This window comes from Meriones unguiculatus, chromosome X (genome assembly GCF_030254825.1).
Source record: "Meriones unguiculatus strain TT.TT164.6M chromosome X, Bangor_MerUng_6.1, whole genome shotgun sequence".
In the NCBI taxonomy this organism is placed as follows: Eukaryota; Metazoa; Chordata; class Mammalia; order Rodentia; family Muridae; genus Meriones; species Meriones unguiculatus.
In genome coordinates, this window is record NC_083369.1 from 35,319,049 (window position 1) to 35,603,691 (window position 284,643).

The 284,643-nt window shown below is 38.2% G+C and overlaps 1 protein-coding gene across 2 annotated transcripts; it reads right to left on the minus strand.

Moving 5' to 3' along the window:
• Positions 1 to 53,314: 53,314 nt before the first annotated feature.
• Positions 53,315 to 219,160, minus strand: Klf8 (KLF transcription factor 8). Of its 2 annotated transcripts, none has more exons than XM_060374473.1 (6): positions 218,497 to 219,160; positions 86,958 to 87,031; positions 68,719 to 69,280; positions 66,769 to 66,880; positions 65,968 to 66,107; positions 53,315 to 59,790 (listed from the first exon to the last, which is right to left on the minus strand). In XM_060374473.1, exons 2-6 carry the CDS (start codon positions 87,027 to 87,029, stop codon positions 59,609 to 59,611), a joined length of 1,068 nt encoding a protein of 355 aa, XP_060230456.1. In that variant the 5' UTR covers positions 87,030 to 87,031; positions 218,497 to 219,160; the 3' UTR covers positions 53,315 to 59,608. The 2 variants fall into 2 exon arrangements, with proteins under 2 accessions (XP_060230456.1, XP_060230455.1); XM_060374472.1 differs by lacking the exon at positions 218,497 to 219,160 and adding an exon at positions 98,402 to 98,731.
• Positions 219,161 to 284,643: the final 65,483 nt, after the last annotated feature.

Sequence of the window (284,643 nt, forward strand, 5' to 3'; positions counted from 1 at the left end):
TTGTTGGTTTGAGACAATGACTTGCTATGAAGCCCATGCTAACCTCAAACTTAGAATCTTCCTGCTTCAGCCCACCCAAAGGATGAAATTATAGGCAATTGCTACCACACCCAACTTGACTTTATTTCAACTCTGATAATGTCCCCTATTGCCTATCAGTATTAGTCTCTGAGCCAATAACTGAGTAACCATCTGCTGCTTTGATCTTGATTTTCCTTTGTCACCAGGATGAGATCTGTTCCAATTGGTCTGATCAGGTACATTTGGGAAAGCAGGTAAATGATAGGTGTCAGAGAGTACCAGTAAAATACTTTATGTCTTGGGATGGAGAGATGGCTCAGAATTTAATAGTGCTTGCTATTCATTCAGAAGATCTAAGCTTAGTCCCCAGCACCAACATCTATGGGCACACATGTGGCACACACACATCACACACATATATACATGCACACACAGACACACAAACACCAAGTAAAATGAAACATAAACATAAATCTTAAATAATAACAACAAGAACAGCTGGGTGCAGTGGTACATGCCTGTAATTCCAGGACTAGGGGAAGCAGAAGCAGGACAATCTTTGAGTTCGAGGTCAACCTGGTCTGCAGAGCAAGCCTAGGACAGTTAAGGCTACACAAAGAAGCTCTGTCTTGAAAAAATGAAACCAAAACCCAACAAACCAAACTAAAAACTTCATGACAAATTTTAAGGAGTGCTTCTTGTGTCATGCCTACCTAGCAGGCAACCCTTGATCTTTAATTCTATCTATGGATGATGTCCTAACATCTCAAAAATGCTCTGTTTCTTTTGTCAGAAGTCAAACTAAATGGAGAGAAATTTACATCAATCCCAGGGAAATCAGGGACAACGCAAGGCTGCCCACTCTCTCTATATCTCAACATAGTTCTTGGAGTCCTTGCTAGAGCAATAAGATAACTAAAGGAGATCAAGGAAATACAAATCAGAAAGAAAGAAGTCAAAGTATCACTATTTGCAGATGATATGATACTACACATGAGTGAACCGAAAATTCAACCAGAGAACTCCCTCATCTGATAAACACCCTCAGCAAAGTGGCTAGATACAAAATTAACTCAAAAAAAAAAAAAAAAAAAAAAAACAGTAACCCTCCTGTATATAAAAGACAACGGGCTGAGAAAGAAATTAGGGAAACAATAGCCACTAATAACATAAAGTACCTTGGTCTGACTCTAACCAAGTAAGTGAAAGACTTGTTTGAAAAAAACTTCAAGTCTCTGAAGAAAGAAACTGAAGAACATATCAGAAGATGGAATGATCTCCCATGCTCATGGATTGGCAGGATTAATATAGTGAAAATGGCCATCCTGCCAAAAGCAATCAATGCAATTCCATTAAAATACCAACTCAATTCTTTACAGACCTTGAAAGAACAATTCCCAATTTCATATGGAAAACCAAAAAACCCAGAATTACTAAAACATTCTTGTATAACAACAGATCTTCTGGAGGTATCTCCATCCCAGATCTCAAGCTGTACTACAGAGCAATAGTAATAAAAACCACATGGTACTGCCATATAAACTGAATTGTGGATCAATGGAATCAAATAGAAGACCCAGAAATAAATCTGCACACCTACAGATACTGTTTTTCACAAAGAAGCTAAAACCATACAGTGGAAAAAAGACAGCATCTTCAATGAATGTTGCTGGTCTAACTGGATGTCTACATGTAGAAAAATGCAAATAGATCCATATTTATCACTCTACACCAAATAAAGTCTAAGTGGATCAAAGACCTCAACATAAAACCAGACACACTAAACCTATTAGAAGAAAAAGTGGGGAAGAATCTTGAACTCATTGGCACAGGAGACAACTTCCTGAACAGAACACCAACAGCACAGGCTCTAAGAGCAACAATCAATAAATGGGACCTCATGAAACTGAAAAGCTTCTGTAAAGCAAAGGACACTGTCCTCAGAACAAAACGACAGCCTACAGACTGGGAAAGGATCTTCACTAAACCTATATCTGACAAAGGGCTAACATCCAAAACACATAAAGAACCTAGGAAGTTAAACAGCAACAAACCATGTAATCCATTTAATGCGGTACAGAGCTAAACAGAGAATTCTCTGCAGAGGGAGATAGAATGGCAGAGAAACACGTAAAAAAATGCTCAACTTCCTTCGCCATCATGGAGATTCAAATCAAAACAACCCTGAGGTTCCACCTTACACCCAACCGAATGGCTAAGATCAAAATTTCAAATGACAGCACATGCTGGAAAGGATGTGGGGAAAGGGGAACCCTCCTCCATTGCTGGTGGGAATGTAAACTTGTACAACCACATTGGAAACCAACATGGCGCATTCTCAGACAATTACGAATAGTGCTTCCTGAAGATCCAGCTATACCACTCCTAGGTATATATCCAAAATATGATCAAGTACACAGCAAGGACATTCGTTCAACTATATTTGTAGCAGTTTTATTTGTAATATACAGAACCTGGAAACAACCAAAATGTCCCTCAATGGAGGAATGGATACAGAAACTGTGGTACATTTACACAATGGAACACTACTCAGCAATTAAAAACAAGGAAATCATGAAATTTGCAGGCATATGTGGGAATGAGAAAAGGTAATCTTGAGTGAAGTATCCCAGAAGCAGAAAGACACATATGGTATATACTCACTTTTAACTGGGTACTAGACCTATGAGATAGGATAAACATAGTAAAATCTGTACACCTAAAGAAGCTAAACAAGAAGGAGATTCCAGGGTAAGATGATCAATCCTCACTCAGAAAGAAAAATGGGATGGACATTGTAAGTAGGAGAAAACAAGAAACAGGACAGGAGCCTACCATAGAGGGCCTTTGAAAGACTCTACCTAGCAGTGTATCAAAGCAGTTAACTGAGACTCATAACCAAACTTTGGGTGGAGTGCAGGGAATCATATGAAAGAAGGGGGAGTTAGTAAGACCTGGAGAGAATAAGAGAGCCACAAGGACCAAATATATCTGGGCACAGGGGTCTTTTCCTAGATTGATTCTCTAATCAAGGACCATGCATGGATATAACCTAGAATCCCTCCTCAGACGTAGCCCATGGCAGCTCATCATCCAAGTGGGTTTCCCTAGCAAGGGGAACAGGGACTGTCTCTGACATGAACTCAGTGGCTAGTTCTTTGACCTCCCCACCCCCTGTGGGAGGAGCAGCCTAGCTAGGATACAGAGGAGGACACTGCAGCCAGTCCTTATGAGACCTGATAAACTAGGGTCAGATGGAAGGGGAGGAGGACCTCCCTTATCAGTGGACTTATAGAGGGGCATGGAGGAGATGAGGGAAGGAGGATGGGATTGGAAGGAATGAGGGAGGGGGCCACAGTTGGGATAAAAAGTAATAACCTGTAATTAATATAAAAAATAAAAATACAAAAAAAAAAAAACAAGTGACAACACATGATGGAGAGGATGTGGAGAAAGGGGAACCCTCCTCCACTGCTGATGGGAATGTAAAATTGTACCACCACTTTGGAAATCCATCTGGCTCTTTCTCAGACAATTAGGAATAGTGTTACCTCAAGATCCATCTTTAACACTCCTAGGCATATATCCAAAATATGCTCAAGTATACAACAAGGGCATTTGTTCAACCATGTTCATAGCAGCTTTATTCATAAGAGCCAGAATCTAGAAACAGCCCAGTTGTCCCTCAACTGAGGAATGGATACAGAAATTGTGGTACATTTACACATTGGAATACTACTCAGCAATTAAAAACAAGGAAATCATGAAATTTGCAGGCATATGTGGGAATGAGAAAAGGTAATCTTGAGTGAGGTATCCCAGAAACAGAATGACACACATGGTATATGCTCACTTATAAGTGAATATTAGACATATAATATAGGATAAACATACTAAAATCTGTATACCTGAAGAAGCTAAAGAAAAAGGAGGACCCGGGGTAAGATGATCAACCTTCACTTAGAAAGACAAATGGGATGAACATCAGAAGAGGGAGAAAACAGGGGACAGGACAGGAGCCTACCACAGTGGACCTCTGAAAGACTCTACCCAGCAAGGTGTCAAAGCAGATGCTGATACTCATAGCCAAACTTTGGGCAGAGTGCAGGGAATCTTTTGGAAGAAGGGGGATACAGAAAGAAATGGAGGTGACAGGAGCTCCACAAGGAGAGCAACAGAACACAAAAATCTAAGGGATATTTTCTGATACTGATACTCCAACCAAGGACTCTTCATGGAGATAAAGTAGAACCCCTGCACAGAGGTAGCCCATGGCAGCTCAGTATCCAAGTGGGTTCCATAGTAAGGAGAACAGGGACCATGACCCCTTGAAGACAGATCAGCCTTACCAGGCCACAAAGGAAGACAATGCAGCCAGTCCTGATGACACCTGATAGGCTAGGGTCAAAATGAAGGGGAAAGGGACCGCCCCGATCAGAGGACTTGGGCAGAGTATGGGAGAAGGTGAGGGAGGGATGGTAGGATTGGACGAGGGGGCTACAGCTGGGATACAAAGTGAATAAACTGTAATTAATAAAAAAATAAATATATTTTTAAAAAATCAAATATTCTTTATATGCTTTAGGTGAGAATGTCTAATAACTTTTCATTATTGGGAGGCTCCTCTAGGAATGCACACTACTGTGGCATGTCTAATCGAAGCAGGATATGGCTGGGTCTTTGAGTGGGACAGAGGCTCTCAGGTCTTATATGGGCTTAACTCAAGACTTAGAATGCCTGAAGCTCACACAAAAATCCCATCAAGTCAGTAGCCATAGGCTTTTGTCTCATGGGTCTAAAGAATGAATTTTCCTGGCTACAGAGAGGATGAGTTTTCAGAAAGGAATTTATTATAGGTTCATAGGTGACAGCTTACGACACAGGAAGCAGACAGAGCTGTTAAGCAAGAGTGAGTCATAAGAACTGTGTTGCCATGGAGATGCTCATCTAGGGGCTTTTCATAGGAGTGATGCAGAAACTGAGGTGAAGGAGAGAGGTTGGCTGGTCAGTCTACTTGTCGCCCTCACACACCTCTACAAGATGTCTGTTTCTTCCCATCCAAGTGACTGGGTTGGGGGTTCTGACACACACCAGTACCTCTACATAGAACATTTATGACATGCCTGCCCCCTGGCCAGGACAGAACCAAAACCAGGACATGAATCAGTGTCTCTGTCTGGAGGATTTCTGGCATTCTTGGCCAAAGATAAGAATCAGAACTGCTCATTCTCAAGGTCTCTGTTCCTGTCCCTGTCCATCTGAATAATTTATAATTGCCTTTGCTTAAAGAGAACAGTCATGAAACAATCAAGCACAAATGAACACAAACCTGGAAATGGTTAACATAACAAAAGTTTCTAGTTTAAAAGACAATAGCTTGGTTGAGTGTTATACTTTTCTATATTAGAAAGCATACACAATGCAAGAAAAATCATATAAAAGAGCCAGCACCAATTAGCATCAGCACAGAGAACTATACACAAGTCATTTATATATATCATCTTCTACTTTTGAAGCAAAATTCAGGTTCTTTCCCTTAAGATAATAGGTCCAAAGCCCTAACTAAAATTAAAATGTTAGACATCTTGAAAACTTAGGGAAAATGGTAGTTTTTCTACAAAGATGTAGTTTCTGATTTACAGGTGTATCTCATGTGTAATAGTCAAATAGCTCATCAAGGCAATAGGTGTAGGCCAAGGGCTTAGCTAGCATGCCATCCCAATGGCAGATTTCTCATCAGAATGATGCTGATTAAAAATACCAAAAATATCACAAATATCTCATTGACTATTTTATAGGCTACAGCCCAGATATAAACGTTTATTATAGGAAACAGAATACCTACTGGTTATTTTGCATGTATCAAAATTGCATGTCTTGTTAATTCTGCAAATTTTTGCATCATATAGAAAGCACAGACACACAGTTCCATATATTTCTAGTCACAGGTGCAGAGGGAATTGGATACACCATCATCACTTGAAAATAATTGCTTCTAAAGTGGCCACATAAAAGACTTAACATGAACAGCCACTGAAATGAGCCTTGGCTTTTTAAAAGACGGTTTTTTAAGTAGTCAAAAGTCTGACAGGATTAGCAAAAAACAAACATTTCTCAAAACAAAATATAAATTCTGGTTCTTTAAGCCAATTCTTTTTCGTAAGCGTTCCTGAGAACAAACTAATCTGCTTAAGACAGACTTACTGCTTCAGACACAAGAATTAATGTTAGTTTTATACCAGAACATTGAATTTTGACCTCAGAAAATTCCTTGGGTCAGTTTAAATTTTGAATAATCTTTTTTAAAAGTTTTGAAAATAGCGGCAAGGACTCTAAACAGACTTATCACCGGGTACACATGTGTAACTCACACACGTGGTGGCCAAATTTAACCAGAGGTACAAAGTCAGTAACAGCTTCAACCTAAACAGAAAGTATAAAAGCCTAAGAAAAATAAAACACTAGATTTCTGTCTTTTAAAGTTATCATTTTTAGATTTTACTAAACCAACTATCTAAGGATGCCTAAGTGATTTGACTATAAAACAACAAAAAAGTCTTATAAATAGCACTTTACTTATGGTCAACACATAAAACTTTTTAAAATTTATTTATTTTTTATATTAATCACAGGTTATTTACTTTGTATCCCAGCCGTAGCCCCCCTCTCATTCCCTCCCAATCCCACCGTCCTTCCCTCTTCTTCTCCCTGCTCCTTTCCAAGTCCACTAACAGGGGAGGACCTCCTCCCCCTCCATCTTTTTTTTAAAAAGTTTTTGTAATAACTCATATAAATCTATAATTCAAATTATGGACAATATTTACAGTTTTAACCATGAATATTTATTAAAAATAAATTTGAGGGACTAGAGAGATGGCTCAGAGATTGGGAGCACTGACTACTCTTCCAGAGGATCAGGTTTCAATTTCCAACACCCACATGGCAACTCACAAATATCTGTAACTCCAAGAACTGACACTCTCACACAGACATACAAGCAAGAGAAACACCAATGCACATAAAATAAAAATAAATTATTTAAAAAATTGAAAACTAAAAAAAGAACAATTTTTTAAACATTTGTATCATGTGACTCCATCAAAATTACATAGCATTATATGATGAATACTATAAGAACACTTTCCATATATAATTACTGAGTTTAATGCCCAGCAAACAGAGACCCTAAATTTAGCATTACCTTTTTGTGAATGATACTGGCTTTACCTGATAATTTTATGATGCACACAAACACCAAATTAGATATTAAGCATTCAATTTTGTAACATTATTATTTACTACAAATACATTACCTATTAGCAATTATCCAAATAGCAAAATTCATCCTCTCAAAATTGAAAAAAAAAAATATGTGTATCTCATGTGGATCAAAGGCCAGAAACCACATGAAAGTATCTGTACATACAGGACAGAATAAAATTAATTTTTAGATAATAGTTTAAGTTTTCTTGGCAAAAAGCAGTTTATAAATTTTGAGGTATATTGAATACAGAATTTCACAGTTTAATTACCTTTTAAGTCATCTCTCTTGTAAATCCTCTAGCAAGTGTTCCTCTCAGCCTTTGTTTCCAGAATCAAAATTTGAAAGCAATAGATTTAAATCATGTCATCAGGAAAAAAAATAAAAAATAAAAAATAAATAAATCATCCTATCAGGAAGTACTTCAATTAGCTAAAACCTTAAAAAGCTTTGCCTAAGGTAAAGTATTAAGTACATACTAATCAAGCAGTGATTAACAAAATTCTACAGTTAACTGTCAAATTCCTGAATTTTAGCCAACCTTTATTTTCTTTGTAAAAATTATTTAATTGTTAATACAATGTATTTTATAATTTTCCTCCCCAGTACCTCCTTACCTCCCATATATCCAAATTCCATTCTCTTTCTCTCTTTTCTTCCTCCCCCAAGAAAAAAGTAAAGACAAAAATTTTAAAATCAAAACAAACAAATACACTAAAAGAAGGTTAAAAAAATCCAAGTGTCAAGAAAACATGCAGTCTGCTATATGTTGGTTAACTACCCCTAGGCATAATGCAAGTCCGGTGCGTGGTTGATATATCTAGTGACATTCCAATGGAGAAAACGGCTTCGCCCTTTCTCAGCAAGTATCAATTGCAAACAGCTTCTTGGTTAAGGAGTGAGACTTTCTCTCCACTTCACTGTCTCAGTGCTCAGATTTTGTCTGGTTTGAACCTGTGCATACCTTTTGCATGTTGGCACAGTCTCTGTGAGTTCGTCTGTGCATCAGTCCTGTTTTGTCTGGAAGGCACTGATTATTTGGAGTTATCCATCATCTCTGGCTCTTGCAATCTTTATGCCTCCTCTTCTGAATACGTCCCTTTGCTTGAGAGGCAGTGTTTGACAAAGACAAACCATACAAAGGTTCTCATTCTCTGTATGTGATCTAGTTGTGAATCTTTGTGTTAATTATCATATATTGCAAGAAGAAACTTCTCCAACTAGGGTGGAGCAATGCTCTGATTTATGAGTGCAGCAATAGGTCATTGAAAGTCATTTATTGTTTCGTTAGGAAAAAAATAGTTTCTTCTAATATTCATTAACTATCTAGTCTCAGGTTCTTGACCACTTTATCAGTATCAGGTATGGATTCCATCTCATGGACTGACTTTAAATTCAATTTAAAAATGGTTACTCCCATAATATGTGTTCCACCTTTGCATCAGTATACTTTGTAGTCAGGCCCTTGTAGGTCTTACAGTTTGTACCAATGTAATACTGATGATTATTTTTCTCCTCTAGTAAGTATGCGAAGTGCCCTCCAGCAGCATGAAACCTAGTCGGTAGGGGTGTAGCTTTTATATGGGCACCAGCTAGACTTCTCCATGTTAGATAGCATAAGTTGTGTCTTCAGTAATAGGGTCTTACCATTAGGTTATAGAGAGTAACCAATAGCCTTGACAATGGTCTATGATATTTGGGGAAGGGTCATCTATATGTCACTCAACAAGATGTAGCCCATTTCTGGTACTTGAGGTTTTAGTTGGTGGTATAAGATGTCTAGTTAGGGTATTGTCTTCCTCATTATATGTAGTGACTTCATTTAAATTTCTTTTATATATGTATACAGTTTAGGATGCTCCTACAAGAATAGTTTCCACATGGCTTTTTAGGAAGACAGTGTCTTATCCATTAGGCAACTGGGGCCCACATGGCTTTTTAAAATATTTATTTATTTATTTATTTTCAGTTTATTCACTTTGTATCCCACTGTAGCCCCCTCAATCTCCTCCCAGTCCTACCCACCCTCCCTCTTCTCCCCCTATGCCCTTCCCTAGTCCACTGATAGGGGAGGACCTCCTCCCCTTCTATTTGACCTTAGCCTATCAAGTCTCATCAGGCTGGCTTCATCTTCCTCTGAGGCCTGACAAGGCTGCACATCCCCAAGGGAAGTTGATCAAAGAGCCAGCCACTGAGTTTGTATCAGAGACAGTCCCTGTTCCCCTTACTAGGAACCCACTTGGAAACTTAAGCAATGGGTCTAGGTCAACTCCATGAATGGTCCTTGGTTGGAGTATCGGTCTCTGCAGGCCCGCTTTGGCCCAGGTTTTTTGGCTCTGTTGGTCTCCTTGTGCAGTATAAACATGCTAAACTCTATAGTCCTAAAGAAGCTAAACAACAGAGAAGATCCTAGGAAAGAGACTGAAACCTCACTCAGAAGGGCAAACAGGATAGACACCAGAAGTAAGAGAAGACAAGGTACAGGACAGGAGCCTTCCACAGGAGACCTTTGAAAGACTCTACCCATCAGGGTAGGGAAGAGGATACTGAGACTCACACCAAACATTGGGCAGTGCGCCGGCCTCCTTATGGAAGAAGAGGGAGATAGAAGGACCTTTGAGGGAATAGAAACCACATGGCTTTTTAAAAGTCTTTTAGCGCTAGTTGTCTCTTCCAATATTCTCTTCTTTGCCCTGTGCTCCTATTCGCTTCCCCCATTTAATACTCTTACTCTTGCTTTCCCCCTTTATGTCTTTGGGACATGGTCACTTCACGCCTGTTCCTTAGTAGTCACTTAACCTCAGGGGTTATTCAGATTAAATCATATGTAATAAAAACTTAAAAGTTAACATTTATGTATAAGACAAAACATCCAATATCTGTCTTTCTAGGTCTTGGTTATAACACTCAAAATAGTTTTATTTTTCTTAGCTCCATTCATTTACTTGCAAATTTCATTTTCTTAACATATGAATAATTCTGTAAATGTAACACATTTTCATAGTCCGTTCATTAGTTGCTTTCAATTTCTGGGTATTATGAATAAGGCAACAATGAACATGGATGAGCAAGTACCTCTGTAGCAAGATTCAGAGTCTTTAGATATGCCCAGGAGAGGTATAGTTGGATCTTTTGATAGACTGATTTTCAGTTTGGGAGAGGAATCTCCACACTGGTTTTCATAGTGGCTGTACCAGTTTGTTGGTCACCAACAACAGACAACTGGTCTCGTTCCCTGCATTCTCACCAGCATTGTTGTCATTTGTTTTAATGTTGCTGACATTCTGACTGATGTGAAATGAAGCCTCACAGTAGTTTTAACTTCCATTTCACCAATGGCTATGGATGTTGAACATTTTTTTACTGTTTTTCAGCCATTTGTGTCTTTATCATTTAAGAATTTTCCATTTTCAGCATATGTTTTGATACCTTGCTGGGTAGAGTCTTTCAGAGGCCCTCTGTATTAGGCTCCTGTATTGTTCCCTGTTTTCTCCCTCAGGTGTCTATCCCGTTTGCCTTTCTGAATGAGGATTGATTATCTTACCTTCTTGCTTAGCTTCTTTAGGTGTACAGGTTTTAGTATGTTTATCCTATATTATATGTCTAATATCCACTTATAAGTGAGTATATGCCATGTGTGTCTTTCTGCTTCTGGGATACCTCACTCAGGATGATCTTTTCTAGATCCCACCATTTGCCTGCAAATTTCATGATTTCCTTGATTTTAATTGCTGAGTAATATTCTAATGTGTAAATGTACCACAATTTCTGTTTCCATTCCTCAACTGAGGGACATCTGGATTGTTTCCAGCAGAGTGCAGGGAATCTTATGAAAGAAGGGGGAGATACAAAGACCTGGAGGGAACAGGAGCTCTACAAGGAGAGTAACAGAACCAAAAATTCTGGACACAGGGGTCTTTGGTGAGACTCATACTCCAAACAAGGACCATGCATAGAGATAACTTAGAACCCCTGCACAGAAGTAGCCCATGGCAGCCCAGTGTCCAAGAGGATTCCGCAATAATAGGAACAGGACCATCTCTGACATGAACTCATGGGCTGGCTCTTTGATCACCTCCTCCTGAGGGGGGAGCAGCCTTACCAGTCCACAGAGGAAGACAAAGAAGCCAGTCCTGATGAGACATGATAGGCTAGGGTCAGATGGAAGGGGAGGAGGACCTCCCCTATCATTAGATGGGGGAGGGGCACAGGAGAAGAGGGAGGGAGGGTGAGATTGGGAGGGGGAGGGAAGGGGGCTACAGCTGAGATACAAAGTGAATAAACTGTAATTAATAAAAATAAAAAAATTGCTATGGAAAAAAAGAATTTTCTGTTTGGATTTATACCCCAGTTTTTAACTGCCGTGTTTGTTTTACTGATGTCCAGTGTTTTAGTTCTTTATATATTCGAAATACCAACCTTCTATTAGATTATAACTGATAAATATTTTCCCTTTATGTATGTTGCCACCTTATTCAAATCATTGTATTCTGCTAAGCAGTGGTTCACACATGCCTTTAACACTAGCACTTGGGAGGCAGAAGCAGGCAGGTCTCTGAGTTTGAAGCCAGCCTGATATATAGAGCAAGGTCCAGGATACCCAGGGCTACATAGAGAAACCCTGCCTTAGAAAAGCATGATTGTGTTCTTTGCTATTCAGAAGCTTTTTAGTTGCAAATTGGCCCATTTATAAATTGTCTAATATTGGAATCCTATTCAGAAAGTTCTTTCCTGTTCCAATTAGTCCATGGTTATGGACCCATTTATTAATTGGCTCTGCTATTGGGGTAATGTTAAGAAGTCCTTTCCCATGCCAATGAATTGAAGACTATTCTGTACTTTCTCTTCAGTTGGATTCAGGGTATCTGATCATATGTTTAGATACTTGATCCATTTGGAGTTGAAGTTTGTACAGCATGATAGATATAGATCTATTTGCATTCTTCTACATGCAGCCATCTAGTTTGATCAGCACCATTTGTAGAAGATGCTGACTTTTCTCCAGTATTTCTGGCTTTTTGGTCAAAAACCAGTTGTCTTTAAGTTTAATTAAGTCTGGGTCTTCAATTTAATTCCACAGATTAATGTGTCTATTTTATGCCAATTAAATTATCCAGGCTAGTAGCTATCCTGTTTGCTTTTGTTTTCATACAAAGTTGATGGTTGTTTTTTCCAATTTCTGTAAATTATTATCTTGAAATTTTGATGGGAAAGCATTAAAACTGTATGGGTATTTTCACAAAATTACTCTTACTGTTCTATGAGTATGGAAAATCTTTCCACCTTCTGGTATTTTTCAATCCCTTTCCTCAACATCTTAAAGTTTTTCTTAGTCTTTTACTTGCTTGGTTAGAGTTATTTCAAGATATTTTTTCAGAGTGTTATGAAAAGTACTGTTTCTCGGATTTTCTCAGTATGTTTGTCATTTATATATTGGACAGCTACTGATTTTGTGTGATAATTTTGTATCTTGCTATTTTGCTTAAGGTGTTTATCAGCTGTAGAAGATCTGGTGGAATTTTTAAGGTCAGTTATGTACAGTATGATATCATCTGCAAATACGGATACCTTGACTTCTTTTTTTCCTGTGTCTCTACTTGATTTCTTTCAGTTGTCTTCTTCTAGCTAAACCTTCAAGTACTATATTGAACCAATAAGGAAAAAATGAAAATGTTTGTATTATTTCTGGTTTTACTGGTAATGAATGCTCTGAGTTGTTCCACACTTAGGATGATATTGGCTATAGGCTTGTTACATACTGCTTTTATTATATTAGTCTATGTCCCTTGTATCCATAGTCTCTCCAGGACTTTTATTTTGAAGGAATGTTGAATTTTGTCAAAGCCTTCTGCATCTCTGCATCTAATGCAAGGATCATGTGACTTTTGTCTTTCAGTATGTTTACGTGATAGATGTTTATTGATTTTCACATGCATCTGGAATGAGACAAGTTGATCTTGGTAGGTAATTTTTTTCTTGATGAGTTCTTCTATTTGGTTTACAGGTATCTTACTGAGAATTTTTGCATCTATGTTCACATGGAATATTGGTGTCTAATTTTCTTGCTATATCAGGTCTTTGTGGGTTTTGGTATCAGAGTAACTGTGGCATCATAAAACAAATTAGGAAATGTTCCTTCAGGTTTTGTTTTGTGGAATGAAAAAAAATTGAGGAGATGTTAGCTACTCTTTGAAGGTCTGATGGAATACTATACTGAATCAATCTGGTCCTAGAATTTTTTTTTTTGATTGGAAGATTTTTAATTATGGTCTATATTTCACTGGCAGTTATGAGTTTGTTCAAATTGTTAATTTCATCTTGATTTAACTTTAGTAGATTATTTATATGAAGAAACTTATCCACTTCTTTTTGTTTTTCCAGTTTTGTGGAATCCAGGTTTTTAAAATGTATCTATTTCATTCTCTGAATTTCCATAGTATCTGTTATAATATGTCCCCTTTCATCTATAATTTTATTAATCTGGTTCTTCTCTTCCTGTCTTTTGATTAACTTGGTTAAAAGCTTACCAATTTGTTGATATTTTTCACAGAATCAACAATTTATTTATTCATTTAGTCATAGTATTTTATTATTTGTTTTCTATTCCATTAATTTGAGCCCTGAGTTTGACTATTTTTTCTTATCTACTCTTCTGGGGTATTATTTCTTTTTGTCTTTCTAGAGCTTTCAAGTATGTCATCAAATAATTAATAGAAAATCCCCCTAGTTTTTTTGTTTGTTTGTTTGTTTTGTTTTGTTTTTTTGCAGGCACTTAGTACTATGAACTTGCAACTTAGAACTATCTTCATTGTGCCCCGTAAGTTTGTATATGTTGTGTTTTCATTTTAATTTAATTCTCAACCCTTTTGTTTCTTTCTTGATTTCTACCTATTTTTTCATTCAGAAGTGTTATTCAACTGCTATGATTTTCTATGCTTTCTGCTATTTCAATTATTGTTATACTCAGCTTTAATCCATTGTGGTCATATAGGCAGGGTGCTATTATTTCAATATTTTATATCTGTTAGGACCTGCTTTGTGCTCCAATATGTGGTCAGTTTTGAAGAAAGCTCCATGGGTTGCTGAGAAGAAAGTGAAGTCTTTAGTGTTTGGGTGGAATGTTCAGTAGATGTCTGGTAGGTCTGTTTGGTTTATGATGTCATTTGATTCAGTGTTTCTCGGTTTAGTTTTTGTCTCAGTTTAGTTTCCGAGAAACAGTTTCTAATAGAACTAAAATTACTTTCTAATTTTAGTATTTTGTTTTCAAACTGGGATCTAGGCATCTGGAGTTATGATGTTTCAAGTGTTCTTGGTGTAGATATCTGGTCTCATTTTTGTTGAGTGGATTGATATTCTGTTCTTTTGTTGCTTTTGTCCATTCTGAATCTTAGCCAACTGTTGCAGCTCTGTGGTTCTGAGTCTAAGACAACTGTGATGGCTTGTTTTGGCCATAGTAGATAGCTGTTCTGTAGGTCAGTGAAGAATCTCAAAGGAATGGATATAGGTTATAAAGAAAGGCTTAGAGAGCAATGAGAAACAACTAAAAGAACCTGGTCCCAAGTTGATGGAGGCAGGCTAGAAGCAAAGGCTAAAGTAGGTATTGGGAAAGAACTAAGGGTCTACACCAAAAGGTCAAATGGAAGAGGAGAGGGAGCAGGAGCTCAGGCAGGGAGGCTGCAGCAGGACTAAGAGGGATTCCGGAAAGACTTGAATGGAAGACAAGAAAGAGGATGTCTTACTGTTCTATTGCTTTAAAGAGACACCATGACCAAGTCTACTTGTAAAAGAAAGCATTTAATTTGGGGGTTATGATTCCAGAGGATCAGAGTCCATGACCATCATAGCAAGGATCATGGCAGCCATCAGGTACTCATGGTGCTGCTGTAATAGCTGATGGCTTACATCTCACTCACAAACACAGAGAAAGGGCAGAGAAAGAGAAAAGACAGAAAGGCATGGGCTTTTTTAAACCTTGAAGCCCACCCACAGTAACACTCCTCCTCCGACAAGGCCACATCTCATAATCCTTCACAAAAAGTTTCACTAGAAACAGACCAAGGATTCAATATACAAGCCTGTGGGAGACTAATCAGCTAGAATTCTCCTTAGGGGTCAACAAAATACTAAAAAATATTTTTGTGATTATATAAAATAATGTATATCTTAATACTCGTACTTCCATTGCATATTGTTCAATAGCACTCCAACTAGTTCAGCAGAGCCCCAGAATCCTGTCACAGCAAGACACTCAAAGCCTGTCATATACATTGTGCAATAAGCCAAGTAATTAAGCAGAATGGAAAGACCTCTGAAGAACTCCTACACAGGTATGTCTTCAGTGTCTCCTTATCCCTTCTAAGAAAGTTACAGAAATTTGATGATGAGTCTCATTCCTCTGAATGCTGACTTAAAATTTTAGTGAAAAAGAAAAGAAAAACAGCTTATACACTAGAAGACAAATGCTTCATTTCAGTGCTTTGAGGCTATTTAGTGTCTAATGATTTTTGCATAAATTATTATCTTTTATCCCCCCCCCCATTTTTAGGGATGAAAACATGGAGAGTCATTTTAACTATCATCACATCCTCCATGTAATTCCATTCTGGATCCCCCTAACACTTGTTCAGAGTAATGGTGTTTTTCTACAGTGTGGGTATCATGAAAATTAGAGGCAGAAAATGGACTCTACTGAGGATATGGTGCAGGCAATGGGGAAAAACATCTGCAAAAAGTGTCAAAGAAATTTTAAAAAGTGGTTTTGGCTTTTAGAACAAATGTTTTACTGTAGGTTGTGCACAGTGCTGTTATTAGACCACAAAACAAATGTTACTCTGTGGTGTTGTAATAATTTAACTAAATTAGCAAACAAAAAGACAAATCTAACATCCAACATGTAGGCTTTTGATAAAAAAAAGTAGTGCCATATAAATGACTCTGTAAACACTTTATTATAATTTATAAAATTAGGTTTGTTTCTTCGAGTCTTAAGGCACTTCTTAAATTATACATTTTGTCCAAATCAGGAGGATGACTCCAGAGTTAATTTGTACTTACCAGCTAGCCTGGAACCATGTCTGCAGCTGGTACCTAGGAGCTAGGACTTTGTCCCTGTTAAGCAAACCTTTGACATACCTCTCTAAGCTTATCTTGAAGGTATGGACATCTGTCTATTAAGGCACTGTATTTTATCAGAGCAATTTCAGTAATTGTCTCACTTTTGTGAGTATTCATTTCCTTGTCAGTCTGGGTGAAAGGCTCTAGCGGCCATGCAGAATGGAGTATGCTTCTGAAAGTTACTTTCATGGGCAATGGAAAAAGCTCTGGAGAAGATTGGATAACATCTGTTTTAACAAACAAAACAGACTTCTTGATTGCTTGAAATGGTTCAACCTCTCTAATTTTAACAGAGGAGAAAAAAAGGTAGGTTGAACTGAAGATTCATCTGATATTTTAAAGAGGTTGAAAAACAACTTGGGTTATAGAGGTACATTGGTATCTGAGAGGTAATCACTTCTACTCGGTATATAAATGTTATTTCTCTATAGGTGCTTCTAAAGGCTTGAAAACCCTGTTCTTTCCATAATTGCTAAGCACCTATACTTGTAGCAATATAATGTATGTCCTTAATAAATTTTTACCACACACAGTATAGGAGTTAAATTCATTCCAGGCCTGTTCAGATCATTCAGTTTTTCCTCTTTTTTCATGCTTCTCATGTGTGGTATACATGGATGTGTGTATGCATGCTTTTGTACATGTGTATGCATTTGTACGTGCATGTGGAGGCCTGAAGTTGATGTTGGGAATATTCAGTCACTCTTGCGCATAATTCATTGAGGCAGAGTGTTTCAGTCAAATCTAGAGAGCATTGATACTTCTAGTCTAGCTAGCTAGCTTTCTCTGCAGATTCCCTGCCTTTGTTCATCTGAGGCTAGCACTACAGAGGGGCAGCCATGACCACTCAGCATTTACATAAATTCTTGGGTTTTAAATTCATATCCTCTTGCTCTCTCAGCAAGCACTTTAACCAGCAAGCCATCCCCTCAGGCCAGATTATGCAAAATCTTCATAAGAGGGCCCAAATTAATAAGATTTAATAGTGGCACTCTTTCTTCAGATAGTCACCATAGGATGCTCATTGACTTTAACCTGAATAGTATCCGAGACAGTGAGAACAAATAAGTGGGAAGACACAGGAAGAGCTATGAGAGGCAGCCAGGCAGTGGTGCCACGAGCCTTTGATCCCAGCCAAGGCTACACAGACAACCCTGTCTCTAACAACAACAACAAAACAAAACAAAACAAAACAAAACAAAAATTTTGAGAGTCAGTTCCCCAAATCAGCCTGTTAGGTGGGTGTTAGACAAATTAATGGTAGCCAGGATGTAATGGTGTTACCAACAGCTGCAACCACAGAAAAGAAGAGTCAGTTTTATGTTGCAATTAAGATTTGTCAATTCCTGTCATGTTCCCAGTTTTTCCCCTCTTCTGATGTCCTTCCTCTTTGCCTTTCTGAATGATGATTGAGCATCTTACCCAGAGTCATCCTTCTTATTAGCTTCTTTAGGTGTACAGATTTTGTATGTTTATTCTACATTATAAGTTTAATAAATGCTTATGAGTAAGTATATACCTTGTGTGTCTTTCTGCTTCTGGGATACCTCACTCAGGATGATCTTTTCTAGGTCTTACCACATAAGGCCTCTGAAAGACTCTACCCTGCAGAGTATCAAAGCAGATGCTGAGACTCATAGCTAAACTTTGGGCAGAGTGCAGGGAATCTTATGAAAGAAGGGGAAGATAGTAAGATCTGGAAAGGACAGGAGCGCCACAAGAAGAGCAGCAGAACCAAAAAATCTAGACACAGGGATAGATTCTGAGACTGACACTCCAACCATGGACCATTCATGGAGATAACCTAGAACCCCTGCACAGATATAAACCTTGGCAGCTCAGTGTCCATGTGGGTTCCCTAGTAATGGGAACAGGGACTGTCTCTCACATAAACTGATTGGCCTGCTCTTTGATCACCTTCCCCTCAGGGGGTACTGCCTTACCAGGCCACAGAGAAAGACAATGCAACCACTTCTGATGAGACCTGATAGACTAGGATCAGATGGAAGGGGAGGAGGACCTCCCCTATCAGTGGACTGAGGGAGGGGCATGGTGGAGAAGAGTGAGGGGGAAAGGGTGGGGTTAAGAGGGGAAGAGGGAGGGAGCTAGAGATGGAATACAAGGTGAATAAACTGTAATTAATAAAAATAAAATATTATAATAAAAAAGAAAAAAAATTGTCAACTCTAGGCTAAAGTATATCTTACTAGGAGAGACAACAACAGGAAACATTTTTAAGGGTGAAGAATATCTTCTTCCTGAGCTCTTTAAATTACCTCCTTATTCAGTACAATGCTTATTTAAAACTGTAATATAATAAACAAACAAATAGGTAGGTAGCTAGATAGATGATAGATCAATTACCACAATGTCCTACCTTATAATATCTTAAGGAGGACTGAAGATTTGGAAAGGCTTGTTTCCCCATTTTGGAAAATAATGGGTTTTTTGTTGTTGTTGTTGTTGTTGTTTTGTTTTGGTTTGGTTTGGTTCTGTTTGGTTTGGTTTGGTTTGGTTTGGCTTTTACCAGATACTTGTATCTAAGGATGCTTTCACCCACTTTTTTTCCACATCCTACTACTTACTCACTGTGTTCTAAAATGAATATATGTAGCAGTTAGATCTATGTAACATACTGAAAGAATTCAAGTAGCAAAGGAACATTTTCTGCCTAGAAGCAGCAGAGACAAATTTCACTCGTTTATAATTTATTAGAGGATTATAAAAGCCTCCCCCCCCCATATCCTCACTCTTTGCAAAATCACAACTTCAGGCAAAAAAGAAAAGAAAAAGAATTACAAGTTATCCATACTATCAAAAAATGAGTATTTATAGAGAGAAGTCTGCTAGCTATAAATAAACCTTATACCATCTGCAATTTACTCATGGCGATAATTACTTTGGTAGCAAATAGGATTATTACACTATCTCTGGCCCTGCACTGAAAGCCTGCACATTACCTCATGGACCATGGTCCAAGTACATGAGATACAAGGTATATTAAAAGCATCTAGTACTTACATCATCATGAACAAAGAAGAACACATTTAATAAAGGGCTATGTGAAGTAAGTGGCCATAGCAGAACAATGGGTACCAGTAAGCAAGAGGCTAGAATCATATAAAATTTAGAGAAATGAAACATCAGCATCTTATCTCCATAGATGGTAGAAAAAGAGTCTCCATTTTGTAGGAGTAAGAGAAACTTTCAGCCTTCACCAACTTGCATATATATATATATATATATATATATATATATATATATATAAACAGAAACAACCTTGATTTGAAAATAGTTCTCAGATTATTTCCCCCTTAATATCCAGGGTGCTGTATAGGGAAACCATTTCAAGATATCTGATATTGTCTTAATTGGGAGTAGTTTAAGGGTCCCATTTTTAGGCTATTAGGGGATTCCAATACAATGATTTTAAGAGTAAACTGTCTCACAAACAAAGCTTGATCCAACAGAGTGACTGTGACCTAAGCATGCAGAGTGGAATGCAATGTAGAGAGTGAAAGTTGTGGTATGGAAGACAATGGAGTGAGCTGTTTTCAAAAACCATATCAAACGGATGTCACCAAAGGTAAGGTCAGTTACATGTGGAATTGATTTAAAATGTGATAACAATACTGTGTTCATCCTTGAAGCAGATAAGTCACTATACACATACAATAATACTCAATTTAATTTGAACATCACTGTAAGTATAAGGTAATTAATTGTGTAATTCAAATGCTGATTTTTGTACCCCCATATCTGGTTGCAATCCTTGTTCTGAGAATCTCCTGTCTCAGTGTTGTGTAAACACTGCTCCCCAATTGGCCGTTGATATGCTAAAACCAATTGTTGAGCAAGGGAGAGAAGAGGGTTGGACTTCCTGCCAGCCAGGAGAGGGGGAGTGAGAAGAGGTAGTAAGAGACTGGCTATAGGCAGATGTCCAGGAGACATCATGAGAGAGGGAGAGAGCTGAGCAGAGAAAGTTACAAAGTGCAATTATCTCTGGGATGTACGATGGGAGGAAGCCAAATTATCTTAGAGTTAAGAATACATCCCCAAGACTCATAACCAAACCTTCGGTGGAGAGCAGGGAATCATATGAAAGAAGGGGGAGTTAGTATGACGTAGAAAGGATAGGAGCTCCACAAGGACCAAATAAATTTGGGCACAGGGGCATTTCTGAGACTGACACTCCACCAACAACCATGTATGGATATAACCTAGAACCTCTGCTCAGATGAAGCCTGTGGTAGCTCAGTAACCAATTGGTTTCCCATAGGAAGGGGAAGAGGGACAATTTCTGACAGGAACTCAATGGCAGGCTCTTTGATCTCCCCACCCCCCAAGGGAGGAACAGTCCTGTTAGGCCACAGAGGAGGACTTTGCAGCCAGTCCTGAAGATACCTGATAAAACAGGGTCAGATGAAAGGGAAGGAGGTCCTCCCCTGTCAGTGGACTTGGAAAGGGGCCAGGAGGAAATGAAGGAGGGAGGGTAGGATTGGGAGGGAATAAGGGAGCAGGATACAGCTGGGATACAGAGTTAATAAAATGTAACTAATAATAAAAAAATTAAAAAAAGAAATAATGTACAAATAAAAGTTAAAAAAAAGAATACCTCCCCCATAAGTGGCCTTGGAGAGGGGGATGGGAGGAGATGAAGGAGGGAGGGTGGAATTGGCAAGGAGGGAGGGAGGGGGCTACAACTGGGATACAAAGTGAATAAACCGTAATTAGTATAAAAAATGAAAATTAAATGAAAAAAAGTATACAGTAATACAAGTTTACATTTCCACCAACAATGGAGGAAGGTTCCCCTTTCGCCACATCCTCTCCAGCAGGTATTGTCACTTGAGTTTTTGATCTTAGGCATTCTGATGAGTGTAAAGTGAAATCTCAGGGTCATTTTGATTTGCATTTCCCTGATGACTAAGGAAGTTGAACATTTCTTTAAGTGTTTCTCTGTCATTGGATATTCCTCTATAGAGAATTTTCTGTTTAGCTTTGTACCCCATTTTTAATTGGATTACTTGATTTATTGCTTTTTTAAATTGAAATTTTATTTTTTATATTAATTACAGTTTATTCACTTTGTATCACAGCTGTAGCCCCCTCCCTAATTCCCTCCTAATGCCACCCCACTTTGTCATCTGGCTTTATGTTGAGGTCTTTGATCCACTTGGACTTTAGTTTTGTGCAGGGTGATCAATATGGATATATTTGCATTTTTCTACATGTAAACACCCAGTTAGAGCAGTACCATTTGTTAAAGATGCTGTCTTTTTTCCATTGTATGGTTTTGGCTTCTTTGTCAAAAATCAAGTATCTGTAGGTTTGTGGGTCTATTTCTTGTTTTTCTATTCAATTTCATTGATCCATCATTCTGTTTCTATTCCAAGACCATGCAGTTTTTTGGAAATCAATCTGGCACTTTCTCAGACAATTAGGAATAGTGCTTCCTCAAGATCCAGCTATACCACTCCTAGGCGTATATCTAAAATATGCTCAAGTACACAACAAGGGCATTTGCTCAACCATGTTCATAGCAGCTTTAATCATAATAGCCAGAATCTGGAAACAACCCAGAAATCCCTCAATTGAGGAATGGATACAGAAATTGTGGTACATTTACACAATGGAATACTACTCAGCAATTAAAAACAAGGAAATCATGAAATTTTCTGGTGGGAACCAGAAAAGATCATCCTGAGTGAGCTGTCTCAGAAGCAGAAAGAAACACATGGTATATTCTCACTTATAAGTGGATATTAGCCATATAGCATAGGTTAAATGTACTAAAATCTGTACACTGAACGAATCTACTCAAGAAGGAGGACCCATCCAGAAAGGCAAACAGATGGACATCAGAAGAGGGAGAAAACAGGAAACAGGACAGGACCCTACTGCAGAGGGCCTTTGAAAGACTCTACCCAGCAAGGTATCAAAGTAGATGCTGAGACTCATACCAAACTTTAAGCAGAGTGCAGGGAATCTTATGAAAGAAGGGGAAGATAAAAAAAAAAAAAAAAAAAAAAAAACTGGAGGGGACAGGAGCTCCACAAGGAGAACAACAGATCCAAAAAATATCAGGGGTCTTTTCTGAGACTGATACTCAAACCAAGGACCATGCATGGTGATAGTGTTGAACTCCTGTACAGATGTAGCCATGGCAGCTCAGTGTCCAAGTGTGTACCCTAATAAGGGGAGCAGGGGCTGTCTCTGACATGAACTCAGAGGCTGGCTCTTTGATCACTTCCCCCTGATGGGGCATCAGCCTTACCAGGCCACAGAGGAAGACAATGCAGCCAGTCCTGAGACCTGATAGGCTAGGGTTAGATGGAAAGGGAGGAGAACCTCCCCTATCAGTGGACTTGGAGAGGGGCATTGGAGATGGTGGGAGGAGGGAGGTTGGGTTTGGGAGGGAATTGGGGAGGGTGCTATAGCTGGGATACAAAGGGAATAAACTATAATTAATAAAAAAAACCAAAAACTGAAAAAAGAATAGAGTAATAACTGCTCTGTTCTTGTGCTATGAAGCTTATTAAACAAATATAACAAAGTATCAATTATTTGGGTGATGGCTGGGGTAAGAGAGAAACTGAAAAACAAGCACAATTTTATAAAAATAACTTTAACACTCAGGAGAACAACAAATATATTTTAGTATTTCCTACCTATCCTATAGCACATGTTTATACTAAAATAATTTGATTTTTCTTTGAAATTTAGTTTTTGTACTAATCTGAGTTCTCAAAGGGGACAAGAACTGACAGGATGAACAAGTTGTAAAAGAGATTTATTTTATTTTCTTACATGATATGGCCAAAGTAGTCTATCAATGGACACAATAAAGAATCTTAGAATCATGTCATTTCTCAGTCTATGGGTTTGGATGGCTCAGCAGTCTCAGTTTGATGCCAAAGGCTTGGAATATTTCTGGAGAGCCACTTATCTTCAGTTCACATTAGAAATCCTAAAAAGCTAACTCCTATATAAAGGAAGAGAGCAAAAGCAGCAGCAACAGGGTAAATAAGTAAGTGAAAGGGGAGAATCTTCCCTTCTTCCATGTCCTTTTGTCTGGACCACTACCAAAAGGGCTGCCCACATTTAGAGTGGATCTTTTCATATCAATTAAGACAATAAAGACAAGCCCCACAAATAAGGCATGGGGACAAGCCAATGTAGGCAATTCCTCATTGAGAAGTTTCCCAGGCTATTTTGAGTTTTGTCAAGTTGCCAATTAATTAAAACTATCACTGTATTGTTGTAGATGTATCCTTTGGAAATAGCCCCTTTAACTCTGGATTTTGATTGTAGTTTTCTATAATGGTCTTCTGAGATATATTTCTCTGTTGAAAGATATGTTTCCTTGATATGTGGTAAGGACTATAATTATCTGTGGGTCTAACAACAATCATTTAGAATGTAGCTAGAAATTATGCTAACAAAATCCCAGACACTCAGAATGAGAGGCTCTCTTTTGAGTTGTTAGTCAAGGTTGTTAAAAAAGAGCCTTCAAATGGTACATACTATTGCTATTTCTTTTGGTATGCCCTAGAAATGTAAGGTAAGTCCCTATTGCTGAAGACACTGTATACTTCAGAGACAGGTCCCAGAGGCCTCTGAGCTGGAACTGGTCTGAAAGCCTCCTACCTGGGGACTAGCTTTCATAATAGCACATGGTACCATGAAAGTTTCCAAGGGAAGAAAGCAACCTACATAGCTATGATGCCTATGAACCATAAGAAAGCCAACATAGCAGGATAATCCTAAGAGTGAAATGGTGGCACATATACTCTGGTGGTAACCAAAAGCTCTCTACATAGACTTAAAAGTTGCTCAACAAGATGGAAATAATACTTGGTACTGGAAACCTAGCTAACTGCCCAGGGTTAATGAAGTCATGGACCTTGGATGAGAACCTCCTTGTATTTTCACTTTACTAGAGATACTTTTTGTACTGTTTCTGAGATTTTCAACATATGAAATAAACTTATATATTGTAAATGTTTAGATGGACTACTTTTACTATTACAGTGAAAAGTCATCATTCAAAATTAATTTATTGCTAGTAAATATTTTATTATAGTGTTATGAGAATATATAACTTTATATCTAATTTGATGTGTTGAAATATTATAAAATTCTCAAGAGAAAGTCAACACTATTGAAAGAGAGAAAATGTCAGATTTAGAGTACTGTGCAACTTGAATCATGAGTCAATATTTATATTAAAACAGAAAGCAATTTTATGAAATGTATAATATAATGCCACACAAATAAGTCTCTGGCAGATGCAAGATGATGAACATGGCATTAAAAAGTCTGTTCATTCATTTTTTAGTGATTTTCAGATTAAGTGTTTTTCAATGACTATATACTGCTTACATCTATAAATGACATTCATAATTTGTCTAGAGTAAAGATATAGATGTATATTAGGCTTATAAAAAATTAAATCATATAAGAAAGATTTATATGCAATTAGACTGACCAAACTATTCTCTAAAAGGGTTTCTGCTAATGCTTTATATCCAAAGCAATTAACCCTTCTTAGAATATTGATCCACTTTCAATAACATTTACAAAAAGCTATCTTTTAAAAGACAGTAGTTTAGTACTTTATACTTTCTTTTCATTTTTTAATGCTTTTCAAAAATAGAATCAAGACTCAATTCTGTTTAGATTGAAATATTTATTATTTTTAATTATATGAAGGTGATTGCATGTATGTACATGCTCACATGAGTACAAGTTGAAATTTATCAATAATTTTAAATAAGTCTATTACATATGTGAGATATATTTATGCATCAAGTGATTAGTCTATTTATGATAGATAGTTGATGCTACCTTTTTCAGAGAGGAAAATTGCCCTAAATTAAGGGAAAACACATAAGATACCAAATGGGCAAAACCAGAAAAGAAACTTCTCTCAAAATGCTGTAGTTAAAACACTAAGTATACAGAACAAAGAAAGTACATTGAAAGCTGCAAAAGAAAAAAGCACAAGCTACATATAAAGAAGAACCCATCAGAATAACAAATGATTTCTCAGTAGAAACTTTGAAAGCTAGAAGAACCTGGAGCAATGCATTCCAATCTCTAAAAGACCAAGACAGCCTTTATACCCACCAAAACTCTCTGCCATAGATGAAAGAGGAAGAAAAACCTATTCCATGATCCAAACAACCTAAAATTATATATATATATAAATTATAAACATATATATATATATATATATGTCTAGCAGACCAACATTAAAACAGAATATGGGAAGCCGTAGTTTGGACTGAAAAGAATAAGCATAGCCAAGAGAATGTGGGGAAGGGGATCTATAATTACCGGAATACAAAATATAACTAAAAACACAAAGGGGAAATTAAAAAGAAAGAAAAAAACAAAAACAAAATAATTGCAATCAACACACATCATTTAATAATTACTTTAAATATTAATGGACTCCTCCATTGACAAGATACAGGCAAGCTGAATGAATTAAAAAACAAAATACAACTTTCTTTTCTCTACAACAAATTCAGCTTTAAAGCTTTAAAGGTAAAATGATGGAGGAAAGTACTCCAATCAAATGGGACCAGGAAGCAAGCAGGTGTTGCTACTGTGATATTTGAATAAATGGACTGCAAATTAAAACTAATCAGCAGAAAAAAGAAAGGCACTGCATTCTAATGAAGGGAATAATTAATGAAGAATATATTACAATCCTGAACATATAAGCAGCAAAGCCTCATACCCCCAATTTCATAAAAACCTACTACTAGATTAAAGACAAACAAACAATACATCAACCCATTAATATTAGTTGATTCAATACCCCATTTTCTCCAACAGCAAGACCATTTGGGAAAAACAAAACAAAACAAAGAAATATCAGAATCTGTTGACATCGTCTATAAAATGGATTTGCAGTTATCTGTTAAATCTATCCAAACACCAAGGAGTACACATTCTACTCAGCAGCACAAGGAAACTCTTCTAAAATGGACCGTATCCTGGGGCTCAAAATAAATCTTTACAAATTCAAAAAGATTGAAATTACTCCTGTAACCTATTTGACCACAATGTAATAAAATTGAGAACGGACAGCTAAAAATGCCTCTAGTAAATACACAAACTCTTGGAAATTAAACAACTCCTTACTGGATTGTGAATGAATCAAAGAATAGAGCAAGCAAGCAAACAAACAAACAAACAAAAAAAAAAAAACAGCTTCCTGGAACTAGAATAAATGGAAAACTCAACACAACAAAACCTCTTGGACACATTGAAAACAATTCTATGAGGGAAATTTATACCTCTAAGTGTCTACATTTAAAACAAAAAAAGCATAAATGCCTTGATGATGCAATTAAAATTGGGAAAAATGAGAGCAAAACAAATTTAAACCTACTCAATAGCAAAAAATAATAAAAATCAGAGTAGAAATCAATTCAGCAAAATAGAAACAAAGAATACAATAGAAAGAATCAACAAATCTGAAAGCGGTTTTTTGAGAAGATAAAATCAACAGACCATAGGTCCAACTACCCAAAAGAAAGGATCCAAGTTAACAGAATCAGAAATGAACAGAGAAATATTACAATAGACACCAATAAAATTCAGAATAGTACAAGGAAATACTTATATAAATGTGTACTCCATTAAGTTTGAAAACCTCAAAGAAATGGAGGTTTTCTATATTCAGCCAGATCGCCTAAGTTAAACCAAGAGATCAACAACTTCAACAGACCTGTAAAATGAGGAGATTTGAAAAAAACTCTTTCATAGTAAGACCTGGAGAGGACAGGAGCTCCGTAAGGAGAGCAACAGAACCAAAAACTCTGGGCACAGGGGTCTTTTCTGAGACTGATACTCCACCTAAGCACCATGCATGGAGATAACCTAGACCCCCTGCTCAGATGTAGCCCATGGAAGCTCAGTACCCAAGTGGGTACCTTAGTAAGGGGAACAGGGATTGTCTCTGACATGAACTCAGTGGTTGGCTCTTTGATCACCTCCCCCTGAGGGAGAAGCAGCTTTGCCAGGCCACAGAGAAGTACAATGCAGCCAGTTTTGATGAGACCTGATAGGCTAGGTTCAGATGGAATGGGAGGAGAACCTCCCCTAACAGAGGACTAGGGGAGGGGCATGGAACAAGATGAGGGAGGGAGGGGTATTGGGAGGGAATAAGAGAGATAACTACAGCTGTGATATAAAGTGAATAAATTGTAATTAATATTAAAAATAAAATTTAATTAAAAAATAAAGAATATAAAAATAATTTAAAAAATAAAGAAAGAAAGACAAGGTCTTTCTGCTGAAAGAAGTCGAGGCCCAGATGGAGTCATGGCAAAATTCTACCAGACATTTAAAGAAGAACTATAGTCAGTTCTTCAATTATTCGAAAGGAAAGGAGAGAGGAATGGAGGACGACCACTATCATAAAGTAGTCAGTGGAAATCTGTTCACATTTCTTATCTCTATAATCAGTACTATTTAAATCAACTTGTCATTTGGAAATCTGTCTGTCATAATCAGTGTTCTATTGGTGTGAAGAGATACGATGACCAAGTTAACTCTTGTAAAAGAAAATATTTAATTAGGGCTTGCTTACAGTTTCAGAGGTTTAGTCCATTATCATCATGTTGGTATGTAGGAAGACATGATGCTGGAGAGGTAGCTGAGACTTCTATATCCTGATTCATAAGCAGAGAGATTCTTGGGCTTGGCATGAGCTTATGAAACTTCAAAGTCTACCCCCACTTGCTCCAACAAGGCCACACTTACTACAACAAGGCCACATTTTCTAATCTTTCTCAAATAGTTCCAACCCTTGATGACTAAGCATTCAAATATATGAACCTATAGGGGCCATTTTCATTCAAATCATCACACCAACATATTTAAATCCCAGTATAACTTTATATGCTTTGACTAAAGAAGCGTTTTGTTATTGTATATCTGAGGTACATTTACATTTCAGAAAATGAGTCTATTTGTGGGAATTTTTAATGTCCCTCAAATTTGTGAGAGATCTGAAGTTTTTATTTTTTGCCTATGTTGTAGACATATTATTTTACCAAACCTAGAATTTTAAACTTTCTTTCAAAGTAGAAGCTAAACACACACACACATGCATACATACATGCACACACACATGCACACAACATGCATACATGCACCTTCTATGTGGTTATGTGATCATTGTTCTGTGCTTCTTTGTATGCTGAATGTGTGTATACTCCCTGAGTAATTAAGCTTGTAGAATAGAAAGCTTAGGAGAACACTTTGCCAAACCAGCGTCTTCCTAACTAGAATTGTAAATGGTGATAACCTTTTCTAAGCTTGTGTTCACATATTCTTAATTGCATCATTGGTACCCTCTTTAAGAAAAGATAATTAGGCATGCTGTATCACAATGCACTCCAAGCAGTGCCTACTAATTATTTTAAAGATAACAGATAATTGGTAGCCAGAGGAGTGTAACTACAAACAAAAGCATTCTACTTTGTTTTTTTAAAGTACTTTGTTTACTCTTTTAAAACATTTTTATATTTATTTAATGATAAGGCATGCATGTAGAATCAGTAGAAAACTTGGAGATTCTCTCTTTCAACCCCTGAGCTTTCTGAAATTGAACCCAGGTAGATAGGTTTGGCAGCAAGTACCCTTAGCCAATGGACCATCTCACCAGCACCATTTTTTTGTTTATTCTTAGAAAACAACATCAAATGAGGATTTATGTATAAACATAACCTAGAAAAATAGATCATACTTTAAGAAACAATTAACAACTGAATCTATTTTTTTAAATAAGAAGAATTAGGATAGGGTGTTGATCAATACACTACTACTACCCCCAAGTAACTATATACAATGAAAGCATAGATCACGTTGTTTTACCCATTGCTAAATTTTCTGCAAAAGTCTAACCCTGGTGATTCTATGCCTTTTGTCATCCACAGTCCTTATTCTTTTCTATAGCACCCACAATCAAGTTGATGAAAAGTGACTCTAACAAGTAATTATTTTTCAAACTAGTATTTTTTAAAGCTTTTGCTCTTGTTGGTTTTTTTTTTTATTTTCCTTGTAAAACTCTATTGTTTGTTGACATTTTGCAGAAGGCCAACCTCAACAAAATTACCTAACAATTTATCTTTGAGATGCTACTATTTCAAGCCTGAGTTAGAGTTTAGAGGGCCTGCAACTGAAGTCTCCATGTTCTTCTTTCCCAGGACAAAGAATTGTACTATGAGAGTCAGTGAGAAGGCTTAGTGGGCAGACATGTTTCATACAAGCCTGGCCACCTGAGTTCAATCTCTAGAAACATCACATAGGACAGTGATTCTCAACCTACATAACACTGTGACCTTTTACTACCTACAGTTCCTCATGTTGTGGTGAGCCCCCCCACCATAAAATTTTTTGTTGCTACTTCATAACTGTAATTTTGCTACATTTATGGATATCTATATTTTCTGATGGTCTTAAGAAACACCTGTGAAAGGGTCATTCAACCCCTCTAGGAGGTTACATCCTATAGGTTGAGAACCACTGATATAGGAAGGAAAGAACCAACATAAAGTTGTCTTCTGACCTCCAAACATGCACCATGGCACAAGTATATCAACACACACAGACACACACACATTCACACACATCTCACAATACTAATAGATGAAATAAAAATTGAAAGGAAAAAAAAAAGGATTGCACCAGGGTTGCATGATAAGATATGAGATAGTATAGTTAAAAAGAGAAAGACACTCTGGAGAATGGGAGTGAGCTAGTAAGTTGGGAAAAGGAATAGGCTCAAAAATGCTAGTCCCCAAGTTGCATGGCCCTTTCTTTATAGGCCATTTACACAGCACTTGCCTGTATCCCCTTTATATATGGAGGATTTTTCTTACACATGCACTGCTTGTTGTGTGTAGTTCTGGTGAATAAATGTTTCCAGTCTTCTTTGTCAACTGGCCTCTTTCATGTTTTACAATAGGGACTTTATTCAGTCCCTATTCTCTTGTCACACTAAGGAATCACAGATAGGACAGAGAGAAATTAAATCCAAAAGTGGATTCTAAATGAACTTGTCATCTAAGTTACTCCTTCTAGAATCTAGAACTTTTAGTTGCTTGAATTTATCCATCAAGAGTTTTATTGGTGGAAGTCCTTGACATCTGTTGTTACCTCCAATCCTAATATACCTTATCCTAGTCAATAAAAGAGTCTAAAACAAACTTATAGTCAGCAATGCCTTAAAATAAAATAAAAAAAAAAGAAAATCATTCAGAGTTAAGGGGAGACCTTGACAAGCTTCAATGAATTCACACTGAACATGATAGAGTTTTATAGTTCCAATATTGAAAGGCTAAAGCAGGAAAACCCTGAGGTCAGCTTTGGATACATAGAAAGACCCTTTCTGAATGCCAAAAACAAAAATGAAGTCATTTGTGGTAGTTGTTTTAAAAGGAACTAAAACCAAGAGGTTATGAAGATACTGTTTTGGCACATAGTTATTCACAGAAACAAAAGACAAGAACTAAAAAAAGCAAAGTCACCTACTCTCCTCAATCAGTAAATGGAGTCTGACCTGATAAGTTATGATGCCTTACAAAAAAAATCAGATCCTAACTCTTTTTTAAAAAACTTTTTATGGATTCTTCATAAATTACACATCATGTACCCCAATCCCACTAATTTCACCCCTGCCCTCTACCTTTGCAACCTCCCCCAACAGAGAAAAAGACATCTCATTGTGGAAGCTGTAGTGTGTCACAGTGTGTCCCATAGTATACCCTTTTGTCCACACTTCTTTGCTTGCAAATGTTCATTGTGGTGACTCATTGTAGACACAAATTCTTAATGAAATCTGTCACCTCACCTCAAATAGGCAGTCTCAGGAGGAAAGAGATATACATTTTACTCAGCAGACAGTGAACTCTCCTCCTTTTATCTGTTGAAGTGGGCCTGAAGGCAAGGCCAGAAAACTTTTCTTAACTGATCTAAAAGGCGCCCATGCACCTGGGGAGAAGGTGAGTATCTTTCTCTCATACCTTCTGTGCATCTGTTCACAGTTTTTATTCTTTATTAAAATGTCCCAGTCACTAGAATTCATTGCTGGTAGTCCTGGGCTTTTTTTAGAGGGATGGAATAACTTTTGAGTCTTGGTGAGTTTAAAAGGGGAGTAGGTTGCCAGGTCATTATGGTTACCAAAGCTCTCCTGAGCCAGTTGTTGCTGAGCTTATTGTCCATGCTCAACATGAACAAGAAAACATGAACAAGGAACAAGCAGAGAGAATGTACATTTATTAAGGAACTTGAGAAATACTCCTGAGAGTCAGAGTTCCAAAAGAGATACCACTGTGCTACCTAGTTCAGAGGGACAATAAGGTAGTTTTAATTACCATTTCTCATTCTTTAAGTGACTCAAAGTTCAGCCAATGAAGCCTCTGCACAGCCTATGCATGCTTCCTTAGCTCAACCAGAGAGATAATCATGTGTTACTCATCCAATCAAGGAAGTTGTCACACATTGTTGTCTCCTTTATCCATTCTGTATTTCAACCCATTTAACTTACTTTGTAGACAATTAACTGAGCCACTTTTATTTTTTGCCATTATTAGTTCATGATCCATCTTGGACCCTTCCCTTTCTTCCTGCAGAGAAATAAATCCTGTCCCACTTGGTTGAGATATTAATAAATGTGTCTGCCTGTAGAAGTTATTTAATTGGGTGTCTTCCAAATTTGGCTTCTAAAAATTTATTTATTTATTCACTTTATATCCCATTCACAGCCCCCTCCCTCCTCTCTTCCTGGTCTCACCCTCTTTCCCCTTTTTCTCTCCTCTTCTTCTCAGAAAAGGAGCTCCCCCTACCAACCCACTACAGCAAAACAAGTTACATCAGAACTAAGGACATTCTCTTCCTCTGACTCCAGACAAGGCAGCCCAGCTAGGCAAAACAGATCCAAAAGCAGGCAACAAAGTCCATCTCAGAGACAGCCCCTGGCTACACATGAAGACTAAGCTGCCAACCAGCTACTTGTGTGTAGGGGATCTAGGTCCAGTTCAAGCATGTTCTTTGGTTGGTGCTTCAGTCTCTGTAAGGCCCCATAGGCCTAGGTAGGTTTATTCTGTTGGTCTCCTTGTATAGTTCTTGTCCTCCCCAGGCCCCTCTATCCATCCCTCCATTCTTCTACAAGACTCCCTGAGCTCTGCCTAATATTTGGCTATGGGTCTCAACAGCTGTTTCTATCTTCTGCTGGGTATACAACCACTTTGGAAATCAATCTGGTGCTTTCTCAGAAAATTTGGAATAGTTTTACCTCAAGACCCAGTTATACCACTCCTGGGCATATACCCAAAAGATGGTCCACCATACCACAAAGACGTTTGCTCAACTATGTTCATAGCAGTCTTATCTGTAATAACCAGAAACTGGAAACAACCCAGATGTCTCTCAACCAAAAATTAGATAGAAAATTATGGTGCATTTACACAATGGAATACTACTCAGCAATTAAAAACAAGGAAATCATGAAATTTGCATGCAAATGTATGGAACTAGAAAATATCATCCTGAGTGAGATAACACAGACCCAGAAAGACACACATGGTATGTATTCACTTATATGCAGATATCAGCCATATAGTACAAGATACAATAACTACAATTTACAGGCCCAAAGAAGCTAAGTAACAAAGAGGACCCAAGGGAGGATGCTTGACTCTTACCCAGAAGGGGAAATAGAATAGACACTGGAAGTGGATGAAGAGAGGGAACTGTATGAAGGAGGGTGTGGGTAGGGAAGCAAGGGTAGGAATCAAGTGTAAGCAGAGCGGGGTGGGAGGTGAGTGGGCAGGGAAAGAGAATGCTTTTTCTTTGTATTATGCAGCAGTTTCTCTTTTCAGGATGAAAAACCTAGTTATCTCTTCACTTGTATGTTTCATCCACTACAGCCTCTGTGGTTCTCACCCACTAGTTTCCTCCAGGGCAGGAAACTTACAAAACCAGATTAAGTGACACCCTAACTCTCTAACTAACACACAAAGGTGAAGATTATTAATTTGGGGAGAGATGATGAGCTGACTTGTGTTCTTGTAATTTTTCTGCATTTTTCCTTTATTGCTCTTTAGTGGGAGTTTATTTTATTTCACACAATACCCTTTTCAATATTTAGAAGTGATTATTATAAAAACAAAAAGTTTTCTTTTTCGAAAATGAAAAAAAAATGCTCTCTCCCTTCTTGCAACTTTTCCTTGAGATATTTACCTAGTATTTGTAAATCTGTCCCTTTGATGTGTACGAAAAATTATTTTCTTGAATTCCTTCTAGCCCAAGAAAGTTTTAATTAAGTCTTCCAGAGCTATCTCTTTGAAATGTGAATATCAAGTGAAATAAGACCCCTATATCCTCACCCTGAGTGCTCTACCTAGGGCTTTACTTCAAGCATTAACTATGTGCTTCTCAAAGACAAATGAAAAGTGATATTCTTACATCCAAAAACAACCGGGTTTCCTGGAGTTACTAGGTGATTTTGTGATGAATCACAAACACTGGGGAAAAAAGCACAGGCAAACAGTGTTGCTGAGTCCTCGTACATGACAAGTTATTGTTTACTTTGAGAACATGTATATCAAGGATTTAATTTTCCAGGATTATATGTAATTTACATGGTTATTCTGCTTAAGTTTATTCAATATATTAGTGTGAATTATGTATATTTCTGGGTGACTTTGTCTCATCAAACAAAAAGTTCATGTTTAAAGATTGCCATGTAATGTTTATATATATTTATAAAATATCCTTTTAATATTGTACTCAAGGAACTTTATTAAAAACCAAACCCATTTTTTTCCCTTTATAGTTTCAAAAAAATCCCACTTTTTCCTTTGGTTGTAAGAAATGTCCAGATATAGTTTTAAAATACATTTAGTATATTGTAGTAACAACAGTTATTGGCATATCTTTTTGAGATTTCAAAAAATAAATCCACCGTCTAGGTAGCACTTATTAGCATGTTTTTCAGTTCAGAGAATTGAAGCCTGTTTGTGTTGTTGGAACCTCTGGAGGCCTGGACATATTATACAGAACATGAATAGGAGTCTCTGAAGAAAGATGCTTTTCTTCCTAGAAGCCATCATTACTATAAAACCATCTAGAGTCCAGCATTGGGGCAATTCTTGTCCTCCTTGAGCAAACTGCCAGTTCTGTCTATGGTGGACTTTAAATTAGCTAGCTGTTGGTGCTAGCAGATGTGTCTTGTTTTGTATTGGTAAGCATGACATCCCTAATAAACCTTAGGATAGTATCTAACACTGTTTGGGAGCTAGTTAGGTATTATCAGGATTAGTGGACATTGGAACTGTCCCCTCGTTCATAATCAACAGCCTGCTAAGCCTAGCACTGAAACTATCCAGTTCTAAGTATTAGTCAGAAGAATGGGATCTGTGTATTATCTCTGGACCCCAGAAGAATCATGATATCCTGGATTGCCCTATGGTCACGAACTGATAACTCTCTTGACTTTGCTTGCAAAAGTTCAAAACCTTGTTAAATTATTATCTAGCAGGAGCCTTTCTGGTAAAGAATAAGGACAAACCATTGTCCTTTTCTGTAACAGTCTATCTAAATAAGTCCATCAATCATTTGGACAGGAAAATGACCCTCAAAAAAGCTGCCTGTACCTGTGAACTTAGAAATAACATGAAGCCTTTGTAAAATGTAGATGAGCACGGTGGTCTCTTTGTCCACTGTCTATAAACTCTCACCCTCTGAGAATGTGTTGCCTTCCATTCTAAAGTAAACTCTGCCAATCTAACTCAACTTCACTCTGTCTCATGTGGATTCTTCCTTTCAAAAAGTCTTTATTGGATGACAATTTCTTATGTATGCAGTGGTGTATTTACTAAACACAGTCCTGTGTAGAAATTGTGCAATATCTATCTAGACACATGTTGGTTACACCTTGCCTGTTGATAGAATAGTTCCAATTATGTTTTATGCATCAAAAGCCTTGAACTTGACCAGGCTATCCATTAATCATCTCTGAAAAAGTCCCATTAAAAAAAAAAAAAAAGAAAAATCCCATTTGATTTTAGCTCTATTTTTTAACAGCATTAAAAAGCTTTCCTGATTATTATTCTCTGTACAGTGGCACTGAGTAGACATAGCTCTTCATCACACAGATGCTCCACATCCAGGACTTAGGAGACAGTCTTCCTGACCACCTCACAGACTTCTTCCTCTGACAGGCTGCCTTCTGGGCCAGATCCCACTACCACTGAAAATACCAATAGCTGTCCCACATGCAGCTGGCATTAGAGTAACAGGTCTGGGCCATCATGCGTGGGAGAAACAGGCACTGTCATAATATCCAGGCAACTGGAGGATCATTTTTTTTAAATCTGAATTTAGATAAAAATCAAGGATATGAACCCATGGCAACAAAGTGTACTTATGTGACTCAGTTACAGAGACATTGAGACATGATTCAAATCATTTTACTCTGTCTGCAGAGCATTGAGGTCATCCTCCAAAGTGTGTGACAAAAAATAAGAAGTTAGACAGACAAAGTTTGATGTATGTCATCATACAAGTATTTATTTTGACAGAGAAGTATCAAATCTTTGTGTACACATTTAGTCTTACTGGAGCAAAACAACTTGCACATTTTTTCCTTTCTTAATTTTCTCTTTCCCTCACTCTCTCCAAGCTCTCTTATATGCCCCTACCCACTCTCCTGCAAATTCATGACCTGTTTTTTTTTTCACTAATTGTTATTGCATGCATATATGTGTATATTCCTAAATATACATGTTTTCAGGGCCGACTATTTGGTAGCAGGTAAACAATTGATGGGCTCTTCCCTAAGGAAGAACTCTCTCTCTCTCTCTCTCTCTCTCTCTCTCTCTCTCTCTCTCTCTCTCTCTCTTTCTCTCTCTCTCTTTCTCTCTCTCTCTCTCTCTCTGTGTGTGTGTGTCTGTCTGTCTGTCTGTCTGTCTGTCTGTCTCTCAGCATTCTTCAGTTGTCTACAGTTCTTTATGTACTATTGAGGCCTCATGGGCTTTCCACTTATCCACTTTGGCATGTTTGTTGGTGTCATCCTTGTTGTGTTCATGTTTGAACAGTCATGCTGGTAAGACTCTATGGGTACACACTTTTATTCTTTAAAACTGAACATCTTTTCTTTCCTTTCCAGTAAACACTTCCTAACAATTTAATTATAACAGAGAATGTCAATTCCAAATAAAATCCTTTGGGTTTAACTGATTCTCCTAGTGTGTCAGGACTCAGGTCATCATTAGGAGAGAATTTTATCTTAAAATTGCCATCATTAACTGCGAGGATGTCCATTAAGCATCACAATTAAATGTGCCAGAGAGAAGACATATTGTCAGCATTTAACTCACCAAAACATTTCAAACCCACTCTTTTGCTGACCTTCTGTTCCCATTTTCTACTTTTCCCTTCTGATTAAACAAGAAAAAGTAGAAAGTTACATGTTAGTAAATGCCAGCTGTCTGCATTCACATAGAGGCACACTGTACACTCTGAGCCTGATAGAGAAAAGAGGGAGGAAAAGACTAGACTTCTTTGTATTACTATACAGGAGTCCAGCACTCTCTAGCCTCCAGGAGCATGAAGGCAACAGGAGGGTTTTCTTTTTCCCATGGAGCACTATGATGGTGCTGAATCTGCACAGTTTTTGAGACAAGAAGGGATGAAAATACATTTAGAAGACTAGAGATCTTTCCCCCATTGTATTTTGCTCAAGGTATTTCTACCCCAAATAAGCTGAGAACTGTAGTTCTTCACTTCTTCATTGTAGTAACTAAGTATGCTCTGCAGGCTTCTGGGGGCAAGAAAGCAGTGATCTTACTTACTACTGTACCTACATGGCACAGTACTGACCTGCTAGGTGCCCAGTGGTGAAACAGTAGCATTATTATGGGGTAAGCAACTGTTTTCTCATTGGATTTGAGGCCTGCTTCACAGGAGAGAATTTAGGGTGGAACCAGCTATTGTTTTCTGCCAAATTGTCACATAATCAGACTACCTTCTAAGTGTTTCTTTTTATCCCATAGACCCGGGCTGTTCTCAAGCTTCAACAGAAAACCTTCTTTTTTTTTGGAGTGGACAGCATTCAATGCAGATAATCATAACTGATGCCGAGAATGCATGCTTGTATTTATCAATCCTTCTACTACCAAAGATTAGAGAAGGCCTTGAAAGAAGAAAGAACAAAAGAGTCAAAAAATGTGGAGGCGTGCTGCGAAATGCTGTCTTCTGGACCTGGCTTGGCTTGAGCTCATGAACTCAATAGCTGTAGTTACTAAGTCAGCCAAAACTCCTGTATTGGGGAGTAACTCTCTGTCTGAAGAGATATTTGCAGTTGATAGCTTGTGTGACAGGGACAATCACTTCTCTTTGGGGATTTAGACATTATAAGTAAGGTTGCTCATACTCCATTGGATGGCCCCACACCTGTGCATATATGAGAAACACTAAGTTTATGAGTTATAAAAAAGAGAAGAAGGAGGAAAGAAGAGAAGGAGGAATAATATAAAGAAATGAAGTTGGGAAGTAGATGTGCCTGAGATAGATATCTGGGGCGAGCTTGAGAGGTGTAATTGGGAGATAAATGTATATTTCATGATATATCTGCATGAGGTTTCTCAAAAAAATTAAAGCAGTGAACTCTCCTCCTCTTATCTGTTGAAGTGAGCCTGAAGGCAAAGCCAGAAAACTTTTCTTAACTGATCTAAAAGGCGCCCATGCACCTGGGGAGAAGGTGAGTATCTTTCTCTCATACCTTCTGTGCATCTGTTCACAGTTAAAACGTCCCAGTCACTAGAATTCATTGCTAGTAGTCCTGGGCTTTTTTAGAGGGATGGAATAACTTTTGAGTCTTGGTGAGCTTAACAGGGGAGTAGGATGCCAGGTCATTAAGGTGACCAAAGCTCTCCTGGGCCAGTTGTTGCTGGGCTTCTTGTCCATGCTCAACATGAACAAGAAAACATGGACAAGGAATTACAGCAGTGTTTTATTGTCTTTAAACCAAAAGTCATAACTGTAAGCCTTAAACATTAATATATTCATAATACCCAGAGAGAACATAGATTACTATAGAAAGAATTTGCAGAAACTTTTTGAATTTATTCCAAAATAAAGATTTCAATCTTCATGTGACATATACATATGTGCACACATACATAAAACATACGCATAAGTGGGAATCTTCTTAGGCAAAACTATGATGGGAATGTAGCTTGTCTTGTGAACAGTGTAGCTTGTGTCTTCTGATACCAGTTTTTCTCTATTGTGTCTGTGTTAAATGCCCTTCTCTGTTTCAGACCCCTATATTTCTTAAATCATCGTGGTTTGGGAACTGGATTCAGACTTCAAGTGTGTTCTACCTAACTGAAAGAAAATTTAACATTTCTAAATTAACAACTAAAAATCCCCTAAGTTCCCACAAAAATGAGTCCATGCACATGTCCACACATATTCACATTTATTTCATTATATCTTATAGAATATATTGTATTAATATATATGAATACTATTATTTTATTATATCTTCTATGATACAATTTTAGCCAAAATACCAAAAGCCTATGATATTTTATTCTTTTTTTTTTTTTTCTTCTTTTGGTTCTCTGTTTATCCTTGGCTGTCCTGTACTTTCTTTGTCGACCATGCTGGCCTCGAATTCGTAGAGATCTGCCTGCCTGAGTGCTCAGATTATAAGCGTGTGTCATGCACCCAGTTTATGTTTTATTCTTAACAACTGAAAGATTTATCATAGTAGTATTGGAATGGCAAAAATATGCTGAATCTACGTAGTGGCTGTCTCTTTAAAGGAAGTCAACACTAACTGAAGTGTCATGGGCCTTACTATTCATTGTATTGTCAGAGATAGGATCAGAGCCTGGGCTCCAACAGCTCCCTAAATGAGCAGGCTTATAGTTCCATTAAAGAAACATGGGATATTTTAAAGCAGAAAAGGGATATATATTTATGGAGACATTTTGGGAAGACCAAAAAGATACAGTGTTTTTCCCCATGCCAAACTTATCTTTAGGGTACTAACCAGAGGTAGGTTTAAGTTTAAATAGATGGCCAGAGCACACCTGAGCTGTTCCTGTTTGACCCTCCCACCCATCACCACTGTCTCAATTCTAATCCCTTAAGTAAACTGACCTGACAAGTCAGCACTGTGTGAAATCTTTTGTGTGTGTGTGTGTAGATAAGTGTCTCTCCTGGCTAGCACTCCCAGGCCTTTTCTTCTCCCAGCAGACACAGGGGGAAATCCCAGGTTCTTGGAGCTCCATGTGCCAAGAGTCCACAATCAAAGGGAAGGGCACAAATGGCTCTTTAAAATATATTTTATTCCTGCAAGGACAGTTAGATTTGCTTTGAGTCATTCCTTTATTTCTCCTGCCTGTAGTAAGGTCAGATAGACAAGGAAACAAAACTGCTTAAGACTGCAGGCTTTGTGTTTTGCTGTTCCTGGAGAAAGATAGGGAGAGGTGGGGAGGGGTAAGAAAGGGAAGAAGCACGTAAGTTGGGTGCATTGAGAGGATCTGGGTGGAGTTAATAAGGGGAAGGATTACGATCAAAATATATTGTGTGAAAAACTTTTAAATAAAAGTTAATACACTTTTAAAAAAGACTGCAGGCTTTTATTTGGTGCAAAAACCTGCAGAGGGAATTCTCACTGAGAATCAGTGCCTGCCATCCACACACAAGCTGAGAGATAAGAGAAAAAAGGTGAAGGGGCAGGAAGGAGGTTGAAGAGTTACTTTAGGGCCCAAAATGGGCTTTTGTTTGTTAGAACTGATAAAGAATGGTGAGTCGTGACTGAAAGAATGTCAGGTAATTGATAACATCTCCCTGGCCAGCCATTAGGAGGTAGCCTGCAGCTGAAGTAGTGGCAGGAATCTCAGGGGAAAAGTCACTTTAACACAGGAATCTTGATTACTGTGGTTTGAGAGAAAATACCAGAACTTTTCAAAATGGTGGCCAGAGCTAACACTAACTATATTGCCTGCTTTGTTCCTGTAAGAACTTAGATTTCCAATCTCAATTGTGCCCACATACGCTGTAGAACTAATACTTACTTGTATGTGCCACTGTTTTTTACTTGCTTCAGTTTCTTTCAAGATTTTGTTTGTTTGTTTGGTTGGTTGGTTCGTTTGCTTTGTTTTTCTTTTCCTTTTTCTTTTTTTTTTTTCTTTTTCTTTGAGACAGGGTTTCTTTGTGTCAAGGTTTCTTTTGACTATCCTGGACTTTGCTTTGTAGACCAGGCTGCTTCTGCCTCCCTGATTGCTGGGATTAAAGACGTGAGCCACCACGCCCAGCTTATTTCAAGATTTTTTTTGAGGCTGTTCTGAATGGGAAGTGTCCTGATTTTTCTCAGAGTGTACTTGTTTATATGTATATAACATAGTTGATGATAATTTTATATTGTGCCATTTTATTGAACGCTTCAATCAGTTCCAGGAGTCTCCTGTTGATGTTTCTAGGGTCTATTACATAATAGAATCATATCATCTATGAATAAGGAAACTTGGACCTCTTCATTTCCCATTTGTTTCCCCTTTCTGTTTCTTTTTTTCCTGTGTTATTGTTCTAGTTAAGACTCCACACATGGTACTGAACAGGGATGAAAAAGTGGGCATCCTTGTCATCATTTGCATCGTAGTAGATATGCTTTGAATTCCTCCCCCCTGGAGTTAATTATAGGTAACTCACATTCAACCTTTAGTAACATAGTTCTTTCTATTCCTAGTTTCTCCAAGGTTTTTTATCATTTAAAAAAAAAAAAAACCATTGGATTTTTGTCACAAAATATTTTTTCCTCTATTTAGATGACTCTGATATTTTTGAAGTATTTTTGAATATCTCAAATGTATTCAGTAGTCAAGCATTTGAGAAGTTTTGCTTCAGTGTTCATCAGAGAGACTGGCTTAAAATTTTCATTTTCTAAAATGAGTTTCATTTTGGCTGATTCTCCTCATTTCCCTGCCCACTTTCTCTGCTCTATGCTTTCACTTTGTCCTGTTGTCTTCTCCTTATCCCTCCCTTTAGACCTTCTTTATATTTTGAGTCACACAGGCTCTTCTGTCTAGTTTCCTGGCCTTTCCCCATATTTATTTCCACCTTTATTTACATACTGGATAGTTATAGTCTAGGATGTACATGTGAGAAAATATGTATCATAGTTGTCTGTTTGAGCCAATATAATGTATTCCAAATTTCATTTTTCTTTATGGTGGAATAAAATTCCATTGTATTTATGAAGCACATTTGGATTATGTATCCATCTGTTGATAGACATCTATGACCTACTTTGTTAATTTTTTACACTTTTATCTAATTTTGTTATTAGCATAATGGCTTTGTTAAAAGCATCTGGCAGTGTTCCTTCTGTGGTACTTTGAAATTGTTTGAGAAACACTGGCATTTCCAATTCTTTGAAGATCTAATGAAATTTCCAATCGAGTGGACACATTATATATATATATATGTTTCACTTTACTTCCTTGTTGTAGCCCCATCTCTCCTCACCTCCCAGGCTCACCCTCTCTCCCTCCTCTTCCCCTTTTCCTCAGAAAAAAGGAAGGGTCCTTTTCCCATCCGCCCAGCTCATCAAATTGCATCAGGACTGAGTGTGTCCTCATCCCCTGTGGAGCCTGACAAGACAGTCCCACCAGGGGAAAGTGATCAAAAGCTGGCAAGTGAGCCTGTGTCGGATGCAGGGGTGGATATTCCTTAACTGAGTTTTTTGCTTGTTTGTTTGTTTGTTTTTTTAATTCAACCTCATAGGCTATTATGGGCTGACTTCAATTGTTTGCCTTGTCTTGGTTTACTTTTCCAATGAAAAATTCATACGCTATTTTCGGTTTTAAATTTATCTGAATATAGGATTTTAAAGCAACTCCTAATAGTTTTCTTGATTTCACTAATATCTGTTTTAATGTCATTTTCACCTCTAATTTTATTAATTTGGGTCCTCTCTCTTTGATTTTGTTAGTTTGGCTAGGGGTGGTCAAGCTTGCTTATCTTTTAAAAGAATGAATTCTTTGGTTCACTGATTCTTTGTATTATTTTCCTTTCATTAATTTTGCCCCAATCTTAAACTGATTTTAGGCTTCCCTACTGTTTTTTAAAAACTGCAAGTTCCAGTGTTAGGCTATTTATTTGAGACCTCTCTCTTTATTTCTCTCTCTCTCTCTCTCTTGCTCTCTCTTTCTCCCCCCCTTTCCCCTCCCTCTCATTTTTTAAATGCAAGCACTTGTAGCGATAAACTTTTTTTGAGTGCTTGCACCATGTCTCATAGGCTTTTGTATATTTTGTTTTCAACTTCCTTTGATGCTAAGAGAATTTAAATTTCCCTTCTGATTTGTCACTTGTGTTTTCATTTCACCCTCCATAAACCTGTGAATGCTCTGTAGTTTATCTTACAGTGGTTTTCTAGTTTCATTTTACTGTATTCAGATAGAAGACAAGAAATTGTTTCAGTTTTCCTCTATTGACTAAAACTTGCTTTGTGATCCATGATGCGATCTACTTTTAGTGAAAGTTCTAGGGCTGCTAAGAAGACTACTCTGTAGTGTGTGGTTTGTTTCATCTACAGATACTTAACTCAAATGTTTCTCTATATTTTTTTAAAGGATGAACTGTGTGTGCTGAACAGTTTTATTCACCTTGACATCAGCTAGAGAACCACTGGTTCTCACCTGGTGGGTTGCTACCCCTTTGGAGATTCAAATGACTCTTTCATAGAGGTCACATATTAGATATTTACATTATGATTAGAAGCAGCAAAAAAATGACAGTTATGAAGTAGCAACAAGAATGATTTTATTGTTGGGGTCACAACAACATGAGGAAATGCATTAAAGGATTGCAGTATTTGGAAGATTGAAAACCACTAAGTTACAGTTATTTGTGAAAAGATGACCTTAATTCCCAAGTCACTGTGAGTGGTGCCATTCTTGAGCTGGTTATCAAGGGTGCTACGGAAAAACAGGCAGAGGAAGCCATGAAGACCATGCCAGTAAACAGCACCCCTCCATGGTCTCTGCTTCAGTTTTAACCTCTAGGTTTCTGTCTTGAGTTCCTGCTCTGACATCTCTCAGTGATGGACAGTAATGTAGAAGTGTAAACTGAAATAAACTCATCCCTTTCCAAGTTGCTTTGGCCTTGGTATTTTATCATAGCAATAGAAACTCTCAGACAACTTGTTTATTACTGAGAGAGGGTACACCGCTCTTCCTATCTTGAGGTTAAAGTGCATCCATCTTTACATTCAGTATTGTTTGTTTTATGAAGTTGTGAGCACTGATATGCAATGTGTTTACAATTTCTATTTTCCTTTCCTGAGTTATTTCCTCTGTATCTTTTTTGAACTAATTTTAAAAAGAGATGAATACTTTTTATTTATGTGTAAATACATGTATCTGCACATAAGTACGTGCATGTGACTGCACGTGCCATGGATGCCAGAACAAGGAATTGGATCTGCTGAAGCTGAAGTTACAGGCCGTTGGGAGCTGAGTTTAGTTGGGAACAGTCCACTGAAAGAGCAGTAAACATTATTTATTTCTGTGCCATCTCTCTAGACCTATTTTCTGACAAATTTTGTTTTGAAATCTTCTTTGTCATATATGATAATAGAAGAGTGACTCCTATTCATTTCTGCTTCTGTTTGCTTGGAGTGCCCTTTTCCATTCTTTGACTCTTATGTTTTCACCACATTTTGTATGTTCAATTCATTCCAGTTCCTCTACTGTCCTAATTCTTAAGCCTCAAAAAAGATTCTGACTACACAGCTCCAGTGGATCCAAACACTCACTTTGACAATGGTCCAGGAACACAGATTTATAGTATAACTAAATGACATCCACTGTAGAAAAAGTTACATGAACCTCTGTTGTAAAAAAAAAAAAAAAAAAGAAAAGAAAAGAAAAGAAAAAAGAAAGGAAGAAAAGAAAAAAAATGGTGCATTTACCAAGCACACAGGTGGGAACACCAGGTATGTGGGTTACAACAGCAGAAAGAGCTCTGTTACAGGTTGCAGATGCAATCTCCTAACCGTCTTAGCTTTAGGGTTGGTGGAAACTAGTGGTCTGTTAAGTTTAACAATGCATTCCAGAAGTTTTACCTAGCAATCACAAAGTTAGATCAGATATAGAGGCTGGGAATAAATGGTCATTATGTGGATCAAAGATAGGCTGGAATGATTTGGCTCCTGATCTGTAACATTCCATCTCTCCCCAAATCATGAAGTTCTAGTAAGTTAATCAGTTTTCAGAATCTTCTACACATATGTGGCTTCTTGAGAAAATTTTGGTACACAGTGTAGTTACAAAGTTAACTCTGTTGTGCCTTTCTTCTTGTGAAATTTCTTTTTTTTCCCCTTGAGGATCCTACTTTAAGACATATCACCATTTATATCCTGTCAAGTGAATCCCCCCAGATACACTGGTGTTTGGTTACACATGATCAGTTTGCTAGTCATTCTCATATACGTTTGAGACATGCATAGACACCAAATTATTTTCTAAGGGTTTTCTTAACTTACAAACAAAAATATAGAGATAGTAGAATCCACAATCTAGACTAAAGCAAAGATTGAAATACTATGGGGAAAATTAAATAGAAGGACGGAAGTCATATAAGCAATTTTATGCTTTGTTTTCTCTATGACTATTTCTTCCAATGTGACTCTTTAAACATGCTCTCATTTTAATATTATTAATTGTATCTATCTGTGCAGAAGGCAAAATAACCTCTTCTTAGCTTTTGTTTTTCTCATTTTTTTACTTTTATGTAAATACTTTACAGCCTACCTTCACCTTTGAATCCAAGGTTTTTCAGGCAGGCATATAAGTTTTATTAATTCTATTTGTGTTTTTTTTAATATTTACCATTTTGCAAGTTTTACTAGATGGCAAAGAAATGATCTGATTTTGTGTCTTTCGATACCATAGTGTAATAAAACTAGAAACAAAAAAAAAAAAACTATAGAAACTACACAAATAGATAAAGACTGACCAATGCACCCTTGAATGACCAGTGGGTCATTGAAGAAAGCAGGAAGAAATTTTAAAATGCTTGGAATTAAATGAAAATGACAGCAGACCCTACTAGAATCTTTGTGATAATACCAAATTACAGGTCTGAATGCTTATATTGAAAAAAAAATCAGAATAATCTCAGATAAAATAATGATGTACCTCAAAGTCTTTGAAAAATAAAAACAGTCCAAAATCAAAAAACAATAAAGAGTAAGGTAGAAATTTATGAAATGGAGTCTAAGAAAACAATGCATAGAATCAAAAAGTTGGTTGTTTAAAAAAATAAAGAAGACTGACAAACCCTTAGTGAATCAACAAAAAGAAAAAGAAAAAGAAAAAGAAAGTAATAAAATTGGAGGTGAGGTGGCCCAAGAACTCAGAGGCAGAGACAGGTAGACCTTTGAGTTTGAGGCCAACCTGGTCTACAGAGCAAGGTCTAGGACAGCCAGGACTAAACCGAGAAACCTTGTCTTGAAAAATAAACAAATAAAGAAACAAAAAGGAAAAAACAAATTTGAGATGATAAAGGAAAGGTTATAACAAGTTACTATGATATCCAGACATTCATTAGGGAATACTTTGAAAACTTATATTCTAAAAAACTAGATAATCTGTATGAAATGTATAATTTCCTGGATAGTTATTAACTGCCAATTTTAAATAAAGATTACATAATCAGTGTAAACACATCAATGATTTTTTAATCACTACTAAAATATCTCCCTGTATACAAACACACATACACACACACACACACTCACACCACCACCACCACCACCAACAACAATTAAAGGAAAAAATTTAAGAAAAGTCCAGGACGAGATGGATTTACTGACAAATTCTACCAAGTCTTAAAACAGAGGTAACACCAATGCTTGTCAAACTGTTTCATACAGTAGAAGACAAAGGTACACCACAATACCACTAAACAAGGCAAATGCTAAAACCAGATAAGGACATAACAAATGAAACTATACACCACTTTCCCTGTGAACTCAGAAGCAAAAGTTCTCAGTAACATTCTTGTAAACTGGATTCAAGAATTCAACGAAAACTCACGATATATCAACACCCATGAAGTACAATAAAAGCAGTCCCAAGAGGTAAGTTTATAAACCTCAATTACTACTTTTAAAATGCGTAAGATCTCTCAAAGATCATAATAATGAACCTTAGAAAAACAAGAACAAACTGTACCTCCAAACTTGTAGACAGGAGGAAATAATTAAGATCAGAACAGAAATTAATGAAATAGAAATGAAAAAAGTCAATGTAACAAAGACTCAGTTCTTTTAAAAGATAAAAAAGATTAATAAACCCCTAACCGAATTAGCCAAAAGAAATGAAGACAGAGAAACCAAATTAATAAAATTAACCCACATGAATAAAATTGGAGATAAAAAGGGAGAGATGGCAACATACGAAATTTAGGAAATCATAAACCCCTCTATTCCACTAAATTGGAAGATCTAAAAGAAATGGATGAGTTTGTAAATGCATATGACCTACCATAATTCAAACAAGAAAAAATAAATAAGTTAAACAGGTCTATATCCAGCAAGAGATTGGAGCAGTAATAAGTCTTCAATTAAAATTTGTTCAGGGCCAGATGGATTCACTGCAGAATGAAAAACCAATACCAGTACTTCTCAAAATATTTCACAGAATATAAAAGGAAGGAATATTTCTAATTTTTTAATGCAGTATTGCCCTGATATCAAAACTAAATAAAGAAGGACAATACAAAAAAGAAAGTCACAGGCCAATCTCCCTAATGAACACAGATTCAAATATTCTCAATAAAATACTTCACTTAATATGATCTTGAATTTGAGATCATATATGACAAACTTAGAGCTAACAACATACTAAGTGAAGAAAAATTCAAATATTCTACAATTAGGAAAAAAGAAAAGTCTAATATATACATACATATATATGTATGTTTATGTAACAGTTGTGTCTGGAACACACTGTTTCCTTGTAGTCATCTACCACGTGTGACTCTAACAATATTTCTTTCTCCTATCCCTCATAGACCCCTGAGACTGGAGGAGAGGAGTTTGTTTCCTTATTATTTTTGTTTGTTAAGACAAACTTTCTCTGTGTAGTTTGGGTGTCCTGGAATCACTCTTTGAGTTGGCCTCAAACTCACAGAGATCCTCCTGCCTCTGCATCCCTGAGTGCTGGCATTATAGGTATGTGCTACCACACCCAGATCACTCTTCTTTTATTGTTTGTTTTGCTTTGCTTTTTTTTTTTGAGAGAGAGAGGGGAACAGAGGGAGGGAGGGAGAGAATGAGAACATGATGTGGAAACGATCTAGGAAGAATTGGAAGATGGAAAACATGATCAAAATATATTGGAAACAAACAAAAAACCCCATGGAATAAAGGGAGAGATAAAAAGGACATAGTGCACAGAAAAAGTGTTCCTGCTAAAGTTCTCATTGTTTTTCTTTTGTTTGTTTGTTTGTTTTTTGTTTTTGTCTGTCTGTTTGTTTTTGTTTTAAGTAAAACTTACAGAACAGAAGACACAGATATGATTATTCACTTCAGGGTTTGGTATCTAGAATTTAATAAGGAACTCAAAAGGAAAACATGAACAACACAAACAATCCAATTAAACAAGAGACACTTCTCACATGAAGATATGCAAATGGTTAAAAAGTATATTTAAGAAAATTCTCCCTCTCACTGTCAGGTAATTGCAACTAAATATGAAGATATAATGAGATATATTATTTCAGTTAAAATTACTATGGTAAAATTTAAAAAAAATAATAAAAGCTGGCAAGCATGTAGATAAAAAGGACCTTTTATATACTGGTTGAAATTTAGGTTCTATGGGAAACAGAATTGATATTCCTCACAAAGCTACCAAGTAGTCAGCATAGCCAGGCCCTACAGAGACAAACCATGTCATGAACGGGCCTCAACCCATGCCAAAGTGCAAGTAGAAATACCATATGATCCAACAATCCCACAGCTGAGAATATATCCAAAGGATATGAAGTACCAAAGACACATGCATTCCCATTTTTAATGAAGCAAAATTCAATATCTAAAATATAGAATTTTTCTACCTATCTTTCAGTAAATTCAGAGTACAAAGAAAGAAATCTTGTTCTTTTGAGTAACCTGTGTGAAACTTAAGATCTTTATGCTAAGTGGAAAAAAAGCCAGAGACAGAACAAACACTACACATTCTTAATCATTTTTGAGATCTAATAAACCAATCACATAAAAGACTGAACTGGACTAGTGGTTAGTTGAGACTAGGAAGGTGGGGTGAGTGTGTGGAAAGAAGTTCAATATAGGGTTTTAAAGCACAGTTCCAGTGCAGGAACTACTTTTTATACTTCTCTAACACCACAGAATAACAAGAGGTTAAAATATATAACGTATCTCAATGTGACTAGACAAAAAGCTTAGACTCGACAACATAAAAAAAATTATTGAGATAAAAATACTTATTGTCTTGATCTGATTACTTAACTTTTTGCTTGTGAGCATGTGTGTGTGTTGTATAAATATGTGTAGGTGTGTTTAGACCTACCGAAGAATTCTTCCTAACCCTTGACCTGATTTGCACATTGTGTGCATTCATTGGATACCATAATATACTCTATAAAAATATATGAACATGTCTCAATGAAAAGGAACTGAGGAGTGGTAATCCCAGTGCTCAGGGTGACAGAGGCAGAAGGATCTCTGTGAGTTCAAGGCCAGCCTGGTCTACAAAGCAACCAACAGGCCTACCTAGCTGTGATCCCTACAAACCACAATGCCAGCACAGCACCACAGCACTAAGTTTCAGTAGCGGCACTCATACCTTGCCAATAACCAACAGCTCTCAAATTGAACTTAAGCCCTGTTTAACAAGAGAGAAAGCATGCCTGATACTGGAAAACTAGACAATGACCTACCCTGGGGAATCGAACTCATGGATCTTAAAGGAGAACCTACAACTGTTACTTTATTAAAACAGCATAACCCCTGAGTACATTCTAAAAATGTATCTTTATACCCACAAGTAACTGTAGTCCTCGCCTTTCATCAACAAAAACATTGTCTTTGCAAAAGATCATTGTGGAAAACCACAACCAACTAAAATGCAGAGTGGTGAAACCCAGTCTCAAGAAATACATCTATAAACTCTTGTACCTGAGACTCAGACAACATTGAGGAAGGGAAGGAAAGGAAGAGAGACTGTAAGAGTTAGACAAAGGGCTTTTGCTGTGAGATTGTATCCTCTAGAAAAGTCAGAAACTACACCCATAAAGACTGAACAGGATCTGAACAAGGAATGAACATGTTAGAGGGCAGAAGACGTCCATGAAACCTCAAGCCAAGACAAAGAGCTACACGAAACCAAGAAATGCTGAGAGTGGAAGAAACAGTCATCTTCAGGGAACAATATACTAATTGGTCATCCAATACCTAATGGTCAGCCCTGAAATCATACATATACAAATAACGTTAAGTGGATTGAGAAAATTGTATTTGTGTATTTAGGAATATATATGTATATAATAACAGTTAACAAAAATGAAGCCCCAAATTTGAAAGCAAGTAGGGAGGAATACAATGAAGAGTTTAGAGGGAGAATGAGAAAGGAAGAAATGTGATTATATTTCAAATGATGTGATTATAATCTCAAAAAAATAAAAAAAATAATTTTACAAGAGGAGTAACATGATTATCATTGAAACAGGACAATGGAATGACAATCAGTCTCAATGAAGAAATTGGGAAGTTAAAAATCTTCATCTGAGGACTTAGAGATTTCCCTTTTGGAAGTAAACATGTACGGTAACTCTGAAGGTGGAAAAGCGTGTGCTTATATTTGTGGGAGCTGTCGGATGTTAAGAAAATGGGAGTGTAAACTTGTACAACCACTTTGGAAATCAATCTGGTGCTTTCTCAGAAAATTGGGAATAGCTTTACCTCAGGCCCCAGCTATATCTCTCCTGGGTATATACCCAAAAGACACTCCACCATACAATAAGAACACTTGCTCAACTATGTTCATAACAGCTTTATTTGTAATAGCTAGAATCTGGAAACAACCCAGATGTCCCTCAAAGGAAGAATGGATACAGAAATTGTGGCACATTTACATAATGGAATACTACTTAGCCATTAAAAACAAAGAAATCATGAAATTTGCAGGAAAATGGTAGGGACTATAAAAGATCATCCTGAGTGAGGTAACCCAGACCCAGAAAGACACACATGGTACGTGCTCATTTATAAGTGGATTTTAGCCATATAGTACAGTATAAAGATACCTTAATGCGCAGACTCAAAGAAGTTAAGTAACAAAGAAGATCCAAGGGACGATGCATAAATCTCAGTCAGAAGAGGAGATAGAATTCACAGAGGTAGTGGCTGAAGAGAAGGAACAAGGCAGGAGAGGGGGGTGCAAAGAGTTAAGAGGGTGGAGAACTAACCTGAGGAGAACAAAGGCGAAAGGACAAAAGGCCCATAGAGAAGAGAAAATGAGTGTGGGGGTATTTCTGTGACAAGCTGGAGACCTAAGTCAAGGCAGACTCCTGGGAGGATATGAGGGGCATTCAAGCAGAGATTCCTAGTAGCAGAGACCATAGACACTGAACAGGACACCCACTAACTAGACTAGTCTCCTAATAGAGGGAGGAAAACACCAACTCACCCACAAAAACGTCAACCCCAAATTTACCCTGCCTACAAGATATGTAGGGATAAAAACAGAGCAAATAGAGCAGAGATTGAGGGAATGCCCAACCAATGGGTGGCCCAACCAAAGACCCACCCTATTGGAGAGTGCCAACCCCTGACACTGAATGAAGCTCTGCTAAACTGCCCGACAGGAGCCTGACAGAGTTGTCCTCTAAGAGGCTCTACTAAGCAGCGCCTCAGAACAGATGCTGAGACTCAAAGCCAAATGTTGGGTGATACATAGGGCATCTTGCAGAAAATTGGGAAGAAAGCGAAAAGGACCTGAAAAGTTATAGGAGCTCCACAAGAATACCAACAGAGACAACTAGCCCGGGCCCAGAGGGGCTTGTTGAGACTGAAGTATCAACCAAGGACAATGTATGAACTGGACCTAGGTCCTCTACAAAGTTATAGCAGATGGGCAGCTTAGGCCTCATGTGGGCACCCTAGTAAGGGAAGTGCATCTGAGAAGGACTCACTTGCCAGCTTTCTGATCACTTTCCCTTGACGGGGCTGTCTTGCCAGGCCACAGGGGAAGAGGATATGCTCAGTCCTGATGCAACTTGATAAGCTGTGCTGAATGGGAAAAGGAGCTCCCCTTTTCTAAGGAAAAGAGGAGGGGAAGGGAAGGGTGGGACTGGGAGGGGAGGAGGGATGGGGCAACAACAAAGATGTAAAGTGAATTGGAAAATCATATATATAATATACGTATATGTATAGATAATATACATAAATTATATATGTATAATATACATATATATTTACATTTATAAAGAAAGAAATGGGCTGCTCCCTTTGGATCCTGTTCCCCTAACTGAGCTGGCCTCAGTGGGAAAGGATGTGCCTAGTCCCGCAGCCACTTAATGTGTCAGGGTACGCTGGTACCCACAGTCGACCTTTCTCCTCTGAGAAGAAGGAGAGGGGAGAATGGGGGGAGGAGTGTGTGAAGGGGAGGACTAGGAGTAGAGGAGGGTGCTGCAATCAGGACGTAAAGTGAATAAATAAATAAATTACAAAAAAAGAAAAGTGTGAAAACAAAAATAAAGAGAAATGGGCTACATGAGTACTAGATGGCAGGAAAAGATTATATACACAGAATAGAAATGCACATAAGGAAACTGTCCAATAATCATTTGTCATGTGTTACACCACCAGGCACAAAATAATTGCTACTCATTCTGGTCATTACAGGTGCTTGAGATGCAAAGGTGAAGGTGCTCAAAGTTCGTAAGTCCTGCTTCCTTAATGGTCTCCTAACTTCATTTTGTAAAGCTCTTTTTTAATGGAACTTTTATAATATTGTTCTCTTCTTACACACACCAAAAACCAGAATTGTTTGTTATTTTTAAGATCTGTAGTGAAAAACCTCATTCCGACCGCCCTGGGAATAGCCACTTGTCTTCCCAACTTCTGCCTGCATTCTCCCTCACAGAATTTCCCTCTTTTTACTTTTCTCCTAATGTTACTCTGGAGTACAAGTGTTTTGAATAAGACTTCTTCCATAGATCTTCTCAGGACTACTATTGTATTGAGATGTCTTTGAAGTTTAAAATTGTCACAATGCCCTCCTTTACCTACTTACTTCCCACTGAAAAACTAAAATGGCAAAAGGAACAGGCCTATGCAAAACAAACAAACAAACAAACAAACAAAAAACCCCTAGGCAACTGAGTGTATACCCCCACCCAATCTTGTGGGATCTTATATAAGAAATATAAAAATATAGCATACAATCTCCATCAAGTCCTATTCATGGTTATGCCTGAATATATCAGTAAGAATTGGGAGGAGTGCATGTGCTTAAACAGAGAAATCATTGTTTGAGATAGTCTGGCTTCCTTTTTTGCTACACAATACTATATATTACTTCAATTAACTCTTTTTTGTTTTGTTTTTGTTTTTATTTTTCTTGACAGGGCTTCTCCGTGTAGCCCTAGCTGTCCTGGAACTCACTTTATAAACCAGACTGGCCCCAAGCTCCAAGATCATCCGATCTCTGCCTCTGAGTGTTGGGAGGCATGCGCCACCATGAGGCAACAACTTTTTAGTCAGTTTCGAAAAGAAAAGAAGCTACTTGCTCCATGTTGAGGAAATACAATGAGAAGACAAACTGAGCACAAAATCCATAGTTTCTGGTTTAAAATATTTTTATTGTTAAAAAAGTACAGTAATCAGACAGAACAAGATTGCTTAGTACTCCAGCACACACCCTGCCTGGAAGCTGCAATGGGAGTACCCCACTGAGCTACAAGAGAGTAACCTCTGCTTGGCCATGCTTACTGAGGCCATTCTCGAGAATCTTCAGGTACACGACATACTTGGATATGAGAGATTGTTCAACACCATACCTCGAACAGGAACAAGTATAAAATGGAATGAAAATAGGTGCTGCTCTAAAGCACTAAAAAAGGAGGCACAAACAGAAAAGTTAAGAGACTAACACATAATACACTATTTTATAATTTCTTCAAATAATGACAAAAATCCAATAAATCCCTTCAATACAGGCTCCTTTCCCCACCACAAAAAAAGAGTCAGTTTCTGGTACTGCTCTCCTGCTATGACCCCCTGTCAAAAACAGGGATGAACACTACTAGGGACTTTCTTCCCTTTATTCAGGAATACAATGAAATCAGCACTTCATACAACATAGTTATAAAAGTAATATCCAACACAGCTATTTGAACTGACCCTAGGAACCATCTACTGAAAGGGAAGGAGAATTTGTTAACAAAATAGTATCTTTTCCCTTACCCCAACCCACCACCAGAAAAAAGAAATAGAAAGCGATAACCAGTGTTTGTAAAAACACCTACATAAATTCCATTGTCTTCCATTCCACTCCCAACCCAACCATCCCACCCACTCCCCTCCTACCTTTACTGTTCAATGTACAGTACACGCAGAAAGAGACATTTCAAATGATGAAATAGAACTGACCAAAGACTGAAAAGCTTTGAGAAATTGTCTTTGTGCTTCTGACAAAGCTTTATATATATAATGCAGTTCAACCAGAGTAAGAAAGGAAGAAAAAAAAAATAGAATTTCAAAACTACTATGTACTTTGCCTCCTATTATTTTAGGTCCTAATATGTTTCTAGTCTGGAAACAGTTGATAATCCTATAGTTAGAGGATATAAGGAAAAGTGAGGGTAACAGAACAAATAATATTGCCTCCACTGGCTACTCTTCATTGATCCTTCTTACTGACTTGAATGTAGCTGTTTACTAACAATGAGGGCTAATCTCCTTTTCCATAGGATAAATATAGGGTACTCTAATTATCATCATAGTAATGATTATAATACTTTCTCGCTCATTTAGAGATCACGCATAATTTTTAAGCATCTATTAATAAGAAGCCTCACAACACTCCTGTGAGGTAGATATGTGGATCCCCATTTTTAGATGGGTTAATAGAGGCACAGAGAGGTGATGCAACTTGCCTTGAAACTGGGGAAAACACAGAAGAGAGGCAAATCAGGGTACCACCCGTTGTCAGAGATCCATATTTAGTTCAGAAAAGACAGTGTTTCTTTAAATTAGGCCCATGTGGCTGCTTTCTCAATGGTCCCTTATACAGGAATTAACATACTGTGAAAGATCAATAATTTCCCTTGGCTTATTCAAGGTTAGGTCAATCACCAATGGTTTGCTTCATGTATGAGAAAGCATTTGAGGACTATGATAAAACTGAGAATAAATCTCTAATTCAAGAATCTTGTAGATCATTCTGTTTCGAAGAGTTGTTGAAGTTCTAAAAATGTTATTATCATGTACATAAGCACCGGATTCTAGTTGATTGATTTTTCTCATGGGTATACAAGATATACAAGATAACACTTAAGACACTGTTAACATGTATATAAACTGGATTTCAACAATTAATAAATAAATGACAGAAGGTGGAGCTATGGTTCTTGCTGTTAGAATGCAATTCTATGCAGATAACTAAGAGCTAAAGAAAACAATATGAACTCATATACAGATAAATAAAGATGATTATATATGGAAATGTTTATAGACAGGTATATATATATATATATATAAAACTTAATATATGCATATATATATATTTTGTTCTACTGGCTGAGAAGGCCTTGAAGAAATAATATCCCCAAAATAGTGAACATATATAGTGTCCAGATCTTGGTTTCTGATACAATTCTTCAGTAAAAACTCACTGAAGAAATGACTGGTTATAGAACTCCCTCCACAAAACAAAAGCAAGATGAGCCTGGAACATTTTGCAACACCAAAAACTAATCACACACTAAAAAAGATGATGGGGTACGTAAAAAAGACTTAAGGATCAATTCAAAAGAGCTTCTAACAGTCAAAGCTACCGTTTGGGCAATAAAATAAAAGTAGAATTGGATTATAAAATAAACTATGTAATAAATATCGATGAGTCCATGCTGATATAAATAAACAATTATGTAAATAAATAAACAGAGAGGAGGCAAAGCTCCTATGCAGAAGAATTCCAAAGAATTTATGTAGACCATTGCTCTCAAGGACATAGTGCATAACTCACCATTTCCCTATATGTGGTTGAACACAGTAACTTTCTTCCAAAGAGTGCAGTATTATGATAGGAAAGGGTGCTACATGGGAGAAATCTCATATACACTATCTCAGCTATATGACTGAGAATAACATTCTCCAACCAAGGACCATGCGTGGATATAACCTAGAACTCCTGCTCAGATGTAGCCCATGGCATCTCAGTATCCAAGTGGGTTCACTAGTAAGGGGAACAGGGACTGTCTCTGACATGAACTCAGTGGCTGGCTCTTTGACCTCCCCACCTTCCGTGGGAGGAGCAACCTAGCTAGGATTCAGAGGAGGACATTGCAGCTAGTCCTGATGAGACCTGATAAACTAGGGTCACATGGAAGGGGAGGAGGACCTCCCCTATCAGTGGACTTATAGAGGGGCAGGGAGGAGATAATGGAGGGAAGGTGGGATTGGGAGGGAATGAGGGTGGGGGTTACAACTGGGATCCAAAGCGAATAAAATGTAATTAATGTAAAAAAAAAATAAAAATTTAATTAAAAAAGAAATATGTTATGAAAATAGTAACCACTTGTGTGGTTGTTCAGGCCCAAATCCATTAACCTAGTTTTGTTTTGTTTTCTTTCTTTTTTTTTTTCATTAGAAAAATACCAAATAAATTCCAACTGAAAACATACTCCCAATGTCCTTGAGAGCAAGGAAGTCTGAAATAGCTGTTGCAATGAGGAGGAGAATGAGGAGTTATGACTATTAATACAATGTTGTATTTTGAAAGAGATATTAAAGCAGAGAAAAGGACGGCAGATAAAAACAAAGGTTGTCTGAATAAAGCATTCACTATAGTTAATATTAATGTATCAATATTATTCACTAATTATAACAAGTGTACCATATTGATGTAAGATGTGGAGTAAACAGGAACTCTGTTCTACCTTCACATTTTTTTTTCTGAACATCTAAAAAGGAGTTCCAACATGGAAAGTTTATTTAAAAAGAAATTTTTTCTACAAACATTGTGTTCTGCACATAATGAACTCCACTAACCCATCAAACCAGTTTACATTTCCTACATTTTACAATGGCAACCAACAATAGTTATGTTCAGTTGCCAAATGTCTACAAAAGGAGAAACTCCACTACAATAAATCCCTGTATATTATCCATCCCGACAAAGTTTCAATATCCTAGGCAAATATGCTACTAAGAGTCTTTTGCTGTTGCAAGCCAATTAAACTTAGTTAAACCTTGGATGCTGGCCAAGGGAGATGCACTGTTTCCTTTCTACTCCACTCTCTAGCAAACTTCTATGTGCTTTTGGTGCAGGAGCTCTTCACTGTACTGCATTTGGATCCACGTACTCTGCAGATTTCTCTTAATTGTCACACATTTTTAAAGAAGATGTTTGTGATTGGAAAGATTTTCACCATTTTTGGAAAAAAAAGAGCAAGGAGAATAGGGTCAGAATTGCTTCTTGACTAAAGACCATGAGCAAATCATTTGCAAAGTCCACTGTGACTCTGCAGAAATATATTTTGAATAAAGGCTCAGAGATGCTAGGAACATCAATATCTGTGATCCTCATTTGATCACCCTTTTATAAGCACTATAATTTGAAAGTGCTCATTTATAAATATTTCTCCATGTAAATATCATAAATATATGTCTCAATATCCTGAAGTCTAAGGGGCACATGCCAATTCTGAATTCAGTAAAACAAATCTTAGGATCCAAAGTGGAAAAAAAAAGTGGGTAAGTCTTTCGACTCTGTTCTACAATATTGTAGCAACTACTCAATTATAAGCTTAAGCTCATGCATGGTAGCAATATACGTTTATCAATCTGTCTTACACTGTGGTCCCCATTAATAGACTAGCCATGGATATTTATTAGTGCTTTAGTAATTAGTATACAGCTTGGAACTTGTATACCCCAAGTCAGGAAAAATCCCTTATCAAAATAAGAGTAAAACCTACATGTCATCTTGAAAAGTACAAGGAGGCCTTAACTTTTGGAGAATTTATGGTCTGGAGAGACAGTGAAATTTGAAACAAGGTAAATTTTAAAAAACTGGAATTATAAAAAAATTAGAATAGAAACACTATGTGCCTGATGTTAACTGGCAATGACCATGAGCACAACCTACTTACTGTGTCATCGACTCTATATAAATTTTGAGTGATCTAAAGTTTTCTGAACTATAACAGATAAAATTGGACAAATATCGCAACCAATCACATAACTTTGTTTAATTTGGTTTACTAGTGTGATCCCTGGGAGAAGGAGTATACATGTCTATAAGGCCTCAAGGAAATATCTGGAGAAAGAATCTGACCCGTATTTGCCTTGTCTGTAAAAGTGAGAAATGGGTAGAAGTAGACAGGTCCCCTTCTGGATGGTAGAATTCTAGGATTTAGTTAGAAAGTACAGCCACAGGAGGTAGTAACCGAAAGTGTTCAAGCCAGAACTTTTTGAATATCTGCCAAGAAAAAAGGTTTAGTATGAAAACAACCTTTAGGCAAGAGGCTGTGTCCAATCCTACTGATATCAAAGCCCCTCTCCTTTTTCCCCAGGAGAGGAAATATGCCACGAGGAGGTAGATCTAAGGTCCAGGGCCAGGAACAGAGGGTTTTATGCCCCAGAGAATATTATGAACAGTCTGACTGGGCAACCAAATGTATCTTATGTATCCTGCTGTTCTGTCTAAAATAAATGGTCTGGGTACTGATAGCAGTTGTAAAACATTAAAAAATGGTTTTTATATGTCAGTGTCAGAAAGAAAACCCTTTCTATCCCATTAAAAACAGAAGAATGAGGGCCAAAAAATGGCATGAAGTAAACAAAAATTCTTTAGTGCAACCCCTTACCTCTCTATAACATGCTCAGTGTGCAATTTCTCATCAGGTAATACGCTGAATGGTTGCTTTATGTAAACAAAAGAATGAGCGGTACAGTGTAGCCCATCAAAAGTGCTGTTTCAACAGACTGCCTTCTGAATGAGGTTTGGGAGTAACAACAGTTCTAATGCCTTATCCAAGTAATTACTCACAGGGTCCTCCCTGGTCTGTTTTTTCCTGTCACTGTCTGACATATTTTCCTAGAATATTTCTCCCTATCTTTCTGTGCTTTGAATATTTGTCCAAACTTAAACTAAAAATAATGAAATTGTGCCATAAAACCTTCAAATATAAAGGAGCATGAGGAGGAAGAAGAGGTCAAGAAAATTCCTTAATTTCTTTTTGTGGACCTCAGAAGGAGGGCTGGCACTGTTTGTAAACCAAACTTCTAAGAAAAAGTAAAAATGGATCTACAAAACCATCAGGGTTGGTATGAGACTCTGTATTTCAGACTCAATTCTCTATAAATCTGACCAATCAACTCCACTGCTATGCCCCTTGTAGCTATGACTTTGAAAAAAAAAAAAAACAACTCATTTTAGGACACTCTTAAGTGACTTTAAGTACTGGTTACAGTATATATACATATATATATGTATATATACATATATATGTATAAAAGTTTTAGAAAACAAGAAAAGATGTGGGGGGGGTGGAGCAGCGTATGTTTGTTCACAGCCTTGAGTTTGATTCCTGTTTTTGTATGTTTATCATAGGAAAAATGTCTATAACATAGCATGAGGGATCAGGGAGGGCAGCCATGGGCGCCACACTAGAATTCAACCCAGGAAGAGGTTGAAAAAACTGAAATCTGGACAGTGAAGAGGTGAAAGTGGAATAGGAAGAGCCACATGGGAGACCAGCTAACTTTTTCTGCAGTCTCATGAACCTGGCTCAGTAGGCTGTTCTAACCCCAATCACAGGGCAAGTTGTAGTCAGAGGCAAACATAGTCTTGACTTCAGCACATACTCAGGAGACCAGCGCAGCATGTCTGCTGTGGCCTGTGATATTCACATGGTATCATGACGACGGCGGTGCAGGGACAAATGGTCAGACCGAGAAAAACTGCGGTTGCAGTCTGTGCACCGGAAGGGCTTGATGCCTGTGTGCTTACGGAAATGGCGAGTAAGCTCATCCGAGCGAGCAAATTTCCAGGAGCAGCCATCCCAGGTGCATTTGTAAGGCTTCTCTCCTGCAGGGGGTAAATAACAACATGAAGATAATCAGGAAATGACTGGCTACCAGAAAAACAGCAAAATACCTAATTTATATTTATATCAAAACTTTAGATTAAAAGTAAGAAGAGGTGCTCTCATTTACCTCTTTAATTAACACTTTTGCCAAATAAACATCATATTGCTTGTCTTGTACAAGTTTCAAGATATACATGTACTATGGGACTGGATAAATATATGTAATTAGCATATGTATTACTTCATATACTGTTTTTTTTTTTTTTTTTTTTTGTGGTCAGAAACTTAAAAATCTACCCATCTACACAGTGCTGTTTGCAGAAGTTCTAAAGTTAGGCTGAGACAGTAGAGTGGAGATAATACAAGCTCTCAAAGGTCTTTGGATTCTGCCTTTATCATACTAACTATACATTAAATAATCCCTTTCCCCTGGCCAAGTCTATTTTCTCAACTCTAAACAGGCAAAAATATCTCACAAGGTTGCTCAAAGCATTTTAGAAGGTAGAGGCCAGTCATAGGAAAGCATACTTGTAATCCTAGCATTCAAGAGGGAGAGGCAAGAGGAACATTGCAGGTTTGAGGCCAGGCTAGTCTATATAGTGAGTTCCAGCTTATGCAAGGTTGTATAGTAAGGCACACTCAAAAGAAAAAAACAAAAAAGAAAACCTAGATTTCTAGTAAGCAGTACAATTGAAATCCAAACTGTATTAGTAATATTTCCCATTTCTGTGACCAAATGCCAACAAGAAGTTAAGTTAGGGAAGAAAAGACTTATTTTGGCTCACAGTTCGAGGGAATAAAGTCCATTATGGCAAAGTAGACAGTGTCAAGAGGCGCCATTCTGTCAGGAGCTTGGTTCACAGCTCTGGAGATCAGAAAGCAGAAAGAGAATGGAAAGTGGGCCTGCGCTATATGACTGTCACCCAGAGATTCATTTCCTACAGCCAAGCTCCAACTACCAAAATTTCCACAACCTCCCCCAAACAGCACAACCAGCTGGTGTCCAAGTTTTCCAACACATGGACTGGTAGGCAGAATTTCACGTGCAAATTGTAACACAAATCCAGGTTGCTGCCACTATATATTGTTCATCTGATACAACCTAAGGAGCAATCTGAAAAAAAAGTCATCTACAATAAGAATACATGATTCAATGAAAAGAGCATTCAGCAAAAGCTTGCATCTGTGTAAGCTAACTTGTACATGGAAAGGAATGGGGAGACTTGTCAGGCCCAAGTACTTTAAATAGCTCCATGCTCAGGATCTTAAGGTTCTAGCTGGATTGTATATGAGACATGAATGCTCAAGAATGAAAAATGAGGGGGAAAAGTAGTATAAGAAGAAACTACCACAGTGCAACCCCATTAAACTGCATAGGTCAAAAACCATACCTTTGTACACTTAAAGTCAGTATCAACACACTGAAATGGAAATTAAAAAATACCAACAATGAGAAAAGATGGTAAAAGGATGGTACAAGCCCCCCCCCTTTCTTTTACAACCTTTGTGCTGCTTGAACGCTTTAAAATCATTATGTGTGCGCGTATATTCATAATATATGGTATATATCATACATATTATAACAAAAAATAAGCCAGGAGTGGTAGTGAACATGTGTGATCCTAGCACTAAAGAAACTGAGGTGGGAAAGTCAAGAATTTGAGGTTAAACCAGGTTTCTAAGCAAGACTCTGTTGCAAAAGTGAATGAATTAGGGATGGAGAGACAGCCCAGTGATTCAGAGCTGTTCTTGCAGAGAACCAAAGCTCAATTCCGAGAACTGACATAGTGACTCACCACTATTGGTAACTCCAGTTCCAGGGGCTCTGATGCCTTCTTCTGGCCTCTGTGGCACCAGATATATACATAATATACAGCCATATATATAAGCAAAACACCCATACACAAAAAATAAAAATAAATAAATCTATTTTGTTTTTTCCTAGACAAGGGTTCTATATGTATCCTTGGCTGACCTGGAATTCACTCTGTAGACCAGGCTGGCCTTGAACTCAGAGATCTACCTGCCTCTGCCTCCCAAGTGCTGGGACTAAAGGTATATAGCACTACTACCAACCTAAAAAAATTTTAATCAAAGGAAATATGCTATGTGAACAAATAAATATTAACTTGATTAAGTGTAGGTCACAAATTATAGTAATATTTGTTTTCACTTAATTTTCTTCTCTGTTTCTCTATTATAATGATTGTGTATTTTACAATCAGAGACAAGCAATAACACAGACAACAAAGTGTATTAGGATTTTAACAGTCTTTGTTCTTCTATGCCCTCTTGACCCATTATAAAATTTCCAAGGCATTTACATTTTTGCAATTTAAAATTCTAGTGCCAATAGGATTTGCATCTTTTCCTTTAACTTACTCTTGACACATATTAACCCTTTCAAGTGTTCACTAATCAATTATATAGCTGTTAGATAATGGACAACAGAATGGAGTCCAGCCTGACTCACCGGTTTAGAGTAGTACCAAGAAACTATTTGGTTGATTGAAAATGTGAGTTACTGAGCATTTCACTATTCAGAAATGTCTGCATTAGCCTCTAAGTAGAATGACGTACAACTGAATACATTAAGATTAAAGATAACCTGGGTATAGTGGTACACACCTTTAATCCAAGACCCATAAGGCAGAAACAGGGAAATCTCTGAGTTTAAAACCTGCTTGATCTACATAGTGAGTTCTGGGTTAGGCAGGACCACTTTGTCTATCTCTCAAACAAAAGGGAAAAGACTGGAAGGTTACACATGATTATTAACATCTAGAAAGGAGAATGGGATTTCAGAGAATGTAGAGAATGTAAATGAGATTTTGGTTCTTTTAACTTTTATTTGATATAGTAGTAGCTCATCTCCACACTTCACAATGGTTTGCTATGTATAGACTTTATTGTAATTGCTCAGGATTTCTCCTAGTAATTCCTATTTTCACTATGCCCAAATGAAGAATAACTGACTTGTTAAAGTAGTGCCATCATGTGGCAACCTGGGCTCATTGCTAGAACACTCAAAGAAGTCTTTCTATTTCAAGATCTTTGCCTTTTATTATGGTTAAAGAAACCTGTGTTCAACTTAAAATCAGTGTTTTCTACAGCAAAACTTGATGAGGGCACATAACAAAAAAAAAAAAAAAAAAAAAAAAACACAAAGCAACAACAACAATAAAAAACAAAACAAAACAAACATACAAAAAAAAAAAAAACAACAAGCAAGCTACAGGCCAACAACCCTAAGAACACAGGCACAAAATTGCCAATAAATTATTTTCAAACTGAATTAAACAGTATATAAAAAATAATAAAGCCAGGATGGGTCAGTGCACACAAATGAATAATGTAACACAGTACACAAATAGGATCAAAGGTAAATATCCCAGGGCAATCTCAATAAATGTGAGACAAGACTCAGATACAGTTCAATATCTGAGCCCTGAGGAAATTAGGAATAGGAGGAGCATATCGTAACATGATAAAGGTCAGATGCAGCAAACCTATAACTAGCATAATACTGAATGAGAGGAGACAGGTAGCACTTCTTGTACTACAAAAACAAAACAAAGATGTCTATAAGCTGCACTCCTCTTAAATACAGTGCTTGAAATTTTATGCATGTCAATAATGCAAGACAAAAAATAAAGAAGCAAACAAAAACAAAGGAAGAAAAAGAGAGACAGCCTACCGAAATAGTTCAGTGGCTACAGGTACTTGCCACCAAGCCTGACAACCTGAGTTCAATCCCCTGGAGCCATATGGTAAGAAAGAATCAACTCCTGCAAATTGTCCTCTGACTTCCATACATATACGAGTGGCACATGTGCCTATCCCCACACAAAATAAATCAATAAATGTAATTCTTAGAGTAAGAAATAGGAAAACAACCTCAATTACAAATGTCTAAGACTATTCCTGGGATAAATATTTCCAAGGAGATAGAAACCCAAAAGATGAAAGACTAGAAGATAAAAATTATAAAACATTAAAAAAAAAAAACCCCAACTCTACATACTCCAACATGGATAGACCTCCGAGTTTCTTGGACTAGTCATGTAAGTATTAAAAAGTATCACGAATCTAAAAGCAATTGACATATTAAATGTAATACCTATCACAATTCCAATGGCATTATTTTAAAAATAGGAAGAAAATCTTGAAATGTATATGGAAGCACAAAAGACCTAAACAGCCAAAGAAATCCTACGTAAAATGTGTAATGCTGATTTCAAAACATACTACAGAGCAATAGTAACAAAACAAAACAAAACAATGCAGTACTGTTATAAAATCAGACACATTGACCAATGGGATAGAATAAGAACCCAGAAATAAACCATACATCTATCGCCAGCTGATCTTTAACAAAAGCAAAAATAAAACAAAACAAACAAAAAACATTATGTTTTAGTATAAAATAGCACCAATAGTTAATATGTTCCTAGCTGGTAATGCTTGAAGTGACTGGATTATTAGTGTTATGATCAATCTACGCTCTTAAGATTTTTATTATTCCTAAGTGATGGAAAATATGAGACAGAGCATGCAGAGAAGAAGGCGATCAGCAGGAGTAGGACTCAGAAGGTATATTGTGTCCACAGCTTTTGCTTGCTTATTCTCAGTGTCTGTTGTATACCACTATGAGGTGAGCCACTCTGTGCCACCATGATGCTCTGCTTCACAAGAAACAATGGAGGCAGGTGGCCATAGATTAAAACCTCTAAACCAGGGACCAAAATAACACTTTCCACTTTAAAGTTGGTTTGCTGAAACAGTTATTAAAATGATTAGAAGTGCCTAAACCACATGCATTGAGGAAAGGTCATCCTTATCAATAAATTGTGCTGGGTAAGCTGGATACCCATATGCAAAACATTGAAAATATATCCCTCTCTCTCACTAAACTAAAACTTAACTCAAAATGGTACGGAAATTAAGGTCAGAACTATAATTTTCAAACTAGCAGAGGAACATATTTGAAATACTTCAAGATTTTACACATAAATACACATAAGCAACAATTTCCTCAAAATGACTCTAAGAGCTCAGGAAATAAAATCAAGACTCAAGACAGGGGTGATAACAAATTAAAATGCATCTGCATAATAAAGGAAACAATTAACAAGACACCGGCAACCTATAGAATGAGAGGAAAACTTTTGTTAGTTATTCTTATAACAGAGGAATAACATCCACAATATGGAAAGAACTCAAAAAAGTTCACAGCAAATGATTAATTCACTCATGAAATGGGAAAATTATATGACCACACACTATTGAAAAGAAGAAACACAAATGCTCAGGTAAATACATGAAAAATGCTTAGTGTTTAGTTGTTGCAGAGAAACAAAAGAAACTTGTATTGAGATTCAACCTCAGCCTGGCCACAATGGCTATTATAATAAACAAACAAACAAATACCGGGTGTTGAGAAGAATATGTAGAAAAAGGTTCCTCATGCTCTGTTGGTGGAAAAGTAAACTAGTACATCAAAAGAGTATGGCCATTCCTTAAACAAAGCCAAAATATTGGGAGGTTGAGATAAAAAGCATCAGAAATTCAAGGTCAGCCTCAGCTACATAGCAAGTTTGAGGTCAGACATGGCTATGTGAGACCCTGTGTTAAAAACAAAACAAAGGGGCTGGAGAAGATGGCTCTGCAGTTAAGAACACTGACTGCTCTTCCAGAGGACCTGGGTTCAATTTCCAGCACCTGTGGCAGCTCACAACTTTCTGTAACTCCAGATCCAGGAGACGACACACTCACTCACACAGAAATATATGTAGACAAAGTACCAATGCACATAAAATAAAAATAAAACAAAACAAAAATCTAAGGGGCTGGGGATACATGTCAGTTGGTAGAGTACTTGCATATCATGCATGATGCCTTGAGTTTAATACCTAGAATTGCAAAAATAGGCACAGCATCATACTCACGGGAAGGCACCAGGTTTTCTGTTTTGCTAGATTGTTTTTTATGAAAATAGTTTTAGGATAAGAACAACACATAGGGGCAAAAACCATAAGTGATCTTGTCTTTCTTGTAGTTTTTCTCTCTCTCCTCCTAGTCTCCTCTCTCTTAGTATTTGTGTATGCAAGTGTGTATTAGAGCTGGAACAATGGCAGGGGTGAGAGAGTTGGTGATAAGGGGTGGAAGGAGCAGACCTGTATGGATTCTTCGGTGAGCTTTCAGGTGAGAGCTTTTGGTGTACACTTTGCTGCAGCCTGCAAAGTCACACTGGTGAATCCGTCTTCTCTTTAAGTCAAGAGACTCTTCTCCATGCATTTGGGCCATTGTTGTTGGCCTAAGTTAAGAAAGAGAGATAAGACCAATTACAAAGGTGCTATTTCATATCATCTTATCATTTATGCAAAGTTAATGCTATCTTCCCATGAGAAGAAATAGGTGGAACAATATAAGCAGTTCTTTCAACTGCTTAGGAAATGCAGTTCCCCGAGAAAGCACTGGAGGTGGTTAATTTTTCCTTGAGTAGCTACGTTGTCAAACTGTGTAAACATTTACTTCAACCAGTGCCATTCTTGTTTTTAACAAAAATGTATTTTTTTTTTTCATATAACATGCTTGCTCAAAGCAAGCTAATTGTTTCCAATTTGTTTCAGGATTAGAAGACTAGGCCATTTTAAACTTATAGAGAAAAAGACTACAAAACTATAATTTATAGGAAATTAAAAGATGTTTTTTTCAAGGATAAAATTCATGATACACAATTAAAATGCAACTTAATATGCATGAACATACACATGCATGGACACACACATAATAGTTCTTGGGGAAAGCAGTTAGCTTGTCTTTTGTTTTTTCTCAAACTTGTACTGTTGTGTACTGTTAATTCTACCTGCATACCTGTGTATACATGCACACATGCATACATATGTGCTTGGCATATATATGAACATGCACACACATACACATACACACACACACACACACTTTTAAGTACTTACTCATGTTGAAATCCCTGCAGACTATGTAAGGCTGAAGATCCACTCTCAATTGCACTCTCCTCACTGTCACTTGGAAATTCCAATGGAGACATGGAGGTGGGATCAACTTTGACTAAAAACAAAGAGAGGGAGTACTGTAGACCAGGATGCATGCATATCAACAATTATTTTCAGAATTCCCAGTTTGGACCATATTGAGAGGTGTAAGATAAAAAAAAAAAAATCATTAAAAAAAAAAAGAAAGAATAGGAAGACAGCAACTTCTAAACAACATTTTAGCACAGGAAGGAACAGAGGTGTCTTTGAAAGAAGGGTAGAAGGACTGTGCATCACCAGAATGTGAATTTCCCTAGGACATGATCTGCCTCCAGCTCCTAGGAAAGGGTCTGCAGAAAAGACAGGTTCAATATACTTAGGTTCAATGAATACAGGGTCCACTGAAGTCTCTGAATAGTTCCCTGACTGTCTTGGGAGAACTCCTAGGATTACCCCAACAGTTATGACACTAAAAACTGATTGTAATATCACACATATGGTGGCAATAAATATTTCAAACCATGTCAGAAGCAACATACTTTCTATGATCATTTCTGATTATGAACAAAAATAAATGTAGTTCCAGAGAGGAAACTGTATTGTTGAAAACAACAAAAGAAGGGGCTTAATTTATGCCTTCTTAATTCTGAGCTCACTTAAAAAGTTTAAACTTGGTGGCACAGGCCTGTAACCCAAGTTATTCAAGAAGCTAATTCAGGAGACTCAAAAGTTCATCCTCTACTTGGGCATTATGTTTAAGCCAGTTTGAGCAAACTTCTGAAACTGTATCTCAATTTTTTTTAAAAAAAAAAGGTGTGTTTTGTTTTGTTTTTAAAATCAAAATAAGGCTGAAGGAATGTAGTTCAGTAGTAGAGTATTTGTTTAATATGTGTGAGATGCTCAGTTCAACTACCAGTACTACAAGACATAAATAAATAGATAGATGATAGCATATAAAACTCTTCTCTTCTGAGCAAATTCTCAACCTAGTTTTCTCAATGGATGACCTGTGGTGAAACACCTACTAGGCAGCCCTATGATGGAGGTCTATGGAGAGGTGCACAGTCACATCATAACATAATCTTCTAGAGAATTCCCAACTCAGTTAAGGAAAAATGTCTTCATACCCTGAAAATCAAATCAAACCTTAAATGCAAGAAAACCTTAAAAGGAAGTTTATAGATGTCAAATAATCGTGTACATGTTTATACAGAGAACAGGGATAGGAATGTTGAGTTTTCTACCAAAGCATTTCTACCTAATGGCACAGGAAAAAGAATGGCACAGTCATCAAGGAAGTTCAAGGGACAGACATTGTTTTAGTGAGTGTAAACTTTTAGTTTTGGTTTGGAATTTAACTCAGTGTTCATATTTTGCATTTTGCTTTAAGACAGCAATATTTTAAATATAATGCTTTAAATTATTTACTATTAGATAATAACATATATTATTATATAATATATATCAATATTATATAATACATAATATTATAATTATATAATATATAATAATATAAAGAGTCTAGAAAGATACATAATATTTCACTCAAGAATATGGAACCCTGTTTGAGAAACACGGTCTAACGGAGATCAATTATATGTTCTTTTGTGACAGGGTCTCCTTATGTAACCAAGACCACAGTGTGGCCCAGAACTTGCTCTGTAGTCCAAGGCTAGCCTGGGATTCATAATCTTCCTGCCCAGGCCTCTCAAGTGCTGAGATACATGCCAAGCAAGACACGTGGCTCATTATACGTTCTTAAGCATTACATAGAAATTATTTTAAAACCACTTTACAAATTATAATCAAAACAACATCCCTTTGAAACAGTGTCCCTCAAAATTAGAAAAGGTAAGGAGACAAGATAGAGTGACTCAGACAAGTGACTCTAGGAAGCTGTGAACCTGGGCTCACCTGATCCAGCATTTTTGCCATCTCCTCCAATGAGTGGGACAGTAATAGCTGCAGGGCTCCCGTCTGCAGGCAAACTGGTATAGACCATAGGCAAAGACTGAACCACCAGTGGGATTGTCTTTAGTCCACCCATCTTATTTGGCAAACTGACTGAGGGGATGGTATGAATCACATGTAAAATCGGTTGGCCCCCAGTACCCTGAGAGGAGGCCAGGATAGAGCCTGGTGTAAGAACAGTAGGAATGGCTGCTGTGGTGCCCGTGTCAGGTGATGTGGATACCACCATTGCTTGCGCTGCAGACGGTGGTTTGGGAGGGCGTATTGGAGCTTGCAGCATGCTAGCAGGCTGGAGAGGAGCCTTCGGCTTGTGAAAGGAGAGATCGACTGGTTCCACCTGCGGCAGGTTGAAATCACTAGCCAGGAGTTCTTCTGGGGGCTCGATCTTGATGTCATTTAACAGGGCTGGGTTCTCCATTGAGCTGGCATCCAGGAGTGGTGGAGACGTCATAGTTCTTCTGTCTACAGTTACAGGAGGATTTCTGATTGGAATAGGGCCAGTGGCCTAAAATAAACAATTACAAGGTGACACATCCACCGTTAGTACTCAGAAGAGACACAGCAACAAAGAAAGAAAGAAATCTCTACTCTCATGGAAAGCAGACATGATGTTGAAAGGAATGAGACAGTAACATACTAAAGAATAAAAAGGAAAGAAAATGATACTAAGCACTAGTGTTAAATACTGGCACTGCAGTATCACACAACTGATGAAAATCCTTTACTTCATTTTTCACAATCACAGATATAAAGTGAAATGCAGTTTTAATTTGAAATATCCAAATAATGGATATTTATTTAGAAAACTGCTCTTAAAAAAAAACAAAAGAAAAGAAAAAGAAAAAGAAGAAGAAAAGAAAAAGACAAGAAACCTTTTACACAATCTTTCTCCAAAAGTATTGTGCTAAGTCCAATGACAGCATTTATGAATAAGGCACAGCTAAGAAGTACACACTAATTGTAATGCTGGGATAACATGAGTAGCTTATAAGTCATGCCAAAATAAGTGATTTGACATAGGAACAAGAAGTTTCAGAGAAGCAAACAAAAAAGTGGATGTAGCACAGTGGTACAAATTAGATCCCTGGAAGGACAGGGAAAATAAAAGTCGCAGGTTCCTTTCCAACACAAAAAAGGTTTGTTGGGGTGGAGGAGGGGGTTAGGTAATTTGTTCTATCTAGAGGAAGGCATTAAGTAGAAAGTGACATTTTATATGAGTCAGAGAATTAATATGCTTTCTCAAGGAGAAATTAAAAGGTACAACACTTCCATTTGCAATGGTATGTTAGCAGATGATAGTGTAGAGAATATGATACAGGGTAATTAGTTGACTTTACAGGCAAAATTAAATTTTGTTAAGTTCTAAATTGTGGAATATCTACAAAGAAAATGCACAGCTGCACTCCCATCAATTGGGGCACTGAGGAGGAAGAGGCTGAAGTGGGAGAGGCTGAGCTGAGAGGATCATGAGTTTGAGACCAGCCTGGGATACACAGTAAGACTTGGACTCAAAATTTATGCAGGCATTTGTGTGCAGGCACAAGCAAATGTACATACACACACTCCCACATGCACATTCACACACACAGAGATTGAGAGAGACAGAGACAGAGAAACACAGAAAGATACAGAGATATATCTGCATTCCCATGTTCACTACAAATGTATTCACAATAACAAGACATGGATGAAATCTGTCTAGCAATTGATAAAAGGATAAAAAATACATATATTTGATGGAATATTATTCATTCTCAAAAGGAATACAGTGCAGTGCTGCCATTAGTTCCACATAGATGTAATTGGGGATCCTTATATTATTATTATTATTATTGTTGTTGTTGTTGTTGTTGTTGTTATTTTTCAAGACAGGGTTTCTCTGTATAACAGCCCTGGTTTTCCTGAAACTCACTCTGTAGACCAGGCTGGCCTCAAACTCAGAGATCCACCTGCCTCTGCTTCCTAAGTGCTGGGATTAAAGTTTTGTGCCACCACCATACAGCTGAGATCTTTATTTTAATTAAAATAATGGAGGCACAGAAAAGTATCACATGAGCCTACTCATGTGTGGAATCTTTAATTAAAGCTCAATTTATACAGGTTGGGGGCAGAAAGAGTGACTACCAGAGCTTAGGGACATTGGCAGAAGGATGGGCAAAGAATGATCAATAGGAACTAGCTGTGGTTTGATAAAGGAAAGAACCCTGGAATCCTATCACACAGCATACTGTGTGCTACATACAACACTGGGCCTGAGAGATGGTTCAGCCATTACGAATGCTTACTGCTATGGCATAAGACCTGGTTTCAGTTCTCAGCACCCACATGGCAGCTCACAGGCACCAGTAATTTCAGTTTCAGGGGCACTCAATGTCCTCTTCTCCCTCCAAACCCACTGCATGCATATGTACTCCTCATTCAGGCTCACACAGACACAAATAAACAACAATTTAAGAAAGAGAAGAAAATATTTTGAAATTTTTCTTAATAAAATAATGTTTGAGGAAATGAATATGTTTAACATAAGCTACATATTATTCAATGTATAGAGACATCCAAACATTATATGGCACCATAGTAATGTATATGAACTTTGTTTTAAATTTAGTTAAAAGACATTTAAAAAATTCTGTCATTGAATAAGCAATTAAATGCATAAAATCCCAACCTAATTATAATATTTCTAAAAATTCAATCAAATCAGATATCAAGGATGCTGTGTAGTGTGTATACAATAGCCAAGAAAGATGAACCATGAAAATGGCCTTGGAGATGGCAATGTCACTTCAGCCAATAATCAGAGCAAGCCTTCAGTCTCTGACAACATGATACTGGAGTTACAGAAGATTCAACTATAAGAAATGTTCAAAATGCACTTTGATAGAAAACTGAGGTAGTTTTCAGTTCTATATTTAGAAAGAAAGAAAAAAAGGAGGGTTTAAGAAAAAGCTGGGTAATAGAAGAGTAGAGTGACAAGAACAAAACTATTTCAACAAGATTTACCTTTCTACTCAATGACAGAATAGTGAAAGAAAAGTAATACTGTATTTAAAGACACCAGAAAAGAAACAAGATTGAATATATGATGGTATTAAAGAGATTTTGTTAAATATAAATGTTATGATGGTACTATAGTAGTAATTTTTTTTAATGATGACAGAAAATAAGACCTGAATTCTGAAAGGGATTAGGATTATGGAGAGGCAGTGTTCCCTTACTGTGACATCATTTAGAGACTATCTCCCAAGAGCATTCTGGAAATAAGTAAGGGCACACAAAAAATAATCTATACTCAACACCTCCAGAACTTAGCCAGACTGCCACGTGTTTTTCTCTTCTGGTTGCTGAGATATTGTTTTCTTGAGTTGCAAGCTCCTATCTCAACTCAGGCCTGTTTTAATTTTTTCCATTGTATTTCTCCATATGATTTTTCCCATCATTTCACAAGCATCTAATGCTATCCATAATTCATGTGTGGATTAATGCCCTTCGTGAAAAGGGGGTCAGTAAAATCCTTTTTAAAAGGAGCAGGTGTGGAGTCAGATGAAAATTAGAGAGATGAAATTACCAAAAACTGCTCTACTGGAGCTAAAGAGATGGTTCGATGGTTTAGAACATTTGGTGCTCATGGAGAGGATTTAGGTTCAGGCCCCAGCACCTTCATCAGGTGGCTCACAACTGCTTGTAACTCCTGTTTGAAGAGATTCAATGTTCTCTTCTGGCCTCTGTGGGCACATGCACACTCATGGTGTTCACATGGAGAAACAGACATGCACATATGCACACACAAGCACATACACTTTTAAAAAATACCCTTTTACTAAACGCAACTTTACTGACCTCTGCATTGCTCAAATCGATTTAAGCTACATTTTCCCCTACATTCCTACTTGTTTCTACCTAACTAGCTTCAATCACTGGTATAAGAAGTAGAATCAAAATAATCTATAAGAAGAATAGGAAGGCCATCCATTTCCAGTGTTTTCACTGTGCATTTTGATGATACTGAGGAAGGCACTGCAATAGTAGCACAAGTTGTTAGATGTAATCGTTTCTCCTCCTTTTTTTTTTAAAAAAAAAAGATTTACTTTTGTCTTTATGTATGCATGTGTGGGTATGTGCATGTAGGCATAAGTGCCTGTAGAGGCCAGGTGCTGGGGACTGAACCTAAATTCTCTCCATGAGCACCAAAAATGTTCTTAATTATCAAACCATCGCAAAGGCCCAACAGTGCAATTCGTGATAACTTCATTGCACTAATCTTCACCTGACTCCACACCTGCTCCTATTAACAAGATTTTCCTGACCCTCTTTCACAAAGGGCATTAAGTAGCATTAGATGCTTATGAAACGATGGAAGAAAGCAGATGGAGAAGCACAGTGAAACTGAATTTCTTGGACCCGGAGTTACACGTGATTGTGAACTGCCTGATACAGGTGCTAGGAACTAAATTCAGGATCCTCTGCAAGCACATTGTACACTATTAACTACTGAGGCAACCTCAGCCCTACACACAATATTTTCTATAATAAGACCATTGGTGCTGATGTATAAATAGATACAACAAGGAAGCACCTAGTTAAAATTTTTAATGGATTTTCTAGGGTTTATGCTTTAGACCTAACATTCTAAGGAAGCCAAAACTCTGAGTCTTAAATATCAAACAAAGACTATTTTGTAAATTCCCTCTTTTGCCAAGGCCCTTTCTAGGACAAAAGGTGCTGCCAACAATAACACTATCAACATGAGGGCTTGCACTGAGCTGGCACTTTATCAATAATAACTCATTTTACTGAAAACATTCAAGACTATCCAAAACAAAAACTGAACAAAGAAAGTATAGAAACGAATATATACTTATTGCTTTAATGAGAAATAATGTTACAGGCCCTGTTCAAATAATCCATCCTGGGTTGTGCTTCTATAGACCAAGGCCGTTTTGTGGTTTGTCAATTTTTCACCAAAACTGTCTGCAATGTTACTTAAATCATTGCTCTTTCAGTTGCCATATGGTTTGAAAAAAATGTTAGAAGGTGGTTATTTAGATCTTAGTGAATAAATAGCTTCCTCAAAGAATATCATTACATTTTCCATGTGGACATACTGATTTTTATGTGTATTAGTGATATGGAAATGAACCCAGCCTATACCAAGAATTTCCTGTGTGTCAATGCTTATGCAATCAAGTGCCTTAAGAAAATATACTACTAGGCTAGGGAGATGGCTCAGAAGTTAAGAGCACTGGCTGTTTTCTCAAAGGTTCTGAGTTCAGTTTCCTGCAACCACACATTGGCTCATAACCATCTATAATGAGCTGTGGTGCCTTCTTCTGGACTGCAGGCACACATGCAGAATACTGTATAAATAAATAATAAATAAATAAATAAATATTTTAAAAAATTCTTTAACAATTACACTTTATTCACTTTGTATCCCCCCTGTGGTTCCCTTCCTCCTCCCATCCCAATCCCTCCCTTCCTCCACCCTCTGCATGCATGCCCCTCCCCACGTCCACTGATAGGGGAGGTCTTCTTTTCCTTCCTTCTGATGCTAGTCAATTAGGTCTCATCAGGAGTGGCTGCACTGTCTTCTTCTGTGGCCTGGTAATGCTGCTTCTCCCTCAGGGGGAGGTAATTAAAGAGCAGGCCAATCAGTTCATGTCAGAGACAGTCCCTGTTCCTATTACAATGGAACCCACTTGGATACTGAACTGCCATGGGGTACATGTGTGCAGGGGTCTTAGGTTATCTCCATGTGTAGTCCTTGGTTGGAGTATCAGTCTCAGGAAAGATCCCTGTGCTCAGATTTTTTGGTTCTGTTGCTCTCCTTGTGGAGCCCCTGTCCTCTCCAGATCTTACTGTTTCCCACTTCTTTCATAAGACTCCCTACACTATGCTCAAAGAAAGCAGTGCTAAGAGGAAAGTTCATAGCCCTAAGTGCCTTCAAGAAGAAATTCGAAACATCTCATGCAAGCAACTTAATGGCTCACTTAAAAGCCCTAGGAAAAAAAAAAAAAAAAAAAAAAAGAAGCAGACACACCAAAGAGGAGTAGATGGCTGGAAATAATCAAACTCAGGGCTGAAATCAATAAATTAGAAACAAATAAAACAATTCAAAGAATCAATGAAACCAAATAAATCTTTTTTAGAAAAAGAAAAAAATATACTATACTTGAAAGCAGCCATCAAGGCTCTTCCTTGATGACCACTTTTCTTTGTGGCTTAAAGATAATCATTCCATAATTATTCACTAGCATAAGCAATGCTTTGGCTTGACAGTACCAATGATTACCTTTTAGATATGATCAAAATACTTTTAGTAAGAATCTTGATGTGCAGTATGATTTATCCTATATTTTATATAAAACAATCACTATGGTAAGAAAAAAGAAAAGAAAAAAAAAACAACAAAAACCCTTCTTTATTTTTTCATTCTACATAGCATGTTAAGAATTGGAGATTCTAAAGAAGAGTAATGTAAGAATGAGCCCTAAAATTTGGGTGACTCACTAGGATGACTAAGGATAAGCTCTGAACTCTATTCTTCACTGAATACAATAACCATAGGTTTGAAAACTCATATGAAAATTGATGTAAAGCTCTACTGTTAGATTTTTCTGTTTAACTCCTTGTTTTCCTTCTTCAATATTGTGGGCCAGTTTCAGGTTTTTCGTGTTCTCTAGTCAATAATTAACCACTCTTCAGAGAAGAGAATGGTTACTTTCTCTATTTGTTATTTTAAGCTTAATGCTACAGCTTTCCAGGATTTCTGATTCTGTGAAGAAGTCTGTGTGAAAACTTGGGAATGGTTTGAAAGATGTTTTACTTTCCATAGTCCTCCTTAAATGCCCAGGATCCTAATCAAGCTTTAAAAAAGAATATTTGAGTCTGCATTTTTCTTAAGTTCATTATTGACAAATTACCAGAGATCATGGAGGAAAGCAATTCCACAAAGAAATCCAGGAAAAGGTGGCCACTTTCATAAATATGTAAGCTCTTGAACATTTGATGAAGACAACTTTGGCTTACAGAGAGTAAGGGAAATCAAGTAAGAAAAACTAAACTGTTACTTTTCATTTATTTGAAATGGCTCAGATGTGGAGCTTTAAAGCAGAAAAGCAAGACAAGGAAGAAAATGAAAGAACAAAATATTGCAGGCAGCACAGTAAGTAGAAAGGAGAGGAAGGAGTGTTGTCATGGTAACAAGATAAAACCCAGGCTCCTCCCCAAGAGAAAGATAAAAGCTGTTTTTGTATACAGGTCTCTTCTAGCTTTGCTCTGGGTTTAGACTAATCATTTTCATGCTTGGGTGCACTTGTGTGTGCATACGCATATATTATGCACATTCATTATTTTGGTCGAAAAGCCAATTTAACCCTCTGAAATTCCAATCCTTCTCCAGTAGTGCCATGATGTGTTTCAGTATTAGAGAAAAATGGGTGGAGATGAATATTCTTAAAAAGCTAAATTTAATCTAAACCGAGAGAAAATTTGAATCTTACATCCCCCATGATCTCGACAGCATTAGGAAATAAAGCACTATCACACAATACCTTTTTGTACAAACTAATGAGCAAGACAAATTTAAGAGACTAGAATACTGACAAAAACACTCAGGAAAAAAAACCAATAAGATCAGAAATGAATATACCTGTATTCCCAGAACTCAGAAGGCTGAAGCTAGAAGATGTTCCTTTCCAAGCTAACCTAGACTACATAACAAGAGCCTTTCCCAAAAAAACAAAAACGGAGAGGGAATCACAGAATATACATATGCACATATATACTATAAACGTATGCATAAATAAATTCTAAGTATCTGCTTACCATTCAGCATGGAAATATTAGTACCTAGCTTTAAATTAAAAAAAAAAAGAAAAACAAAGAAATGATTTCTTTTTAATGTATGTTTCCTTTTAACGCTACACCACCAAAATTATTTTAATAACTATATTCTTACTCTATTATGCATTAGAAAAGTCTCATATTATACTGAAGTGTGGTCATCCAGAAAAGATTTGCCCACATCCTAGTGCCCAGAGTTAATAAATATCACCAATTTGGGGAAAAATTATTGCAGGTAGAATATGATTTTTTGGTTTTGTTTTTTTAAGATGTGGTTTCTCTGTGTAGCTTTGGCTGTCCTGGAACTCACTCTGTAGACCAAGCTGGCATCAAACTCATGGAGATCTACCTGCCTCTGCCTCCCAAGTACTGGGATTCAAGGCGTGCACCACCACTGCTAGGCAGAATTAAGGATCTTAAAGCAACCATTCTGGATTACCTAGAGAATGTAATTTAGTGGTCAGTACCTTTATAGGAGACACAAAATAAAGTGATGTGAACACATAGTCAGATACTACAGTGATAGGGCCACAAACCTGTATCTACCAGATGTGTGAAAAGACAAGTAACCTATTCTCTGGCATGCACAATTTGATAATCCAGAACAGTGGAACAACTTTCTCTGAAGACTTTTGCTTCTAAGATTCTTAAAGAATGGATTTCTGTTATCTTATTACTCATAATAGGCAGCTCACAACCACCTGTTAACTACAGCTCTGAGGGGATCCAAGGTCTCTGGCCTACAAGGGCTCCTGTGCTAAAGCGTACACAGCCACATAAAGACACACATTTACATTAAATTAAAAAAGTAAATCTTAAAAGAGGAAAAAAATAAGCAAGAAATGTTAGTTATAAATGACAGAATAATAACTGAAGATAGTAAAGGTGAAGTTTAGGAGACAAAAATCATAAATAATAAAGTGTGAGTTATTTCCATGCTATTGCTGACAATATAGAACAGTAAATGAATGGAACCACATGAATGACTGATAGAAATAAATTACTATTCCAGGAGAATGAGTGTACTAGGGATTTATAGGCGTTAAAATGTCAGGGAAAGTTTTATAATAGAGATAGAATTAAAATCTGGACTCCTAAATGTGGTGGGGATTGGACAGACTAACTTAGCTACAGTCCCAGTAAACAAAAAGAACTTTAAGAAAATATGCTATTGAAAATCTCTTTGAAGTGTGTGTGTGTGTGTGTGTGTGTGTGTGTGTGTGTGTGTTAGATATCATTATGGAAATACTGTTCATTTAGGGATGTGGCAGTATGGACAGAGTTTTATAGGAGATACCTATATTTGCAGTTGATATCTAGCTATTGAGGGGAAAAGTTTCTTGATGCAGCTTACTTTCAAAAGTAAAATGGTGTGTTGTGTGTGTGTGTGTGTGTGTGTGTGTGTGTGTATGAGAGAGAGAGAGAGAGAACAAAATATGTAAAATATTAACAGTCAAAGGATGTACAGAGGAAGAGACATGCATGACATAATAAGACACTGACAAGTTTCAACAAAGAGATTCTACTTCAATAACCAACCAGAAACTAGAAACAAAAGAGTATGACAGCCAAATGCTCCTTTGTATTGGGTATGACTACAGAAATCCAGAAAATGCAAAGCAGCATGTGTGTCCTCAGTTAGAAAGCTTTCTTTTAGTATTATTCTGTATTACTATGACCAAGCTCCAGGAACACTTTGCAGCAACTAACAAGTTCCTTTTGTTGTTGTTGTTTTAGAGACAGGATTTCTCTGTGTATCTTAGCTGTACTGGATTTGCTTTGTAGATAAGGTTGGCCTCTAACTCACAGTGATCTGCCGGCCTCTGCATTCCTGAGTGCTGGGATTACACGTGTGTGCCACCAACTAGCAAGTTTTTGATATATTAATCGTTTCTAAATGGCAGCAGCCACAAAGGTAAACAAAATATTAAATTCAATCTAACATCGTTAAAACACTACAAAGGAGTCTCATCCAAATGTATATATAACTTAAATCCAATTGTATGCCATATACCGATCATTCAGTAATTAAAAATAGCACTTATTAGCTGTGATATACACCTGCAATTCCAAACTTGATAGGAAGAAGCAGGAACATCACCCTAATTTCAAGGCCAGCCTGGTCTACATACTGAGCACCAGTCCAACAAGAGCTATATACCGAGGACTGATCTCAAGAAAACAAAAAGGTACACACACACACACAAACACACATACACACACACACAACATATACATGAAATATATGACTCCTAAATTAAGTAACAGAAAAACCATTACTACTGTGACCAAAAGAATCACATGTACTATATATACAAATTTGGATAGTCAATTTGCATACTATTTTGAAAGATTTTCAAGTTAATTGTGGCTGTATTTGGGGCATGCTAATATAATGCCTTACAAATTAACCCTGAACAACCAGGCATTATATCATGCCTATAATCCCAGAACTCAAGAGCCTGGCAATAGGATTTCTGTGTTTGAGGATGCCCCAAGTTAGACACCAAGTTGTGGCCCAGCCTATCTCAAAAAATAAATTCCCATCACTCAAAGCCAATTTTCTTTTCTGTACAATGTGAATATCGAGACCATAAGCTAATGTTATATGACAACTTGGTTGAATTACAGGTTCAGGTGGCTGGTTGAATATATTTCTAAATGTTTCTGTTTGTTTTGAGACAAGGTCTCAGGCTGGACTTGAACTCACAGAGATGTGACTATCTCTACCTCCTGAGTGTTAGGGATACCACAACCAGCTTCATCTCTCCCTTTCCCTCATAAGTCAAATATATTAGGGTGAGGATCCAAGATGGAGGCACTGAGAGCACGCTTAGTCTGATCAGAGGGCAGCAGTGATTGCACAACAACCAACAGACCAAACTATGGGCCACAAAACACCAGCGATTGTGTTTCCCAGATGAGAGGAAACCCCACGGTATGGAAAGCAATCGGATGGATCTCAGGTCACCCAGCTAAACCCCAGAAGATTTCCCAGGTTCCCTATAGGTGCTCAGTCGCCAGTCCAGAGCCACACACCTATGTGCTCTGAACATGGTCCCAGAGTGGACTGTGGACCCAACAACACCAGAAACTGGGTTTCCCAGTTAAGAGGAAACCCCACAGTGAAGGAAACAATCAGTCTGACTGAGCCAGCCTCCTGAAAAAGATCCAGGGTTCCTGGGTTCTAGCAGGTGCTCAGTAGCCAACCCAGAGCCATAGACCTGCATGTGCCACTAGCTACTCACCATCCCAAACAAAACTGTGGGTCCCAAAACACCAGAGACTGGGTTTCCCTGTGGAGAGGAAATCCCATGGTAAAGGAAGAAATCGGGTCCCACCTCTAGTCACACAGCTAATCCCCCCAAAAGTTCCTGGGTTCCCACCCTCCTACCACATGCCTGTGTGCTGCACTCACCAACCACTGATTACCTCTTGAGTACAGGGGCACAGAGCTCCAACCTCAGACCTACAGGCACCTGGGACCAACAAGATAGGCCCTAGCTGGTGCTCCAAAGCTCAACCTGTCTCCCTAGTGAAAGCTATCAAACCTTGGGGCTCCCTGGTTCTTCCAGAGGGCTGTGCCCAGCAAAAACACTATGAACAGCAGCAGCTCACTAAATTCAGAACAAGAAAGCCGGAGTTCTGGTGACAGGAAGGCTCTTGGGCTCCTAAGGAGCCCAGTTAGCCCACAGGACCATATACCTGAGGAGAGCTCTGGCAATTCTCTAAGAAGCACTGGCCATTCAGTGACCACACCCAAAAAGCTGATGAGGGCTCCCTTAGGAACAATTATCTTCCTGCCAAGGGGATTTCCACCACCGACCCGGCACCCCCAGGACTCCAGTAAGCACCAGAAACTAACAGCCAACACCTGAGACAGCCAGATGGGTAAAGGCCAGCATAAAAGCACAATCAACAATAGCCAAAGCAGTATGGCATCTCCAGAACCCAGTTGTCCGAGGGCAAGCAGCCCTGGATACCCTAACATAAGTGAAATTCAAGAAAATGAGCTTAATTCTACGCTTATGAAGATGATAATGGAGGAAACGATTAAAATCCTTAAAGAAATACAAGATGATAAAGTCAAACAGATTATGGCCATCTGTAAAGAAATACAGAAAGATATAGCCAAAGAGTTTGTGGCCTTTAGAAAGGAAATAATTAAATCACTGAGGGAAATGAAAGAAATAGGGGAAAATTCAAACAAAAAGGTCAAGGAATTGAAGGAAAAGCAGGAAAATACAAACAAACAGGTGAAGGAAATCAACAAAATGATTCAAGATCTGAAGCTGGAAATATAAACATTAAAGAAAACTCAAACAGGAAATCATGAGGAGGGAGAATTTAGGGAAAAGAAGACCTACAGAGGTAAGCATATCCAACAGATTACAAGAGATGGAAAAAGAATCTCAGGTATTGATGATACAATGGAAGAAATCAATGCATCCATCAAAGAAAATGTTAAATCTAAAAAATTTCTGACACAAACCATCCAAGAAATCAAGAACAACAGGAAAAGATGAAACCTAAGAATAATAGGAATAGAGGAAAAATAAGATTTCCATCTCAAAGGGCCAGACAATATTTTCAACAAAATCATAGAAGAAAATTTCCCCAACTTAAAGGAGACTCCTAAAAGCATACAAGAGGCGACAGAACACCTAATAAATTAGACCAGAAAAGAAAATCATCTTGACACATAATAATCAAGACACTAAATATACAGAACAAAGAAAAAAATACTAAAAGCCGGAAGGGAAAAAGGTCAAATAACATATAATGGCAAACCCATCAGAATCACAGCTGATTCTCAACAGAGACTATGAAAGCCAGAAGGGTCTGGACCGATATCACACAGACTCTAAGAGAACACATGGGTCAGCCCAGTCTACTGTACCCAGCAAAAATCTCAATCATCATAGATAGAGAAAATATAATGACAAATACAAATTTAAACAGTACCTACTCACAAAATCCGGCCTTACAGAAGATACCAGAAGGAAAATTAAAACCCAAGAAGGCTAACTACACAGGAAAACACAGGATCTAAATAACTTCACTACACCAAAACTAAAAGTAGCCAGGCACACAAACACACTGCCACAACCAACATCAAAATTAAAGGATCTAACAGTCACTAGTCATTAATCTCTCTCAACATCAATGGTCTCAACTCTACAATAAAAAGACACAGACTAATAGAATGGATGCATAAACAAGACCCAACAATCTGTTACATACATGAAACACACCTAAGTCACAAAATAGACATTACCTGAGAGTAGGGACGGGAATATGGTTTTTCAAGCAAATGGACCCAAGAAGCAAGCAGGAGTAGCAATTCTAATATCTAATAAAATAGACTTTCAACCAAAATTAATCAAAAGAGATGGGGAAGTTCACTTCAAACTCATCAAAAGAAAATTGCACCAAGAAGACATATCAATTCTCAACATCTATGCCCCAAATACAAGGACACCAATATTTGTAAAAGAAACATTAATAGAACTTAAACCACACATAGATCCCCACATATTAATAATGAGAAACTTCAACACCCCATCCCATTCATATCAAATGAAACAGAAACTAAACAAAGAAACAATGACTCTAACAGATGTCATGAATCAAACGGACCTAACAGACATCTACTGAACTTGTCACCCAAACACAAAAGAATTTACCTTCTTTTCGGGACCTCATGGAACCCTCTCTAAAACAGACCATATAGTTGGTCACAAAGCAAGCCTCAACAGATACAAGAAGACCAAAATAATCCCTGTATCCTTTCCAGACCACTATGGACTAAAGCTAGACCTCAATGACAGAAGCAGCAAAAAGCCTACACACACAAATGGAAACTGAACAACTCTCTACTCAGTGACAGCTCTGTCAGGGAAGAAAAAAAAGAAAGAAATTAAAGGCTTCCTAAAATTCAATGAAAATGAAGGCACAACACACCCAAACTTAAGGGACACAATGAAAGCAGTGCTAAGAGGAAAGTTGATAGTACTAAGTGCCTTCATAAAGAAATTTGAGGCATCTCATTCATACAGCTCACCTGAAAGCCCCAGGTGGGAAAAAAGAAGCAGACATACCCAAAAGGAATAGATTTGGAAATAATCAAACTCAAGACTGAAATTAGTAAGTTAGAAACAAAGAGAACAATTCAAAGAATCAACAAAAGCAAGAGCTGGTTATTTGAGAAAATCAACAAGAGAGACAAACCATTAACCAACCTAACTGAAAGGCATAGGGACACTATCCAATTTAAAAAAAAATCAGAAATGAAAAGGGGGACATAACAACAGACACTGAGGAAATCCAAACAATCATTAGGTCTTATTTCAAAAGACTCTGTACCACAAAATTTGAAATCTAAATGAAATGGACAACTGTTTAGATCAATTCCAGGTACTAAAGCTGAATCAAGACCAGGTAAATAGATTAAATAGTACTATATTCCTTAAATAAATAGAAGCTGTCATCAAATGTTTCCCATCCAAAAAAAGCCCAGGGCCTTATAGTTTTAGCACAGAATTCTACCAGACCTTCAAAGAAGAGTTGACACCAATTCTCTGCAAGCTAGTCCACAAAACAGAAATAGAAAAAAAAAAAAATAGCAAACTAATCTATGAACCCACAGTCATCTTGATACCTAAACCTCACAAGGACCCAACAAAGAAAGATAATTTTTGGACCTTTCCTCTTTGAACATCGATGCAAAAATACTCAGCAAAATACTTGCAAACCAAATCCAAGAACACATCAAAGAAATCATCCACCATGACCAAGTAGGCTTCATCCCAGACATGCAGGGGTGGTTCAATATACAAAAATCCATCAATGTAATCCACCATATAAACAAACTGAAAGGAAAAAAAAAACACATAATAATCTCCTTAGATGCTGAAAAGGCATTTGATAAAATCCAACACCCATTCTTGGAGAGATCAGGGATGAAAGGCACACAACCTAAACATAGTAAAAATAATGTACAGCAAGCCTATAGCCAAGTCAAACAAAATGGAGAGAAACTTAAATCAATCCCACTGAAATCAGGGACAAGACAAGGCTGCCCACTCTATCCTTATCTCTTTAACATAGTACTTGAAGTCCTAGCTTGAGCAATAAGACAACTAAAAAAGATCAAGAGGATACAAATCGGAAAGGAAGAAGTCAATGAATCACTATTTGCAGATGATACAGTATATATGAGTGACCCCCAAAAGTCTACCAGACAACTCCTTCAGCTGATAAACACCTTCAGAAAAGTGACTGGATACAAAAAGACCAGAAGCCCTACTGTATATGAAAGACAAACTGATTGAGAAATAAATTAGGAAAACAACACCCTTCACAATAGCCACAAATAACATAAAGTACCTTGGTATGACCTTAACCAAGCAAGGGAAAGATCTGTATGAATAAAACTTCAAGTCTCTGAAGAAAGAAACTGAAGAAGAAATCAAGATGGAAAGATGTCTGATGCTCATGGATCGGTAGGTTTAACATAGTAAAAATGGCCATTTTACCAAAAGCAATCTACAGATTCAATGTAATTCCCATCAAAATATCAACACAGTTCATTACACACCTTAAAAGAACAATTTTCAATTTTATATGGAAAAACAGAAACCCAAAATAGCTAAAACAATCCTCTATAATAAAAAATCTTCTAGAGGTATCTCCATCCCTGATCTCAAGCTGTATTATAGAGCAACAGTAATAAAAATTGCATGGTACTGGCATAATAACAGACTGGTAGATCAATGGAATTGAATAGAAGACCCAGAAATAAACCCACATTCTTATGCATTCTTATGAATTTTGACAAAGAAGCCAAAACCATACAGTGAAAAAGGATAGCATCTTCAACAAATGGTGCAGGTCTAACTGGATGTCTACATGTAGAAAAATACTAATAGATCCATATTTATCACCCTGCAGAAAAAGACTAAACTCCAAGTGGATCAAAGACCTCAATATAAAACCAGATCACTAAATCTGTTTGAAGTAAAAGGGGGAAACAGCCTCAAACTCATTGGCAGAGGAGACAACAGCACAGGCTTGAAGAACAACAATTAATAAATGGGACCTCATGAAACTGAAAAGCTTCTGTAGTGCAAAGAACACTGTCAATAGAACAAATGACAGCTTACGGAATGAGAAAAGATCTTCACCAAACCTACATCCGGCAGAGGGCTAACATCCAAAATATATAAAGAACTTAAGAAATTAAACATCAACAAACCAAATAATCCATTTTAAAAATGAGGTACAGTGCTAAGCAGAGAATTCTGAATAGAGGAACAACAAAAGGCTGAGAAATACTTAAAGAAATACCAGAAGCTGGAAACAACCTACATGTCTCTCCACGGAGCAATGGATACAGAAATTGTGGTACGTTTACACAATGCAATACTACTCAGCTATTAAAAACAAGGAATTCATATAATTTGCAGGCAAATGGATGGACATAGAAAAGATCATCCTGAGTGAGGTAACCCAGAAACAGAAAGACACGCATGGTATACACTCACTTATAAGCTGATATTAGCCATTTAATATAGGATAAACATACTAAAATCTACATACCTACAGAAGCTAAACACTAAGGAGGACCCTTGGGAGGATCTCATTCAGAATGTTAAACAGGATAGACACCAAAAGTGATGGAAGAAAGGGAACAGGCTGGGACCCTACTATAGAGGGTCCTCGGAAAGGCTTCAACCAACAGGGGATTCAAGCAGACACTGAGACCCACAGCCAAACTTTGGGCAGAGTACAGGGAGTCTTATGGACGAATGTGGGAACAGAAGGACATGGAGGGGACAGGAGCCCCACAGGGAGACCAATAAAGCTAAAAACCCTGAGCCCAGGGACTGATGAATCAACCAAAGACCATGCATGGAGAGGACCTAGACCCCCTGCTCAGATGTAGTCAATTGGCAGCTCAGTCTCCATGTGGGCTCCTGAGTAAGGGGAGCAGGAGCTGCCTCTCATGTAGTTGATTGCCTGCTCTTTAATCACTTTCTCCTGGTGACATGGCCTGGCAAGGCCACAGTGGAAGAGGATCCGGGCAGTCCTGGTGAGACTTGCCAAGCTACGGGCAGATGGGCAGAGGGGAAGAACTTCCCGTTTCAGAGGACTATGAGAAAGGGATAGGGGGAAAGAGGGAAGAAAGGTGGGACTGGGAGGAGCTGAACAAGGGGACTTCAATCAAGATATATAATGAACAAATTGTGAAAAAAATAATAAGACAAATATTTTAAATCACCGTTGGAATAAACCACTTTCATGAAGTGAAGAGACATCAATCAATTATTAAAGACCCTAATAAAACTAAGCACCCTAGATATACTTGGGAAGATGAAATTCCGATTGAGAAATTTTCTCCATCAGATTGGTCTATGAGCAGGTAGTGGGGGTATTTCTTAATGATTGATTTTGGATGGGCCATCACTGGGCAAGTGAGGCCTCGGTTGCAAGCAAAGCAAGGGAGGGGAAATAAGCACTGTTTCAGTGGCCTCTGCTTCATTTCCTGCCTCCAGATTCATGCCTTGGTTTTCCTTGACTGTGAACTACAAACAAACAACCTCTTTTCTCCCCACATTGCTTTAGAAGGAAATTAGGACACTGAGACTAGTTTTCATGGTGAAAGAAAGAATTGCTTTTTTTTTTTTTTCTTTTTTTTTCTTTTTTTTTTTGACAGGATCTCTTTATACAGCTCAGGCTAGATTACAGACCTGCTTGACCGTGTGTGTTGCAAGAATTCTGCCATCAGTGGTTGGAGACTTGAACTGAAGCTCTGTGTATTCTGCTGATCTAGTCCATCAGGTTTTGGACTTATCATACCTCTATAATGAGAGGAGTCAATTTCTTTAAAATTATACACACACATATAGTTCTTAACACACACACACACACACACACACACTATAGTGTTATTAGCTAGGGTTCTCCAGGGAAACAGTTAACAGGGAAATAGAGTCAACAAGCTGTTTCCTTAGAGAGCCCTAATACACTGTTCAACAAGGCTACTGAGAAAATTAAATAAAAAATAATAAAAGTACACAGCTTTCCCCATACCTGAAATATGAGCCAGTGCTAAATAAATGGTCGTAGTTCTTCACCGAAGACTACAGGAACAATATGAAACTGCTTCTTGAAGGCCAGATAAATTCCTTAGCTGAAACTCACATGAAGACACTCCAAAAATTCTGGAAAATCTATCTTCCTTTATCCCTTCTCATTTCCCATACATGGCATTTGAAAATAAAGCTTCATTTCTACAATGTTTAAGAGACAGATATTCTACACACACAGCTCACCTGTTTGAATACCTGCATTGAAGCTCTTTGTGAATTAAACTGGACTCCCAAGGTGTTTATGAGTTGATCCATGCCTGGAAAAGATATAAGGGGAAAATAGCTTTTAGAACAATATTGACGCCATTATAGGCATAGAGTATGACATGTACACATGTTTCACCTGTGCGTCCTCTACAACAGTTTTTCAGACTAATTTTATTCTAAAAACTCATTAAAACATTCTAAATTAATCTACTCATAGAAAAGATCATTACTTGTCCCCAACACTAGCTGCCAACTTCCTATATATAAGTATTTCCTTCATGTAATTGAATCCATTTCTTACAGCCTCTAAAACATGTCCTATTTTAGTGATTATCAACATAATTCTATAATTTAAAAAAAAATTCCATTCCTGGTACAGTTCTTGTTTTGGCTAAGGAATTTGAGACTACTATATGAGTTTTTACTCAAGTAATATATGTACAAATCTAAACCAACAGACCAAGCATGGTTAAAAGCAGTTTTCATCTTCCTCTATCAATAGCTGTCCATCTTATGAAGAGATGGTTAATAGCTTCAGTCAAATACCTTGAACCATCAGTCATCCCACAAACAGTACCTACGTTTTCCTCTGCAAAAGATTTTGCTTCATTTATCTACAGTTCAATTTCACTAGAGAGGAAAACAGACAAAAAAAAAAGCAAAATGTACAGTTTGCCTACAAATTAGCTAGTCAGATTTCAGATGACACATGTGCTTCCTCAACCCTGCATTGTCTTCACCTGTAGAAACTGAAGACCAGACAGTAGGTGACTTGTAATTTGTCCTTACTAGAAATAGAGACCACTCAAGTACACTCTGATTGCAAAGAAAAAAACAAAACAAATTCTTCAATACTCCTACAGGTCTCCTGAGCAGCAACCAATCATGCTCTTCTAGCTATTCAGTGGTCTCCTTCTGGATTATAAGAGAATTATCTAACCTAACACTTTTCTTGCCATCACACCTCTTTTCCCAATTTAGGAATTGGAAAACTCTTAGCTCTCACTTCATGTTATTGGCACCACTTGAGTGTTTCATACATAACCTCTTCAATTTTATTTCACACTTTCCTACATTTTCTTAAGTCTTGCTCTTAATAAAAAAAAAAAGTGCCCTCCCCCTTCCTTCTTTACTCACTTTTTCTTCTGTAAGAGTAAGACCAGTGTTTTACACTATGGCCTAGAATGCCCTGGAACTCACTGCAACTCAGCCTGGTTTCAAACACAAGCAATCCTCTTGCCTTACCCTCCCAAGTGCAGGGATTGCAAACATAAAATACCACATCTGACTCCTTGCTTCTTTTTTGTCATTATCGTGATAAATATATTCAGAACTTTGTTGAACATCTATCATCATTTCAGGCAATGTTCGTGGGCCTTAGTGCTTAAATTCTGTTAAGTGCTTAAATTCTGTTAGAAGGTGAAGTTCTCCGATATCTGGCCCTAACTGTTCTTATTTCTTAGTATGTATTTTCCTCTACAGCTCTAACTGTGGGTAGCTCTAGAGAAGCACTGGGACTATGCAAATGATAATGGAAAATCCTATAATTCTAGATGGACAAGTCATTTTGGACAAGGAAAAACACTTTTTCAAGTTATAAAATGTGATTCACGGGCATCTATTCTAAGATCAATACCCTCTGCTGCATATTCTTTGTACCTGTATGCTTGACTCACCTAGAGTCCAAACTGGTAGTATTATGTCTAGCAGAGCCTCTGAACTTTCAAATGAAATTGAAGACAACAGTTTCAACTGTCAAAGTTCTCTAAATTTTGATACTGGCACAGAAGTCTTCCTTTTATTCCCCAAAGAAGTGTCCTTGTGTATTACTGCTTTTCAACTAGGAATGGTTTCCTCATTTCCTGACATTCAATAGACAAAATAATTCATTTTAAATTCATTGTTTACTTCTTTGTGTTGATGTATCTTGGCTCCAAATATGAAAACTACCCTCTTCCTACTTCATTTTTTGATGGGCTCACTATGTTGTTGCCCAGGTTAGCCTGGAACTCATAACTATGACCCCTGCCATGCCACCATTACCAGATCAAAACTTTGTAATAGTAATAAACTGGGATTTCTGAGCTCCTTGTGATAACAGTAATAGCAACAGCCCATTGATTATTGTAGGATTTCTTAAATAAGTGTATAAGTGTTTACCAATATTCTCTTCCCTTTTTCCTATTTCCTATTTAAGCTCCTCTCTGTATTCCTACCATTTAGCAGAGTATCATGACCAGTGAATGAATGAATGCCCACTGGAATGCAGATAGAGACATATACAGAACCACACCTTTAACTCTTAAAAGCCAAGCCCACTTTTGGAAGTTCTGATGGCAATGTTTAAAAAGCCAGTAAACTATCTCTTACCCTATCTATATTACACATTTTTTAGTTAAATGGCATAAAGGGGATATTTGACAGTCGAAAATGCCATGCATGGTGATACACACTTTTAATCTCAACACTCAGGAGGAAGAAGGAAGAAGGCAGACCTCTATGAGTTTGAGAATAGCCTAGTCTACATAGAAAGTTCTGAGCGAGTCAGGGCTACACAATGAGATCATGTTCATTGGGACCAATGATCACTGGTACAGGCTTAGTAAGGACCTAGTTCCTTAAGAGCATAGAGCAATTGGATAATGGAAATAATATCTCATATGCATCTACATAGCATTACAATAGATGAAGGGACAATTTTCATATAATTTCCATTTCATTTCACAGATAATTAATTGGGAGGCCCTAGTCTGTAGAGTTTAGAAGTATTAGAATCAGTGAAAAATTTTATCCTTTGAGTCAAATTACAATACTCCTTGTCACTTTATGGCACCCTGAATCTGATGAATACCTTCTTTATTTAAAAAAATCTCCTAAAAGAACAATTTGGATAACAGTCTAATTGTCAAGGAGAATCTTGAGCACATATCATTTCCTTTTACTTACTGACAAATATGATATTCTGGAACTAGTAAAAATGAAAAAGCACTCCTTTAGAATTTTGAGAGTTTGGATTTTTTTAAAGTATCCCCCATATTTTTATTCCCAGAAAAATAATTAAAGCACACTTACATTTCCCACATTGTTTTATTATATGTCTTGTACCAAAATAGTCATGTTAGTGCTGGGAAAGGAGTTTAGGAAATCATTCAGTCTCACCATTTAACTATAGCATGGAGCTAAAGAAGTGATGAGAGAGAGATGCAGAACAGTCATTAACAGTATTTGCTAAATGCTGGGGTTCTACTTCTTGTTTGTTTGATCTTTTTTTTCTTTTGTTTGTTTGCTTTTTGAAGAGTTGCAGTGCTGATTATAGAACTCAGGGCCTTACCCATGCCAGGCAAATACTATCCCACTGAGCTATAACCTTAACTATGGCACTCTTATTGTGTTGAAAGAATAAATATAAGATTGGCTCATCTAATCCTCGAGACCATAAAGTAAGTAGTATTGTTTTCTTTATTTACTTAATGCTGAGGTCTCCCATAGCCACCATCTTAAAAATAAGAAAAGTTTCAGAGTGAGATGTAGTAGGTACCCTCCCAGATCATCGAAGTAGAAAATGGCCAAAGGAGAATCTGAACATTTGTAGCCTGAAGATACAACGATAGTGTGGTTATAATGTATTAAAACATAGATGCCAGGTCTCCTCCAATTTCTTCTTGAAGCAGAAGCTACCACACTAAAGGGAAACATCTACCCAGCAAAAGAAGTTTTCAAGACCTTCCAGTTTCTCCCATTTCCCCTATACAGGTTCACATGAGAAAATCCAACTTAAACAATCAAACAAACAATATACACAAAACCCAGAATGCCTCTGAGGTACCTAATCCAGCCACCACAGTGGATACTCAGAAGCAACCTGAACATGGAAACCCCTGGAGTCTGCCTTCCCAGATTATATGGAATGACAGAAAAGAAGGGGGAAGGTAAAAAGAACAAAAATTCAAGAGGAGATGTGTCCTACAAAATTAGTAAAGTTGACACCATATGCCATAGATATACATGTTAGTGTGAGAAAATGAAATTGAATATTACACTATTAACATATGACAGCTACCCAAGTTTCAAGTAGTGAAGCGCTGTGAAGAAATGAAGACACAAAGTGATAAAATATACCAGAGAAGAGCTTTGTGAGTTTGGGAGAATCGTTGATGCTTTCTAAACCTGGATTTTCCTGTGTGTAAAATACAGATAAGTGAATTTAACCTTGTCCCTCATATGATTGTCAAGAAGATAACACATGTTATTTGCATGATGCAATTATAAAATCTAAATCTCCATGTAAGTTTTAAGAATTACTTCTTTAATTTGTGTACTTCTGTCAGAATATCATGAAAGGTACAAGAGTATAGTCACATTGTAAACACCCAATGCATTTAGCATGACACCTATTTTATTATTTCTTATCACTTTATCTTAACAGTCCTGGAGGACCACATTCTTCCTGTACACTCCCCAGCCATGCAGGTAGCACAGAGCATAGCCTAATAGTGTTTTCATCCATTTTGTCCTCTCAGATGGTGATTTCAAGCCTCATTTTCTTTTATACATGAAAAAAGAGGTGCCTGTTGATGCTATATACACTCAAGACAATAAAGGATCAGAGAGATTAAGCAATGCTAAAGAAAGGTAAAATGGAAATGTTGAGCCACGATCTGAATCCAGGTACAGAAGCTCTTTTCTTCCTAAAAATACTTGAATGTTTCTTCTAAACCTGACGTGGTTATTATACTCACGAACTACCAGAAACCATGGTTACCTGCACAAGACCTGCAAAAGTCCAGCATGAATGGCGGAGCCTTAGCTAAGAACCTTTGGCCTGTGGCCATTAGTTAGGTTGCATATGTTCCCTCCGGTAGATGGCTCCACATCCATGCACAAATAGGTAAGTAGCACTAAATAGTCTGCGTAGTTTACTAAAATAAAAGCAAAAAAGGAAAAATAAAATGAAGGCAGGAAGGGAACAATTGAAGGAAAGTTGGACTGGGGGAAATGAGAGGTAGATATGATACTGTTTCATTATATACATGTCTAAACTTCTAAATAATAAAGAAAGAAATAGATGCTACAACCCTGTACTTTGGAATAGTTGAAAACAATAATGGAGGTACTCTCATACCTTCACAAAAAGTTCTATTATTGACAAAAAGAGTAAAAGTATCCAGTAATTGTGGTATTGCTCATAAGACAAAATGTGCAGTAATCACAGTTGGCACACAGCACTTAAGTATCAGTTGAGAAAAAGAATGAAAGCCACAGCTGCAAAGACTCATGGCTCTGCAATATCATTTAAAACTCTAACCTTATCCTATCATCTAATTATTGAAGAGAAAATGGAATCTAGAGTTTAAGTGAAATCCAACTTTAAAATGTTGGCAATCGGCCAAATTGTAAGAGTATGAGATTAGGCAAAGTGCCTTGATTCCCCCCATTTGTATGTGAAAGCCCTCACTCTTGAGGTGACTATTTAGAGCTATGGCCTTTATGGACATAATTAAAAGTAAATGAGGTCATACAGGTAGTGCGCTAATCACAGAAGATTAATCCCTTAAGAAGAAACACAAGAGACTTTTCTGTCTCTTCACTTACACAAAGAAAGATGTTGAATGTACAGAAGAGGAGGCAGGAAAGCAGCTGTCACAGCACATCTGACTATGCTGAGACCCCATCCCCAAACTCTAGCCCCTGGAAATAAAAAATCAGAACTTCTGTTGTTTAAAGCACCCAGTTAGTGGAATTTTGTTTTAAGAGCCACAAATAAACTACTTATGGAGTTTTCTTTCCCATTAAAAACTTCACAGACATTTGAAAATATCCTAAATGTTGATCGATAGAAGATGGGCAAAATAAATCATGGCTTAACCATATAGTAAAAATTACACAGTCAAACAGAACAATGAAGCATTTTTATGAATCTATAGGGAAATATCTCCAAAGTATTTTTAAGTAGGTAAAGCAATCTGTAGGACAATATGCATAATGTCTTACTGTTTTTGTGTAAAAGGGAAGGGAGAAATATAATCAAATTACAATCTCAAAAATAAATTAAGAAACATTAAGGGATTAAAGAGGCAAATAAGCATGTAAAGAAATAAAAAAGGGGGAAAGTGATGATAGAATTATATTTTAATTAAAATGCATAAAAATGAAACCAGATTAAAAAGTAATAAAACAAAGAAAAAGTTGAAAAATGTATATGTGGGTATACTTCAAATATTTCCACAAAGAATCATAGTAAACTAGTAACTTTAATGAGGAAGAATAAGTAACTAATGGACAAGATTAAGAGAGAATTTTCACCATAGAGCCTTTGGTTTCTGTTGGGTCTTGAGCCACGTGGAATGTTACCAATTTAAAAAGAAAACAAAAAACATCCGTTTAAAAAAACATAACAAATAATCTGTTAAATGGGAGTTTAAAGTTTTTAGCAAAACAAATATTTATGTGAGCTATAATTGGTATATAGGCTAATTATTTAGGCCTCTGGCCTAAATTAAGGTTGTGGCACTTTTTAGAATAAAAGCAAAGGTGTTGGGAAACAAAGACAGAAAAGGTAGATAAGGAAACTAAGAAAGAAGGAAAAGCCTGTATTTTATGCATAAGACGTTAGAAGTACAACTACAAGTACATTTTTCTCAACACTTAACTATACTGTCATAAATTCTTAAAGTGTTTTCACGAACTTAAAGCAATGTTTCTCAATGCCATTTAATCAAGTAGTTCCTACTGTAATCTCTAATTCAGAGAGAACATTCAAACCCATACTTTAAGTAACTTCACCAAGGTTATGATAATGGCAAGTTGAAGAACCAGGAAAAAGGAAAGAAAAAGTCTTGAATGAGCAGTGGATAAGTCTAGAGGCGAAAAAAATAGGTTATTTTTTGGAAATAGTAAGGTGGTGGTTACAACAAAATGCCAAAATGTTAGTGGTTTGAAATATCTTTTTGTTTGTTTTGTTTTTCAAGATGGGGTTTCTCTATGTAACAGTCCTGGCTGTGTTGGACTCACTCTGTAAACCACTGTGGCCCTGAACTCAGAGATGCACCTGCCACCATGGCCTGGCCACCACTACCAGGCAGATTTGAAATATTTTAACAAGGTACTAGAGTTACATTATTGCACCTTCAAATTCTCATAGGCTAAGGATACAGTTCAGTGGCAGAACCTTACTTAGCATGTGCAAGACCCTTAATTTCAATTCCTAACACCATACACACACACACAAACTAAATTCATGTCGTACTTTTTAAAAAACCTAAATACACAGAGAATATCTTTTAGTATATTATATAGAGCATTTAGCCTGTTCTAGAGATTTATAACTAACATGCTGCTCAATAATTTATGTCTCCCATTCAGATACACAACATTAAAAAGTAAAACAAAGTACTCAAAATAGCAAAATTTGTTAGATCCTTCACTTAAATACATTATTTATAGCCACAAAGAACCATATCATTTTAGAAATAAGTAAAGAGAAGGGCTGGAGAGAGAACAGCATATCAGGTAAGAGCACTGTCTGGTCTTGCAGAGGTCCTGAGTTCAATTTCCAGCAAACACGTGGGAATCACAACCATGTTTACTGGGATCTTCTGCCCTCTTCTGGCACACAGGTGTACATGCGGATACAGCACTCATTCATAAAACAAATAAATTTTACCAAGGGGGGGGGATCAGAAATCTAACTTCTACTTACAAAAGCTAAATAAATAGTAACTGTATGTAAGCCAGAAAGAAAACCAAATGTGGTCTCATATTGTATTTCAGATGAAGAGATGACATCCATCTAATCATACTCTACTTAGTACTTAAACTGTAACCACACTGGATGATCATCTAGGTCAATCACACAAATTGGGTTTTTCTTATCAAAAATATGGCAGTTTAGAACAAGATCTTAGATAAAGCAGTGGTGGTGCATGCCTTTAGTTTCAGCACTCCAGAAGCAGAAGCAGATGGTTTCTGAGTTCCAAGGCCAGCCTGGTGTATACAGCAAGTTCCAGGACAGCCAAGGGTACACAGAGAAACCCTGTCTCAAAAACTAAAAAGAAAAAAAAAAGACCTTGGATAATAAGACCTCACAAAATATATACCAAGTGTTTACAAGGGAAAGGTAATTAGGTAAGGACTATGAAACAGAATAATATTAAGTGTTATCAAGCAGCTCTCAGTCTCAGAAGGAACTGGGGTCTTAGTTATGAAGACAAATAATCAAAATTGCAGCAGAGGGTAATAAAATTTCCAGAAATTTCAGAAATGGTGATGTGGTACTTCAAACCAGTACTTATGGATATAAAAGTAAAGGAAGTTTTCATACTAATGACTTTTTAGTAGGAACCAGTGATGGATGGAATACTATAAATACCACTCAGGAAGCCTATAAAAACAAGCATATTATAAGATAGTTTATTTGTCTTATAGAAGAACATATAGAGACATCTGAACAATAGCTGAGGAGATAAGATCTGTTGTGGAGTACAGGGACATCTATAGGACTTAAATAAGAATAAAAATGGATGGGAGGGGAGAAGGGAGGATCTTATGGGGGGATACAAAGTGAATAAAGTGTAATTAATAAAAGTTAAAAAAAGAATGGATGGGAGGATAAAGAAAAGAATTCAAACAGAAAATGAGCTTTAAAAATTTCTTCGGGGGGGAGGGGTGTTGGAGAGATGGCTCAGAGGTTAGGAGCACTGACTGTTGTTCCAAAGGTCCTGAGTTCAATTCCCAGCAACCACATGGTGGCTCACAGCCATGTGAAATAAGATCTGGTGCAGGTGTACATGCAGGCAGAATAATGTATACATAACAAATGAATAAATCTTTTAAAAAAATTTCTCAGGGATAAAATGGTTCATGCATATAATTCCAGCACTCAGGTGGCTGAGGGAGGAGGCTTCAGAGTTCAAGGCCAGGCTGACTACAAAGTAAGATCTTGTCACCATCTTCTAAAATTCCAATAATATACCAGATCCTGACTTCAATATTCAATATATATTTTATAAAATAACCCTCCAGTTTTTTTCTCAGTTTCTAACATCCGGTACATCAATTTGCTAAATGAATTATGTATCCCAAGGCTGCTTTTTCTTCATTCAATAATTTAAGTGTGCCCATACAGTGCAAATGACTCAAAAGTAAGGTAAACATATAAATGTATTGGGCTGGAGTGATAGCTAGATGTTAAGAGCACGGCCTGCTGTTCCTGAAGACCCAAGTTCAGTACTCATCATCTATGTCAGGTGGCTCACTTAATTCTGGCTTCTTCACACATGCAGCATTCAACTCAACCAGACACATACATAAATAAAAACTTAAGAAAAGAGAAAAAAAGAAGCTGGGCACGATGGAGCACACCTGCAATCCAATCCAAGTCCTCAGGGAGGCAGTAGCAGGCAGATTTCTTTGAGTTCCAGGCCAGCCTGGCATACAAAGTGAGTCCAGGACAGCCAAGGCTACACAGAGAAACTCTGTCCTTAAATAATAATAATAATAATAATAATAATAATAATAATAACAATAATAATGATAACAAATAAATAACATCTAAATAAATTTTAAAAAATCTAAATGTATCAAACATTAACAAGCTTTAGCCACAGTAACAAAGGATGAGTAGCCAATTTCCATCTTCTCACATGAGAAACACATTATGGAAAAACTAATTTAATAACCTGTCTCTGTACCTTTTCAATAAAACAAACAAACAAACAAACAAAGACCAGAACCACTAAGAGCCTCATCTCTGAACTGCATATACCAGAAAAAAATGAGAGTGGCCGTGGTGACCATTTTTTCCCACCAATTTTCTTTCCAATGTGCTTTGAAAGCAAGAAGATTCTACAGTATTCTAATGCTGTGAAAGTGGAGCTTTTATGCAGTTTTGTCTTGGGACTGGACTGCATAGTTCCGTTTGTCACTTACACTTTGGAAGTTTTACACTGCCTGCATTTTCTTGCCAATCTGCCCTCTAAGCTAACCTGAAGACACTATGCCTAGCCTCTCTCATCAAGTTTCCAAGGATTAATGTCTCTCTCATAAGGGTTATCCCCAAACTTTGAAGAAGAGGATGAAGTCATTCATGAGTCACTGGTTTGCTGTCCAAAGGTCCTGTGGGTTACATCAGCTTGGTTCAACTAACCAAAGAATCAGAAGATAGGCAGGTTAGTGGCCTTTTCTCTTGCAGCTGATAAAATCCAGTAGGAACAACGTTAAATCGCAAACAAGACATATATTCCAGCCTGTCTTTTGCACAAGCTGTTCAACCTATACAGGGCTTCTTTTCCTTAGTCAGAAATGTGCTTTAAGGACAGCAAAGAACTAAGTCTACCTGCTGCACTCCAGAGAAAACCCTAAACAGAGTATGAAAAGAAAGTGAAAAACAGAGCAAGTAGCAGCAGTCTATGCCATATATATCTTCTGAGTAAGAATTTTTAGCATGCATCCTACAGAAGAGAAAAGCAATGGGCAGGGGCACCTAAATGGTTAGCGGCAGTAGGAGGGTTTTAAAGTAAATCTTCTTTATTCTCACAAAGCACTATGTTTAGTTTAAAACCCAAATTTACAGATTATTTTCTTTTTCTCTTTTCTCCGTCAGTATTAGATTATGTGGCATACAAGTACTTTATAATTTTTTTTTTTTGCAATGCCAACAATATTAGAGAAAATAAGGTATTGTCCCCTTGCCACCTGTTAGGACGTGATATAGTTTCTACAAAATTCTTAGGGTCAAAGAAAGTACAAAAAGCTTCACCCTTCGCTCCAGTAATCAGAGCAATTCCAGCCGATCTTCCACCTACACGAACTACCCTATTGGTCACATCTTAAAGAGCCTAGACAGAGCTATGCACTGGCTTCATCCTGCAACCAAGCTCAGCCACTTCCTTAACTAGCTGGAATGTCCGAAGCAGCTCCTCCGCAGAACGGGTCTTAAGGTCAGTACCAAGAGACCAGACACTAACTTAACTCTTCGCTGCCGCTCTTCCTTGTTTTTAGAAGCATTTCTGGGCACCTGCTATTGCTTGGGGGAAGGGAGGGGTGACGTAAGTGGGATCACTGCTCTTCCAAATCCTCTCCCCTCTCGCTGAGACTTTTGGGTTTAAAACAAACCTTACCACTTAAGGAAGACTGGCTGTGCTGGAGACAGGACAGACGGAACTAGACAAACCTATCCATTCCTGTCCCCTTCCAATTCTTCCACAAGGCCCCCTGAAGTCATTTTCCATTGAATTTAATTTAATTCTACATAATGTTCTTACCCCTTCCGCTCACGCGTCCCCCGCCGCCTCCATCCCACTTCACTGCTAAAACCCAAAGCCAAGTGGGTGTGTGCGGTTGGCGGTGGCGGAGGCGGCGGGTAGGGCGTATTAGAACCTAGACTAAGGACAGGAGAGTGGGTTCTTTCCCAAGTCACTTACCTCCCGTGTTTCTAGCTGAGGACTCCTGAAGTGTCCGGAGCTCATGCAGTCCTACTGGAGACTCATACTCCTGAGCTGATCTCAAGACATCTATTCCCTTTGCACCCGCCCATGTCTGACAGCGCGCCTGACAACGCGCTTTAGCCTTCTCTTCCTTGGTCTCCCACCTCCCGGTTTTCTCCAGGTTGGAAAAGGATGGGGGAAACGAAAAAAAGGAAGGAGTTGATTTAGACCCAGCTGGGCCACCCTTCAGAACAAGAGAAATAAAGCTTTCAAGCATCCAAGCCCCGAATCAGAGCGGTGGAGCAGACTTCCTAAAAAGAATCCTCCCACTGCAGCCTTCTCGGTGCTAAAAATACAGCTGCTTCTCCGAGACTAAGTGGCCAGCGCTGAAGCTCCTGCGTTCCCTTTTTACCTCAACCGATTCAGTTCCGGCCAAGCCCATTCTCCACCCACCTCAAAACTCCTCACACCCTCGCCTAGAGAGCAGGGGCGGGGTCTCGGAAAAGCACCCAAACCTCAGATCACGACTTAAACGCAAAGTTGAGACCAACCAGAAGGAGTCACTCAAGACCCACAAGGAGATAGCGCCAGAGGATCCCTTCCAGGCAGCGGTTAGCGCTGCACACCCAGCACCCTCCTAAAAAGAAAGGAGGGATAGACGCCAGCGATTGGTTGAAACATGTAGGAAAACACCAGCCCAGGGCAGGGGCTTCCACCCGAGTGGGAGGCACTCCCGCGGGACCACGCCCGAGAGACTTCTCGGTGGTACCTGGCCGCCCTACTGTTACACCGCACCCGTGAGGTCAGAGCCTGGTGCACTCGCCAGGCAACGTGAATAGGTGGAGTGCTTAGTTTTTTCTGTGACAGACTAGGCCCAGAAAAGAGGTGTGACCACCACTACCACGAGGAATCCACCTAGGGTGGAGTTCCTTAAAAGGGACAAGTGGCCGCTAGAGGGGAGTGGAGTAGGAGGGGGGTAGAGATGGATGGGTCAGAAAAAGGCGGAGGGACAGGAAAGGAGGTGGGGCGGGACCCAGGCAATGGGAGCTGGCTTCGCTCCTGGCGGCAGTCTCTGTTGGCCGGCAGTCTCTGTTGGCCTCCTGCTGCAGCAGGTAAGACTGAAATCCGTTTCAGTGCATGCTTAGTCCCTGATAGGGGTTTTCAGGCACACTATTTGGTCACCTGTCCATGCGGACTTAAGCTCTCCAGGGAAGCATGAGAAGGGTGTGGCGATTCAGGATGTCTAGGAAGAAAGGGATGCGGAATGGGGAGTGCCAGGAAAAATGGTAACTCTCAGCAGATTTTTACCCTCCCAGTTTTCCATGGCAACGCATGACACTAGCAAGGACAGAGGGGTCACAGTGTCTTTTCAGGGGAATGAGGAATGGAGCTTAAGAGGAATGGAGCTGGGTGAATTTTTTAGCAATAGATAAGAGAAGTTGAGGGTAAAAAAGGAAGTGGGTGAAGCTGAATTGAACATGAATTGCTAACACCCTGTGTCCCTGGCAGAGAGAGTTCATAAAGGCTTTCTGAGTCTCCCAGCTACACGCTCTCTAAGAATAGAGTTTTCAACCCCTTGAGACTGCTTCTTAACAAAGCATTGGCTAACAACCCTGAAGAACTGAATCCATGGAAGAGAAGCAACTTTCCCAGCATTTCCTTGCCCTTGCCTTAAAGTCCTTCTCTAGTTCATTTTAATGGAAACCCGGTAGTTACAGACAACCACAGCCTCCTTCCAGTGCCTCTACCCTACCACAATTCTTCTAAAGGGGAGGCAAAAGTGAGAGAAGAAACAAAGGAGAGGAAAGGAAGGAGCAGCCAAGCAAGAGAAATAATAGGTTTCATGTATTCAGCACCTCATATGGGCAGTTCACTGGGCAAGGTAACATTATAGTCATCAGTTTTCCTTTATTCCTGGTAACAATCCTGGACAGTAGGTAGCACTATATTTTGTGCCCCACCAGGGAGTACTGAGGATTGATTTCAGGGACTAGTGTATTCTGTGAAGCAGTCTACCACTCAACTGGATCTCTAGCTCATTTTTTGTTGTTATTGTAGTTTGTTTGAGATAGGAGGTAGTCTTTAGAGCTCAGACTAATGTAGCCAAGGCTGTCCTCATACTCACCAGTCTCCTGCCTGGGCCTCCCTGGTTCTGTGTTTAGAGGCATGCACTGTCACACCCAGCTTCTTAAAAAAAAGAATAAGAAAACTGAGGGTTACAGCTCAGTATGTGCCCAGCAAGTATATCCATTTGCTTAACTGCTATTTCTGCTCAGGTGTGTTTCAAACATCTCATTTTCGTTCCCTCCCCAAACAATCTCTTCTTCTACTGGTAGATAGCTCACTAAAAACCCAAACATTCAAAGCTACACTTGGGAATCCTTTAACCTGTTGTGATGATCTGGATCCTGCCTCTATCTCAAGCCCCAGGGTTTTGCTGCTCTACTAGATCTTATCCAGATTGGAAATCCCTGATAATCCCAGGCTTTTTTCCAGCCTCTGGGTCACTAGACACCTTACCTTCTTGGCCTGAAGGAGCTTAAACTCTCTGTCCACTTTTTTTTTTAAAGGACCAACCAAAGGTCATCTCCTCTCCTTATTTAATTCATTAAGGGAGAACTGAACATTTCCTTCTGCACCTCCTGGTACCTATGTGTTGTTATAACTGCTTCTCCTTATTACTACACTAGAAAGTCCTGGAGGTTAGGCATGAGGTGCCTGTATGTCTATAATGCAGACGTTGTTTATTATCAGTAATAGTTACTGAGCAGTGTCTATGTGCTGAGCTCTGTTCTAAACCCCACTGAATCATTCTGACAGTGGCATGGGTAGGTATTATCACTACCATTTTCATATACAGAAACCAAGACACAAAGATGAAACAGCAGGATATAAAGGATGTTTCTGTAGCAGGGATTTTTGTAAATGCCTCACTATCTCTCTATGCCATATTTCCACCACTGCCTACACCCTGCGCCACTTACAAGGTAAGACGTATTAAGAGGGGGTCATACAATGTACAATTCTTTTTAAAAGGGTCACTTTATTCCTTGAATCTTAATGCCTTTAATGTATAAAATATAAAGAATACTGCTTTTTTTTAAAAAAGGATATTTCACTAGTCCAAGGCTATCATCAGTAATGACAGAAGGTTTTAGATTCAAGGATGTAAAACTGTTTATATCAAAGACTAATATACTTTTGTAGTGTGAAAAATGAAAACGGTAGACTTCTGTAATAAATTCTGATATCAATAGCCACTAGAATTCTTTACCTAGGCTAGGTGTACCCTCTGGTCATAGGGGAGGCTCCAGAAGATGTGTCCATTTGAAGATAGCTAAACAATTTATACTCTTGCTAAGAGTTTTTCTTGTTATCTAATTTATTTTATACTGTACTATTTTTCTGCCTCAACTGCATTTAGAAAACATTGTACCCAGTTGTTAAATTCAGACTTTGGAAAAACAAAGTAAATTATTAAATCTTAAGTAAATAATCTCAAGATTCTTTCCCATACATTCTTCCATGCAGTTAGTCAGGGCAACACACTGAGCACCTATGACATTTAAAAAAAAAAAAAGCATGTTGAAAATTAGAGAGAGCTAAGGCCATCCATTCTCTTCTAGGGACTCCAGTATAGGAACCCTTGACTTCATTATGTCCAGTCTATTGGTCCACAGTTTTCCTTTGAAGATTTTAGACATGATATCTGTCTTGCTTAAATGAAAACTCAAAGCTACTCACAAGGAACTATGTACCCCAGCACCACAGTTAGTGGTAAAGGCAGGAGTTCTTGATGTTCTTTGTCTGTTCTTTATTTTTTCCATACTATGAATTGAACCCAGTGCATTGTGTATGTTTGGTAAGCACTCTCCCACTGAGACACATCCACCCTTGTTCTTTGCCTCTTGTCATATCAATAATCAGCATGGCTGATGTCCTTTATGTCAGGTGGAAGATTGTGAGGGAGCAGACATGAAGAACTGGACATTGTACTGTTTCCTTCCAGGAAGCAATAGGGGCTCCCTTTTTCTTAGGTGGCTTAAGAAACAAAGCAAATAGCCACTTGCAACACTTTCAACTTCTTCCATTGCACCAGAAGCAGCCTGAACTCTCTTCTACATTTCTAAAGAACCTGGGGAAGATGAGAATTAAATTACATAAATTACATTCTAAACTTAAAGGAAGCTGGGCAAGACCCCTGCACATACCCAGGTCTCAAAAGATGCTGCTCTTTACTGCTCTTCTTCCTCTTCATTATCCTGCTTCTCTTCCTCCTCCAGAACGTCAGCTGACAAACTACTGGGGTGGAGCCCAGAATGAGGGCTAGAGGGAAAGAGGAGGAAAAGCCTCAGGAAGAGGCCTCCACCCTCCCTGCTCCCAGTGGAACAATAACAATAATTTTAAAATACTTGAAGAATTGGAGCTAAGGAGAAGGTGTGGCAGAAGTGGGTGATGAGGAAAGGTGAAGACAAGACAAGAGAGGAGACTTAGGGAACCAGCAGGGTAGAGTAGCCTGGAGACAAGGAGGGGGAAAAATAGTAGCACATAACTTGAAAAAGCTGCCCTCTTACGTTACTGTGACTCCTAGGATGACAAGAATATTGCCCAAACCAGTGCACACCTCAGATCTAGTGAGGACAAAATTGCCCTCCTCACCCACATTTTCCCCCTTTAGCTCTGCAGCTCCCCAGGAGGTATAGTCTCCTAGCAAGCTCAGCTAGAAGGAGACCTTTTGACTCCTTGCTAATGTTGAACCACTGTTGTGTTCCTCCCACGTCTCAGAGGAAAACACTCAGGTTACCTACAGCAAAGGATAAGGACATTTGGAAGAAGGTTATCTATTTAGCTGAGAAGAGAAGTCCTGGAAGACAACTGGGAGGGAGCTTGGTTTCTAAGCTGTGCAAGGTGAGCAAAAGCTTTCCATGTCTCTAAACAGTTTCAATACAGATTCCTCTTACAGAGATCCTGTTAGTATTTACTTCACAGAACTGTCATAGACATTAAATATGATACAGAGGAGGCTTTGCAGTGACTAGTGAATTTAAGCTTTTTGTTTTTCCCTTAAAGTTTCCACAGCTTGACCCACAATCAGTCCCTGAAAAACCTACCTCAGCTCTAGTGAGATTACAGCCTGCAAAGCACACTGCTGGGCACAAACAAAGCTCTCAAAGGTTAACTAGTACTATTCTTAACAATGGAACCTCTGAACTTTGAGTCTACTTTCTGGCCACAGAAGTTGAAACAATGACCCATATTCCTTCTTGTTTCCTATCCTTTTACACAGGAACACACCAGTTTACAAAAATAGTAACTAAACTGCTCTAAGACACTCCGACACATGATTAAGTTCACCTTAGGAATGTCCAGTGGGCCAGGAGCCTATGGACAGAATTTGAAATCCTCCTGGCATTGTATCATCCCAGGCAAACTCTAGCAGGCTTACAAACTATAAATTTAGTTGTGCCTTAGGCTACTAACTTTATGAGTAAAAAGCTTGATTGATTAGCTATGGTGGTGGTGGTGGTGGTGTATGTGTTAGGATGAGAAGTTGGGCTCCCATGGATTTTTCATACAATTAGACTACCAAAGTTACCACACCCATAAAATTGGAGGAAGGAAGAGCCTTTAGAGTTAGCAACCAAGTCAAACCAGAAAAACTGGGAGCCTCAGCCTCACCTGTAGGAAAGGGGTAATATCCTTGGCCCTGTCCCTAAAATGTATATTTCTGAGTCAGTATAAGACTTGAATTCTTACTTTCATATTAAACAAATAAACATATTAAATTATCTAAGGAAATGTAGAAATAGGACAGGGATTTCTTTATCACTGAGCTAATCCAGGAGTGCTAGTTCCCCAAAGGCACAATAAGCACTTACCACATCCCTATAGAAGGCTACTGCCTATTGCCCATTGTCTCCCAAACAAGTAAGAAATTGATCCTTACCCTGGGGGCCAGATCATTCTATCACTTCTCTCATAAAGTAAAATGGAAAATCTAAATGGGGTTATGCCTATGATGTGTTCTCAAAATCTTTCTTAACGCACAATACTAAAAGTACTGATGCTTCATCCTTTATGTCCTTCATTCTTCCTTTCTCCAAACAGCCTAGTACTATAGTCATTTTGATCCCTCAAGTAAATACACAAATATGGTTAAAGCAGCCTGACAGGGAATGACAATTGACAGAGCATTACTCCCTCAAGTCAGTACAGCAATGAATTGAAATGAATGTAGCAAGCAGCTTAGCAGCAACAATTCACTTCCTAAGATAAGATAAATGGTTTGATCAGGGATGAGACTCTAATTAGTGTGCCATGGGGATATACCTGTTTACATGGTAGAAACACACAATTGAAATGGTCAGTATTGAGTGGCCAATTAGAGGAAATATGCACAAATATGCTGAAAATAAAATGTGGGAAACACAAATCCTCACAGGAGTTACTCACCTCAGTTACAGAATGTTGGTATGGGAAAGGCCTGATGATGTTATTTCAGCATTTTTTTCAACATGTGGCATGTATACCAATACTACTATGAAGGATCATTTTGGGTGGCACACAGATAAATATTTTCCCATACTGTGTGTTTTATTTTTATAGTTACCTTCTATTTGCTGAAAATAAAAATGGTTTTCCATTTTCAGTCATGCTATTTTTGTAGGAATTTATTTTTATTAAAGTAAGCCAGTCCATTTAAAGAATAATAATAATGCTACAGAAAATGTTCTAAGTCATGAAAGTAACTCAAACATGATTGTTCATCAGCAAGACAGTGTGAATCTAACTATCCTAATCCAACAATTCATTTATTGGATGGACACATTGGTTTAGAGGGTGTTAACACTCTGACCACCAAATAAAAATAAAACTTGTCTGTTTCTCCTGTAGCCATGGCAGAATTGGTAATAAAACATGGCATTTTAACACTGAGCCTAGTGAAAGCCACCTGCCCTTATTTCTTGAACTCCCACTACATACTAAAAGGCTTTTTTTCCCCTCTTACATCACGGTACATACTTCTCTCTATTATTAAATATAGTGCCTGAATATAGCGCCTATACTGTGGCAAATGCCCAGTGAAAGTTGGTACAATGTAATATTTATGAATTAGAGCTGCATATTGACACTGCCTTCACCACTGTAGCTGTGTAGCACTGGACAACTTAGATAAACTATATGGGTCTTGGTTTCCTTATTTTAAGATGAGGATTATAAAAAAACTGCTGTCCAATAGGACGCTAAGAAGATAAAGTAACAAGACATGCTGGTACAGAGTGAGTGCTAGTACATTTTGCTATTACAGGTAGAGAATCCCTAACCTGGAAATCTAAAATGCTCCAAATTCTGATACATTCTGAGTGTTTAGATAGTACAAGTGGAAATGTTCCTCACCTGCCTTCATAGTATTATAGTTAAAACACACTAAAGCTGGTGAGATGTGCTGATGATAAACCTGATGAACTGGGTTTGATACCCAGAACTCACATGCATGGTGAAAAGTCACATGTATGACCCCCATGATGGGTTCCCTGATTTCTACATGTGTGCACACATGCACACACACTCCCACGCTTTTAATAAATATAAATGCAAAAATACATTCTCACTAAGTATTACATAAAATCACCTTTAATCTATTTTTAGAAGTATGAGACAAAAATAAATTTCATGTTCAAGCATGAAACCCATACCCCAAGATATAGTATTGTATAAATATATAAATATTCCAAAATCTGAGGGGAAAAAATAAACACCTTGAAATCTAAAACACTTCTGTTCCCAAGCACTTAGGTAAGGGACTCACAATCTGTATTTGTGTTGAACTCAATTACACTTTATTGGTCTTGAGACTCCACTCTAGAGAAACACAGACAAGACTACTTTTTCCATTTACAATCATTCAAATGCCTCACCTTCTTTCCTTTCTCATTCCTAATGGCTCAGTCCACTTTTGTAACATCATTTCCACACTCTTTGCTATCTACTATCTCAGCTAGTTATGACAAATTATAGACTCCCATATCAGCAGTGTCATCTCACAGAAACCAAGATGCTTTAGCATATTAGTTTACCAGGTAATTACGTGCAAGACAAAAGTCTATTAACAGAAAATAAACACAAAGAAAGATCACTCTACACTTAGACATAGTGGGAGAGATTCAGTGCTCAAAAATAAGATATTAGGTAGCTGAATTGCAGGATGCCCACATAACAAATACACTAGTCAGATTTTGTGTGCCCTCTCTCCAATGCTCATATACTGAAACATTAATTCCCAAGGTGATTATATTAAGAGGGGGGCCCTTGGGAAAGCTATTAATACTCTTATATAAAGCTTTGCCCCTTTCCTTTCCTTCCACCATATGAAGACAATGCTCACACCTTCTGGAAGGCCAGCAACAAGGTATCATCTTGGAAGCAGGAAACAGCCCCTACAAGATATTACAAGGTCCTGATTTTATACATACCAGGTTTCAGATCAATGAGAGATAAATTCTTACTGTAAATTAGCCATTATGTGATATTTTATAGCAGCATAAAGAATATGATAGTATACAGACCTCAGAATTTATGCTTTTAGCAATGCAAAGTGGCACATGCCTATAATCACAGATACTTGAGAGGGAGAAGAATCGCAAGTTGGAGTCCAGTCTAAGCTGCAGACCAAGTTCTTGTCTCAAAAGAAAAATACAAATAGGAATATACTTCAGCAGAAATAAGCTTGCTTATCTTTGAGAAGCCAAGTCTTAGGTTCAATCCCCAGAACTGGGGGGGTGGGTGAAGGAAAAGGAAAGGAAAGAAAGGAGAGCAAAAAGAAAAGGAAAGTAAATTAAGTTTCTCAATACAGCTATGGCTACATAAAATATTATGTAGTGTTGAGTTAAAACTAAGACACAAAAGTACGTATCACATACACACACAAAATACATACACATTTTTGTTACAGAAATACATTTAGCATTAAAAAAGAATGGCTTGCAGAATTATCTGAAACCTTATCTACCCTATTTAAACTACTTACAATAATCATGAATTATTTTTATAATTGGAAAATATGGGTTGGACATATATTATCTTTGTAGGTAGCACTGGTTGTGGTAAATTTTGTTTTCATCTGTATGCATACAAACAATAAATAGATATAAAACAATTTTTTTTAATCTCTCCAAACTGATTTTCCTGACAATATTTGCCCCCTTGAACTGCAGCTATGACTGACCATTCCAAGTGAGGAATTTCTCAAAAGTGTCTGTCTCAAGGCAAAAATTAATGTCACTAAATATGAGCTACAAGAAAGGCCTTCAGAAATGACCAGTGGTTTCTCCCTGATCTCTTCAGCCAGTATTTACCACCTGATACGACACTGCTTAGTGAGGCAAAGTACACAAATCTTGGCAGAATGTTCTTCTACACTTACATGTTCAGCAAATCAATTTTCCTTAGCAGCAATAATCACAATTTCTAATTGCGAATACTCTGCTTTTGTGTGATGATCTGTTCTATTCCTGTTTCTCCCACCAGATGTCATTGTAAGAAGGCAGAATCTAGGTTAGATGGATGTAATTTAGTTCTTGGAATAAAGTAATTGCTCAATAAGTACTTGTTAATTTCACTTACAGGATAACTGAATCATTGATTTTTTTTTTTAAATGTCATGGTCAGCTCTTTTGTATTGAGAAAGGGTCTCTCCATGAAATCCAGTCTGATCTCAAACTTACTATTGTTCTCAGTGCATATGACATCATATCCCACATTTCTTTTCAACTTCTTTGATCTACAAAGTTTCTTGATGATATTTGGATGATGTTTTGATGGAATAGGGTCACTTGTAGAAGCTTCTTTTCCCCAAAATGAGAACGAGATTAAAAAAAAAAAAAAAAACTTGAGGAAGAAATCATGGGGCTACAGAGATGGCTGAGCTTGGTAAGAGCACTTACTGCTCTTTCAGAGGATCCAGGTTCAATTCTCAGCACCCACATGGCAGCTCACAACTGTCTGTAACTCAAATATCTGACACCCTCACACAGACATAAACGTAGGCAAAACACCAATGCACATAAAATTAAAAATAAATAATTTTTAAAAATCAGTCAAAAGTTCTGTAGAAACAATAGTTACACTTTGAATTGAGTGTTTGCTATATGCCTATCACTGCTCAAAACAGTTTACAAACAGTATAACAATCCCTGCAATAACCCTGTAAACACCATTGTCTCTACAGAGCAAAAACTGAGATACAGAGAATTAAAATTTTCCCAGATCACATATCAGAATCAACATTCCAGTTGTCCTGACTGCTTGACATCACGATGCATCCCAAGCTAGCCTCCATCTCTCTATTTTACCCTCTTCAGTGTTGGGATTATAGGCATGCATCTATAAAATAATAAAAAAATCCTAAAAATTAAAATATAAGGGTTATAAATAAATTAAAAGCACTTGATTAAATTTCCAAGATAGGTTGCTCTCCACAACCTGACCTTGCCCACCTGTAATTAATTTATTGGATTTAGATTTAAAGAAATCAGGACTTAACATAGGATCCTCAGAAATAGATACTGGATATCAAGTAAGAAAATTTTAAATTTATATAAATTTTACAAATGACAATTCTTTTTGCAAGCCCGCATCTGCCTTTGATTGTGCTGTGCTAAAATGACAGTATGGGGGTGATTCCTGTACTAATGAACAAAACAAAAACAAAGTAAGAGATACTTTTTCATGGTGACCCAAGAAGCATTTACTACAGAATGTTTTGAATGTAGAGATTTCTTAAAAATGAATCCCTACTATTCCACAGTGTTACTACTCCCCATTTTAGCATGCCAAAGAAGCATGTGCTTTTCTGCATAAAATGATCAATATGACTTACTATGTGCAATAAGAAGACATAATTTAGCTTAAATTATTTTTACCAAAGATATAAATTATTGCATTAAAAAAGAAAGCAAAAAAAAAAAAAAAACAGATTTCTTTTTTGGGTAACTGTCTGAACTGTAACCTAGTACAGCATTGACTGTGCAAAAGAGGATATACTGGTCCTACATAGGGCCTGAGTTTGGCTTCCAGAAGCTACATCAGGTAACCATTTGTAACTCCAGCTCTGGGGGATCTGACATGCCTGGCCTCTATGGGCACCTGCATTCACCATTCACACACACACACACACACACACACACACACTTGAAATAATAAAAATAATTGCTAAAAATTAAAATATAAGGGTTACAAAGAAATCAAAAGTACTTGATTAAATTGTCAAGATTGTTGCTTTCCACAAACTGACAGTAATGCCTTATTGCTGAAGGCAGTACCCACATAGCTCACTGAATCTAGCTGGTACATGCACAGTACTCTCATCTTCACCCCATGTTCTAGTGTCTTTAGTATGAGAAGATACTCTGTAGGCTACCAAAAGAGAAACATAAATACCAACCCAGACACAAAATCTTTTACCTACATCTGTCCTGCCTGTAAAATACGCTAGGGCAATGGTGACAAAAAACTTCTGCAAGTAACCATAACCAACCAATGCCTGGTTTGCCTTAAGGCCCACTCCATAAGATGGAACCCACACCAGATACTGCATGGGTGACCAAGAACCTAAAACTAAATAACCCAGAGACCTAGGGTAAAACCAAATAGTACTTGTCTAATAAAAGCAAGTAACAATAAAATTACTCCCAATGATATTCTGCTATAGTTGTAGATCAATACCTTATTCAGCCACCATCAGAGAAGCTTCCTTCTCAGCAAATAGGAACAAATAGAGACCCACAGCCAGACATTAGACAGACAGACAGACACACACACACACACACACACACACACACTGATAGAGACACACAGACAGAGATCTTGCACCACACAGCTCTAGATCGGATGTCTCCCATCAAATCTTTCCCCTCAGAGCTCAGGGAACCCATGGAAAAAGAGGCAGAAAGAGTGTAAGAACCAGAAGGGATAGAGGACATCAAGAGAATAAGGCCCTCTAATTCAACTAATCAAAGCTCATATGAGCTTACAGAGAATGAAGCAGCAAGCACAGGGCCTGCATGGGTCTGCACCAGGTCCTCTGTGTATGAATTATAGCTTTCAGTTTAGTATTGTTATGGGGCCACTGACTGTATAAACTAGTGGGTCTCTGATTCTTGTGCCGTCTCTTAGGACTCTTTTCCTTCTATTGGTTTGCCTTGTCTAACTTCAATGTAATAGTTTTATATTATATTTCATTTAAAAAGTATAAAAAATGACTATTTAATTTTAAAAAGAGCATCAGAGTATACAAATTTGTGCATGAAACATGAACAAATTAGGTAAGATAAAAATCTATTAAACAATACCTCTGTATGAAAAATAAGTGTCTCCTGCTGAACTAAGATTTCGAGACAAGGCTGGAGAGATGGCTCAGCAGTTAAGGACACTGACTGCTCTTCTAGGGGACCCAGGCTTAACTCCCAGCACCCACATGGCGGCTCACAACTGTCTGTAACTCCCATTCCAGGGGACCAGATACTCTCACACAGACATACATCCAAGCCAAACATCATCAACACACATAGATAGATAGATAGATAGATAGATAGATAGATAGATAGATAGCATTAAAGAAAGATTTAGTGACAGCCCTTAAACCTCCAGGTCATGGACCTCACACTTTAGCACACAGTCTCATCTAAATATTTTTCTAAAATCCAGACTGTGAGGTGCTAGCCTCATTCTGATACAGTAGGTTATTGAAAGGATCCACAGTTTATCATTTCTAATACATTTCCAGGGGATGCTGCTGTTACTATTCCAGAGATCACATGTGGAGTACTGTGTGTCCATTGGAACATGCATTCTGTTACTCTACAACTGTTAGAAACTGTTGTCATATATATAGGAACTACTTCCATAGCAAAAAATTATTACTAGTATTAATTGTAAAACATTATTTTTTACTGAAGCAGTTAAAAATAATGGCTACCATATTAGCACCATATATACTATATACTCCACTTACTTCCTACTACAACATTGAGATTCATATTTTACCCCAAGACCTAGTGATAAATGACTAAAGACAAAAATAGCTCTGAAGGATACAACAGGAAATAATAAATAATAATAATAATAAAACTAATAATAATAAAAAGACACAGCTAAAATGATTGAATGTTATGCTAAACATACTGTTCATCTTATTTAATCCACAAAATGATCCTTAAAGTTGTCCCTGTTTTTATAATGAATGAATTGCTAGATTATATATGCACCTCATCCCTACTGTCTCTCAATATTGAGTCAGTCTCAACCTTTCATCAATTTTCAGTTAGGTGGCAAAGAAGAAAGGCAAGAATGGGGAGAAATTGGAGGAAAAGACATTTGAGCCATCTCTACTGCTTTTTCTCATCTCATTAGAATATCCCTGGAATCTCAAGGGCAGGCTCTTTGACCCCCCTCCCAGGGGAGGAGCAGTCCTGTTAGGCCACAGAGGAGGACTTTGCAGCCAGCCCTGAAGATACCTGATAAAACAGGGTCAGATGAAAGGGGAGGAGGTCATCCCCAATCAGTGGACTTGGAAAGGGGCAGGGAGGAGACCAGGGAGGGAGTGTGGGGTTGGGGAGGGAATGAGGGAGCGGGATACAGCTGGGATACAGAGTTAACAAAATGTAACTAAAAATAAAAATAAAATTAAAAATAAATAAATAAATAAATAAAATAAAGTGTAATTAATAAAAAATTAAAATAGGATATATATAAAAAAAGAATATCCCGGGATTCTAGTCTCCAGATATCACCAAGCTGTATCTTCAGCCTTGCCCTCGATTTTTGTTTGCATACTTGTACTTTTCATGTTTTATCTTTTATTTGCTCTATTATTGTTTATATTTTCATTTTGAGAAAGAGTCTCTCTCACTTGCCTGAACTGGCACTGAATTTACTCTGTGTCTCAGGCAGGCACTGAAATTGCAAGTCTCCTGTCTACCAAATACCTAGAATAAACAGCTTGCACCACCAGACCCTGGGTTCGGGTGTTTTATTATGAGTGCTATAAACTAATTCTGGTACCTTTAGTAACAGCCCATTTTTAGTTGCTGACATCTAGAGTTTAGAGACCTGTATGTTTACTATGTTTCTCCACATAGTTAAATTAACTTGATAAATAGAGCCATCCTGCTAACATAGCTGTGATAACTGGCCACCAATCATGTTAAGTTTAATGATACTGTATTTTGCCCTAGCCTGTCATACGGAGAGCCTGAAAAATAATGTGGTCAAGGTCTTGCACTCACAAAATATACCAAAATTAGACTTATGCCCTTATTGCCAAATTTCACCACTAAAGAATTCATCATTTAAATTCAAATGTAGGATCTATAATTAGGTTCACTTTGAAAATTTAAAAGTAATTACATATTTTCTTGAATTTAACAATTTAAAAAATTACTTCTTTTATCTCAAAAGAGTATAATTACATCATTTCTCTTTCCAAGTCCTCCTATGTACCCCTCCTTGCACTATTTCAATTTCATGGCCCTTTTTTCATTAATTGTTGTTGTATACGTATATGTACGTGTGTGTTTGTGTGTATGTGTGTGTTTGTGTGTGTATTCCTAAAAACATAAGAACAATTTGCTCAATCTGCATAACAGTGCTTGTATTAATGGTCTCAGGGTTGACCACTTGACCACTTGATATTGGATAAGCAATTGGTGTGCTCTTTTTTTGGAGAGGACTGTTTCTTCCACTGTCAGCCTTCTTTAGTTGCCTGTAGTTCTTTGTATAGAGTTGACACCTCAAGGGGTTTTGCCCTGCCACATTAACACATCTACTGTTGTCCTTGTTCAGCTCATATTTAAATAGTCATTTTGGTGATACTTTATGGGTAGAACTCTGACATTCAGAGGAGACACAATCTCACAGCAAACATCCTGTTCCTCTATCTCTTGCAATCTTTATGCCTCATCTTCTACAATAATTCTGGAATTGTGGGAGTTGTATTGTAGTTTTATCAATTGAGACTGGGCTCCCCAACTTTGTTGTGGTTTTCTGTAATAGTCTTCATCTATTATAAAAAGAAGTTTCCTTGATTGAGGGTGAAGACTATGCTTATCTGAGAGTATGCCTTAGTTTTTTGTTTTGTTTTGTTTTTCTAGTGCATGACCATGACCAAGACAACTCACAGAAGGAAGAGTTTTTGAGGGAGTTACAGTTTCAGAGAATTACTTAGAGTTCATGACCACATGGCAGCAGGCAGTAGGCACAGTGCTGGAGCAGTAGCTGAGGATTTACATCTGATCCATAAGCATGAGTCAGCAAGATAACTATGAATGACACAGGCTTTTGAACCACAAAGCCCACCTGCCATGACACACCTCCTCCAAAGCCACATCTTCTAATCCTTCCCAAACACTCACCAATTGGGGACTAAGCACTCAATATGTGAGCCTATAGGGGAGGCAGGGCACTGGAGTAGAAGCTGAGCTTTCTATCCATATGCAAGTTTCCAAAAATAGGTACAAATCATACAGGTTAAGAAGAAAAAGACACCGAGAAAGCCAGGGTTTGTGCTGAAATAGATGAAGAGAAATGGAATAAAGTGGGTGGTGCTCTCAGGGAGAGACCCCACCCAGCTAATCCTGCAACTTGTAAAAACAAAAGGTTTGAGGAATTATCTGTTCCTACAGAGCAACAAATTAAAGCTTGTGCAAATGCAGTTTAAGGAGGAGGTCAGAGTCCATCTTAGGCAGGCAGCAGAATTTGGCAACATCAGCCACCTCTTTCTGGCTTTAGAGTCAGGAAGAATATAGGAATACAAAGATTTTGGAGTCTTCCTCTGAGTTTAAGGGAAGCCTCTGAGGCCAGAGAGGCCATTGTGGGAAGCTATGAAAAGTGAAGCGTGCAGGATATTGGAGATGTCAGAGCCCTGGAATAAATGCAAGGGAGTCCTGCATATAAAGACTGAAAGCAGCCCAAGAGAGAAGTGTGCTGCAGTCAGCAAAGCTAAAAGACCTTTGACATCAGACCTAAGGGTTACAGAATTTGGAGTTTGTCCTGCTGTGTTTTTATTACGCTTTTGTCCACCATTTCCTCACTATACCCCCATTCCTTCCTTTTGGAACAGTAACGTAAATTCTGTGCCACTGTATGTTGGAAGTATGAAATTTGCTTTTTTTTTTTTTAAATCTTATAGGGAGTTACGATTAAAAGATTGCCTCGAGACTTTTGAATCTGGGCTATTAAACTATGTTGAGACTGTGATAGACTATGGGAACTTTTTAAGTTGTTCTAAATGCATTTTGTATTATGATATGGCCACAAGCTTAGGGGGCCAGAGAGTAGAATGTGAAAGTCTGAATGTGAATTCCCCCCTTAGCCTCATATATTTGAATGCTCAGTCCCCAGTATTTGAGAAAGAATAAAAAGTGTGGCCTGGAGGAGGTGTGGCCTGGGAATGGGCTTTGAAGTTTCAAAAGCCCATGCCATTCATAGTTAGCTCTCTTTACCTAACGATTTTGTGTCAGATGTAAGCTCTCAGCTACTGTTCCAACACCATGCTTGTCTACCTGCTGCAGTGTTCCTGCTGTAAGCCTCATAAACTCACCACCTGAAAGTGTGCGACCCTGCTAAACACTCTCTTATATAAGTTGCCTTGGTCATGGTATCTTAGTGTAGCAATAGACGAGCAACTAAGACAGGATAAAAGACTAACTACTTAGAATCTAATATAGCTAGGGACTGCACTGGGTTAGTCAAGTGGCAGTTGGAAGTTTTCCTCCAATATCCGTTCAATTGCTCTGGGTAGCTGACTAAGTACTAGAAAGTACCAGACACAATTCCCCTTTTGTTGGTTATAGTCACTGGTATGAATGCCGCTACTGCACCCTTAGGACTATTATGTTTTGATGGTCCTTACTGTGGTTCATAGGCGTTATAACTAGGTAGGACTGTTGGTTACTTCCCTCCTTTTAGAATAGTGATGGCACTTTCTGATACCTCAACAGCTAGGAATCGAAGAACAGGCTTTGGATTTGTTCCAGTTGAGGGGCTTCTGACTCTGTGTCTTAGGTGGATGGTGTTTTCAGCAATAGGGACTTACCTTACACCTCTGAGGTTAGCAAGAGCATGTAATATTTCAGAAGTTTCTTCAACAACCCTGAACAACAACTCAAAAGGAGAAGGACTGGTGTTGAGCTTTTTATTAAATGGTCTTTGGCTCTTGGGGGAACATTATCATCCCAGAAGGGAAATTTTCATTTATACTATATATTTACATTTATATGGTATGTATGTGTGTTTGTGTGTATGTGTGTGTGTTTCTAGGTAACAGTATCATTTCAGGCATCCTTTCTGTTCTTTTAAAGCTGTCATTCCTTCTTCTTTATTTTATTTCCCTCCATTCTTACTAATTAGTTCCTCCCTCCTTGTTTTTCTCATTTTCATCATTTAGTCACTTGTACCCTGTTATTCTCCTTTCTATTGCTTTCCCAAGTCCCTATCCTAGCAATGATCACTTTTCTGCTCTCCTAAGTTTTATAGTTACTCTAGCATATGTCCTCATATCTAAATATATAGAACTAGGAGCCTCATATGATAGAGAACATTTCCAAGTCTGGGTTATTTCCTTCTTTTCTAGTTCCATCCTTTTACCAGCCAGGTTCATGATTTCATTTTTCCTGACAGCTGAATAGTATTCCATAGTGTAAGTATACCACATTTTCATTTTCCATTTGTCAGTTGAAGTACACTGATATTGTTTCCATTCGCTAGCTACAGGAATGAACATGGTAGAGCAAGTTCTGTGGAATATGATGTAAAACACTTTTGGCATTCTCAAGGGTTAGTACAGCTCAGTCTTATTGTAGAGTTATTTTTAGGTTATTGACAATTCTTTACAGTGATATTCAGAGGGACAGACTAGACTGCAATCCTACCAACAGTGCAGGAAGGCTCCCCTTTCCCCATATTCCCTCTAGCATTTACCGTCTGCCTTGTTTTGTTGATCTTTGCACTATGACTGGAATAAGATGAAATCTCAGAGTTATTTTAATGTTCATTTCCTTAATACCTAGTGTCTTAGTCAGTGTTCTATTGCTGTGAACAGACACCATGACCACATCAACTCTTATGAAGGAAAACATTTCATTGGGGCTGGCTTATAGTTCAGAGGTTTAGTCCACTTGAAGGAACTGAGAATTCTACATCTGAATCTGCAGGCAACAAGAAGAAAGAGAGCCACTGGGCCTGGCTTGGGCTTCAGAAACTCCAAAGCCTATCCCATCCCTTGTTACCACACACACACACAAACACACAACAAAGGCAACAAAGCCACATCCACTCCAACAATGCCACAAGTCTTAATCTCTCTCAAGTAGTGTCACTCCCTAATGACCACATTTCAAATATTTGAGCCTATGGGGGCCATTCCTATTCAAACCACCATACCTAAGGGCCATGAACACTTTTGGAGATATTCCTTAACCATTTTTTTTCCTTCTTCTCAGGTTCCTGGACCATATTTTAAGTATGTCATTTGGCTTTTGGATGTTTGTTTTTTTTTTTTTTTAATTTGGACAATTTGTTTTTGAATTCTTTATATGTTTTGGATATTAATCCTTTGTCAGATATATAGATAGCAAAAATTCCTTCCCAGTCTGTGGGCTTCCTCTCTACTTGACTGATTCTTTAGCTGTGCAGAAGCTTTTTACTTTTATGGAGTACCACTTGTAACTGTTTGTCATTATTTTTGAGCAAATGCAGTCCTATTGAGAAAGTCCTATCACGCACACACATACACACACATACCCCATCCAGGATATTGTCTAGATTTTTCTTTCAGTTTTTTGAGCCAGGGTTTCTCTGTGTAGCATTGGCTGTCCTGCACTTACTTTGTAGATCAGTCTGGCCTCGAACTCATAATGATCTGCCTGCCAGAACAGCCATGGCTACACAAAGAAACCCTGTCTCAAAAAACATAAACAAAAACAAATAAATAAATAAATAAATAACAAAGATTCAAAACATATTGCAGGATAAGTCACTTAATCACCAAGTAAAGGTGTAAGAGAGGAAGAAGTGCAGTGAAATGTAACTACAAGACAAATTACATAATTGCTGAATTAGGGCAATGATTGCTTTGAATAGAAATAGATTCAGTGCTCCAAATAAAAGACATTAATAAATGAAACAAGTCAAGAACTACTCAAGAATAACTCACTTTTTCTGTTGAACAATAATTCTCAGAGCTCCAGACTCCAATTCTTATGTGACCCTCAGATCAGACCAAGATCTTAAAACCTTGGGTAAGCAGGTTTTGTCTTTGTCCCTGTTCAGAAGTATGAAACTTGGAAAATAACTCTTAATACTGGGCAAAATTTTAGAGGGAGAAATTGCGACAAAACAGAATGGTAGTCAAAATCCAGACAACATGAGAGAAGAAAGAATCCCATCAAACCTGTTGGCTGAGAATCAAGAAAGTCTCAAACTACACAGACTCTTACTTACAGTCAAGCCATGTTCGGATATCTCTGTGATCCTGTATATAAGAATACTCTAAATCATTTTGATCTATATTTTCTCTGTCTTTAAGCTTGTATAATACAGTTCATAAGCAGTGTTATTTACTAAAAAAAGATCTTCAAGTATACATAGGCATAACAAAATATTTCATTTAATCTTTTAAGTATTTTGAGCAATGTAACTTCAAAACCTACCAAAATTGTGCATATAGTATCAAGACAGTTAAATGCAACTTTGTCTTGAGAAACCGACACTTTCTCTTAAGAAATTCTAAAAAAATAAAAATAAAGATGAAAAAAGACATTCTATTGTTTCCTTAAATCAGTTTCCCACCCCTGTTTCTTTCCTTCCTTATGCTTAAGCCTATATTAAAACTTTTCTGGAGAGGTTGTGGAGAAAGGGGAACCCTCCTCCACTGCTGGTCGGAATGTAAACTTGTACAACAACTCTGGAAATCAATCTGGCGCTTTCTCAAACAACGAGGAATAGCGCTTCCTCAAGATCCAGCCATACCACTCCTAGGCATATATCCAAAAGAGACTCAAGTACACAATAAGGACATTTGCTCAAACATGTTTGTAGCAGCTTTATTTGTAATAGCCAGAAGCTGGAAACAACCCAGATGCCCCTCAACTGAAGAATGGATACAGAAATTGTGGTACATCTACACAGTGGAATATTGCTCAGCAATGAAAAATCAAGGAAATCATGAAATTTGCAGGTAAATGGTGGGAACTGGAAAAGATCATCCTGAGTGAGCTATTCCAGAAGCAGAAAGACATACACAGTATATACTTACTCATATAGACATATAATATAGGATAAACCTACTAAAATCTGTACACCTAAAGAAACTAATCAAGAGGGAGGACTCTAGCTATAATGCTCAATCCCCATTCCAGAAGGCAAAGAGGATGGTCATCAGAAGAAGAAGAAAACAGGAAACAAGTAAAGAGCTGCCACAGAGGGCCTTTGAAAGGCAATGCCCTGCAGACTATCAAAGCAGATGCTGAGACTTATGGCCAACTGTTGGGCAGAATACATGGAATCTTATGAAAGAAGTGGGAAATAGTAAGATCTGGAGAGGACAGGAACTTCACAAGGAGAGCAACAGAACTGAAAAATCTGAGCACATTGGTCTTTCCTGAGACTCATACTCCAACCAAGTACCATTCATGGAGATAACCTAGAACCCCTGCACAGATGTAGCCCATGGCAGTTCAGTGTCCAAGTGGATTCCATAGTAATGGGAACAGGGACTGCCTCTGACATGAACTGATTGGCCTGCTCTTTGATCACCTCCCCCTGAGATGGGAGCAGCCTTACCAGGCCACAGAGGAAGACAATGCAGCCACTCCTGATGAGATCTGATCCTTGGATCAGAAGGAAGGAGAGGAAGACCTCCCTATCAGTGGACTTGGGGTGGGGCATGCGTGGAGAAGGGGGAGGGAAGGTGGCATTAGGAGGGGAGGAGGGAGGGGTTTATGGAGGAATATAAAGTGAATAAAGTGTAATTAATAAAATAAAAAATCTCATTCACATAGTGAAAAAAAGAAAAAGAAAAAAATCAAAAACAACAACAAAAAAAAAACAAAACAAAACTTTTTTTCTTGTTGGGTATGAGGTGCAAAACTGTAATCCCAGTACTTGGGAGGCAAAGGCAGTTGTATCTCTGTGAGTTCAAAGTCAGCAGAGTCTATACAGTGAGTTCTAGGGCAGACAGGGTTGTCTCAACAGCAGCAACAACAATAGCCCTTTTCTTAATTAACTCCTGTTTTGCTTTACAAAAAAGAAATGGAAAAGGAATTCGCTTCCTTCACTTTGCATTTATGAACACAAATAGATCCAGGGAAAAAGAATGGGATAAGATATTCAGTGTGAATGAAAACCATGAGAAATTATGAATAAGCAACTACTAAAGGATAAGATAGAATTTGAAATCAAATGCAGCAGGAAGAGAAATCAACATGATAGATATGCCAATTCAAATCAAGCAAATGGCAGCTATAAATAACATATAATATCAAAATATACAAAGAAATAAAAGTATAAAACAAGTATTAATAAGCCTAAATAAAGAGATAGACTCTAATATAAAGTACTCCAGGAATTTAACAGCCAACTTCATCAACAGGAAAAGCATTTTGACAGAAAAATCAATTAAGTAAAAAGAAGGAAACTATACATTTGGGGCTGGTGAGATGGCTCAGCAGGTAGGAGTATTTGATAAGTGAATCTGGCAATCTGAGTTCAATCCCCAAGACCCACAAAAGGTGGAAGAAAAGAACTGACTCCACAATGTTGTCCTTTGACCTTCATATATATGCCATGATATGCCCTTCAGTAAATGGATATAATAAACATCTAAAGAATATTCCAAATCCAGAAACAATGAGGAATACCTATAATCTGTGCACTTGGAAGGGTTAAGCAAGAAGATTATGAGTTCAAGGCCAGCCCAGTATATAGTGAGAGATGTTGTCTTTTAGGGAAGTGGAAAAAAAATTAAAAATAGTCCATTCCATCACTGGGAAATACTTATTTTTCTCATCAGAACATAGAACATGCTCTGTGATAGATCATGTGATAGAACACAAAACATGTACCAACAAGTATTTTTCTAAGTATATTTATTTTAATAATATAAAATTATTTTATATATTATATATTACTGCTTTTCTTCTTTTTTTATTAATTTTTTATATTAATCACAGGTTATTTACTTTGTGTCCCAGCTGTAGCCCCCTCCCTCTTTTCCTCCCAATCCCACCCTGCCACCCTCATCTCCTCCTTGCCTTTTTCCAAGTCCACTGCTAGGAGATGTCCTCCTCCCTTTCCATCTGACCCTAGCTTATCAGGTATCTTCAGGAGAAGCTGCATGTCCTCCTCTGTGGCCTAGCAAGGCTGTTCCTCCCTCTGGGGAGGGGGAGGAGATAAAGGAGCTAGTCACTGAGTTCATGTCAGAAATAGTTCCTGTTACCCTTACTAGGAAAACCCACTTGGATACTGAGCTACCATGGGCTACATCCAAGCAGGGGTTCTAGGTTACATCCATACATGGTATTTGTGCTCAACCATGTTTGTAGCAGCTTTATTATTAATAGCCAGAAACTAGAAACAACACAGATGTCCATCAACGGAGCAATGGAAACAGAAATTGTGGCACTTTCACACAATGAAATACTACTCAGCAATTAAAAACAAGGAAATCGTGAAATTTGCAGGCAAATGGTGGGATCTAGAAAAGATCATCCTGAGTGAGGTATCACAGGAGCAGAAAGACATACATGGTATATACTCACTTATATAGACCTATAAGATAGGATAAACATACTAAAATATGTGCACCTAAAGAAGATAAACAAGAAAGAGGACCTGGAGTAAGAGGATCAATCCTCACTTAGAAAGACAAATGGGATGGACATGGGAAGTAGGAGAAAACAGGTCAGGAGCCTACTTCAGAGGGCCTCTGAAAGACTCTACCTAGCAGTATTTCAAAGCAGATGCGATACAGTAACCAAACCTTCAGCAGAGTACAGGGATTCACATGATTAATAAAAGGGGGAGTTAATATGACCGGGAGAGGACAGGAGCTCCACAAGGAAAAAATATATCAGGGCACTGGGTTCCTCTATGAGACTGTTTCTACAACAAGTATTTTTTAAAAGTGAAATCATACTATTTTTCAGGTCACAAAATAGGAAAACTAGACAATAAATAACATGAAAAGATTTTAAACCCATACAAGTATATGAAAAATAATTTTCTTTTGAAAAAACAATGAATGGAAGCATAAAGAAGAGCAGTTTTTTGAAGAAAAGAATAGCTGAAATAATTAAATCCATGTTTTTGTTGTTGTTTAAGATAAAAAAACAGAGCTGCTTAAGAAAAAAACAATAACTCAACAAACCTTGAAATAAAGAAACAAGAAAACATGAACAGGCTGGCAGCAAGTATTATGTGTTAATCAATAATAAGAAGCTTCCCACTCTAGAAAAGTTGGGACCAGAGAGTGTCATTAGTAAGTTCTATCAAACATTAATAGAAGAAATAATATAAATTTCCCTAAACATACTTCCCCTAAATAAAATAAATACTTCCAGACTTATTCTGCAAGGCTACTATTAGCTTCCTACTAAAATAAGATAAGAATACAATAACTATTATAATCTAACACTATTTTTACATTTTTATTCTTTTTTAAATATTTCATGCAGTGATCTACAAATTCCCTAATTTATTCTTGAAGAACATGAACACTGAAATCTTCAACAAAATACTTATAAATGAAATCAGCACACAAAATGATTATTCCTTCTGATCACAGGAATGCAATGGTAGTATAATATTTATGAATCAAATATATGTGATATATTATTATCAACAAAAAGTAGGATAAAAACCATGGTTACCTCAACTCGTAAAAAAAGCACAAGATGAAACTCAGCATCCTTTTATGATCAAAATGGGAACACAGGTCAGCATAATAAAGGCCATTTATAGAATGGCAAAACTTAACATTATGCTAAGTAAGGAACAGAGAAAAACTTTCTGAGACATCTGAACGAAGACAAGTGCATATGCTTCCAACACTTTATTCATCGTCATGTTTGAAGCTCTAGGCAGAACAAGTAGGAAAGAGAAATAAATAAAGGACATCGGGTTAAAAAAGAAGGAAAACTGTCAGTGTTTACACATGAAATGATCTTACAGAAATCAAGAAAAAACTACTAAACTATTAGAATTAGTAAATTAGGATAAACAGAATGGCTAACTAGATAAAGACCCTTGCCACACAAATCCAACAATGAACGTAGGATCCTCTAGACTCACATGAAGGCAAAAGGGGAGAACCAACTCCACAAAGTTGTCCTCTGACCTCCATACATGTGCCACAGCACATACGGCACCCAAACAACCACAATAATAATGAATATTTTTTTTATTACAGCCTGCCAAGTCACCTGAAAGAATACCCAACAGTGGTAAACTATAGCTCAAACCCTGTGTTCCCTTTTCGTCCCCCAAATTCTGCCTATTTTCTCTGAGGCCTACCAACACCAGCGACTCCAGGTAAGCCCCTCCTTTCCCCGAAGCCACTGTCTGCTACTCTGAAAGCATCCCAAACAGCAGGAAGCTGTACTCCAAACCTTGTGCTCCTGTCCTCTCCAGGTCTTACTATCTCCCTCTTCTTTCCTAAGATTCTCTGTGCTCTCTCCAAAGTTTGTCTATGAGTCTCATTATCTGTTCTTATACAATGCTAGGTAGAGTCTTTCAGAGTCCCTCTATGATAAGCTCCTGTCCTATTTCCTCTTTTCTCCTTCTCCCAATGTCTGTCCTGTTTGCCTTTCTGAATGAGGATTAATCATCTTACCCAGGGTCCTCCTTCTTGCTTGGCTTCTTTAAGTGTACAGATTTTAGTATGTTTAACCTATATTATATGTCTTATATGTCTAGTATCCACTTATAAGTGAGTATATATGGTGTGTCTTTCTGTTTCTGGGATACCTCACTCAGGATGATCTTTTCTAGTTCCCACCATTTGCCTGAACATTTCATGATTTCCTTGTTTTTAATTGCTGTGTAATATTCCATTGTGTAAATGTACCACAATTTCTGTATCCATTCCTCAACTGAGGAGTATCTGGGTTGTTTCCAGCTTCTGGCTATTGCAAACAAACCTGCTACGAACATGGTTGAACAAATATCATTGTTGTGTACTTGAGTATATTTTGGATATATGCCTAGGAGTGGTATAGCTGGATCTTGGGAAAGCATTATTCCTAACTGTCTGAGAAAGCACCAGATTGATTTCCAAAGTGGTTATACAAGTTTATATTCCCACCAGCAATGGAGGAGGGTTCCCCTTCTCCACATCCTCTCCTGCATGTATTGTCACTTGAGTTTTTGATCTTAGCCATTCTGATGGGTATAAGGTGAAATCTCAGGGTTGTTTTGATGTGCATCTCCCTGATGACAAAGGACGTTGATCATTTCTTTAAGTGTTTCTCTGTCATTCTATATTCCTCTACAGAGAATTCTGTTTAGCTCTGTACCCCATTTTTTAATTGGATTACTTGATTTGTTGCTTTTTAACTATTTTAGTTCTTTATATATTCTGGATATTAGCCCTCTGTCAGATATAGTGTTGGTGAAGATCCTTTCCCAGTCTGTAGCCTGTCATTTTGTTCTGACAACAGTGTCCTTTGCTTTACAGAAGCTTTTCAGTTTCATGAGGTCCCATTTATTGATTACTGCTCTTAGAGCCCTTGCTGTTGGTATTCTGTTCAGGAATTTGTCTCCTGTGCCAATGAGTTCTAGGCTCTTCCCCACTTTTTCTTCTAACCCATTTAGTGTGTCTGGTTTTATGTTGAGGTCTTTGATCCACTTGGACTTTACTTTTGTGTAGGGTGATAAATATGGATCTATTTCCATTTTTCTTCATAGCAACAGAACCAAAATATCTGGGCTCTACAGGGGTCTTTTCTGAGACTAATACTCCAACCAAGGACCATTCATGGATATAACCTAGAACCCCTGCACAGATGTAGCCCATGGCAGTTCACTGTCCAAGTGGGTTCACTAGTAAGGGGAACAGGGACTTTCTCTGACATGTACTCCGTGACTGGCTTTTTGACTGCCTCCCCTGGATGGGGGAGCAGTCTTGCTTGGCCACAGAGGAGGACAATGCAGCCAGTTTGGATAAGAACAGATAAGCTAGGGCAAGATGGAAGGGGAGGAGGACCTCCCCTATCTGTGGACTTGGAGAGGGGCATAGGAGGAGATGAGGGAGGGTGAGATTGGGAGGGGAGGAGGGAGGTGGCTACAGCTAGCATACAAAGTGAATAAACTATAATTAATATAAAAATTAAAATAAAAAAACTGTACTCCTTTTCTAGCTCCATAATTCTATCTGCTTTTCCAAGGCCAACCAGCATCAGTGACTCCAGTTATGCCCCTCTCTCTCCCCAACCCTTGCCAACCAACTCCCCTGAAAGCACACCCAACTGTGTTATCCCTGGGAAGATGGTCCTGGGATGTATAAGAAAGTAGGATGAGGAAGCATGAGGGAGCAAGCCAGAAACTCCTCTATGGATTCTGTTTCAATTCTTGCCTTCAGGTTCTTGTCTTAAGTTCCTGTTCTGAATTACCTTCATGGTAGACTGTGATAGAGACATTTAAGTTGAATTAAACCTTTCCTCTTTAAGTCACTTGTGATCGTGGTCTTTATAAAGGCAACAACAACAAAAAACCGAACAAAGACAGAACCTCACTGGCAAAGAGACACAGGATGAAAAATGAAAAAACAGAAAACGGTATATTAAACAAACAGATGTAGAAAACACATTAGGCTAGCCATATTCATATCTAACAAAATAGACTACAAGCCAAAATTAGTCAGAAAACATAATAAAGTTCAGTATATATTAATAGAGAGAATAATCCATCAATAAGATATAATTATTGAAAATATACACATCGACCTTTCATGTACTTAATTTCCTAAGACTTATACTATTGGATATAAACAGATTTATTTATAAAGATACAATAGCTGTGAGACAGCTCAATAACCCATCTAATAAATAGACCATCAAAACAAGTAAACAAAATAGTCAGAGTTAAATTTCAATGTAGTTAAACAGATTAGAAAGATAACTATAGAATATTCTATCCAACAGCTGTGGAATACACACTATTCTCAGCAGCTCGTAGAAGTTTTCCAATAGAGATCACAGTTTAGGCCATCAAGCAAGTCTTAAAAATAGAAAAATTTGAAATGATTTCAGATATCGAATCTTATCATAAGAAAATAAAACTAAAAAGCAACATCAAGAGAAACTACAGAAAATACATAAACATAGAAATTGAATATTATGCTTTTGACCAAACAACATGTTACTGAATCAAGTGCGAAGATTGAAAACTTTCTATCATCTGATAAAACAGGGTCAGATGAAAGGGAAGGAGGTCCTCCCCAATCAGTGGACTTGGAAAGGGGCATGGAGGAGATGAAGGAGGGAGGGTGGGAATGGGAGGGAATAAAGGAGCAGGATACAGCTGGGATACAGAGTTAATAAAATGTAACTAATAATAAAAAAGAAAATAAAAAAGAAAACTTTCTAGCATCAAATGAAAATGAAAATAGTATTTAGTGGAACATTTTTCATACAGCAAAAGTAGCCATTAGAAGAAATTTTATACCAAGCGCGGTGGCGCATGCCTATTATCCCATCACTGAGCATCACTCAGAGAGGCAAAAGTAGGAGGATCTGTGTGAATTTGAAGCCAGCCTGATCTACAAAGTGAGTCCAGGATAGCCAAGGCTACACGGAGAAACCCTGTCTTGAAAAAACAAAAAAAAAGAAAATAAAATTCATAACTAAGGATGCCACATTAGAACAAACTGCAGAGCCTTCAGACAAGTAACAAAGTGGCATGTATCCCATCTTACAAACCGTAACAAGGCTCTGAGATGGCCCACCCCAACATCCATCCCTTCTATGAACTTCTGTAGCATGTGAAGGGGCCAGTCCTGTAGCTCCAAGGCTGTGGAGCTCCATGACACAGGGTAACAATGAAATATCTGAGAGGAGCCCCTGGGATGATCCAGTGTTGATAATGTGGCAAAAGCCAGAGGCCTAGGAAACAGACCAATGACTCACTCCAATGAACATTTGCAAGTACAAATGTTTGGGCAAAAGGGTATACTGTATGACACAGCGTGACACATCACAGCTTCCATGGTGAGATTTTTGCTTTGTTTTTTTTTTTTTTCGGTTTTCTCTTCCTTTTGGGAAGGTTTCAGGTGCAGAGGGTGGATATAGGGAGTTGGGAAGATAAGTGGGTTTGGGGTGCATGATGTGAAATTTACAAGGAATCAAAAAAAATTAATCTAAAAAAGAAAGGTATGCAATGTATTATTAATAAATACAAATGCTACTCTAATGAGATGTTTTACCCCCAAATTAGCATTTTTTTTCTTACAATATCTGTATTGGTGTGATGAAACACGTACATGTGCAGTTGAAGCATATGTTATTTGGTCCAGATTATTTATTAATATTTGAAATATGCTCTAGAGGTAAAGCTCAGAGGTAGAATATTTACGTGTAAAAGGCTCTGAGTTCAATGCTTCAGCACTATTTTAATATACTTAAAATTTGGTAATGCCTTGTCCAGAAATCCAGCTATTTGCATCCAAAGAGACATGGCTGACATCTTGATGTAGCATCATCCCTGATTACACATGGATATGAACAAGGAACTTTTCATATATAGAAATTTTACCTATATTATCCCATTTAATCCTCACAAGCCTAAGGTAGGTACACTTAGTATTCACTTTAATATGATGCAGCACAAGGAAGATAATTTTATTCTTGAAGAAAGTGTGCATGAGTGTGAGCATACACATATGGAGGTCAGAAGACAACTTTCAAGACTTAGTTCTATCCTTCCACAGATTCCCAAGGATCAAACAGATTACCAGTGTCTTTTACCAACAGAACCACTTTCCCAACCCTCTAAAAATTATATTTTTTATTTATACACATGCATGTATATGTGTGAGTACATGTGTGCACACGTGTGTGTGTGTGTGTTGTATATTCACATTTGGGGGAGAAGGGCTGTATATGAAGGCCAGAAAAGGATGCTGGATTTTCTTATCTACCACTCTCCACCTTATTGCACTAAGTAAGACACAGTCTCTTACTATATTTGGCAGCCAGCAAGCCCCAGTGATCCTCTTGTCTCTGCTCCCACAAAACACTGGGGTTGACTTTTTATGTGGATGATTGGAATTTGAACTCAGGTCTTTATTATTGCACAGAAAACACTCTTACCCACTGAAGCACCTCTGCAGGCCCTGTATTCTTATATTAGTTGTTTGAAGGCCTTTACCTTTCTTCCCCAAAGTGCAAACACAGTTTTATACAAAGTAGTTTATTGCTTACTTTCTCAAGGTTCTATGTAGCAACTGTCCCCAAATTTAGTAAGGTATAAATGACAAATGGTATATATTTGTAATATATACTATGAGGTTTTAATGTATAAACACAATGTAATAAGATTATCAATAGTCTTAATCTTAGTTTATGAACTTCAAGATAGAGTTCATGATTTATCTGTAGTCCTGGCACTACAGTGGTTGTAACATACCAGGCACTCAGTCAATTTTATATTCACCTTTTTTAGAACCAAGGGCTTATCTGAAAATAACAAAATTCCCTATGGGTTTCATTTTAGTCAGAGAAAATGGACAATAACCACCATATAATATGACAGAGAAGGTAAGAATGGGTCTGATGAACTCTTGGGAGATTGCTTGTATATTAAACAGATCACTCTGGGGTGGCCATCACGGGATAAATGAAGCCACATGGCTATTTCAATAGGATTGGAACATAAAGAATGTTATGGAAAGTTCCAGTAGATTGAATACAGGCAGTGAATAGGTTAAAGGTAGAAGATGTAAGAAGGGAGCAAATCGGAAGATTGGTATGTGCCATAGCAAACATGTTGACTTTCAGTCGGGGTCATATAGCAAAACATCAGAGAAATTTTTGAGGAAAAGCAATATGCTACCATTTAGATATAACAGGATCATTCGAGCTAATGTGTTAGGAACAAAGACAAAGACAGATGAGTTAAGGCTAGTTAAGGCACCACTATAATTCTATAAAGGAGAGAAAATAGCTCACTAGACCAGCTATTTTAGGTTGATGGTAGTGAAAAGGGATTCAGTTGAGAATTTGTTTTATTATGAATAGAGATAATCTCATTTGTTTATGTATTTCTTATTATAGATTACAGTGATTTCTCTAGCAAATGAGTAAAGGAACATACTGCAATTTGGTAGGAAGGCAAAGCCTAAGAAGAGTAGGTTGGTGCTAACCATGGCATCTTGAATTGTGTGCTTCAGCTAAGCTAAAAGCAAGACAAATTAAATGAATGAGTGAACACAAAGGGGTCTCATTTATTTCCTACATCCAGAAGTTTGCATATTTATTTATATCTCCTAGAATACCATTCATTACAAACTTCTCAAACAAAATCCATTACTGTTGTTAAAATTCCGACAGTGTAGAGCTGCAACTACATGGCAGAGTACCTCCTTAGTATGTGCAAGAAAGATCTTTGGGGTTGATTCCCAGCAACCTACATAGAGATGCCTGTTACAGCAGTCTGGAATACACAGAACCATCTTCCTTTGTTGACATTCTTGGTTGAGATAGTTTATTTCAGGACTCTGACAACTGTGATACCAAAAGGTGTTCATACTCTTATCACACCCAAAGATGGTCATTAGTCTGTGAAAGGCATTGGTAAGTTGTTTTTTTGTTTTTTGTTTTTTGTTTTTTTTTTCAGGGAAATGAGAGAGATTTGCATGGCATCTCTATAGTACAGTGATGGATGAATGAACAAGATGTTGTTGTACCTCACTTTCTAATTAATTTAAAATGTATTCCCTCCTGTACTTTACACTTCTTATAATTGGAGGTTAAAAAAGTTATTATCGGTTGGGTGGTGGAGGTTCACATCTTTAATCCCAGCACTCAGGAGGCAGAGTTTGAGGTCAGCCTCGTCTACAGAGCTAGTTCTGGGACACCCAAGGCTACACAAAGAAACCCTGTCTCAGAAAACAAACAAACAAAAGTTACCAACATATCCTTCCATACTACTGCAATGAAGGCATTAAAAAAAAAGAGAGCTAACCGGATCCCACGCCTACCATGCCACCAGGGATCTTTGAGCAGCCTTCGCATTTCAGTCTGCTCACTTGACTACTAGCCTAAAACCCATTTCATATAAAAAAAGAGACTGCTGAAGATATGCAGGAGTGTATTTTCACTCATAAATGAACTATACAGTTGAGATTCCTCTGACTCTTGATCTTCATTAACAGAGTTTTGTGCCTCAGAAAGGGGCAGTGAGAACAACTAGCCACCAAAACGTTGCTGTTTTATCAAACAAGAGAATCATTTTCTCTGAGTTCTGTAATAGCCAAGACTCAACTCAAAAGAAAATGCACAAACCCTTATCATGTCACCTTTCTTCACCCAGAATGACTCCACTGTCTGTGAATCTGAGCCCACAGGGGCTAATGAATGCTGTGACTGCTTCAGGGGAATACCATGGCAGTGATGAAGAACACTCTGACCTCTCTCTGTGAACGCCACGATTTTCTATGGTTTGTGGAGGGAGGTGTAGAAAGCACTATGTCATGTGTTACATGATATAAAATTGATGAGTAGTTTGCATTCTTCAGGTAGAAAGCTAATAAAGCCTAATGGTTAAAAGAGGGCACTGGCTGGGTGCAGTGGCTCATGCCTGTATTTCCAGCACTTGGGAGGCAGAAGCAGGCGAATCTCTGTGAGGATGAGGCCAGCCTGGTCTGCAAAGCGAATCCAGGACAGCCAGGGCTATACAAAGAGACCATGTCTCAAAAAAACCAAAGGGGTGGGGTGCACTGAAGTTGCCTGGGCTTAAAATGCATAGCCTAAGCCATTTAACTCATATTTACTCTCCTGGTATGTACGAAGATACCTTAGGCATGTTAGACATCTCGATGAAAAAATGGTGAGGATTCCTACCTTTGGAAAATTTGAGTGAGATCTCATCACTAATCTATTACTAACAAGCTTCATTTAGCCAATATTATTCTTGTTTGCCTTTTCATTGCATTGTGTGTGAGGGGGTGGAAATCAAAAAACAATCTGTAGAAGTCAGTTCTCTCCTTCTACCATGTGAGACCCAGGAATTTAATCTTGGTCATCAGCCTATGGGGCAAGTGACTTCATCTGCTAAGCCATCTTGTCAGTCAAAAAAAAAAAAATTTTTTAGACAAGGTCTCTTATTGTAGCCCAGAGTATTCTCAGTGTCATTATATAGCTCAGGCTGGCTTCAAACTCAAGGTGATCCCCTGCCACGTATGGGATTACAGGTCCTCCCTGTAATCCCCAATTCAGCTAAATTTCATCTTACTACTAGACTCTTCCCAAATTCCTTGCTTTTGTGTGATAGAGAAATTATAGCATTAAAGAAGTCAGAGGTTGTTTCTAGTTATCATCAATTTATGACTAAGTCATGACTAACCATGATTTGTGATTCTTTCTGTAAATTAAGAGGGGGTTGCACTGGCTCTCTGCCAGATACACATGGCAGGAAAGTTTAAGAAACATAAAAAGAATAAGTTGTTATTTTTAATATTAATTACAGTTTATTTACTTTGGATCCCAGCTGTAGCCCCCTGCCTCCCTCTCTTCCAACCAATCCCATTCTTCCTCCTTTATCCCTTCCCATGCCTCTCTCCAAGTCCACTGATAGGGGAGGTCCTCTTCCCCTTCCATCTGACCCTAGCCTATCAGGTCTCATCAGGACTGGCTGCACTGTCTTCCTCTGTGGACTGGTAAGGATGCTCCCCCATCAGGGAGAGGTGATCAAAGAGCAGGCTAATCAGTTCATGTCAGAGACAGCCCCTTGTTCCCCTTATTAAGGTACTCACTTGGCTACTGAGCTGCCATGGGTTACATCTGTGCAGGGGTTCAAGGTTATCTCCATGCATGGTCCTTGGCTGGAATATCAGTCTCAGAAAAGGCCCCTGGGCCACGATTTCTTGGTTCTGCTGCTCTCCTTGTGGAGCTCCTGTCTCCTCCATGTCTTTCTATCTTTCCCTTTTTTCATAATATTCCCTGTACTCTGCCCAAAGTTTGGCTATGAGCCTCAGCATCTGCTTGATCAAGTACACAGTAAGGACATTTGCTCAACCATGTTCATAGCAGTTTTATTCATAATAGCCAGAATCTGGAAACAACCTAGATGTCACTCAAGTGAGGAATGGATACAGAAATTGTGGTACATTTACACAATAGAATATTACTCAGCAATTAAAAACAAGGAAATCATGAAATTTTCAAGCAAATGGTGGGAACTAGAAAAGATCATGCTGAGTGAGGCATCCCAGAAGCAGAAAGACACACATGACATATACTCACTTATAAGTGGATATTAGCCATATAATATAGGATAAACATACTAAAATCTGTACATCTAAAGAAGCTAAGCAAGAAGGAGGACCCTGGTGAGATAATCAGTCCTCACTCAGAAAGGCAAATGGGACAGACATCGGAAGAGAATAAGTTTTTGTTGTTTGTTTGTTTTTGTAAGGCAAAATGGTGAGCTCTTAGAAGCCATGTGCTCTTAAGACACTGGGATGTCAGGGTAGCAGTACACTCATACATAGCTTCTTGATTACATTAGACTTATTCACATATCAAATATATGTGGCTTTGGGGTTGGGAGATGAGAATATAAGAATATGGGGAAAATAGGGTATAATACATTACCACCAATGGGAGAAAAGTAAAGAAGAGAGGGAAGTACGGAAGAGTAAATGAAACAAGGGGCTGAAAAATTTATTTCAAATTTTATTTTAAGTAGTATTTTACTCTTACTAGTGTTTATTAATCATGCCTGTTAGTAGGGCTCAGTGGGATGGTCCAAAATATGCATGCATTTACCAAATCCGGCCTTTCTTTACTCACACTTGGCCTCTCCAATCTTTGGTAATTACTACTCTACATTCAGGCAGACTTTATTTAAAAAAAAAAAAAAACTTCAAAATACGCATGAAAATATGCAGAACTTGTCATTCTTTTTCTATCTTACTTGACATAATGTTCTGTAATTTCATCCATTTTGGTGCAAATGGCAAAATTTAATTTTCCTTTAAGAATTAATAATAGGGGCTGGAGAGATGGCTCAGTGGTTAAGAGCACTAGCTACTCTTCCAAAGGACCCAGGTTCACTTTTTTTTAATTTATTTTATTTTAATCACAGGTCATTCACTTGTATCCCAGCTGTAGCCCCTCCCTCTTTCCCTCCTAATCCCACCTTCCCTCTCTCACCTCCTCCCTCCCTCACCTCCTCCCTGCCCTCTTCCAAGTCCACTGATAGAGGAGGTCCTCCTACCCTTCCATCTGGCGCTAGCCTATCAGGTATCTTCAGAACTGGCTGCAATGTCCTTATCTGTGGCCTAGCAAGGCTGCTCCTCCCTCGGGGGTGAGGGGGAGATCAATGAGCCAGTAACTGAGTTCATTTCAGAAATAATCCTTGTCCCCCATACTAGGGAACCCACTTGGATACTGAGCTACCATGGGCTACATCAGAGCAGGGGTTTTAGGTTATATCATGCATGGTCCTTGGTTGGAGAAAACGTCTCATAGAAGACTCCTGTGCCCTGATATACTTGGTCCTTGTGGAGCTCCTGTCCCCTCTAGGTCATACTAACTCCCCTTCTTTCATATGATTCCCTGCACTCTGCTGAAGGTTTGGTTATGAGTCTCAGCATCTGCTTTGATACATTGCTAGGTAGAGTCTTTCAGATGCCCTCTGCGGTTATCCCTCTTACCCCTTGTCCTCTTTCTTGCTTATCTTCTTTAGGTGTACAGATTTTAGTATGTTTATCTTATCTTATAGAGGACCCAGGTTCAAATCTCAACACCCATATGGCAGTTCACAACTGTCTGTAATTCCAGTTCCAAGCGATCTGACACTCTTACACAGACATACATGGAGGCAAAACACAAATGTAAATAAAATAATTTTAAAAATAGAATGAATAATACCCATTAGACAGGCACACACACACACACACACACACACACACACACACACACCGTATTTTCTTTACTATTGTGTTGACAAACACAAGGGCTAATTCTCCATCTTAACTCTCTAAATAGTACCTACAACAGACATGGGTCTTGAGTTATCTTTTTGGTAAGTTGATTTCAGTTTCTTAGTGTGTATATCCAGAAATGGGCTACTTTGATCATTTGGTATATTTACTCTTTTACTTTTACTCTTTTACATTTTTTTTGAGGATCTTCCTGATGGCTATACTCATTTACATTCCCATCAACACTGCATCAAAGTTCTTTCTTCCATATTCTCACTAGAATTTGTTTTTTTTTTAATATCATTGTTGGATTTTTACTTTCCTAATGACTAATGATGTCATCATGACATATTTTCACATACCTCATGGCCATTGTATCTCTTCTTTTGAGAAGGACCTATTCAAATACTTTACTCACTTACAACCACTTTGCTAGACCAGCATAATTTCATCCTATATTCTAAATCTATTCTTCCACCCATAGAGAAGTGACACTATGACCCCTTATCAAAAAAAGCGTCTCCTTACAGCAAAATTTGTTGTTTTTTTTTTTTTATGTGTATGGGTATTTTGCCTAAATGAATGCCTGTGTACCATGTGCATGCCTGGTGTCCACAGCCACCAGAAGAGGACATTAGATTCCATGGAACTGGAGCTACAGATTGTTGTGAACCACCATATGGGTGCTGGGAACCAAACCTACATTCTACTGAAATAGCCGAGAGTGCACTTAATAGGTGAGCCATCTCTCCAGCCCAATTTACACTTTTTACATTTTATTATTGGGTGCTTTGTTCTTACTAGCTTTTCTGAGACTTTTTATATTCTGGATAACATTAATAATTGTCATATAAATAATGTCAATTTTTTTTTTATTCTGTAAGCTCTTCTCATTCAAGTATTTCGCTTCTGAGCAGAGTTTTCCCTCCTTTAGCTTGGTATATATCATTTATCTATTCTAGCTTTTGTTTCCTATGTTTTAGGAGTTATGTAAAAAAAAAACCCATAATTGCTTAAATAAATATCATAAAATATTCTCAAAGGTTTCTTTTATATATTTAGGTCATATATTAAGATGTTTGCTCCATTTTAAGTTAATTTAAGGCTAGCATTACCTTGATACCAAAACCAGGTAAGGACATAACAACAACAAAGAAAAGCTATACAAAAATATTCACGTTGAACATAGATGCTACAATTTTCAACAAAATTCTAGCAAATTGAATCCAATTGCACATCATACATCTTATTCACTATGATTAATTCACTTGCCCCAAAGCATTCAGCTGATAAATAGTAGAGGCAGATTTGGAACTCAGATTTCAATTTTTCAGTCTCCAAGTTTTTCAATTTAGTATGTTTACTTCCAAGAATAACCTTTTCACATTTTGTTCCTTCTTTTTTTTTTTTTTTTGTATGTGAGTCCTACCTTTTCAGAAGATCAATGAACCATAACTTAGATTTTTTTCCCTCATTTGTCCCACAGCCCATATCACAGAGTACAGTCCACAACCAATATTATTAATTTCTTGACAGGTAGCTATAAATCTTTGTGGCATTATCAATACTTTAGCTGACAAATACAGAAAATAGGCAATCAATGACTATCTTAGGAGTTATAAAAATTATCAACTTTTACTCAAGATATAACTGTCTATTGAGTATTTACTAAGTACAAAGATTACATAATAAGGGCACACATCAAGATATTTCTCCTTAGCTGGGGGGAATGGTGAGATACAAACAGAAGGACCAGGAACTCAGAGTCAGCCTTGGCTATACAATGCATGAAGGGAATCTAAGGCTAGCCTGGGCTAGAATAAACACTGTAACACAAGACAAAACAAAACTACACCTGTGAATATATTTCTCCTAGTTCCCCTCAGCTAAAAATGATTTTTTCAAGGTTATTTTTTTTCAGATGATGATCCTTTCTCCTGAGATCACATTTACAAAGTACTATCTGTTTTTTGATGTACTGCTAAATGTACCTCAAAATTACATAGGTGCTATTGCACTATTAAAAACTATCAGACCTTGACTAGAACAGCAAGTCTCTAACTAACTCTAAAATACTGCCAACATAGGGCAGGTGGCTCTTTTCTAATAATCCTCCTACTAGACTGCCTCTGAAAAGCTAACTAAGGCAGAAATGTGACAAAGTCCATGACAATTCTACTGTTCTGTCTTTGGGGAAAGAAGGTCTAAAGTAGGAGAACCAAATGTTCAGGACAAACAGAGAATTACAGCCACATGAAAACTGAAAGCCTCAGCTATCCACAAACAACAGCTACCACAGACAGACAAGTCAGCGCTGCCCTCATTCAAAGATTTTTTTTTTCCTTTTGGTCCCCCCCTTTTAATCTTCACTTCCTTTTGTCTGACTTTAGCCTCCTCTTCTTCTACTCTCTTTTCCTCCTTTCACCTTTATGCTCCTCTACCTTTCCATCTTAACAGACTTGAGCAAGAAAGCTTCCACCTGAGAGGTCCAAATGGAGTGCTTTTCTTCAGTGTGATGCATGTTATACTCACACCACTCAGAAGCCAGCAGAGGTCCTTAAAAAATAAAGAGAAAGGTCAAACCCCAACCTTCACTTGGCAACATGCCTTCCAGACCTCATCATACCCTGGCCTCCATGGAAAAAGCGGAGTAGATTCTCTTTATCTGACGTTAACAAAACAGGATAGGCAGCTTGGTATAGATAGTGGATAGAGGCAGGACAGGATGATCCAAGGTATTTCCCTGGAGCTAGTAATATATATTATACAGTAACTTAGGTGACTACAGAAATATATAGTAACACTGTAAATGGAGAGATTAGGTAAAGGCCACATAAACTGAGGAACTATCTTCTCAGGCCTTCATACAAGCATTCAGGACACACAGATGCCTTGCACACCGTCTTCAGTGGTCCTACATGTGTTCTCTCTTAATAGAAAGGGGAGAGGGTTAAAATAGGTAGAATGATATGATAGCTAAAAAACATGAAGTTGTATTTGCACTCAAAGTATATTGTTTGCCATAGATTGTAGATTACCAATTCATTAAACATGAAATTTTCAAAGATGCTCTTATTTGCATTTGACACAAGACTGCTAGAACACCATCTGAGGGCTTAAAAACATGTCATCAATATTTCTGATAATACTGGTATGGTTGAAAAACACTGATAAAAGTTTTAGACACTAAATCACACAGAGGCAAGGTAAGATGTGAGGAAACAAGGCCTTCTAAGGTAGGCCCCAATCCTCCCTCTCCTCTCTCTTCAACAACAGAAACCCAAACCCTTGAGTCAAAGAGGATTCTGGAGGGAAGAAGGCTCTGTATGAAGTGAACCAGTCTCTCACTTCCTCTTTTCTCTATACAGAAGTCTCTTCAAATTATCATAAATGCATTTTGATCCTAGGGCTCCAATGAGAGTAACCCTTAAAGACTAAAGAGACAAGGAGATATAGGTGATCAGAAAGGGCTGAGCTGTGATGGCACACACCTTTAATCCCAGCACTAGGGAGGCAGTAGCAGGAGGATCTCTGTGAGTTTGAGGCAAGCATGGACGACAAAGAGAGTTCCAAGACAGCAAGGTCTACACAGAGAAACCCTGCCTCAAAAAACAAACAAAAATATTGTAGGAATTTACTAAACGTATTACAGCATGTTATTCCATAAAAAAAAAAGGTGGAAGATAAAATTTCTAAGACAATATGCTTCTGAACTTTAAGGTATGTTAAAACCAGAACATTTCAAATTCTTGCACACTGTACACCAACATTCTACCTCAGAACAACCTCAATCCCAGTACAGTCCTTTAACTCAAGTACATTTGAGAGAAATAGTGAGTGAACTATGGGCCCCCTCTAGTCAGCATTATCATCACAAAATCACACAGCTCACCAAGAAATCAAGATTCTATACAAGTACTTTTCCTATAAAAGGCACCCCCCCAAAAACAAAATAAAATTTCTCTTATAAAATATCCACAGGCTATAGCACAAGCCAGATACTTAGCCAAAATTTGCCTCTCTTAAGTTCTGGCAAGCTAGTGGTAGCATTGGGAATATTTTTTTAACGCCACTGTACTGTTCACACAAAATTTCCTGAGAGTAGATCATAAATGTTTATCAGCAAACACACACATTTTAAATTCTAACTATGTTATGTGTCTTATGTTAATTAGCCTGAGTGGGAGAATTATATTTATATAGAGAGATATGCATATCAGAACATCACACTGTATACTAAAATATATACAGATTTTTATAACACTATGATACTTCAAAGTTGAGGGGTAAATGTCCACAATAAACTGATCAGTCCCTTCTCATTCCCCCCTTTATGCATCTCTGCTGCATCTAACCTGTGAGGGTGGGTAACTGGTATCTTCTCAGTCCAGAAGGCTGGGTGCTTTAGCAGTCCTAATCTAGCAAAGAAGCCCAAAGATTTCCTGTAGAGTCCCTGGGTCCCGGTCAACAAACATTTGGAAATGCTGGTTCTATAAACTGTCAAGGAATCAGCAGCAGCAGCAGAAGCAGCAGCAGCAATAGGGGGAATCAACTTACTAGCAAGGGGAAAGTCCAAGCAAACAATAGGTGGAAATGATCTGCCTTCTACATTACCCAGTTTGTCTGGATGACTACTGGATGGCTACCAGTATGTCCAGGTGGGTTATCCCACATCAATCAAGGCAATGAGGGCACTTCCACTTCATCAGCTAAGGCTCCCTGCTTAGTTGATTGCAATTTGTGGCAAAATGACACTTAAACCAACCATAAAGCCTTAAAAATGCTATATAAAAAATTTCAAGTTTTATTGTTTTTTATGTGTTTAAATGTCTGCACCATATATGTGCAGGGCCCATGGAATCCAAATAGGGCATTAAATCCCCTGGAATCACAGTTTACAGATGGCTGTTAACCACCAGGTGGATGCTGGTAATCAGACCCAGGTCCTCTGGAAGAGTATGCATCCAGCAGTGCTCTTAACCACTGATCCATGTCCCCAGCTCTTAACCTCTATACTGACACAGAGAGAGATTAAATAACTTGAAATTTCTCTTCCCCACCCCACAATACTGAAGACTGAACCTAGTTAAGTACTCTTATCACTGATCTATATCTCAAAACACTTCTATTATTTGCTTGGGATGACCTGGAACTCTCTGTAATCTCAGGTAGCCTTCAAGTTATAATCCTCCTCCTGCTTTACCTTCCCAGTTAGGGAGGATTACAGTCATAAGCCACTTGACGTGGACATAACTTGTGATTTCAGAACTTTTGGGTATAATATTGTTTATGGGCAGAAAAGCAAATTCATTAAAGAGGAGGCTAGCAGAATCAACTCTTAACTGAGGAGATAGTTACTTTTCATTTATCACTTCTCAGAACATTTTTTTCCCTCTCACAAGTACAATACTGCAAAAGAATTAGTCTTTCTCTTAGAATTCCTTACTTGTTCTATATTCTCACACCTGTCTCTGCCAGGTATCACTCCATATGTGGGCTTAGGTGCACAGCCAGGATCACACTGACCAACTACTTTGGCTCAGACTGCCAAAGTGTCTTCACGCTGTATACTACCATATGTCACTACTGAGCTACCTAGATGCCCTAGAATAAATAAACTCATATGTACTCAATGTGTTTAATCATTTTGTGAGGTGAGAACTAATGGAACAGCTCTTGAGAAAAAGAAAGGATAAATACTGAACCATGAATTTTTTTCACAGCATCTATTACTTATAAAAGTAATGGGGAAGAATGGCCCCCATATGTACTTGAATGTTTGTTTCCCAGTTGGTGGGCTATTTAGGAAGGATTAGGAGCTGTGTGGCCTTGATGAAGTGGGTGTAGGCTTGTCAGAGGAGCTGTGGCATTGAAATGGGCTTTTATGTTTCAAAAGCCCATGCCAGTCCCAGTCTTGCTCTCTGCTTTGCCTCCTTCCTTCTGATCAGAAAATAAATTATTAGCAACTACTTTAGCATCATGCCTGCCTGCCTACCACCACACATCCCACCATGATGATCATGGACTAACCCTCTAAAACTGTTAGCACTTTCTTCTAAAAGTTGCCTTGAACATGGTGTCTATTCACAACAGTAGAACAGTAACTAAGACAGGTTTCATGCATATAACATATTTTAATGACTTTTAGTACTTTTTGGCACCTGACATCTATGTTTCTTCTTTCCTTGTTTCTTTTCTCTCATAACCCTCTTTATTATTTCCTACAGCAGTAGGTTTCCATATGATTTTGAAAAGGTCTTTAATGTTATATATCTCTAGTCATATACCCATATCCTCTCTTATATTTGCCTTCTCATCCCAACTCTAATTTAATCTTTCCCATTCCATTAAACCTCCCCCTTAACTCTTTTTTTTTTTTTTTTTTTTTTTCAATGCAGTTTATTCAGGAAGATTGAACAATCCTCGGACCCCGGGGAAAGCCAGCCCACAGCTTAAATAGCCTCTGGGTAGCCAACCCAGGCGTGCCACGGGGGCAATGCAGATAGGTCCACATACATGGAAGCAAGCCAGATCCTCAGCCTTAGCCAAATGTGGAGTTGTTCGTGACAGAGAGCACTCACCATCGGGAAGGTGGAAGGCGGAAACCAGCTCCATCTTTAAGGCATAGCATTCCGCAGCTCTCTACAGTTCCCCCTTTTTGTTTTAGACGCATCAGGCAAGAGTAGAGGTCTGATCTCTGATATTAGAAATAAATTGGGACTTTGTACAGATGTTCATTTAGGTGTCATCCACCCAAAGAGCATCAGACCCTTCCGATACCTTTTTCTCAGAGGCGGGACCTGGGGCATCAACCCGCATGCAATCAGACATGCTCTTCTCTGGGTCCAAAGCGGCTGACCCTGAGTGCAGTGCTTAGCCTCGCATCCTGAGCGTATCATTTTAGCTTTTTATGGTATCCAACCATGCTTGGGGAGAATGTCCTGCTTCAATGGCTGTAAAGGCCTGAATGATCATGGCTGCATCACACTGCTGTGAGACTCTAATCTTGCATATATACCACAGGCAAACCAAGAAGACCACCCCCTTAACTCTTTATACCACTGAATTCCAGATCATCTCCCTTGAAAGCTATCCCCACATTTCCTCATGGACTTTCTGGCCTCTATGGGTATTCCAAATGAAACACACATACCAAAGATATCATCCATAAATGAGAAAAACATTTGACATTTGTCTTTCTGGGTCTGGGTTACCTCACTCAGGATTATTATTTCCAGTTCCATCCATTGCCTTGTGAATTTCACAACTGTGTATTTTTTCTTAACAGCTTAGTAATATGACATTGTGCAAACATACTACATTTTTATTACTATCCATTCACCAGTTAAAAAATAGGCTGCTTCCATTTCCTATTATGAACACAGCAACAATGAACACAGATGAAAAGGCATCTCTATAGTAAGCTGTAGCTTTGGGTATAAGAGTGGTAGAACTGGATTATGTGGTAGATTTATTTCTAGATTTTTGAAGAACCCCTACATTGACATCCATAGTGGCTCTATCAGTTTTCACACTAACAAGCACTGAATAAATCTTTACCTGTCTCCACATCCATATCAGCAAAGGAAAACTCTACCAACAGTATATCATAATCCTAAACATATATACAACAAATACAGGTGGCCAACCAGAGAATAATAGATTAGGGAAGATTAAATAGGGTGGTTGATATGAAGGCAGGGTAGAGGAGGAGATAAAAGAGGGATATTAAATTCTAAAGATAGTCTAAAAAGTCATGTGGAAACCTACTACTGTAGAAGCTTCCTTAAAAAGAGTTAAAATGAAGCTGCATTATAACAGGGTAACAGTGCATCTACTAGGTACCATAGGCAAACAAATAAAATCCCCAGTGCCAAGAGTGAGTTCCTTCTTTTGGACTCATTGGCAGCAAGCTCCCATGGACCCTTAAATGTTACAGGCTATTGTCAATGCTATTGCTTACCCCACAAAGCTCAATAAAAAGACTTGATTGCTGAAGACGCCAAATACTTGAATCAAAGAACTTCTTTTTAGAAGTCAAGGTGACACCCAAATAGAAGATTCTTCCCTACTGGTTAACTTTCATAGTGCTGAAATGTGCTACATGTGTTATCAGAGTTGAAAAGTAATAATCTGTCTTAACCAGCTGTGAATTCTGTGAGCAACAATAATTTCTGTCTTGGCAAGACATGCTCACTGGTGCAGTGGTGGTACAACATCATGGAAGTAACCAACTATTTTCTGATTACGTTTAAGTCCCATTCTAAAAGATGAAGTCCATACTTGGCACTGTTAACAGGACCAAGAACCTATGGCTGCTTAGGTCATAGGCTCTAGGAAGAGAAATTATTACCATTATTCTGCTAAATGGACTTAGTATTAAATCAACTCCTATTGATTTAACATTTTTATACCCATTGATACACGAATTTTTCAGCATTCATCAGAGAAGGTTCTTCGTATAGCAGATGCTGAGTAACACAGAGATTCACAACGAGTCAAGGTGTAGAGAATAAGAGACTGTAGAAAGTTTAGCACCAAATGGGAGTATCTATATTAGAGTCCTTCCTCCCAAGCTTAAGAAATCATTTTAGAAGAAGAGAAATAATATAAGCACCAGAGGTAGTGAATGAATAGAAGCAATGTTTTTTGACATGATTAAGCAATTTCACATATGAACTTATGGCACTTATGACAGTATATCCAAGACCTATGAAAGCTCAAACCAGAAAAAAAAAATCCCAGTATGTAGAATGGTGGTGGGCATGAAGTCTCACACATCACTAAGAATCTTCTGTTAATCAATAGTTGCTAGGAGAAGTAGAGTTAGATTCCTTTAAGAATGTGGCCTCTGGTGAAAAGATCACACTTCAGTGGAAAGCCACATATTAAAGACTATATGGACAGTACAAAATGAACTTGATATGTTTTTTTTTTAAGACAAAACAATGTTGGCAGGATTGAGAAGGCAGAATGAATCTGAAAGGAGTTGGGGAGAAAGGGGAATAAACATGATGAAAGTACATTGTACAAAATTCTCAAAGAATTAATAAAAATGTACATGAAAAAAAAAATTACCAATAAAAAGAAAACAAAAATAACTGAAAATGTTGCAAAGATACGACAAAAGATGCTAATCCAGATACAGAAATCATCTAGGGTACCAAGCAAGCAAGACTGGGAAAGAACCTCCACTTGTAATAATATAATTAAAACACTTAATATATAGAACAAATAGAGTATATTGAAAGTAGTATGAGAGAAACAACAACTCACACATAAAGGCAGGTTCATCAAATTAACATCAGACTATTGAACTGTAACTTCAAAATCCAGAATGTCTTAGAATGCTGTACTTCAAGTTCTGAAAGACAACTGCCAACCCAGGCTACTATACTAAAAAATCAGCAAAGCTATCTGTCACAATTGAAGGAAAAATAAAAACTTTGCATGATAAAATACACTAAGGAAATTTATGACTACTAACCCAGCTGTACAGAAGATAACTGAAGGAATTCTTCAAACAGAGAGAAAAACAATCCCATCACTGAGGCCACAGGAAAGAATAAACCATGCTGGAATAACAGTTAAGAATAATAACAGGAAGAGGCAGAAAAACATCACAGAATCAACAAAACAAAAACCAGGAATTGGTTATTTTTATATTATATACATATATATATATAACATATTATATTTAATAACTCTTAACATTAATGGTCTCAATTCCTCAATCAAAAGACACAGAAAAGCAGGCTGCATGTCCCCAAAATATGTACCCCACCACAAAAGATATACTACCTTAGGATAAAAGAATGGAAAAAGGTGTTCTAGGAAAAAGGAACTAGGAAACAAGTAGATATTGCTGTACTAATATCTGACAAAACATGCATCAAAACAAAACTAGTGAGAAAAGATAAAGTCACTTAACAGTGATTAAGGGAAAAATCCATCAAGAGTATATATTACAATCTAAACATATATGCTGGGAACACAAATACACTCAATTTCATAAAAAATATTAGATGTAAATTCACAGCACAATAGTGGTGAGTAACTTCAATACCCTATTCCTAACAACAACAACAACTAAATGAGAAATATGCAAATTAATTGATTTCATGGATCAATGAAACAAACAGTTGATTCTTTGAAAAAAGAAGCAAGATTGAGAAACCCTTAGCTAACAAATGAAGCCCATACAACAAATACCATCAAAATCCAGATGATAATTAGGTCTTACGTCAGAAATGTATATTCTACTAAATTGTGCAGAAATTGTGGTACATTTACACAATGGAATACTGCTCAGCAATTAAAAACAAGGAAATCATGAAATTTACAGGCAAATGGTATGAATTAGGAAAGATCATCCTGAGTGAGGTGACCCAGAAGCAGAAAGACACATACGGTATATAATCACTTATAAGTGCATATAAGATAATCATGCTAAAATCTGTACACCTAAAGAAGCTAAGCAAGAAGGAGGACCCTGGGTAAGATGACAATCCTCATTCAGAAAGGCAAACGAGATAGGCATTGGAAGAGGAAAAGGACAGAAGCCTACCATAAAGGGCCTCTGAAAGGCTCTACCCAGTAGGGTATCAAAGCAGATGCTGAGACTCATAGCCAAACTTTGGGCAGAGTGCAGGGAATCTTATGAAAGAAGGGGAAGATGAAATACCTGGAGGAGACAGGAGCTCTACAAGGAGAGCAACCGAACTAAAATATCTGGGCACAGGGGTCTTTTCTGAGACTGACACTCCAACCAAGGACCATGCATAGAGATAACCTAGAACCCCTGCAGAGATGTAGCCCAAGGCAGCTCATTCTCCAAGTGGGTTCCCTAGTAAGAGGAACAGGGGCTGTCTCTGACATAAACTCAGTGGCTGGCTCTTTGCTCACCTCCCCCTCAGGGGCGAACAGCCTTACCAGGCTATAAAGGAAGACAATGTAGACAGTCTTGATGAGGAGACCTGATAAGCTAGTGTCAGATGGAAGAGAAGGAGGACCTCCCCTATCATTAGACTTTGGGAGTGGCAAGGGAGGAGATGAAGGGTGGGGTTGGGATGGGGTGAGGGAGTGGCTGGGATATAAAGTGAATAAATTGTAATAAATAAAAAATAATTTTTAAAAAATTTAAACAAACAAATGGATATATTTCTAAATGTTATGACCAATCAAAATTATGTCAAAATGAGATGAAAGTGTAAACATATCTCTAGCAAATTATGAAACAAACATTAATTCAAAATCTCCCAAATAAAAAAGTTCAGGCACAGATGGATTTTTTTAGTGAATTTTATCAGATGCTCAAAGAACCAACATCAATGCTCTTAAAAGTATTCCACAAAATGGAAAAATAAAGAAACATTACTAAACTTTTAAAAGTGAAACTAGTATTGATCTGATGCCAAAATCAGGCAAAGACATACCAAAAAGAAAGAAAATTAGTGATCATTTTTTCAGGTGAACATACATGGAAAATATTATCAACAAAATACTTGCACACCAAATTCAAGAACACATCAAATAGATCATTACCATAATAAAGTTGTGTTTACTCCAGAGATGCAGGAATGGTGAAATAGACATTGCAGAGGCAGAGAGTTGAACTCCCTCTTACTGAAAAGCTGTGAGAGGGACAGGATGGACAGGAGGGATGGGCAGAACGGCAGGCGGGGGAACAGGAGCTATTAGAGAGTTGGACACTGGCACCATGGTACAGGCAAAGCCACTGTGGGCACTGTAGAGTGGCAGGACATGAGCACTAAGTGTTATAAACTATAAAGCATTATAAAGGGACTCAGCAACAGAAATCACAATGGTCATTGCAATAGACACAGAGAAAGAATTTTGATCAAATCCAACATCCCATCATGTTAAAAATCCTGAAGAAACCCAAAATAGAAGAAACATATTTCAGCATAAAAATGGTATATGCAACAAATATATAGTTAATATTAACTCATTGGGAAAACTCAAATCATTCCCACTAAAATCAGGAACAAGAAAAGGGTTACACTTTCTGTACCCTTAATTAATATAGCATTCTAAGTCTTAACTCAAGCAGTAAGAAGACAGAATTAAAGGCTCCAAAGAGAAAAGAAAAAAAAAGTATCCTTGTGTGCAAATGACATGAGCTTATATATGAGACAGTAAAGACTCCATCAGAAAACTCATAAATCTAATAAACACTTCAAGCAAAGCATACAAAACTGTCATAAAAATCAGTATCCTCTGGGAGGGGAGGAGGGAGGGACTTATGGGGGGATGCAGAATGAATAAAGTGTAATTGATGAAAAATTAAAAAAAAAATCAGTATCCTTCCTATATACTAATAACAAACATACTAAGGAAAAATCAGGTAAATAAGTCAATTTATAATAGCAAAAACAAAATACCTCAGAGTAAAACTTAGGAAGTAAAAGACTTCAACAATGAAAACTTTAAAAGACTAAAAGAAATTGAGGAATACACCAAAAGACAGAAAGACTGCCCACGTTCATGAATTACAAAAATCAAAATTGTGAAAATGAAAATTCTGCCAAAACCAATCTACATATTGGATGCAACTCTAATAAAAATTCAGTGACATTCTTCACAGGAATAGAGAAAAAACATAAAAACTAATGTGGAAGCACAAAGGCTTTGACAGCCTAAAAAATCCTGAACAATATAAAAAACCCATGGAAGTATCACCATCCATGATTTTAAGTTATACTGCAGGTCCTTTTAAATAAAAGCAGCATGGTACTGACACAAAAACAGGTGCAGGGTAATAAAACACCATAAAGGAGTCAAATAAAAAGCCACCAGGTTTTTTTTGTTGTTGTTTTTGGGTTTTTTTGTTTTGTTTTGTTTTGTTTTGTTTTTTTGACAAAGATGCCAAAATTACACACTGGAGGAAATACATCATCTTCAACAAGTAGTGCTAGGGAAAGTGGGTATCTGCAAGTAGAAAAATGACATAAGATCCTTATTTCTCATCCTCCACATATTAGCAATTCCAAGTGAACCAAGAAACTTTATAAAATAAGCTAAACTCTGAAACGGCCAGAGTAAAAAGCACACTATACTTCAATATATAGGTACAGGTAAGGACTTTCTGAATAAGATTCTGATCACTCATGAAATAATGCCGATAATCAACAAAGGGGACCTCACAAAATTAAAAGTTTTCTGTACATCAAAGGTAGCCTAAGTAATAGGAGGAATTTTTGCCAGCTTTACATGAAACAAAAGATTAGTTTACATGAAACAAAAGATTAGAAAGAAAGAACTCAAGGAACTTTAATCCCAATACTTGGAAGGCAGAGGCAAGTGTATCTTTGTGAGTTCGATGCCAGTCAGGCTTACATATAGTAAGTGACCCATGACAGCCAAAATTACATAGAGAGACCATGTCTCAAAAAAAATTTCAAGAAACTAAACATCAAGAACACAACCCAATCAAACTGTTGAATGTGTTTATCACATCTAAAAGATTTCATGGGTACTCCTTGCAATTTTAAAATGAAGATCATATAATTTGCAAAGAGCATTTAATTTAGAATCTTCCTTTTCAACTTGTATGCCTTTTCTTTCATTTTTCTTGCCTCATTCTGGCTGAGATTTCAAACATCAAATTGAGCAAAACTAGTGAGAGCAGACACACTTTGTTCATGATTCTGAGGGAAATGTTCTGTTTTTATCCCATTCATCATAATGCTTACTAGAGGTTTGCAGTATACACACTGTATTATATTGGGGATGACTATTCTTAATATTTTTCAGGCCTTTTATCATGAAAGAATGTTGAATTTTCTCAAAGTATATGGGCTTTGTATAACCCATAGTTACACGCTAGACTATGTTTATTGATTTCTACTCTTTAGACTATCCTTACAACCTTGCAGTAAAACTATTTTGATTACAGTATGTGATACTTTTAATATGTTGTTGAACTCAGTTTGCAAATATTTTATTGAGCATTATTTCTTCCGTAGTTATAAATTTCTTTGTTCCTCTTTTGTCCCTATGACTTTTTTTTTGTTGTTCTTATCTTTTGAAATGTCTGCTTTAGTGCTCATAAATTGCTCTAGTTGTTTCTTATCTTGGGGAGTCTTTGCTTCTCTATTTATTTTAAAGGATAATATCTACTAGCCAGAATAATCATGATTAGCAATTATATGCACTCTGGCTTGCAATATACCCCATGCTTTCTAGGCCTTTAGGCTTTCTGCTGAGTAGTCTGATGTGATTTTGATAAGTTTACTTTCATAAATAACTTGGCAGTTCTCTCTTGCAGCTTTTAATAATTAACATTATCATCTTGTTATGTGCATAGATTAAAACTACAGAGTCAGTTATTTTTTAGATTAGCACAGAAGTTGGAATTTATCATGTCATCTTCATACACATGTGTTATCATATTTTGTTCTTATTCCTTCCCTACTGTCTGCCACTGTGCTCCTCACACACATCTCCATCTGGTTTCCTTTTTTCAGTTAGTCCCTCCTTCTTTCCTTTTTACAAGTATTCCATTGCCCTGGTTTTTACTCTTTCCTCCCTTTTATGATCCTCTTTCTTAGGATAGGAGCTCCACAAGGACCAAATATATCTGGGCACAGGGGTCTTTTCTGAGACTGACACTCCACCAAAGACCATGTATGGATATAACCTAGAACCTGTGCCTGGATGTAGCCCGTGGTAGCTCAGTAACCAATTGGTTTCCCATAATAAGGGGACCAGGGACTATTTCTGACAGGAACTCAATGGCAGGCTCTTTGACCTCCCCACCCCCCAAGGTTGGAGCAGTCCTGCTCGGCCACAGAAGAGGACTTTGCAGCCAGTCCTGAAGATGCCTGATAAAACAGGATCAGATGAAAGGGGAGGATGTCCTCCCCAATCAGTGGACTTAGAAAGGGGCAGGGAGGAGATGAGGGAGGGAGGGTGGGTTTGGGAGGGAATAAGGGAGTGGGATACAGCTGGGATACAGTTAATAAAATATAACTAATAATAAAAAAATTAAATTAAAAACATTTAAAAAATGATCCTCTTTCTTATTTTATGACCTACAAATGCACACATAAAACATGCATCATATGAAAAAAGAGTGAGTTACTAAGACCTGAAGAGGACAAGAGCTCCACAAGAACCAAATATATCTGGGTACATGGGTCTTTCATGAGACTGTTTCTCCAACAAAGGACCATGCATGGATATAACTTAGAACCCCTCTCAGATATAGCCCAAGGCAGCTCAGCAGACAAGTGGCTTCCCTAGTAAGAGGAACAGGGACTGTCTCTAATATTAACTCAGTGGCTGCCTCTTTGACCTCCCCAACCCCCTTGGGAGGAACAGCCTTGCTAGGCCATAGAGGAGGGCATTGAAGCCAATCCTGGTGAGACCTGATAAACTAGTGTCAGATAGAAGGGGAGGAAGACCTCCCCTATCAGTGGATTTAGAGAGGGGCAGGGAGGAGATAAGGGAGGAAGGGAGAGATTGTGAGGGAATGAGGGAGGGAGCTACAGCTGGGATACAAAGTAAATAAACTGTAATTAATATAAAAAATAAAAATCTAATTAAAAACATGCATATATAAATACATATTTACATAAATTTTAATTTAAATAAAATTTTTGTTTACTTTTTATTCTCCTTTCATACAACATATCCCGACCACTCCTTCCTTCCACTCTTCTCATTCCCCTTTACTCCCCTCTCCCCCAGATCCACTGCTCCTCCATTCCTCTCCAGAAAGACTCATTTATTTTAGGTGTACAAGTGTTTTGCCTGCATGTATGCATGTCCAAATGTGCCTGGAGCCCACAGAGTTCATAAGAGGTCACCAGATTTCCTGGAGCTGGAGCTACACAGAGTTGTGAGATGCCATGCACATGCCTGAACTCAAAATTCGTACTTAACAATAGCAACAGTTGCTCTAAGCACTGAGCTACCTCTGCAGCCACTATACAAAATTTTCAGTCTAGGTTTGTGGGGCCATTAATTTCTTCTTTTCCCTTCCCTCTGATCCTATCTATATCTGACCAGTCATGAAATGGTGACACCGCTATCTCCCATGCCCAGTGCATATATAAAGAATTCCATCTCTATGGCTATTAGCTTACTCTAGGCCACCTTCTTCTCTTACCTACACTAGAACCTCAGTTTATCTTTCAGTTTCACTGCATTTCATTCTTTGTGGAACAGCCAGACAGATCTTTAAAACTATTAGTGCCTGGGGAGGTGGCTCAGTTTTTAAATGAGCACAAAGATTGGCATTTGGAATTCCAGAACCCATGTAAATTGCCAGATGGGCATGGTGGCTCACCTATAATGTCAAGACTGTGGACGTGGAGATAAGGGGTCCCCAGAGTAAGGTAGCTAGTGTGATTGGACTCATCTGCAAACTCTAGGTGTCAATAAAAGGCTCTATCTCAAAGATTAAAGTGGAAGGGCAATAAAGGAAGATTCCTGGCATCAATTTTGGACCTCTACATGTACCTGTGTGCAAACATACATTAGATATACATATGGAAAAAGATAAAAGGAATTATAACAGTTCATGCTATGCCCTTGATCATTACTATCCAGTACTTCCAAGTGAAGTGAGACTAATGGTGAGTTTTGCTTTAAGAAATCTTAGTACTTTCTAACCTACTACCTTGCCAAAATTATTTCCTCCTACCTATAATATGTTCCTTCACTATGTTCCAGTTACTTGGGTCTTTTTCAGTCTTTGTGACAAACTCTCTTTCATTTCTACTTCAAGGCCTTCTTACTTGCTCTTCATTCTTAGAATATCCTCATCTCAACCTACCCATAAAAACCTCAGTCCAAAAGGTACCTTAACTATAAGACCTTGCAGGGACAAAGACAGAATAGGTAGAACAGAGATAGAGGAAATATCCAACCAATGCCAGACCTAACCCTAAGACCCACCCCATGGAAGAGAGCCAACCTCTATCATTATTAATGATATGCTTGCACACAGGAGCCTGCCAGAGCTGTCCTCTTAGAGGCTCTACCCAGCAATGGCGAGAAACAGATACTGAGACTCAGCCAAACATTAGGTGAAGCGTAGGAGTCTACTGAAAAAGAGGGTGGAAGGATAAATGGACCTAGAGGTGACAAAAGCTTCACAAGAAGACCATCAGAGCCAATCTGCTAGGGCCAGAGGCGCAAGGACAGTGCATGGTCTGGACCTAGGTCCTCTATTTATAAGTAGCCAGTGGGCATCTTAGGCTTCATGTGAGCCCACAAGTTATGGGAGTGAGAGATACCTCTGACATGGACCATGTTGCCTGCTTTTTGATCACTTTCCCCCTGATGGGACTGCCCTACCAGGCCACCAGGAAGGAAGATGAACTCAGTCCTCATGTGAATAGATGATCTGAGGTATCTGGGTATGGGAAGGATACGGGAAGGAGGTTGGGACTGGGAGGAGAGGAGGGAGAGGCCTATGACTGAGATATAAATTGAATTATTTAATAATAATGATAAAAAAATAAAGAATATCCTTGTCTCAATTTTGCATAGCCATCATAGCTAAGGGATCATCATTACTTTGAAACCTACCACCTGATTGTGTGTGACTATATGTGTGAGTGTGTGTATAAGAGTACCTAATCACATATGAAAATTATGTTGTAAATGTGGGTTTTTTTCCCCTTCATTCACATTACACAATCTGTATAAGGGAGATGATTTCTGGGTACTATATGCCTAGCACTAGCACAACTTAAGACAAGGTAGACATAATAAATGGTTGTTATATTAATTATTCAAGGAATAAAAATTGTTGTGCCATAAGTTTTGCCAAAGTGTAACACATACATCACTAGTGATTCATGAGATGACTTTACTTGGCACACAGATGAATTATTTTTAACGATCATTCTGATACTTACCACAAAATATTGCTGGCTCATTCAATCATTCAATATATATGCATACACTATTACACACACACACAAAAGTACAAAATCCTTCCTGAGAGTATAATTAGGTAAACAAAAGACAAGATATGAATATAAATATTACCATTAAAAAGTTAAAATGCAAGAGTATATGAATCTTCTCACACTCATTAAACTTTCAAATGTCCCTGCAAACCCAGTAATATAGGTAACCACTGATTACCAGGACTGTGAGGACTAACTACATAATAGAGATCAGGATTTTGGTCATTGATTATTTATAATGACTACTTGGTGATTTGGCCCTCCAGAAAACTGTAAGAAAGTAATTAATGGACAGAAATAGGTATGCTGCTTCCAATGTTGAATAATCAGGATTAGTACTGAAAAGGAGACATATGTCTGTAGTCCATAAAAACAATTCACTAGAAAACTTCTAGAAATATTCAACCATTTCAGCAAAGGGCTAGATACAAAGCCAATTAAAAAAAGTTCAGTAGACTTCCTATACAACAGCAAAAAGGACTCTTCGAGATCATGAACACACTGCCAATCACAATAGCCTCAAAAAAAAGTTACCTAGGAATAAACCTAATCATGAAATGAAATATTTCTACAATAAAAACTTTAACTCTCTGAAGACAAAGATTGAGGAAAACACTAGAAAATGGAATAAAATATTATGAAAATAATTATTCTACCAAAGCATATTGAATTCAGTCCCAATCAAAATCCCAAAATATTCTTCACAAAAATAAGGGAAAATAAAAGACTTCTGAAATTCATATGAATCCATGCAAAAAACAAAACAAAACAAAAAAACAAACCTGGATATGCAAAGCAATCCTGAACAAAAAGAACAATTATAGATTTCAAAATATAAATAAAAACAAAACTACAGAATTGGCACAAAAAGAGACATGGAGACCAATGAAACAAAATTAAAGACCACAGCCATATGATAGTTGACAAGTATGATGGCTACTCTGGGTTGTCAACTTGACTATATCTAGAAATAAAAATCAAAAATGGAGGGGACACTGGTGAGGGATTTTTCCTTAATGTGAAGTAGGAAGATCTACTTCTAATCTGGATCTGTGAGGTAGGAGGACACTCCTTTAATTCAGATCATTTGAGCTGGAAAAAGACTCACCTTTAATTCAGATTCTTTGTGGTTGGAAGATGCACCTTAACCTGGACCACACCTTCTGCTGTAAAGCCTACACAAAGGACATGCAAGAGGAAGCTTTTGCTCTTTGTTAGCTTGCCCTCTCCCACTAACAAGTCCATTCCTTCACCAGCATTAGAACCTACTTCTTCAGTATACTGAAGACCAGCTAAAACATCCACTGTTGTGGACTGAGAAGCTATTGAATACTTGTATTTTCATTCATAGCCAGCCATTGTTGGATTAGCTAGACTGCAGCCTCTAAATCATTAGAAGTAAGAATTCTAGAGTAAAAGAATCATTGCCAGCTATACATCAGACAAAAGACTAATAAAAAAAATATAAAGAACTCCAAAAAATGAGAATAAAGGAAACAAAGAGCCAAAATAAAAATTGGGATTCAGAAGAGTCCAATATTGTGGTGATCAGCAAGCACCATATTACTGAAGGGCAGAGGAACCGAAACTCTGAAATTGGTGAGTGGAGGGACAGCTGAAGCCAGAACATCGACATTGAGGCTTCCTGGGTGAGAGGGGACAAACCCTGAGCTGGGACAGTTTGGATACAGGTTACCCATGGCCGTCTCCAGGGACTGAGAGTGGTGAATATTCAACTGCCCTGCACATCCCCTTGCCCCAAACACGGGCCTCTCTGCTCCTCGGAGTCAGCATTGGTTGCCTCAAACAGGAATATCTGTGCTCAGTGACTGAGACAACAGAAGCCTCAGTAGTAAGGGTCTCCCAGGTCGGCACTGCTGTATGGGCTTCTCAGGTCAGCAGCTGTGACTAGCCCAAGCAGAAGCCTCCAGGATCTGTGACTGAGACAGCACAGGTGGCTATCCCACATACAGTCTCTCTGCCCAGCAGGCAAATAACAGACACCACTGAGCTGATGGATCTCCTACACTTTCATTTGCCCCTGCAGGCCCAAATCTGAGAGTAGAGAACAAGGGGAAGCCATGTACTTTCCACTTAGGCCCACAAGGTGCTGAGTGCACCTTTAAGTAACAGCATGCAGAGTCCCAGGCGCAGGCTCCCTCTACACTAGCAGGAAGACATTGGAGCTTTCCCATCCACACCCCAACTGTGGGCAACATAGGGTTCCATAGGACAGAGTTCTGAAGAATAAAGCCCATGTTCTGTGGGTCTATCAGTGGAGTCCAGGCAAACAATTCCTGGAGCCCAGACAGACCTGAATACCAGGAAGACAGTACAACAGGCCTGTAGGCCACTGAAGTATTCAGGGCATCTGCACATGTGCATTTCACCAGCAAATGGTGCCAACAGCACCTCCTGCACTTAAACTCCACCCTTGCAGGCATCTACACTCTCTAGCACCCTGTTCCTGAAGGCACACTTCCAAGCACACACCTGCACTTGTGCACATGCTCCCACTACCTTCCTCCCTTATCTACAGCTGAAACACCACATCTACTCTCGAACTGGTGGACCTCTCTCATCTTCCTGAAGAATACTCCGGACACCAGAGTCTGATGGACCTAGTCTGAAGTACAGACTCCAGGAACAAACAGCAAAGGTTACTGATAAGCTGAAGGCCAGAGGTCGACATATGAACACATCCAACAAAGATCAGGACATCATGGCTTCACAAGCAACCCCCCAAATCAAAGGATTTTTTTAATTCATCGGAAACACAGGAAAATTATTTTAAAGCTATTATTATCCAGTTATTATAGGCACAAAAGAGGAAACAAACAAAACTCTCAAAGAAGTAGCCACACAAATAGAGGAAAATAAAGAGTAAACGAACAAATCTGTCAAAGAAATACAGGCAAATGTAGCCACACAATTAGAGGCATATAAAGAGGAAATGAATGAAAAAAATAGAGGCCATCATAGAAAGACAGGAGTCCACATTCAAAGAAATGTAGGAAATAGTGCAAAGCATGAAAACAGAATAAAAATCAATGAAGAAAACACAGAGAAAACCCTGGAGCTGGAGAACTTAGAGAAAAGATCAGGAACTACAAAGGTAAGCATCACCAACAGAACACAAAACATGAAAGAGAAAATCTCAGGCGCTGAAAATACAATTGCAGAAATTGCTACATCTCTCAAAGAAAAAGTAAAATCGGAAAAGTTCCAAACACAAACCCTACATGAACAAAATAATACTTTCAATAAAAATGTATTAAAATTATCATTTCCTATGGTTCAGGTGTCTCTCCCTACATATAGACAATATATATATATATGTAAAATGTATTACATATTTATTTAAATATATATGTAAACAGTTCCATATATTTTTCTCCCTACAGACTGAGAAAATATAAGTTCCTGTGAATATCAGACCACTAAATTTAGTGCAAATATCATCATATCTCAGATTAATTACTTGTTACAGTTTCCTTTTGCGATTGTTGGTCTTAACTGTCAACTTAAGAGCATTTAGTATCAACCTTGAAGACTCTGTGAGGGCATTTCAGGGAAGGCTACCTGTGAGAGTAAGGGCCACCCTGAAAGTTGACATCACCTATGAAGGAAAAGTCTGAGCGAAAACTGTTGCCTTTCTGGCAGTTCCTCTTTATGAATGCATGATATTGTAACCACTACTGCCATCTTCTGCTGCTATCAGAGCATAGCTTCATTGGTCTTCCAGTGTAGGTTGATCTCCAACAGTTTTCCAAGGAGCTTCCAAGACTTAACAGCTAAAGCTATTTTTCTCCTCATCCTGTAGACAGCCATGGAACTACCCAGCCTACCATGAAAAGCAATCTAATAAATTTTAACACGTAATATATACCATATATTATATTTTAAAAATATTCTACTGCTTATGCTACTCTACAGAACTGTGTCTAACACAGCTTGAGATCTAAGAGCCACACTCAAATAGCAAGCAGAGGAAACTCAAAGCCTTTAGGATTACAGTGCCTGATACAAAGACTGCTTTCTTTCTCTCCTCTAAGTGGCACATATCTGCTTGTAGTTACTAACATGGAAATCAGAATTAAAAGCAAATAAACAGTTCAAATCTATTTAAGACAGAATGAGAATAATGGGGGGGGGGGGAGAAGTAAGTAAAAAAATGCCATACTTTTCACTCAGAATGAATGTTATTTTTATTTACTTTTGTTAGTTGTTAAAAGAAACAAATCGTTCTGTCGCTGCATATATGGCTCAGAAGTTAAGAGCACTTCCTCCATTGCTGGTGGGAATGTAAACTTGTACAACCACTTTGAAAATCAATCTGGCGCTTTCTCAGACTATTAGGAATAGTGCTACCTCAAGATCCAGCTATACCATTCCTAGGCATATATCCAAAAGATGCTCAAGTATATAATGAAGACATTTGCTCAACTATGATCAAAGCAGCTTTATTTGTAATAGTCAGAATCTGGAAACATCCCAGATGTCCCTCAAGTGAGGAATGGATACAGAAATTGTGACACATTTACACAATGGAATACTACTCAGCAATTAAAAACAAGGAAATCATGAAATTTTCAAGCAAATGGATGGAACTAGAAAAGATCATCCTGAGTGAGGTATCCCAGAAGCAGAAAGACACACTTGGTATATACTCACTTATAAGTGGATATTAGACATATAATGTAGGATAAACATATTAAAATCAGTATACTTAAAGAAGCTAAGCAAGAAGGAAGACCCTGGGTAAGATGATCAATTCTCACTCAGAAAAGCAAATGTGGTGGACATCACAGAGGTGGGAGAAAACAGGGATTAGGACAAGAGCCATAGAGGGCCTTTGAAAGACTACCCAGCAAGAAATCAAAGCAGATGCTGAGACTCATAGCCAAACTTTGGAAGAATGCAGGAAATCTTATGAAAGAAGACAGAAATAGAAAGACCTGGAGGGCACAGGAGCTCCACAAGTAGAGCAACATAACCAAAATATCTCAGGGGTCTTTTCTGAGACTGATACTCCAACCAAGGACTATGCATGGAGATAAGGTAGAACCCAGCATAAATGTAGCCCATGGCAGCTCAGTGTCCAAGTGTGTACCCTAGTAAGAGGAACAGGGGCTGTCTCTGACATGAATTCAGTGGCTGGCTCTTTGATCCTGGTCAGGGAGCAGCCTTTCCAGGCCACAGAGGAAGACAATGCAGCCAGTACTGATGAGACCTGGTAGGTTAGGGTCAGATGGAAGGGGAGGAGGACCTCCCCTACCGCTGCACTTGGAGAGGGTCATTAAAGGAGTTGAGGGAGGGAGGGTGGGATTGGGAGGGAATGGGGCAGGAGGCTAAGCTGGGATATAAGTGAATAAACTGTAATTTATTAAAAAATAAATAATTTTTTAAAAAAATGTTGGGATTCAGATCAAAATGCAGAGTTCAATGAAATAAATAAAGTGGCTAAAAAAATCACAAGAAATTTTCATCAATTAGTGAAATGCAAATTGAAGTATCTTTTAGATTTTATCCTATCCAGGCCAGAATGGCTCAAACTAAAAAATAACTGAAAATAAATGCAGGCAAGGGTCAGCTGTAGTGACACACACCTGTAATCCCATTTCTCCAAGAGGCAGTGGCAGGCAGACCTTTGTAGGCAGGCAGATCTTTGCAGGTAACCTGGTCTACAGAGCAAGTCTAGGACAGCTAAGGCTACACAAAGAATCATTGTCTTGGGGGAAAAATGCTGCAAGGGCATGGAGAACACAAAGAATCATCATCTTGAAAAACAATGCTGCAAGGGCATGGAGAAAAGGGAACCCACATTCATTATTGTTGGAAATGCAACCAGATGCAGCCACTCTGGAAATCAGTATGAAGAATTAGTCCTCAGAAAGCTAAGGATAATTGTCCTTCATGGCCAAGTTGTACTAGTCTATGACATATGCCCAAAAGTCTCAACACCTTTCTCCACAGATACTTGCTTAGCAATGGTCACTGCTGGTCTATTTACAACAGCTAGGAAATGAAAACAACCTAATGTCCTTCAACAGATGAACTGATAAATGAAAATGTGGTACATGTACATGACAGAGTGCTATTCAAGTGTAAAGAAAAATAGCATCATAAAAATTTCTGGTTAGCATACAGAACTAGAAAATATATTGAATGAAGTAACCTAGATTGAGAAAAACAAAAATCATGTTTTCTCTCATCTGTAGTTCCTAGTTCTAAAACCTCAGTTGAGGGTATATATGACCCAGAATAGCCAAATAAACCAAAAAAGTAAAGATACTGTGTGGGCACGCTAGGGAGGGGAATAATAGGATACAAGTGATATGCTGGAGGATATGGGAAAACAAAGAGGGAAATTTTAGTAGGGGAGAGATTGGAAGATTAATACAGAAGCTGAGGTAGGAGAAATAAATATCCCTAAGATGTTTGAAAATACCTTCAGAAGTCATAATATATTTTACATATAATAAATATAATATGGTGAGTGTGTGTGTGTGTGTGTGTGTTTGTCTTAAATGCAGTTGCACTGCTTCAGGTGGCAATACTCTCCTCAGGAGCTACATACTAATACAATCCCAGTGCCAGGCACAGAAAACCGCCTTTCAAGTTGTTTGATCAGCTAGTCCAAGATACTAACAAAACAATAAAGACTATTTCTCTTGTTGTTGGCTGTCTCCCAGAAGTTGAAGGTAAGTCCCTATTGTTGAAGAAACCACACACTTTGGACAGAGGACATGGAAAAATTTAGGTGGATCTGACCCAGTAACATTCTCCTGGAGGCCTATCCATGCAAGTTACCAAGGGAGGAAAGGTAATCAATAGTCCTACCCAGCTGTAATAGCTATGAACCACAATGATCAATCATCATGGCAAGATATCCCTAAAGAGTGCAATATTGACATTCTTGGTAGTTAACCAACAGCTGTCTGATTGGACTCAAGGCCTAGGCAACAAGAGGGAAGTCCTATTTGATACTAGAAAACTAGCCAACAACTCATGGCTACTGAGGGCACAGATCTCAGAGGAGAGCCTTCTAATGCCTTAAACCAGTATAATTTGTAACTACATTCTAAATACTTATCTTTATAAGCACAGATAGGTATACCTCTCACCCCTCATAAAAGAAGCTTTTTTTTTTTTTTTTTTTTTTTTTTTTTTTTTTTTTTGTAGGAGCTGGAAACCACAGAAAACCATAACTAGTCCAAATGCAGCAAACAAGTGACTGTGGAGTGCCCAGATCTGTTACATCTACAACAATACAACTTTCTTATACCTGTGGTTCACATAACATTTCAGAGGTGGAGGCAGAAAGAGGGTGAGTCAGATGACCAGGATGTCTGCTGTAAGGTTGTGTTTTCTAGATATGACCGGAAAACGATATCCATGAAATATCAACAATATTCCTTCTTAAGTAAGACCTGACTGATGACACCTTCAATTGACATGCCAATGTGGATGAGGGAAATTGAACAGTTCCTCCATCTCTAGATAAAGAGGTACAGGCAATTAAAGACTACCCGAAGAGGGAGAATTAGTCTTCCCCTTATCCAATCCCAAGTAGCACTAAAATGATATATACAAGCAATACTAAACATAATCAGCAAGCTTCATTTATATATTTATTCACTTATATGCATATAACATAAAGGTGAATTATATAGTTACATTTAATTAAATAAAAAGTGTTAAAATATTAGTAATATATTATACTGAATAACACCTGGATATATATGTATACATACATATATTTGTATAATTCAAAATTGTGTCAAAGAGATATAAGGATTCATGAATCTGAAGAGCTCATTAGGCCTGACTTCTTCCTGAGGAGCTGTAGGTAGTTAATGGTTACTGAGACAGGGGAATCACAGGGGAATCAACTCCTATAAGTTGCTTTTGCTTAAGTAACTCCCACCTATGTTCATGCAAGCAATTCTAATTAAATGCATGGGTGACAAAAAAAATGTGAAAAGTAGTAGGAGAACTTGTTAGAAAGAAGGAATTTTGTGGGAGGGGTAGAAATAAGAGGATAATGGGTTGAAATACAGTCAAAGTAATTAGATAGCCAAAAAACTATAAATGAATAAATGAAAGTTTCAGAACATGTGGCTACAGTGGTTATATCTGAGTTCTCTACTCCATTCCACTGACAATATGTTTTTGTGCTAGCTCTGTGTTGTTTTTATTATTTCATTTTTATAGTGAAACTTGAAATAAGGTATCATGATATTCCAAACATTATAATCAATTTACTGTTAAAGATCCCTTTGGCTTCCATGTGAATTTTAAGGTTGTTTTGTTTATTTCTATGCAGACTACCACTGGAATTTTGATAGGGATTGCTTTGAATCTGTAGATGACCATTGGTAGTAAAGCCATTTTCACAGTATTAATACTTCTAATATTTTTTCATCTTCAAGTGCAGCAGTTCTCATTCTGTGCATCACAACCCTTTTGGAAGTCATGTCAAATATCCTGCATCAGACATTTACATTACAATTCAGAACAGTAACAAAATAACTACCAACAAAACAATGTTACGGTTGGGGGTGAGCACAATATGAGGAACTGTATTAAAGGGTCGCAGCATTAGGAACTTGAGAACCACTGTTTTACTGTCTTCTTCAATTTACTTCTTTAAAGTTTTAAATCTTCCATCGCAGAGGTCTTTCATTTCTGATGGTTTTTTTTTCTTTATGTATTTGTTTTAGGCAGTATAAGTAGGATGATTTTTCTGATACCTTTCTCAGCTTATCTGCTATTAGTATATAGGAAGGTCTGTCACATATAGCCTTTCTTGTGTTGTTGTGTTCCTTCTATTCTTAGTCACTTCACAATTTTTCATAAAGGGATGTTGATTTTTGTCAAAACTCATTTCAGAGGAGATCATGTAATTTCTAACATTGTATGTCTTTTTGTTCTTCTATTACTGACTTCATTTCTCTTAAATATCTTGCAATATAGCATCTTAATTCCTTTGGTTTTTTTTTTAATAAATTCACTAATTTTCAACAACTTTACTCATATGAAGCCCAATTCCCTCCCTCATTTTTGTTGTATAGATGAGTTGTATATATGGTGTGCTCATTAATATTCCTGTAGACATCACTTTCCTCAAATCTTCTTATCAAGTATTTTTTGTTAACCTATTCTTTGATTCAATACTGAATCTATCATTTTGGGTTTCCATGATAAATCTTTCTCTGGTTCTCCTGACAAATTTCCTTGGGTATAGAGTATTAAACATGAAGATCTCAGTCAGACCAATAAAAGAGACATTTGCACATGAGGCATTCCAAAGGGCTGCCACAAAAGTTAAATAATGGTAATTTTCTGGAAATGGGACTTTAGAGAACTGACAGCCCTATTCTTCCCTTCCTAGTGGCTGCCAGATTTCTGCTTTCACTGAAAGCAGCTGGAGAAGAAAAATGGGAATGAGATGAATTATAATTATAAACTCACTGATCTTACCAAACGATGTTTTCTTTAATAAATATTCCATGGATTTTTGCAAGCCTCAGGCTAATTCCTAGTATACTAAAACGTCTATTATGACTTTTTATTCCAGTACACGTGTGTGTGTGTGTGTTTGTGTGTGTGTGCTTGTGTATGAGAGACATTTTATACAGGTCCTTGATCCAGCATTTTCATTGATGATAATCAAGTCGCAACATACTTAAATTCACATAATTTATTGTGAGGTTTTATTCTTAGATCTATTCTAATGACTACTCCTGCTTTGAAATTTTAGTAGGCTCCATTATTTGACACCATATTCCTCTTTATAGATCTTTAGGACCTCAGTGATCCAATTCTTAATGTACTGAATAAGGACACAAAAGTGTATGCTGAGGACGATCATAAACATATACAAGACACTTCACCAAAGTCAGTGCCAAGGTGGGTGATCATAATTTCAGGTGCATATATGATGTTGAATTCCATACTTTCATTAGAAGATATTTACTTTACTTCACTGTTTTAGTTAGGGTTTCTATTTCTGAGATAAATCACTATAACCAAAAAGCAAGTTAGGGAGGAAAGGTTTTATTTGGCATACATTTCCCCATTACTATTCATCACTGAAGGGAGCCAGGACAGGAACTCAAACTGGGCAGGGTCCTGGAGGTAGGAGCTGATGCAGAAGCAATGGAGGGGTGCTGCTTACACTGACTTGCTCAGCCTGCTTTCTAATAGAACCTAGGACTATCATCCCAGGGATGGCACTTCCCACACAGTAGGCTGTGCCCTCCCTCTTTGATCATCAACTGAGAAAATGCCTTACAGCTGGATCTCATGGAGACATTTCCTCAACCGAGACTCCTTCCTCTCTGATGACTCTAGCTTGTGTCAGGTTGACACACAAAACCAGTCAGTACACTCCCTCAGTTATTAAATATTTCAAAATGTTGTATTTCTAAACATGAAACAGAATTCTGAAATCTCTGCCATTTAACTACCAAAAATGTAAATGACAGAAATAGTTTTTCACACAGGGAGAAAAGAAAATGAATAAAGCCACATGAGAGATGTATGTGTCAGCACCGACTAAACACAAATAACCTGTAGCAAATTATTTTATATATAACCAAGATAAATACAGGCAACAAAAAGATCTATTAAAACATAAAATCATACAGCATCATTAATAACCAAAAGAGCACATAGCTCATATATCCAGGAAATTGCAATAACAAATAAATTATGGTATAGATGTACAATGGAAATTATGATAATATGAAAATAAATACAATGCAATATTATAGACCAATATAAAAGAAGCAAACCACTGCTGCACACAACAGCATCAATAAATCATATAAAGTTGAGAAAATAAGCTAAATATAAATGAGTACATACCAGATGGTTCCATTTAGATTTTATATATACATATACATATACATACAGCACTAATATATGATGCCAGAAATCTGCATAGTGGTTTCCTTTGGGATAGAGCAGCTAATAGAGAGTATTGGGTACTTTTGACAGGCTAGTCATTTTCTGTTTTATCTGATATGGTTTATAGGTCCATGTTCAGTTTAGGAAATTCAATATAGCTGTGCATGTATAATTTCCGTACTCTCACTTTCTCTTTACTACAATAAAATATTGGCAAATCAGACGAATCTACATTTTCTGACTACAGAAAGGATGTATTTGGGACAAGAGTGCTGTGATACAGCAAAGTACCCTGTGTTTTTGGAATGGTGACTGATTCAGCGGGGACAGGAACCCAGTTATGTTTACAGATAAGAGAAATGAGGCAGAGACAGTCTTTGATTTCTGGAACAGAGTAAATGTGTTTAATAAAGTGAAATACTATTTTATACATTTATTAACATAGGCCATCTAGCTGAACATCCCAGAACACTGTTTGGTATATACTCTGCAACATGTCTGCAGTGAGATACAGGTACTGAGGTATTGATACTGAGATACTGCTCTTCATTTGGTACCTTGCACCACTCTCTACTCCACTGTCCAAGACAAAACTTTAGGATCCTAGTCATCTTTACTTGTTCCTTGCCCACAATCAGCTACTCAACTGTGTTAATACTATCATGCCTTATTTATATCTTCCATTGGTGTCTACTACCATAGGTTAGGCTCTACTTTTTCACTTGGACAATCATAAACACTCCCACTAATGTAAAATGGCTAGCTCTTTTGGAACAGTAACCAGTTCTCTTAACTCCCTACCAGTCCTCCTTCATTTCCAGCCCAGCCCAGCCCCTTCAAAAGTTTTTTTCAACCATTCCTCCCTCACTTCCCCAAAAGCCTGCTTAAACAATACCTTCTCCCAGTTTTCCCAATACCAGCGGCCTCAAACTATAAAAACTGTTCTGGCCTATCTGCTCAGCCCAGCTTCCCCTGGTTCAACTGTCCCCTAACAATATCTTCTCCACCAACTGCCTTCTCTTCTCACTTTGCTAGCCCCACACCTCCTCTCAGCCTCAGCTGGCTTTTTTTTTTATATCCTCCCCAGTTCCCAAAAATCCAAGAGGCAACCAATACTGAAGGTCTTAGAGTGGAGCAGTTCTAACAGCTAAGAATCTTAAAGGGCCAGTTGACTAGCAACTGGAGATCCTTTAAAGGGCCAGGCACACAAGATAAATCACATTAAACACTGCTATTACTGCTCTCTCTGGCTCTCTCTCCCCATCTCTCTCTCTGGCTGTCTGGTTCTCTCTCCTTCCCTCTCTCCATCCCTACCTCCTATCTCTCTCCTGTTCTATACATGTCCCACACTGACATCACATACTGCTTTCAAAACACCAAAATCCATAGCATGCTCTGTATAATCATTCACTATATTTCTTTTTTTTTTTTTTTTTTTTTTTTTTTTTGGTTTTTCGAGACAGGGTTTCCCTGTAGCCCTGGTTATCATGGAACTCACTCTGTAGACCAGGAGGCTGACCTAGAACTCAAAGATCCACTTGCCTCTGCCTCCTGAGGGGTGGAATTAAAGGCCTGCACCATCACAACCACCCCATTCAGAATATTTCTGATCTGAGTATTATTGTCTGCTCTAAGTAAAGGTGGTACCCTTTTAAATAGCACCTTCAGCTGAGATTATAGAGATTCCAATTACTTTTAAAATTCTATTTACAGTGCCAAGAATATAAAAGACTGAATGCTCTGCCCTAAAACAAACATCTTAATTGCCCTAACATAAGAAGCCTCAGGGAACATCTCAGAAGAGGAAGCAGAGAAAATACAAGAGCCAGAGAATGAGGGAAAAATAACATGAAATGCTGTCTTTGGACATGACATGGTTATCACAGCCATGAACTCACAACAGCTGTGGTTACTTACACAAGGCCTATACATGACCAAACTGGGCATAATTCTTGAATGTATGGGGCAAAGAATCTCCAGGCCCTATTCCTTACTAAGTAGCAGTGGATAGTTGCTGAGGAAGGGAGACTCATTATTTTATAAGAATGTGGCCACTGGTAGGCTTCCTTTGATGCACTGGGTGGCCCCACATGGTTTCCCATGCTCCATTGGGTGGCCATGGTTTCTCATGTTTCACATCCATGTACATATGGGAAGCACTAACTGGTCTTAGTAGATGGTAAAAGAAAAGACATGAAGTTCAGAGGGGACGTGGGAATTTGGAGGAAAGAAATGAGAATGAATATAACCATATTTTAATCATAAAAATGCAGGAAATTCTCCAAATTAATAAAAAATCAATTCTACCTTAGAAATCCTTTTTATTTAGTGCATGCAGATTTCTAGAATGACACTGATTGTGCAACAACAACAGAAACCAATACAACAGATGAATGTCAATCAATATAACATTAAAAATTGACATTTAGAAATTTGCTAGCAAAGCAGTACATTTCATGCTTAATGTACTGAAATAAAAATATTTCTCTCTGAAATAAAAAAATAATATCAATCATGCGTTTAATAAGGATACAATCTTTAAGAGAAGTAGTAGGAGAGCATCTCCAGGTATACAGTTGTATATAAAAATGGACAAGATTGGATCACAGCTACATAATCTGGTACAAAAAATTCCCAGTGCAGTTACAAGATTAACTGCCACACACAGCTGTATATTATTATAGCTAATGATGCATTTCTTTTCATTCTGTAAGAACACAGAATTATTTCTTGTTTCTTTTCATTCTGTAACAATACAGAATCAAAGCAGGTTCGGTTTCCAGCAATGACAAAAACACACAGCCTACAAAGGCTGGTAGAGGCCCCCACCCAAATCACTGAAATTCAGGTAAAAGTTGTTTAGCTACCTGGCTTTAAAACGTGAAGAGGGCCTCTCCAGCATGTGTCCCCAAGATCTAGCTACACCACTCCTGGGAATATACCTGAAAAATGCTCAACCAACAAGGACATTTGCTCAACTATGTTCATAGCAGCTTTATTCATAATAGCCAGAATCTGGAAACAACCTAGATGTCCCTCAAGTGAGGAATGGATACAGAAATTGTGGTACATTTGCACAATGGAATACTACTCAGCAATTAAAAACAAGGAAATCATGAAATTTGTAGGCACATGATGTTACTAGAAAAGATCATCCTGAGTGAGGTATCCCAGAAGCAGAAAGACACATATGGTATATACTCACTTATAAGTGGATATTAGCCATATAATATAGGATAAACATACTAAAATCTACAGTGTTAAAAAGCTAAACAACAAGGAAGACCCTAGGGAAGATATTTAATCCTCATTCAGAAGGGCAAATAGAATAGACAACGGAAGTAGGAGAAGACAAGGAACAAGACAGAAGCCTTCCTCAAAGGGCCTTTGGAAGACTCTACCCATCAGGGTATCAAAGCAGATGCTGAGACTCATAGCCAAACTTTGGGCAGAGTGCAGGGAATCTTATGAAAGAAGGGGGAGATAGAAAGACCTGGAGGGGAAAGGAGCTTCACAAGGAGACCAAAAGAGTCGACAAATCTGGGCCCAAGGGGACCTATAGAGCCTGATGAATCAACCAAGGACCATGCATGGAGATGACCAACACCCGCTACTCAGATGTAGCCCATGGGCAGCTCAGTCTCCATATAGGCTCAATAGTAAAAGGAGCAGGGACAGTCACTGGCATGAACTCTGTGGTCTGCTCTTTGATCACTTCACCCTTGAGGGATGCATCCTTGCCAGGCCACAGAGGAAGAGGATGCAATCAGTCCTCATGAGACCTTATAGGCTGGGGTCAGATGGTAGGGGAGGAGGTGGCCTGACTAGTCCATAGAGAAAGAGGATCCAGACAGTCCTGATGAGAACTGATAGTCTAGGGTAAGACAGTAGGGGCAGAGGACTTCCCCTACCAGTAGACTAGAAGAGGGACATAGGGAGAGAAGAGGAAGGAAGGGTTGGACAGGAAGGAGAAGCAGGAGGGGGCTAGAGCTGGGATAGAAAGTAAACAAAATTTAAACATTAGTAGTAGTAGTGTAATTATAATTAATTATTATTATTATACTAATATAATTAATAATAATAAAGAATTTAAAAAAAAAAAAGCATGAAGAGGGCTGAAGAGATGGCTCAGCAGTTAAGCGCACTGGCTGCTCTTCCAAAGGATCCGTGTTCAATACCCAACACCAACATAGCAGCTCACAATCATCTGTAATTCCAGTTTATGGAATCCGATGCCCTCTTCTGTCCTCTGTTGGCACCAGGCATGCATGTGGTGCACAGACATACATAGAGGAGAAATATCCACACAAGTAATAGAAAGTAAAGATAAAAAAATTCAAAGACCAAGATCCAGCCTGTGACAAATCAGTGTCAGAAAATGACCAGCAGCTTGTTGGCTTTAAATTGCTGCAAGAAGAGAAATATGATAGCATCTATAACCCCAGCAAGTACCAGCTGCACAGGCTATGTAAGCAGCAGAGCCTACACAAAATGGACATTCACTGATATGGTAATGACCATGGACATGTTAAAGCACTGGGTGACATAAAGACCATGGTGGAGACTAAGAAAATGACTAGCTCAGGTTTTCTCTTGCTGGACAGCTATGTAGACCACCTCCAGATTCTCCAACTATGGTACACTCTATAGACATCCATGATTCTACCAGCCCCTGGACCCACTAGAACTATATCCTTAGTGGACTGGCCACATTATGGCAGAACTCATGCAGCAGAGATTAGGAACAAACCAGACCCGCTGCAACAAACATGGTATCTGCATAGAGCAGTTTCAAGTGGCTTTCACAAGTACATCATACACATGCAATGGGAGAGTCAGGAAAACCTCACCCACCAAGATGCCCCAGGTCTCTCGGGCATATTGGATATAGCTAGGACTAGTACTATAATACCATTCAGAAGACCCCTTAGCAACCACTCCTTGAGGAACAAGGAACTAGCTGCCTCTACACAATAACCTCTACTTTGGGTTGGCATTAAAGCAGGAGGAAGAACAAAACACACTGAAAATTCAGGATTGCCTGGGGCTGGTAAAAACCTCCTCCTCGACTCCAGATGAGATCATTGTCTGTCTGAGAAACCATCCAAGGTCGAAGGTTGTGACTACAGTGGCAAAGTTAGAAGAGAATGAGATAAGAGAAGACCGCAGGCTGTGGCAGCCTCTCCAGTCTTGGAAGGGCTCCTTCTGCCTATCCTGAAGACCCCGAGCATACCAGAAGAAGCTCTAGGCCTCCTGGGCTTCCATGCCATGAAAGCCTATAAGTGACAGACTAATTACAAACAGTGCTTGTTTTTGCATACTTGGGAACACTAAGTGATTACAGTACAGACTACCTAAAACCTACATCTGACATCCTCAGGCCATCCTTACTTCCTGCTCCCCTCAGTCTACCACTGACCTCTTTCCCTGCTCCCTTCAGGACTCTAGGCCATCCTAAAAATAATGAAAACAGGAAAGTAAAAAATATATATGAAGAGCAAATGTTACATTGTTTTTCTAAGGTAGCTAATGAAAGAACAGTCATGTCTACAATTATTATCACACACATGGTTATAAGAAAATCCTTCCTAAATACAGGTTTACTGAGCCCTGCAACTTGAAAGTTTTATCTATACATACATGAAATACACCCCTTTTCTCTCTCCATTTTCCTCGTATCTCTACCTTGCATTCACCCTATGATGTATATGCAAGACATTTATACTATATATTATATGGACTTTCTGACAGGCAATACCAGTTGTCCTTCAAAAACGGTAATTTCATAGTACACAGTAAATTGATTAATGTTACCGTGGGTTGAGGAAGAATGAGAGAAAATAAAGGAAAACCAGATTTTTTCAGGGTGTGGATCTATTCTGGAAAATGCTAGAATGGTGGAAATTCAACACCATGTGTTTATCAAAACTTACAATTCTATACAAGTAGTTATTAATGCTAGGTCAATACTGGTATCATTGTATTGGTTCAGTAATTGCAAGAAATACTCCACAGTAATGCAAGATGTAAGAAACACAAGAAACTGGAGAGAGCAAACATGATCAACTTTTCTGTAAACCCATTTTTTTTTTCTTAAAATTATGTGCTGAGAGATCTCCATGGGGAAGCAGGCATAAGTGACTACAAATCAGTACCAAGTGACTCCACTGGGGACAGAGGAAACCCTGGAAAGTGCCTCTCTCAAACACACTGGTCCTGCAGGAACAGTCAGCTGAATGAGCAAAAAATAAGCACATAATTATTAGTAAAAAAAAAAAATCAGCATAAATCCTTACCAACAGAATGGTTCAAGCAAAGGACAGACTATCAGAAATGAAGGACAACATAAATAAGTTAGAACATTCAGATAATGACAAAGATATAACAAAATGTGAAGAAAACATGTGAATTCTGTAGGACACCATGTAAATGACAAAATTAACAAATCGTGGGAATGGAAGAACATCAGATTAACGGCATAAAATATATTCAATTAAATGGAGCACAAAAAAAATCCTAAATATAAAGAAAGACTCAGGAGGCACTAAGAGCACCACACAAGACCAGAAGAGAACCTCCCCACCTCACATTACAATTAAAATATTAAATACACAGAACAAAGAAATGGCATTATCACATACAAGAGGTAAGTACAAAGTCATACATAAAGACAAACTCTTTGTGGAGTTACAGCAAAGTTCTCAGAAACAATAAAAGCCATAAGAACATAGGATGGTGTGTTCCAAGGGATAAAAGAAAATCCCGGACAATCTAGATTACTACATCCAGCAAAAGTAACTGACATCCTCTTGTAAGGAAAGCTTACTTCTCTCCTGTGGAGTCTCACTGGGTATATTAACCATACTTAAGGGTACATTCCATACCCAGCAGTAGATGGCCCAGCACAAAGACTTCAATGATATTCTTGCAGACTTTTTGTCATATATTGCTTTGTGTTTTTTTTAACCTTACTAGCCTTCTGCTGGTATATTATAATTTTCAATTTTGTTCTCTGTGTGTGTGCGTGCACAGGTGTGTCTCTGTTTCTTGTGTTTTTTCTTTTTATATTTTTCATTATGGTTTGTTTGTTAGACTGTTTTCTAAAGAGAGAGAGGAAAGGGTATGGAGTTGAGTGAATGAGAAGGTAGGGAGGATCTGGAAAAAGTTGTGGGAGAAAAAAAACATGATCAGAATACATTATATAGGAGGAGATCCAAGATTGTGGCCACCAACATGCATCATATCTAAGGGGCACAGGATCTGAAACTCCAAAATTGGTGAGTGGAAGGGCAGCTGAAGCCAGAACATAGACATTGAGACTTCCTGGGTGAGAGGGGACAACCCGAGACCATTTGGATCTGGGTCACCCACAGATGTCTTCAGGGAGTGAAAGTGGCAAATATTCAACCCCACAGCACTTCCCCTTGACGGGCCTCCCTCCTCTGCAGAGATTGCCTGCAGTGACCTCTGCTCCAAGTATGGACCTCCCTGCTCCATAACTGAGAGAGCAGAGGCAGACATCTCAGTTCCGCATTGGTGTGCTGCTATATGGCCCTCCCAGGTTTATGTGTGGCTGTACAGGCTTCCCAGGGCCTCCCAAGAGGCAACTGGGCTGGCCTCCCAGGTCTGCCTGCACCTGTGCAGGGAGCTGTGCAGACTTTCCAGCAAGCCACTGTACTGACCTCCCAGATCTGCTTGTGGCTGTACAGGCTTCTCAGGGCCTTCCAGGTCTGCGGGCAGCTGTATGAGCCTCCCAGAGCATCCCAACGGCTGGCTGTAACAGCCTCCCAGCCAGCTTCGGAATGGTGGCAGCTAGCCCTAACAGGAGCCTCCGTGCTCCCTGACTGAGACACCAGAAGTGGCTACCCCAAATAAGAGTCTCCCTGCCCAGCAGACAAACAGTGAACACCACTGAGCTGATGGATCTCCCACACTCTCATTTGTCCCTGTGGGCCCATATCTGAGAGTAAAGAACAGGGGTTGAAAACCCCTGTGCTTTCCAATTAGGGCTGCTAGTGAGTGAGTGCGCCTTCAAGTGAATGCTTGCAGAACCCTGGATCCAGGATTCCTGTAGGCTAGCAGGAAGACACTGGATCCCTCCTACCCTCACACCCGCTGTGGGTAACATACCGCTCCTTGGAACAGCATTCTCAACACTGAAGCCCCTGTCCTGTGGGTCTACCAGTGGAGTCCAGGCAAACAATTCCTCTAGCCCAGACAGATCTGAATACCAGGAGGACAGTATGACAGGCCTGTAAGCCACTGAAGTATTCAGGGCATCTGTGCATGTGCATTTCACCCAAGAAACACTGCCAGCACCCACACCCCCTCTTGTGCTTAAGCCCCACATTCCAGGCATCTACTTGCTCTAGGACCCTGTCCTTCAAGGGACACTTCCATGCACACACCCACGCCTGCTTTCCCGCACTTGTGCACCTGCACGTACAACCTTCCTTCCTTAGCTACAGCCGAAACACCAACATCCACTCTCAAACCCGGTGTACCTCTCTCGTCTTCATGAAGAATACTCCAGACAACAGAGACAGATGGACCCAGTCTGTAGTACAGGCTCAAGGAACAAACAGCAAAGGTTACTGATAAGCAGATAGCTAGAGGTCGGTGTAATAACACATCCAACAAAAATCAGGACATCATAGCTTCACCAGCAACCCCAAAAATCAATAGACAAGCTAATTCATTGGAAACACAGGAAAATAATATCAATTCTAGGCTTATCCAGATATTATAGGCACATAAAGAGGAGATGAACAAAGCTCTCAAAGAAATACAGGCAAATACAGCCAAACAAATAGAGGCACAAGTACAGGCACAATTAGCAGCATATACAGAGAAAACAAACAAAGAAATAGAGCCCATCATGGAAAGACAGGAATCCACATTCAAAAAGATGAAGGAAATGGTGCAAGACATGAAAACAGAATTAGAATCAATGAAGAAAACACAGAGAAAACCCTGGAGCTGGAGAACTTAGAGAAAAGATCAGGAACCACAAAGGTAAGCATCACCAACAGAACACAAAACATGAAAGAGAAAATCTCAGGCGCTGAAGATACAATTGCAGAAATTGATACATCTCTCAAAGAAAAAGTAAAATTGGAAAAGTTCCAAACACAAACCATACATGAAAAAAATAATATTTTCAATAAAATGTATTAAAATTATCATTTCCTATGGTTCAGGTGTCTCTCCCTACATATAGACAATATATATATAATAAAGTAAAATATATTACATATTTATTTAAATATATATGTAAACAGTTCCATATATTTTTCTCCCTACAGACTGAGAAAATATAAGTTCCTGTGAATATCAGACCACTAAATTTGGTGCAAATATCATCATATCTCAGATTAATTACTTGTTACAGTTTCCTTTTGCGATTGTTGGTCTTAACTGTCAACTTAAGAGCATTTAGTATCAACCTTGAAGACTCTGTGAGGGCATTTCAGGGAAGGCTACCTGTGAGAGTAAGGGCCACCCTGAAAGTTGACATCACCTATGAAGGAAAAGTCTGAGCGAAAACTGTTGCCTTTCTGGCAGTTCCTCTTTATGAATGCATGATATTGTAACCACTACTGCCATCTTCTGCTGCTTTCAGAGCATAGCTTCACTGGTCTTTCCAGTGTAGGTTGATCTCCAACAGTTTTCCAAGGAGCTTCCAAGACTTAACAGCTAAAGCTATTTTTCTCCTCATCCTGCAGACAGCCATGGAACTACCCAGCCTACCATGAAAAGCAATCTAATAAATTTTAACACGTAATATATACCATATATTATATTTTAAAAATATTCTACTGCTTATGCTACAGAACTCTGTCTAACACAGCTTGAGATCTAAGAGCCACACTCAAATAGCAAGCAGAGGAAACTCAAAGCCTTTAGGATCACAATGCCTGATACAAAAACTGCTTTCTTTCTCTCCTCTAAGTGGCACATATCTGCTTGTAGTTACTAACATGGAAATCAGAATTAAAAGCAAATAAACAGTTCAAATCTATTTAAGACAGAATGAGAATAATGGGGGGGAAAGTAAGTCAAAAAATGCCTTACTTTTCACTCAGAATGAATGCTATTTTTACTTACTTTTGTTAGTTGTTAAAAGAAACAAATAGTTCTGTGGCTGCATATATGGCTCAGAAGTTAAGAGCACTGGTTGTTCTTCCAAAGGATCCAAAGGGCACCTAGAACCCACAGTCATCCATATAAAATAAATAAATAAATAAATAAATAAATAAACAAACAAATAAATAGATCCTCTTTCTTTTACCTTGAACTTAAGAGGAAACTACATAAAGGATCAATATCTAACTCTAAGGCAAATAGTGATTATTACAGTGGCATACGGTGTCACCCCAAAACTTGGTAAACTGAATCAAGCAGTTGCCAAGTTTGAGGCAATCTTGCCTTATATGGTGAGCTCTAGTTTGACCTAGGCAATGAAGATTCAGTTCCTATAAAATTCTAAATAGTTATGACACTAGTATTCACTAATACCTCAAAAAATTGAACCCTCCACTAGCAAGCACATAACACTAGCATTACCATTACCAACATTACCCACAGTCCACTAAGAAGCAACTTGCTCATTTTTCATTTGAAAGCCATCATGACTATAGCCCAACACTCTGATCAATGTCACCATGAGACTCATTGATACACCTTACACTACTTGTCCCTATTCTCCCTCCTTACACTAGACACATACACGTACTTTTTTGTGTGTGAAAGGCTTACTGTGTCTTTGGTTTTATCCAGAGAATAAATGTTTTCATTGCTGGCCAGTAGCTTCAAACAGGACAAGGAGGGAATCTCTATTCTGAGCTTAATGCCATTGTACTTAGAAATACACTTTTACCTCCATTACACCATCTTCAGAGCACAATGTTACAACCTGAATATGTCTGCAAATTTGGTAGTTCCTAACTACTACCTCTAAATGGCACCACATGAATGTCTCCAAGTTTGGTAGGTCCTGCTACTAGCTTTCCATCTGCTTCTGTGTTGGAGGAAAATAATGACAACAAATGAAAAATATACTCTTATGAGTCTTGCTGCTATTTCTTCCAATCGAGACTCAGATTGGGAATATTAGATTTCTAGAGTAGGCACTGTTTTATTTTCCAGAATAGAAGGCCCACTCTCAGTTTTAAAGCAAATGTTAAATAAAGACCTGCAGCAACTCCTATAATGATCCCAATGAGCTAATACCAATGAGTTAATAAACTCTGGAAATATTCCATTATGAAAAGATTTCTTTTATAATATAGCCATATGATGTTTCATTTGAATGTACATTTGTTTAACAAATATGAAAATAAACTCATAAGGTTGAGTTACTGACATAGTAAAAGAGATTTGACAGGCAAAATGTATCCTTATAAAACAGAAAGACCCAAGATCTAGATGAGATCCTAGTCTAACACTAACCAATAGTGCGAAGGTAGGCAGATTCACTTTTAGGTGGTTAAAATGTAGACCTCAGAGTCACAATAGTGTATGCACAAGTCCATGACTCACTTTATGCCTTCATTTCCCAAATACAAAATGGTAATAATAAAAAATAATAAAATGGTAATAATAATATCTATTTCATTAGTTCACTATTCAGGGCTTCATTAATGTAAAACACTTGTGAGAGTGTGTAGATATTTTAATAAATGTGAGATTTTATCATTTACTGTTATTTTTTTTTCATCTGCAATAGCAAATACAGGGCATGTTCTATCAGTCCTGTGGTCTAGTTAATGAAGAATCACTATGTGTATCATCAGAAATCCCTACGTTTAAAATCAAATTATAATACAAGAAGATAAATTGCTAGTCTTAAAATCACCCCAAATTACTATGATAGCCTCTATAACTTATCTCCCATAATTTATGGATCTATATTAAATTCTTTAAGGAATTTGAATACTGTTTCCATGATGGGTACCCTAATTTCCTCTTCTACCACAAGTATATCAAGGTACCCTTTCCTCTATATCATCACCAACACCAGTATTTGGTATCTATGTTATGTTCCTAAAGGTCAATTTAATGGGTGTGAGACGATACCTCACTTTGTTTTAATTTGTATTTTTTAAAAATTGGCTAGTGTACATTTTTGAAATATTAAGTGCTCTATCTACAAGAGTAAATTTGCAAACTATTATCTATGACAGGAAAATAAATAAAGTATAGAATAGCTGAACAACTATATACAGAGGAATGACTTAAGTTCTACAAAGTAATGTGGTTACACTGCAGAAACCACAATGTGTGTAGGAGAAATATGAAGATTATCATGTGCAACATATTTTCACTTATACACCTTAAGATTCTGCATACTTAACTATATGATCTATAGTTGAATCCATATACAGATGTGTAAAGCGTCAAATGGACTATGGATATAGGTAAAATGTGCAATGTCCTCCATGTGTTTGTACTGTTGCTATTTTGGTAGGTTGTGGAGTCTTGCTGGAAGAAGTGAGTCACAGGGGCAGGGTGGAGGTGGGTGTTGAGGTCTTACAGCCAGGCCCTACTGTTCAGCTCTGCTTCCTGGCTGCTGATGCAATGTTATCAGCCTGCCTCCTGCTCCTGCTTCACGTTCTTCAGCACGGATGTCAAAATGGAAAACACTGAAGCTACCAAATAAATACTCCCTAAATAATTCTACACTTTCACAATCTACTTCTTTGTTTATATTTTGTTTTCTCCCTGAAACACTTTCTATTACCCTAACTGCCAGAAGCTTATGTCCAGAACTACTTTCTAGCTGCCCGTGCCTGTGATATCAGGACTCTGGAAGCTAGAAGAGAAGGTTCATCACAAGTTTAAGCCAATGTGGGTTACACAGTGAGTTCTAGGCCACCCTGGAAGCCATAACTACCTAAGAAAACAAAGAAGTAAACACAAATGAACAAGAATCCATTCTTCAGAGAATCTATGGTTTACATATGGTATAAATGTGTCCCCAGAGCATCAAGACTTTAAAGCTTGATTTCTACCATGGTGATGTTGAGCGGTAGTAGGCCTTTATGATGTAGGTCCTAGTGAAACTTGATTAGGTCAGTTAAGACACAGCTCTTGAAACAAAGTTGCTCTTATGAACCTGAAACAGTTCTCAACAGTGATTTTTAAAAAGAAAAAAAAATGGTTCCTCCTCTTTGCTTTGGCTTCCTGTCTTTCTGTGTGATGATTCCCACTCCACATGCACACATTACTGCCATTGTGACTCTATTTTCTATGAGATGTTAATCACTGTCACACAGATGCTGGTGATGCCCTCGAACCTTCACAACAGTGAGTTGAAGTACTTTTTTGCAATATATCTAACCACGATTACCTCATAATACCAGAAATATGAGGAATAAAAACGAAGGGAAGCCTCCATTGGAGCAGCTTCTGTTGAGATCATTAACGTAACCCTGAAACAAAGTAGATGCTATAGTTTTAATCTGAATTGTTCTCCTAAGGATTCTGTCTAAATACTTGTTCCCTGTCTACAGGTGATACTGGAGGGGTCTGTGGAATCTTTAGGTAGGACTTTGCCAATAAAAGTAGGTCACTAGTAGTATGATCCAAGAATTAGAGCCCAGTAATATTTCAAACCCTGGCCTCTCTGCTTCCTGGTCTTGCAACATATGTGCTTAACTGTCTTGCCACCAAGCCTCCTTTCCCATGAGCTGAACCCTCTGAAGCCATGACCCTAAATCAACTTTTCCTCCCTTATGTTGTTTCTGTTGGTATGACAGTGATGTAAAAGTCACCAATAGAGTGAATAAATTTATTTGTAGCATATATACCTTCCCAATTAAAACTTTAGGGGCACACACAGGTAATTTGTCCACATCACAACTACTTCACAAATTGTTTTCTATACATAGAGTCATGACTGCCAATATCTTCAATTTTGCCCTTTAGATCATCTCTTCAACTCTCTCCACTCTGGGCTGTGACCCTGGAGGCTAGTATATGTATCATAAACAGGCTCCCCTTCTATGGCTTTGTTGGTGTTTAGCCAATCAGAAATACCATCAGGAGTCCTGAAGGAGGAAGGATAAAATATTTATTCATGATGTACCTAAAAAATAGCTGTAGACTGATTGCTACATTTATTCAAAAGTCATAACTTTATATACTCATTAGTAGTCCAGCGGTCACTAATAGACATAGGTATTAATTCTGAGTTCTCCAGGCATCATTCCCTATATATGACCTAGTTGGTCAAAAACAGTATCACTTGGTATTATTATGCTTAGGGAATGAAAATATCCTTTGTGAAGATTTCCCTATCCCTTCCTTGGAAGTTTGTAAGTAGTAGCAATATTAAACTCTAAACTCCCAAATTACTCAGTATGAGTTGGACCTACATTCTTTGGTAGGATTATCATGTGTATAATTAGAATGATCACTATCCAAGTATTAATATACACCATTTATTGAGCATTTAATGTGCATCAGTTTGATGTGCTTTAGAAAAACTTACTTTTTCTATAAATTACCCTGTTCCTCCTTTCTTTCTTTATAATCTAAATATTTTCCTTTCCTTTTCACTATAAAAAGAACCTGAAGCTATCTCTCTGCCCATGGTTCAAAGGAGTAGAAAGGATAAGCTCCCTAATCCACCAAGAAATACAAAACTAACAACAATAAGGTAACAGAAAGCACATGTTTTGATGATATTCAGAACAAGATAAAACATGCGAAGAAAAGCTGTACAAACTCAATTGTATAAACCGATTAACAGGAAAACTTCTTCCCACCTTCCATTCTGTGGTTTTTATTTTTTGTTTGTTTGTTTGTTTTGTTTTGTTTTTTTGTCATTATGTTGCAGAGAATTGTTTTAAGACAAGAAGGAATAAAAAGAAGTAAAAGGAAAGACAAATTATAAAGGAGTGAACTGTTTGGTAAGTAAATGAGAGGAAGAAATTTTATCAATCGGTTTAACAAGTTGTTAAAGTTAGTCACTAGGAAGAGGAATAAAAAGGTAATTGCAGTAAATGCTCAATAAATGCTGTATATTATTACTTGGATAGCGATCATTCTAATTATATCCATGATAGTCCTACCAAAGAATGTAGGTCAAACTCATACTGAGTAATTTGGGGAGTTTAATATTGCTACTACTTACAAAGTTCCAAGGAAGGGATAGCAAAATCATCACAAAGGATATATCACCTTAAAACTAGCTAGAAGTAATTCAATTTCTGTATCCATTCCTCAACTGAGGAGCATCTGGGTTGTTTCCAGCTTCTGGCTATTACAAATAAAGCTGCTAAAACATGGTTGACCAAATGCCCTTGTGGTATACTTGAGCATCTTTTGGATATATGCCTCGGAGTGGTATAGCTGGATCTGGAGGAAGTGCTATTCCTAATTGTCTTAGAAAGCACCAGACTGGTTTCCAAAATGGTAGACTAGGATCAGAAGGAAGGAGAGGAAGACCTCCCCTATCAGTAGACTTGGGAAGGGGCATGGGTGGAGAAGAGGGTGGGACGTTGGGATTGGGAGGGGAGGAAGGAGGGTGCTATGGGGAGGTACAAAGTGAAAAAATTATAATTAGTAAAGGTAAAAAAAATTAAGAAACTAGCTAGAAATGCATACCATCACAATCTAAAAGTACTACAGAAATGTAGTACTTTATCATTTTGTCTAGTGCTTTGTAATAATAACACATACCACGTCCATGTATGTTTGTTTCTTTCATATACAATCAGAGAATATTGCTTAGTTATCTTATATGTTTGTTGTTATCCCACAAAAACAGAAGAAAATCCTTCCCTTTTTGCTGAAGCACTTGTCACTGAGAACACCCTTGATCAGAATCATTTGGTTTCAGGGCAGAATTCTACCAGACCTTCAAAGAAGAGCTAACTCCAATTATCTTCAAACTATTCCACAAAATAGTAACAGAGGAACATTACCAAACTCATTCTATGAAGCCACATTCACCTTGATACCTAAACCACACAAAGACACAACGAAAAAGGAGAACTTCAGATCTATCTCTCTTATGAACATCGATGCAAAAATACTCAATAAAATACTTGCAAACCAAATTCCTGAACACATAAAAGATATCATCCACCATGACCTAGTAGGCTTCATTCCAGGCATGCAAGGGTGGTTCAATATATGGAAATCCATCAATGTAATCCACCATATAAACAAACTGAAGGAGAATCATCTCCTTAGATGCTGAAAAAGCATTTGACAAAATCCAACACCTACTCATGTTTAACGTCTTGGAGAGATCAAGGATACAAAGCACATACCTAAACATAGTAAGGACAATATACAGCAAGCCTATAGCCAACATCAAACTCAATGGAGAGAAGCTTAAATCAATCCCACTGAAATCAGGGACAAGGCAAGGCTGCCCACTCTCTCCATATCTCTTCAACATAGCACTTGAAGTACCAGATAGAGCAATAAGACAACTAAAGTAGAACAAGGGGATACAAATCAGAAAGGAAGAAGTCAAAGTATCACTATTTGAGATGATATGATAGTATACATGAGCAACCCAAAAAATTCTACCAGAGAACTAACTCTTTCTGCTGAAAAACACCTTCATCAAAGTGGCTGGATACAAAATTTACTAAAAAAAAAATCAGAATTCCTCCTGTATACCAAAGACAAAAGGGCCTAGAAAGAAATTAAAGAAACAACACCCTTCACAATAGACACTACTAATATAAAGTACCTTGCTGTGACTCTAAGAAAGCAAGTGAAAGACCTGTTTGAAAAAAACTTCAAGTCTCTGAAGAAAGAAATTGAAGAAGATATCAGAAGTGGAAGGATCTCCCGTACTCACGGATCAGTAGGATTAACATAGTGAAAATGGCCATCCTGCCAAAAGCAATCTACAGATTTAATGCAATTCCTAATATACCAACAATATACCAACACAATTCTTTACAGAACTTCAAAGAAAAATTCTCAACTTCATATGGAAAAAGAACAACAACAACAACAAAACAGAATTTCCAAAACAATTCTATTCAACAACAGATCTTCTGGAGGGATCTCTATCCCTGATCTTAAGCTACACTACAGAGCAATAGTAATAAAAACTTCATGGTATTGGTATAGAAACAAAATGGTGGATCAATGGAACCAAGTAGAGGGCCCAGAAATAAACCCACACACCTATAGATACTTGATTTTTTGACAAAGAAGCCAAACCATTCAATGGAAAAAAGACAGCATCTTCAACAAATGAAAATAGATCCATATTTATTGCCTACACAAAACTAAAGTCCAAGTGGATCAAAGACCTCAACATAAAAACAGGCACACTAAATAGGTTAGAAGAAAAAGTGGGAAAGAGCCTAGAACTCATTGGCACAGGAGACAACTTCCTGAACAGAACACCAACAGCACAGGTTCTAAGATCAACAATCAGTAAATGGGACCTTGTGAAACTGAAAAGCTTCTATAAAGCAAAAGACCCTGTTGTCAGAACAAATCGACAGCCTACAGACTAGAAAAAGATCTTCACCAACCCCATATTTGAGAGGGCTAATATCCAGGATATAAAGAACTAAAGAAGTTAAAAAAACAAAAACCAACAAATCAAGTAATACAGTTAAAAAATGGGGTATGGAGCTAAACAGAGAATTCTCTATAGAGGAATAAAGAATGACAGAGAAACACTTAAGCAATGTTCAATGTCCTTAGCCATCAGGGAGATGCAAATCAAAACAACCTTGAGATTTCACCTTACACCCATCAGAATGGCTAAGTAAGGCCGAGGATCTGGCTTGCTTCCATGTATGTGGACCTATCTGCATTGCCCCCGTGGCACGCCTGGGTTGGCTACCCAGAGGCTATTTAAGCTGTGGGCTGGCTTTCCCCGGGGTCCGAGGATTGTTCAATGTTCTTGAATAAACTGCATTGAAAAAAAAAAAAAAAAAACCTCAAGTGACAACACATGTGGGAGGGGTTGTAGAGAAAGGGGAACCCTCCTCTATTGCTGGTGTGAACATAAACTTGTACAACCACTTTGGAAATCAATCTGGTGCTTTCTCAAATAATTAGGAATAGCGTTTCCTCGAGATTGAGCTATAGCACTTCTAGGCATATATCCAAAATATGCTCAAGTACACAAGGACAGTTGCTCAACCATGTTTGTAGCAGCTTTATTTATAATAGCCAGAACTTGGAAGCAACCCAGATGTCCACCAACGGAGGAATGGATATAGAAATTGTGATACATTTACACAATGGAATTCTACTTAGCAATTAAAAACAAGGCAATCATGAAATTTGCAGGCAAATGGTGGGATCTAGAAAAGATCATCCTGAGTGAGGTATCTCAGAAGCAGAAAGACACACATGGTATATACTCACTTATAAGTAGATATTAGACATATAATATAGGATAAACATACTAAAATCTGTACACCTAAATAAGCTAAACAAGAAAGAGGACCAAGAGTAAGAGGATCAATCCTCACTTAGAAAGACAAAGGGGAAGGACATTGGAAGAATGAGAAAACAAGAAACAAGACAGGAGCCTACCATAGAGAGCCTCTGAATGACTCTACCTTGCAGGGTATCAAAGCAGATGCTAAGACTCATAACCAATCTTTGTGCAGAGTGCAGGGAATCGCAGGGAATCATATGAAAGAAGAAGTAGTTAGTAAGACCTGGAGAGTAAAGGAGCTCCATAAAGAGAGTAACAGAAGGAAAATATCTGGGCTCAGGTTTTTTTTTTTTTGTTTGTTTGTTTGTTTGTTTGTTTGTTTTGAGACTGATACTCCAACCAAGGTACATTCATGGATATAACCTAGAATCCCTGCTCAGATGTAACCCATGGCAGCTCAGTGTCCTAGTGGGTTCCCTAGTAAGGGGAAGAGGGGCTGTCTCTGACATGAACTCAGTGGCTGGCTCTTTGACCCTCACCCCTGAGGGAGGAGCAGACTGGCCAGTACAGAGAGGAGGCCATTGCAGCCAGTCCTGATGAGACCTAATAAGCTAGGGTCGGATGGAAGGGGAGGTGGACCTCCCTTATAAGTGGACTTGGAAACAGGTATGGGAGGAGATGAGGAAGGGAGGGTGAGATTGGGAGGGAATGAGGGAAAGGGCCAAAGCTGGAATGCAAAGCGAATAAAATGTAATTAATGTAAAAAAAAAGTTGAGTCTCAAAAAAAGAAAAGAAAAGAAAAAAAGAAAAGTACCCAATTTTCCTGAAATGCCAACTAGAGTGTTTATAAAGGCTCTATTTCTTAGTGAATCAGAAAAGAGAAAAAAAGAGTGAACTAACTGACTGGTTTGGGAAGGCTAAAAACAAAGAATGGTTTCTGTTTCCATTAATTTTATATTTTCAGTCTCATTTTGGAACATGTTCCCCTTTAGTTGCTTTATTCCAGGGAACCAGTACATTTGTGAAACACAGAAAATCTACACATCCTTTCATATCAAGGGCTTTGTAGTAATCATTCTCTTTGTCTAACATACTACAACAAACACACAAATTCTATCAACACCTATTATATAGAAACAACAATTAAATATCAGAAAAGAAAATTTCATTAATTAGATTAATCATCTTACGGATTCTTCAAGCTATAGTGGAAAACATGATTGAGGTTACTGTTGGGGGTGGCTAAGATGTAATTTACATGAATGACAGAGTAGTTACAACATAAACTTATGTTGATTCATTCATTAAGCAAATATTTCTTGTTTGTGTGTGCATATGTGTACTCCTATATATGGGTACAGATGCACATGTGGTGTGTGTGTGTGTGTGTGTGTGTGTGTGTGTGTGTGTGTGTGTGTAAGCAACAGGTCAACATTGGGTCTCTCTCTTAATTATTTCTCAAGCTTATTTTTTGACAGGATCTCACTGAATCTGGGCTCAGTAATTTGGCTAGGCTGGATGGATAGGAAGCCCCAGATATCTTCTGTCTCTGCCTCTCCAGTTCAGGAATTACAGGCTATTTACATGGGTACAAGGGATCTAACCCAGGTACTCATGTTGGCATAGCAAGCACTTTACTGAGAAATCCTTCTCTTTGGCCCCACTAAGCAAGTATTTAAATTTCTATTTATCAAAACTCAGATACTGAGCTGTAGAAGTGGCCAAGTAGTTAAGAGTTTGACCATCAAAGCCTGGAGTTTGGATTCCCAGAACCTATGAAGTAGGTAGGTGGGCATGGTGGCCTGCCTATAATTCTACCCATAGAAGGTGGACACAGGGGGTTCCCCTAAACAGATTAGGATGACTACATGTCAACAAGAAATTGGCTTAAGAGACCCTGCTTCAGTGAATAAGGTGAAAGACCAATTAAAGCTGATTCTAAATAATACCCATGGGTGTATACATGAGTGTGCACATATGCACACCCACGCACACATGCACACACATACTAAAATGAAAACAAAAAAAAAACTCAGGTGCTTCAGCATTTCAACTCAACTAATCAACCAATATTGTTGGAATAAAAGCTATGTGCAAAAACGTATTTTTAATAATAATTTTTTGAAATCAATATAAATGATCCCTGTTCTTGTAGAATATGTTTGAGTGAAGAAGTTAGTTATCAAACAACATAAATTGTTTTCAATATTATCTGTACTCGAAGTATGAAGGACAAAGGGCAATGAGTTTTGACCACAGAGAAACCTCATCTATTCTGGCTAATATGGAGCAGTTTCATTAAAAAATAACATTTTAGTCAAAAATAGAACGATGGTTAAGAATTAAGAAGGTTAATAAAGAAAAAAAGGATTAAGAGGGCAATAGGAAGTATACATGCATAAGTTACAGGATGTGTAAATATGAGCCTATCATGACACCGATTTATTAACATTAAAAAAGGTTGACTCCCTGGGAACCCACAGGCCACTCTACTCAAGGAAACAGGTAGGTTAATGGTAGATCTTCACCTCTTCTTTTTATCCTACAGATCCAGTCCTCAAGTCTCAACTCCAGCTCTGCACCACACTTTCTGTTGGGGGCTCCCATCCCCCATCTCCAGTGAATCCCACATATCATCCCCTACTAACCTTCCTCCCCCACCTCATTTCTATATCCCAGCCCCTAACTCTAGCACACACAGCTCCAAGCACACAGGTCACTCTAGCCAGAAAAACGGGCAGGCTGACTGTAGATAATCACCTCTCCCTCAGTGGCACATACTTGTAATCTCAGCACGCCAGGAGGCAGAGGCAGGCAGATATTTCTTGTGAGTTCAAGGCCAGCCCAGTCTACAGAGAGAGCTCCAGGATAGCCAAGGCTACACAGAGAAACTGTCTTGGAAAAAAACCCAACTCTCTGTCTGCTCCTCCAAATCTAATAACCCAACTCTCTGTCTGCTCCTCCAAATCTAATATCCCGGTATCCTCCACAGTTCTGCTGCAGCCTCTTTTGCCCCTACAAGCATCCACAGAGACTCAATCATAGAGACCTTTCCTCCAAATTGAGCTATTGGCCAAAGAGGTTCCACAGGCATGCCAAATAACCCAGGCTGTTGCCCAGAATATAGGTTGCTCTCACAAACAGAGAGCAAAACCCCATTGCTGAATACACATGCAGATGTCGATTCGCTGCCTGCATAGAAACTTCACCCCTGCTTTCAAGCATCTTTTTACAGGAAGTTATCCTAAATACAACCAAATGAGAGGCACAAACACCAAGCCAGCCACAAACCATTTGATGTACAATATGCTTTGATGTACAATAGTGTCCTGCCTGCACAATGTGCTAGGGCAATGGTGGGTCAAAGCTTGTGGGAACAATCAACTAATATCTGATTTGACTTAAGGCCAAGTCTTGCAGTAGATGGCAACTAACACCAAAAAGTAAAATGAAAAAAAAAAAGGAATGTAAAACAAGCCAGTAGTGGTGGTCTATACTTGTAATCCCAGAATTTAAAAGAATGATATAAAAAGAATCAACAGTTGGAAGCCAGCCTGGATGACAAATAATTCAAGGCCAGTATGTAGGAAATGTGAAGATGTTCTGCAAGATAAATAAAATACAATAAAACAAAATATAAAGTTGAATTTAAAAGAATTATATAAAAAGATCAATGGATTCAAGAATATAAATATATACTGGGGAAAATTAGGATAATAACAAATAGTAAGAATAAGATATTCAACAACAACAAAACACCCACAAATCTTTACTAAAACAGCTCAATAAAACAAATAAAAAACAGTACAGTTTACCTGGTTGTGGTGGTGCACACTGGTAGGATTTGCTGAGGGAGGCAACAGCAGGATGATCACAAAAACATACAGTTTAAAGCCTCAGCAATAGATGGAGCAAGTAACACTTGACTCTAAAGCTGATAGATACATTGAAATACCAATCCAAATAAAAAGAATGCAGGAGAAGGACTAGTAGGAAAGGCAGGGTAGGGATGGAGTAAGGCGGTGGTAACCAGAATGTACTTTGCCAAAGAACAAATTCAGTAAAGTTGTTAAAGAAAAAAATAAGAAAGCTTCAAGATTTAGGACACTATGAAAACAACAAATGTCCACATTCTGGAGCACTTCCAAGAGGAGATAAAATAAAAGGTGGAGAAAAAGTGCACAAAGAAATAACATCAGGTAACTTTTTTTTAATAATAATTTTTATGTTTTACATTAATCACAGGTTTGTATCCTAGCCGTAGCCCCATCCCTCATTCCCTCCCAATCCCACCATCCCTCCCTCATCTCCTCCCTGCCCCTTTCCAAGTTCACTGATTGGGAAGGACCTCCTCCCCTTCCATCTGACCCTAGCTTATCAGGTCTCTTCAGGACTGGATGCAATGTCCTCTTCTGTGGCCTAGCAAGGCTGCTCCTCCCTTGGGGGGAGGAGTAGAAGAGCCAGCCATTGAGTACATGTCAGAAATAGTTCCTGTTCCCCTTACTAGGGTACCCACTTGGATACTGAGCTACCATGGGCTATATGCGAGCAGGGGTTTCTAGGTTATTTCCATACATGGTCCTTGATTGGAGAAACAGTCTCATAAAAGACCCCTGTGCCCAGATATATTTGGTCCTTGTGGAGCTCCTGTCCTCAAAAGGTCTTACTAACTCCCCCTTCTTTCATATGATTCCCTGCACTCTGCCCAAAGTTTGGTTATGATTCTCAGCATTTGCTTTGATACACTGCTAGGTAGAGTCTTTCAGAGGCCCTCTGAGGTAGATTCCTGTCCTGTTTCTTCTTCTCTCCTACATCCAATGTCCATCCCATTTGTCTTTCTAAGTGAGGATTGATCATCTTACCCTGGGTCCTCTTTCTTGTTTATCTTCTTTAGGTGTATAGATTTCAGTATGTTTATCCTATCTTATAGGTCTATATAAGTGAGTATATACCTTGTGTGTCTTTCTGCTTTTGGGATACCTCACTCAGGATGATCGTTTCTAGGTCCCACCATGGCCTGCAAATTTCATGATTTCCTCGTTCATAATTGCTGAGTAGTACTCCATTGTGTAAAAGTACCACAATTTCTGTATCCATTCCTCCGTTGATGGGCATCTAGGTTGTTTCCAGGTTCTGGCTATTACGAATAAAGCTGCTACAAACATGGTTGACTTCTTTAATCTTGAGAAAGATGTGAACATACAAGAACAGGCCTACAGGACATTAAATAAACATGGTCTAAACAGAAAATACCTTCACTCCTGACATTAAAGTTACAGTGTCAAAAATACAAGATAAAGAGAAATTTCAAAAAGTGTGAGAGAAAAGCACTAAGTTATATTTAAGAAAAACACCATTAGATCACTTGTCACATTACTAACAGAAATCTTACAAGACAGGAGCAGATGCAGAAAAGCCAGCATAAAATAACCGCTTTCAAACAAAACCAACAACCAGTACTTCCTAAAACATTCCAAAACAAGAGAAACAAAAGGAGCAGTCCCAAACTTGGTCCTTGAATCTACAATTGTGCTAATACCCAAACCAAGTGGAGAGCGGATCAAAACAAAACAAACAAACAAAATAAAACAAACAAAAACAAAATCAAAACACAAAAAAGTAAAATATATATACATGTCAATATATCTAATGAACATAAATATAAAAGTCCTTAAAAAATACTAGAAAATTGAATATACACGCTAACATGAAGGTCATCCAACTCAATCAAGTTGGCTTTATTACAGAGATTCAAGGATAGTTCAAAACACATAAGACAATAAATTTAATAAGTCATATAAATGGACTTACACACAAAAATCACATAATCATCTCTTGATAGATGCAGAAAAATCCTTCAACAAATTCCAACATGTCTTCATGGTAAACCTCCTAGAAAGAGTAGAACTAGAGGCAAAATACCTCAGTAAAGGCTATGTATTATAAACCACAGGTAACATCATCCTAAATGGAGAAAAACTCAAAAGCAATCTCTTTAAAATCAGGAAGGAGACAGGGCTGCCACTGTGCCCACTCCTTTTCAATCTAATGCCCAAAGCACTAACTGGAACAAATAAGGCAAGAGAAGGAAATTAAAGGGATATAAACAGGAAGAGAAAAAGCCAAACTCTTCTTATTTGCATATGATATGATACCATACATAAGAGATTCTAAAAATTCCACCAGAAAATTTCTAGAAACAATCAACAATTTCAGTAAAATATTGGCTAAAAACTTAAATTTCAAAAATCAGTAGACTTCCTGTTATGATTGTGCAGCGGAGGTAGCAGGTTCATAAATCATGCCACACAACTGCTTCCACATGGGAGGTTTTATTAAGGGAAGAGGGGGTCACAGAGACTGTCTATGAGCAGGATAAGAGAGAGAGAGAGGAGAGGGAGTGAAAGACATGGTGAGGGGTGGGCACGCCCCAACAGAGAGAGGGTAAGAGCAGGAGAGAGGAAGAGAGCACAAGAGCAAGATGGCCAGAGTGTGACAAAGTAGGGGGTTGATCCTTTTATGGAGCAACTGAACCATGCCTGCCAGGTGTGGCTACCTGGCAGGAGACACATGATGACATCATAGCTTGCTAAGCAACCCAGAAGCAGACTGCCTAAAAACTAACACTTACTATACACCAACAAGAAAGACCCTGAGAAAGAAATCACAGACACCATTCACAAAGAAAATAAAAATATGAATAAAATTAACCAAGGCGATGAAAGACCTCTATAATGAAAACTTCAAATTTCTGAAGAATCGATGAGAAAAAGGGAAGATCTCCACACACATAACATGGTCATAAATTGGAAGAATTAGTATTGTGAAAATAACCATTCTTCCAAAAGCAATGTACAAATTTAATGCAATCCCAATCAAGGTATTCATAGCATTCTTTAACAGAAATTTAAAAAAATTCGCAAAATTCATATGGAACCAGAAAAGATCCTGAAATACCCAAAGCAATCCCAAACAAAAGAAATTATGGTACTTATTGCAACGACAAAGGGATTACTGTTCCAGATCTTGAGATAAATTAAAAAAGCTATAGTAATAAAAAACAGTATGGTGCTACAATAAAACGTCTTGTAGACGAATGGGACAAAATTAAAGACCCAAATGAGACTTCTCATCACTACAGCTATCTAATAGCTAACAAAGAGTCCAAAATCATACCATTTTTGTTGAAGAGCATCAAAATTAGGAGCTACATATACTTTTATAGATAATTAATTCAACCAAGACTCTTCAGCCCAGTTGTCATTCAGCCTGAACCAAAATACAGGATCCTGTAATTATTTGTTCTTTTCTGCAACAGCAACCAATTATTCACTGTGATGACTCGACAATGACTAGAGAGATATTCAAAATATTTTATTGATTAGTAAGGGACAGTGACCAGTTAGAATGGATCTCCTTGCATATGTAACACAATCTGAACTTATTGTTTTCCCCATCTTGTTTCAAATGCCCCCCCTTTTGTATTCCCAATAGGTAATTAGGTTGTCCTTATTTGAGATATTAATTACCTGAAGCTTTGAGGTTGATCTGTCCCAAGAATTAATGAGGCAACACACATGACACCTAACTTGGATAGGCACTGAATTCATGCTACTTTCTCCCTATTCCTGGAAATGATTCACTGTCTATTAACCTTTCCATATGACCTCCTCCATGGACCTCCTTTGTATACTTACTCTGAATTATAGTCCCTTTACACAACTCTGTTTTCTAGGCAAATCAACCATTCTAAAACCTCACTTGTTTCCCTCCTGACCTGCAGTTATGTACTTCAATGATACAATAATCTGCACACTAGAGTCTTCTCTGCTTTTGGTTTCCCCAAGCACTGAATAACCCTTTCTAGCACTGAATAACCCTTTCTACCAATGTCTACTATTCCTAGACTGATGACATTTCTACTGAAGTATTATGCATCTTGCTCTATTTCCTGGTGTCCCCATTTCAGTGTGTGCCAACCTATACACATGCTCAAAACTGTTTGAGTCATTTTAGCTTTTCTCTTTCTAACTTTTCCATATCAACTTCATTATCAAATCCTGTTACATAAATTTCAAAATGCCTCTCATGTCCAAACTTCCTTTTCTTTTCCATTTGCACAGACATTGCTCTAGTCCTATAGGAAAAACAATCTTGAGTAAAAACACAATGCTAGGTACATTACACTACTGGATTTAAATTCTACTACAAAGCAATGAAAAGTTTTTGTTGTTTTTTGAGACAGGGTTTCTCTGTGTAGCCTTGGCTGTCCTGGAACTCACTCTATATACCACACTGTCCTAGAACTTAGAGATCTGCTTGCTTTTACCTCCTGCTGGAATTAAAGACATGAGCCACCACCAAATGACTTAAAGCAATAATGATAACAATCACAGTAAAAAAAAATAAATAAGAATGGCACTGATACAAAAATATGTAGGCCAATGAAATAAGTGAATGAAAAGAGAGCCAAGAAATTAATGTACACTTTTATGATCAACTGATAATCAGTAAAGGCCCACACTAAGACACACACTAAGAAAGACACACACTAAGAAAAGCACCTCTTCCTTAATAAATGGCATTGGAGAAACTGGATATCTCCATAAGCAAAAATGAAACTATACCCTTACTTCACATCATAGGTAACATCTACTCACAATCTAGTAAAGGCTTCAGCATATAATGTGCAATGTAAACCACTGGAAAGACAACACAAGAAAGTACTCCTTCTGACATCACTAAGAGCAATTGTGCTTTGGCCATGACCACAAAAGCACATGTAACACAAACAAACATAAAAAATTCGATGCATTAAAAAAACACTTTTGTAAAAACAAGGAAACAATTATTAGTGTGAATAAATACCTATAAAATGAAACAAAATATATGTCAGACTTCTGCTGAGAATTACCTAAAGTATTTGAGGGATACAAACAAATAAGAAAAAAAAAATATATATATATATATATATAACCAAATTATAAATGGCCAAATGACGTGGAACAAACATATTTCAAAAGAAGACATACTAGGCCAATATAACTCAAAACTACAATGAAATATAGGCTCACACTATTTCTTTTAATGTATTTAGATTTCTTTGAGATAAGGTCTTTCTCTGTAGACCTCTCTGGCCTTTATATGAGGACCAATTTGCTGACTTTGAACTTGCAGCATTTCTCTAGGCATGAGACAACAGCACCAGAAACTCACTCTTTTTAGACTGGCTAGTAGCTAAAAGATGGAAGGGTTATTTCTACAAGGACAGGGGTCAGGTAGAAACCAATATTAACTACTGATATAAATTTTGATTGGTATAGCCCTTATAAGAAACAGTTTGGAACTTTCTCAAAAAATTAAAAATGGAATTACCATGTCAGCCATGCATTCTACTTTTGGTTAGACATCCTCAGAAATCGAGGTCACTGGCCTAAAGGAATAGCTAGACTCTTGTACTCCTGTGTCTGTTGCAATACTATTCATTTGATTCATATGGAATCAATCCAAGCATCAATCAAAATATAAACAGAGATATTGCAGATGCATAAACACGGATACAAACAACATGTAGTATTATTATCTTTTTTAAAAAGAAAGAAATTCTGTAATTTGCTATATTGGTAAACCTAGCAAACATTATACTAAATAAAAAAGACCAGGTACAAATACTGCATTTATAGATCACCTATAGAATCTATAAAGTTGGACACACAAAAGCAATATGAACTGAAGTTCCCAGAGGGGAAAATCCAGTCCTATTTGAAAAATTTTACAAGACTAGTTGATTCAGAGAAGTTCTGTGACACTAGAGGTTAATGCTTTAGGTCTGGAGCCAAATTATCTTAAGCTATCTTTAGCCCCTTAATATACATTTATTGCCTACTTCTGTGTTTGACCCAATAGCGTTGCGACTATCAGTCAAATCCTTTCTGAGATGTAGCTTTCATCAACCCTATGTTTAATAGGGCAACTAGATAGAATCTGAGGCCTAGAGCAAAGGTTCACTTTGGTGTAACCTTTCTGCTGGAAGTTCCCACATATCTTTTAATTCTTAAAAAAAATTGATTTGTAACTTTCTTTATTGTTATTATAAAAAACTTCACTTAAACCGTTAATGGGCAGGTCAATGGTATTTACAGCAACATGAAAACTAGGTTTTATTCCAATTGTGGTGATAGCTATGTTTTTGTGGGGACAATAGAGAGTAGAATGGTGGATGCAAGGAGCTGGAAGCTTGGAAAAACAGCCATGTTACTCAGAATGCACAGTTTCATGACTACAAAATCATTAAGATCCAACATACAGTATTGTTACTTTGCTAATTATAACTGTAATGTATGCTGTTGATTATACTATGATATATAACTTAATTTAAATGTGCAAATAACAGATCTTAAATATATCCATCACAAAAACATAATAGCTGCATTAAGATATTTTTCAAACTTTTCTAAGAGGTATTTTTTAACTATATGTTGGTGTGTCTGAGTGTGGATATGCGCTTGTGCATGTGGTGCCTGAAAAGGCTAGAAGACGGTGTGGAATCCCTTAGAGATAGAGTTAGAGGCAGTTGTGAGCTATCCACCATGAGTACTATGAACCAAATTTGGGTCCTCTATAAGAGCCACATGTGGTTTTAAGCAATGAGTCATCTCTCCAACCCCCAAATGACACATACTTTATCTAACTTAATTTTGGTAATCATTTCATGAAATACATGTATAAAAACTCCATATTGTATACAGCAAAACAAAGTTTTATACGTGAATTTTAACTCAATAAAAAAATGAAAAAGAACTTATTTCCTCAAAGAAGAGAGATAATTAACAAATTAAGACGCCAGTGACTCTTTATAGTATAATTTTTGCAATGAATTATATTCCTGACATTTTCCTGCGTTGACTAAAAGTGAATAAGGTTTTACGCTTACTTCTCTATTTGTTTATTAATACGTGTGTGCACAAGCTTGTAGAAGTCAGTTTTCCCTTTTAGCAGGTAGGTGCCAGGTACTGAAGTCAGTTTGTCAGGCATGACAGCTAACAGCCATTTCTCCAGCCCGGTTTTAAGACATTAATGATCAAAAACTTTCAAAAGAATGAAATTTAAAATTTAATGAAAATTTAAAATTTTATGAAATTTAAATGTGAATGTCCATAATTTTATTAAAATATACTATGCAGACAAACCTAAACACAGATTACATTTGTCCTACCATAAAAGGCATATTCAAAATTATGGATGATGACACATAAGGACAAAAACCTTTGAAAGAATGAGGTGATAATAAAACAAAAAAATACTTATAATCTGAAAAAGAAATATATAAAAAGCAAAGATTTCATTACAAATTCTATAGCCCTATTTTCCTGCCTCTTCTCATCCTCTCAGTCCCTTTCCCACCAAACCTGTCTAGGACACTGAAATTCTCCAATATGTAAACTCATTCTTTCTTCACTGCCTTGGGCTTAATCTTCCCTCTCAACTTTCACTTTGCAGGTCTTCTTTTATCATTCAGATCTCAACTCAAATGTTATGTCACCGAAGACATAGCACTGCTTTACATGACTTCCCTTTAGCCCATTTCACTATACCTTGTTAATTTCCTCTCTAACATATTTCACAGTTTACATTATGGTGTTTATTCAGTATCTGTATATTTATCTTCTATATTGTCTGTCTCCTTCCTGTAAAATCCACTAATGCAGAGACCAGGTGTGATTTGATCATCGCAGTCTCTCAGCACTTATTTCAGCACCTGACATATAATGTGTGTGTGTGTATGTGTGTGTGCATGTGATTTCAAATGGTATAATTACTTCTAGTTCCATCCAAGCTGGCAAAAATGGAACAATTTCATTCCTTTTAGGGATGAAAAGCATTCAATCATATAAATGTCTTCATCCATTCAAGAACTATGATGTTCATTTAGATTTCTCCCATTTCTTGTCCATTCTGAATTTGTACTCTGTGAGTTCGAGATCAGCCTCATCTACAGAGTGAGTTCCAGGACAGCCAGGGCTACACAGAGAAACCCTGTCTTGAAAAACCAAATGGAGAAGAAAAAGAAAAGGGGGTGAGAGTCTAATTTCCATCAATTACATTGTTTCTTGACTAATGCAAAAATAATATTAGTTTCCTAATCCTATGTGTGTATCTTCTTGCCTCTAAAATGCTGAAAAAATAACTTCATATCTCTATGCCTGATTAATGTTAAATTAGAACAGTAATAGTGTATGTATTGGTGGATTTTTAACAATTAAATGAGTTCATGCCAAACATAATGCCTGACACAGAGTTAATGCTCATCATGTGCCATTATTATAACTGATAGTTTTAAGACATAAGGAAAGATATACTGTACTGTTACTACTGGAAAAATAAATAAATAAAATAAAATTGGCATTTCAGTAAAACCCATGCAAGTCTATGTTAATTGCAGTACTAGTCACAGTAACCAGGACATGGAATGAATTAACCAAAATCAACAGATGAATAGATAGAGAAAATAAATATGACTGTGTGTGTGTGTGTGTGTGTGTGTGTATAAAATAATGTTCAGTGTGAACTCTAGAAATCTGTAACAACATAGATAAACAGGGAGGATGTGATATTAAGGCAGACAGAAATAAAAACCAACAACAAAATTTAATTTTTAGATGACACCTAAAAACACTGATCTAATAGAAGTCAAAGTAGAATGATGGTTATTAGACACCAAGGAAAACATTAAAAAAGAGATTGATCTATAGATGCAATGCTAATATTAAAATTTAGGAGGAATTCATGATATTCTACAATAATGCATTGTATGGCTCAAAATAGTTATAAAACTGGATTTTAAGTGTATAGAATTATTCTAACTATCATCACTCAATGAGTTCATAAATCAAACATCACATTGTATATCATAAATATGTAAAAATATCATCTAGTAAAAATAAAGCTAAACTAAAAACCAAATGACTTTTAAAAAACATGATGCTGCCCTAAATATAAACACATTGATTAATGAAAACTATTAAAAAATAAACTCAAAAGTTTATTTGGTTGTTGATAAACACAATGAATACAGTATGAAGAAATGATAATTTCATCAACAAATTGTATCGAAGAAATTGCATATCTTCATACAGAAAAATAAAACTGGGCCTTTTTACATACCATTGAAAAACACACTAAAATAAGTAATTTATATCTAAAAATAGAAATAGTAGGACTATTAGAAGAAAACTTAGAGGAAAATTCTATAACTTTGTTTCTGAATAGTTATTTTTTAGATAAGACTCCAAAAAACAAGCAAAACCAAAAACAGAAAAAAAAAAAAAAAAACAAAAAAAAACCATCAAGCTAAAACAAAGGAAATAATTAATTGAATGAAGAGAGCAAACATCTGATGAAGGGCCAATATACAAACTACTTAAACTTCTCAAGAACAAGTGAACAAATCACATAATTTGTAATAAATACTTCTATTAATTCCTTGAGAATTTCACACATCTTTTGATCACATTCATAGGAGAATTAGGTCATTCCCCTAACTTCTCTCAGATCTCTCCATACCTCCTTACCCACAAAACTTCATGCCCTCTTTTTTTTTTAATTTCTAATTCATCAGTTCCAATTTGTGTTGCCCATATGATAGCTTCTAGGTGTGGGGCCATTCACTGGATCATAGACAGCCTACCAAGAAAAAACTACTTTCCCTATCCCAGAAATAATAGGACCTCGACAGCTCCTCCCTTGGAGTAGGGAGCACTTCTCACTACATGCTTGAACATTGGCTGATTCTCTATAGGTCTTGCCCAGGTAGCCACAGCTGTCATGAGTTCATGAGTGTAGTCCACATGTCCATATGTCCTGTCATGTCCACAAGACACCGTTTTACTCTGCTCCTCTCTGGCCTATGGCTCTTAACAATCTTGCTGCTCCCTATTCCATGATGGTCCCTGAGCCTTGGTGAAGGGGTTGATATAAATGCCCCACTTGGCTTTGCACTCTACAGCTCTTGTTCTCTGAACTTTGAATAACACAATGTCCACAATGGCAAGAGCTCTGAGCAGATATTCCTCAAAGAAAGAACAGCAATTGTCAACTTATATATGGGAAAAAAGTTAGCAAATGAAAATTAAAGCACAATGAGTTAACTATCATAAATACAGGAATAACTGTTATATTGAAAAATGGAAAGCTAGACTGAGTCCTATACACACTTTTAATCCCGGCATTAGGTAGAGACAGGTGGACTCCTAGGATGCTCTGGCCAGCCTGGCTACCCTATTTGATGAGTTCCAGACCAAGCATGAGATCCTGTCTCACAAAACAATGTAGGTAACACCAGAGATTGACACCCAAGGTTGACATTTAGACTACACACAAGCAAGCACACACATATAGATTCATACACATACATGCACATATCCATATAGCTGAATACACAAAAAAGATGAATGGCAACTGTTGGTTAGGATGTTTGGAAAACAGAACCTTTCTACACTACTAGTAAGTGTGCTCATTACTCATTTGGCAAATGTAGACAAGTCCCTCATAATCACTGCAGTATGATCCAACAATCCTACTTCTAGGAATATATCTAAAGTAGTTTAAGTTGTTACATCAGAAATATATATGCATTCCAATGATCATTTTTAACATCAACGACAATATTCAAAATATTTTATGTGCATTAGAATCCACCAATGTATGGATAAATAACACATATTAAATAATATACATGATGGAATATGATATAAACTTTAGAAAAAGGGAACATCTTTTATTTGCAACAATATGTATGGAACTAGAGAAAATTGCATTTAGTGAATTAAGCCAAGTACAGAAAAATAAATAACAAATAACTGTTTTCACCCTGGCCTTCACTGGAATCAATGATAAGCTACAGAGTCTATCTCCTTTTGTTTGAGACAGCAGGTGGGATGTCTTGTCAAGGTCACACCTTTTGTTTGTGTGAGGATCACAGACAGGTGGTCGGGTAAAGAAGTTTTGACCTCTAGGTGAATTCATTCATTGTACTGAGGTGCTTTTGCTCTGATTTAAAAAGAGATAACTGAAAGCCTCTGCCCTGTAGACTATCAAAGCAGACGCTGAGACTTATGGCCAACTGTTGGGCAGAGTGCATGGAATCTTATGTAAGAAGTGGGAAATAGTAAGATCTGGAGAGGACAGGAACTCCACAAGGAGAGCAACAGAACCAGAAAATTTGAACACAGGGGTCTTTCCAGAGACTCATACTCCAACCAAGTACCATGCATGAAGATAACCTAGAACCCCTGCACAGATGTAGCCCACGGCAGTTCAGTGTCTAAGTGGGTTACATAGTAATGGGAAGAGGGACTGCCTCTGACATAAACTGATTGGCCTGCTCGTTGATCACCTCCCCCTGAGGGGGGAGCAGCCTTACCAGGCCACAGAAGATGACAATACAGCCATTCCTGATGTGATCTGATAGACTAAGATCAGAGGGAAGGAGAGGAGGACCTCCCTTATCAGTGGACGTGGGGAGGGGCATTCGTGAAAAAGAGGGAAGGAGGGTGGGATTGGGAGGGGAGGAGGGAGAGGCTTATGGGGGGATACAAAGTGAATAAAGTGTAATTATAAAAAGAGATTACTGGAATAAAGCAAAGCCACTAGTGTCCACTAGAGCCCTCTCGAAAAGATCCCATGCGTTGTGTGTTGGTTTACTAATTTTTCTTTCAATTCTCACCCCCTATTCAAGAACCATTCAACTCTGCTGGCAGGCTCTTGCAGTAGACCAGACAGGGCTGACCTTAAACTCAACAGGGATCCGACTGCCTCTGCCTCCCAAGTGCTGAGATTATAAATGTGCTCGACCATGCCTGCTCTTTAGCTGATCTCAACTACTTTGTGGGTTCTTCTTTTTCCCACCATTTATTCACCACCCCCACCAGGTTCACTCCCTATAATTAGATAGGAGAGGAAGAAGGATAGAGAGGGGAGAGAGAGGGAGACAGATAGATACAGATCCTTAAATCTAATTTATTTCCAAAAGTTTCTTCTTTGAGCACAACTACAAACAAACTACATCCAAACTCCTTGAATAACCAACAACCACTGATCCCGCCTCTGCCTCTCCAGGCCCTAGCATTTATATATACCCTCTGAAAGCTTGCCAGAATTTCAATTGTCACACAATCGCAGAAACTATCTGCAGCTAGCACAACCACACCCTTGCTAGAGCACAAGCCAAATCATAGTCAGCTGCTGTGGACAGTCCACAACAGCCTCATATCCCTACACCTGTCATTAAAACAAAACCACATTTTTGTTATATTTCTGTGTTTTTAGAAAAACCAAAATCTCAGAATTCTTACTGCAGTTCTACACTGAATAGAAGGGAGAAAGTAAATTGAGCACAGCATTCATCTCTCCCTATTCCCTCACCCCCCTACTGTTATGACTTGCCCAACATGACAGACTGTACTCTGGAACTGTGAGACAAAATAAATTCTTTCTTCTTTAAGGTGCTTATGTGGTGGGGTATTTGTCACAGCAAGAAGACAAGGCACAAAGACAATAATAATTTATCAATAAAAATAGATGTAGATGGACTGGAGAAATGGCTCAGTGGTTAAGGCCCTCCAGCTGTGGCAGATGGCCTGAGTTTGCTCCTCAGCACACACATGTCAGGAAGCTCACAACGACCTGTAACTCCAGCTCTAGGGGATCCAGTGCCTAATACAGTAGATTACACTTATTGATTTACATACACTGAACCATTCAACCTCCATCTCTGAAATGAAGCCAACTTGATGATGGTGGATAATCTTTTTGATGTCTTCTTGGATTTGGTGTTGAACTATTTTACTGAGAATTTTTGCATCTACGTTCATAAGGGATACTGGTTTATAATTTCTTTGTTGTTGCTGTTGAACTTTTGTGTGGTTTTGGAACTGGGTAATAGTGGCTCTATAAAAAGAATTAGAAAATGTTCCTTTGTTTTCTATTTTGCAGAATAATTGAGGCATGTTGGCCTCAAATTATTGTTCTTCTTTGAGGGTCTGATAAAATGCTGCACTGAATCCATCAGGCCCAAACAGTTCTTCCCCCAAGGATCAGGGTTCTATGAAAAAGAGAACCAGGAAGATTTTAAGAGACAGAGGTGGTGGAAGACTCCCAGGAGTCAGCATTTTCTAGACACAACAGGGCTGATGCACACATAAACTCACAGAGACTATGAGAGCATGCACAAATCCAAGTCAGACAAAATCACAGCATAGGGGAGTGGAAATGGACACAAAGTCTCACCCCTAAGGAGCAATTTTCAATTGATGCCTGCTGAAAAAGGGAAAAAAAAAATCAGTATTTTCCAATTGAGTGACACTGGATATTATCATCCACACTGCAAGGCAGGCCTCATGCTCAGGAGTAGTAGGCCAACAAAACACACTCCGTGTGTTGTATGTGTATGTATTTTCTTTTCTTTCTTTTTGTTTTGGCTTTGATTTGTTTTTTGGGTTCTTTTATTCTTTAAATAGAGAGGATAAATATGAAGTAGTGAGTAGGAAAGGGGAGGATCTAGGAAGAGTTGGAGAAGTAGAAAAATACAATCAAAACAGTATGAATATGATAAAACAAAAAATAATAAAAACAGTATACTATCACATTATACAGTCATCTCAGTTCTCAGTGTATATCTACAAGAATTGAAGATGAAGTCTCATGGAGATATTTATGTACTCAGTTTCACAGCAGTAGTATTTGCTACAGACAAGAAGTGTAATGAATGTTTAACAGTTAATAAATGAATGAATAAAGTATGTTTGTATTAATTAAGGAAGAGAGAAAGAGATGCTAGGAAAATATGGTATTCAGAATTGAGACAGCAGAGTGCATATGGAGAAAAGTTAGACAGAGTTCCACAACAAGTATAAGCAGCAGTCTGCAAACTGACCCAGGCTCAAGCCTGAAGAAGACAAAATATTTTAGTATAATCCTGAGTTCCAGTAAAGAAAAGGAAACGTATTGCTCAGATTTTTTGTATTCATCTTCAATTGATTGAATTTGCAGTTCACTCCCAGTTCCACCCATAGCTCTAGTTAAATATGATAACTGAACAGCAACAGTGTTTTTCGTCATCTTAATCTACCATCCACTCAATTACCATCAAATCAGTATCTTTCCTGGCTTCTTCAGGCAAAGGAAGTTTCCAGAGATTTGTCAGCTATGGTGAATGGCCATGCACCCAAATAATCCTTTTTTTTGTTTGTTTGTTTTAAATTATTGAAGTAATCCACCAGACTTAAGTTTTGTGCCATCATGTGAATGATCACTTTGGGGGTTTCTGTTTTCAGCATTTCAACATTCAGAATTTTAATCCTTCAAGACTGTGATTTTTCAAGATCCTAGATATGAAAAATTTCAGGAGTTCATCAAATCATGTACACCATTCTCTGACCACTTTTTATATAACAATTAGTTTGGCAGTACATCCACACCTCCTGTCATTTTGTATACTCTCAAGTGCTTCAATTTGCCTTGCTGCACTTATCACTAACTTTGTTTTGTAATTATATTCATGTATCCTCAAGAATATGAACCCACTGACGTCAGCAATATTGTCTTTTTTACTGATGTATCAATGTATCTTGGTATGCACTCAAATAACTCATATCTGTTGAAGGAACGGCTAAACTCTAGAAGTCAGGGTTATTAGGGAAAGTTGTCACACAACGTCATTAGAACACTAAACTCAAATATATCCCGGCTTAAAATCTAACTTCACCGCTCAGTTGTTCCCGTAATTTTGAAAAAGTCCCTTCTGTGGATAATAACTGCATCTGTCTGCTAAGTTTAAACTGAGTTAATGTTAACGTATTATTATGTGTTGCAGCTTAGAGTACATGGATAAATACTAGCTACAGTAGTAGTAGGACTACCATTGTTAGTCCCAGTAGGAAGCCAAAGGAGAATCCTTAAATAATCCCACACCCTAATCCCTGGAACATGTATGTTATTGTACATAGCTAAGGAAACTTTATAGATGAGCTTTAAGAATCTGAGATTAGGCTAGTATACAAGGTTATTTCACTGGGTCCAATGTAATTACAAGATGCTTCTAAGTGGAAGGCAGGGGTCAGAAAGGGAGATGTAAGAAGAATAAGGCAGCCTTTGAGATGGAGATCACAAAGCCTCCAGAAGCTAGGAAAAGCAAATGAGATTTGCACTCGAGCTTTCAAAAAGGGCAGTCCTGTTGATGCCTTCCTTTTAAGCCTTCTTTTAACTTTGAGAACTGTAATAAAATAAATTTGTGCTGTTTTAAAGCACTAGGTTTGTAGTAATTTGTTACTGCAACAATATAAAGTTAACATAATCACTGTCAATATTTCCTACATAAGTGAATGCCTTTGGGTTGTGGCAGTAATTGTGTTACTTAAGAAAGCTTTTCATGCTGGTAAAGAGATTGTGTGTCCTTGCCAGAAATGAACAGACTGTTATTATTTTACTTTATCAGAAGGACTGACTATAACCTAATTTACCCACTTGAGGTCCCCAGAGAAACATGACTCTACAGCCATGACTTTCAACTTCAGCTGCAGAACTAAATCATTGGAGTGGCTTAACACAACCACAGTTCCCACACTCAACTGGAGACTAATCACATCAGAATGGCTGGGGGTGGTGTATAGTTTTCATCACTTTAAACCATTCTCAAGGAGTTCCTATAGAACATCACATACCACCTTCATTAACTACCGAGACTTGGAACATCTTGAAACTTCTTTTAAGAGCCAGGAAATAAAATAAAAATGGTGTAGTTAAAATTTTCTTTCATTCCTTCAAAGCTTTACCTATCCCCATAAACCTGCCACAATCTTTCTTTTTTACACCAAATAAACCAAAAGATGTTGCTTTAATTGACTTGGCAATGGTTATCACAATTTTGTTCCAATTCCTAGGAACTTTGGAAATTCCTAATCCATACCTATGGCATACAATCTTGAACTAGCTCTATATAATACAGGATGAGCCTCTGAAAATATGGAAGAAAGGGCTCACTGGGTAAAGGCTCTTGCTGCCAAGCCTGACAACCTGCATTCAGTGTCCAGAATTTATATTTATATTATATTTATAGAACTCCCACAAGTTCTACTCCAACAAACACATGCTAAATCAATCAACCAATCAATTAAAAAACTAGTGAGAAAAAATTAAAAAACTTAAAAAGAAGTGAGATGAAAGGTCAATGGCAGTGTTGCCACATGATACCAACTGTTGCCACACATTTATAACTATACTGTAAACATAACCATTTTGACCTAATTCAGCTAAGCAAGTATTAAACACCTACGATACAGAAATAAGGCACTGTTTCTCACTGTAACAGACATACAAATCCACTGCTTCTTTCAAGGTAATTTTCATGGAGTATGAGGGGATGATGCAACATTTATAATTTTAATTGTAAAAAAAAAAAAAAAAAAGAGATGGATTCATAGAAGTCTTTTACCACTAGAATGAAAGTTCTATGAAAGGAAGGATGCTTTTAGTCTGGTTACCCCTGTATATCCACCTATTTTGCATTCAATCACAAATAATTCCCTTGAAAATGTATAAAAATGAAAGTGATGAAAATCCATATAACTGCCTTGAAACTTTGTAAATTATAACCTACTACAATGTACTATGTGTTATGTTTACTTCGGCTCCTTTTCAGAAAAATAAAGCATTGTACATGTGCTTCGGGTCTGCCAATTGAGTAATAACTTTTCATGAGTGAGTGTATGAGTGTGTGCATGTGTGTTTAGGTGTGTACAAGTTTATGCACATGGCTCTAGTTCATTGTTTACTATGCCTATATATGCTACCAAAATATCAGAATTCTATTTTCTCCTGATATTTAGGTGGTTTATATTTTCTTACCCTGTTACGCTGGGAAGAATTTTTCTCATGTCTCCTTGTGCACATGTGTGAAGGAACATTTTGGACTTTCAACACTTTCCGATGTTGATTTTGTAGGTCTACGATGGGTCTGAGGTAATGTATTTCTAGCAAATTCCTGGATGATGTTGCACCTACTCTGTGGACCAGATTTATAGTAGTGAGCTGAATTTATTCTGATGGAAAAGAGAAAACTATGTGGAAAACTGTGGAGAAATTGTCATGCAACCTTAACCAAGTGATCCAGGGTAACATCTCCAGTAACATCACGTGCATATTATGTGCTCTCTGAAATGACATGAAGATAAGGGCCTATCAGTTATATGTTATTCTGCCCCACAATCCACAACCTCAATGTGATTAAAGGATAATATCAGCCAACCCCAAATTAAGTGACAAAATCAAAACTAAATGTAGTGTGTGTTTCAGAATGGAAAGAAAACAGGGCATTAGCTAACAACTCAGGGAAACTCAAATGAAATTTTTAGTTTAGATAATAGTATCATATATCACTTCTGTAGTCACAGGATATTGGCAAAAGCCCATAGCCTATAATCTACATGTTCATACAATCTGTTGTAGTGTCTGCTCAGCACTTCAGTTTATAATTACTATCCACAGTGGAGCGTTTTAAACCTATAACTCCTCTCTGAATGTCAGCTTTTATTCTCCCTAGAATTCATATTATTTTTAACACTTGCTCATCTGTATAGTTAAAGATCTGACCCAATTTGGAGAGGTTTAAGTAAGCCACAACCCCAATTTGTGTAATATCTAGCCTCATTAGCCATCAAGTCATAAAAAAGGAGACCAAAGGACCTCTTAATCCTAAAACATAATATGTTTCTAAAGTTGAAGTTATTGAAATGTTCTTTTTTCAAATACTGTATGCTATAGCAATACAATTTTTATGTTATATAACACTATAATAGAATGACGTGATATCGTTTTAAAAAGAACTGTATGCTATAGCAATACAATTTTTTGTTATATAACACTATAATAGAATGACGTGATATCGTTTTAAAAAGAAGTAAAAAGAAAAACTGTAAACTGTAAAAATGTGTGTTCTTTTTTTTATTATTCAAGACCAATTTGGGGCAGATATCTTGACTTTACTAATAGTAGAAAGGGGTATTTTTTTCTTGTTTTATCTTTGATTTTCGAGACAGGGTTTCTCTGTGTAGCCCTGGCTGTCCTGGAACTCACTCTGTAGACCAGGCTGGCCTCAAACTCACAGACATCTGCCTGCCTCTGTCTCCCAGGTGCTGGGATTAAAGACATGTTGCCACCACCACCCAGCAGAAAAGGTTATCTTCAGAGGGTGGCATCCAATCCAGGACACAGACTACTTCAGCTGTAAAACTCTGGCTGTGATCCCAACTTTTAACCCCTATATACAAAGGAAACCATCTGTTTCTAGAAAACCTGAAATTGAGCATCTGGGTAAACAAAAGGAAAGGAAGAAGAGGCAGACTACAGATGCTATGCAGTTAAACAGACAGTCTTCACTGAGCTCCTGGGTGCCCTCTCCATTGGCCTAATGTTTCCTCAGACTACAGGGTTTGCAAAAGGAGCACCCTTACCAGAATCATCCATAAGAGAATGCTATTCAAAACATTTCCTATAACCAACACTTCTTTCAAACTGCTTCCTTTTGCAGACTGTGTGCTCCATCCACATTTCTCAGGTCAGAGGTGTCACACTGTGACCACAAATACTAGCAAACTGTCTATTGTATGGCCAGTCATGCACTAAGCACAAAGAATATGCTGTTAAAGCAGGAAGGCATGTTCTAGACCCATGGAACTTAAGAGTAAGGCAGGTTGTTTCCAGAACGCTCTTTGTCCTCACAAAAACTGCCCATCTCCTGCTTGATTTCTTAACAAAAAATTTCACCTTCAAAGCTTACCTCAAGTCTTTAAATGCCATTGAAGTGTTTTTCTAACCATCATCACCCTGATCAACTCATCTCAAATTTGGATTCTTGGAGCATCCATCTGTCTGTTCCCTTCAAGTTGGGCATTCAGCACTGCCTGCTGTAACTATTTCCTTATAGGCCTCACCCACCCAAGTGGACCATAAATATCTTCACGGGACATATTAAGCCATATTCATTCTTACCCTGCTGCCTGGCATAGTGCCTGGCATGTAGTAAATGCAACAGATGGTGCAATTGCTGCTGCTCTTGCTGCTGATTAAGATAGTATAGTACGGTGTGTGTGGGGGGGTATTTATAGCGATGATATAGTATGCCATTGCTTTTCTTGGTTTCCACCCACACCCTCCACTGTTTTCTCCGGCCAATATATAAATTCCTCTTTCAAAAACAAGTGAAATGCCACCTTTTCTCTGAACCAAATACTTAGCTCCTAGAGGAAAGGGCACATGGTTCATAATTAGAAACTCCATAATACAACCATTAAATGAATCAACCTCCAGTCACTGACATAATAGGAGAGGCTGAAACCACTCTGTCCCACTAGACAAACATAAGGAACTGAAATTTACACATGCTTTCACTTGATCCTTCCTTGCTTACTTGGTGTTATAAAATCTCTCAAGCAAGGCTCAAAGATTAAGAGCTCTCCCTTGCTGCTGTTCTAGAAGACCAGGGTTCAGCTCCTAGCACCCACATAGTAGCTCCCAACCTTCTGTAACTCTAGTTCCAGGGAATCTAGCACACCCTCTTCTGGTATGTAGACATACATGCAAGCAAACACACACAAAATAAAAATGAATAAATAAATATAAGGACGTGTGATAAAAATACCTACCATCAAATTAATGTTCCAAAAGAACCCTTTTCCATTGGGCATACTCCTTGCATGAACAAATACTAAATGCTCACAATGGGCTTTGTACCATTTCAAGTCTTGGGGAAAACATCATTGAACACTAACAAATAGAAGTTATAGCCCTCACACAGGAGCAGACAGTAGTGGGAAACAAACAATGATCTAAGTAAATATATAATAGTCATATATATTCAGTGTAAAGAAACATATATAATATGCATAAATATATAATAAGTATATACTGGTCAGACAGTCTTCAGATGGGAAAATTAAAGCAGGCAAAGAAAATAAGGAATGATGGTAGAGATGATAGGGAGAAGATGTAAATGCAATCTCAAGGTAGAAATGTTTTAGCATGAACAAGAAACAGCAAGTCAGACTAGAAGTATTTACTGATTCCCAACTCATCTTTACACTGCTCATAGATATTATATATCTTTATAGAGACCCAATTGTTTTAGGTTAGGTTGTATTCCCCTAAAGTTATATCTTGAAACTCTAACCCGGTGGATTAGATATTCAAGAGGTTTATGAGAATTCCATGCCAGCAGAATAATTTTTAGTATTGACTTAAAGGAAGAAGGAAGAGAAGAAATAAAAGAGGAAGCTGAAGAGCCAGGGTGTGGCTACAGAGGCCTGGGCGAAACATCATTTTCATAGGGAGGAAAGGCAGGGTCACTGTTCCATTGGCTGCGAGGGCAAAGCTACCCAGGCAAGGGGAAAGAGAAACACACCATAGGATTATTCTCAGGCTTTGACCTCTAATTCAGTGTTCCTTGACCTGCTTTGACTCACGATCACATTGATTCTTCTATATTGAAGGATTTTGGAACAATAATGCCTGTTTTGTTCCCATCCTGGCTTTCTTAATTTTTCTTCTACGTTTTACAAGTCTATAGGTGAAATAGAATTCAGCCCATGGAGGGACCTTTCAACCATCCATATCTTAACAAAATGAATGATGGATGAAACTTGGGATTTGTGTATTGATTTTATCTAGTGGACATTGTAGACGTAGAACTGGTGCTTGGACTAGGTTAAGACCTTGAGAATACTAGGACAGATTGGAAGTATTTTCCCATATGAATGACATGAATTCCAGAGAGCCAGAGGATACGCCCTTACAGGTTGTACTGCATCCCTCAAAATAAGTTCTTGATATGTTGCTTTGTGGTCAGTTGCCAATGGGACCTTACTTGAAAATAATGTCTTTCTAGGTAAAAGCAAGATGAGGTGATTAAGGCAAATCATATTAGTTCAACAGGATTATGTCTTTACAAAAGGAAGACACCATGTGGAGAAAGAGAAACTACAAATGAAAAGGCAGAGACATCAGTTATGTTGTCGCAAGCTAAGGAATGCATAGGGGTATAAGAAGCTGAAAAAGCCCAGGAAGGATCTTAGCCTAGAAGTCTGTGTGGGCCCCTGGCCTTGCAGCATATTCATGTCAGGTTTCTACACTACAGAGTTATGAACATGAATTTCTGTTTTAAGCCACCTACTCTGTGGCCATTGTTATTCTCTTCTGGTTCTACCCTAGACCTTCTACCTGCACTGTAATCAGAGAAACAGGTCATTTACACACAGGTGAAGTACAGGAGACACGAAAGAATGTGGATTTCATTGGAAAGTTAGGAGGCTAAGTTTGGTAGTATGGATAGCGCTTAAGGTATTTGTGATATGATTTTTACAGCATCAGGAAGCCAAATATATTCATTTATGTGATAGATCTTTATAAGTCACTCTCTCTCTATATATATATGTGTGTGTGTGTGTGTGTGTGTGTGTGTGTGTGTGTGTGTATGTGTGTATTCTGATATATATATATAAAACAATTTCTGAATGCATATGTTTATCTGTGTTTATAGATATATGTAGATAATTTTTTAGAGTTGACAAGACATATATAAAACCTACAAAGAGGTTATAAACTACATAGATGATTCCCTAAAACTGACTGATTAATTCACTTGTTTATTCATTACTTCTCTCAATAAGTATTTTCTGGAATTCTTTTACACTGTAGGCATTGAGGGCAGACATGACTAAGATATTCCTAGATAAGTAAGTCTAATTCTAAGGGAATCCAGAGGCTCCTACAGTTTTATGATCTAATTTCCACTCACTTAAAGCAGTGAGAAGGAGAGGAGTGAATAACCAGGAACTACTCAGAAAAGAGGCCTGTCACATCTGAATCTGTCACTTTGCTAACTTCGGTGAGTAAAAGTGGCATGACATATCATTTAAGGCACTACTTGTATGACCTAGAGAAAGAGCGATTTAGTTAACTTTGCTGAGTCTATATATACTTATTCATAACTCGGGAAAAATGGTATTTTGTAGGTTTGTATTAAGTAGATTCAACAAAATAACATTTACACAGAGGGGAAAAAAAAACAATACTGCACATTCAGAAGCTTGTGCTGTCCTGACCCTTGACTACTCAACAAGAGACTGTTCTGCTGGAATATTTTTCCCACTACATGAATGTACTGTTTCTGACTAGCAGAGGTTGAAACACAAAATTAGATTCTCGAGGTTAAATCTACCCAATCATGAATATTATATGTTGTATTCCCTGGCTGAGTCCGAAAGGACAAATTTAACACAACTTCCCCAAATGCCCTTTTAAAAACAAGAGAAAGTTTGAAGGATATTAAAGCTACCAGCAGGCATTATAATCATGGTCACACCCACCAAAGGCCAGCTGAAAGGGAAGAACTCAAAATGCTGAAGAGGAGTTTGCAGGTTCTCAAATGTCAGATCCACCAGCTATCATATAATCTCAAGTCAACTTGTAGATATTCTGAGTGGAAGGGCCGAACAAGAAATAGTTTGAAAGATGTATCTGTAGAACTCAGTGGGTTTTCTACATCATCTAACGTAAATTGTCCATCATCCCCTCTATGCACTGGGATATGAGGACCTCAGCCTCATTCAGATACAGTACACACGTGTGAGAGCACATTTTAAACATTTTTTCACCTCTCCCTCATCAACAACTATGAATCTTAGCTCCAAATATTTGAATCAGCCTTACTTCTCCTTTTGGACCAATAAGAACTGTATGAATAATGTCATAAGTTGCATTCTAAGTTATTTAAAGCTTTCATAAAGCGATCACCACACATGTTCAATGAAATTGACTTAAATATATTTACAAGGAAAATTGAAAATAAATGAATAATTCAACAAAACAAAATTGTGTTCAAGCAAGACACAATAAGGCTCCTCTAGTGAACTTTCATAGGCTAAGGTGAGTCATAAAAAGCAATTCAAAATCAAGAAACTGATTCAAGATATGATTATAAGCAGAGAATATAAAATACAGCATGAGAAATAGCAGTTCCATTGAAGTCTGTATTCTGTCACTCACTCTGTGACCTTGAAAAAGTCATTTAACATATTCAACTGCCTGACTTGTAGAGAAAATTCTGATGAAGAGATATCTTTTCTCAGTCCTTACTAAGCTGTGTGTGGTCTATTCAGTGGCTTTTGTACCACTTAGACATTAGAAAGGAGAGCTTAGTCACTCTCCAGCTCAGATCTCCTGACTCAATTTGCATTACAAGCACAACTACAGGAGGGAAGGAAGAGATTTAGATGCACTAAGGCTTGAGCATATCTGGATAAAGTAAAGGATAGAAGAAGGAATATATAAGGTTCATCAGCAAAATAAGGTGTCCAGTTTGAAAGTAGGCTGAAGAGGGCTGGATAAAAACAAAAATGTCTCCAAATTTTTATTGTGCCATTGAGTGAAAGAATGGTGGAATGGTCAAGATGACTACTTTGAGACTGGAAAGCATGGACTTATAGCAGGCCCAATCCAAGCAGGTTTTAATAGTAAGGAATAGAAGAAAGGGCAGAAACTACAAGCATGTATCATTCACCAACTGAATGTTATATGTTACAGACTTATTTTCATGTGTTTTCTGTTGCTATTATAGAAAAACTGAGACTGGGAAAATTATCCCTTGAAAACTCCTCACTAGTCAGCAAAGGTGGGAGCCCCAGGGACCCATATAGCACTCTAGAGCTGATCAAAGCCAGGCATATCAGAGTTTGGAATCACAATGATGAGATCCAATGTCTTCTATGTAACTGAACCATAACAACTGTAACATGAACTTAACAGAAAGAGAAGCTATCTATTGCCCACTATGTGCTATGACTTTCTAAGAAAGAGGATATCAACAAATACACAAAGGGGAGATATCTAAGATTCATAAGAAACCTTGGATTCCCATCAACTTCCATTACCTTCCATGTAATCCAAATTTTCCTTGGTTTAAATAAATATTTTAGTTTACTTGACTTAAAATGTTAGTATCTACAACCATTCCCAGGATTAAAGGGAAAGATTTACCTTGGCTCATGGGCTCAGAGCTGTCAGTCCATCATGGCAGTGTGGGTGTGAAAAAACAGAAAAATTTGTGTCATGGTGGGCCAAAAGGCAGAGCCAGTGGAATGCCACCACTCCACAACTTCCCATTTATTAAACTCAGTCCATCTAGTGACCAGCACTTGTGGCAAAGGCAGGCGAATCTTGGTGAGTTCGAGGCTAGCTTGGTCTATATAGTGAGTTTCCAGGATAGCCAGAGCTACATAGAGAGACGGTGCTTAAAAAGCAACAGCAGAAAAAGATTTAGTCATATCATAACCGAAAGACATTAATTTCAATTAGTAATAAAATGTTTTAAGTGGAAGAGCCTGCTCAGGTTATAGTGACTATCATCACAGAACAGTAGAGATGAGTTATATTTTTCTTTTAAAAAAATCGCTTATGTGAACTCTATTTCTTGTTTGTTTTTCAAAGCAGGGTTTCTCTGTGTAGCTTTGGCTGTCCTAGAACTCTCTCTGTACACCGGGCTGGCCTTGATCTCAGAGATCCACCTGCCTCTACCTCTAACTGTGCACCGAGAACTTTATCTCTTTACACTAACAATGAATTCTAATTTGGGGAAAATGTAGTTCAAAACATGTGTACATGGATATTGGTGTACAGGTCTTTGAATTGTGACATGTCAGCAAGTTTTCTATCTTTTTCCTCCCTTCTAAACTTGTCATCTGTTTTTTTTTTTCATCTTTTTCATTATTGTATTCAATTATCCAGTATATTAGAGTAGCAGTGTGATCCAGAGTTAGTGATCCAACTTGACTCAATTTTCTTTTCATTCTTAATGACTATCTAAATATGTAACAAGAATAACCAATGATTGACTATAATGACTAAAATTGTGAGTTATGAAACCAAACTACTTGGGTTTAAACCACGTCGATTACTGGTAGAGTCTTCCTGGTTTCTTTATAACTGTTTTCAGAGTTTTGGGGTGGTGAGATTTCCTTATTTCTCAAGAGATGATAACAAACTCAGCTCAGAATGTAGCAATGGGTATATTCATTATACTAGTGCTGGTAGTACCAGTTGTGTATCTGTAACTATCATGACTGATACCATTTCTTTCTTTTTTCTTTCTCTCTTTTTTTGTCTTTGTTTTTCAAGACAGGGTTTCTCTGTGTAGCCTTGGTTGTCCTAGACTCACTTTGTAGACCACGTTAGCCTCGAACTCACAGAAATATGCCTGCCTCTGCCTGGGTGCTTGGATTACAGGCGGGTGCCATTATGCCCGCTGACTAATACCATTTATATTAACCCAGCCCCCCTCCCAACAAAGCACTGATGTCATCCCTTTGAGGGATCCTATCAGTACTCAGATTTCTGACTACTATCTGACTTCAGTGATTTTTCAGGTCTCAGTACCAAAGATATCTTTAAATCTTCTCTTGTGCTATGAGTTACTACTGCTTTAGGCAAAGGTTTTCAAGACCAAAGAATATCTTGAGAATAAAATACACTTAGTACTATATCTGCAAAAATGAACTGATTATTTTATTTATGACTGTATCCTAGATTGTACCTTCTGTTTGTGTCTTCTTGCCACTGCTTACATGCCCTAATGAAATATTATTGCCTGAGCACATGAATATTCAAGTGCCTCCATTCCTTTACATGTATCTTTTCTATCTGTTGTACAATGTCATTCCTTAATTCATAGATTTTGAAAAATTGCCTTTTTCTTTACAAACATCATTTTCAAACATCATTTTCTGTAGCTGGTTTTCTCTTACACTGCATACCCTGTGAATGACAACTACATTGTTCCTGCTCACATTAATGATCTTCTCACTAGGCACACTTGTCAGGATTCCACTCTTGAAATTGACACAATTTCCCTCTAACCTTCAGGTGACATCCTTATCTAAAAGATGGGTATAATTTTATTGCAAATTTAATTGAAAAGGATGCAAAGAGCTTACCATGGCCTCCAGCATAAAGTAAATAAACAAGCGATGCTAGACAGTTGTCTGTCTCCCAGCTGAGGCGATCAGATGAAGATTGGAGTCTTACAGTTTTGCTTTCCCAAGATGTAGCAAAGAACTGACTACACAGGGTTCTAGTATATGATGAATGAATGAATGAATGAATGAATGAATGAATGAGATAATGGAATACATAGTGTTTCTTTCATTATCATCTGCATTATATAAGTAAAAATGGTTAATCTATATGATTATATTTTTTTATTTATTTTTATTTCATGTGCATTAGTGTATTGCCTGCATGTATGTCTTCATGAGGATATCAGATCCCCTGGAACCAGAGTTACACCAGTTGTGAGCTGACATATGGGTGCTGGGAATTGAACCTAGGTCCCCTGGAAGAACAGCCAATGCTCTTAACTGCTGAGCCATCTCTCCAGACCCATATATGAGTAGATTTAATTAAACCAAAGATATACCAAAACTAAACTCTGACCCTGTTTTAATGTTATGCTCTATCACACATGTGTACATACACACAGAGAAAGAGAGAGACTCTGCTTGTTATTAAAAAGTCTAGCTTTCCACACTATCATTTCCAAATACTTTGAAAAAGGTTAACCGAAGAAGTAAAGACTATAATGAAAACTATGAAAATAAGGAAAGGAATGTGAAGAAAATTCAAAATACATAAATATATCACAATCAAAAGAATAAACATTAAAAATATGTACACTAAAGCAAGACACACATTCAATGCAAATCCTCTGTTAATGCCTATGACATTCTTCTCACAAACAAAAAAATCATAAACTGTATATATAAACAAAAAGTCCTAAATACGCAGTTATCTTACAGAAAAAGAGTAAATAGGTATCATACTGCCTGACTTCAAAATATACTATAAAGCTAGTGTAATCTGAATAAAAGTAATCTGAATAAAATCAGAAATACAGGCCAATTGTTAGAAGTGGTATAAAAACAGATACAGAAACCAATGGGACAAAATAAAAGAGCATAAAAATAAGTCCAGACAGTCATAGACAACTGATTTCTGGTAAAGGTTCTAAGAGACTGAGTTGAAGAAATGACAATCTTTCTATAAATGATGCTGGAAAAATTGAATGTATGTGCAAAACAATGAAACTACACTCCCATCACCAGTTACAGAGATCAACTAAAAACTGAGTAAAGAGTTAAATATAAAAGCCAATACTGAAACTATTTGGGAAAAAATACTTCATGGCACTGAAATAAGCAAGGAATTTTGGAAAGGGACCCAAAAGCATGGGAAGAGAAAGTGAAAGAAAAGAATGTGATTGCATAAAACTCGAAAGCCTCTGCAAAGTAAACAATAAAAGGCAATCTAGAGAATTGAAAAAATATTTATAAGCATTATATTTGATGAACAGTTAATATGTAGAGCCTAAAAAACAGCACCAGCACCAATGCATGGTGGCACACACCTTTAATCCCAGCACTCTTGAGTCTGAGGTAGCTGGATCTCCTTGAGTTTGAGACCAGGCTGTACTACATTACATAGAGAGTTCCCAGTGAACCAAGGCTACATAGAGAGGCCATGACTCTCAAAAAGAAAAAAAGAAAAGAAAAGAAAGAAAACTCAATAGCAAAAAATAAATAATAATTAAAATTTAAAACTTTATTATGATGAAGTTGGGTGTGGTGACACATGCCTTTAATTCTAGCACTTGGAAGTCAGAGACAGGTGGATTTCTGTAAGGCCAGCCTGGTCTACAAAGGGAATTCCAGGACAGCAAGAGCCACAAAGTAAGACCCTGTCTCAATAACAAACAAACAAAAAAACTATTAATAATGGGAAATGGATTTAAATTAACAGTTTTCAAAAGAATACATGTAAATTGTTAACAGGTATGTGAAAAAGTTACGAACTGTATGTTATCAAAGAAAGATTTCTTGAGACTGGGAAAGAAAGTATGTGCTCAAAAGGTATATTAGTTACTATCCTGTTGCTGTGACAAAACACCACAAGCAAGACAACTTATAGAAGAAGGGATTTATTTGGAATTATGGTTCCAGAAGGATAAGAGTCCATCAAGGTGAGGAAACACAGCAGCAAGGCAGTCATGGTGGTTCCAGTAACAAGCTCAAAGTTCACATCTTGAACCACAGCAGTAAGTAGAGAGAGAGAGCAGAAAATAGGGTGAGGCTATAAACAAACTGATCCTGCTCCCCGTGATGTACTTCCTCTAACAAGGGTCTTTCTCCCAAAGGGTCTACAACCTCGAAATAGTGCTACCAACTGCGGGGCAGAGATCCAAATACCCAAGCCCATGGGGCATACGTATTTCTCATTCAGACTACCACAGAAGATAAAGGCAGTATAAGAAAACAGTGTACAGACTTTTCACACTGTGTGCCAGATATCCCTGCCATTTACAAGCTCTGGAAACTTGGATAAGTTGTTTGGTTTTCCTGAGCTCCACTTATAAAACAGGAAAAATAATAGCTGCTAACAAGAGGAACTGTTGTGACCAGTGTGTGCACTGATGCATCTACAGTGCTTAACAGAGAGTTTGGTGCATGGCAAATTACCATGCAGGCATGGATAGATGGATGGAAGAACAAAAGAGGAAAAGGTGAAGAAAATAGAACAAGAGGACATCTGTTGCTACAACATCCCATAAGATGCAGAAGAGAAAAGAACTCTTCTATTAAATAATATTTTACTTTCATGTGTCTCATCTGTGAACTAGAGATTATAATAGTATCTATATTACAATGCTATTGTGAACATTAAATAAAATAATGCACATTAAATAAAGAATGTTTAAGCTAAAAGAAAGATGGCCAGCTGATGCATGCAATACAAACACTGGAGGAATGGTGTGGGGATGTGACATAGAACAGGCACATCTTTCCTACCTTCCACAAACAAGCATAGAGAGTATTATTTCCTCCAGTGTGTTGGGCCTGGAACAACCATTTGAGAACCTCTAAATTCTAAAGCAATGGGCTACCAGGAGAACATGTTTAAATCCATATTGCTAGGCCCCATCCCTAAGAGATTCTGAGCCAGTTTATCTAAGGCAGGACCTGAAATTTGTCTTTTTTTTCCCTGGTTTTTCAAGACATGGTGTAGCCCTGGCTATCCTGGACTCACTTTGTAGACCAGGCTGGCCTCAAACTCACAGATTTCCTCTTACCTATGCCTCCTGAGGGCTGAGATTAAAGGCACACACCACTATTCCTAGCTGAAATTTGACATTCTTATGAGATTGTTTCTGGTCTGGCCATCACACTAGAGTAACTTTAAATATAAGACAGTGCTGGACAGCCTTGCTTCCACAATAGAATCACCTGAAGACTATATTTTAAAATCCCTTCTTTCATGTAATTCCCCAAGTAACGTAATTTGAATGTTTGCAGATAGACAAATGTATCCCAATTTTCTTAAAATATTCAAGTGAGTCCACTATATGGCAAATTGACAATTATTTAGGGAAGAAACAATCCTCCATGTATATTGAACTTACAGTCATCCAACATACATACCTAAAGAGGACCTGCAATGAAAAGAGGGATTTTCAAGGCCTAAAAGCTCTGTAACTTTAAAATTATAAAATGGAGGCGCTAAAACTATCATGTTAAATTTTCCTCTCTGGGTTCTAGTCTTTTCTCTTTCTCTTTCAGCCCCTTTCTTCTCATTCTCTCTGTGTCCCTCTAGGCTAGTGATAAGCTAGTGATATATCTAAATTTGAAGCTTCTATTTGGAAGACTTGAGGAAAACCACATTGAACAACTAACTGAAACGAAATAGTGTGCTGGCAGTACTGAACGTTTAGAGAGATTTCCAAGCAAATACTTCATGTTTTCATAACAAATAGCACTATCAAACCTGTGACACTTTTGTAATTAAAGTTAAAAAATTTTCCTAGTGCTAATAAATTTATGGTTGTAATTTTTGTTAAAATGCACTGGAGCCATTTGTATTTAAGTATTTCACATGTGTTTAAAACCATCATCAGATAATTATGATAATAACAGCCACTATTAAATTAAGTAATAGCTGGCATAAACAACTCAACAAAAACATTTCTAAGATTTTCTATGAGCAGCATTGCAGCCAAAACCCATGACAATCTACCTCAACTTTGTCAAAATGAACAGTTCAACATTCTTCTTTGAAGTAGAATTTGAAATGGTTGATGATGATTTCCATCACAAAATGCATCTTTTACATACAAGCAACAAAAATGTACTCAGCCAGTTATATTTATGTATGTGTGCATACACATACATATTGTATGTAATATGAATAATCAGAGGAGAAGACGTTATCAATTTATGGGATGGGTTAGAGAAAGGGTATCTGGGAGGGGCTGGAGAGAGGAAGAGGTTGGGGGAAATGACTTAATTCTATTTTAATTAAAAACACAAAAAAATTACAATATTATAGAACAGAAAAGAAATGCATCCTAACCCCTGCGAAATAAAAGCCAAAATATTTACGTATAAACCTGTGGGCTCTTTCTCTGTCTACCTGACCTCATGTGCAGCAATGCTAGCCCTCTCTACCTCTCTCCCCCTCCCTTTCTTTTTTTCTTACACAGCCTTACTATGTACCCCAAGCTAGCTTTAAAATTGCTGTCCTTCAGTTTTGAAAGTGCTGGGTTACTAGGTGTTTGCTATCACAGTTGGCAATAATGGGCTTCCTGCTCTTCCTCGAACACATCGACTAGAACACCCTTCTTAGAATATCCTTATAGCTATCTTCCTTATTTCATGAGATATATTGCTCTATATCATATCAAACAGACCTTCCATGAACACTCTGTATTAATTAGCTCTCTCTAACATGTCATACTGTATTCCTACTAATTTAGATCTTCACTCAACACCTATCTTTGCTTGTTGTCCACCCCTTCAAGAGCATCCCTCACCATCTCCAAAATGATTCAATGGTACAGAAGATTCTTGGCACATATTTGTTAAATGAATAAATGACCATTATGATACAATATTTTGTATTGAAATTTTCTTTTTTTGCAGCTTCCTAATCTTGAGGGCTGAGTAAGAACCAGAACAGGATTTAACCAAAGCTTTCCAAACTTTTCTAGTATAGGAAAATATGGACATTCCAAACGGCAATTTGAGGGTTAAAATTAGTGCTATAGAATTACAGAAAGAGGGAGGCAGGAGCAAAGGGAGAGGGACAGAGAGGGAAGGAGAGAAAAAGGGAAGAAGAGGAGGAGAAAGAAAGGGAGGGAAGAAGAGGAGGAAGAGACAGAGCCAAAACAGAGATCCCCTAAAGGTTTTTATTTGTTGTTGTTGTTGTTTTTGCAATTACCTCTCATGAAACCACTTTTCTTTGTCATAAATAAAAATTCTAGTAAGTGGAATGACATCAAATAATTCAAAGTGCTGTGGAGAAGCTGCTTAAAACCCTTGGAGAAAAATTCTACTCTTTCCTTATGTCTTAGGAGGTTCATAAAGTTTTTCTTATCCTATAAAGGCAATAAACATATTTCAGCAACAATATGACAGCTAAGAGTTTCCTAGTTCCCATATATACAACTAGAAATTCCACCCAAAGATAATCTAACCAACATGCACACCAAGAGACAAGAAAATGTTAAAACAGAAACATAGCAGTCCTTAAGAAATGATATGAATACCAAAGGTGGAACACTGGAAGTGGAATCAACACATAGTTCCTTCCCCACCCTCCACTCAAGGGTAGGTATGGCATGCACAAGTGGCTCCTGACTCAATGACAAGACTACACTTTTACAGTCAAAATCAACCAGGAGTGTTTCTGTTGAATATGTGTTTTCCTTTGTTTTTAGGAGGCCCTAGTAAAAAATGCTGTACTTTTTTTTTTTATCTGAACTCCCCCAACTCAATATTATGGGCTGGTTGGAGTAAGACTGTTTTGCAGTTTAGAAGATCTACAGAAGAAACACAGAATAGAGGACTGTGCTTTGCTTTAAAATGTTACCAAGGAACATAGAACAGACACCTTCACTGGATGAGAGCTGGTACTGGGGATGTGGTGAAACAGAGCACATTAAAGAAGAATGTTACTCTGTACTTTACATTTACATTTAGAGGAAGCTAAATGGTGGACTGCAGAACCAGGTCATTTTCATCACCTGTCCAGATTGTTTCATGGTGAAATAATAGCTCTAAACCTCAAACAATTTCATCTCCTTGGTCTGTGTAGACATAATTAAGTTTCATCCATAACCTTGCCACCCTCCCTAAACAGAAACAAAAGAGAGACAAATATAAAATATGTCATTGGTCCATAAAAGCCTTTTCTAGCTATGCTATACTATACCAACTCTTCTTAATCTAATGGGAGGACGCTAATGAGGCCCTCCTTCCCAAAACAAAGTACCTGACAAGACAGCAACATGATAGAACATTCATGATGGCCTTAGCTTTCCTACTGAAGCATTCTATCCTGATCTCTTTCAAAGCCTTCATTATTATTATTATTTTAAGACAGGCTCTCAGGGCTGACCTCGATCTCACTATGTAGAGCACACTGGCCTCGAACTCACAGAGATCCACCTGCGCGTGCTTCCAGAGTACTGAGAGGACAGGCGTGTGCCACCACACCCACTTGACAAGCCATTTTGACTTGCTATGTGCTTTCGAGCCTGAGCTTCCAGCTCCTTTGATTTGAGTCTACGGATTCCCAGCACCGACAGAAAGAAAACACATGTGAACTAGAATTGTGTATGTTAGAAATGCTTGGCAAATGTTGGAAGCAATTTCAACATTCCTCTCCATCTCCTGGGAGGAGATCTTGGCCACCAATCAGCTAAGAAAGAAGTCAGAAGCAACATTCTGCAGGGCCTTGAGATTTTACACACATTGTCCAGAAACATAATCAGCCACAGGCAATTAAGTTGGCATTACATATCTGTAGAATGAATTAATTTGCTCAAGTCATCTACACTGTCATGTTGCCTCTGAACGGAAATGTTACCCTTCAGCTAAAACTGCAGAGCCAATTGACTCTGTGGTTAACTAATGTGCATAACTGGCATCAAAGCCCACGTTGCACCTCCTAAAAAATCCACTGGATGTTAGAACCAAGTTTGAAGGGTAACCTGCTGAAGGGAAGAGCTGTCTCCCGCACACAAATTCCTTCCCATAAACAGGTAGTGTGATAACAAAGTAAGACACTGATTTTCTTCTTGAAACTGAATTTCCAGCCCAAGTACTGTCTTCCCCCTAGGTAAAATTGTGCACTGTCCCTTTAAGAAGCCAGGCAAGATGGAGCCCTCCCAGCTCGCAGCTAGAGGTTTCAAGCAACCTGATAGGGATGCTGGAGTGTGGCCAAAAGAAAGAATGCCAGAAGGGTGGTGGCCAGGCTATTTCCACCAGGAGTGGAAATTGAGGCTGTAAACACACAACACGCTTCAGTGCGCAGGGGCTGGCCGCGTGGCAGCTCTGGGCGCGAGAGCACCACCCTCCACCTCTCTCCTCCACCCTGCCCCACCCTTCTTTCCTCCTGGAGTAAGCCTCTAGCAGAAATGCAGCCACGTCCCCGCCCCGCCGAGACCCCGGGAGGGCGGCCGAGGGCGAGATGCTGGCCGGGCAAAATGGAAGGGACTTACTTTGGGGTTCCACGCCTCCGAAGGCATCCTCTCCTTGCAGCCCCGGCAAGGGCCAGCGCGCGCGCAGGGTCCTCGCTGCCTCACACCACGAACCGAGCCCAGGGACAATTAGGGAGATGCCTGTACACTCGGTATTACTGATCTTAAGGCGAGACAGAAGGGTGTGAGGGAGTTAGCAAGTGGCGGGAGTGATGATAAGATCTAAAACCCTCCTTTCTCCTCTTTCGCACTAGCTTCCCTCGCCCAGCTTTAGCGATATCAGGGGCAATGGTTTTCTTGTTTCTCCCTTTTGGTTTCTCCCAGCTGCCTCTCCCAGACCCCACCCAGCGGCTCCACCCCATCCACTGCTACACATTCTGTCAATCACCAGCCCCTTTAAAGCTGCATCACACAACTTAGCTTTTCCTCCCTCTTTGATGGGCAGACAGAATCCTGGGGCCTTTTTAACAATGCCCGGGACCTTTTTGTTGGGTTTATGAAGCTGGGGTTAGCTCCTAGTGGAGGAATCCCCTCCCCACCTCTACCCTGAAGCTTGCCCACTCTACCCGACCCAAACTCCTTTGGGCCGAGCGGGGCCCAGTCCCACCACACCCCACCAAGTCTCTTAACTTTGTTTTTGGTGAAAGCTCTTTCTTAGCCAGCCAGAACTCCAAGAAAGTTCCTGTTACTCCCTCCTTGGCACCGCCCACTCTCGTGCACTTTCTAGACTGAAGGGGCTTAAAAGTCTTGGGGCTTCTCCAGGTCTGCCTGGCGCAGGGGAAGACTGTCTGCACCTTTTATCCACATGAGTCTCCAGATTTCTGACAAGAATGGAAAAAGAAGACAGTAGTGATTCCCAGAAATCTGTGTGATACCTTTAACAAACTTTAAAAAGTCTTCTGGTGCCATCTCTCTACTTGACAAACAGGCAACTAAAAAGTCAGAAGAGCATGGAGGGCACATCCCACTGGCATAAAAGTGGAAGTCCACAGGGACCCATCAGAAATTACATTTGTTGCTAGTCTCCTTTTCAGTTCAGGATAACACCTGGTTTCAGGACAAAAGATCTTGGAGCCAACTTTGACACTCTTTTATCCTCCCAGGTCACTTTCAATTCTTCGGAAAATCATTTTGTCTCTAGTGTGACCAGGACCTGACCACTTCTTGCCATTTTCACTACAGGCTGTAGCCTGCTGTCATCCCTCAACTAGACGCCTAGAAGAGTTGCCTCAAAGATCTCCCTCTTTTCTACATTGACTCTCCTAAAATCCATTCTCTAGTTACGAAACCGTTTTAACTATTTAAAGAGCAAATGTGAACAAGAGGTACTCCTTTTTGAAATTCTTCAATTTCCATTGCATTTAGGATCCAAATTCTACCTGAAACAAGATCCATCCTCTCCCCCCCTCCTTAATTTAGAAATAACCTCATCCACAGTGTTTTGATTGTTATTTGTTTTAATCTGCCTCATAGTTTGGGCTCTGTGTTACCTTTCTCTTTGGTTCTATCCATAGTGAACTCTTATATCCTACGAAGCCCAAAGAAACTTTCTCTGACCTGACAGCCAAGAACTCATAGGACACAGGATAATACAGTGGGACCGAATCACGTTATTTTTTATCACAACCCTTCACAATTTCAATGAATGGTGTTTGCAAGTTTGTACCAGCAACTTAGCGAGAGCAGGGGCTCACTAAGCTTACTGTACTGAATAGTGGCTGCCATATAGTGTGAAGCCAATAAATATTTGTTTAAAGATATTATGTGCAGTATCTTAGAGGATGTATTGGGTACTATCTGTTTTTAGTTGTTGTTGTTGTTGTTATTATGGTTTTTTTGAGACAGTGTTTCTGTGTGTAGCCTTGGTTGTCATGGAACTTGCTCTGTAGACAAAGCTGGTCTCCAACTCAGAGATCTGCCTGCCTTTGCCTCCCAGGTGCTGGCATTAAAGATGTGCAACATCACTGCCTAGCTCATTCATTCTTCTAAGGAGAGTTTATCAAGCACCCTTATTTTGGTGAAGTACATTGCAAGTTTATAATACCAAAGGAGATGAAGACTTTGGCTAACATTCAGGGCATTCATGACCTGGAGACTTGGGCCTGGTAATATCTGTAAGCAAAATAATACTGTTTAAAACATATGAGGTCTGAGCAATTGAGAACGTGCTGATAATGGCTTAAGAAATGGTAAAGCTAAGAGCCTGCAAATCCTAAAAGACATTGAAAAAATCACACTGCTAGCACACCACAGCTTTTGCCAATTAACCCCAACATTAGCCCCAAGGGTAAAGTATATAGACAAATATTCTAAGAGATAATAAAGGCAAGTTGTTTATAAAAGGCATGTATGCCTTTGATACCATCTTTTTTTTTTTTAAATAAGTATTACACCAGGCAGTGGCAGTGCATGCCTTTAATTCTAGCCCTCAGGAAACAGAGGCAGGCAGATCTCTGTGAGTTTGAGGCCAGTGTGTCTACAGAGCAAGTTCCAGGACATCCAGGACTACATAGAGAAACCCTGTCTCACAAAAACAAAACAAACAAAATGAATGAATGAATGAATGAATGAATGAATGAATGAAAAAAATGAAGTCCTCTCTCACCAATTTAGTAGCCTCACACTAATTAAAATCCTGATTTTTCTGATCTTCCTTTATTTTCCAATTTGTTAGTAAGCTCCTTAGGAGTTTGGTCTCTGTCTTGTTTATCTTCAAACACTTTGCAGTGACTAACACAGATTTGGCATGTTAACTAAATATATATATGGTACTTCATTTAGTCGTGTAGCAAACAAAAATATATCCTTGATCTGTGTGAAAGGTAGAGGTGTTAGTATTTAGGCATCCTGCTTCTGGGTTGCCTAGCAACCTATGATGTCATAATGTGTCTCCTGCCAAGTAGCCCCACCTGGCAAGTGTGGTTAAGTTTCTCCTTGAAGAGATCAACCAGCCACTTTGTCTCTCTCTTGCCCTCTCATCTCTTGCCTTCTTAGCCTCTTGCCCTCTCCCCTTTCTTTGTTGGGGTGCCCTCTTCCCTTTCCCTATCATGTCTCACTCTCTCCTTCTCTCTCCCTTTTCATCTCCATCCAATAAACCTTTTCATATAAAATCTGCTGTGTGCATCATCATTTCATTGATCCTAAAAAGCAGTGCTATACTGGAAATTGTTAGGCCTCAGAAACCTGAGACAATGGCTAAATGAGGTGCCTATTAGCATGCATATCAAAGTGGAGAGAGCCAGATTTCCCAGCATCATTCTGTACCTGTGGCTTCTCCCAGCAGTTCTCATCCTTCCCTGTACCCTAACCTCTTCCTTCCAGGGACTGGTCTTCCACTTCCCTTCCCCAAGCATGATCCTTATATAACCAAGACATTTTAGCCACACCACTCTCTTGGCCTTTTGGCCCAGGCTACCTGTTGGTAGTCTGCTCCTCTATTGCTCTCCCTGCCAGTCATTTTTAGCCTGGACTCTCCTTGCTTTCACCCTTATATCCGCATTAAAAAAATCTTAGTGGTCATTGTTAGTATTTCTGCCCAGCAACCTATGAAGTCAGCATGCATACCTGGCAGGTATGGTTAAGTCTCTCCTTTAAAATTTTTATTTATTTATTTTTTATTTTATGGACATTGGTGTTTTGAGTGCATGCCTGTCTATGTGAGCATGTTGGATCCCCTGGAACAGGAGTTACAGATAGTTGTGAGCTGCCATGTGGGTGCTAGGAATTGAACCTGAATCCTCTGAAAGAGCAGCCAGTGCTCTTAACCACTGAGCCATCTCTCCAGCCCCTAAATTGCTCCTTAAAAAGATCAACCTACCACTTCGTCACTGTCTTGCCCTCTTACTCTCTAGCTCTCCTGCTCTCTCCCCTTTCTCTGTTGAGGAGGCCTCCCTGCTTTCCCCCTATCATGTCTCACTCTCTCCTTCTCTCTCTCTCTCCCTTCATCTCCATCTGATGAACCTCTTTCATATAAAATTTGTGCACATCATGATTTAATTGGTCCTAGCAGTCATGGCCTCCTTTTATTTCTTTTTCTTTTTTTTTTTTTTTTTCATTCAGAAAGAAATATATTTAAGAAAATCCCCAGGTCTTGTGTTGACTAGCCATGTAACACAGAAATATGTAGAAAAGTAATATTATTATCAGGCTTCTGTATGTATACACTAAGGTGACTAAGAAGGTAGAGACTTTGGCTATGAGGCACTTTTTGTAGAAAACTACAAACCTCTGATAGTTCTTGACATACAAAAAGACACCACTGTATTTTTTATGAAAATCACAGCAGGCATGTCAGTAAGGATGAGGGAAAGATTCCTGATAGTCTGGCAGCAAAAGTCAAAACTACTCTAACACAGAGGTCACAAACCCACAATTCATAGGTTAAATGTAGTCAACAGATATTTTGCTTAGCCTACGGTATATGTGTGCAACAATATACACATGTATGTGTTAAATTGAAGAGATTACGAGTTTTGAAAAATTAAGAGGTTTCTATATGAAAGTTATTTTGCACGTTTACACAGAAAACAATTACACAATTTTCCATTAATCCGTTAGAAATGATCAGTGCCTGGCCTTTTCAGCTGTTGTCTCCTGAGCTCATGAGTTCACCATAGCCCCTACCTAATCATTTCACACTTTGGCAAGGGAAGGTGTATTTGTTTTTAATGCTTAATAAATAACAATGATTAAAAGGTGGCCATTTGAAAGCTCCCAGTGATCCTTAAATATGCAAGAGCAGTTCTATGAACATCTTTCAAAGAGACTTGGCTTCATAACTATGAACCTATTTTTGAGGGTACATTTAATATGTGGCCTGGTTGCTTTACCAGAAACCATACCATACCACTGTGCCACCTCTTTGACTCGAACACAGTTCCCTGAGGGAATAAGAGCTGCATGTAATTTAGTTAAATTCAAGAAATATTTATTGCCCATTCATCAAGTGGAAAGAACTGTGTAGGCTGCATAACTTTTAGGTGTGTTTTCTTTTCCTTTAGAAGCGTCCAGTCCAAAATTCTACTTACTGTTTCTGTAATATTCCTTGTGGAAACCTGATAGTCTCTGAGAATTTCTATTTACTCGTAAATAGAATTCAGCCTCATTTTCTTCTGTGTGACTCCATTGAAACGGAGTCATTCTAAAGCAAATGATCATTTTGTAGTCCTTAAATTTCTTTGCCATTCAGCAACATTCTGATTAACTGACCAACGATGTTCTCTTAGGGTTGTTTTGTGCAGGATTTTTATATAGAAATACTCTTCTATTTTTCCTTTTATTTCACTGGCTGATATTCACTGCTTTTCTCCTACTTCACTAAGCTCTAAATATTAAAACTAGCTCAGGTTTTCTCTTTTAACTTTTTTAGTCTATCTATATTGTCTTCCTATGTGAGCTCATACAGTACTATGACTCTGGATATGAGCTAGTATAATCCTAAATCTGTATTTCGGATCTAAACCTGTCTAAATTTTACATCCATATATGGTACTACAGTTCAGAGGACAGATTCTGAAGAATCGCAGTTCTTTCTATTACTGTAATACAGACACCACAACGAATAGCTACTTTGTCTACACAGTGTTCTAAATAAAGATTTTTTAAAAAGATTTATTTATTTATTATGTATACAGTGTTATGCTTGCATATGTGCCTACAGGTCAGAAGAAGATACCAGATCTCATTATAGATAGTTGTGAGCCACCATGTGGTTGCTGGGAATTGAACTCAGAACCTCTGGAAGAGCAACCAGTGCTCTTAAACTCTGAGCCATCTCTCCAGGCCCTATCTAAAGATCTTACTCTCTTCTTTATCTTAGAAAAAGAGATTTCAATGGAAAGTTTTCTCATTTTTCCCACCCTTCTTTAATAGCCAAACTTGAAAACATACCAAAGTTGAAGATGCACATGCCTTCTTTTTGCCTCACTTTTTTCTCACACTTGTGTTCATGTGCATATGGAGGTCAGCATCCAGGGTCTTTCTTGATTACCCTTCACCTTGTTAATCTCAATGAAAGGAGACGCTAAAGAGTTTGCTATTACAGGTCACTTCAACTGGTCAGAATGCTCCAAGGATCTGGTTTGTCCTTTGCGCCCCAGAAGTAGAAGGAGGCTACCACATCTACTCAGCATTTAAAGGTGTTCTGGGGATCTGAACTGTGTAAATGCTGATTGGGTGTGGTGGTATTCCTCCTAGAGAGGCTAAGGAGCAGGATCACCAGTCTAAGGCAAGGGTAGTCAACACAGTTACTCTGTCACAAAAAAAAGAGAGACTCTAAATAAATACACTTTAAAAAAGCATATATCAAGGTTCCAAGATAGTGGCGAACAGAGTGCACAGTTTTGGAGAGGCAGAGGACATGAATCTCTGAAACTGGTGAGTGGAGAGACAACTGAAACTAGAATTTGGACTTTGGGGCTTTCTAAAGGAGAGGGGACACCACAGAAGCATGAAGTGCTTGTAAATTTAGATTGGGTGCGGACTTCTCTGGGAACGAAGTAGGGCGCTTCCCTTGTCTGGGCCTCCCGCCTGAGGAAGCCTGCACACAGCACCAGGCAGCTGAGCGCAAAGCTCACAGCCTGGGAACTAAGACACCAGAGCAGTGCTCCAGGCCCCTTACTGAAGCGGACAGCTATAACCACCTGCTGAACAACACCCCTCAGACACATGTCCATCCGAGGAGCCCATACTCCGGGCCCTGCCTAGGGTCCTCTTGCCAAGCTCCGGACCCTCAAAGCGTCCCCACCCCCACCAGGTGGGTCAAGATCCTGCCACAAGAAGCGCAGCGGAGCTCACTTCCCTCCGGAAATCCTGTGTGGCCAGAGTGCACACACCTCTGGAAAACCCGTCCTGCCTGAGCACACCCACCATAGAAAATCCCACCTCGTGGTAGTGCACACACATCTGGAAACCCTATCCACTTCGGAGGAGCACACCCACTGCCAGCGCCAGAGCACAGGCCCAACCACAGAGTGCCAACCACAGAGACTCAGTACCACAGTACAATCCTTCCTGGATCCCAAATCCACAAAGCTCAGTGCCTGGGGCCCAAGACAGCAGAGGCAGGGCCTCAGGCCCCGCAGCCGCAGCAGAGAGCTGTAACCACCCGCTGAATGCCACTCCTCAGAGCACACGTCTGAGGAGCCCACACCCTGCCTAGTACCCTCTTGCCAAGCTCTGGACCCTAGGAGCTCACCCATGACCACCACCACCGCCACCGCAGGGTCCCACCTGAGTGCATGCACTCTGGAAACTCCACCCTGCCAGAGCGCACGCCCAAAGAGTGCCAGCCACAGAGACTCAGATCCACAGTACAATCCTTCCCAGATCCCAAGTCCGCAAGTGGCAGCACTGACTACACAGGGCTGCCCAGCCAGTGACTGTATGGGCCATCCAACCCCTCAGTGGCAGAAAACCAGCTGAATAGCCACCAAAGCCTAGGAGACCTGCAAAAACAATACGCACCTGCAATCTTCAACAGTGCTTGCCATCCCTTAATTAAGCGCCAGCAACACCTTCAGTGCCTGCAAGGCACTCCTCTCACACACTGAAGGCATCTTCATTCTCCAATACCCTGTCCCTTTGGACACACCTACAACCACACACTTAATCACATGCTACCCTGCATTTGCCCTTCTGCGCCTGCAAACTTTCCTCCTACAGGTAAAGCTGAATCACCAACACACACACTGAAACCACTGGACCTCCCCCATTTTCCTGAAGAATTCTCCAGATATCAGAGAATGACCAGTCAGATCTGCAGAATCCAGGAACAAACAGTGAACACTACAGATAACCAAATGGCCAGGGGTCGGCGAAAGAACACAACTAACGTAAATCAAGATATCATGGCTTCACCGGCAACTCCCCAAATTATTGGATATTCCAACTCATCAGAAACACAAGAAAATGATTTTAAAACTATGTATATTCAGTTATTTGAGGCACATAAAGAGGAAACCAACAACTCTCTCAGAGAAATATCCATACAGATTCAAACAGTTAAAGAAGAAACAAATAAATCTCTCAAATATTTGGCCTCCCAAATGGAAACAAAGAAAAACGAAGTGAACGAAGCTCTTAAAGAAACACAGACAAATATAGCCAAACAAATAGAGGCAGAAGTAGTGGCATTAAGAGAGTACACAAACAAAAAATATAGATCATCTTGGAGACACAGGAATCCACATTCAAACAGATGAAGGAAATGTTGCAAGGCATGAAAACATAATTAGAATCAATAAAGAAAACACAAACTGAGAAAACCCTGGAACCAGAGAACTTAGAGAAAAGAGAAGGAACCACAAAGGTAAGCATCACTAATAGAATACAAGAGATGGAAGAGAGAATCTCAGGTGCTGAAGATATACTCGCAGAAATTGATACTTGTCTCAAAGAAAAAGTAAAATCAGAAAAATCCCAAACACAAAACACCCAAGAAATCAAGGATGCCAAGGAAAGGCAAAATCTAAGAATAATAGGAATTGACAAAGAAGAGGATTCCAGGCTCCAAGGTCCAGAAAATATTTTCAAGAAAATCATAGAAGAAAATTTTTCCAACCTAAAGAAAGAGATGTCCACAAACATACAAGAGACCTACAGAACACCAAATAGACTAGACTAGAGAAGAAACTCCTCAGGCCACATCATAGTCAAAACACTAAATCTACAGAACAAAGAAAAGATACTAAAAGCAGCAAGGGAAAAGGCCAAGTAACATATAAAGGTAGACCTATCAGAATCACACTGGACTTATCATCAGAAACTATGAAAACCAGAAGGGCCTGGGGAGATATCATGCAGGCTCTAAAGGACCACAGATGCCAACCTAGACTACCATATCCAGCAAAGCTTTCAATCAACATAGATGGAGAAAAAAAATATTCCACGACAAAACTAAATTTAAGCAATATTTGAACAGCAAACCAGCCCTACAAAAGATACTAGAAGAAAAATTCCAATCCAACAAAAGCAACTACACCCAAGAAAACATGGGATATAGATAATTTCCAAACAAAAATCAAAAGAAAACAAGCAATGAATCACAGTAACACCACCAACTCCACAATAATAGGAAATAACATTCAATGTACATTATTATCTATCAACATCAATGGACTCAACTCTAATAAAAAGACACAGGCTAATAGAATGGGTGTGGAAACAGGATCCAACATTCCTCTGCATCCAAGAAATACACCTACACAACAAAGATAAACACTACCTCAGAGTAAAAGGCTGGAAAACAGTTTTTCAAGCAAATGGACCAAAAAACAAGCAGGAGTGGCTATCCTAATATCTAATAAAATAGACTTTCAACCAAAACTAATAAAAAAAAAAAGACGTAGAGGGGCACTGCAGTCTCATCAAAGGAAAAATCCACCAAGAAGACATCACAGTTCTGAACATCTATGCCACAAATACAAGAGCACCTACATTTGTAAATAAAATATTATTAAAGTTTAAATCACATATCGACCCCAACACCTTAATAGTGGGAGACTTCAACACCCCACTATCACCAAGGGACAGATCATCTAGACAGAAGCCAAACAGGTAAATAAATGCACTTAAAAACGCCCTAATTCAAATGGACCTAATAAATGTCTACAGGACTTTTCACTCAAACACAAAAGAGTATACATTCTTTTCAGCACCTCATGGAACGTTCTCCAAAATAGACCATATAGTTGGTCACAAAGCAAGCCTCAACAGATACAAGAAGATTGAAATAATCCCCTGTATACTCTCTGACCACCATGGACTAAATAAAGCTGGACCTCAACAACAATGGTAATAGCAAAAAGCCTACACACACATGGAAACTTAACAAGTTACTTCTCAATGACAGCTGGGTTAAGGATGAAATAAAGAAAAGAAATTAAAGACTTCCTAGAATTCAATGAAAATGAAGGTAAAACATACACAAATTTATGGGACACAATGAAAGCAGTACTTAGAGGAAAACTCATAGCACTAAGTGCCTTTAAGAAGAAATTTGTGACATCTCATACAAAGAAGTTAATGGCACACTGAAAACCCTAGAAAAAAAAAAAGAAGCAGAAACACCCAAGAGGAGCAGAAGGCTGGAAATAATCAAACTCAGGGCTGAAATCAACCAATTAGAAACAAATAAAACTATTCAAAGAAACAATGAAACAAAAAGTTGGTTCTTTGAGAAAAATAACAAGCTAGACAAACCCTTAGCCAAACTAACTAAAAGTCAGAGAGAAACTATCCAAATCAGCAAAATCAGAAATGAAAAGGGGGACATAACTACAGACACTGAGGAAATCCAAACAATTATTAGGTCGTACTACAAAAGCCTATATGCCACAAAGTTCGAAAATCTAAAATAAATGGTCAATTTTCTTGATAGATTCCATCTACCAAAATTAAGTCAAGACCAGGTAGAAAGATTAAACAGCCCTATATCCCCCAAGGAAATTGAAGCAGCCATCAACAGCCTCCCTTCCAAAAATAAAAGCCCAGGGTCAGATGGTTTCAGTGCAGAAGTCTACCAGACCTTCAAAGAAGTGCTAACTCCAATTCTCTCCAAATTATTCCACAAAATAGAAGCAGAAGGAACATTACCAAACTCATTCTATGAAGCCACAGTCACATTAATACCTAAACCACACAAAGATCCAACAAAAAAGAGAACTTCAGACCTATCTCTATTATGAACATTGATGCAGATACTCAATAAAATACTTGCGAATCGAATCCAAGAACACATCAAAGATATCATCCACCATGATCAAGTAGGCTTCATCCCAGGCATGAAAGGGTGGTTCAACATACGGAAATCCATCAATGTAATCCACCATATAAACAAACTGAAGGAAAAAAAACACATGATCATCTCCTTAGATGCTGAAAAAGCTTTTGACAAAATCCAACACCGACTCATGTTTAAATTCTTGGAGAGATCAGGGATACAAAGAACATACCTAAACATAGTAAAGGCAATATACAGCAAGCCTATAGCCACATCAAACTCAATGGAGAGAAACTTAAATCAGTCCCACTGAAATCAGGGACAAGGCAAGGCTGCCCATTGTCTCCATATCTCTTCAACATAATACTTGAAGTCCTAGCTAGAGCTATGAGACAAGTAAGGGAGATCAAGGGGATACAAGTCAGAAAGGAAGAGGTCAAAGTGTCACTATTTGTAGATGATATGATAGTATACCTGAGTGACCCCAAAAACTCAACCAGAGTACTCCTTCAGCTGATAAACACCTTCAGCAAAGTGGCTGGATACAAAATTAACTAAAAAAAAAAAAAAAATCAGAAGCACTCCTGTATACCCAAGACAAAAGGACTGAGAAAGAAATCAGGGAAAACAACACACTTTACAATAGCCACTAATAACATAAAGTACCTTGGGGTGACTCTAACCAAGCAGGTGGAAGACCTGTTTGAAAAAAACTTCAAGTCTCTGAAGAAAGAAATCGAAGAAGATATCAGAAGATGTCTCCCATGCTCATGGATCGGTAGGATTAACATTGAAAATGGCTATTCTGCCAAAAGCAATCTACAGATTCAATGCAATTCCCATCAAAATAACAACACAATTCTTTACAGACCTTGAAAGAAAAATTCTCAACTTCATATGGAGAAACAAAAAACCCAGAATTTCCAAAACAATCCTGTACAAGAACAGATCCTCTGGAGGTATCTCAAGTTAAACTACAGAGCAATAATAATAAAAACTGCTTGGTACTGGCATAGAAACAGAAAGGTGGATCAATGGAACCACATAGAAGACCCAGAAATAAACCCACACACCTATGAATACTTGATTTTTGACAAACAAGCCAAACCCATTCAATGGAAAAAAGACAGCATCTTCAACAAATGGTGCCAGTCCAACTGGATGTCTACATGCAAAAAAAATGAAACTATCCATATTTATCACCCTGTACAAAACTAAAGTCCAAGTGGATCAAAGACCTCAACATAAAACCAGATATTCTAAATCGGTTAGTAGAAAAAGTGGGGAACAGCCTAGAACTCATTGGCACAGGAGACAACTTTCTTTTTTTTTTTATTTTTTTTATTTTTTTTATATAATTGTTTTTTAAGCCAAACAGTATCTTTACAATCCATAGATGAGTCATATATATTAATACAATACATATAACTTTTTTTAATTTTTCATCAATTACACTTTATTCATTCTGCATCCCCCCATAAGCCCCTCCCTCCTCCCCTTTCAATCCCACCCTCCCTCCTCCCTCTGCTTGCATGCCACTCCCCAAGTCCACTGATAGGGGAGGTTCTCCTCTCCTTTCTGATCTTAGTCTATCAGTTCACATCAAAAGTGGCTGCATTGTCCTCTACTATGGCCTGGTAAGGCTGCTCCCCCCCAGGGGGAGGTAATCAAAGAGCAGGCCAATCAGATTATGTCAGAGGCAGTCCCTTTTCACATTACTATGTAACCCAATTGGACTCTGAACTGCCCTGGGCTACATCTGTGCAGGGGTTCTGGGTTATCTCCATGAATAGTCCTTGCTTGGAGTATGAGTCTCTGGGAAGTTCCTTGTGTTCAAATTTTTCTTGTTCTGTTGCTCTCCTTGTGGAGACCCTGTCCTCTCCAGCTCTTACTATTTCCCAGTTCTTACATAGAATTCCATTCACTCTGCCCAACAGTTGCCCATCAGGCTCAGCATCTGCTTTGATAGTCTGTAGGGCAGAGGCTTTCAGAGGCCCTCTGTGGTAGGTTCCTAGGTTGTTTCCTGTTTTCTTCTTCTTCTGATGTCCATCCTCTTTGCCTTTCCGGATGGGGATTGGACATTTTAGTTAGGGTCCTCTCTCTTGCTTAGTTTCTTTAGATGCACAGGTTTTAGTGGGTTTGTCCTATGTTGTATATCTATATGAGTGAGTATATACCATGTGTGTCTTTTTGCTTCTGGGACAACTCACTCAGGATGATCCTTTCCAGGTCCCACCATTTACCTGCATCAGTGTAGATATAAGTTAAATGAGCAATAAGTCTATGGTGTCCTCGGTTGTTTTAAAAATGAAAAAAAAAAGATACTGAGATCAAAAGAGACTAAGGTGTCACTAACCTAAATAAATGTTCAGTGATAATACAGTCCCTATCAGTGGCTACAGGTCAGTAAGGAAAATATTCTGGAGGGATGCCACATTCCTATCAATCTCTGGATGTTTATTCCACCTGTGGACACCTCGTCAGCCTGATTCTGCTTTTAAGTTCTTGCTACTGCCTCAAGATCTTTAAGTGAAGCAGAGTGCAGAAGACTAAAGCCATAGCCAACCCCAGCAATGAGAGACTAGCCATGCATTTGTTTTTGAATCTGCTGCATGTCTGTTGAGCACCCATGCAAATCACGAATATAATATAGTAATATAATATAATAATATCAGTAGGCAAGATGTAAACCCATTTTCTTGTTCCATGGTAATCATCCTTTCCACTACACTAACATGAAATAATGCTTTAAAATACCCTGTGTAGTTATTTATTACTGCATTATTGCCAGGCAGGAACGCCACCATCCTCTGAACCACCTCCTTCTTTCACACAAGCCTCTTTCCAGTAGAAGAAACTGATAGAAATATTCTGCTACATTTTCTTGAATAGAAATTAGTTTGCCCTTTGCTCTCTTAAGGAAGACAATCCCTTGATACTAGCAATGAGAAAAAGCTCTGTTTGGTTTCTGGTGATAATAACATCACAAGGCTAACACAGTAATATCTCCTGCCACTTGTTATTCTTCATGGTTCTCATTCTCTGCGTCACTTAATCCTTACAACAACCTCTGAATAAAGTTTTGCTGAGGAGACAACTTTCTGAACAGAACACCATTAGCACAGGCCCTAAGAGCAACAATCAATAAATGGGGTCTCATGAAACTGAAAAGTTTCTGTAAAGCAAAAGACACTGTCGTTAGAAAAAAACGACAGCCTACAGATTGGGAAAGGATCTTCACCAACCCAACATCTGACAGAGGGCTGATATCTGGAATATATAAAGAACTAAAGAAGCTAGAAGGCAATAATCCAAGTAACCCAATTAAAAAATGGGGTATGGAGCTAAACAGAATTCTCTGTAGAATGGCAGAGAAACACATAAGGAGATGTTCAACATCCCTAGCCATTAGAGAGATACAAATCAAAATGAGCCTGAGATTTCACCTTACACCCATCAGAATGGCTAAGGTAAAAAACTCAAGAGATAACGCATACTGGAGAGGATGTGGAGAAAGGGGAACCCTCCTCCATTGCTGGTGGAAATGTCAACTGGTACAACCACTATGGAAATTAATCTGGCGCTATCTCAGACAATTAGGAATAGTGCTACCTCAAGATCCAGCTATACCACTCCTAGGAATATATCCAAAAGATGTTCAAGTACACAACAAGGACATTGCTCAAACATGTTTGTAGCAGCCTTATTCGTAATAGCCAGAACCTGGAAACAACCCAGGTCCATCAACGGAGGAATGGATACAGAAATTGTAGTTCTTTTACACAATGGAATACTACTCAGCAATTAAAAACAAGGAAATTATGAATTTTGCGGCAAATGGTGGGCTCTAGAAAAAATCATCCTGAGTGAGGTATCCCAAAAGCAGAAGGACACACATGGTATATACTCACTTATATAGACCTATAAGATAGGATAAACATACTAAAATATGTACACCTAAAGAAGATAAATAAGAAAGAGGTCCAGGGATAAGATGATCAATCCTCATCTAGAAAGACAAAGGGGATGGACATTGGAAATAGAAGAAAACAAGTAACAGGAAAGTAGCCTATTACAGAAGGCACCTGAAAGACTCTACCTACCAGTGTATCAAAGCAGATGCTGAGACCCGTAACCAAGCCTTCGGCAGAGTGTAGGGAATCACATGAAGGAAGGAGAAATTAGTATATCCTAGAGGAGACAGGGAGCCCCACAAGGTCTAAATATATCTGAGCACAGGGGTCTTCTATGAAACTGTTTATCCAACCAAGGACCATGTATGGATATAACCTACAACCCCTGCTCAGACATAGCCCATGGTAGCTCAGTATCCAAGTGGATTCCCTAGTAAGGGAGACAGGAATTGTTTCTGACATGAACTCATGCGATTCCCCTCCCCCCTGAGGGAGGAGCAGCCTTGCTAGGTCACAGAGAAGGACATTGCAACCATCCTGAAGATACCTGATAAGCTTAGGCCAGACAGAAGGAGAGGCAGACACCCCCTCTCAGTAGACTCAGAAGGGGGCAGGGAGGAGATGAGGGAGGGAGGGGAGGATTGGCTGGGAAAGAGGGAAAGGGCTACAGCTGGGATACAAGTGAATGTATAAAATTATTTAAAAATAAAATATAAAAAATGCATATATCAATGATTTAACTGCAAATTTGGATCTTTGTTCTTGTTCAATAAATCTATGTTGCAGTCTGAATGAAAATTTAGATGTCTGTACACTTTTTTTTTTTGAGACAGGTTCTCTCTGTGTCTTAGCTGTCCTGGAATCTATACAAATTTTGACATCTCTTTCACTTTAAATGGAAACAAATACTTACAATTTACGATTTCAGTCTGAACTACACTAGCATAGTAAGGATGCAAATTATAAGACCTTCTAAAAAATACTTAAAATAAAAACTGTAGGAGACAGCTGGATGTAGTGGCTCATGGCTGTAACCCCAGCAGAGGCACCTGTATCTCTATGAGTTTGAGGCCATCCTGGTCTATGAAGTGAGTCCAGGACAGCTAAGGCTACACAGAGAAACCCTGTCTTGAACCTCCCACCCCCAATATAGCACAGCTTTCTGGAGTCAGCTCTCTGTCAGTCCCAGAGATGAAACTCAGATTTTTGGGCTTGGTGGCAAAAACCTTTACCCAATGATCCAACTCACCAATCTTAGAAAACCTTTTATAGAAATCTGAAAGCCTCATAGTGTTTTATTATTTAGTCTTCTAATTTGGAACAAAAGGAAAAAAAAATCACAAGTATACACTGAAGCACCTATTTTACATTAAACATCAACTTCTGTTTGCATACTGAGTTTTTTATTACAGAAGACCCATGTCCACTGTTGTTTTCATCCAGGAAAAGTAAGCCTGACAGTGGCATCCTAATAGCTACTCAGTATTGAGTGTGAGAGGTAGAGAAAAGAGATAACTTGCTTTTCCATTTCAAGACATGAAGGTAATGTGTATAAAGACACTCAACATTTCAACAAAGTGGCTGCCTATGAGAAGCAGGACCACTGACACAAGCTAAAACAGAAATCCACACACACACACAAATCCTGAGTTCAGAATTTTAATCCAGATGAATCCAAAAGCATCTAAGGTCAAGAAAATGTCCTACCTCTGTAATGAGAATCCTCAGAGGATCCAGAGACACACTGGGCTTCCCCAGTCTAGAGATGAGCTGGAGCTGTGGGGCTTGCACTACCATCTTTACCCTGACATGGTAGCGAGTTTTTCTGTCTAGGACGCTGCAGTGGGCAGCTCCTACCCATTGTGAGTTAATTAACTAGTTAATTACTTTTAAATTCTTAAAAATGTTTTGTTTCTCTTGTGTGGATATGTATGCATGTATGTGCAGGTGCACATATGCTACAGCACTTGTGTGGAAGTCAGAAGACAACTTGCAGGAGTTGGAGCTCTCCTACCATGTGCGTTCCAAGGACTCAACTTAGGTTTGGCAACAAGCACCTTTACCTGTTGAACCATTTTCCTTTTTTTTTTTTTTTCCTTTTCTCATGACACTTTCTGTGTAATCTTCCTGACTATGGGGATTGTCACCACACATAGCCCTAACTTCTTTTTATTCTTTTTAAATTCACTACAGAGATCGTTTATATAGAGACAAAGATTATTTTTATCTATCTAGATCTTTATTTATTTATTTATTTATTTATTTATTCATTCATTCTTTGTTGGTTGGTTTGTCAAGACAGGGTTTCATTGTGCATCCCTGGCTGCTCTGGAACTCACTCTGTAGACCAAGCTAGACTTGAACTCACAGAGACCTGCCTGCCTCAACTTCCTGAGTGCTGGTATTAAAGGCATGCGTCACCACCACCTGGCTGTCCTTACTCCTTTTTAAGTATTTTGACAGTTATTCTTATTCTAGAAATTGAATTTAAGGAATAGGATAAATATGGGCAAAGAGATGCAAAATAAAATGATATAGTGTTTGTGTTGAAGTTTTAAGAACAATCAGTCTAACAAAGTCTTTAATATTATGTTTGCAAAGCTGTTAATGACATGAAGAATGACTTCAAATATAATACTAAAGCAAAGCTCCATTAAAACAGTTTATAACTGCTGAGTTCAGTTCTCTGATGTAAAAAGTCCATAGAAACTGTGTAGAAACTATTAGTCTCAGTGAGATTATCTGTGATTTTTTTTTATCTCGGTTATGATATCTTTCTCATTTTTTCCAGGTTTTAAAAAATATGATCAAGAGAAAACTCAATTGCAGGCAGTTATCTCTGTAGCCACTAGATGGGAATATAGAATGAAGAATATACAAATATTGTTCTTATTTAAAGAGAGAGTGCAGTAGATATTTGAGTAATTTCAAATGAAGAACTCATAGATGTCCTCAGATATTTTCACACACAACAACTCCTCAAACCGCCTCTCCTATCCAAGCACCTACCAATTCTGCAATGCTTGAGAAAAAGAAGTGAAATGACCTTTGTGAATGTTTAACATGTGGTGAATGTTAACCCAGGCACCAGTTGGCAATGATATCTTGTGATAAAGTTACCATGGCACAACAGCTAAGTTGTCCTATATGCAAGTTTCATTTATGAAAATTCACACAGCAGCATATGAACTTTTAGGCATGAAATTTGAAATAATATAATCCTCCTCAACTGAAAACTATAAAAAAGTAGAGCATGGCTTTAATCCTAGCACTTCTGGAGGCAGAGACAAGCTGATGTCTGAGTTTGAGGCCAGCCTGGTCTACAGAGTGAGGCCTGAGCCTCACAGAAAAACTCTATCTAAAAAACAAAAACAAAAAAGAAAAGAAAAAGAAAGAAGCAAAAGAAAATATCCAAGAACTTAAATCTCAAAACAGACTATTGCATGTAGTCACTCCACTTAGGCGGGTAAACACAGATAACTTTGTACTTTGTTCATATCCTGTGACTTGTGTACCTTGTGACTTCTGGGAATGATCTTGGTGGTCGTTTTGATATTATGATTACTACAGAAAGTATTTGAAATAATGTGATCATACATGAAAAGCAAGTGTTAGTGCTGAAGCAGGAAAAAAAAACTGTACGAGGCAGAGACTATAGCTCTGGTAGAGAGTTTACCTTGCCCAAATGAGGCTTCAGGTCCAATTCCCAAAGAGTTCTAAATGTTGGTGTCAATTCTTCTTCATCCTGAGTAATACAGAAGTAAAAGTTAGTATTGTCAAATGCCAGGATTGCAAGCTTTGGAAGTTACATTTTAAGAATTGAAGTTACAAACAGCTGTGGGCTTATAGGAAATATTATGAGAAGCCTTAACCCCTCGTTGGAACATCCTGCGTCAGTTCTAGAACTAGCAGTGGTCTCAGGGTCAGCCGCTTTGGACCCAGAGAAGAGCATGTCTGATTGCATGCGGGTTGATGCCCCAGGTCCCGCCTCTGAGAAAAAGGTATCGGACCGTCTGATGCTCTTTGGGTGGATGACACCTAAATGAACATCTGTACAAAGTCCCAATTTATTTCTAATATCAGAGATCAGACCTCTACTCTTGCCTGATGCGTCTAAAACAAAAAGGGGGAACTGTAGAGAGCTGCGGAATGCTATGCCTTAAAGATGGAGCTGGTTTCCGCCTTCCACCTTCCCGATGGTGAGTGCTCTCTGTCACGAACAACTCCACATTTGGCTAAGGCCGAGGATCTGGCTTGCTTCCATGTATGTGGACCTATCTGCATTGCCCCCGTGGCACGCCTGGGTTGGCTACCCAGAGGCTATTTAAGCTGTGGGCTGGCTTTCCCCGGGGTCCGAGGATTGTTCAATGTTCCTGAATAAACTGCATTGAAAAAAAAAAAAAAAGAATTGAAGTTACATTCAATGGTTAAAAAGTTTTGGAAAACATATGCTTAAACAATAAACAGCTAAGAACATAGTAGGTAGCTTTCAGAGAAGACCAACCTAGTAAAGTAATACTACTGATGATACTTTATTTTCAGAATTCTACCAAAAAAAAGACAGTAATAAAAATGATAATAGTACTTGATATTAACATAACGTGGACACTTCTGGCTATGGAACACACCCACATCTAAGGAATGAGGCAGTTCCACACACATCTGTGATGGGGTACTATGCCAGAGAGAAATGAAACAACTCCTTCTCCTGGAGAAGCTCTTACTCTACAGGCAGCCTTACAGAATTGGTGAGGACACCCACTATCAGCTACTAGGGCAAAAAGGATCTGAGGACAGCTGCAAGCAGAAATTATTGACTTGTGTTTGGCATTTTAAAGGGCAAATGTGATAAACTTTTTGGTTTGCTAAAAATGTCTTTCAAGATTGTAATACTGATCAGTGTAGCTATTCAACTGTACAAAGTAGCGGGATGTTACTTCTCTTCCATATTCCAGATAAAGGGATCTTCACAGCCTGTCACTGATTACCAGATACTGAATTGTTGCCGTTAGGTAAGTGTGACTATTTATGTGTGTCCCATACAAGTAATTATTTTAATTGGGTTTTTCCATTTAATTAATAATGCTGAATCAGATGTCTGTTACTGTATATGTATTTTAAATTAAGCTGCCTAAAATATGAAAATATACATGTTTATAGTTTGAACTAGAAGCAATCTAAGATATTACGTTTCATTGCCTGCTGTTATATTTTAAGGACAGATGTTGCTTTAAGAAGTAATTATAAGAGCTAGAGAGACAGCTTCAGGGTTAAGAGAGATTCTTGCTCTTTTAGAGGAGCAGAGTTGGGTTTCCAGGCAACATTTGGGACAGCTCACCTGTGACTCCAGTTACAGCAGATCCAACATCCTCTTCTGGTCTCTGTCCTCACACAGGCACATACCTACACACATACACATAAATAAAATAATCTTTAAAAAGAAGTAATTATGATTAGAAGTAGACCAGAAGTGCTGTCTTAGTTAAGGTTTCTATTGCAATGATAAAATACCATGACCAAAAAGGTAACTTGGGGAGGAAAGGGTTATTTCATCATACAGCCCTCAGGTCACAGTCCATCGGCAAGGGAAGTCTGGGCTGGAACCTGTAGGTAGGAACTGGAGCAGAAGCCTTGTAGGAGTGCTTCTTAATGGTTTGCTCTCTATGGTTTGCTCAGCTTACTTTCTTATACACCTCAGGACCACATGCCCATCCATGGCACCACCGACACTGAGTTAGACCCTACTACATCTATTGATGATCAAGAAAATGACGCCATAGACTTACCTACAAGCCAATCTGATGACAGCATTTTTTAAAAAGTTTTTCAAGACAGGCTTTCTTTGTGTAGCCATGGCTATCCTGGACTCACTTTGTAGGCCAGGCTGGGCTTGGATTTACAGAGATCTGTCTGCTTCTGCTTCCAGAGTGCTGGGATTACAGGTGTGCACCTGGCTTTAAAATTGTTTTCTTTTATATGTTATACTTGCAAACTTTTAAGAAATATTTTCATGACAAAAAAAAATCATTAATGTTATAGCAGAAACCGGAGCCATTAGCAAATAAAAGCTGTGAAGAAGAGTATACCATCAGCAGCACAATCTATGTTTGTGTGTGTGTGTGTGAGAGAGAGAGAGAGAGAGAGAGAGAGAGAGAGAGAGAGAGAGAGAGTGTGTGTTTTAAGACAGGGTTTTCCTGTATAACAGACTTTTGGTTGTCCTGGAACTCATTTTGTAGATGAGGCTGGCCTTGAACTCTCCAAGAACTGCTTGCCTCTGCCTCCTGAGTGCTGACATTAAAGACATGAGCCACCATGCCTGGGCCAATCTATGCTCTTAACAAACTCTTAGAGTCAATACTGCTGAAGAATAGCAGTAGAAATGAAGCAAAAGAACTTGAATTCTCACAAGGAAATTCATCACAAATTTTACATTATCTTTAGGGGTTATCTCTTGAATAAAGGAGGGGTGGAGGTAATCTTATTGTGCCTACTTTAAACATAAGTAAACAGATTCAGAAGGGTTAAAAACTTGCTCCAAATGCACAAGTAAAAATGTCCTGTGCAGCAAACTTGGCTGACAACCTCCTTAAGGTCATGTCCATTAGCATGATGTTGCTTTTACACTGTTGCCTTTGGAGATCTCACTCAACCAAAAGGTTCAATTAGTCATTGCTTTATGTGGTTATTGTCAAAGCTTAATTTCTTGACTTTAAGCTTTTTACCTGGGCTTCAGATCTCTATCTGGCCCTTCTGTTTACTCATTTACCTAAACCTGTATGCACTATCCACTGTACTCCTTACCTCTCACATCTAACTGTGAGCAAGTAAGTCATTTTGACTTCACCTACAATATTTCACAATAAAATTTATCATCATAATCACTTAGTATGTGTGTAAGTATGTGTGTGTGTGTGTGTGTGTGTGTGTGTGTGTGTGTGTGTGTGTGTTCTATGGTGTGCTATGGAGGTCAGGGGATATCTTTGTGGGATTGGTTCTCTCCTACTTTTATGTGAGTTTTGGATATCAAACTCAAGTTGCTAGGCTTTCAAATCAGTGTTTTTATTTGCTGAGTCATTTCCCTGAACTCACTTCCAATAGTTTTAAAATCTGGCTCTTCTTTTGACTCCTAGTTACTTGATCCTTTCACAAAGGATGAAAGGCATGAAGTCTTCAACCTTATCTTCTTAGGGCTCCCCTTTGTCTTATATTGCAGGCACAAGAAATCATTGTTTTTCTAATTGTCATGGAAGAGGCATTTAATTCATGCCTGTGTCTTTTCCGTCTTTATTCCAAGCGTGCACTCTTTCTTCCCATATACATATATATATATGTGTGTGTGTGTGTGTGTGTATAAGTATATACATGTATATAAGTATATATATACATATATATACTTATATGTATATATACATACACATATATACATATGTATACATATATAAGTACATATGCATATATATAAACAATGTCTATTTCATATAGTGGCTGCAAGAAATAAACACATGAATGTATGCCAGACCCTGCACAGCTAGGACCTGGAAACATGCCTGGGACAACAAGGGAGAGAAGAAAAGACAGACAATGAAGCAACAACTAAAGAACTAGGATCAGATGGGCTGTGCTGGCTCTGATAGCTATCTATGATACAACCTGGAAATTTGGTGGATCTATTATGCACAACAGAATGAGGAGGGGGTTAGTATCTCTCAATGGAAGATCTTTGTTTGAGAGCAGTCTCAGGTAGTAAACACCTGGGAGGATGATGACCAAGCCACTGTTGATGTTTTCTGCACTTGCCAACATTGGTACTTGAACATGGGAAGGCTTTGCCATTTCCCTGATGGTAACCTGGGAAGGGTGTTGTCATTTCTATGAGTCTCAGGCACTGGGGTCTTTGACTTATGTTCATATTAATATCACATATAACCTCAGGGCTTCCTACACTCCCCACATCTCCCATCCTTAGATGTTCAGGATGCACTGTTCCCAATAAAAACAAAAGGAATATTTTAACAAAAAGGGGAGTGAAGCCTTGAAAGTCCTCAAGAGTCATTTTTACAATATTAGCAAGAGAAATAACTTGATCATAGGCCTTTTGCATTACTAGGATGTCCTGACATAATTGGGCCACATTCACACTATCATTATTGTGGATGCAAACACCCAGCCAAAATATATTCTGTTCTCATTATAAGGAGCAGCTGTCATGTGTATGTGTTGGTGGTAATCCTTGTGATATATCAAATCCTGTCCAAATTGCAAGGCTGTACACAACCCTAAATAGTTAAATGGACCACAGGTGGTTAGAGGATTTCCCTCCAAAGGGAAAGAGTCATTAGGTATGGGAAGATGTGACCAGACCACTGAATGAGAAACCTGAGGATGTAGGTCCAGTAGGTTTTTTTCTTGACCAGACATACCTTCATGGGTATAATTACCAGACAAGTCAGAAATATAACTTCTGTGCTAGTTCCCAACCCAGGCAGGCCTTGTGATCCCTCCTCTGCTATTTGGATCAGTCTTTTTTTCTTTTCTAGTTTTTTTGAGACAGTGTTTCTCTGTGTGTAGCCTTGACTTCCCTGGAAGACAAGGCTGGCCTCAAACTCATAGAGTTCCACCAGCCTCTGCCTCCTACAGTGCTGGGATAAAAGGTATACACCACCATACCCAACTGCATCAGCCTTTTTATATGACCTCAGGTTGGTGGTGGCATTTTCCTTGTAGTATTTGTAGGAGACCTCCTCCTCTGCAACGACCCGATTGGCTTTAAGAACCACAGTTTCAGCTTTCTGTGGGCTCCTCATAACTGGAATTAGGCTCTTCACTGGTTCTGGAGATTTCACCCCTCTATTAGCATGGGGATGGGCCAAACCATTTTCTCACCACAACATCTTGTCATGACACCTAAGTTTTGTTCCCCTGTCCTTTGGTGACCAGTGCCATTCTATAGCAGTGAAGTTATTTTTTGCATGATTTAAAATTTTTATTGTAAATGAGAGCTTGTTTAGAACATTGGTAGGGTAGAAAATTCTCCCCCTTTTAGTTTTTCTAATTGTTGTTTGAGCCATCTGTGGATCTTTCTATAGTAGCCTGTCCTGGGGTTAAGAGATGTCCATGTTGTGAGCTATTTTATGTTGGGCATAAAAGTTTTAAATGAAGAAAGGTTATAAGCATGAGCACTGCTCACTTCTTCCTTTTAATTTATTCTAATCTCACATATCACATCTAACTGCAATTTCTCCTCCCTCTTTTCCTCCCAGTTCCTCCCCACCACTTCTCTCCCCCAGATCCACTCCTCCTCCTTTCCCTTCAGAAAGGGGCAGGCCTCCCAGAGATATCAACCAAAAAGAGCATCACCCATCTGAAGGTGCTGAGGAAGGCTCGTGGAGGCAAATGAGGTTAGGGTGGTGAGCAAAGATATGTTATGCAGCCGCCCCTGTGTGAGCAGAGACATAAATAAAATGAGAATAAGTATCAGCAGAAATGTGCATAAATTTTACTCTCCCAAAGGAGGAGACATGACGAACATCCACCTGGCAAAGGGCACTGGAACAGAACCTTCTGGAATTAATGCCCTCATGTATGACAGGACTTCAGTGGCTGCTGTACTTAAGTATTGCCTAGCTTGTTCCCTGGAGATGGAAACTCCCTTGCGAAAACAGAAGTTTTGATGGTATGGAACATGACTCTTTTGGGATTCTATGAAGGCAGACTTCAGAGCGGCAGGGGAGCAGTGCAGGCACCATGGTACTGAAGTATCAGCTAGTGCATCACCTTCAGCCAATGGCCAGGAAAGACCTGAGTGTGAATGAGTATGGCCAACATAGCAAGGATTCTAGTGATGACACAAGAGTTCCTGGGTCCGAATGAAAAGATAGTATCACTATGGATCTGGGGTCTGACCAGTGTAAGCTGTCTCTCATGCTTGCATTACTCCTCCTACTACACAAGAGCTGTTGCTGTAAATATTGATGGAGGCAAAAGCGAGACCTTCTGAAACCATGAAAACTACATGGAGTTCTTATCACTGAACTGAGGTGGAGTAAGGTTATTGTGCTTCAGAACCTGAGGAAGAGTGGTAGGTGAGCAGCTATCCATTGCCAGAAGTCAAATCACACTTACAGTAATAGAGAATTGCCCAGAAATAAAGCTGTCCTTATACAATACAGCTTTTCTTGGGTTTCTTGACATCAGAGTATCAGTGTAGGTTGCACTTGTAGTAACAGTAAATTCCACAAGCATAGAAACATTGTCACATGTGTTCATTTTTACAAAATGAGTCATTGATTAGAGTGTGTTAGAATTATTTCTTCCTTGTCATTTTATGTAGTTGGTACAGATTGATGTTAATGCTTATAAAAAATGTTTTAGACATCAGATCCAGAAATTATTTTCTTAGTGCCACTCATCCTTCTAATACCCACATTAGATACCATGTCTTATTCTTTTTTTTCCATGTTTTATTCTTAAAATGTTTACAGATATTTAAGCTCAAGGTGACACTTGCCTGTTGCCCCTAACCTATACAACAAGACAAAATCCACCAGAGGAATCACTGTCTCACCAAAGACCCTCAGAGTTTCAGCTCTGTCAGCTGTGAGCTTGCCCTGAGGGTAGTACAACAAAGCTTAACTACTGGAAGTAGCTGTTTCCCTTCACTACATCAGGGAGCTACATTGCCCATTTGTCCCTGATCCCTTTGGGAACCATTTCACTCCCTTTGTGGATTCACAATTCTCACCCCTGTCCCGGCCCTGTTTCTCTCTCTCTCTCTCTCTCTCTCTCTCTCTCTCTCTCTCTCTCTCTCTCTCTCTCTCTTTCTCTCTCTCTCTCTCATATATATATTTCTTTGGCCACAGGGGAGAAGGTTTGGACCCAGTACACATGGCCATTTTAGGATTTGCTGTGAGAATGACGTTGGCAAGCACTTTATGCTTTCAGATAGTATTTCAGATAGTATGGACAGGGATACCCTCAGATTGCAGATCACAGGCACTGGAGTCAATATTCAAGGTGACTTCAAGGTCTATAGCTAGGACTACGATTTATGTGCTTGCCACCTAAGGCATAAATAAGCATAGCTTCTACCAGGTGCTTTGGCAGATAGTTCTCATAGAAGACCTAGGCCCAATGGGAAAAATTAAGTACACAGTATAGCTATTTCTGGGTCTGGAGAGAGGACAGCAGTTACTGAGCCTGTCATCTTGGCTAGGTTTCTCCTCTCAAAAGATTTCTGCTAAGTCATGGGTGCTACAAAGACATCAGAAATGTCTACTTCAATTCCAAAACACTCAAAAAGGCAATTTTGTCCCTGGATGTCTGTGAAATTATTGCTGCTGTGGGGGAATATAAGCAGGGAACCTCCTATTCTGCCATCATGCTGGCATTACCTCTCCACGTAGTTAGAACTACGTGCATTTCTGAGTATAATAAATCTGAGTATTTCTTTATAACATAGCCTGCTGGGTCTACCATTTGTCAAACTACTTATAAATATCCCCTATTGGATATGCAAGGCTGATTTATTGCTTTCCACCATTCCATTATTTATAAGAAAATTTAATTGAAATTTCATTAAATGGACAAATAATTTGAGATAACTAATATTGTTGCTATATTATGTTCTCTCAGTCATGAATATGATATATATTTCCACATTATCAGGTCTTCTTTATTAAAAATAGTTCGTTAAAATATAACTTGCTTATATAATTCACCCATTTTAAATATCAAGTTTATTCTATTGTTGACTTATCACAATTATTTAACATTGCTTAATTTTTCATAAGCTCATTATGTCAAAATAATATTTTGGCTTTTCAATTTTTTATTAATTAATTTACTTTGCATCTCAATCACAGCTTCCCCTCCTTCCTCTCCTCCCAGTCCTTCCCTCTCACCTCCCAGACCCTCATTTTCCCCTTTTCTCCTCAGAGCAGGGGAAGGCTCCCATGGACATCAACTTTCCTTGGCATATCAAATAACAGTAAGACTAGGCCCACCTTCTCTTATTGAGGCTAGACAAGGCAGACTGGTTAGGGGAAAAGGATCCAAAGGCAGGCATCAGAGTCAGAGACAGACCCTGCTCCTGTTATTAGGAGTGCCACAACAAGACTGAGCTGAACAATTGTTACATATGTGTAGGGAGATTAGATCCAACACATGCATGTTCTTTCCTTGGTGGTCAGATCCTGTGAACCCCTGTGGACCCAGGTTAGTTGATGCTGTAAGTTTTCTTGTGGTATCTTTGACCCCTCTGGCTCTTTCAATCTTTCTTCCCCCTTTTCCACAAGACTCACCTAGCTCTACCTAATGTTTGTTTGTGAGTCTTAGCATATATTTCCATCAAGTGCTGAATGAAGCCTCTCAGAAGACAGTTATGCTAGGCTCTTGTCTGCAAGCAAAGCAGAATATCATAAATAGTGTCAGGGGTTGGCTTTCTCCCATGGAATGGGGCTCATGTTGGGCCAATCATTGGTTGGCCATTGCCTGATTCATCTTTATCCCTGAACCTCTTGTAGGCAGGACAAATTGTGTGGAAAAAGTTTTGTGGGTAGGTGGGTGAACCCATCCTTCCACTGGAAGTCTTGCCTGATTACAGGAGGTGGCCATTTCAGGTTCCCTATCCCCCACTGCTAGAAATCTTAGCTAAGGTTACCCTCATAGATTTCTGGGAGTTTCCCTTGTCCTAGGTTTCTAGTTCGTCACAGAGATACCCTCCCCCAAGCCCAGTTCTCTCCCAGTTCTTTTCAATTTTTATATTAATAATTTGTTTGAATAATAATGCATACTTAATATTTTATTTCATGTTTAGTACAACCAATTTAGTTGTAAATACACTGAATTTTGGTTTCATCCATTACTTTATGTTTTTTAGATTTAGAAATACTACTATAATGAAATGCTGTTATTTTAGTATTATGAAAAATAAATACTGATATGCCTCTTTTGATATTTGTAGTGCCTTCCAAACGTTTATCTGGAAGTCTGAGGATAAAAGAGCTTAGACTCAACAAGGAAGTAAAGTCTGAAACACATGAACAAAACATGAGAAATAGCAGTAGCCGGTAAACTACCCAAATTGGATACTGGCTATGAAGGGTGAGAAGGACTTTGAGACAATTGTTATTATGATGATAGAAGATATTCATTAGGATTATCCAGATGAATAAATGACTCCCTACATCACACTCTAGCTGGCATACTGATGTCTGCACTCATACAAGAGCATTGGATGTTGGGAGAAAAGCCAAAAAGGCAAGGCAATGACACCAGTACCTAATGAGGGACCCTTATATCTATTGCCACACTCTCCATTTTGATCTGCTCCCACCTAAGTCTCTGCTGATAATAATAAGTGGAGATTATCATTCGGAGATAGTGTAAAAGAAATTTTTAAAAACTGAAAATTAAATTTATTCTTACACTGTATTTTGATCATAGTCGTTTCCTCCATCAACACCTTCCCACCTCCCTACCAACCCAATTTCATTCTCTCTTTTTCCCTCTCTTCCTTTACTTCTCCCTCTATCCCTCTGCTCCACTCTGCCTCAAGAAAAAGCAACAGGAAGAACAACAAAATACAAACAGGCAAACTAAAATAAAGAAAAAATCTGTAAGACCAAAAAAAAAAAAAAAAAAAAATCAAAGCAAAACAAAGAAGTTGAGCTTCTGTGTGCATATGTGCGTTCTTGCATACACATAAACACCGAGAGACATACCAAAACAAAACAAAACAAAACAAAAAAACCCACAGAGTCCATTTTGTGTTGGCAAACTCCTCCTAGGCATAGGTCCTGCTCTGGAGTGTGGTTGATATATCCAGTGACACTCCCTTGGAGAAAACGGAATTTTTCTTTCCTAGGAGGTATCAAGTGCAAATAGCTTCTTGGTTGTTGTGAGACTTTGTGTCCCCTTCCCCTCCTCAGCGATAGCATTTTCTAACAGGAAATCTATTTTTTCCTTTTTATAATTTATTTTAAATTTTATTGCAAATTATTTACTTTATATCCCAGCTGTAGCCCCTCTCTCGTCCCCTCCCAATCCCGCCCTCCCTCCCTCATCTCCTCCCATGCTCTTCCCTTAGCGCACTTGATAGGGGAAGTCTTCCTCCCTTTCCCTCTGACCCTAGCCTATCAGGTCTTATCAGGACTGTCTGCACTGTCTTCCTCTGTGGCCTAGTAAGGATGCTCCCCTCTCAGGAGGAGGTGATCAAAGAGCAGGCCAATCAGATTATGTCAGAGACAGCCCCTGTTCCCCTTTCATGGGAAACCACTTGGAGACTAAGCTGCCATGGGTTACATCTGTGCAGGGGTTCTAGGTTATCTCCATTACATGGTTTCTTTGGTGTTTGTTTGTTTGTTTGTTTTTTGAGACAGGATTTCTCTGTGTATTCTGAACTCACTTTGTAGACCAGGTTGGTCTCGAAGTCACAAAGCTCAATCTGTCTCTGCTTCCCTGAGTGATAGGATTACAGGCATGTGCCATCATGCCTAACTAGTTGCTCTTTTTTTTTTTTTTTTTTGATAATACCCATTCTGGATAGATGAAAAAAATTACTGTTTACATTTAATACAATACTGAATAGAGTCTAACATATTTTCCCCATGTAAAACTAATTTATGTTGTAATGTTGGGGGGGGGTTGAGAGCATTCTGTGGGTCTTCTGGAAGAACCATCTACCTATCCTCATGTTTTGTCACTGGATATTCTCTTTTGAGGAAGATTCAAATAGTTTTGTTTACTTTGTTTGTTGCCTGGGCTGAGTTCAACACACTATTTCCATTATCATATTGCTGTTTGACTGGACAGTAACAATCCTGCAAGCTATTCAATCCTGGTGTTCTTGGTAGATCTTAGCTTCCAGTGTTCTAACAGAATTCTACCATAATCTTCCTATCCAGTGCAGCCCAGGCTGTCTCCACCCTCATCCATCCCCTAATGGATCTCTGCTGTAGGTCAGTCTTCAGCTCACCACTCTTTGATACCTGTGTCCAGTATAATAGTGCACCTCCCACCAGCCATCACTCATACCTCTGTTACAGTAGTAGTGAATGCCACTTAAGAGAAAGCTAAAGGACTGGAATATACGTGAATCAGAGGCATATCACTGTCTTCTTCCTGGGGTGGCACATGTCTTTAACTCTAGCACTCAGGAGGCAGAAGCAGGCAGATCTCTGAGTTCAAAGCCAGACTGGTGAACAGGGTGAGTTCCAGGATAGCCTAAGGCTACACAGAGAAACTCTGTCTCCAAAAACAAACAATAAAAAAACACAAACAAAAAACACCAATAATAATAACAACAGCAACAAAAAACAACAATAAAAATCCCTGCTCCACCATGTAGCTGCTTGTCTGCATGTGGCCAACCTCCATGGCAGCACAATGGCATGATGTTTTTCTCTCCATTTTCTTCCTCCAGGCATCCGTTGAAATTTTCAAGTTTCATCCCTTGGAATTTTTCTTTTAAACTTCAATAAAACTGTCTTTACTGATTCCACCCTTAAATTTTTTATTAATGACACTAAGAACTCCAAGAGGAAACCCTAATTTCCTTAGTAACATGGGACTCCTCAAACTTTCCAATTACCCAGTGGTGTCATCAACCCCACTACCAACACTACCACCACCACAAACTTGCCTTGGTTGTTTTGCACATAAGACCTCACCTTATTTTGTTTGTCAGTTCTTTTTTGTTTTTCTTCATAGATGTAATACCTATTTTATGCTATTTCTTCAACTTTATCAGGTCCTTCGTTTATTTGTTCTATTCTATTTTTAATTCTTTATTAATTACACTTTATTCACTTTGTATCCTCCCTGTGGTTCCCTCCCTCCTCCCTTCCCAATCCCTCCCTTCCTCCACCCTCTGCATGCATGCCCCTCCCCAAGTCCACTGATAGGGGAGGACTTCTTTTTCTTCCTTCTGATCCTAGTCAATTAGATCTCATCAGGAGTGGCTGCCTTGTCTTCTTCTGTGGCCTGGTAATGTTGCTTCCCCCTCAGGGGGAGATAATGAAAGAGCAGGGCAATCAGTTCATGTCAGAGGCAGTTCCTGTTCCTATTACAATGGAACCCACTTGGATACTGAACTGCCATGGGCTACATCTGTGCAGGGGTCTTAGGTTATCTCCATGCATGGTCCTTGGTTGGAGTATCAGTCTCAGGAAAGACCCCTATGCTCAGAATTTTTGGTTCTGTTGCTCTCCTTGTGGAATTCCTGTCCTCTCCAGATCTTACTGTTTCCCACTTCTTTCCTAAGGTTCCCTGCACTCTGCCCAAAGGTTGCCCATAAGTTCAAGCATCTGCATTAATAGTCTGCAGGGCAGAGCCTTTCAGAGGTCCTCTGTGTCAGGCTCCTGACTTGTTCCCTCTTTTCTCCTTCTTCTGATGTTCAGCCTCTTTGCCTTTCTGGATAGAAATTGAGCATTTTAGCAAGAGTCCTCCCTCTTGATTAGTTTCTTTAGGTGTACAGATTTTAGTAGGTTTATCCTATATTATATGTCTATATGAGTGAGTATATACCGTGTGTGTCTTTCTGCTTCTGGGATAGCTCACGCAGGATGATCTTTTCCAGATCCCACCATTTACCTGCAAATTTCATGCTTTCCTTGTTTTTTTTTTTTTTTTATTGCTGAGTAATATTCCATTGTGTAGATGTACCACAATTTCTGTATCCATTCCTCCACTAGGGGCATCTGGGCTGTTTCCAGCTTCTGGCTATTACAAATAAAGCTCCTACAAACATGGTTGAGCAAAAGTCCTTATTGTGTACTTGAGCCTCTTTTGGGTATATGCCTAGGAGTGGTATAGTTGGATCTTGAGGAAGCACTATTCCTAGTTGTCTGAGGAAGCACCAGATTGATTTCCAGAGTGGTTGTACAAGTTTATATTCCCACCAACAGTGGAGGAGGGTTCCCCTTTCTCCACAACCTCTCCAGCATGTGTTGTCACTTGAGTTTTTGATCTTAGCCATTCTGATGTGTGTAAGGTAAAATCTTAGGGTCGTTTTGATCTATTCTTTTATGAGGCTGGGTCTCACTATGTACCCTTGTCTACCTGGACCAGGTTGACCTTGGATTCACAGAAATCTGTCTTCCTCTGCCTCCTGAATACTGCAATTAAAAGCATGTATAATCACACCCATTGTATTTTTGTTATTTTCTTAAATATTTATTAAGTTTATTTCAATTGATGTTATGCCTGCATGTATGTCTGTGTGAGGGTGCCAGATCTTGTGGAACAAGAGTTATGAACAACTGTGAGCTGCCATGTGGGTTCAGGAAAATGAACCCAGGTCCTCTGGAAGAGCAGCCATTGTTCTTAATTGCAGAGCCATCTCTCCAGCCCCTGGAATTTTATTTTTATAGATATTAAAATGCATATGGCCCTTTTCCTCTTTCTGAAGTTGGACATGTTTTTGTTTTGTATTGTTTTAAGACAAGGTTTCTCTGTATAACCAACAACCTGGTTGTGCTGGAACTCACATTGTAGATTAGGCTGGCTTCAAACTCACAGATGTCTGCCTGCCTTTGCCTCCTGAGTGTTGGGATTAAATATATGCACCCCCACATCCAGATTGAAGCTGAACATCTTCACTAAGTTATTTTTCAACGTAAATTTTAGTGCCAGAGATCCATTGTCTAAACCTTGTTCCTGGGTCTTCTAAGTCAAAACATGTTGTGTTATAGACAAGGAAAAGCCTTGCAATATTTGCAGATGGTTTTCTTAATGGAGAAAATACAAATGCCAAAGGAAATGACTAACTTTTGACTACATTGAAAAGTGAATTTTCTAAATCACTGAAAATTGATTATACAGGTGTTGTATAGCAGTTTCCTCCAAGATTGGAACATTTCATTCTACAGGAAAGCTCCTTAAGCCAGAAGGTAAGCAACTCAAAATAGCTTTAGGAAGTTCCTAAAACTGACCAAAATTACTAGGACCCTCCATCTCAGAGTTGGCAACAAATATTTCTGAGAGTCACTGTCAGACAAGACAAGCTGCAAAAAAGACTCCAAGAGGACCTAAGCTGCACAGAAGACTCTCCAACAAGCCCAGCTCTTTGGAAGAAGCATAAACCAACTGAGCTGCCTGGAAGAGGTTTAGACCAACTAAGGCTACTGGAAAGAACACCTTCAAACCTTTTGAGCTGCCCGCAGACTGTGCAAGGTGTTCCAAGTTCTCAGCTTTGTGAGCTGTCACCCATGCTGGGGTGGGCTTTGTGGATGCAGTAGTCTTTGAATCATTTCTGCTCCTGTAAGTAACATCTTATCCATATTCCTGTAAGTAACCCTAATAAAACTCATTTGGTTCACCAAGTTGGACTTTGGTGGTATAAATACTTTGGCCTGTCATAGGCTCCTTATCTGGGGTGAGTAGACAGGTATGTGTTTGCATCTCCTCAGGAAAAGTCTGTCACACAATGAGAAAATATTCTGTTTGAAAACAGAATAATAAGCCAGGTGTGCTGGTGCATGCCTGTGATGCCAGCACTCAGGGAGGCAGAGGAAGGCGGCTCTCTGTGAGTTTGAGACCAGCCTGGTCTACAAAGCGAGTCCAGGACAGTCAAGGCTACACAGAGAAACTCTGTCTAGAAAAGCAAACAAACAAACAAAAGGAATAATAAATTAGGCATAGATATTTATAGTTCTTTGCTTTTTATGTGAATAACAAGATCTTTTAAAAATACTTTCATTTTTAAACAATGCAACATACAAGCTTGAGACTAGAATGCAAGAACATGTATAATTCTCCCACCAACAAAAAAAGAAAATACCAAACTGATTTTAAAGTAGAACAAGTCACATCCAAGACAACACAGCTAATTTGAAAATACGAAAAAACATCAGAGCTAAATGATCTTATAACATAAAACTTAACATATCTATTGAATATTTCACTCCAATATTGCAATATATCATATCAGCAGTATTTGGAATTTTAGGATACAAAGCAAGCCTTAACAAACATAAAAATGTAAAATTCTTGTATTGTCTCTGATTACAATCTAAAAACCTTAGAAATCAGTGACAAGAAAAACTATAGAAAATACACAAAAACATGTGGATCGAACAATGACTTGTAAAGTTATGATGGATCATCAAAGAAATTAGGAAGAAACTTTAAAATAAGAACATACATACCATTACTTGTGGGATAAATGCAATTCTAGCAGCAATGTAATAAAGATATATTTATTTTTGTATTTTTTGTGTATGAATGTGTGTCTGGTACCCACAGAAGCCAAATGAGGAAGTTAGATGCCTTTGAACTGAAGTAGCAGATGGTTGTGAGCCACTGTGTATGCTGGGAAATGAACCTGGGTCCTCTGCAAAAGCAATACTGGCTTTCAACTGTTAAGCTATCTCTCCAGGTTCTAAATCCAGTACTCTAGGGTAGTTTAGATTTATAAATGCCTGTTATAAATTAACAATCAGAGTGCAACCCATATCCAGCAAGACAAACAGGGTATGTATTCACTTGTAAGTAGATATTAGCTGTAAAGTAAAGAACAACATCACTACAATCCACAGACCTAGAGGCTAAGTAACAAGGAGGGATCAAGGTAGACGGGGTGGTGGTGCATGGATCTCCCTGGGATGGGGAAATAATAGATGTTTTAGGTGGACAGGGGGCAGGTAGGATGGGAACAGGACGGGTGAGGGGGGACAGAGGAAGAGAGTACAGAGAGAGACAACTGAAATAGGGGGACATTTAGAGGACGATATGGAAACCTACTGAAGAGAAACTTCCTGGAAACTATGAAGGTAACCCAACAAAGACTCCTAGAAATGGAGGAGATGGAGCCTGAACCTGCCATCCTCTGTAACCAGGGAAGGTTTCCAGTGGTGGGACTGGAACCTCAACCCAGAGACAAACCTTTCAAACCATACATGTCCTGCTTGCAATATGTGCCGGAACAATGGTGGCAGAAATTATGGGAGTGGCCAACCAATGACTGGTTCAATTTGAGGCTCAACCCACAAGCAAGAAGCCCATGCCCAATACTGCTTAGATTGCCAGGAACCAGAAGCTGGATGGCTGAGAGAACAAGTATGACTGACACCTCACCCCACCTCCCCAAAAAAAGTCAATGAAACAATTACTAATGATATTTTGCTATGCTCATAGCATATCAGTGCCTAACCCAATTGTTATTAGAGAGATTTCCTCTGGCAGCTGATGGGAGCAGATGCAGAGACCCACAGCCAAACATTAGGCAGAGCTTGAGGAACCCCGCAGAAAAGAGGGGAGAAAAGATTATAGGGACCAGAACAGAAATAAGAAAGGGAGAAAGAAATTGGAATAAGCCCAGAATTAGTAAGTTCAATTAGTAGGAATAAAGAGATAGCTCAGGAGTTAAGAGTGTGTATTACCATTGCAGAGACATAGCTTATTTTCCAACACCCAAGTCATTGGATGGCTTACAAATGCCTATAACTCCAGCTCATGGGTATCATTAGCCTCTTTTGGTCTCCATGTGCCCACACTCCCAAACAGACAGACATATAATTAACTGAAAATAAAAAATAAATCTTTAAATAAAAAAAAAAACAGCAAAAGGTTTCACCAGTACTAATATACCTGTACTAAGGAAAAGCCAGAATTAGATGGCTTTACTGTTGAATTCTTTCAAGTATTTAAAAAAGGAATGCTGGGACTAGAGAAATGGCTCATTGGTTAAGGGCACTTGTTCTTTCAGAGTATCTGGGTTCAGTTCCAAGCACCCATAGTGTCTATACACTAGCTCACAATCCTCTATAGTACAGTTCCATGAGCTCTGACACCCTTTTCTGGCTTCTTCAGGCACCATACACACACATGGTACATATACATACACACAGGCAAAACACTCATACATATAGAAATATTCAATACTAGCCAATGGAATTCGACAATGTATCAGAAATACTATGCACCAACTGAGAGTTATTCTTAGTATAAATTGCTCACTATGCAGAAATCTATGATACATGTCATATGAATGGACTAAAGGAAGGAGGAAACAATACTGTGAAATTATAATTCTAACAAAGTTTATGTAAAATGAGAATTACAGTTAGTCTTTTTGAGGACTTTTTTTTGTATATATTTTTTTAAGATACCCTTAAAATTCCCCAAAGGTCAGTGAGTTTTTAATATGGGCAACTAAGAAAAGGAAAACAAAACAAAACAAAACAAAATGAAAGCTAGCCCTACTTTTGTGGTGATCAGAGGAAAAGCAATTAAAGCAATAAAGTTTTAAACAAGGCAAAAAGCTGAGGTACCTATTTAACATATCAAAGCGGACCTAGATGCCAGGTTTTCCCAGCATTCCTGAGTCCTTACCTCTTACAGAGCATGGATGGCATACTCTGCCCTCTACCCTGAACTCTCCAACCCAGAGGCTGGGTTGCCCTTCCCCCAGAGGTTCTTCCCTATATAATCCAGACACTTTGATTACCCACCTTTGGCCTCTACGTGGTTCCTCCCTTTCCTCTCTTCCTTTCACTCTCTCTTCTTTTCACAGGGTTAAGGGTCAGACCACTTTGGATTCTTCCCAGATGTATCATATCTGTTTTGGGCCATGCTCTCTCTTTTATCTACAATAAACTTTCTCCTCCACCATATCTAGGAGCAGTCATGTCTTTTCCTTTTTATTTTTTTATTTTTCATTCACAATAAAATGTCACTTTTCTATCATAAGACTGACAAATATTAAATAGTGGAATAAAATTGCTACATTTACAAAAATAGTTATTGCCACATGCAATCAGTGCCTTCTTCATTTGGTATAGGCTTCATGGAAGTTAATCTGGTTAAAAAGGAATTAAATAAGATTGTTCACATTATTTCATATCATCTAATAGCCCATCCTTAAATATTTACCAAAGAATTAACATAAAATAAAAAGATAGCTAGCTGGAAAAGGGGAATGGAGAGGAAGGAGCTACAGGCAAGTTTAAACAGTATGAAGAGATGTTCATAGTGAGTGCACACAAAAAGATCAGTCTGTGATACAGAATGTAAAATTTGAGGCAAGAACACTTCATTAGAGGGGACCAGCATGAGGCAGGAAGAAATATGAGAGCCTTGTGTGCTATACACAAGGATTGTAGTTAATGAGACTTCTAGAGTTGAGAGGACACTGAAAATTTCAAGAGGAAACAATAGATGGCACAACCACAGAGGCCACATGAAGTTAAGTGGGAAGCCTCAGGAGCATCAGTTCAGCAGCCCCTGATGATGCTTCCACGGTACTGACGATAACAGTCATTACTGGGATAAATAATTCAAAGTACTGACAGTGTGTTAAAGGACTCAAGGAAAATTCAAGGACTCTAAGAGAAAGTCCTTTTTTTTTTTTTTTTTTTTTTTCTTGAGGTCTAGCAATCTACCAATAAGGGATTTATGCTTTAGTGTAAAAACTGCTTCTGGCTACACAGGAGCTCTTTTAAACAATGACAACCATTTCTAAAGAGACATTAAGGTTTCCTGCTGCCCTAGACTCCATGCTGATTCCATTGTCATCAAGTTCAAGACCTGTACTACTTAGTTTTTGTCAACTAGAGTCACTTGGGAAGAGGAAATTTCAACTTAGAAACTTGGCAAGTCTGTAGTGGCATTTTCTTAATTAAAGATAGGTATGGGAAACCCCAGCCCACTGTAGGTGGTGACACCCTTGGGAAGGTGGCCTTAGATTCCAGGAGAAAGGAATCTCCTTATCTGATCAAGCCGGAGGAAAAGCCCGAAAGCACCATTCCTCCCTGGTGTCTGCTTCAGTGTCTGCTCAAACTTCCTGCCTTGACTTCCCTGTGTAATGGGCTGTAAAGCCCTTCCTCCACAATTTGCTTTTCGGCCAACAACAAAAACCAAACTAAGCCAACACTTCATCTCAGTGCAACAGAGCAACATTTTTCAAGAAGACTGAGAAAAACACAAGCAAGAAAAGAAACCCCACCAAGAGTATAGCTTCAGGGAGGCACAGAGGCCTGTGCTGGATGTGTTAGAGCAAGAGTCTCCAAGGGGAAAAAAAATGGAATGAGAAATTCTTCAGATCTTGCCTTGTAATAAGATTTCATTTGAAGAATGTGTCCTGCTAAAGCAAAAGGCCTATTGAACAAAAACACTATTCGACAACATTCTGACAGTTCCAATTAGAATTTTCCTGAGACATGTAACATGTAGTAAATGTAGTTTTGATCCAAACCATGTGATTTCAGCTCAAAGTTGTCTTAGCCACACAATCATCACTAGACCACTACCAGTGTATTACAAGAGCCTCCAGGCTAGTAGTAGTTCTAAACTTGTGGGTCGTGACCTCTCAGGGGTCAAATGATCTTTTCACATTGGTCACCTAAGACCATCAGAATACACAGATATTTACATTACAATTCCTAACTGCAGCAAAATTACAGTTAGGAAGTAGAAACAAAAGTAATATTATGGTTGGGGGATTCTTACAATATGAGGAATAGTATTAAAGAGTCCCAGCATTAGGAAGGTTGAGAGCCACTGCTCTAGCCATTCTCTCTCCTAGAAGTGTCTAGCTGAAATCAGGCCTGGCCCCTGCTGTCTACTGTGACCTTGCAGCTCTCACAGAGCTGAGTTCTCACACTCTCCTTCACAGCTGCAGACAAACCATGTCTCCCTTCCCACTGTCCAGACCCAACAACCTAAAACTGTAATTTTCTCTTATCAGTGCCTTCCTGATTATCAGCACACAGTCAGGTGGCGTGGAACTTCCCCAACAGAAAACCTACGACAGCAAGACACTCCCTTTGTCCTTTGCAAATGAAAGATCAGTCTATTTCCCCTTAAAACTCCATTGCATTGTGAAATGATTTTAACTCTCCTAATCCTTGGGAACCAAAAGGTCTTTTCCTTCAGGATGTTATCACACCATTTCCTTGGTGGCTATGTTTCCCAGTGCAGCTCTTTCTCTGACCTGAAGTCCTACTCTCTCTCACTGAGACATGGCTGCTTGTGGCCTTGATGCTTTTTTTTGTTTTCCTAATAGAACTCATCAGAAGGGTAAGTTTATCCCAGCTTCTGTTATGTGACAAGACTTCTCCTGGGGAGATACAACACACATATCTACTCACCCCTGATAAGGAACCCAGGACAGATCCAAGTATGGGTACTATCAAAGTCCAACTTAGGAAACGCACAAGTTTTATTGGGGTTGCTTATAGGAGGGTTGCTTGGTGAGGGGTCACTTACAGGAGCAGAAATGACTCAAAGACAGCTGCATCCACAAAGCACAGGCCAGGATGGGTGAGCATTCATGAAAGCTGGATGAATGGAGCATACTGCACAGCCTGCAGACAGATGAACAGATTGGAATGTGTCCTTTCCAGGAGCCTCAGTTAGTATACAACTTTCAGGCAGCTATGTTGGTTTCTGCTTTTTTCAAGAAGCTGGGCTGGTCTCAGAGTCTCATTTGCAGTTTGTGTTATCTGAGAGTCTTTGCAACTTGGCTGTGCTGCATCTGCGAGGGACTCTTGGCTTTTATTGCTTACTCAGTGACGGAGGGTCCTAGTAAATCTGGCCAGTTTCATGGGCTAACTGAGGCTATCTTGAGTTGCTTACATTCTGCCTCAAGGAGCTTCCTGCAGGGTGTGATTTTTAATCTCAGAGAAAACAAGACCTTCCTTTTGAATTGATTCCTTATGAATCTGCCTTCTATAAATTACAGCAACTAGAATCCTCTATTTCATAATTCCTATATTGTGGGGTATGTGGAAGGAAGGGTGCTGCTGTGTAAATTTCTCTGTGGAAACATGGGCAAATATCTAGTCATCCGAGATAAAGAATTTCAGAGAGACCAAAGCAACACCCTTCCCTAGTCTAAATAGATGAACCAATGAATACATTGAGGTTATTTACAAGAGAATGGAGAGTTACTCACAGGACAATAGGTGACATAAAGTCAGTTTAGTCAACAAAAAGCCCACCCTAGCATTGCTGATAACTCACAAATCTGTGTCCTTGAATCGCCAGTATAGCTTGCAATGTTCTTCACCAAAGAGGCTATTCCTCCAAAGTAATTATTTACACCTTCTGAATCTTGTAACATTTCTGAGCTTGCTGAGCCTGGTTACTCTCTTTAGGTTCCTGATAAAGAAATATTCATTTATTTATTCATTTTTATGTGCATGCACATTTGTCTGTGCCCCATGTGCAAGAAGTAGCTACAGAGGCAATCAGTCCTCATCAGATCCCCTGAGAGTGGAATTATAGATGGTAGTGAGCCACCATATGGGTGATAGGAATCAAAATGGGATCTTTTGCAAGAAGACAATTACTTTTAACCATTGAGCCATCACTTCAGCCCCAGGTTCTTGATTCTATCATACCTCCTTCTTCCTTCCAGGATGCAATGTTGCAATGTGGAGAAAATAGCTGTATAACAGATCAATAACACTTATTTACCAAGGTTGTTGTGAGGTCTAGAGAATATGTTCTGCATCCAGTAAACGATGCTGTTAGTAAAATAAAATGTTTACTACAAAACTAATACAAATTCACTTAGCCAAAAAATAAAAAAGGTATAAATAAGTACATATGTACATATTTATATATGCATTTGTCATTTGGTGTTCACAGAGGATTACTTCTAGAATCCTTAGCAGACACCAATAATCTCAAGTAGTGGTGTAATATTTATATAAAGCCTACAAACGTCCTCCTACAGACTTCTAGATTCTTTAATTAATTTACATGTATGACTGGGTGGTGTGTGTGTGTGTGTGTGTGTGTGTGTGTGTTTATTGTGTGCAGTGCCAATGAAGGTCAGAAGTTAAGGATCTCTTGAAATTGGAGTTAGAGGCAGTTGTGAACTACCCAGTGTTGGTGCTGAAAACCAAACTAGGGTTCTTTGGAGAAGCAGCAAACACTCTTAACAACTCGGCCATTTCTCTGCCATTAATTATAGATTCTTTATATCTAATACACTGTAAATGTTACAAAAATACTTTTTATAGTTTAGTGTTAAAAGAATAATAACAATAACAATCAGTATTTATTCAATGAACACAATCTGAAAAATACTTTCAACGCATAATTGGTTGAATCCACAAATGTGAAACTCATAGATCTAGGACTCAGTTTTTAAAAATATATTTTATTTTAATTATGTATATCTGTGTGTGAATATGTGCACATGAGGCCTGTGGCATTGGAATTCCCTAAAACTGGAGTTTCAGACAGTCCTAAGCTATCTGATGTGAGTGCTGGGAGCCAAACTCGCAGCAATATGTGCTCTTAATCACTGAGCCATCTCTCCAACCTCTGAACTGACTTACATAAGTTCATGTATTTGAGAGCTGCTACTACAATTCACTTCATGGTACTGTAGGAATGAAATAGAATTATGCTTGTAAAACTATTTTATAGTAGCATTTGGCACATAGTAAATGTGCAATAAATGTTGAATTCTTTTGTTATGATCATCAATATGTTCATTATTTATGACATATCCTATAGGCATACTGAATTTTAGTTCTTAGGGAGAATGATCTTTACAGGATAACTTGCAGCCATTGTGCTTAACCACTAAGTCATCTCTGCAGACCCCTAGTTGTCTTCAAATACTTAAAAATGATATAATTTTTGGTGTCAAAATTTTTAACAATTTAAAATACACTGTGGATTGTCACTAATGGAACTAAATATCACAACAATTTAAAATTTAAAAATAAACAATCTTGAACAACTTTTACATTACTTTTCACTGTATTCCAAATCCTGTCTTTGGTTTCATTATTTATTTTTTATCTCTTTATTGATATTTTCTTTTTGATGAGACAGAGTTTCTCAATACTTTCCTTTGGGCACTGTTTTATTTAGTGGAACATCTTTAACAATGTTTATTTTTCATTTAAGAATGTTTTGCCTGCATGTATGTATGCTTGTAAATCATGTGAGTTCCTGGAGTCCACAAAGGAAACAGAAGGGCACCAACCAGATCTCCTGGAGTTATAGGAGTATGGGCTGCCACATAGGGAACTGAACCTAGGACTTTTGTAAGAGCAATAAATGCTCTAACTGCTGAGCAATCCGTATAGTCTCAAATTTGACCTCTTTTTTTGTTTGTTTGTTTCTTTTTCGAGACAGGGTTTCTCTGTGTATCAACTCTGGCTCTCCTGGAACTCTCTTTGTAGACCAGGCTAGCCTCAAACTCATTGAGATCTGCCTGCCTCTGCCTCCTAGAGTGCTGGGGTTAAAGGCATGCATCACCACCTCCTGGCTAACTTGACATCTTTTGATAGCTTATTTGTATTATTGAGTTAGCAAAAATTTATATGCACCATATTTTTCCTGTATACAGATCATACTTTGTTTCTGTGTATGTCTTACAATTTTTGTTGAAAAAAAAAAAGTCCCATAAGTGGGTCCCAGAGTCTGATACTGAAATTTAGTATTTTGTTAGATTTGATTGTGACTGTGCTCTGGTTATTTTACAGAAGCCCACAGTTAGGAGATTTTTATTTTACAGAGACTTTGTATTTTATGGAGACTTTGGATATTTTCTGAGAGGCTTTGAACTTTTTAAGAGTTTGACTAATTTAAAGAGCTTGAACTTTGAAAGTGTTCAAATTTTCAAAGACTGTGGTACTTTTCAAAATTGGAATGTTTCATATTGTTTCAATATGTTTCAGATTAAAACTAACATGGATCTTGTTAACAGGTGAGAAGGGAAAGTTTGCAGTTGAACACTGATATGTTTATGTGTCAAGCTGACAAGGGATTAATTGTGATGGCTACTTTTTGGGTTTTTTTGTTTGTTTATTTGTCAGATTGACATAAATTGGAATCATCAGAGAGGGGGGAGCCTCAAATTTTGAAACTGCCTCTATTAGACTGGCCTATATGCAACCCCATGGGGGCATTTTTTTAATTGATGATTGATATGGGAAGGCCCAGTCCTGTGTGAGTGGTACCACCCCTGGCCTGGTAGTACTGGATGCTGTTAGAAAGCAGGCTGAGCTGGCCATGAGGAGCAAGCCCATAAATAGCACTCCTCCATGGCCTCGCATCAGCTCCTGTCTCCAGGTTCTTACATGGTTTGGGTTCCTGCTCTGACCTCCTTTGATGAGGACTGTGATGTGGACAGTCCTTGTCTCCCCAGGTTACTTTTGGTTATAGTGTTCTGTAGCAACAATAGAAAAATAAAAAAAAAATGAAAAAAGCCATTTTCTCCCCAAGCTATTTTTGGTTACAGCGTTCTACAACAGCAATAGAAACCTAAGGAAGACACATGCTTTAAGAATTAGGTTGTTTAACACTCTGCTTAGGCTTTACTTCCTGATTCAATTGATTCTTGAGATCATTGGAAACAAGAAGTGGGCCTCCCAGATCTTCACTGAACATGTGCACCGTTAGAAGAATAAATGTGGCCTTGTAGATTCCCAAAATATATCAGAGATTTTCAAAATCACTATCATTCCAGATTTGGCTTTTATGACTGGCAATTACTTCTTAGTATTATGCTGCTGACTCGGCTCAGTGTTCAACAACTGCCTGTGGTGTTTTTTGTGACTACCTAATGGGAAACAGATATCGTGAGCTCTGACTGCAGACAAACAGAGATAAACTCTGTGAGTAACATTTTATAAGAAACTCCCAGACAGGTTAAATAATGAGCATTTTCTAAGAATGGAATTTTGTACAAGTCTTTGACTTGCTTGGTTAGTGTCACACCAAGGTACTTTATGTCCTTTGTGCCTATTGTGAAGGATGTTGTTTCCCTAATTTCTTTTTCAGCCCTTTCATCTTTTGTATACAGGAGTGCTACTGATTTTTTTCTACTCCAATGCTGGTGGAAATGTAAACTTATAGAACCACTTTGGAAATCAATCTGGCGCTAACTCAGACAATTAGGAATAGTGTTTCCTCAAGATCCAACTATACCACTCATAGTCATATATACAAAAGAGGCTCAAGTACACAATAAGGACTTTTGCTCAATCATGTTTGTAGGAGCTTTATTTGTAATAGCCAGAAGCTGGAAACAGACCAGATGCCCCTCAGTTGAGGAATGGATACATAAATTGTGGTACAGCTACACAATGGAATATTGCTCAGCAATGAAAAACAAGGAAATCATGAAATTTGCAGGTAAATGGTGGGAACTGGAAAAGATCATCCTGAGTGAGGTATCACAGAAGCAGAAAGACACACAGGGTATATATTCACTCATAAGTAGACATTAGACATATAATATAGGATAAACATACTAAGATCTGTACACCTAAAGAAACTACACCTAAAGGAAGGAGGACTCTGGCTAAGATGCTCAATTCCCATTCAGAAAGGCAAAGAGGATGGACATCAGAGGAGGGAGAAAATAGGGAACAGGACAGGAGCCTACCACAGAGAGCCTTTGAAAGGCTCTACCTTTCAGGGTATCAAAGCAGATGCTGAGACTCATAGACAAATGTTGGGCAGAGTGCAGGGAATCTTATGAAAGAAGTGGGAGACAGTAAGACCTGGAGAGGACAGGAGCTCCACAAGGACAGCAACAGATCCAAAAAGTTTGGGCACAGGGGTCTTTTTTGAAACTGATACTCCAGCCAAGGACCACTGATGGAGATGGCCTGGAACCCCTGCACGGAAGTAGCCTATGGCAGTTCAGTGTCCAAGAGGCCTCCATAGTAATAGAAACAGGGGCTGTCTCTGACATGAACTGATTGGCCTGCTCTTTGATCACCTCCCCCTAAGGGGGGAGCAGTCTTACCCAGCCACAGAAGACGACAATGCAGCCACTCCTGATGAGACCTGATAGACTGGGATCAGAGGGAAGGAGGGTAGGGGAGGAGGACCTCCCTTATCAGTGGACTGGGAGAGGGACACAGGTGGGGAAGAGGGAGGGTGGGATTGGCAGGGGAGGAAGGAGGGAGGTACAGGTGGGATACAAAGTGAATAAACTGTAATTAATAAAATAATTAAATAAAAAGGAATATAAAAAAATAAAGAATGGAGTTTTGAAGGCATGCCAGCTCCATTGTTGTACCCCTATGGATGCCAGGCTATGCTTTATTAAGTCCTCATGGGAGCTGAGGAGAGAGCATAGCAATAAGAAAAACTATTCCCATAGCTTATCTCACCTTATTTGGATAAATGGCTTTTAGATTACTGTCTACCTTTAGTTAATTTTCGGCATCCTGAAAAACTTGACTTAGTGTTATTGTTTCCTCTTTTATGGAGAAGAAAATTTCTGAAGGCCCGTATAAAGGTATTTTTAATTTTTTTCTTTATTACTATTATTTATTACAAGTTATTCACTTTGTATCTGGTTGTAGCCCCCTCCCTCATCTCCTCCCAGTCCTACCCTCATTCCCTCTTCTTTCCCTATGTCCCTCTCTTAGTCCACTGAGAAAGGAGGTCCTCCTCCCCTACTATCTGACCCTAGCCTATCAGGTCTCATCAGGAGTATCTGGATCCTCTTTCTCTGTGGCCTAGTTAGGCCACCTTACCAGAGAGGGGTGATCAAAGAACCAGCCACTGAGTCCATGTCAGAGACATAGAGAACCCACATGGAGATTGAGCTGCCCATGGGCTACATCTGAGTATAGGCCTTCTCCATGCATTGGTCCTTGGTTGATACATCGGTCTCTGCAGGGCTCCCTGGGCCTAGATTTGTTGGCTCTGCTGGTCTTCTTGTGGAGTTCCTCTTCCCTTCTCATCTTTCTATCTCCCCCTTCTTCTGTAAGATTCCCTGCACTCTGCCCAAAGTTTGGCTATGAGTCTCAGCCTCTGCTTTAATACCTTGTGGGGTAGTCTTTCAGAGGCCCTCTGTGGTAGGCCTCTGTCCTGTTCCTTGTCTTCTCTTACTTCCAATATCTATCCTGATTGCCCTTCTGAATGAGGATTAAGCCTCTTTTCTAGGGTACTCCTTGCTGTTTAGCTTCTTTAGGAGTATAGATTTTAGTATGTTTATCCTATATTATATGGCTAATATCCACTTATAAGTGAGTACATACCACTGTGTCTTTCTGCTTCTAGGTTACCTCCCTGAGGATGACCATTTGCTTTCAAATTTCATGATTTTCTTGTTTTTAATTGCTGATAGTATTGCATTGTGTGAATGTACCACAATTTCTGTATCCATTCTTCAACTGAAGGACATCTAGGATGTTTATTGTGAATAAAGTTGCTATGAACATAGTTGAGCAAATGTCCTTATGGTTGAGCATCCTTCAGATATATGTCCAAGAGTGGTATGGATAATATACATAAGTGACCCCAAAAATGCAACCAGAGAACTCCTTCAGCTGATAAATACCTTCAGCAAAGTGGCTGGATATAAAATTAACTAAAAAAAAAAAAAATCTGAAGCTTTCCTGTACACTAAAGACAAAAGGACTGAGAAAGAAATTAGGGAAACAATACACTTCACAATAGCCACAAATAACATAAAGTACCTTGGTGTGAATCTAACCAAGCAAGTGAAAAATATATATGAAAAAACAAACAAACAAACAAACAAAACCTTCAAGTCTCTCAAGAAAGAAATTAAAGAAGAAACCAGAAGATGAAAAGATCTCCTATGCTCATGGATTACTAGAATTAACATAGTGAAAATGGCCATCCTACCACAAGCAGTTTACAGATTTAATGCAATTCCCATCAAAATATCAACACAATTGTTTACAGATCTTGAAAGAACAATTCTCAATTTCATATAGAAAACAAAACAAAAAAAACCAAACCCAGAATAGCTAAAACAATCCTGTATAATAAAAGATCTTCTAGAGGTATCTCCACCCCTGATCTCAAGCTGCACGATAGAGCAAGAGTAATAAAAATGGCATGGTACACTATAGAAACAGCTTGGTGGGTAGATGGAATCAAATTGAAGACCCAGAAATAAACCCACAAATCTACAGATACTTGTTTTTTGACAAAGAAGTATTTTTGTTGACCTCTGACAGCAAAAATCCCAACTACCATTCCAAAAGGAATACTCTGTAGTTTATTCTGAGCCAAATATGAGTGATCATGGTCCAGGAACAATTCTGGAAACAATTCTGTAAACAACATGTTCTATTACAGAAGTGCTTTCAAAAACCTTTTCTAGTTATGGAACTAGAGAATTCCATAAACCATTTGCAAAATACACTGGTGGTGACATCAGGTCAAAGGTACTCAGAGAAGAGAAATCTGTTACAGGTTTCAGATGTTATCTTAGGGTAGTCTTAGCTTTTGGGTCAGAGGAAGCAAATGGCCTGCTAGGTTACGACATGTTTAAAAGGTTCACCTGATAGTCAGAGGAGTGTTAGATCCGAGACAGAGGTTAGTGATAAAGAGGATAATGATCAGCCAAGATGATTCTGGTTCATTATCTGCGACATTCCAACCCTTTGCAATCAGGAACTTCTGATGAGCGAGACTGCAGAATTTTCAAGATACTTGTAGCTTTTCCAGAAACTTCAACTCATACATCATTCAATACTATAAGTTTAATGGGGACGCAACAATTGGACTTTAGGTAACTAAAATTTCTTCATATAATCTTATGATAGGGATGAATTCTGAAAGTATAACATCAGAAGGAGACCTACCCACTGCATCAGAAAGAAAAATTTCACACTTCTAATAACTTAGCTCACAGCTAAACATACAGACTTTTCCTACTTTTGTTACAATTTAGAAATTGTATTAACATGATATAGGAGAAAGGGGAATTCAGTTTTTCACACTAGTTGTGGCCCAAACTATAGACAGCTTAGCTAATTTCTTATCTAATTTCTATTTCCTGTTTTGTTTTGTTTTGTTTGTAAGACTGGGAGTGAGCAATGGACGTTTGCACTCCTGTATCAATATTGCTCCTGGTCTATAAAGACAATACTACTACTACTAATAATAATAAAAAACACCTACCCTTGAAATCAATATGTTCTTGCTCTAAATAACTGAGTAGCATGTAAAACAATGGGCAACTCCGTGTTACAAGCAGAATTTAAATGCTCTATGCATTCAAATTGGGTACAGATGCAGGATGAGCACATTCTTTTACACACATCAACACCAGCACTGGTCAGCAGTATCAGACTGACAGACAAATGACTTAGCCCTAAAATTCAAATAGTACCACTCTATAAAGTTACTAAAATAGATTGGGACTAAATCATCACACGGGTATTCAAACCATGTAACAAACCATGTAAGAACTTAACGAACACACTAGACCAGAGAAGGATGCATCACCCATGCAAGATGGACTCCATGAAGAGAAGGAATCCTACAACAAAGTTTCACTACTTGTAGATTATGGGATTCAATACATAAAAGACCCTAAAGCTTCCAAACCAACCAACCAACAAACAAAACCTGATAAAGGTGATGAACAATTTCAGTAAAGTGGCATGGTACAAAGTTAAAAAAAAATTAGTAGCCTTCATATGCATCAATGATAAACAAGCTGTGGAGAAAAGGAGGGAAACAATACTATGCATAATTTCCTCAAAAAATATCTGGCATGGGAGACAAACACTTAGAGACTATGGAAGAAGGAAAATGAATAGGATACAAAGATCCCCTATGCTCATGATTTGAAGAATCAATATGTGAAAATGACTATACTATCAAAGGATTTTACTGACTTGGTACAATGCCCTTCAATATCTCCATGACATTTTTCCCAGTACAACAATGATAATCTTGAAATTGATACAGAAAAACAAAAGAATGGAGTTAGGCAAAGCAATCCTAAGCCAAGAGTAACAACTAGATGTTATGCTTGCAACATTGCTGCTTACAGCATTATTTATAAAGAACAACTTAAGTACAAAGGAATTAACAAAGAAAATGTGGCATATATACACAATGGAATTTTTTCTGTCAAAAAAGAATGTTACGTCACTTGCAGAAAAGTAGCTGGAAGATGACTAGCCTTTGTTTTCTCTCATACACTGTTCTGCAATTTTACATAGAGATGGACAAGCATGTATGTATATATGACATGGAGGTAGAAGTGGAACTAGCTGGTATGACAAAGGAGAATAACAGGAGGTGGTAGAGAGAAGGGTAAGGAGGAAGGGACTATGCCCAGTGTGTAACAGATGCGTGAATGAAAATGCTCTTAGGCCCCACATCACCATGCACAGTGAATATACAGAACAACAAAAGAAGGCACATAGCACTGAGATTTCTGGTAGGGATGCCACTCTATCAACTAACAAACTGATCTGCATATCAAGGGTCAGGCAAAGAATACTATAGCTGCAAGGGTTTCAGCTCATCTCAGTTTCTACCCCTGGCTTGGCCTACTCAAAACACCATCTTAGCCAAATGTGGAATTGTTCGTGACAGAGAGCACTCACCATCGGGAAGGTGGAAGGCGGAAACCAGCTCCATCTTTAAGGCATAGCATTCCGCAGCTCTCTACAGTTCCCCCTTTTTATTTTAGACGCTTGTTGTTTTAATGATTACATAATTCAGAAAAATAAATGTCTTTCTAATCATCCAAAAAAAATAATAAAAAAATAAATAAATACAGCTTTACCTGTTAAAAAAAAAAAAAAACAAAAAAACACCATCTTGATGCTGTTCTGCACCTTTAGTCAGCCCAGAGACTAGGCTCAAGCCTGTGACCTTGTACCTTTACTGTGCAGTGTCTGCAACAAGATTTCCTATGTACTGAACAAGCCTCCACCAGACTGTGCATTTGTACCACCTCTCTTCTTCTGCCTCCAGTAAGGCTTCTTTGAGCTCTCCAACACTTCCATGGCCATGTTAACCTTCTGAGGCCCTTCTGCAGCTTAGCACAGACATACATTTGGAAATAATTTGTGTGATGTGTGATCTAAGAATTAATAATTAGTAATTAAAGTTAAATAAAAGAACCCATGTTTTCCAACAGCCAGCCCTCAAGAAAAATTGGAATTATTTGACAAAGCTACTGATATAAGTTGTGAATTTTTGTTTTTCAATAAATGCTGACCCGTTGGAAAGCTACAAACATGTCCATCTATGGAAACTCAGATTTGGAGTCCAATTCTGGGTAATCCCACAGCTATTCTGGTAAGATATTCATTATAGCTAAAGAGCCAGTGGCCTAAAGGCCTAAGGCTGGCTAATGAACTGAGGCAGGAATGTTGATAGCTACTAAAATCTGCAGGCTGTCCGGATTCTGGAAGCTCCTGATAAGGAAGGCCCTGATAAGGAAGCCTGAAGATGTGTGGCCTCCTAAACTAAGGACCTGTTGATACTATCTGCAGGCCTCTAGGATCTGGATGGCTCCTGACAAGGGAGCCCAAAGGATGGTCTGGTCTCATAATCTAAGAAATCTGCCTTCCTCCAGAGAAGAACATCCACTCTTCCTGATAAGGCCACTCAAACCTCCTCTGGTAATTACAGGTTTGAGACTTCAGGGGAGAAGACCTGCAGATGGACTATTCCACTCAAGAATTCCCTCTGCCCATGAACCCCCAAACTCCCGGGTGTCATGTACGCATGAGCCCTATTCCCACAGAGGTGCTGTCATCTCTCATTGTTCTGATTAAAGAAAAAAAAATCTGCTCCTGTTGAAGGCTGCTTCATTCTTTCTTATTTCCATGTAACCTGAATCAATCTTGATCAAACAGTAACAAAGTTTGTAATAGCAAAACACAAAAAAACAGCTTAAATAAATTATCAATAGGAAGCCAAAAATAGGTTGTCTATCTAAGATTATGAAACTGTAACCATAAAAATGAAGCTTTACACTTATTAACAGAACCACTGATAAGTTACCTAGTTTAATGAAGAAAGTAGGGAGCAGACGTATTAATGGAATGTTAATTTTTATGTAAAAATGTGACCTACAGATGATTTGTAAGTTTGTAAAACATTACTAAAATAATTTATAAAGCAGTGTTAGTTATTAATAACATTCATGGGTAGGAGGCTTGAGATACTGAAGACTGAAGTGTGTGTGCATGTGTGTAACTTGTAATTTGCTTTTGTGCATTATTTGAATTTTAAAACTGCTGTACTTGTATTCCTTAAATATTAATTGTTTTATATTCAGTGCATCTGTGTACCATATTGTTCCTTAAATGTTAATGGCCCAACAATGCTAAAACATATTTCTGTTAGAAAAGGGATCTATTTAGAGTGTATACATATATATATATTTATATTTATATTTATATTTAGGCTGTGGTCCGGCTAGTTCAACAATGGTTGTCTAGCAATTGAAGGTCCAAGAATCCAGTAGTTTCTCAGTCCAAGAGGCTGGATGTCTCAGCTGGTCTTCAGTATTCTCTGGTATTCCAAAGAAGTAGGCTCTAATGAATGCCAGCGAAGGAATGTACTTGCTAGGGAGGCCAAAGCAATTAGTCAAACAGAACAAGCTTCCTTCTTGCATGTCCTTATACAGGCTTCCATCAAGTGTGGCCAGATTAAGAGAGAACCTTCCCATCTGAAAAGATTCAGACTAGAAGTGGTTTTTCACTCTTCAAATGATTTAATTAAACAAAAATGCCTTACAATGTACCCAGAAACTTGGTTTTTAGTTAATTTCAAGTGTAGTTAAGTTGACAATCAAGAATAGCCATCATATTAGTAGCAGAGCTGAAATTTGAATGCCTAACTCCTTATCCCTCAGTGGAATACATGTAGTTTGCAAACTGACACAGAAATATTTTGTTTTCCTTAGTGAATGGCCATATCGTTTTCCCATTTTTATTTCTCAACAAGTGCTTTGATTGTGATGCTCAGTGGAATTACAAAGTATTTGGTCAGAATACAGAAGTTCATAATTTTCAAGAGCTTAGATCATAAGTACTTTTCTTTGTTGGCTATGAGCAACATAAGAGTATAGAACCAAAGGGAAAATGACAGATGAAGAGCCACATGTCATTAACCTGAGAAGTTATTTATGCTTTGAAATTCTAGGTAATAATCATGGAGGCAATCTGGCACTTTTCCTTTTTAGCTAAGTCATTCATGAGGATACAAGGAGTCAGCCTGTCACATCACCTTTCTGATTGTGACTCTCTGCCTGATAAGTGATGCAGTTCTCATCACCTTACCAAGTCTCACATGAGCACACTGTGTACAAATTGCTTTTGGTAACCTTCCAAACATTACAAATTCAAATGCTTCACTTGCATTTACTATGTTTTTAGTTCTGGTTTAGAAAATACATAAAAATTTGAAATCACAGAGCAGAAGGACCAGAAAAGGATCAAAATGAAGATGACAAACTGTTTAAAAGAAAGATAAAATAACATATGACTTATTTGGGGAAAAAGGGGTGTCTGCCTACATCTCTCATATCTAACAAAACAGTCTGAAAACAGCTTGGTATTACTCTCAAGCCAGGTTTGCCTAATTTTGCTTTTTCAAACTAAGGAGGCAAACATGTTCAGGTAAAGAATAAAGTTAAGGGCTGGAGAGATCGCTTAGTGGTTAGGAGCACTGTCTGCTCTTCCAGAAGTCCTGAATTCAATTCCCAGCAACTATACGGTGGCTCACAACCATCTGTAATGGGATCTGATGTTCTATTGCCCTCTTCTGGCATGAGGTGTACATGCAGATAAGAGCACTCATTAACTAAATAAATCTTTAAAAAAGAAAGAAGATCTTTTCCAGATCCCACCATTTACCTGCAAATTTCATGCTTTCCTTGTTTTTTATTGCTGAGTAATATTCCATTGTGTAGATGTACCACAATTTGTGCATCCATTCCTCCACTGAGGGGCATCTGGGCTGTTTCCAGCTTCTGGCTATTACAAATAAGGCTGCTACAAACATGGTTGAGTGAATGCCCTTATTGTGTACTTGAGAATCTTTTGGATATATGCCTAGGAGTGGTATAGCTGGATCTTGATGAAGCGCTATTCCTAGTTGTCTGAGAAAGCTCCAGATTGCTTTCCAGAGTGGTTGTACAAGTTTACATTCCCACCAGCAGTGGAGGAGGGTTCCCCTTTCTCCACAACCTCTCCAGCATGTGTTGTCTCTTGAGTTTTTGATCTTAGCCATTCTGATGGGTGTAAGGTGAAATTTTAGGGTCGTTTTGATTTGCATTTCCCTGATGGCTAATGAGGTTGAGCATTTCTTTAAGTGTTTCTCTGCCATTCAACATTCCTCTGCAGAGAATTCTCTGTTTAGCTCTGTGAGCTATCCCAGAAGCAGAAAGATGCACACAGTATATACTCACTCATATAGACATATAATATAGGATAAACCTACTAAAATCTGTACACCTAAAGAAACTAATCAAGAGGGAAGACTCTTGCTAAAATGCTCAATTCCTATCCAGAAAGGCAAAGAGGCTTGACATCAGAAGAAGGAGAGAAGAGGGAACAAGTCAGGAGCCTGACACAGAGGACCTCTGAAAAGCACTGCCCTGCAGACTATCAATGTATATGCTGAGACTTATGGGCAACCTTTGGGCAGAGTGCAGGGAACCTTAGGAAAGAAGTGGGAAACAGTAAGATCTGGAGAGGACAGGAACTCCACAAGGAGAACAACAGAACCAAATAATCTGAGCACAGGGGTCTTTCCTGAGACTGATATTCCAACCAAGGACTATGCATGGAGATAACCTAAGACCCCTGCACAGATGTAGCCCATGGCAGTTCAGTATCCAAGTGGGTTCCATTGTAATAGGAACAGGGACTGTCTCTGACATGATTGGCCTGCTCTTTAATTACCTCCCCCTGAGGGGGAAGCAGCATTACCAGGCCACAGAAGAAGACAATGCAGCCACTCCTGATGAGACCTAATTGACTAGGTTCAGAAGGAAGGAAAAGAAGTCCTCTCCTATCAGTGGACTTGGGGAGGGGCATGCATGCAGAGGGTGGAGGAAGGGAGGGATTGGGAAGGGAGGAGGGAGAGAACCACAGGGGGGATACAAAGTGAATAAAGTGTAATTAATAAAGAAAAAAATAAAAAAAGAAAGAAGAAAAGAATAAGGTAAAACACAACTAGATGAGTGAATAGTATCATACCAGGAGACACAGATGACTCATTTAGTGTTTTTGCAGTAAGGATTTATTGAAAGCCTCCTACATTTCAGGAATTGTGTTATCCTATAAAAATAATTGTAGGCAACATGGCGTGGTTCTTGTACTTATGGAGCATACAGATTCACAGCAAAAGATAGATTTTAATCATTTACATTAAGGGCTAAACAATTATATGACAGGCATGACTCTGTATATTAGTAGACCAGCAGCTCTCAACCTGTAGGTCACAACCTCTTTGTGGTTTGCATATCAAATATTCTACATATCAGATATTACATTATGATTCATAACAGTAGCAAAGTTACAGTTATAAAGCAGCAATAAAATAATTTTTATGATTGGGGCCACCATAACGTGAAGAGCTATATTAAAGGGTCAAAGCATTAAGAAAGTTGAGAACCCCTGTTAGAGAGAAACAGAATCAATAGAATGAATATATATTGTGAAAAGGAATTTATGAAATTGGCTTATGTGACTTGGGCCAGTTATTCCAACAATGGTTGTCTGAATTTGAGCAAGGCAGCCTTCCACTGTCACAGACAGGAACTGATCCTGCTGTCATACCTGCGTCAGGATGGTATCCCTGAACTGTAAACCAAAATAACCCTTTCCTCCCATAAGTTGAATCTTGACAGGAATTTGGTAATAGCCATGAGAAAATAAATGCTTTTATTTCTTTTCTTTTAATTAAGAAAATCTACATATTTGGTGTCAGAAATATTAGGAGTGAAAAATTACAGGAGTAAAGTGACCTATATGGTAGATAAATTTCTCCATTTAACTTGAATTAGTAAAATAACTGCCTTGAAGTAGATCATGAAAAAAATTAATTATACAGTAAGATTCTAATACCTTTCTCATGCCCTAGTTTATCAGACTGGTAGGACAGTCAATGTAAAACAATATTAATAATACCTCTGCCACATTCCACCTCCTATTCCCTATCCCACTCAACACTATACAGACTTGTAGGGCATTTAATCAACCTTTTCCCCGGATTCTTTTTTATAACATATGATCATATGTAAAAATGGTATAACCCTTTGCCATTAAGATTTTCTGAGGATGGGTGATCTCATGCTTGTTTTTAAACTTGGTGAATTGGGAGGACTTCTAGATAATTCTAGTAGAGATATCATGTGAGCATTTGCACCAGTGACATAGGCAGATCATGAAATCAAGTTGGAAGGCTTCATATACAAAGGTATTTAAAGACTTTGAGTTTGTCTATGCATAATATATAGTGGGAAGAAAATAAGCTTTTTTTTTTTTTCTTTTCTTTACAAAAAGATTGCTGTCTTAGTTAGGGTTTCTATTGCTGTGATGAAACACCATGACCATAGTCAACCTGAGGAGCAAAGGGTTTATTTCTTTTATACTTCTACATCATGGCCAGTCACTGAAGGAATTCAGGGCAGAAATTCAAGACAGGAACCTGGAGGCAGGAACTGATGGAGAGGCCATGCAAGGGTGCTGCTTACTGGCTTGCTTTCTCTGGCTTGCTCAGCCTACTTTCTTATAGCACCCAGGCCCACCAGCTCAGGGGTCATACTTCCCACATCAATCATTTATTAACAAAATTCACCACAGTCTTGCCCACAAGCCAATATTAATTCTCAAGAGAGGTTTCCTCATCTCAGTTGCCTGTACCTTTTGTCAATTTATGAAAAAACTAACAAGCACAGATACTGAAAACAGTCAAAAAGGCACAGTTGTGCTATCACACAGAATAGAGGAAGAGAAATAGGAACTAAAGATAGTGTTCCCCAACAAAGTAAGTAGTAAATAATGCCAAGTATTGCCTTAATAATCAAATAAGAAAAATAGAAAACTTTCCCATTGGCTTTTCTAACATGGTTGGCATAGTGAAATGATGAATGGTGAAGAGAGAAAGTTTGAGACCAAGAAGTGACTAGGATATTAACAAATTTTGGCTTTAAGAAGGAATGAGAAAGAAAGAAAGAAAGAAAGAAAGAAAGAAAGAAAGAAAGGAAGGAAGGAAGGAAGGAAGGAAGGAAGGAAGGAAGGAAGGAAGGAAGGAAGGAAAGAAAGAAAGATACAAGGTCTGGTGGTGCACACCTTTAATCCTAGCACTTAGGGAGGCAGAGGTCTATAGATCTCTGTGAGTTCAAGGCCAGCCTGGTCTACAAATGAGTCCAGGAGAGCCAAGGCTACACAGAGAAACCCTTTCTCAAGAAATAAAATTTTAAAAAGAGGAGGAGGAGGAGCAGGAAGAGGAAAGATAAGGTGGCCCTTGGGAAAGTATGTAGAATCTAAGTAAATCTTTTGTTCAAAGATAGACAAGTGGGTGCTCCAGGGAGAAAAGGAGCTCTTCTTACACTGATGACTATGCAGAAGACCCCTCTCTGTTAGGCCCACAAAAAGAAATGTTATTCTGCAGTATGATGTCATTAAAAAAAAAAAAAAAAAAAAACCTCAATAGTTACCAAATAACTGAGCAGGAGGTAAGAAAGAAGGTATGAACACCATGGAGAGGTTGGTTAGAAGAAATCATCCTATATGATATTGTGCTTTTATATTTGTCAAAGCTCATAAATTACACAAGATAGAGAATCCTAATTTATCACTGTCAATGCATGGATTGTAACAAATGTGCCACATATTTACCAGTACTGAACACTAGAGAAGTCCAAGATATATAGAAAGTTCTTATACATCCCTACTTTGTGGGAATTCTTAGATAAACCTAAAACTGCTGTTTTTTTTTTTAAAGGCACAGCCTACCTAAAAAAAAAAAAAAAAAAAAAAAATTCCTTTGCCAAAGGCCTTGTGAAAGTTATTGGTATTGTGTCCTTCCAGTGTTTTCTCTTTCACTTTGATTTAATTTGTTCAATCTACTTTGTTGTCACATTTGTAGCTCAAAACCTTTGGAGATCATTTTTAGAGAAAAAAAATGGCACAAAAGGAAAGCATGTTGGCTGTTTTGTGTCTCATTGACACAGGAAGAGGGAACTTGAGCTGAGAAAATGCCCCACCAGATTGGCCTATCGCAATCCTGTGGTACATTTTCTTAATGGTTGATTCATGTGGGAGGACCCAGTTCACTGGGGCAGTACCACTCTGGGTTGGTGGTCCCAAGTGTTATAAGAAATCAGAGTTAGCAAGGCAGTAAGCAGCACTCCTTTAGTCCTCTGCATCAGCTCCTGACTCCAGGTTCCAGCTTCTTAACTGCTCTGTAGAACTGTAAGCTGAAATGAACCCTTTCCTCTTCAAGTTACTTTTGCTGATGATTTTTATCATAGCAATAGAAAAGTAAGAATGAAAGCAGGTTTTCCAACTCTGTCTAAAACCAAAATGCAGTGGCACTGAGCCTATTCTGTAACATCAAAACGATAGTCACAAAAATTCCCTTTCTCTGATACCTGTTCAACCAGCTCCACAAGGACACACAGTGAAGAAGTTCTAGTAAGTACTGTAGGCAGCAGATTCAGGAGCACAATGAGCTCTGGACATATGCCAAAGACAACCAGTCAGCCACATAGCCTGTCTCTCAAAATCTCTGCAAGCAATGATTGCCTGGACATATGTGGGCTTACTGTTGGATTACTCTCTGTTGGGTTACTCTATACTTTGCAGTCCTTTGGGCAAACCATTTAAGTTGAAGCCACATGGTGTTATGTGATCCACTACCACAACTGCTATAGGGCCTCTCTATTTCACGGATGCAGCCCTACATAGAGATGGTAGGTAGGAAGCAGCATCAGAATCCTCCATACATCTAGCTCTTCTTCCATATTCTAAAGCTAAATCTCAAAGGTAAGATAAATCAATATTTAATGACATATCTAGAACACTGTACCCCAAATGTACAAAATGTATCTCTAAGTAATTTTATAGAAAATAAACAGTATATTTTCATACTTCCTCCACCTTTTTCACTGTATGTTTCAACAACTCATGATGAGAAATCTTGAAAGCCTTAGTAATTAGTTATTTCACTCAGATGTGCATTTGAATTATTCGAGAGAAACTATATTTCCACTAAAAGGTGAAGTAAAATACCCTTCCTCCTTTCTCTGTGCTTATTGTTACAGAGGCAGAAACAGTTAGGTACCCAAATTAACACTTTTTCTTCTACAGATTTAAGATTGTTAACTCCTCCTTTAATGATGGTCTATGCATATTGCAGTTTGACAGTTCATTTCAGATATATAAGCTTGTGGCAAAATCAACTGTTTTTTTTTTTTTTTAATTCCAACATCCATTCTCTAATTCCTTTAAAGAAAAACGTATTGTTTATGTTATTTCATTTGGGGATGCAGTTGACACCTGTTAATTTCACGATTAGATTCTGATCAATATGGCAGGAATGGTGTGTGTGTGTGTGTGTGTGTGTGTGTGTGTGTGTAAGACACAGAGAGACAGACAGAAAGAGAAAGAAACACAGTGAGACAGAAAGAGAAAAACAGAGACCTGAAAGTCTAAAACATTCTGTTTTGTGAATAATGTATATGATAGCTATAGTTTACATGATCATCTTGAACCATAAGGTGATAGTTTAAGAATAACAAAGTACAGGCACCTTTGGAGATTGCTCCATATATTAAGCGGTGTGCAAGATGAGGGCTTGAATTCAGATCCCTAGCACTCATGTGAAACTCAAGAATGGTGACATGTGTCTTTAAGCTGGGACTTGCAAGAGACAAGCAAATTCTAGGTGGCTTGCTGGCCAGCCAGTGTCACATACTGTCCTAAATAATAAGGTGCAGTGATAAAAGAAGATACTTGAAATTGACCTCTGGCATCTACACTTGCTCACAAGCTCACCTGCACATAGGAATGAATATACCAAATGCACGCACGCACACACGCGCACTTACTTGCTGGGAGAGAGGGGAGGGTGAGAGCAAGCAAAGCATGAAGAAACTCAGTCTTTTCTGTTATTTGGAGACAGTCCAATTCTAAAGAATTTGGTCAGCTCTATTACATTACATGTTTAAAGAACCATTAAGTATCTGGAATGTTTCTACTGTTTCCTATTATTTGTGTGGCAGAATTAGTTTTTCTTTAAAAAAGAAATTCTTTCAAATATACTTTGACCATTTCCTTAGGTTATTTTTTTCCAAATAAAAGGAAACATTGTGTCACATTATTTCTGGCATTATACTTATCAGAAAGGACAAGGTTGAAGGGATGGTGGTTAACAGAGAAACTCACAACTGGTCAGAGTACAATGAATAGGTGTCAGTGAAATGCTTAGCCACAAATGGAACATTTATATAACCCTCCAGGCTCAGAGACCATTACAGAAATGAAGGCAAAGAAGTTCATAAGAGGGGATGAAGAGATGGCTCGGCTCAGAGATTAAGAGCATCAGCTGCTCTAACAAAGGTCCTGAGTTGCATTTCCCAGCAACCACATGGTGGCTCACAACCATCAATAATGAGATCTTGTGTCCTCTTTTGACAAGCAAGCAAGCATGCAAGGCAGAATACTATACAAATAATAAAAATAAATAAATATGTAAATCTTTAAAATAAAGTTCGTAAGAGCCATATTTGAGGGAGGACAGAAGCTAAACAGTATCTTCTAAACATGACAGAACTGCCACACTCATGAACTCACAGCAGCTGTGGTTGCCTATAAAAGATCATGTCAACCAACATTCTAATCTAGAGGGAGGAGGGGATCACCAGCTTCCACACAGAGCTGAGGAGCTACTGGGTTTGGCTTCTGGGAGAATCAGGTGCTTATAAGGTTGGGGTCCCTGCTAGTTGACAATGCTTCAGTGGATGACTATATAGCCAGGAAGTATATGGGCAACACGAATCGGAGTCAATGAACTACTAAAAAGAAAAGGGGAACACTAATTTGAGATGTTACAGTGGTTGATGTGGATTTGGAAGAAGTTGTGAGTGAATATGATAAAAATACATGGTATGAAAATTTTCAAGAATTAACATTTTTTCAAAGAAAGAACAATTTCGGGGCACTCAGCAATATGCAAGTAAAAAGCTAAATTTTTTGTTTTGTATTTTGAAAGGTGTACAGTGGTATCTTAAAATGGATTTTTTATGGCTAATTCCTACTGAATCATCCTTTGTATATTGTTTCATGATTTCAGTTAAACTAGAAAGGAGGATCCCTAATAGAGCAGAGCCAAAGTCAATACATCTTTAATTTTCCTGTTATATTTGTAACATATTGCAGATACTAAATGTGATATGATTTATGGACTTAATAAAAAACTATTTTTTCATAGTTTTGTAGATAAACAAACTAGGTGGAACACTGTGTCTCCATCTCATGCTCTCCTTGAAGCTGGCATTCATGATATTGGTGGGGATTGTGGTATCATCTAAAGGATATACTGAAAGTAAATTTGCTTCCACAATCATTATGTGATTGATAGAAGGACTCAGTAAAGCTTGGAAATGTATTAAACTGAAGTCTCATTGGCTACTGGCTAAAGGCTGCACTAAGTCAGTTTGTCTAGGTAAACATGCAAGAAAGAGAGTAAAATGAAAAGTATGTAACCTAATCCCATGAGGTTTACAAAATTCTGTTTGTAGGAAACAGTCATCAGATGCAGTTGAAACTCATGGAGTGGGTATGCTGTGTAAAACCTAATCCACAATGGGAAGGCCCAGAAGATATGGCCTTCACTAATTATATAAGATGCAAAATGGGGACAAGGACATCAGCACATCAGAAGAGCTTTGTTGGTGCCTTTTTTTTTTTTGTGCCAGACCTAGGGTTGGAGACACTGCTGTTCAGCTGTATCAACTAAGTGCCATGAGTTTAATTGAGCCATGAGGTAGCAGGAGCCAGGTGGCAGCAATGAATTGCAAAAGGTAAGGTGACCATAGTTATCATAGCGGGCAGCATGGTCAATGCAATGTAAAGATACTTGTGTCCCATGTACATGATCATCAAAAGATGACTTAAGCAAAGGAATTCAATAATAAAATAGATAGGATGACCCCTTCTGTGGACAGCAATTAGGACAATACCAGTAGTTACCATATTTAAGACACTGAAAGAATGTCTTTCAAGGGGTCACCTATTCTAAAAATCTATAATTTATTTGTGGTTGTACAAGGTGTAGTTGTATCATGTTAGGCATACTTATGACCTGGTTAAATATGAAATGAATTTGCAGTTGTACATGGGCTACCTGTACATATCATGTTAGGCATAACTCTGACCTGACCATTGTTTTTATTTGGACATAAGGCGTGACATAAAATATAGGATTGTGTATCAAGCTGACAAAGGGTGGACTTTAATGGCTATTCTTGGTTGCCAACTTGACTACATGTGGGATGAACTAAAACCAAAGTATACCTGTGAGGGATTTTTTTTTCATTAAACTATTTGAAGTGTGAAGACACAATTCTAATCCAGATTTTTTTGAGATGAGAAGACACACCTTTAACCTGAACACACCTTTCTTGTGGCAACCTATATAAAGGACATGGAAGAAGAAAGCTTGTTTATTTTCCTTCTAAGAGCCACACTAAGACCTTTCAGTCATGTATTATAATAACCACGAGAAGTAATTTCCTTTCAAGAGCTAACAATTTAAATAAACTTTAAATATCTTCCTAATTCATTTTATCTATACTACTGTTTATTTGGTTCATATAGTATACTGAATAAATGTGAATGTCTAAGCTCCATCTCAGCTGAGTTAAGGCTGGTATATTGGGATATGCAGCTATCTCACTGCCCTTGCCTGACATAGCACAACAATTCTCAACTCCCCTTCCAAGCAGATACCTCCATTAACCTAGCTGCTCAAGCTGAAAACCCTGGCTTATACTTGAATCTTGTTGCACACACTTCATTAGGAACTCCTTTTGGATGTAAGAAACTAGACAGAATCCTTCTTTTCATTATTGTGACCTAATATCCCAACATCCTATTTTCTGCTCTAAAAGCGTAGATTCCATTTACTCATGTCTCCAAACAGTTTATTTTCTAGAGGGAGTAATTTTTTTTTAAGTATAATAATATCAGTCCTCAACTTAAAAACTCTAGTAACTTTTCCACTTTAATGGGAACGAACATCAAAAGCCTCAGTCACCTAAAGAACCTGATAGTCTTCTTCTCAAGCACTTAGTTTTAGATTATTTTTTATTCGTGCATGTGGACACACATATGATGGTACACACATGGAGGTCAGAGGACAATTTTGTGGTGTCAGTTCTTTGCCTCTCCCTTTACATGGGATCTGGGGATTGAACGCAGGTTGCTCTACTGCTTGGACCATCATGCTTATCCCCAATTAAAAAAAAAATCTCATCATACCACCTCATGTATTTCTCACTACTGTTGCCAACTGTTTAGTTATATTGATCTTGCTGCTGCTTTTCTAATATTTCAAGAATCCTCCCAAACCAAAGACTTAATTTCCTCTGCCTGGACTATGTTTCCCTAATGCACATGGCTCATTAATTTAATTCACATTTTTGTTCAAAAAGCATTTCATCATGGAGGTTATTTCTGCTTTCCCTAAAAAAAAAAAAAAAGCGGTTATTAGTTTCTGTCACCTTGACAAGACCACAAGTTGTATAAATACATCATGTGCATGACCCTGTTTTTGTATTAAAATAACATTTGCGTTGGTAGACTGAGTAAAGCAAATTGGCTCTGTACTTCAGGTAATCCTCATCCAATAAAGATGACAAATAGAAAATAAAGGATGAACCTTCTGGCAGCAAGAGACCATCCTGAAGTTACTTTGGTGGGGATAATAGTCATCCTTTTTCTCCCTGTTTTAACTAACATGGCTTTCTTGGGCAAGCATTTGGACTGGAACAACATGAATTCTGTTGTTTTTCTATCTAGCTTCTACATTAGACAGCTGGTTAGATATTAGAGGCTTGGAGGACATTTAGGTTGGACAACTTCTTTTTTGTTGTTTTGTTTTTTTGAGACAGGGTTTCTCTGTGTAGAATTGGCTGCATTCACTTTGTAGACCAGGCTGGCCTCGAACTCAGAGATCTGCCTGCTTCTGCCTCTTGAGTACTGGGATTACAGGTGTGCACCACCACACCTGCCTGAACAACTTCATAGTCAACTGCTTGAAAAAAAAAAACAGAAAAACTGAATATCAGAATTGTAATAGTTGTCAGAAAAGCTGGAACTGAGTCATATTTCAGGCCCTGGGAGGTGCCAGGACCTCTAAATCTTATGAGATTACTGATAAGGAAAGATGTATCATTTCCTCTCTTGTAAGACATAACCTGTGGTTGCTTGAATGGAAATGGTCCTTATAGGCTCATGTTGGTTTCCAGTTGGTAGAATTGTTTGGGAAAGACTAGGAGATACTTTGAGACTTCAAAAGATCTTTCCTTTCCACCCCCTCCCCCATGTGTAGCCTCTGCTTCCTGGGATCTAATAGGAAAGTGTGCTCCAGGTGCTGCTACAGCCCACTTGTCTGCTGCTTGTTGCCCATGTTGCCAACCATGATGGCCTCTAACCTTCTGAACCCATAAAGTCAAGCAAATGTTTCCTTTATCAGTTGCCTTGTTAATGGTGTTTCATTGCAGCAATGGAAAAGTAACTAAATACATAACCTAAACAGGCTTAACAGATACCAGGACAGGATACTCAGCTTCTTAAACTGCGTATCAAGGACCTGGTCTCCTTGGCTATTGTTTGTCCTTGCCCCATAATTATATACTTTAAACTAACTGTGTCTATCTTTGGTACTATATTTGGTGTGTCTCATATAAATTCTTTTAATGGAGAACACAAGGGTCAGGGAGACAGAGAGAATCCAGACCACAATCCTGGTGACATGTTAACTCAGACTGGTTGTTCTGTGTGACTCCTGTTGGCCAACTGTAGACCACTGGAACTTCTCAAATCTTCATAAAAACCACATAAGCCAACCCCTTATATTTATTAACACACACACACACACACACACACACACACACACAACTATCCCTCCCCCCAACCCTATTGCTTTTTCTCTTGAGAACCCCCAATACATTTTCATTTGCTGCTTCAATAGACTATCAGGAATTTGGTGGCTTGAGGTAGAAATTTATTATAGTTCTGGCAGTCAGAAGAATGACATGTTTCACAGGTCTGAACTCCAGGTGTTTATGGTGGTAGGTCCTAAGCCCACTGCAGAATTCACTTTGTCCCTCCATCAGTTTCTAGTGGCTCTGCACATTTCTTGGCTTGTGGTTACTCGCTGCCAGTTTTAAACCCCACAAAAGTGATTTGAGCCATTCTCAGTCACTCTTGATATGGATTGTCCTGCCTTCCTGTTACAAATTTAAACAGCCCTTATGTGTTAATGTTACATGGATCATCTAAGAAAATCTCATCTCTTTAAGGACAGCTGATCAGCGGCTTTAATTATGTATGTAACTTTAATTTCTCCTTGCTACATGACATACTGACAAATTCAAAGAATTAGGTTGGAATAACTATTCTACCTACCTCAGTGTCTTCCAATATTGTTTTAATCTTCTTCATAGTAATTTTGTCTCCCAGTATAACATACTTAGTTGGTTATTGTCTATGTCTTGTGTTAAAATATAAGTCTATGAATCAAAGGATTTGTTTTGTTCACTCATGTGTCTCTGAAGATATTTGAACCATATATCTTCTGATTAAAATTATAAGGCTTACAACTAAGTTAGTGAGAAATTAGTGTCTTGTTTTAATGCTGAGCCCTGATGTTTAAGTAGGGAATCATAAGCTGTATTTGTATTGTTATTGGAGACCTAAAATGGTTACACATTGTTCCTCCTCTTTTTTTTTTTTTTTTTTTTTTTTGAGATAGGGCTTCTCTGTGTAGCCTTGACTGTTCTGGACTCACTTTGTAGACCAGGCTGGCCTTGAACTCACATCGATCCAACTACGTCTGCCTCCCCAAGTGCTAGGACCACAAATGTGCACTACCTGGCTGTTCCTCTTCTTTTAAAAGGCTCCAGTAAAGTGGAGACTATAATCCTTCATGATAGCAGTTTTGCTTAGGTATGTATGACCTAAGCCCTTGAAGCTCTAAACCCTCGATGCTCTAGTGTTTTTCCTTTTGGTTTCCTGTTCACTATTTTACATCTTCTATTTTGGAAGTTTTGTTTTGTTTCTTTTCTTTTTTCTTTTTTTGCTTTCTTGTTTGTTTTTCAAGACAGGGTTTCTCTGTTTCGCTGTCCTAGAACTCACTATGTTGACCAGACTGGTCTTGAACTTACAGAGAACCATCTACCTTTGCCTCCCCAGTGAAGTGCAGGGATTAAAGGTATGAGCTATCACTGCTCTGTGGGAGTTTCTTAACCTGTTCAGCAAAGCCCCAAGGAAAATGGAGTGAGAAAGATTTGCTTTACCATTGTTATATAACAGATACAGAGGTAGGCTAATAGACAAGTTGCACACATGAAGGCATACATTTATATGGAAGGCCATATAAATTCAGGTATGTGAATGAGCTGTGTATTAGACAACCAGAGTTCAATGCTCAGCTTCTCCAATAGTATATAACTATTCTTAAATTTATTTTCTTTCTTTTCTTTTTTCTTTTTCTTTTTCCTTTTTCTGTTTTCTGAGACACAGTTTCTCTGTGTAGCCTTGACTGTCCTGGACTCCCATAGTAGACCTAGCTGGTCTCGAACTCACAGAGATCCACCTGCCTCAGCCACCCTGAGTTCTGGAATTACAGGCGTGCACCACCAGGCCTGGCTGTGCTTAAGTTTCTTAAACAGTTTTCTACCTTGCAAAGTGAAACAGTCATAAGAGTTCTTATTTCATAGAATTCTCTTAAAGTCCAAAATGAGATATTCTTTATAACACACAACTTCACACTTAAGTAGAGGTAACACTGTGTTTATTTGGCAACCTGGCTAACCCTTCATACTTTATAGCATCAGTAAACTGAGAGAAAGTTAAAAAAGGAAAAAAAAAAAGAAGACAGGTCAGTAAGAATCAGTATCCACTCTCTCCTTATGCTAATGACTATTTCATTTGTAAAAAATTACCTGTGAAATAGAAACTTCCAAATTATTATTATTATTATTATTATTTTCTAAAACAGTGCTGTTTGATCTCAAACTTGAGAACCAGTGGTGTGAAACTTTTTTTTTCCTTTGTATAATGCCTGGTAAACATGTTTGTTTTTTGTTTTTGTTTTTGTTTTTTCACAACTACTCCCACATCTACATTTCTTCTTTTCCCTAAAGCAATGGTTTCCAAAATGTAGTCCCTGGATGAGTAGGTTCAGCTTCCGCATCATGAGGCCCATCTAAGACCTATTGAGTGGAGCTTTCGAGGCGGGTTTGGGACAGCAATCTATGATTTGAAATTTTTTTTTAAAGATTTATTTATTATGTATACAACGTTCTGCCTGCATGTACACCTGAACATGAGAGTCCATTACAGATTGTTGTGAGCCACCATGTGGTTGCTGGGAATTGAACTCAGGACCTCTGGAAGAGCAAAGCAGTGCTCTTAACCTCTGAGCCATCTCTCCAGCCCCCCCCTTTTTATTTTTGAAATTTTTATTTGAAGTTTACGTGAGTGTTTTGCCTGCATACACGTATATACACCACATGTGTGCCTGGGGAATGCAGATGTAAAGAAAGGGGTACTGGATCTTCTGGCACTT

Bases quoted from the DNA above. Each gene is read 5' to 3' on its own strand.
- Klf8 (XM_060374472.1), bottom strand. From the start codon at position 98,681: ATGCTTGAAAGCTTTATTTCTCTTGTTCTGAAGGGTGGCCCAGCTGGG. The intron at 87,032-98,401 runs GTAAGTGACTTG...TATCTTTTCCAG, and splicing joins CTCAGCTAGAAACACGGGAG to GCATGGATCAACTCATAAAC. The intron at 66,108-66,768 runs GTAAGTACTTAA...TTCTTAACTTAG, and splicing joins CTGCAGGGATTTCAACATGA to GCCAACAACAATGGCCCAAA.